The sequence below is a fragment of the Lemur catta genome, chromosome 20 (assembly GCF_020740605.2).
Source record: "Lemur catta isolate mLemCat1 chromosome 20, mLemCat1.pri, whole genome shotgun sequence".
Taxonomy (NCBI): domain Eukaryota; kingdom Metazoa; phylum Chordata; class Mammalia; order Primates; family Lemuridae; genus Lemur; species Lemur catta.
In genome coordinates, this window is record NC_059147.1 from 33,867,835 (window position 1) to 34,135,898 (window position 268,064).

At 63.5% G+C, this 268,064-nt stretch overlaps 14 protein-coding genes across 26 annotated transcripts; 5 read left to right on the forward strand and 9 right to left on the reverse strand.

Annotated features, from left to right (window-relative positions):
• Positions 1-1,522: 1,522 nt before the first annotated feature.
• On the forward strand, positions 1,523-55,378 carry ZC3H18 (zinc finger CCCH-type containing 18). 6 transcript variants are annotated; one of them, XM_045533790.1, is made up of 21 exons: positions 1,555-1,726; positions 3,905-4,035; positions 7,393-8,338; positions 8,428-9,044; positions 14,316-14,400; positions 15,166-15,234; positions 23,590-23,738; positions 24,062-24,154; positions 24,924-25,081; positions 30,633-30,750; positions 32,246-32,514; positions 43,577-43,768; positions 44,673-44,798; positions 47,895-47,999; positions 49,259-49,402; positions 49,765-49,824; positions 51,452-51,612; positions 51,737-51,936; positions 52,434-52,527; positions 53,996-54,092; positions 54,614-55,378. In XM_045533790.1, the coding sequence occupies exons 4-21, from the start codon at positions 8,442-8,444 to the stop codon at positions 54,813-54,815; spliced, it is 2,925 nt and encodes a 974-aa protein (XP_045389746.1). In that variant the 5' UTR covers positions 1,555-1,726; positions 3,905-4,035; positions 7,393-8,338; positions 8,428-8,441; the 3' UTR covers positions 54,816-55,378. The 6 variants fall into 6 exon arrangements, with proteins under 6 accessions (XP_045389745.1, XP_045389746.1, XP_045389747.1 ...); XM_045533791.1 differs by lacking the exon at positions 7,393-8,338; XM_045533789.1 differs by lacking the exons at positions 3,905-4,035; positions 7,393-8,338 and having other exon boundaries at positions 1,523-1,726.
• Positions 55,379-59,018: 3,640 nt separating this feature from the next.
• On the forward strand, positions 59,019-61,884 carry IL17C (interleukin 17C). Its single transcript, XM_045533313.1, has 5 exons — positions 59,019-59,316; positions 59,476-59,528; positions 60,149-60,358; positions 60,906-61,234; positions 61,476-61,884. The coding sequence occupies exons 1-5, from the start codon at positions 59,019-59,021 to the stop codon at positions 61,735-61,737; spliced, it is 1,152 nt and encodes a 383-aa protein (XP_045389269.1). The 3' UTR covers positions 61,738-61,884.
• Positions 61,885-63,430: 1,546 nt separating this feature from the next.
• On the reverse strand, positions 63,431-69,092 carry LOC123625377 (cytochrome b-245 light chain). 2 transcript variants are annotated; one of them, XM_045533813.1, is made up of 6 exons: positions 68,963-69,092; positions 66,688-66,757; positions 66,220-66,294; positions 65,914-65,997; positions 65,287-65,368; positions 63,431-63,706 (listed from the first exon to the last, which is right to left on the reverse strand). In XM_045533813.1, exons 1-6 carry the CDS (start codon positions 69,018-69,020, stop codon positions 63,491-63,493), a joined length of 585 nt encoding a protein of 194 aa, XP_045389769.1. In that variant the 5' UTR covers positions 69,021-69,092; the 3' UTR covers positions 63,431-63,490. The 2 variants fall into 2 exon arrangements, with proteins under 2 accessions (XP_045389769.1, XP_045389770.1); XM_045533814.1 differs by lacking the exon at positions 65,914-65,997.
• Positions 69,093-69,856: 764 nt separating this feature from the next.
• MVD (mevalonate diphosphate decarboxylase) lies at positions 69,857-78,574 on the reverse strand. 2 transcript variants are annotated; one of them, XM_045533811.1, is made up of 10 exons: positions 78,442-78,574; positions 75,185-75,255; positions 74,389-74,503; positions 74,079-74,225; positions 73,746-73,945; positions 73,382-73,456; positions 73,068-73,286; positions 72,600-72,715; positions 71,115-71,223; positions 69,857-70,488 (listed from the first exon to the last, which is right to left on the reverse strand). In XM_045533811.1, exons 1-10 carry the CDS (start codon positions 78,509-78,511, stop codon positions 70,408-70,410), a joined length of 1,203 nt encoding a protein of 400 aa, XP_045389767.1. In that variant the 5' UTR covers positions 78,512-78,574; the 3' UTR covers positions 69,857-70,407. The 2 variants fall into 2 exon arrangements, with proteins under 2 accessions (XP_045389767.1, XP_045389766.1); XM_045533810.1 differs by having other exon boundaries at positions 70,394-71,223.
• A 10,517-nt stretch (positions 78,575-89,091) lies between these two features.
• On the reverse strand, positions 89,092-94,645 carry SNAI3 (snail family transcriptional repressor 3). The gene is made up of 4 exons (XM_045533815.1): positions 94,561-94,645; positions 91,231-91,848; positions 89,369-89,571; positions 89,092-89,214 (listed from the first exon to the last, which is right to left on the reverse strand). Exons 1-3 carry the CDS (start codon positions 94,634-94,636, stop codon positions 89,390-89,392), a joined length of 876 nt encoding a protein of 291 aa, XP_045389771.1. The 5' UTR covers positions 94,637-94,645; the 3' UTR covers positions 89,092-89,214; positions 89,369-89,389.
• A 7,939-nt stretch (positions 94,646-102,584) lies between these two features.
• On the reverse strand, positions 102,585-111,317 carry RNF166 (ring finger protein 166). Its single transcript, XM_045533816.1, has 6 exons — positions 111,051-111,317; positions 106,526-106,682; positions 104,720-104,832; positions 104,418-104,532; positions 104,003-104,110; positions 102,585-103,178 (listed from the first exon to the last, which is right to left on the reverse strand). Exons 1-6 carry the CDS (start codon positions 111,203-111,205, stop codon positions 103,113-103,115), a joined length of 714 nt encoding a protein of 237 aa, XP_045389772.1. The 5' UTR covers positions 111,206-111,317; the 3' UTR covers positions 102,585-103,112.
• Positions 111,318-111,359: 42 nt separating this feature from the next.
• CTU2 (cytosolic thiouridylase subunit 2) lies at positions 111,360-118,755 on the forward strand. 3 transcript variants are annotated; one of them, XM_045533821.1, is made up of 16 exons: positions 111,445-111,513; positions 111,867-111,931; positions 112,034-112,108; positions 114,481-114,559; positions 114,764-114,823; positions 115,744-115,804; positions 116,313-116,422; positions 116,573-116,877; positions 116,980-117,115; positions 117,243-117,374; positions 117,641-117,732; positions 117,833-117,927; positions 118,025-118,175; positions 118,302-118,368; positions 118,442-118,500; positions 118,579-118,755. In XM_045533821.1, exons 4-16 carry the CDS (start codon positions 114,521-114,523, stop codon positions 118,646-118,648), a joined length of 1,377 nt encoding a protein of 458 aa, XP_045389777.1. In that variant the 5' UTR covers positions 111,445-111,513; positions 111,867-111,931; positions 112,034-112,108; positions 114,481-114,520; the 3' UTR covers positions 118,649-118,755. The 3 variants fall into 3 exon arrangements, with proteins under 3 accessions (XP_045389775.1, XP_045389776.1, XP_045389777.1); XM_045533819.1 differs by lacking the exon at positions 111,867-111,931 and having other exon boundaries at positions 111,360-111,513; XM_045533820.1 differs by lacking the exons at positions 111,867-111,931; positions 112,034-112,108 and having other exon boundaries at positions 111,360-111,513.
• On the reverse strand, positions 118,724-160,894 carry PIEZO1 (piezo type mechanosensitive ion channel component 1). 2 transcript variants are annotated; one of them, XM_045533817.1, is made up of 51 exons: positions 160,752-160,894; positions 140,544-140,639; positions 139,286-139,408; positions 138,467-138,509; positions 138,187-138,325; positions 135,195-135,354; positions 134,878-135,091; positions 134,584-134,755; positions 134,434-134,505; positions 134,268-134,361; positions 133,393-133,493; positions 133,021-133,281; positions 132,267-132,378; positions 131,980-132,158; positions 131,724-131,872; positions 131,455-131,637; positions 131,110-131,219; positions 130,835-130,995; positions 130,568-130,744; positions 129,903-130,028; positions 129,625-129,825; positions 129,056-129,260; positions 128,450-128,554; positions 127,802-127,955; positions 127,479-127,722; positions 127,306-127,402; positions 127,047-127,218; positions 126,458-126,547; positions 126,313-126,389; positions 125,912-125,983; positions 125,172-125,272; positions 124,880-124,976; positions 124,748-124,804; positions 124,493-124,665; positions 124,179-124,285; positions 123,765-123,962; positions 123,406-123,664; positions 123,143-123,331; positions 122,793-123,069; positions 122,338-122,464; positions 122,111-122,258; positions 121,811-122,025; positions 121,520-121,678; positions 121,275-121,422; positions 120,433-120,621; positions 120,202-120,294; positions 119,928-120,100; positions 119,726-119,848; positions 119,572-119,651; positions 119,295-119,484; positions 118,724-119,213 (listed from the first exon to the last, which is right to left on the reverse strand). In XM_045533817.1, exons 1-51 carry the CDS (start codon positions 160,813-160,815, stop codon positions 118,964-118,966), a joined length of 7,506 nt encoding a protein of 2,501 aa, XP_045389773.1. In that variant the 5' UTR covers positions 160,816-160,894; the 3' UTR covers positions 118,724-118,963. The 2 variants fall into 2 exon arrangements, with proteins under 2 accessions (XP_045389773.1, XP_045389774.1); XM_045533818.1 differs by lacking the exon at positions 125,912-125,983 and having other exon boundaries at positions 160,752-160,893.
• A 9,819-nt stretch (positions 160,895-170,713) lies between these two features.
• CDT1 (chromatin licensing and DNA replication factor 1) lies at positions 170,714-174,370 on the forward strand (the record flags this gene model as incomplete). The annotated part of the gene is made up of 9 exons (XM_045533822.1): positions 170,714-170,863; positions 170,940-171,091; positions 171,483-171,680; positions 171,769-171,914; positions 172,065-172,165; positions 172,608-172,796; positions 173,082-173,219; positions 173,301-173,502; positions 174,029-174,370. Coding segments are annotated over 9 exons (1,437 nt in total), but the record flags the coding sequence as incomplete, so codon positions are not given.
• Positions 174,371-175,270: 900 nt separating this feature from the next.
• APRT (adenine phosphoribosyltransferase) lies at positions 175,271-176,753 on the reverse strand. The gene is made up of 5 exons (XM_045533823.1): positions 176,619-176,753; positions 176,429-176,535; positions 176,199-176,332; positions 175,846-175,924; positions 175,271-175,696 (listed from the first exon to the last, which is right to left on the reverse strand). Exons 1-5 carry the CDS (start codon positions 176,705-176,707, stop codon positions 175,554-175,556), a joined length of 552 nt encoding a protein of 183 aa, XP_045389779.1. The 5' UTR covers positions 176,708-176,753; the 3' UTR covers positions 175,271-175,553.
• Positions 176,754-177,728: 975 nt separating this feature from the next.
• GALNS (galactosamine (N-acetyl)-6-sulfatase) lies at positions 177,729-195,998 on the reverse strand. The gene is given in 15 exon segments (XM_045533824.1): positions 177,729-178,320; positions 179,855-179,972; positions 182,000-182,121; positions 183,309-183,411; positions 184,189-184,325; positions 185,445-185,548; positions 186,454-186,593; positions 186,945-187,072; positions 187,410-187,476; positions 188,073-188,216; positions 188,651-188,753; positions 189,412-189,486; positions 190,043-190,148; positions 190,150-190,167; positions 195,799-195,998. Coding segments are annotated over 15 exon segments (1,575 nt in total). The 5' UTR covers positions 195,922-195,998; the 3' UTR covers positions 177,729-178,233.
• Positions 195,999-196,128: 130 nt separating this feature from the next.
• Positions 196,129-201,456, forward strand: TRAPPC2L (trafficking protein particle complex subunit 2L). 2 transcript variants are annotated; one of them, XR_006730485.1, is made up of 6 exons: positions 196,129-196,214; positions 197,452-197,624; positions 198,460-198,547; positions 198,690-198,769; positions 199,669-199,941; positions 200,099-201,456. XR_006730485.1 is itself a non-coding variant. In XM_045533826.1 (5 exons), exons 1-5 carry the CDS (start codon positions 196,182-196,184, stop codon positions 199,712-199,714), a joined length of 420 nt encoding a protein of 139 aa, XP_045389782.1. In that variant the 5' UTR covers positions 196,129-196,181; the 3' UTR covers positions 199,715-201,456. The 2 variants fall into 2 exon arrangements, 1 of the variants encoding a protein (XP_045389782.1); XM_045533826.1 differs by having other exon boundaries at positions 199,669-201,456.
• A 2,311-nt stretch (positions 201,457-203,767) lies between these two features.
• Positions 203,768-206,590, reverse strand: PABPN1L (PABPN1 like, cytoplasmic). Its single transcript, XM_045533827.1, has 7 exons — positions 206,345-206,590; positions 205,948-206,080; positions 205,690-205,757; positions 205,154-205,260; positions 204,990-205,077; positions 204,356-204,498; positions 203,768-203,890 (listed from the first exon to the last, which is right to left on the reverse strand). Exons 1-7 carry the CDS (start codon positions 206,588-206,590, stop codon positions 203,839-203,841), a joined length of 837 nt encoding a protein of 278 aa, XP_045389783.1. The 3' UTR covers positions 203,768-203,838.
• Positions 206,591-208,908: 2,318 nt separating this feature from the next.
• CBFA2T3 (CBFA2/RUNX1 partner transcriptional co-repressor 3) lies at positions 208,909-233,469 on the reverse strand. Of its 2 annotated transcripts, XM_045533828.1 has the most exons (11): positions 233,334-233,469; positions 230,251-230,328; positions 225,782-226,023; positions 225,519-225,608; positions 222,193-222,374; positions 221,491-221,714; positions 217,256-217,338; positions 216,593-216,791; positions 216,027-216,095; positions 214,787-214,977; positions 208,909-213,991 (listed from the first exon to the last, which is right to left on the reverse strand). In XM_045533828.1, exons 1-11 carry the CDS (start codon positions 233,452-233,454, stop codon positions 213,701-213,703), a joined length of 1,770 nt encoding a protein of 589 aa, XP_045389784.1. In that variant the 5' UTR covers positions 233,455-233,469; the 3' UTR covers positions 208,909-213,700. The 2 variants fall into 2 exon arrangements, with proteins under 2 accessions (XP_045389784.1, XP_045389785.1); XM_045533829.1 differs by lacking the exon at positions 230,251-230,328.
• Positions 233,470-268,064: the final 34,595 nt, after the last annotated feature.

Here is a 268,064-nt window from a genome sequence, read left to right on the forward strand (position 1 = left end):
GGAGGTCAGGACCAACCTGAGGTTTAGGAAGGAGGCTCTCTGGCCACCTGAGGGGGTGTGGTAGGAGCAGGGAGGTGAGGGGGCTGCAGTGTTGGTCCTGGCAGGTGGCGATGGTGGCTGGGACCAGGGTGGGGGATGGAGGAGGGGGACAATGGAGATTTATTTGGGAGGCAGACTCCTCCCACCTCCCCTCCTCTCCTATCTCCTTTTTTAAAAAAAGAATATTTTGGTCGGGTGCAGTGGCTCACACCTATAATCCCAGCACTCTAGGAGGTGGAAGCCAGAGCATCACTTGAGCTTAGGATTTTGAGACCAGCCTCAGCAAGAGCGAGATCCTGTCTTTACCCAAAACAGAAAAATTGGCCGGGTGTGGTGGTGCAAGCCTGTAGTCCCAGCGACTGGGGAGGCTGAGGCAGGAGAATCACTTGAGCCCAGGAGTTTGAGGTTGCTGTGAGCTAGGCTGACGCCACTGCACTCCAGCCCAGGTGACAGAGCAACACGCTGTCTCAAAAAAATATATATGTATTTTTTTAAAAATCAGCTTTATTGAGGTAATTTACATACCGTAAAATTTACCCTTTTAAAGTGTACAGTTAGTGGTTTTTAGTGTATTCACGAAGCTGTGCGACCATTCCCTAATCCCAGAATGTATCGGTCACCCCCACGAGAGTCCCAGAACCTCCTAAGCTATCACTCCGGTTTCCTCCCCCCAGGCCGCGGCAACCAGAACCGACCCTGTCCAGCTGGGCCGCAGGGGCCACGCGGGCCGCCTCACGGATGCCCGTGGCTCGCACAGACACGACGTCCCCGCTGCTCCGGGGCCGGAGGTGCGGACCAGGCGCTGCCGCGGGTCTGGCGGGGGCTCGCCCTGGTTTGCAGACTCGGCCCACCCTCCGGCTTCATTTAGCCCAATTATCCGCTCAAGGCCCGTCTCCCAAGGCAGCCGGCCGGGCCGGCCCTCGCGTCGCACTGGGGACACGGGACTCCGCAGCTGCGACCAGGCCCCCGGCGTGCCCCCGGCCTGCAGCGCCCAGAACCTTCCCGGCGGCGGGCCCCTCCGTCCTCGTCCGTCCGCGGGTCCGACGTCTCGTCCGGCCCCGGGGCGCGAGGCTCGACCCCCTGCAGCGCACCCGTCGCGGCCCGCGTGGACGCGAGTCCCGGCCAGGCGTCTACACTCGTGGCCGAAAGCGCGGATCTCGGCCGGCCCCGGCGCCGGGCACGTGGCACTAGCACCCCGGAGTCGCCCCGACGAAAATGCTTCAAACCCCGCAGTTTCGAGACCCGCCCCCGCCGTCGCCCAGCCCCGCGCCCCTCGCGTCCCGCCCGACACCCCGCACGCGGTCCGGAGCGCGCGGGGAGCCCAGTGCGCAGGCGCGTGCCCGGAGCCCCGCCCACCGAGGGAGGGCGCTCTCTGCGCCTGCGCCGTGGCGAGGTTTGGCGGGCGCGCGCCGCGGGCGCGGGGCCGCGCGGAGGCCGGAAGGAAGCGGAGCGGAGCGGAGCGGAGCGGAGGGCGGGGCGAGCGAGGGAAGCCCGCCGGCCGCAGGACGACCGTCGCGACCTGATGACGTCGCACAATGGCCGGCCCCCGCGGGTAGTGGAGCCCGTTTGTTCCGCCCGCGTCGCGCTTGGAGCCGGAGCCCGTAAGGAGCGGAAGGGCCGAGGGACGTCTTCTCCGCGCCGCCCCGACTCCAGCGGAGCCGTGGCCCCTCCCCGCCCTCGCGCTGAGGTGAGCGGGGCCGGGCGGGCGGCGGGAGGCCGGGCGGGCGGCGGCGGGGAGGAGGAGGCCGCCTCGGCGGCGGCGGCGGGAGCGAGGCCCGGGAGCCCGGCGCGACTCCGGCCGTGCACGGCCCGGGCCGAAGCGTGGCTCCCGGGCCCGGGAAGGGGGACGCTGAGACAGGCGCGGCCCCGCGTTCCGCCCGCGCGATCCCGGCCCCGGGCCCTCGGGCGCCCTCGGCGGCCCAGCTCCTCGCGCCCCGCGGCGGAGTTTATTTCCCTGAAGCTGTCATTTCTCTTCCGGGCCACTCGTGCGGCACATGTTCGCCGCCCGCAAAGGGGGGTGAGAGGCACGCAGGTTCGCCTCCGAGTAGGCCAGCCCCGACTGTTGATGGGCTCTTCGGGGAACTTTGAGCTCTTTGGGGACTCCTGGAACTTGGTCCCGCCGCTTCAAAGTGTGCGCAGGTTGTCTTACTGACTACCCCCAGACGCGCGCCAGCGACTTAGCAATATGTAACTTCCTTGCACTCTCTGATTAGAAGCTCAGAGGGTGCCGGGTCCTTAATACAAGCTAACTGCCGGTACGGTGCTGGAAAAACCTAAGACTTCAAGACTTAGAATATTGCTTCTACTAAAAATTAAGTTTTCCTGAATATGACCGCTGAGTTTGCTAGGCAGAGTGGTTGATCGTTTTAGATGAGATTTGTTTAGCAAACTGATTTGCAAGAGTAGATCATTCTTCAGACCATTTGAGGAAAAAAAACGAAGAGGTTGTTTGGCATCGGAAGTACTGTTTGGGGTGCAGCAAGGCTCTCATCCTTTCTCCTTTGAGACTCGCCTCTGTCCTGTTGCTGTGGAGTGGTCCTTTCCCAGGGCTGTAGTTGAGTATCTCAGGGTGAGCCTGGACAGAGGCAGATTCCCACTTCCCAGCCCTGGGAGGAGAGTCTTTGCCCGGTCATTTTACTATTTTAGCACAGTGGGAAGCGCAGCCAGGTCTGGAACCAGTCAAATGTGTCCCAAAGCCAGGAACTCCTTTCCCGCTTTAGGTGGGAAATGCTCAAACATTGTAAGAAAGCTTTGTGGAATCACTCCAGAAAGCAAACAGGTAAGCTGTGGCCTTGCTCATGTTGAAAGAGGTTTTGTATTTTATCACAGCTACGGATCACCTGAAGGTGAGTACTTTCTCATTGAGCAGGGTTTTTTTGGCGGTCAAACTTAGCCAGTTTGCGGGTAGGGTCTGTCACCAACCCTGACATCCTTTAGATACTGTAAGCCCATGGAGTTGTGAACGAGAGTTTTAGCCAGACATATCAAAGCTTAGACATTCAAATAAGGCCCGGTCTGTTAAAAGTAATTGACCCAAAATGTTATGCTTGTGTTTCATTGTTGTTCCTTTGCGAAAACTTCTTTAGAACTCCTGTTTTGGTAGTAAAAATGTAAGCTGTATGAGAAGATCAGTCTCATTCAATAGCCACACCCCATGTTTGGCCAAAAGTTATCTTACCTGGCTTGATAATTCACCTCGCTTACCAGATGAGACTCTGATTGACTTGCAGCAGTTTCTCAAAGGGACCCACCTTGAGAGGAGGAAGATTTGCCACCACTGAGCACCAGGAAAGTGTTCTGCAGGCTCTGAAGAGCACTCAAAAAGAGAAGGCCCCAAAATGCTGTGTGCTTCAGCAGCGCCGCTGGAATCAGTGTGCAGCCTCCCAGGGTGAATGCTGGGAAGGGAGATAGCACCTGTTCCCTGTCTGAATTGTGCTGTCGCCTTTTACAAATTAGGCGCTTGATTTAAATTTTTTTCTAGTATGTTCATCAAGGTAGTTCACCAGGTAACAAGATTTTGTCATGTATTCAATAAGCATTTATCGAAGATTGTCTGGCAAATGCAGTAGGCAACAGAATCACAACGATGAACACTTGTTATTTCATTCCCTGGGAAAGTTCCCCATCTTGTGGATCAGAGGATTCAGGATTTAGCTCTGAATCTTGCTGAGAGTCCTCGATTACAGGGTGATTCTGTAAGAAAACCAAACTGAGCAAAAATTGTAAACTTGGGAGTCATTTAGGACTTGACCATAGGACCCTCCATGTCATTGCTAACACTTACTAGGCCACATGTGTCCCTCCCTTGCTCCTGGCGTAGAGCACACACTCAGATATGTGCCAAACTGAGTTAATTTCAAAACAGGACGCTGATGCCCGGAGAGACAGTTAACCTGGCCAGAGCAGGGCCTGAAACTCAAGCTGCCTCCTGATTCCCAGTGATGTTCCTTCTCTTCTGTGCCACAAGGTGTGACTCAAGTTGCTTCTGATAAACAGGTAGATTCATTGGCATGTTTTTCTCCGAAAGGTGTTCACCTGTGTGTACCCTCTGACAGTAAAAAAAAAAAAATCCCAGGAGGTCCCATGGGAAAAAAGACAATGTGACTCGTTTCAGGAAGCGAGTCAGAGCCTCGTAAGGGTGACTGTGTCCTAGTGTGCCTAGGGAAGCCCCTGTTCGTGCCTGTTGTAATTGACTTTTGTTTATTTAGAGACAGGGTCTCACTGTTGTCCAGACTGGAGTGCAGTGGTGCGATCATAGCTCGCTGCAGCCTTGAAATCCTCGGCTCAAGTGACCCTCCCACCTCAGCCACCTGAGCAGCTGGGACTACATGCACATGTCACCACACCCAGCTAATTTAAAAAATTTTTTTAGAAGCAGGGTCTCACTATGTTGCCCAGGCTGGTCTCAAATTCCTGGGTTCAAGTGATCCTCCCAAAGTGCTAGGATTACAGGCGTGTACCACTGTGCCCAGCCTGTAATTGTTAATGGTGCCCCCTTTCAGTCTCAGAAATGTCCCAGTTTAGACAATAAATCATGTGGTAACTGTGCTACTAAGTGCCAGCCCTTCGGTGAGCTCAGGGAACAAAGAAGTGAGTCTGAGCACTCACACTTGGGTGCTCTGTGGGTAGCGGGGGTCTCCCAACATGGTTGTGACCCAGTGTGGTAAGTATGGATATGGAATAGAATCATGTATAATTACTGAAGTCAGAGTTCTTAATGTCAAGACCTTGGGTGGACGTTGAGAGGTTTTGAACTCCCTGAAGTGGAAGATAAGTTGCGTGTGTCCAGGCTTCTCTAGGGAGAGGAGCCATAGCCTTCATCAGACTCTCAGAGCAGCCATGATTCTCAGAAGTCCCCACTGACACTGACACGGAGAGTGAGCTGCCTTGGGTGGGCATCAGGTACTCTCGGGCCATTCTCTTGAGGCAGAAAGAGTGATTTTGCAGCCTTGGATGTTGAAGTAATTTCCTAAGTCAAACTGCAGAGGGCGAGCAGGCCCGGTGAGTACTTCTTAAAACTATTTTACATCGCAATACATCGACCTCTTGGGGTTTTAATTTTCGTCAGCATTTCCTGTGGTCTCAGTCTAAAGGTGGTGTTTCTTTTGGGGGGGTTTCTTTTATTGGATTCATGTCTAATTTAAGTATCTAATCTTTGAACTTTAGACAAGTTTAAAATCGTAAAATAAATGACTGATGTCACCAGTTGGATCTTCACATGGTCAGTCATCATTGTTTTTTAGCTAGGAGTCTTTATATTAATCGATCAGACAGTCACTTGTCCATCTTTATGAAAATGTGTGTATTTGCTTCTCAGAGGGCCGAGATGGGAGTATAGATGGATCAGCACAAAACTTAAAAAAAAAAGAAAGATGGCAAAATCTAGTTAACGGAAATCCCCAATTTATGCACGGGGTATGTTCCAAAAAAGAATTTATAAAATCCGTTTGGAACTTGGGTCCCTCTTTCCTACAGAGCAGTGGCTAATGGTAGGGGTTGGCTCCCAGACACTACCTCCATTCCTAGTCCAGGGCTGTGCTAGTGCCTGCACCTGGACAGCAGGTCTGCGCTGCAGCCGCCATGTGGCCCCGGTTTCCTTATCTAGAAATGGGGACCAGCACTTATTTTGAAGGCTGATGTGAGAATTCAGAATGATGTGAGGGTGTAAGTTAGGTGCCTGGCAGTAGTCTGTCAGCGGGCGGTGGCTGGCTGTTGGTTTGACTGCATTGCTTTCATAAGGTAGTCTTATATTAAGTGGATTCTCAGGTGTCTGTGAGTGAAACAATGAATAAATCACTCCCAAGTGCTTCAGGAAACTGGGACTGACTCTGACAGCAGTGACAGGGATGTGGTGGTGATAAATTGGAGATGACGTCTACTTGTCTTCACGGTAATTCAGCATAAGTTAAAACGTGTCGTGCATGTTCCAGGCACATTATCAGGGGGTATCTCTTCAAGTCATTGTGACAGTCTCATAAAGTGAGACTGTCCCCATGTTTCAGATGAAGAAGCTGAGGTCTGGCAAGTTCACATAATGAGCGAACCCAAGGTCCTAACCCTCGGGAGCAGCAGACCTGGGATCCAGGCTGTAATGCAGAGCCCAAACTGTGCTCCCCGTGTGTCCCGTGAGGAACACAGTGCACTAAAAGGCGCCTTCCTGCTGTTAACGGGGCCGCTTCTTGCATTAGTGCAGATAATTGAAGTTAGGAACTCTTTTATTTCTTTAGGATTTCATTTCAAGTTTGCCGAAATATAAAAAACAATTTTCTTGGGCATAATCTTGGCAATGAAACCAAAGTACAAACCGGTTTGCACCTGGGCCCTAGAGAAAGGGCTGATCCCAGGCTAGGAGAGTCTGTGCAAAGCATTGCTTAGTGCAGGATAGTATGTGGCAAAGCAGTGGCGGTCTGGCTGTGTTTTCTGCAGAGTATCAGTAGTGTGATTTTTTAATATTTTAATAGTTTGAAGAGACATTTAGTTTCGGGTTGATTTAAGAGATAACTTTGTTTCTGAGGTTGCTATTAGATTATAAAGTATGAGAATCTGAGTTTATCAGGTTATAACATTTAGTAACCAGTTCAGCATGACCACATGCTACTGGGTAACAGATGCTACACTTAGGCAGCTGGGGAGATGAAAAGTCCCTGCCCTTCTACGGACAAGCTTTTAAGATATACAGTGTAATAAAAACTGTACAAAGACAGATACAGGGTGTTATTAATATCACTAAGTACAGGTGGGAGGGGATTGCTAGTTTGCGACTCACCACCTGACTTTGCTGTAACACCCCACACACTAGAGGCCTCAGCAGGGGGCCGCTGTCCACTGTGTGGCCCCTGCAGCTGCTTGCAGCTCGGGAACCTGCGGAGTAGCCGCCTCCAGTCCCCACTTTGCATTTCGGGACTGACTGTTCAGTGATTCCTGCTAGTGGCCCTACCTTTGGGTACTGACCGGCAGTGTAGGTAGACCGAAAAGTGAACAGTTTTCAAAACTGTCCACTTTTAAGTGACTTAGAATGGATTGGTTGGTTTGTAAATGTGTATTATTGCTAACCATTTTGTTTTTATAAAGTGATGGATTTTAAGTGATTTATCCTAATGTATGTGCAATTTTAATTTCCATTAACAGCAAAAAAGAAAGATGTTTAACTGTAGGTTCAGATACCAACGCGTGATACTATGTATCTTTAAACAGGTTGTCCTTTTAAAAGTATAAATTTAAAAGATACATACCTTTATCTTTACTATATGTAATTATATAAGTAATTGATATACGCAAAAAATGCCAGTGTGCAATGCATGACTTGCTGCCTCTAAGCCCGTAGTTATCTTGGGATGAATAAACCATTTCCAGATCTTGCTGAGATACCAAGTGGCGTGACTGGGACGTATGCTATTTGAAATAAAAAATGCTAAACAGCCTCAGAGGATGAAGACTCCAGTGAACACAGACCCCACTGCTGCTCCTGCTGCTCCACCCCAACTTGGCCGGGCCGCCTGCTCCGGGTGGGTGCAGTGGGCGGGTCTGCCGCACACCACTGGGGTTGGCGCTTGCTCGTGCCCCGCCTTGTGTGATCCCCTTTAGAACAGAGGGAGCAGTGCCCTGTCTTGAGTTTCCGAGGTGGGAAAACAAGAAAATATTCACTGTATAATTAAATCTGGCTTAGTAAAAATAGAAATAAAGTCTTCTACAGCAACACTGTCTTTTACATAAGCACACTACTTGGATGTGTAAAATTTTCTGCCAGTGTTCTTTTCCACAACAAATCCCCGTGCGGGGTTTGGTGTGAGAGTCACTGGACACACGGATGCTGCCTCTGGGCACCACTGGCGGCCCCGGGTCTGTGTCTGCCGAGAGCAGCCGGGGAGCCCTGGCGGGCGGCTGGAGGCCCTGCTCCGAGAAGTGCGCTTGGCGTCAGGAAAGGGCTCCTCACCTGGGCCCTGCCGACGGCTGGCCCGGCATCCTTAGGATGACTCCAGGAAAATGGTCACACGTTGGCTTCAATTTTGCTATTTCCTTCCATAATGCAAATTATCCTGAATTTCAGAAGTAAATATTCTTAAGAATCACACATTTTTTGCAATCCATATCTTACTGCTCACTTTCTGTTACCTTGTGTGGGCTGCCCGTGAGAGGGGAAGGGGTATGCGGGCCCCGTCTCATTCTGCCAGATCACTGAAAACAGGAGCCACCTAACACCCAGCTCAGTTGCGCAGAATCCGACCCTGTGCCGTGGAGCTGCGGGCTGTCTTCCTCTGCAGAGCGCTGTGTGCACCCGGAGGTCCTGCTTCTCCGTCAGGTCAGGAAGGAGCGTGGGCCAGGAAGGTCCGGAAAGGGTTGACTCGCCATTTTGCTAAATGCTGTGACTCTGTGTTCTTTCCTTTGCAGAACTGTGGGTACCGATGGATGTGGCCGAGAGCCCTGAACGGGATCCTCGCTCTCCAGAGGACGAAGAGCAGCCGCAGGGGCTCTCGGACGATGACATTCTGAGGGACAGTGGGTCTGAGCAGGACTTGGACGGAGCTGGGGGGAGGGCTTCTGATTTGGAGGATGAAGAAAATGTGGCCAGGGGGCCGAGCCGGGAGGACGAGGCCAACCGCTCCGACGAGGAGGACCGAGCGAGTGAGCCCAAATCCCAGGACCAGGACTCCGAGGCCAACGAGTTGAGCAGGGGCCCAGCCAGCCCCCCGGGTGAGGAGGAAGGGGACGAGGGGGAGGAAGACCGGACGAGCGACCTCAGGGACGAGGCCTCCTCAGTCACAAGGGAGCTGGACGAGCACGAGCTGGACTATGACGAGGAGGTCCCCGAGGAGCCAGCTCCCGCCGCCCAGGAGGACGAGGCCGAGAAGGCTGCAGCTGAGGACGACGAGGACAAGGGTGACGGCGCTCACAGGGAGGAGGGGGCGGCTGGTGCCCAAAGTGTGGGAGAAAAGGAGCCCCTGGAGGCTACCAAGGAGAAAAAGAAAGAGGACGATGATGGAGAAATCGATGACGGGGAGATAGACGTGAGTATGACGCAGCAGGGCAATCTGCCCGCCGGGCGCTGGCTGGTGCGGGAGGGGGAGGGACTCTGTGGGCCTGACTCAGTGCTTCACGTGTCACTCGGGACGAGGGGGTGCGGCAGTGCAGGGAGCAGAGGCTGTGGGCCACTCGCCACAGCAGCTGGAAAGGAGGTGCTGGGCGTCAGGAGACTCCCGCCATCCGCAGCCAGTGATGGCCACAGCCCCGCGCTGCTCCATGCGTCGGGGGTGTTGGTTGGAGTGATTAAAATGCCTGGTCCCCAGTTTTTGTAGGTACCAGGTTTTGTTTTCTCTAAGTAAAGAGGCAATTTCTTCCTTTGTCTTTGCTGTCTTTAAGTAATATTTGAGTTAGCCCTCAGCGAGGACCCTCACGATTTTCAGCTCTTGTTAGGTTCTTAAGGCTGAAGAGAATGAGGTTCACTTCCAGTTGTGTCTGCTCTTTGGGCACTTTTGTCTTTGCCCTGTCGCCTGTCCCCTGCAGAGGCTCCAGGTGCATCCCTGAAGACCGGGGGAGACCAGGCTGTGTGTCAGGCACCACGGCGTCTGATGAAGCCATCACACTCCTTGTAACTTAAATTAACCTGGCCCTCAGGTTGAGGGGAAGTATGTATGACCATAGACCTGAGTAGGCTGGGTTTTTATGGAAGATAATCCTGTTGAAAGAACTTTAATTATGAGTGTTTTTGGGGAAACAGCCAAAAGTCCTACTGAGCAGTACTTTGCAGGACGGTTGAGCGCAAAGGGACTGCGGGGGGATGGAGCAGACCGGAGGGGTCAGGGAAGGGGGTTCTGCCTGTGGAGTGCCAGTGGACGGCGTGTGGGACGTGGCAGAAACCTTTCGGCTGGGGTGAGATCACGCATCCAAAGTCCAGCCGCAGGTTTCCCTGGAGCAGCACAGTCTCGGCGGCGTCCGGTCTGTGCGCACCCACTGGTGGTGAGATGTCATCTGCTCTGTCAGCTGTCCCAGCGGCAGCGGTGGCGGTGCTCAGCAATTCACAGGCTTTGAGATGTTGCTCATCTGACTTTGGTTCTTTAGATCAGAACTTTGGCCGAGGGGGGGGCGTGCGGTTACAAGGTCTCTTATCGTCTCACAGCAGATGTAGGAAGTGGGCTCCTACCTTAGTAATTTTGACTAATACTGTCTTACGTTCTTACGTGCGATGAGGCTGTCGTCACGGGCGCCTGCGCTCGCTGCGTGCTTTCCCTCCCCTCCGGAGACCCCGCCCCAGGGCTGCAGAGGCAGAGTGGGAGCCGGGAGACTCGGGCTGTCAAGTTCGCTGAGATTTTGGGCAGAAGATGACATCGTTGGGTTGAGATTCCTTGCAAGTTTGGTTTTAGTGTTCTGAAGATAACAGCTGTGTGTGTGTGTGGCGGGCCCTGTGCCCAGGGTCCGGGCGCTCCGTAAGTCCACGGGGTATTCATGGCGGCGGGTCAGGGGTCTGCACAGGGGTCTGTGGGGCCTTGGCTGGGGCCCACCACGGGCTTTGTGGTGCAGTGGCGGCTGCACCCACGGTGTTGGTCTGCTGGATGCCCTAGGAACAGCACACGGGATACAAACCCGGCTTGACTTTCTCGCACTCTTGGGTTCCGCTGTGTGTTTTCGGTTCACCCGCCCTGCGTGTTGAAGAGATCCCCACACAGCTTCCTCCGGCATCCAGGGAGGCCGGTTTTCCTCCCACACTGCCAGCCGTGCCCCTGACCCCGAGTCCCCTGGGAGGTCTGTGCTCTTGGACGCAGCACTGGCCTGTGACATTTTGGGTTGTGACTGGGCACAGCAGAGCCTGTGCCTGCTGTGGGGGCAGCAGACCTCACCAGGGCGGGCGGCTGGCCGGCCACTGTGAGCCGTGGTCTCAGCCTGTGAGCAGGAGCACTTCACCTCCGGGCTGTCGGGCCACATTCCCCAGGAGCCCCTCTGGTTTCCTCCTGCTGTCCCCTGCAGACTGCGTCCCGTGCTCCTCTCCGTCCTTTACCGCCTGGCCTGCCACCTTGGCTGTACCTGCCACACTCTGAGTTGACAGGCTCATCCGTGGGTGTGTGCTCCTCCTGCCTGCACCTCCACAGACACACACCTCAAGGCCAGGACCTGCTCGGCTGGGTCACGGCCATCTCCCAGGGCCTGGTGCGTCGTAGGCAGCCAGCCGGTGACTGTGGTAGCAAACAGGCGAAGCCCACTTGCTGGGGCCCCTCAAGGTGAGAGCCTTTGCGATATGAAGCGGCAGTGGGTGGGGAGGGCCATGCTGGACAGGCCATCGCGTGTATAGGGCAGCTCAGGTGACCAGCGTCAGCCTGCACCGCGGCTGGGGGGGACCCGGCACAGGTGCGTCAGCTTGTGCTCACAGCGCGCCAGCTCTTCGCTGGCTTTCCCTGCTCTTGGGCCCAGTTCCAGACTTGCCTCTCTCTCTCTCTCTCTCTCTCTCTCTCTCTCTCTCTCTCTCTCTCTCTCTCTCTCTCTCCACACCCACACTCCCCCGTGGGCTCTCTGCTGAGTCTCCACCAGGCCCTCGTCCAGCCTGTCTGTGTGTCTGAGAGGCCCTGCCGGCCTCCCTATGCTGTGCCCCCTCCCTGTCTCTGGGAACGTTTCTCTGGTGGGGAGGGCACCCGCCTGTGGCCAGGTCCCCTTTTCTTAAAATCCTTGGAAAGCGGCGTCTCCTCTTGGTGGAAAGTGCACGTTCCGGAAGGTATTTCCTCACTGTTGGCAGGCAGCCCTGGCCTCGGAGGTGAACTACCTGGGTGTTTTTACGAGGAAGAAATGTGCAGTTAGGCCTGTGTCCTCGAAAATGGGTGTTTGTGCCACTCCGCAGAGTTTCGGGTCCCTCTGCCCTGCTGCGGGCACTTCCCCTCCGCCGCGGCCCACTGAGGGTTGGAGAGCCGTTGGTTTGCCCTCCGTGTGGCTTGGTAGCACCTTCTCCTCTGTCAGGGCCCTTCTTCGTGCTTTCCCCTCTTAGATTTTGGGACATGGTGACAGGTGACCTGATCCTGGGGCACAGTTTCCTTGATTGGGACATCAATTTGTACAATAAGCCCGTGAAAGTATTTTGTCTAAACCACACCATTTGTGCCCACGGCCTGAGTTGCCAGTGCCTGGTTTTGGTGGGCTGCCAGGATGCACTTCAGATACAAACGCCTCTCTGGAAGGGCCGCTCCCTGCGGTGGGGAGCAACTGTCTCCCCCGGTGCTCGGCACCTGCCTGTGTGGTGGGAAGCAAGGGTGTCCCTGCCAGCCAGCCCTCCGGTCACTGGTCGTACCTGCCCAGGGAGCCACACAGAGAGCACCAGGTGCTGTGTGGCCTTGTTTCCCGTCTGCCACCTCTCAGGAGAGGGCCTGGAACCTGCTCTTGGGGGTCTCTCCGTTCTTCCTCCTGCCCCTCCAGCCCGTCTTCTGTGCTCACATGTCAACTCCCGTGCACGGGTCTCCAAGTGCAGCAGAAGAATTTAAATGTATTCTAACTTTTCAAATGAATTTTGTTTTTTTCCAATGGAAACAAAGAAAGAGAGAACGTGTTCTCAAGTTAGATTTGGGCTTACATAAAACATGGCATTAAGATTTTAGTGTCGTGAAGATAATAGTGAAGAGAAATACGAACTAAAAGACCAGAGGACGGAGGTGTCCTGTCATGTTATCTGTGATCATTTCTTTAAAAAGAAGATTTTCTTGGTTCTCTTAAGAATAGAACTCCCAGGGATCTTTTCATTATAAAATACTTTTTTTTTTTTTTTTTTTTTTTTTTTGAGATAGAGTCTCACTCCATCGCCCTGGGTAGAGTGCAGTGGTGTCATCACAGCTCACTCAGCCTCCAACTCCTGGACTCACGCAATCCTCCTGCCTCAGCCTCCCGAGTGGCTGGGACTGCAGGCGTGTGCCACGATGACCAGCTAATTTTTCTATTTTTAGTAGAGATGGGGTCTCGATCTTGCTCCCTGGTCTCCCTGAGCTCAAGCCATCCTCCCACCTCAGCCTCCCAGAGTGCTAGGACTACAGGCTTGAGCTGCCACACCCAGCCCACAATACTTTTTAATAATCAAATATTTTCAAGGCAGAAATCATACAAATATTTAAGTCTTAAAAAGTTGTCATCATGAATCCAGGGTTTGATTTCAGCATTTCTTCAACCAACAAATAATTATTGACTGTTTGCTACGAGCCAGATGCCGCCCGGTCCCAGAGACTCGGTGGTGAGTAGGCGGACACGGTCCTGCCCTGCTGGGCGCATGGTGCATGCGCGGGGCAGATGCCGGCGGTGTGGTCAACTCCAGGATGTTCAGGTGTAGCCGAAACGCAGTGGAGGGGTTGGAGCCAAGAGGACCCGCCGGGCGGGGCATGCAGGGAAGGCCTCCCGAGGGCCCGAAAACTCATGAGTTGAACAGTGAGGGCAGAGGCGAGGGAGGAAGGTGCCCAGGTTGGAGTCTGAAAAGGGCACTTGCGCTGTGAGCGCAGGCCGGAGGCGCTCAGGGGGGCATCTGAGGAGGCCAGGCAGGAGCTGGCTCCAGCACGCTGGCGGGACAGGCGGCGGCTGGGGGAGGCTGGTGCTGCGGGAGTGGGAGGAGTCAGGCTGGCCCTGCGGGGGCACACTGGGAGAAGCCGGGTCTTCCATCCTGGGCATGCCAACCTCGACTCAGTCTTGTGCCAGGGCCGTCAGGAGGGCAGCTGGGCACCCACGGGGCTGGGGGTGGCTGGAGGAGGGTCCCAGCTGCAGGCTGGTGGGAACAGGCCCTTGGGCAGTGGGCAGGTTGGGGCGAGCACAGAGCAGGTCAGGTCTGGGCTGTTAGTTGGAACCTGTGGGTCTTTGGTCTTTGTAAAGCTCTGGGTTACTCTGAAATTTAATGGCCAAGGTCACGGCCCATAGTACCAGGCAGGTGGCATTGTTGGCCTGAGTGCCTAACTCTCTCCCCACCCAAGACTAAATTAGAGGAAGTTAACCTGAAGTGTAACCGTTTCATGCCCAAAGGTGTCAGTCAGGAGAAATACAATAAAATCCTGCGATGTAAAGTGCTCTGTGGAGTACGCAGGGTGTTTTTACCTAAGGTTCCTCTGTGAGTAATGCTTAGAGCTTGTAGGGAAGCTTTGCGATCATCCCTAAGTGTACAGACGTGGAATCTAAGATTTGGAAAATTGACAGGAATTGGTGGGGGCCAAGACACAGTCTTTGGAAATATCTAAGTTCCCCACGCCCAGCTTTTCCTCTTTGTGGTTTGGTGGCAGCAGAGCCAATGGGTAGGTCCCCTCCCACCTTCGCTAAGACCCTGTCCTCTGTTTCAGGACGATGACCTGGAGGAAGGTGAAGTAAAAGACCCCAGCGACAGGAAGGTGAGGCCTCGCCCCACCTGCCGGTTCTTCATGAAAGGTAACTGTCCACAGCAGGGGCTTCGGGTGGCCATGGCTGTGGCTTCTCGGGCACTCTGGTGGTCCACCCTGCCAGGCCCTGCGCTGCTCCAGGCTGTGCGGGGGGCCAGACTGTGGCAGGGGGTGCCGGCGTTACACAGTGGGCCCTTCCTCGCTCTGCCTTGGAGAGGCCAGCCTGGTCACTGTCACTTCGGGGGTTCCAGGTCCCCCCTTGCAACAGAGCCAAAACCATAAGATAGACAGCGGCCATCGTTTTTCCAAGTGGTCTTTTCATAAGGCCGAGTGTCCAGGCGCCATTGTTAGCACCCCCCCCCCCCTGGGTGACGAGGTGACCGCTTCTCTGCAAGACGTGTCAGAAGTGCGTCCTTCATTGGGAGTGGACTTCTGAGTGGCCAAGGGACAGCCTCTGGAAGCAGCAGGGCTCTTGCTCTGGTGGAGCGAGTGGTGGGAGTTAAGTAGCTGCAGCAGGTGGCAGCGGGGTGCAGTGCTGTTTAAAAATCTGGGCTGACCCATTTTAAAATGCAGTGTAACCCTTAGCATGACGATAGTATGGCTTTTGTTTTGTTTTTTTAAGTTTTGGGAGATTTGGAAGCGGAAATGGGAGTGTCCAATCTGTAAGGGTTTCTTTGATGTGCGGCAATAGTTTTGGCATATTTCATTTTCCTTGGACAGGTAGAAAGATGTTTTTCTTTCTCTTGACTGTGCTCGGTGACCAGCCTGCCTGTGCAGTCAAAGCTCACAAGAGCCTCCTGTACTTCTTTTCCAGATGGGCCACCATTATCCACTCTTCTTCCACCAATACCAAATTCCATACCATTCAGAGGCCAGGTTAAAGGTACAAAATATACTGTATTCACTCTCTTTAGTACCTTAAAGTCCCTGCTCCAGAGGCCAGACTTCTTTCTCCTGGATCCTGACACGGCTGTGAAGCCAGAGGGCAGGGGGTCTTTGAGGGCCAGAGAGCTGTCCCGGACCTTCTTCCTTAGAGCCACAGACCGAGCCGTGGCCGTGTGCTCAGGAGAGGGCAGGCGCGGGGCGGGGGAGGCCCATCTTCCGGAGAGGACAGACTCCGCGCCCGGGGTGGCCCTGCCGAGCCAGCAGTAGGGGTGGCTGGGAGAGCCTGTGAGGGCTGCAGAGAAGCCCTTACGTGACAGTTGTCACAGCCACCCTGGGAACACAGAGAAAGTAAATTGTTACGGTTCTTACTGAAGTGTCAGTATCTGAGAAAACAAGCGTGAGCAGGAGGCGTTTTTCATAACGGCGTGGGAGTAAGTGACGTCAGTCCCTCTCACAAATCTCTGTATCAAAGTGTTGGAGGAAGATGTGCACGCGTGCACGTGTGCGTTTGGAGTCACACTGACTCTGCCCTGCACGGTGCTCCGTCTCTGGGGCAGTGCGATTGCAAGCGTGGCCGGCCCGGCGGCACCGGCCTGACGGCTCCCACGGCGGCGGCAGCGGCGGTCACCACCTGTGCACGGAACCCTGGACCAGCAGCCTGAGGCTCGCACGGCTGACGGGCCCAGAGTTAACAGCAGAAGCACCAACCAAGAAGTGAGGCTGTAGCTGGAACTGCAGATTCACGTCCTGGGAACCGCCTAGACGGCCGAGGGCAGGACGGCTGTCTGCACCGATGTCACTTGGAAGTGATGTCAGAGTGGGAAGCTGGTGCCAGGGAGTGAGCTGGGGTTTCAGGGAGCGAGACACTGTGGGCGGCTCCTGCAGCTGGGAGTCGGGAGCTAGAGTGAGCAGCGTCTGCAGCTTAGCTGGGCACGAGCAACAGCCGTCCCAGGAGTGTCTGTAACATCCGCTCCCCTCGTATCGTGTGTCCTCTGCAGTGATGTGATGCGGCACCAAGGGACATGGCCGGGCCTTCCAGTTTTCTAGATCACGTCTCTTGCTTTTGCTTGGTTCTGAGAAATTTGGATGCAAACACTTTTGCGTACCTGCAGTTTATAAGCTTGGTGTTAAATTGAGATGAATCAATTTATAATCCCTCCAAGGACAGAGAAATTACTTTAAAAATAAGATGAAGTTGGCAAGTATGTGGAGACACCGGAACCCTCATACGCCGCCGTGGGAATGTAAAGTGATGCAGCTTCTTTGGGGGACAGTCTGGCTGTTCCTCAGAAGGTTAAGGGCAGAGTTACGTGTGACCCAGCAGTTCCACTTCAGGCGTGTGTCCAAGAGGGACGAGAACACGTGTCCACTGAAGGACGTGTACACACATGTTCACAGGAGCCAAAAGGAGGAGGTAACCCGGGCGTCCAAAACGGGTGACGTGTAAGTAGTAGTCTCCCCACGCAGCGGAGTGTCCTTCGGCCACAGAGGAGTGAAGTTCTGGCATGGGCTGCACACGCGGAGGCACCTGGACACGACGCCGAGTGACAGAAGCCAGACGCGCACACTGTGTGGCTCCGTTCACGTGTGACGTCCGGCACAGGCACGTCCCCAGCGACAGAAAGTAGATCAGTCGTTGCCTGGGCTGGGGGTGGGGAGTGAGGGCTGTGGAGTTCAGGGTTTCCTTTTGGGGTGATGGAGTGAATGTTCTAGAACTAGATAGTGGTAATGGTTGCACAGCTTCATGAATATACTGAAAATCCCTGAATTGTATACAGTAAATGGGAGTATTTTATGGTATGTGAATTGTATCTTTTTTTTTTTTCCTTTTTGAGGAGTCTCGCTCTGTCGCCCTGGGTAGAGTGCCGTGGCGTCAGCCTAGCTCACAGCAACCTCAAACTCCTGGGCTGAAGCGATCCTCCTGCCTCAGCCTCCCGAATACCCGGGACTACAGGTGCACGCCACCACGCCCAGCTAATTTTTGTATTTTTAATAGAGACGGGGTCTTGCTCTTGCTCGGGCTGGTCTTGAACTCCTGGCCTCGAGCAATCCTTGGCCTCCCAAAGTACTGGCATTGCAGCCATGAGCCACTGAGCCCTGCCTGAAAATTCTTCTTTCACAAGTTCGTTAGCTTTATTTCTGTGACTGTTGTGATCTATAGACTTATCTTCCGATTGCCTGTTAGACATGTTGATGTTCATGTCCACTGACAACAAAATGTGCTAGGAACACTACTTGTAAATATTTTAAAGCATCAATACTTTTTTTATGGTATTTTTTACCTCTCATGTATCTTTTTTGAATCATCAAGGCAGAAAGTTCTATCCACAAAGGAATAAATAGCATTTTTTAAAAATTGTGTCCTACTTTGGGTTTCTGCTTTAGCCCTGTGTTAACAAGTACCCGCCTCGTCCTGTGGGCCAGACCTCCTTGACTCTGCTGCCACTTTTTTTTAAGTCGTGGTGAAATACACATACCATTTTTAAGTATACAGTTCAGTGTTATTGAATACATTCATATTGTTGTGTAACCATCACCAGCATCCATCTCCAGAACTTTCTCCAACTTGGAAAACTGAAGCACTGTACCCATTAAACAGCAATTTCTCATTCTCTCGGCCCCCGCCCCTACCCCTGGCACCCGCCATTCTCCTCTCTGTCTCTGTGCATCCTGACTGCTCTAGGGACCTCATGCAAGTGGAATCGTATAACATTTGTTCCTCTGTGACAGCTTCTTTCACTTAGTGGAATGTCTTTGGGATGCGTCCATGCTGTAGCCTGTGTCAGAATGCCCTTCCTTGTTAAGGCCGAGTGACATTCCACTGTGTGGACAGAGTACGTCCCCTTACCTGTCACCCGGCAGTGGGTCCTGGGCTGCAGCAAACACGGGAGTGCACACGTCTCCTCGAGAGCCGCTCTCAGGGCTCGCACACGCGCCCAGGAGTGGAGCTGCTGGTCACGTGGTGATTCTGTGTTTGATTTTTTGAGGAATCGCCAAGTTGTTTTCCACAGCAGTGCACTGCTTACGTTCCCGCCACAGTGCACAGTGTCTCTGCGTCCTCGCCAGCATGTGGTGTTTTCTGTGTTTTTGATAGTAGCGATCCTAATGGCTGTGAGTTGGTATCTCAGTGAGGTTTCGATTTGCATTTCGCTAGTGGTGAGTGATGTTGAGCATCTCGCCATGGGCTCGTTGGCCATTTTTAGATCTTGCAGAAATGTCTTTTGCTCATTTTTTAGTCCCTGTGTTCTCTTTCGTGTTTAAAGCAGCAGGTCTTATGGTGTGGTCTGTGGACCCCTGGGGGTCCTTGAGACTCTTGCAGGGGACCCTGCAGTCTAAGCTGTTTTCATAATAGTAGTAAGACTGTCCTAGTAGCGGGTGTTCACCACCATGCACTTGCATTCAAAATGCCAGTTTCAGCTGTGCACAGGGGCTCCCAACACTTTGGGAGCCCAGGGGTTTGAGAGCAGCCTGCACAACATAGTGAGATCTCAGCTCTACAAAAAATTTTAAAATTAGCCAGGTGTGGTGGTGCACGCCTATAGTCCCAGCTACTCGGGAGGCTGAGGCAGGAGGATTACTTGAGTCCAGGAGTTCAAGGTTGCGGTGAGCTATGATTATGCCACTGCACTCCAGCCTGGGTGACAGAGACCTTATCTCAAAAAACAGAATGCCAGTTTCACCTGATGTCTGTGATACGGTGGTCAGAGTTAGAATTTAATTAAATCTTACACTTGAGTACAAGTCTCTCAAAAAAGCCAACTGTGGAAGTACAATTTACGTGCCATAAAATTCACCTATTTTAAGTGTACAATTCAGTGACTTTTAGTAAATTCACGAAGTTGTGCAGCCATCACCACGGTGCATTGTGGAGCGTTTCCATCACCCCAGCAAGACCCTTCTCTGCGGCAGCCCCCTCTTATCCACAGAGGTACGTTCCAGGACCCCAGTCAGTGCCTGAAACCCCAGAGCCATGGGGAGTGCCAGCATGTTTTCTCCTGTGTGCACACCTATGGTAAAGCCTGATTCATACATCAGGCACAGTAAGAGATTAACAACAATGACATAGTAACGTACGGCAGGGACAACCGTGTACTGCAATAAAAGTGATGTGGGTGTCTCTCCCCCTTCTTCTGATGGGCGGGGTGATGAGGTAGGAGTGTGATGAGGTGAGGGGTGTGCAGTAGGCGTCATGACGTGGCGTTTGGCTGCTCTTGGCTTCTGAGGACATGTCGGAAGGAGGGTCATCTGCTTTGGGTGATCCTGGACTGTGGAGCCATAACCAGGAGCACAAGCCGTGCCTTGACAGTTGATCTGGTACCTGAGACGGCTGTTGAATGACTAATAGGCAAGTCATACTATGCCAGTGGGTCGCTGGACAAAGGATGATTCTGTCCCAGGCAGGACAGAGTTGGATGGCGCAAGATTTCATTGTGCTGCTCCACACAGCGTGTAATTTAAGCCTATGGATTATTTATGTCTGAAATTGTCCATTTAGTATTCTGGACCTCAGGTAACTGAAGCTGTGGAAAGCCCAGCAGCAGACTGGGGGTGTCGCCGTACACACCCTCGACATTCAGTAGGATGGGTGGCCGGAGACCCCTGCCTGCACTGAAGTCTGGTGGTCTTGAGGGGCCATGCGTGCGTGAAGTCTGAGCTGCAGCTGGACCACCACACTCTGTCCGCGGAACACTCGTTCACAGACTGGCAGACATGCTGTGGGGATGCCAGCCTGGGCCTTGGCAGGAATGAGGTGAGCCTGCCACTTCAGTGAGAACAGCAGTTAGCAATGTTAAATGCACCCTCTCCCATGAAGATTCGACTTTTGGAAAATTTGTATCCGCCCCTGTGAGCTCAACAACTTCCCACTGTGTAATGACTTTTCCACGTGACCATTGCAGGATGTTACAAAATCACACCTGGGTAAAAGATCCATTCAAAGTTTGAGATAGACCCGTGGACTTCAGTGGACAGAGTTGAGGGAGCTGGGTGATGAGTTAGCTTCCACATGGCATCGAAGAAGAACATCCCAGAGTGTCTGGAAAGGCTAAGACGCTCCTCCTCCTTCCCGCTACGTCTCCGTGAGGCCAGATCTTCTTCACCTACTTCCACCAAAAAAACCCATCCCAGCAAAGTGAACACAGATGCAGATCTGAGAATTCAGCCGTGTCGTTCTGTTGTCAGCATTAGATACGCAACATTTATGTTTCCGTGTATTGGATTTCTTGTTATTTTCAAGTAATGAAGTATCTTTAAATTACTATCAGTAGAAATAACCCATATAAACAAGGCTCTCTGGGTTGCTGAGGCCAAAATGTTAGAGAACCACTGTTTCAGGTCTACTTTATTTATGAAGAAGCAACCCAGAAATTATTTCAATTTTTTTAGCTACTGTAATGAGTATATTCCTCAAGAGTTAAAACGTCTCAGAATCTCGCTGGATGGGACTGTGGTTTCCTGCGAGTCTCTGTCATGCATCTCTGTGAGGCAGGAGAGGAAATCCCTCGCGGGTTCTCGGCGTGACATCGCAGTACGGCAGGGTGCGAGGCTCACTGAGCCTTCAGCCCGTTAGAATACAGATTGGTAGGTCTTCTTAGGTTTGTCTCTAAGATTAGATCATTAGATTTTTATATATTCCCTTCCTTTCATGAAGTATTTAAAAACCATGAAGCACTTTAAACTTCTTTATCTTGACAATCCCTCGGTTTATTACCTATTTTAAATTATTCTGACTCACATGAAAGGGGACCAAGGAATGTTTAAATAAGACCATTTTGTCAGGACGTCTTTATTTAAAGTTCTGGTGTGAAGCAAATGGTTTGTAAGGAAAATAGAGATTGTAAAATTATTTCGGCCGTTGTAGTAGGATGCATACACAATGGCCGTGCAGCTGTGTAAACATCAGCACTGCACTGCACCGATAACCAAAACAGCCAACAAATCAAATGTTTAAAAATCTGAAAGCAGTTCTGGACCTGACATGCTCACACGGGCTCACACAAGCCCTTGCTCTTGCCAACGTTCCCACGCTCTGAGAGGTGGGTTCTCCCCGGCCCTGTGCGGGATCAGGAGACGCAGCCGTCTCTGCAGCGGTCTCCTGTGTTCAGTTTCCCTAGTTGCTGCTGAGGGACCCGCTGTAGCTTTTTCAACATATATTGTTACTGTTTCACTGATACAGTTTCGGTTTATTGGTATTGAGCATGCAGGTTTCCTTGCTGTAGATACATTGTTTTGCAGAAAAAAAGCAAGCTTCAACACAGTGTATAATGTGGCTGCGAGGGGGGCGACGGGGGAGGGAGAAGATTGATTGATTGAGCCCAATAAAACAGTAAGTGCCTCTGGCAGAGAGCCAGGAGGCCTGGGGTGGAAGGGAGGCTCTGCCATGTGCCCTTTAGATATGTGGACACTTTGTATTTACATGTATTCCCTTTTTAAGTTTGTTTTGTTATGAAACATTTTATATACATAAAATAACACAATGTTTAATCGGCATAAAGATTAATAAAAGAATAAAACACTTGCTGATGTGCCAGCCATCTAGTTAAGGAAAAGAACATTATCCTCCCTTTGCAGCCCTGTGTGCCAAAAAGAGCACTTAGGAGTTTCGGAAGTGAAGAAACTTGTCTCGCCCGACTCCTGACAGCGTCCATCTCTCTTGCTCTGTCCCCTCGTGGCTGGAGTCCAGGTCCGTGTAGAGTCCTCACAAAACCGGCCACGAGCCTTCGTCACTGCGCTGAAGTTCCATTTAGAAGCGAAGGATCAGTCAGTTTTAAAACCAGAAAATCTTTATTTTTGCTTCTCTTTTCCTGGAGAATTTTTTTCCCTTTTTTTAATTAAACAAATGGTTGTTTTAAATTAGGAAAGTAGTATGTGCTAACTAGGCAGTCAAGAAAACAAAAGATAAAATTTTTCCAGTCCCCACAATTTGGTGTATATCCTTCCAGACTTTTTTCTACATAGATAAAAAGCTCACCTTTAAAAAGGTGGATGGGATACCCTTCAGCCTAGCCCTTGCTGGGCCTGTGTCCCAGCCGTGCCCTCTGCAGTGGTGGCCAGGGCAAGACGGCACTCAGCAGGGACCCGGCTCTGTGGGGATGCGCCCTGCACGTTCCCCGGCTGCCTTGTGTCTGCTCACGTCCCACGTACCTTGCTCCTCTGTCTCCCCCAGCCACTGCCCGTGAGAAAAGATCTTCTTTGACAGTGGGCTCATAGGTGGGGTCTTGAAAATTTTGTAGATACAGAACAGAATGGAGAATAACAAAGGTCAGCTTATCCACCACCTGGATACGTATTTTAGGTTAAAAAAAATTACAGAAGAGCTACGGTTTATATTGTTAATGCTTTCTTGTACTTGCAGATTTTTTGCAGTGAGTTTTGTTACTTTGCACAGGCATTGTTGAATACTACAGGAGTATTTTGTGAGAGTCGGGTCGTGAAGTCAGTGGTGTTTGGGACCTTTCTCTAGATGCGCGACTGTGTAGTCTTCTCTTCGACCCTCTCTGAGGCCTTGGGGTTTTGACCCCCCCCCCGTAGAATAACATTTCCCAACCTTTTCTGACTCGTATGTGACCTCTTAAACACTTTTAAGAATTTAAAAAATTATGTTGTCATTTTTCATTCCCAGAGAGACAATTTTAAGTATGTCTTATTTCATAATTTTGATCGATAACGCCATCATGTTGTATCGACTTGGTTTTAATGCAAGCTCGGGTGAACATAATGTTTAAAGATAAAATTTGGCTTTTTCCTAAATACCAAATGATTATTTCTGTTTAATTTATGTTGTGTAAGGAAAAACATGATTTTATCGAAAGACTTGCTCAAAAGGAATATCATGTTTAGGGCTGAATATATATTTTTAAATGATTTAAAATCTAACTACATGCTGACCCATTGAAAATGTTTTTTCAGGCTACTTAGATATGCTCTGTGCGGTGTTGGCTTTTGAGCCGTGTGCACGTATCACCTGGTCAAAAAGTCTTTAAAAAGTGACTCACTCACTAATCGCATTAAAACGTAGATGTCTCACGTTCTGTGCTGAAAAGTCAAGCTGTTTTCCTCTAATAACCCTGATGTTCTGTTGCTGAAGACAGTTTTTGATTGTTACTTCTGAATAAACTGTAGAAGACCAATTTAAGTACCAGAAATGGCTTGCGAGGATTTTGACCAGAGAAATGCAGACTTGCGGGTGGGGAAGGTTACCCTGGCCGCGGCCCCCTGACTCGGGGCCTCGCCGCGCAGCCACCCGAGACCCCACAGCTGCGCGTCGGCGCATCCCAGTCCCTCAGCAAGGGCTGTGGCCCTCGCCCAGTTAGGCTCTCGGAGACCCTTTCTGACCTGACTTTTGTTTCCTTAGGGAACTGTACCTGGGGCATGAACTGTAGGTTTATACACCCTGGAGTGAACGACAAGGGGAACTACTCCCTAATCACCAAAGCCGACCCTTTCCCGCCCAACGGTGCCCCGCCTCTTGGACCTCACCCACTGATGCCTGCCAACCCTTGGGTGCGTGAACGCCTCTTCTTCTCTGACTGCTAGCAAACCAGGCGTCTGGGCTCTGTCTGAACCTCAAGCTGGCAACAGACTGACACACCTCATGGAGAAGGCATTTGTGCCTTGGGGGAGCTACGGAGCCACCTTTTCCAGTGCTTTTCTTGTCCCCCTGTGGACGTAGTCCTAGACTGGCCAGGGGACAGGGAGGCTTGGTAAGGGGAGAGCAGGCCACATGCAGCCAAGTTGTGTTGTAGAGGGTATTTTTACTCCCCATTTCTTTATAGATTTGAAGTGTTACTTGCATTCTCAACTTTTCCCTTCTTATTTCTTAATAGGGTGGGCCAGTAGTTGATGAAATTTTGCCTCCACCCCCTCCAGAGCCCCCAACAGAGAGTGCCTGGGAACGAGGACTCCGGCATGCAAAGGAGGTAACCGAATTCTGCAGAAAACCTGAGGAGGAAAACACTAGTGGTGGTCCCTGCACAGGGCTAGCATTTTTTTTGGTCCAGAGCCAGTCATGGACAATTCAGGAAAGCCTCTGAAGGTAGAGGTCTATTTCTGTGGTTCCTTTTAAGAGGTAAAGAGTGGAGAATGATGTCTGCCTGTCTTGGGGGCAGTCTAGGTCGCAGGTGAACCCTAGTAGGCCAGGGGGCCCAGTCTTCCTGTGGCTTGGTCAGCATCGGGCCACATCCCGGCTGGTGTGCCACTTGGAGCCACCTCCCCGGAGTCTGGTGCGGCAGCCCGTGCTGTGCCCCAGGCCCACGCCCCCCACTCCTGCCCAGGCTCAGCTGTCAGGCGCCTTCCCTGCCCACCGCCTCACTCCAGGCTCCATCTGGGCCCTGGTGTCTGTGGACTGGAGCCTGCTGACCCTGGCCCTGCTTCCTTGGCTCCAAGTTGGCTTCTGTCCTGGGAGGTGACAGTGCCCCCTCCTCGCTCCTTGTGCCATTTGTCCCTGCACTCAGTCCTCAGCGGGTGCCTGTGGGGCTCGCCGTCATCTCCAGGAGTGCTGGCAGGAAGGGGCGCGCTCCACCTTCCCCACGTGAGCGTGGGGCAGCTCTTTGCAGACAGGCGCAGACCCTCCCTCCCCAGAGGCACCTGGGGCCCTGTGTCCGCCCCGAGCGCGGTGCTGCCCTGGCCAGTCACAGTAGCACTGAGTGTTGTGACCCTGTGTTGACTTCTTTTTTCTTACAATGGTAGGTTTTAAAAAAAGCAACCATTCGAAAAGAACAGGAGCCGGATTTTGAAGAGAAAAGATTTACGGTGACCATTGGTGAAGATGAACGGGAGTTTGACAAGGAAAATGAAGTTTTCCGAGATTGGAATTCTCGGGTCCCAAGAGATATCAGAGATACCGCGTAAGGAATGGCCCTGCCTCCCCCTCCCTCTGAAAGCGAATTAAGGTGTCCCCCGTGAGAGGCCCTGCTGTGGAGAGGGCAGCGACATGCGGGTCCCCAGGCGCACTCCGGGCTTGTGCTGCGCGCTCTCGCTGGAGTGGAAGCGGCACTCCTGAGCCAACGCAGACTTTCTTCTCCAGTCAGCTCGTCCCGGTGTTCTGCTTTTGTGAAGGAAGGTTTCGACTCTGGGCCATGGCCATGGGACTGGGGCGTACTCACTGTGGTTCCTGTAAATTCTGAGGGTCTTTGCAGCCGTCCCTGAGCCCCTAGAGCCCCACAAGTCTGTGTCTCTGGCTCCCCGCCCCTCCCACATTCCCTGCGATGCAGGAGCAAGGCAGCTGTGGCCTGTGCATTGCAGACGCTTTCTCTGTTGTCTCTCCTCCCAGACGTTGATTGCTGGTCTGTGAAAAAAATAATTACTGGAGTAGTGCATGGGGTTGAAGAGTGTCAGTCAGATCTGTACAAATTAGGTGGCTTAAAAAGGGCTGCGCCCCTCTCCCCGCTCCTGCCCCCGGGTGTCAGTAGGGCTTGTGGAACTTGCCTTTGAGCATCTGCCCAAGGAGCCAGGTGTTGGGTGCGGGTCACAGGAGCTGAATCTGCATCCAGTGGGTGATTGGGGCTGGCTCTAGCATCATGCTTAGTCTCTAGCGATAGTTTGTACCTTTATGTTTGCTGTTAGGAGAGTGTGGTCATTGTGCTTTCCATCTGAAATGACAGCCAAAGGCACAGAGGAAAGGAAGGCAGGCAGCGCTTGCACTTCAGGACATCCTGGCGACTTGGCCCTACGGGCCCCCCCAGGGCAGGCGAGCTCCCCTGGCTTCCTGCCTGCACAGGGTGGGGGAGGGAGGCCCAGTGCTTCACACCTGCCACAGCAGGTGACAACTCAGAGGTTGAAGGGGTAGAAATTTAAAGATGTGGTTAAAATTTGTATGTTTTCTAATTAAATTCCATGTGGACAGGGTTGCGGTCAGGACAGTCTGGGCTCTGCCATCTGCAGGATCTCGGGGACAGGCCCTGGTGCTCCAGAGGTGTGGGGTTGGATGTGGACGATACCGTCCTTCCCGCCTTGGAGAGAGTCCGCGTCCAGGAGCTAGTGCGTGCAGAGCCCTGTGCAAGGCGCAGGTGCGCTAAGCGTGTGCGGTGGTTTGCGTGGGGAAGGAAAGGTCTTGGAGCTTGGAGTTGATCCTCAGCACCTGCCTCTGGTTTCCCTCACTGGGGCAGAACTGGGAAAGTGTCCCTGGTCGGACATGGTTCAGCGCGGCTCTGAGGTTTTGTGCCCTGGGCATGCACGCTGTGCATAGCAGCTGTGGTTGCAGGAACGGGTGTCTGTAGTCCTGCCCTTGTGTTTTGGTCCCAGGTGACAGGAGCTGGCTGCTGGCTCCCCCCTTCTCTGCCGGGAGCAGGTGTCTACACTGCAGAACCCTCAAACTCTAAAGCCTCTGCAGATAGGGCTGAGATTTTTTCTGGTATCTGAGAGCTAGGTTTTTACTTGTGTTTTTTTTTCTTTTTTTAATATCCTCTCTGCAGTTGAGTTAGCCTGGGGGCTTTTGTGCCAGGCCCCACCCCAGACCTGATGCGTCAGGACCTCTGGTACAGGGTCAGGGTACGTGTGCTGTGGGAAAGCACTGGCTGTTTGTGGTGGGCACTGCAGGAAGGGTCCCGCAGGACGTAGAGACCACCTGGCAATCTTAAGAGAGAGCCCCTCACAGGTAGATGTGTCGTCTTACGGTAGATGTGGGGACCAGGTGGCTGCAGAGGTGAGGAGGAGGCGCTGGGTGTGCGGCGGGAGCAGCGTAGGCCGGCACTGTGAGAACTTGGCAGTGGGGGTGGGGGAGGGCTGGTGGAGCTGGGACTCAGAACGGAGGGAGTCCCTGCTCACCCCGGCCTGCGGACATACCCCTTGATTGTGTTCCCTGATGCTGAGTTTTGAGAGTGGCAGCACTGAGTAGTTGTCACATGGAACCTCCTTCCCGCGGGCAGGCTTCTGCTGTCACCGGGTGGAGCTGGGAACTTCACGGTGGAATTGTGCTGTTCAAGAGCTCTTGAGGAAATATGCTGAGACACGGTATGCAGGACAAGAAGGCTGGCTTTCCTTTATCCCTCTGTGGGAATTGAGCGGTTCACCCAGCAGGACCACTTAGTGAACATGATGCTTTGCTGGTGCCTTTTCCACCACCTCAGGCACTTTGTTCAGACCCCATGTGACTCGAGAAGCCTTGTGCGCACAAGCCACTGAGAAACGTCTCTACGTAGGGCTGCTGGGGACACTGTTCCAAGCCCGGCAGGCATGTGATCCCGAAGCCTGCCCAGGATGTCGTCTGTGAGGAGCACCGTCACAGTGGTAGCTTCTCGTTCAGTCGGGGGCAGCCCGTTAGGCAGCACGCCCAGGGCCTAGGACTGCCCTTGCCAACTCCCAAGTCACATCCGCAGCCCAGCTAGTGGCCCAGAGCAGCTGTTTTGAAGGCGGGGTGCAGACTTCTTTTCCCTTCGAAGGGTATGTCATGGTGGGATTCAGAGAAGCCAGAACAGTGGTTTTCAGAAGGCACATACCTTTCATCAGATCCTGGGTCCCCCAGATGCTGGCTGAGCGCCACCTCTGTCCAGACACTTAACTGAGAAAATACCAACCCTTCCTGCCACAGCAAGGTGGGGCACAGGCCCCGCCACCCCCAGAAAGATAGGGCCCAGCCCCCATCCACAGACAGCACACAGGCCTGCTTCCCTGCCCTCGTACCCACTGCTGACTGGCACGCCGCCTGGCTCGGTCAAGAGTTGGCTGACCTGAGTCCTGCCTCCCCTGCTGTAGGAAAGCAATTAGATGTCATTTCAGTCTGCTGTCAGATACACAGGGTCTCTAAGCCTGGTGAGAACTCGTGCCTGCTGACCCGTGTGTTTATTACAAGTGGTTTGTACCCTGTACTGGTGCCCTCGGGAAGCCCCAGAGTTCGGGGAGGAGGGTTGGGTTGCCTGGACAGTTAGGGCCAGCTCTGCATGTGGGCGAACCCCCCTGACCCTTCCTCCACACTGTGGGTCCATAACTCTTAGATAAAAAGTAAACGGTAGTAGATGTTTTAGAACTTCCCTAGTGTTATCTTTGAGCCTCAGTTTCCTCATCTTACATGAAACAGTTAAATGATCTCTAAGCTTCCAGCTCCAAACTTCTCATTCTTCCTCGTTCTTTCTTCCTGCCACGCCTCTCCCTGGGGGGCTGTGGACAGAAGCCACCTCCGCCACACCCGGTGGGTATGTCCCGTGGGTCCTCCTTGGCCAGGACCTTGGGGCTTTCTCTCCAGCGAGGGGCAGGTCCACTCCACGGGCCAGGGCCAAGTGTGCCACTGTCCGGATCTCTGGGGACGTGAGGCATCTGCCGATGGCACGTGGTGTGCACGGGCCACTGTGCCCTGCTGGTTGGGCAGTCAGTGACCGCAGAGCCCTCTGACGGGCAGGAGCCAGCTTCGCCCAGTCTAGCTTGACCACAGCCCTTTTCCTAGAAGGCCCGTCCACCTGAAACAGTCTGGGAAGCGTTTGTACAGACCACGATACTGTTCCGTAGGGTTTATTTTAAAATCAAATGAATTAAACGACTACCCTCCAAATTCGTTTTTTGAATGTTTTCCAGAGTTTTCGAGGTGGTGCTGAGGAGTCAGTTGTTAGCATGGTTGCGTTTCGTGATGGCGTGTTGCCGTGTTCCCCCAGAGGGCCCTGCTGGGCTGGCGGTTCCCGGGAGCTCTGTCGGCTGCCCGTGTCTGACTCGCCTGTCCTGCGACTTGGAGAAATCCTGCAGGAAGAGGCCTTTTCCATTTGGCTTAGTCGACAGTTTCCCAGAAATGGACGTGCTGGTCCTGCCATCCTGCCAGAGAGCGGGAAACCCTCTGGGAAAGGATTCTGGAGTCGCACCTGATTGTGTGAACCACCGCGGGCCTCTGCAGATGTTTACTGATCGTTACGATGAAATATTACCTGGGAAGTGTGCCAGTGAGGTTGTTTGAACAGCATCTGGCAGTCTGGAAAAAGCAAAGGCTGGGCCCTTTGGCAGAGCCAGATTTGGGTCGGTCTCCTTGCTGAAGGCGTTGCAGTACTGAGGGCAGGCAGACGGGTGACAGGGTGGCCTGGAGGGTGTCAGGGCTGGGCCTCAGATTCCCGCCCAGTCCACCCAGTGGGAAAACCTGGTCTAGAGCCAAGAAATCCCCTGGAGGAAGCTGTGGGACCATCTGCCGCTGGCCTGGCGTGCCTCCTTTTCCTCTCTGCCCCCCGGGAAGGAGGAGCGGAGGTGTGGGCTCCACCAGGGGTTCAAAGCAGACCCCGTGTCCCTGGGCAGGAGCCGGTGGAGGTGTGTTGCATGAGGTGGGTCCTGGCCTGGCCTTCGTCCCAGCCGATAGTCAGTTGTCCCCCCATTGCCCTGCAAGGTGCTACCTTGGTTGTATGTACTTGGCTCTGTGTGGGCTCCTGCTGTCCCACACAGGCCATTTGTTTCTCCCTGGGCCGCAATGACGTAATTTAATCACAGAGGCTTCGCAGGATGTTGTGATGTCTCAGAGGGCATTTCTTTTGTGGGGTTTTCTTGGCTGGTCTTGGTGTCCGATTTCCCATGTGAACTTGGGTGTCAACTTGTCTGGCTCCATAAAGGAGCTCATTGGTGTTTTTACTTGGGATCGCCTTAAATTTATAAGCAGCACAGCAAGAACTGACTGGGGGATGCCGGCCCACCCGGTCCCCCAGCGAGGGGCACCCCCTGCACTCACATGGGCTTTGTGCCTTTCGGGATTGGCCCTGCACGTTTCTGGTTCGATGTAATTTATTCTTAAGTACTTTTTCTTCTTTCTTGCCATTGTAAACAAGGTGTCCTCTGCTCTCTGTGTCCTAACTGGCTACTACGTGTGTGCGTGAAGGTGCTACTTCGGAATGTGAATGTTTTGTCCTTCTGCCCCATGGGTTACTCGCTCCTGTGAATTGGCTGTATTCACAAGTCTCCAGGGATTCCAGTTACAGCGCCATATAATGTGCAAGTCAGGATGATTTTGCTCCTGTGTTTTCTTGTCCTCGTGCCTCTCGTGGGCCCCGCTTGTCTAGTCGAGCTGCGGTGCCTGCACACACTGGCGCCAGTGGCCGAGACAGTGGGTCTCGCTGCCTCCTGATCCGAGGGGACGTCCCCCCTGTTTCTCCACTGAGTGAGGTGCTGGCTTTAGTTCTAAAGCGTATAAATATATTTTTATGTTACGAATGAATCAATTCCTATCTTCTTGAGTATTTTTTGTCAAGAATGGATATGAAATTTTTGTCAAAGATATTTTTGTTATCTATGAACAGGATCCTGTGACTTTTTGGTTTATTATTATATGTGGTTTATTAGTGGGTTTCCTAACACAGCCCCCCTTGCATTCCTGGACTAAATCCCACCCCTGGCCTGTTATTTTCTTAACGTGGCGCTGGCTTGCATCTAACATTTGACATGATATTTTTGCATTGGGATTCCTGAGTGATCAGATTTACTGTTTATTGGCTCTTTTTTCAGACTGGAGCCTTACGCGGACCCTTATTATGACTATGAAATAGAGCGGTTTTGGCGTGGTGGACAGTATGAGAATTTCAGGGTACAATACACAGAATCAGAACCGTACCATAATTACCGAGTAAGTATGCCTAAAATGTGCAGATCTTTCCGTTCCAATCTCCTCTTCCGTTCCTGGGACTTCACACGAGCCTGTGCCAAGCATGTGTGCTCACTTCAAACCCAGACAGACTGACTGCATGTGGGGGACTTAGACCCACTGATGACATCTGCGGTCATTTGAACAGGGGTTTTCCTGCGAACTTTGTTCTTGCTATGGTTTTTTTGAAATTAGATTTCCCGTAAGGTTACTGAGGCAAGTTTCGAGGGAGTGTGTCTTACTCTCCTCAGCTCTTTTGTTGTGACACTGGTTATCGTCATTCTTGTTCTCACCCTATAACTCAACTCGGTAGGTCTGACCGTGGGCCTGTCCCGCCCAGTTGGTCTGATGGAAGCCGGCCCTGTGCTGGGTCTCCTCCCTCCGAGTCAGCGAGCCCGAGTGCAGTGTGCTCAGCAACCTGTGCTGCCGACCAGGTCCTTGCTGTCGGCTCCAGGGGGTTGGCAAAGCTGCCCCCGGAGCAGACCAGGCAGGAGCAGCTGAGCAGTTTGTGCTGCGGCTGCTGGGATGGGCGTGAGTGCCCAGGAGCCACATGGGTGAGCGCGTGGAGAGTAGAGGGCCCCGTAGTGCCAGAACCCCGGGCTCGGTGCTCCCGGGCTCCCCTCCATGGAGCCGCTTCCTCGGTCATGTTTGGGCTGCAGGGTCCTGGTCCCGGGTCTCGGGCAGGGTAGCCCTGAAGGAGGAGAAACCCCTGGGAGTCACTCCTTACCATGTTCCTCCTGCTGCACCCGAGGGGCAGCCGCTGGAGGCCGGGGGTGCACTCGGCATTTGCCCACAGGTGGCCTGCAGCCTGCAGTCTGTCAGGTGCACTGTGATTGGACTGTTTTCAGCTCTAACTTTGGGTATTAGAGCAAATGAATACAGCAGAGCAGAGGAATCCTTCAAACCGGTGTTGGACGATTGTGTTAGAAACAGGAGGGACGCTCAGTGAGGTGCCCCGTGGGCACCTGCCGCTGGGGGTAGCTCGCGCCCCTCGTCCTGCAGACAGGGCTGAGTCCAGGCGGAGGGCTGGCCCCGGCCGCACACGGAGAGCTGCCTTTCTGGTGCACACCGAGCTGCAGTTGCAGAGTTTTGGGGGTTTTGGCTATTTTTTAGTGACAGGGTCTCGCTCTGTAGGCAGGCTGGGTGCAGTGGTGCCTTCACAGCTCAGCTGCAGCCTCGAACCCCAGGCCTCAAGCGATCCTCCGCCTCGGGCCCCCAGAGCGCTGGGATCACGCACGCCCACCGTGGGGCCAGAGGTCTTGACTGAGTTAGTGTAAGGGTCGTGGTTGGGAGGACTTCACGTTCAGGTTGTGTCTGGCTCTAGTTTGCCACCTGCCTGATTTTTAACGCTGTGTTTCGAGGAGAATCTCTGGCATCCAGTCAGCACTGAGTGCTCCCCGCACCCTCCTCTCCCTGCCCCCGCCTGCCTCCCCGCACCGCTCCAATCATACTCCTGTGTGTTTGGCTTTTCAACAAGGAAAGGGAGCGGGAGCGCGAGAGAGAAAACAGACAGCGCGAGCGGGAGCGCGAGCGGGAGCGGGACCGCGAGCGGGAGCGCCGGCAGAGGGAGCGAGAGCGCGAGCGAGAGCGGGAGCGCGACAAGGAGCGGCAGCGGAGGAAGGAGGAGTGGGAACGCGAGCGGGCCAAGCGCGACGAGAAGGACCGGCAGCACCGCGACCGCGAGCGGGAGAAGGAGCGGGACAAGGACAAGGAGAAGCCCAGGCCCCGCTCGCCACAGCCACCAAGGTAGGCCCGGCTTCCCGGCCAGGGCCCTGCTGCCCAGTGCTTGGGCCAGAGACCCGGTGCGGCCACGGCCAAGCCCGCGGGCCAGACCCAGAGCTCTCCCAGCCTTCTCTGTCCTGCACCGCGGGCGGCTCTCGCCGTGTGGGTCCCCGGTGACGGCTCAGGCTCGCCGAACAGCCCAATGCACTTGGATGCGTGCTGCGCCCGTGTGTAGTGCATGTTATTTGACGCACACCGTGTGCACCACGTTATGTCCTAAGTCAGGAGAGTTCTGGATTCCAGAGCACCTCTGGCCCTGACGCTTGGGGAGGGCCTTGGGTCCCGCAGGGGTCTGTGATGCTGGGCAGCTGGGACGCAGGTGGAGGGGCTGGGGCTTCCTGAGCTCTCTGTGTTCTTCCATGCCGGGCTCCGCTGACGCGAGGGTGCCACTGGTGGGGACAGCAGGGACCCCCAGCAAAGGCCCAAAGACGGGCCTAGGACAGCCCTTTTTCTTTCTTTCAAACATACTTTAATGTTAGAGCAGAAGGGTGGTCCTCACTAGAGAGTCATAGAGCTGGATAAAGGTTGAGGGGGGGGTGTACAGCTTTATTGAGATACAAGTTATTTGCCGTGTAACGCATTTAAAGTGACAATTTGGTGGTTTTTAGAATATTCACAGAGTTGTGTAGCCAATTGACCCAGGCCAAATTTAGAACACTTTTATCTCCCAGTTAGCAGTCACTCCCTGTTTTCTCCAGCCTCCTCCCCCACCCCGCCTCCCGTCCTAGCAGCCACTAGTCTGATTTGTATCACAGATACAGAATCACACGATACGTGGCCTTTTGTGACCAGCTCCTCTTGCTGAGAGTAATGTTTCTAGGTTTTATCCATGTGGTAGCGTGTGTCAGTACTTCATTCCTTCCCGTGGCTGAGTGGAAAGTCGTATGGGAAGCCACGTTTTGTTGACCCATTCGTCCACCGTGGGTATTGGGGCATTCTCTCATTTTGGCTGTTGTGAACATGAACGTTTTTGTGGACGTAGGTTTTTGTTTTCCTTGGGTGTACACCTAGGAGTGGTGTTACTGGGTCCTGTGGTCACTGTTTTCACTACTTGAGGAGCTGCCAGGATGAGCCTCCTGCTTGAGGCCAGGAGTTCGAGACCATCCTAAGCAACACAGCAGAAAGACCCATCTCTACAAATACAGTGAAATCGGCCGGGCGTGGTGGTGCTCCTGTAGTCACACCTACTGGGGAGGCTGAGGCAGGAGGATCGCTGGAGCCCAGGAGTTTGAGGCTGCAGTGATCACACCACTGCACTCCAGCCCACGGAGCAGAGCCGGGGTGTCAGAGTCGTTCCTTCTCGGGAAGTTTCCCCAGACTCACCCGAGGCCCTTGGCTGCGTACATGTCTTCTTTGACTCAACTCATAAAAATCCAGGTTTTGTCTTCACCTGCCAGTAAAGCTGGGCTCCTCGAGACCCATGGTCGTGGACAGCCGCGTGGCCAGAGCCACATGGGGCCACCCCTTGGAGAGGCCACGCTCCCCATGCAGCTCGGTGTGGGCCCCCCACCCTGGTCCTTAGCTTTCTTCTCACACTTCCCTTCAGGGGGGCTTTGGGGCTCTGGTGTAGGAGGGGTCACCACCACCAGAGGGTGGACGCAAAGCCCCTCGTCCCCTCATCCTGTCCAGGTGACTGGGCGGTGTCCTTTCTCATGTGCAGGTGTGTTTCTGAGAGAGAGTTCTCGCCCTGCGTCTGTCTCTGAGCTGTGCGTGGCTGTGGCGGTTCTTAGCTGTGCAGGGGCTGGTTTGACTTTCCCTCCCCCGGATCACAGTGAATCGACTTCTCTAAATGCACTGCTGTTTTCATACTTTCCTAACGCTGGGCAAAGTAATGTTCTTAAAGAACATCAAAACTAAATCACGTATTTTAGGTGTATTGAATCTTTTTATGTACAGTAATCACTCCTTAATTGATTTTGGAGTTGATGTAGTCATCCGAACAGAGAGGCTGCTGTTGACCTTGGCACTACTCTGCCTTCTTTGGCCTTTTCAAGCCCTGTTTCGATGGAAGCCCTTCCCCTAAAGTGCCCCGAGTTCCCAGGTGGACTCAGCCCCGGGGCTCCATCCTCCCCGAGGCCCCTGGGGCCTCACCTGGGCAGATCCCTCTGCCTGGATGGGCTGCCCCACGCCGCCTCCGGGGCTTCGCTCAGATCCCCCTGCACACAAGGGTCTCTCCTCCTGCCTGTTCTCCCGCCCACCAGCGCATGCTGTCCCTGCGGTCACATCAGCGCACGCTCCCCAGCCTCTGTCCTGCTACCCACTGTAGTGTCCGGTGGCCGTCACAGAGCCCTGCCCCGAGCTGGTGCTCTCTGGCACCTGGATGCCGTCGGTATGTTCTGCGTTTGGCAGCAGCCTGCGTTTTTACCTTCTGTGACACAGTCAAGTGGTATAGGATTGACAAAATTGCAGACTGATCTTTGCAAGCAGAGTCTGCCTAGCTCAGTCCGCCTTCCAGATTGACAGGGTGGCACTTTCATTCCTGTCCACATCCTTGGTCTGTGAAGCAGAGACCTGGGCCGTGACATCTAGGTCAAAGGTCAGTCTGCCGTGTAGCTTGGCAGGTGCGTGAGTCCCGTCAGTGCGTGTGCCTCAGTGGCTTAGGGGCGTATCGACACTGGCCACAGACCTCCTCCAGCCCCTGCTGGCATATCCTCCTCGTTTCCAAGAAAGGGAGCGTCTTCCACGTCAGGTGTCGTGTTTCCAACTCAGGGAGGATTTATGTTCAGGAGGGCGTGTGCTTTCAGTGGAGGTGTGGGGGTGGCCTCGCCCACAGCCGGCTGGTGTTTCCCTGCTGTGGCCACACGTTCACGCGTGGGGTGAGGTGTGTGTGCGGCCCCAGTGCCCCTGTGTGAGGCTGGCGCTGCTTGGCCTCCCCAGGAGGGGTATGTTACGAATCCAGAAGACTCTTTTAAAGGTGGTGGCATGTATTGGCTCCGCACCAGGGAGCAGATCACAGACCCCGGCTCTGGACCCTCAGACACTGATGGATTCTGACGTTAGTGACGGGATCAGGGAGCACTCAGACGCTCTGTGGTCTGATCTGAGCTCAGGCACCGTTCAGCAGACTGTGGACTAAATGGGTCTTCCCGAAGTCAGACCCAGCTTTCATCAGCAACGGCCAGAGCCAGTCTCCTGTCCTGTTTCCCACCTGGTCCACTTCCCTCCTGTTAGGCTCCCATCCCCTTTCTCAGCTTCTCAGAGCACTCACTTGTGCTCCTGCGGCCACCACGTGGCACGCATGCACACCCGCACACACATGCACGCACACACGCACACACACACGCTGCTGGCCACAGCGCTGGGACTCTCCTGCAGCACTTGATCTGCATTCGGCCTGGCTGCTGGGTGCTCCGGAGTCTCCAGTCTTGTCCTTGGTCGCCCCAAGGGAGCACTGCCAGGCCCCTTCCCCGCCCAGAGGGCAAGGGTTTCCCCACAGCAGAATTTCCAGCAGGGAGCTCCTGCTTCCTTTTCCCTTATCAGCCAGAACTGGTGTGACCGCTCTTTCCAGAGTAGCTGGACTCCCAGCAGTGACACACATGCATGTGTATGACCGTGTGAATGGCCTCGCCTTTGACAGGCTGGGAATTTTTAATCATCAGATGGATAGAACTTTCCTCAGCTGAAATAGGAGAATGACGTAATTTCATCTAGGGAGAGCCGCTTGGAGAGGCTTTGCCTTCGTGTGCTGGGTGGAGCGTCAAGGCGGGGTTCTGTGCGGGGCAGCGCGGCGTCTGCACGGGATGGTCTGCCTGAGCCTGGCAGTGCGCTTGCTCAGTCTGCAGCCCCATGAGCTCCTGACGCCCGAGCACTTCCACTTCACACACTTGGTCACCCCTCGGCTTCAGGAGAGGGGGTGCAGTCGCGCAGCAGGGCAGACAGGAGCCAGCACCGTCGTGTGTTCTGGGCAAGACTGAGGACCTCTCCCGGGATGGGCAAGGCGGGGCAGGGTGGGAAGTGGCACCCAAACCATCTGAGTGGCCACTCAGCCCTCAGCCCTGTCCTTTGGGGAGCCCCTTCTTTTCCTTACCCAGCCTAACACCCCTCTTTTCCGAGGCGCTTCCTCGCCCGCTCAGGTGGTCCATGCTGAGAGGTGATGGGCGAGCTGTCTCCTGTCGGAATCTGCTTCAGGACTTTCTGACCGGCCGCTCTCCAGACCGGGTGCGGTTGCCGTAGTGCGGTCTTGCGTCACTCTTTCAGATGAGCACAGAACCTTCCATCCAGTTCTGCAGAATGCGTGCACACAACTAGGGGTGCATCCCTTTTGTGAAACCCACCTCTGGTCTTCATAGCCGGGCCAGAGGTGTGCTCACAGCTGAGGCGGCGAGTGCGATGTCCTCCGGCTGGCACGGGCAAGGGTGTCACTGTGTACACGAGCGTGACGGGGACCTTCCCGTAGGAACTGCCTGGCTGCCGTGAGCTGTTGGCTCAGACGTCCCGGGGACTTGCACGGCTGTGCTGCCCGCAGGGCTGCAGCGGGAGGCCCTGGCTGGGGGGGCTGGCCCCGGGGCACACCTCGCCTCAGCACTCGCTCCGCCCTGGTTCTTTGGTGTCGCTGCAGCCACCCTGTTTTCCTGCTGGGTTCACAGACGTGTGTCAGCGCCCGTGGGAGCCCCCAGTGCCTGCCCAGAGTCGTCTGGGTGAGCCCTGCACCTGCATCTGGAGGTCTCAGGATCTCAGACAGGGAGTGGGGCGGCTGGCGTAGCTAGTTTCTTCAAAGAGATTTAATGACTCCCCCAAAACGAGTAAGAAACACGGTTTTAGACTCAGCTTCTGGATAAGGGGCCAGGTAGGGTTAGAGGTGTAACGTACAGTATGAGGCACTGCGATATAAATGCTGCTGTTCCTGTTTGTTCCGTGCTAGGACTTGTCTTACAGATGGGGGTGTGTCCGTGTGGCCCTCGGCCTGAGCTGTGGAGGAAGGTGACAGCCCCTCGGGTCTGCTCTGGCTGGTCCGTTGCTCTCCACTGCCTTTTCTGCAAGCAGTCAGTGTCGGGTTTCCCTCTGGTGACTCCTGATTTCTCCAGCGCTGCCATCCCTCCTTCAGCCCCACACGGGGCAGCTGCCGTGTGTGAGCAGGTTCCTCACCTCCGTTTCAGCACTGTCCCCTGATGCCTCCCGGGACTGGGGTCCATCCATGTCTGGGATCCAAATGTCGGGAGTCGTGATGAATTGTCCTCCACCCGCAGGGTGGGGGCTGCTCTGCTGACCCTGAGTGTGTCAGACACGCAGCACGTCCAGGATGCTCTGGGGCTGGACTTCGGCATTCTGACGCCGGGGGCGGCCCGCTCAGAACTTGCCAAAGTGAGACGCCCCCGGTCCTTGTATGGTCAACTGTAGTACAGTCAGTGATTTTTCTGTTACCACCGGAAAAACTTGACCTTCTGACTTCTCGTTCTGATCTGTCCTGGGCATTGCAGACGGCAGCGGGGGGATCGCAGATGGCAGCGGTGGTCCTGGAAGGGCTTCACAGGGAGGGGGTGTCATCAGGCTCAGTGTCTGCAGCCGGCAGGAGTCCCTGCGTGCCTTGCTAGTGCGTGAACAGGAGGGGATACTAGGGGGTCGCCCCCTGAGGTTGTGATGCCGTCGTACACACTGGGCTGGCGGGAAGTCCAGGAGGGTGAGGGCCGCTCACAGGCCACGGGACAGGCACTCAGGACCTGCTCCGGCCTTTTCTGTTGTGTCGTGAGGGAGGTGCAGACAGGTCTGTGGCCCAGTGCACACAGGGGCCAGGAAAGAGGCTCTGTGGGGGGAGCCTCGGTGCTCCCGGAAGTGGTGCGAGCAGGTGCAGCCAGCGAGACCGTCTGCGTCACCTCCCCTTTCCTCTTTGTCAGATGTTCAGCCCTTTGGATTTCAGAAAAGAACCTTCGTCGTTTTTATCTTTGACCCCAAGCTTGGCAGCTGCTCAGGTCGGGGTTTCCGCACACAGATGGCGGCGACAGCCTTGCCTCTCCGGCACTCATGGTCCGCTCGGCTGGCAGCGGAGGCACGACCTGTGCTGCCCAGGCCCCGGCCCCGTCTGCCTGCAGAGCGTGCACGGACGGTGCGGCTGCCCTTTGCCCCTCGGAGAGTCACCCCGGCCTGAACGAAGGCGCTGCCTGGAAGATAAGAGTGGTGTCCCGTGCTGTAGGGAAGGCCACTTCCTTGGCCAGGGATTATCTGCAGAGTTTTCTTCTGTTGAGGCGTATTTATGCAAATCCCAGGTCTGCCCCTGCCCAGCCGTGAGTGGCATTGCTGATTGAGGTCACCTGACCTGCTTTCTTCAGTTCACACTGGGCTTCCTTCCCTCCTCCTCCTCCTCCCCGCCCCGTTGTGAGGAGCCAGGCTGCACACAGTGGGAAGGTGCGGTAAACCTGCAGGTTTGTGTCTTGGTTTAGTTTTTTGTCTGCCTGGTTTTCCCAGGTCTAATTGGACGTCCTCTGGGTGGTTGTCCTTCACTGAGAAGGGCTCTGCCCTGGGCTCCCTGGGCTGCCTTAGCAAGCCGGGGGGCAGCCCTGCCCTGTGCCGTGGCCTGGGGGCCTGGGGACGCGTGGTCAGAGCACAGTGGAGGTGGCCACCCGACGGCCCCAGCCCGGTCGGCCCCAGGTCACGAGCGCAGTAGTCGGAGGTGCTGGCCTGTGCCAGGCTCCCAGGGCGCAGCAGCTGTCCCCTGGTCATCGCGTGCAGGCCCTCGGCGAGGGCCTTCCTTTCCCTCCCTATGAAGAGATGAGAGCATGTTACTAAAAACAGTTATTAGTAAAATTCCTGAGAGCACGTAGCAGTCAACGCGTTAGAACATTTTCTTTGCAGAAATGGAAAAATTTTAAATAACATTTGAGATATTTTCTGTAATATAAACCACACTGATTTGGGAAATTTTGGAAAACTCTCTAAGGAATTAGAGGGAGTAGTAAGGAAGAGGGTCTGGCTGGAGGTGCTCACTGCCACCACCCGCCGTGCCCCGCCAGCACCACCACCCGCCGCCACCCCCCCACCACCCCACCCCCCGGCTTTGCTCGTTGACAGATGGCGTCTTGCTCAGCCTGGTTCCCCCACTGAATAGCAGGTGAACGTGTTTTCCAAGTGAAATTTTTTTAATGAGCTCTTTGCTGATTGTCCACTTAGTGACTCTTCCCAAGACCTCTGCCACTGAAATCGGTGACGTCAATTGGGCGTCCAAGTCTGTGCCCGCGTTTTCAGAGTGGGGGTCCCCAGGTCTGGGGGATACCACCTGGGCTCAGTGCCTTGACATCTGATTTCGGAAGTCTCCAGAGTGACCCAGGACTCAGAGACCCCAGACTGACTTAGTTCTTGTGCCCCCCACATGGTTTGCTGTTTCCAGATACTAGTAATACCTGCTATTTGTATGCATATTGTAAGTATTTTGACTTTTTAAACTGAAATACATTTTAAGAGGAAACATGATATCATTATTGCAAAGCAAACACCAGGTGGTTTGCCTCAGTGAGTCATTGTGTGATCAAGTCAGAAATAAAAAGGGTCAGCTGTGTGCGGACGGCAGTCGTGCTCTGGGCAGGCGGGCTTGGTGGCCAGGACTCCGTGTGGGACGCGGCCTGGAGCGGCCGCTTCAGAACGGGAAGGAGCCACCGGGGGCTGAGTGCCCCCTGTCGGGAGCCCGCAGGCCCATCCGCAGGAGAGACTGATGGCACCGTCCAGGCCAGGGGCTGGCCCTGGTGTTCAAACTGCCAGCTCATTTTGGAATTCAGCATTATTAACTCCAGAGGGAGTGAGAGGGTCTTGCTGGGGAGGAATGTTGGCTCTCAGAGGCTGTGCGGGCTGCGGTGGCCCGTCTGCAGCTCCGGCCAGCTGACTTTCCGTGCTGGGCATGGGACCAGCTCAGCCCTCCTTGCTCCTCCCCCACGCGACCTGGCTCCTGCCATGGCCGTCCAGCGGGGAGGCGGCCACTGGTCACTGTCTTGCTTCCTGTCACTTTCTCTTTCCTGAGGTAGAAGGGCTGGGCCCTCCTGGTGACTGATGGCTGTTCCTTTTCCTGCTGTGCTTTTAGGATAAGAATACACAGGAAGTGTAAAGGTGAGAGTAGCTACCTAGTGGCCTGGGACAGGTGGAATCGTCAGACAGGTTTTCACTTCCTCCTTGGATTACTTTTCCAGGGACACCTGGATGTGGCAATAGTTCTTGGGGTTTTGGGCTGAGACAACAGGGACTTAAGCCTCGATATGGCGTGTCCTCGGGGAAGTTTTAAATGTTGGATGTTGCTCCTGTCCTGGCTTCTCAACAGGTAGTAGGCTTGGTGTTTGCTGGCCAGTTGGTTAATTAAACAGAAGTTCTGAAAATATAAACAAGCAATTGGCCAGACACGGTGGCTCAGACGTGGAATCCTAGCACTCTGGGAGGCCAAGGCGGGAGGATCACTTGAGGTCAGGAGCTCGAGACCAGCCTGAGCAAGAGTGAGACCCCATCTCTACCAAAAATAGAAAAATTAGCCAGATGTGGTGGCCTGTGCCTGTAGTCCCAGCTCCTCAGGAGGCTGAGGCAGGAGGATCGCATGAGCCCAGGGGTTTGAAGCTGTAGTGAGCTGTGATGACACCACTGCACTCCACCTGGGGCAACAAAGTGAGACTCTGTCTTTAGGGAAAAAAAAAAAAACAGAAAACAGGCAACATTGTTTCTGTGTCAGTGTGTGATTGTATGATAAAAGCAGATGTCACAGCAAAGCTCGATGTGAACAAAATGCTGGTGGCAGAGAATCGCACTCACAGTAACACAGTAACTAAGACACTTCAAAAAACATTTTTTAAAGGCAGAACCTTTTACTGACGCCCATAAAGGAAGACAGGAATAAATGGCAATGCTGTTGATAAGTTTCAACATTGTTGCCCAGAGCCCGGTGAGCGGGGGGCAGCAGTGAGGAAGTTCTGCCGCGAGCACACAGGCACCAAGGCGTCCGAAAGTCAGGTGCTGGCGACTGGAGATCTGTGGACCCAGGTGCAGGTGTGAGTGTAGTGTGAGCACAGCAGGTAGGTGGGAGGGCAGGGCCCGTAGCCCACCAGGCGCTCGGAAGGAATGAGGGACACGCATTGAGGGTGGCATCACACGCCCTGAGAGGCAAATGGCCTGGGAAAAACAGAGCAGTGGAGGGTCCAACCGCTGACATGTAAAGAGCTCGTTAGAAAATGGGCAGAGTAGGCCGGGCGCGGTGGCTCACGCCTGTAATCCCAGCACTCTGGGAGGCCGAGGCGGGTGGATTGCTCAAGGTCAGGAGTTCGAGACCAGCCTGAGCAAGAGCGAGACCCCGTCTCTACTAAAAAAATAGAAAGAAATTATCTGGCCAACTAAAATATATATAGAAAAAATTAGCCAGGCATGGTGGCTCATGCCTGCAGTCCCAGCTACTCGGCAGGCTGAGGCAGTAGGATCACTGAAGCCCAGGAGTTGGAGGTTGCTGTGAGCTAGGCTGACGCCACGGCGCTCACTCTAGCCTGGGCAACAAAGCGAGACTCTGTCTCAAAAAAAAAAAAAATAGAAAATGGGCAGAGAGCGAGAGCGCTCAGAAGATGGAGCGGCCGAGAAATGACAGGGAAGCGGTGAGAAGCGATGCCTTCACAGATGCAGAGTAGAGCCGCGGGGTGCTTGCCGGATCCCCGCCCGCTGGTGGGCGTGGCTTCTCCGCAGCCTGGTGGCTCCGAGGGTGAGGAGAGTGGGGTGCACTTGCGGGCAGGTGTCCTGGGTTTGTTTTCATCAGCACTTAGCAAGGACCTGCAGTGTCTGCCTGCTTTGACCCACGGGGTCCATTTCTTAGGAATTTTCCCTAAAAAAAAATCAGATGTCCATAAAAATTTATATATAAAAGTTCATTTTAAGGTTATGTGTGTTTTTTAAAAGGTAGAAACAATTAACTATAGAAGTGTTTAGGTTATGTAACATCGGAGAGTCGGCTATTACAGGGCAGAAAGACCCCTTCTCGGCAGTGTGTGGCGTGGAGGGAGGGACGTGCCGGCGGCAGCCTCCAGGCAGGCCCCGCTGCGCTCACGGCCACGTGTGTGTGTGTGTCCCCGTCCGTCACGGAAATGAAGTAGAGTGTAAAGGAAGTGCACAAAGGTGCTGCCCATTGGCTGTCCTCGGAGAGTGAGGGGGGACAGGTGATTTTTATTTCCTTATTTTTACTTTGTTATGTTTTTCCAGAATTTTTAAATGAACTTATATGGTGTTTTAATAATTAAAAATATAGATTTTATAGGACCTGCAGATACTTTCATATTAGGCCTTTACATTTTCAGTTTTTCTCTACTCATAATTGAAATTAAACTACTTTGTTGTTGGTTCTAGGGCCATGAGTTTTGGGTCTCTTCAAAGGGCGTGTTTGGATTTGTGGACCGATTCAGAGGTGCAGGGTGTTCCTGGCGGGTGCTGAGCCTCCTTCCTCCCAGGCAGGGGTGCCCAGGGCTGTGTGCCCACTTGCTCGCTGTCAGTCTCCTCTGCCGCGGCCCTCGGGACAGGGCCAGCAGGGGCTGTGCACGCGGGCCTGGCTTGGCCACCCTCCCTCACTCCTGAGTCTCTTTAAACAGTCAGAGAGCAAGGAAGACGTTTAGGGCTTGGGTTTGTAAATCACAAACTTTCTTATTGCATTTGAAAACAGAAAGTGATTTTTTCCCCTTAATTTGTTAAATATTTATTATGCACCCACTATATGCCAGCACTAGAGACAAAGTAGCAGATGAGGCAGACACCATCCCTGTCCCTGCTAGAATTGACAGTATCATTTCTGCCCCCTGGGAAGATTAAGTAATGACACCCCCAGAAAGTAATAATCATTCTGCTTAAGGGCAGTGAGGGGTATTCCCCTGAAAAAAAGACCTTCAAATTGAGACCATTAATGGAGAGAGCTCTGCTCGTCCTGTTGATAAGTCCTGTAAGTGGAACATCTGTTGCCTCTTCTCTGTGACCCTTCACTGCTCAGGTGTCCCCTAGATAAGCCCATTCCATAATCTCAGCTCCTCGTTCCTCTCACCCAGACAGCCTTGCTGTGGAACGCAGGGTCCCCAGAGTCCTAACACCTCTGTGATTGTAGCCGTCAAGCTGAGCCACCAAAGAAGGAGGCGGCCTCCGCAGGGCCACAGGTGAAGCGGGCAGATGAGTGGAAGGACCCGTGGCGCCGATCCAAGTCTCCCAAGAAGAAACTGGGGGTGTCCGTCTCCCCTAGCCGAGCACGGAGGCGTCGGAAAGCTTCAGCCTCGTCAGCCTCCGCCTCCAACTCTTCCAGGTAACGAGGCTGGTTGTGTGCGTGGTTGTAAACGCCTCGGGAGCGCGGAGCCACGCTCTGCACCGCCTCACTGACCCCAGCCACGTGCACCCACTGGGTCATGCGGGGACACCCTGGCCAGACTCTTTCTGTTGGAGCCGTTGCCTGAGGAAAGTCAGGACTGAACAGGCACTTGTGCACTCAGCAAAGAGCATCGCTGCCAGACAGGACTGACACCTCGAGCCTCGGTGAGGCTTCAAGCTCCTCCAGAACAAACGGTTAGCATCAGCCAGGGTGCGGCAACCCAGAGTGGGGTCAGACACCAGTCACGAGCCCCGCTGCTCTTGGGGAGTCGCACAGCCACGCTGGAGGGAGGGGCGGTGAGGGCTGGAGGCCAGGAGGGCTGTGCAGGACCCTGGGATCCGGGCAGTCGGCTTCTCTGGGGGTCGGGTCAGCAGCTCGGAAACCTCAGCGTGTGGTCTGGGTCTGGGCACACAGGAAGCGAGTGGTGGGGCTGGGCGGGGCCTCACTCCCCAGAGAGGAGGGGCCGGGGACCCTGCGGTGCCCGGTGGGAGGTCAGGGTTCCTAGTGGATGCCGGTGGCAGGGGCAGCACAGACAACCTGGCTCTGTTCACTCGGCACCCATGATGCCCAGGTCTTGGTTTCCAAAATCCATGCTCCACTGAAGGGGGCTGGACTGCATCGTGTCTGTGTGTGTCAGGGGGGATGGTGTGTGTCCATGCGTGTGAGCGCGTGCCTCTAGGTGTGTTTGTGTGTGAGCCTGTGCCTCTGGGTGTGTCCGTGCGTGTGAGTGCGTGCAGCTGTGTGGTCCAGGTCTGCACTGGGGAGCAGCATGTCCCATGAGGGCGGTGCCAGGCGTCGGGTCCCTCTCTCACTCCCGCGTCCCTCCCCCTCTGCGCTCCAGGTCGTCTTCGCGGTCTTCGTCCTACTCCGGCTCTGGCTCGTCCCGGTCGCGCTCCCGATCCTCATCCTACAGCTCCTACTCCAGCCGGTCCTCCAGGCACAGCTCGTTCTCAGGCAGCCGGTCCAGGTACGTCCCGGGGACGGGCAGGGGCCTACAGCGGCGGCAGGTGTGGGCACCTCCGGACAGCGCCTGGGCTCTGCGCATTCGTGCTCAGTGGCAGGTCTCTGTCTGCGGGTGCTTGTTTTCAAGACGTGTTCAGTGCGTGGCGTGTCTGATGGCAAATTCTGAAGAACGGCGTGTGGTGGGTGCCAGATACCACAACAGCGGGCTCCAGAGTTCTCCCCTCGTGAGGTGCGCGCTGAGGGGACGGTGTGGCCAGATGCTCTGTGAGGTCAGAGGCTTGGCCGTGGGTCTCCCAGCTCTGGCCACGTCCCGTGGAGCCACACCGCACCCTGGGGGCCCCTGGCTGAAACGCACACGCGACACACTTGGCTCAGCCGCCGGGTGCAGCTGGTGTCTGTCGTATTCAATAGCACAGATATAGAATATTTGCATCATTACAGAAGGTTTGAACAACTTTTTGTTATATTTTTCCCATTGAAAAGAGAATTTTAGACAAATCTTGGTTGCCATTTGTGTAGGAAAAAATAGTCACTGGTTAAGGCATTGAATGGGAGCTTTTACCAGCAGGCATCAGCGCTCCACCCCCACCCTGCCCTGCCCGGGAGCTTCCCGCCGGCGCAGTCCCTGCTGTCACACTCTGCCGCGTGGGAAACCCCCTGCTCCCCGCCCCCGCTCCTGCTCCCTTCTCCCCATCAGGACAGGGAAGACCCAGGCCACAGGGAGACTGAGAGGGGAGGTGTCCATGGGCCGCGTCTGCGCTGCCTCCTCTGAGGGTGTCCAGCGCCCAGCTCTGCCCAGCCGGGCCCTGTGCCCATCCTGCTGCCGCCGCAGGTGTGTGGGCGGGAGACATCTTAACCCCCGCCGTGAACAGAGACGCGCACAGACCCCGCACACTCTCCCCCTGCTGCTTTCGGAAGCGTTAACCCCAGATTCTTGGAGTAAAGCCAGTCACCTTCCTGGCAGGTGGTCTTACTCGGGGCGTAGCAGTGAGGGGCTGGGGCAGCGGTACAAGGCGGCTGCTGCTGCTGAGTCTGGGCAGAACATGGGGCAGAGGTTGTATGTGGGACCTGTTTTCCATGACGCTGGGTCTCGTACAGAGCAGCAGAGAGCTCTGAGGCGGGCTCAGGGTCAGCCGTGGGCACACTGGGGACAGCCCCGGGCTGTGGGGAAAGGTGAGCTCGGGCACTTAGGAGTGCCACCTGCCAGGGGAGGAAGGACACGTCACACCCTCTTTGTGGGGCCTCATTTCAGAAACATGCCATGCACCGGGCACGATGGCTCACACCTGTAACCCCAGCAATCTGGGAGGCCGAGGCAAGAGGATCGCTTGAGGCCAAGAGTTCAAAACTAGCCCAGGCAACATCGCAAGACCTCATCTCTATAAAAAATATCCAAAGCTTCGCTGGGTGTGGCATCTCACACCCATAGTCCCAGCTACTCGGGAGGCTGAGGCAGGACTGGAAGGTTCTAGTGAGCTGTGACAGCGCCACTGCCCTCGTGCCTGGCAGCAGAAACAGGCCCCTGAGGGGTGGGAAGAAGGCTTGAGCCAGGCTGTGAAGTGTGGACATTTGGAAATGTGACGTCACAGTGATGTGGGGAGACGGTTCCCTGGGACCTGTGCTCTGTGTCCAGTGGACGGTCTCAGGAGAGAGCCTGAGAAGAAAGCCTTGTGACATCGCCGTCCCCGAGGCCAGGGACGCCGAGCCCGGGCAGCTGTGATGAGCAAGGGCAGGAAACGGCAGCAGAGGGCCTGGGGTCTCACTCCCTACGCAGACCTAAGGCGGGCCCGGCTGAGTGCCTCCCACGGAAGGCAGGGAGGGCCCAGCGTCGCAGGCGGGCACCACAGGGCTTTGCCTTCTGTCTCCGGTTCTCAGCAAATCCCACTTGATGTCCCCTGTCCACGTCACTGTACTCTCACCATCTGGGCACAGACTTCTCAGCCAGGTCCACCTTCCTCCGCTGCGCGGCCTCCTTTGGGTTGGTAAAGCCCAGGTGACTGCTGAGCAGGGACCCCCAATGGGTGTGCCCCTGTGTCCTCCGTTGAGCACACCTGTGTGGTCGCTGAAGCCCGAAGGCCAGGGGTCCTCAGGGCTGGATCGAGGCAGCGGGCGCCTCTGCCCAGAACCTCGTGCCACAAGAAGACCTTGGACCCAGGCCTGGGCTTGGTGGCTGTTTTCTCTGAAGCTGAGCTGCAGTGACCCTTCAGGGAAGGATGACAGGAGGCCTGGGCTGGGAGGGGCTGCTGGTGCTGCCTTGTGCCGTCCTGCAGGAGCTGCTTGGATACAGCTTCAGACTGGGCCTTGCTTCCTGGGCCCCCCAGGCGGCAGCCCAGCAGGCGGAGCGTGCGTGAGGCTGTCAGCAGGTGGCCGTCCCGCGCAGCTCTGGGAGTCTCGGCGTGCCTGGCTGCAAGCACCCAGGCCTGCCCCGTTCCACCTGTTGGTGCTGCCTGTCTGGAAGTATTGACAGTCTCACGTGACAGTTTTTAGACTGAGGGGAGACAGACCCCTGAGCCTCTCCCCTCTTACCTCACACACACGTCGGGAAGCTAAGTGGTGAGGGACGGTGGAGCCAGAGCACCTCGGGGCACAGCCAAGCCAGCCTGGGCTCCCCCACCAACCCGCTGCCTCTCCAGGGCGCTCGTCCACCTGCTGACGCTGGAAACGTGTGTCACATCCAGCTGGAGCCCTCCACCCACCTGCCTGGCCAGTCCTGACCCCACCGCTCTCACCTTCCAACCACTGGGTCCCTGGGGTCCCCGCTCAGCCCAGAGCCTCACGCGCCCCGTCTGCCCGTGGTCCCGTGGCCCCACAGGCCGAGGCCTGCGGGTGTTTCCGTGGGCGCGTGAGCCGCGTTCCTGCCCTGGCTGCCGAGAGCAGCGTCTCCCCTCCCTCGTGCCCCCCCAGGAGTGCTGGCTGCCCCCTCAGCCCTCTGTTCTGTTGTGGGCATGTTTTTAGCAAGTGACAGAACAGTCTGAAACCGAGTTAGGGGGGTAGCAGCTTGTGGTGGCGGTCTCTGAGGATCTGGGACGGGTCCTGTGGGCTCAGGCCGTGCCAGGTAGGGGCAGGCCACACACCCCTCATGCCTCCGTTTGCTCCCCAGGTCCCGGTCCTTCTCCTCGTCCCCGTCCCCGTCCCCAACGCCTTCTCCGCACAGACCTTCCGTCAGAACCAAGGGGGAGCCAGCCCCGCCCCCCGGGAAAGCTGGGTAAGTTCCCCGTGAGAAGCTCCGTGTTCTTGGTTGGCTGAGTCCTCAGAGGCCCTGCCTGCCCCCGCCCCCCGCCTGTGTCGTGCTGTGGCCACGGAGGTGGAGAAGCCTCTGTGGGCTGTGGGTGAGGTGCCTGGAAGGTGGGTGGGGCTGGGAGGCACCCTGGTGCCAGCTGCCCTGGCCGTGGGCGACATGCTTCCCCTGGGGACCAGCTCCTCCATCAGGAGAGTGTGGCAGCCTTGGGCACCGCTGCCAATGTCCCCACTGCCGTTGGAGGTCTTGGCTGGCAGACAGGCTGTGGGGTGGCTCCCCCCAAGCTCGAGCCAGGAAGTCCGTGGCTGTGTCTGAAAGTGGCGAAGGGGGATGGCCCGTGGGTCCCGTTGCTCCCTCTTAACTGCTGGGATGAGTTAGAAAAGTCTGATTTGCTGAAAAATCTGAAACATGCTGGTTGTGCGGACATCCCAGCACAACCTGCAGCACCTGGCTTCTCCCAGAGTAACGGTGGCTGCGTGTGCCGTGGCCTTGCCGAGGACTCCAGCGTGGCCAGCGGCTGGGCTGAGGAGCGAGGCTGCCCTGTGGCCGGCGCTGGCTGGCCCCTCCTTCTGGGGTTTTGTCCTTAGCTAACAGGCCTCAGACAAGTGTAGAAAACCCTGAGCAGCTCCCTTTTAAGAATAAGCTGCTGAGTTGAGGATCAGTCCATCCCATTCAGCGCCACATCCACTTACTGGCACCTGGCGATGAGGTGGTGGTGCGGTGAGTTCTGGCACGCGTGGGCCGCAGGGGCCCAGCCGCAGCAGCTCCCTGTCCCTGTCCCTGTCGTCCGGAGCCCCCCACGGATGCTTCTTCGGCGAGTGCTCTCAGATGCCATCGCTCCGCACGCAGCTGTGGGGGTGGCTGTGGTCTGGCACAGAGCCCCTGCTTTTGCGCAGGACTTTCTGTGTGTCCTGCGGAGTCGGCTCTGGGGGCCGTGGCCCAGGGGGTGTCCCTGCACAGGGCAGTGCCACTCACACGCTGTGCGGAACAGCTTTCCCACCGCTGGCCGGAAGGAAGTGTTTGTGGGGCCGTTTTCTCTGCCGCCCCAGCACCTGGCGAGCGCACCGATGCAGGTGTGGCGGCCCTGCGTGTGCTGTTCCCAGAGGGAGGCGCTGCCGGCCAGGCTGACACAACGTGGCGCCTGTGCCACGGGGTGCACTGCTCTGCCGGGGTGGGGGGGCTCGTCCCCAGCCCACCCGGCCCCCTGAGCCTTCCTCTGCCCACAGAGAGAAGCCCGTGAAGAAGCCGGCCCCGCCTCCTGCCCCACCGCAGGCCACCAAAACCACCGCCCCTGCCCCTGAGCCCACCAAACCAGGAGACCCTCGAGAAGCCAGGAGGAAGGAGCGACAAGCCAGGAGCCCCCCCAGGAGGTGAGCACCAGGCATTTGGTGCCAGCGCAGAGCAGAGACGCCCCAGGGAGGCAGTGCCCGTGCGCCGAGCCCTGACACAGGTGGCTTCGGCCGTCCATCCTCTCCTGGAGCCTCCGTTTCCCTGGAGCAGGAGGGGAGAGGCCGTGGCGGGCGTGCCGAGTGCGTCTCCCCTGGGGAGGCGATGGCCTGGCTCTGCCCTGCGAGGGTGCAGTCCCTGAGATGCTTAGCGTTTAGAGAAAAGACACACCTGAAAGGACACGGAACCACGCCCACTTCCAAGTCAGGAGCAAGTTACTGACTTGGGAATCTGCCCGGGGCCGCGGTTAGCCGCGCTCTGAGCCGTGGTGCGGCTTGTGTTGCAGGCGGACGCGCAGCGGCAGCGGCAGCAGCAGCAGCTACAGCGGCTCCAGCTCTCGATCCAGGTCATTGCAGGGCCCTCGCTGGGTCCCCTCCCCATCAGCTGGGCCCGTTTCTCGCTCCCAGGAAGAGCCCACTCGGGCAGGAGTGTCTCCCCAGGCACTCGGAGTCTGGTCACCGGGCACGTCAGGCTTGGCTTTGACAGAGGAAAGTCAACGCTAACTAGTGATGGGGGCTTCCTGCACAGCGTCACTAGCCAGGCGCTGGGCTGTCTGGCACAGAGGCCCTCAGTCCCCTGGGCGAGTGGAGGGAGCCAGGAGCTCCCCGCCCAGCGGGACGAGGGGCCATGCCGGCCTCGGCACCTGTTCCCGTGTGGCTGGCTGGGCCCCCGCGGGCCTGTCACAGCCTGGCAGAGGGAACCAGCCTGGGGGAGGGGGGGAGCCAGTAAGAAATTGACACCGGGCGTGGTGGCTCACGCCTGTAATCCTAGCACTCTGGGAGGCCGAGGCAGGAGGATCTCTCGAGGTCAGGAGTTCGAGACCAGCCTGAGCAAGAGCAAGACCCCGTCTCTACTAAAAATAGAAGGAAATGATCTAGACAGCTAAAAATATATAGAAAAAATTAGCTGGGCATGGTGGCACATGCCTGTAGTCCCAGCTACTTGGGAGGCTGAGGCAGTAGGATCGCTTGAGCCCAGGAGTTGGAGGTTGCTGTGAGCTAGGCTGACACCATGGCACTCTAGCCTGGGCAACAGAGGGCGACTCTGTCTCAAAAAAAAAAAAAAAAATCAGAGAAGAGAGTGAGAAAGATTTCTGCTGCTAGGTTTAAAAACAAGACAGAATCAAATCAGTCCTAGATTCCTTGCATCAAACTTTGTTTCATTTCCAGGCAGCAGGTAATATTTTATACATTTGCCCAGATTTTTCTTAATAGGTCTGAAATGTTTTAAAGACCTAACCTTTAAAAAAAAAAATAGAAAAGTAAAGTCCAGTGAGGTGGCTCACGCCTGTGATTTTAGCGCTTTGGGAGGCTGGGGCAGGAGAATCGCTTGGGCCCAGGAGTTGGAGGCTGCAGTGAGCTGTGATGAGGCCAAAGCACTCCAGCCTGGGTGACAGACTGAGACCCTGTCTCAAAAAGAAAAGATGTTCAGTTCTCTCATCGTTCCCCCATCCCGTACTCCAGCGCCCAGCGACCTTAGGAAATGCTAATTGGTCTTTTCTCAAGTAACAGCCGGGCAGGGGGCACCGAAGTCCCAGTTTTGTGCATTCCGAGTCCTTGTGTGTCGGGCTCTGGCGGAACCACGTGTGGGACAAGGGTCGTCCTCCACACTGGGGCAAGGCATGCCTGGGGTTGAGGGAGCTCTGCCGTCAGGCTTTTAGTTTTTCCCGTGGGCTAAAGCCGTCTCCCTTTGTTGTGTGTACGTAACCAGGGCTCCTCTGTTCAACTCCGTCACCACTGTGGGGTCAGCTCAGTCACATTCCCTTCCTAGCAGGTGCCTGGCGCTTGCTGGTGGGACGGCCCGTGTGGTGGCACAGGTGCCCCCTGCCCCGAGTCCCCCAGTCTCACATTCCATAAGAGTGCAGAGTGGGTGACAGTGGACTGTGGGGACACCAGCCGGCCCCTCCTTTTGGCCCCGTCCTGGCCCGGCCTTGGTCAGGGCCGTGTGGCACAGACGTGCGTGTGTGTGTCCAGGTCCCTGAGTGTGAGCAGCGTCTCCTCAGTGTCCAGCGCCACGTCGAGCAGCAGCTCCGTGCACAGCGTGGACTCAGAGGACATGTATGCAGACCTGGCCAGCCCCGTGTCCTCAGCCAGCTCGAGGTCCCCGACCCCAGCCCAGACCAAGAAGGAGAAAGGTACGTGGGGCCCCTGGTGTCGCGGGCAGTGTGGCTCTGGGAGCACAGGCGCTGCAGGGAGACTCACGGCAGGGGCCCAGGAACACCGTCCCTGCACCCTGTGACTGTGGATTGTCACTGGCAGGAAAGTCTAAGAGGGAAGATGGTGTGAAAGAGGAAAGGCGGAAGAGGGACCCGTCCACGCAGCCACCCAAGTCTGCCAAGGGCCCGGCAGGCGGGAAGTCTTCCCAGCAGCCCTCCACGCCCCAGCAGGGCCCCCCGGGGCAGCCCCAGCAGGGCTCGTTTGTCCCCCACAAGGAGATCAAGTTGACGCTGTTGAACAAGGTGAGGCTGAGGGCCCTGCTGGCGCTGCCCGACACCCGGACACCCGGGCCGTGGCGCCAGTGCGGGACGAGGAGCTCGGGCACCTGCGTGGTCGGGGCCAGTTTCCTCCTGTGGGTGGAGCCCAGTGAGGCCCCGGCTGGCACAGCCTGGGCGTGTCCAGAGCCTCGGTCCCCAGCCGCACCCTCAGCATCCACGTCCCCAAGTCTGCACCAGGGGCTGGAAGGGCCTGAGGCCTGGCTCACTCGGGTCCCCTGCACTCCCGGAGGGGCCCGCGGGCAGCACGGCGGTGCCGCAGGTGCCTCCCCAGGAGCCGGAAGGGCCCAGATGCACAGGAGTGGAGCCCTCCCTGGGGGCTGCAGAGCCACGTGGGCATGTGGCGGGGGGACCCTAACCCCAGGGGGGGCCCGTGGGAGCAGAGAGCAGGTCGCTGGTGAGGACACCGCTGCCGCCCCGCCCCTGCTGTGTCTTTGTCCTCACTGCCCTGTCCCCTGCCTCAGGCGGCTGATAAAAGCAGCAGGAAGCGCTATGAGCCGTCAGACAAGGACCGGCAAAGTCCTCCAGCCAAGCGGGCCAACTTGTCCCCAGACCGAGGTGAGCCGCCCCAGCACGCAGCCACCAGCAGGACCAGCAGCACTCAGACAGCGGGGTCTCAGCACCCCGTTTGCTCTTAAAACATTTGAGGACCCCCCAAGAACTTGCGGTTTTGTGGTTACGTTGTGTCAGTTGGTTCCTGGTGGGGGACAGGGTCTCACTCTCGTGGCCCAGGCTGGGGTGCGGTGGCACCGTCACTGGGCTCGAGCGTCCTCCCGCCTCTGCCTCCCAGAGGCTGGGCCCGCAGGTGCCACAGCCCCGTCTCTCAGTGCTCATACTGGAAACGAAAACTAAGAAAAATGCTTTAGTATTTTATTATTTAAAAATAACAGTAGTAAACCACTATTTTAACATAAATACCTTTTTTTATATTACAAGTAATTATATTTTCTAAAACAGCAGGAGGCATGGAGATTTTCACAAATCTCCTTACTGTGTGAGGGCAGAAGACACCTGCCCTGTCGGCCCTGAGGGCACAGCCAGTGGCCTCTGCACCCCAGGCTCCTGGGGACCAAATGAAAGCAGTGTCCCGTGTCACTGTGGGCTGGGCAGACCCCAGTGTCCTGGGCCGCACCTCAAGAGCCCTGCCCACGTGGACAGATGAGATCTTCCTAGTGGCTTCCGGGCCCTTCCAGCTCGTCTCTGGGCCTGTGTGGCTCGGGGGGGAGCCCGCGGCCTGCCCCGCAGGGCCGTCCTCGCCTGGGGTTGGAGCCGGCCACGGGCTCCCGTGACCTTCGTCCGTCTCGAGTCCGCCTCGTGGGCGGCGGCCCCCACACCCCATCTTGGTGGGGGGGGGGGTAAAACACGGCTGATCTCTCATTTCACTTGTGTTTTTTTGTTCGTTTGTTTGTTTTGTTTTATTTTTTTGAGACAGTGTCGCTCTGTTGCCCGGGCTAGAGTGAGTGCCGTGGCGTCAGCCTAGCTCACAGCAACCTCAAACTCCTGGGCTTAAGGGATCCTCCTGCCTCAGCCTCCCAAGTAGCTGGGACTACAGGCATGCGCCACCATGCCCGGCTAATTTTTTCTATATATATTTTTAGTTGGTCAGCTAATTTGTTTCTATTTTTAGTAAAGACAGGGTCTCGCTCTTGCTCAGGCTGGTCTCGAACTCCTGACCTCGAGCGATCCACCCGCCTCGGGCTCCCAGAGTGCTGGGATGACAGGCGTGAGCCACCGCGCCCGGCCTCACGATTGTGTTTTCTTTAACTGCCGTAGTTTTCTTCCATACTGAAGACCCATGCAGTACGTTTTTCCAAAGCCAGCAGAGAGTTTTGTGTCTTGTTAGATAGTGAGCGCTCGGGGACCTACAGCTCCAGTCCCGCCTCAGCTCAGCAGCGATGCCGGGGCTGCCTGACGCTCCCTGTGCCTCTGAGAGCGAAGGAGTGTCGAGCTGCCTCGTGCTCTGGACTAGATCTCTGCTGTCCCCCGCGGCCAGCACCGTGGCCTTAACGTCTGTCCCTGTGTCCAGGTTCTCGGGACCGGAAGTCTGGTGGGAGACTGGGCTCCCCGAAGCCAGAGCGGCAGCGAGGCCAGAACTCCAAAGCCCCCGCGGCCCCCGCAGACAGGTGAGTCCTGGCCAGGCCCTGGCACTCCGAGGAGTAGGATCGGAGCCCAGAGGGCGGCCTGCGCTCGCGGCGTCTCCCCGCCCCCCAGCAGGCCCTGGGCCCAGCCAGGTGCTCACTATGTCAGGGGCACAGGGATAGGACTGCCGCTTTCTGGATCCTTTCCAAGGGAGGTGTCTGCAGCCCCCGCAGGGCTGCCTGGGGGTGAGGGGGGCCTGGTTCCCGTGCCCTCCCCAAGGAGCCCTGGGCACAGAGAGGCCACAGGGTGGCCCCCAGAGAGGCTGGGGAAGGAGCCAGAGGAAGGGCTGGGGCAGCCGCCAGGGCCCTCCCACCCTCTGCTCCTCGGAGCCAGAGTCGTGAGCCTGACGGCCAGAACAGCCGTGGGGGGCCGCGGCCAGAGCGCCCCTTTCCTGCCCTGGGCGCTGCGGTGCTGGGCAGGGACGCTGCCGGGACACCCTGGAACTGCACGGGGCGGGGGCTGGGGGTGTGCCTTGTCCCTCTCAGGGTCCCCTCCGCCCTTGCAGGAAGCGCCAGGTGTCACCACAGTCGAAGAGCTCCAGCAAGGTCACCAGTGTGCCGGGTAAGGCCTCGGACGCCGGCGCCGCCGCCAGCACCAAATCAGGGAAGGCCAGCACGCTGTCGCGGCGGGAGGAGCTGCTGAAGCAGCTCAAGGCGGTGGAGGATGCCATCGCCCGCAAGCGCGCCAAGATCCCGGGGAAGGTGTAGCGGCCGCCCGGCCCTGGCAGACTTCACGTTTTTATAAATAGGGTGAACACAGCCGTTTGGGATTTTGCAGTTAATGTCTGTCTTTGGCTGTGATTCTTTTTAAATATTAAAAAAAAAAAAAGTTTCTCAGCCGGAAAAGAAGCCACACACGAAACGACGCCGCAGCCTCGCGCCAGACAGCCAGGTCAGCACGACACACAGCGCCGGTTCTGTAAATTATGAGCCCCACCCGCCAGCCGCCGCCTCCCCCGCCAGCCGGGCAGGCGCCACCTGCTGTGCATCCCTGTCCCCGCACAGCTCGACTCTTCCTCAACTGCTGGCAGCCTCTCCCGTCCCTCCCTCGCCCCCAGGATCGAAAATATATATATATTCTTGACTAAAGTCTGATCAGGAAATGTTTCCTGTCTTTTATTTTAAACATCAAATTGTTTTAGTTGATTTAAAAAGAAAAAAAATACAGAAGAAAAGACCAAAAAAAAAAAGGCCAAGGGTACTGTCGGGGCGTCTGTCTAATGTGGAGGGTCTTTTTTTGAGGGGTCTCCTAAAATAAAATATTTTGATAAGCATTTGTCCTTGCGCTGTGGTCTGTGCCTGGCCCTGCCCGCTGGCGGAGGGAGGACACAGCAGGGACAGGCTGGGCTGTGGTCCGGGTCCCGCTGGGAGGGGCAGCTCCTGCCCTCTCACCTGCCTGGCCAGCCACCCCCTTGGAGTGCTGTGCCTCGGTTTCCCCAGCCCCATGCCCCCTGAGTCGTGGTGGGGCTTCCCCGGGTGTGAGCTGGTGGCCGCCTTCGCAGCCGTGGGCCAGGCGGGTCTGCAAGGGGGTCTGAGCACAGGGAGGGGTCACGGCGGGTGCCCTGGGGGCCGCTGGTGACCACTCTGGGCCCCGCCCCCGTGGCGCCGGCTGCTGTCTCTGTCCTCCTGGTTCCTGGCTCTGTCCCTTCAGGAGAAGGCTCATTCCGCCCAGCACAGCTGCTCCTGCCCGGCAGGGCCTGGGTCCCCAGCCTCAGGGACCCACAAGGTCGCTGCCCCACCGCCTCCCCAAGGTCAGTGGCGACTGAAGCGGAGCGGAGGAGCAGGGGCTGCGGGAGCTCGGTGTGGACTGGCAGCTGGTGGCAGCAGCCCCCGGCTTTGCTGTCCCTCCCTCCGGGGACCCCTGTGCAGAAGGCCCTGTCCTGGGAGGCTGTGGGCCACCACCCACTGCACCACAGTCCCGGTGGCCAGAACTCTCCGGGCCCAGGAGCAGGGGTGGGCGGGCCTCCGTGGCAGTGTGGGTGCTCCCCGGCCCCCACCATCCAGGGGGTGTGCAGCCCCTGGAGTCCAGCAGAGGCGGGACGAGTGCCCGGAGGCAGGAGCACATCACGCCAGGGAGACCCTGTGACTGCAGCCCCTGCCCTGCCTGCGAGCGCCCACCCACGTACCTGGGGCCTGACCCCCGTGGCGGGGGCTTGCACAGGCCCACGGGGACCCCTGCCCTGGGCGGCCTGAGAGGAGGACTGCCGGGGAAACCCGCCAGACGGGGGAGAGCCAGGCATGGCGCCACGCCCACGGGGACGGTGCTGCCGGTCCACCAGCGGTTCCCCTCGCCCACCCCCAGCGGCTTCCCGTCAGGCACCGCGGTGTCCCAGTCCAGCCGCCACGGCAGGCACCTCCCACTCGCACATTCGCAGCTGTGACTCTTGGCTGTCACCCTCGTCAGCTTTTCAGTTCCTGCCTCCCTGTCCCCGCTGGGAGGGACCTGTCCTGCCACCAGCAACCACAGAGGGGCTCAGGCCAGCGGGGGCAAACCCCTCCTGCAGGCCGCCCCCGACCCAGGCCCACCCCATCCAGCAGGTGACTGCAGGGCCCCCAGTTATGGGTCTGTCCCCTTGTGCCTTCCTGCCGGGGCTGTCTCCTTGGGGCAGAGGGCGGGGCCCGAGGATGTGGTCAGAGCGGCAGCCTGTCCCAGCCACCACCTCCAGGATGCCCCCAGGCCCTCCTCCCAGTGCCTTTCCAGTCTTGCCCAACCCGGGACTTCTGCACTTGCCTCAGCGGCCGCAGGAGCAAAACACCACCCGGACCCCCACTGCCGCCTGCCCTCGGGAACGTCTCCCCAGCACTGGCCACCGGGGCCCCCAAGCCCGACAGCACCAGGGGCAGCGGGGGCCGCCATGGGGAAGGGCCTGCGCAGTGGGCTCATGGCCCTCACAGAGGGAGCCCACTCAGCTGCTCTTAAGACAGAAACAGCCTGGACAGCCCAGCAAGACCCGTCTCCACAAAAAACAGAAAAAGTAGCGGGTGGTGCACAGCTGAGGAGGCTGTGGCCGGAGAAGCGCTGGTGCCTGGGGAGGATGACTCGGGGTGGGAGGAAGCAGGAGCTCCCCAGGGCCACAGGAGCTGGGCTCGCCGGCCCCAGCCTCGTGTATGTCCGACCTGGGTCGGGGTCAGGGTGGGGCCCTGGGAGGACCCTCCTGTCCCTGGGGGGCTCCCTGCTGCCTGCTCATTCCCTCCTTGGTCCCTGTCACACTTTCCACTCACCTGTTCCCCTTCTCACCCACTTGGCTGACCTCACTGCCCCAACCAGGTCCCGCCCAGGAGCCTCACGGGGACAGCCCTGGGCCTGGTGCCAGGTGGGGTCACTGGCCTCACCTGGGGGTGAGGGTGGGGCCTTCCCCCCCTTTCCTTGGACTCCTGTTTCCTTTTCCTCATTCCCTCTGGCTCCTCCTTTTCTTCTCCTGCCCTCCTCCCCTCCTGCCCTCACTTTCCAGCGATGCCGGCTACGGTTGAGCAGGCCGTGTACTGCACAAGAGCTCCCACCTGAAATCACCTTTTCCTTCCCTTCCCACACTGTGCCCTAAGGAAGCCACCGTGGATCTCGGTGGCTCCAGCTCTGTCCTCTGTAACTCTGCCTCCTGCTCACCTGTACCTTCCACCTTCCTTGTCCCCTCCTGCTCCTGCCATGCCCAGGAAACTCCTTCGACCCACAGACTCAGGGTGTTGAGGCAAGAAAGTCCCTGAGACAGCAGGTCGGAGCACTCTGCCCCCGTCGTGCCCTGTACCCGTCCACAGGTCCTGTCCCAGGGGCTGGTGTCCCGCAGCTGCACCCGGACAGGCGGAGTGGGAAGCAGTGTGCGCGCTGGGGCGGCCGGGCCGTGCCAGGCTGAGGGAGAGAAGCGCCCGGCTCTGTGCCAGGCCCAGCTCCCGACACTGGAAACACAGGTGGGACCAGCAGACAGTCCCTGACCCCAGGGAGCTCACACGACCTTCAGGGGATGCACCAGGGGCGGGAGTTCTTCTGGGGCAGGGACAGGTCTCAGCTCAGACTCTCAGGGGCTTCTCAACCCGAGCTGACCCAAGAGGGGCGTCTCTCCTGTTAGGGGGTGTAGTAGCTTCAGTTGTGTCCCCCAGAAAGGTTCGTCCAAATCCTGATCCCTACCTGTGGACGTGCCCTTATTTGGGAAAAGGGCCTTTGGCTTTAGGATGAGGGTTTCAGGGACCGAGGGACGAGGCCATCCTGGATTAGGGTGGACCCTAATCCAAGGACCCGTGTCTTCGTAAGACACAGAAGAGGAGAAAACAGAGAGGCATGGGAGGGACCACGTGGAGATCCGTGTGACGACGGCGGCAGAGGTGGGAGTGACGCAGCGGTGAGCCCAGAGGGCCGCCAGAGCCTTCGGGAACAAGAGCGAGACCTGGGACAGAGCCTGTCTCAGAGCCGCCAGGAGGAATTAACCCTGCAGACAACTGATCTCAGACCTCTGCCCTCCAGAACCATGTGCAGATAAGTTTGTTTCATTTTAAGCCACCCAGCGGGTGGTACTTGGTTAGGACAGCCCTCGGAAACACGTATAAAGAGTGAGCTCCCTCCAGGCCGGGCGCGGTGGCTCACGCCTGTAATCCCAGCACTCTGGGAGGCCGAGGCAGGTGGATCGCTCGAGGTCAGGAGTTCGAGACCAGCCTGAGCGAGACCCCCATCTCTACTAAAAACAGAAAGAAATTATCTGGCCAACTAAAATATATATATAGAAAAAAAAATTAGCCGGGCTTGGTGGCGCATGCCTGTAGTCCCAGCTTCTCGGGAGGCTGAGGCAGTAGGCTCGCTTGAGCCCAGGATTTTGAGGTTGCTGTGAGCTAGGCTGATGCCACGGCACTCACTCTAGCCAGGGCAACAAAGTGACACTCTGTCTCAAAAAAAAAAAAAAAAGTGAGCTCCCCATCACAGGAGGTATGCAAGCAGAAGTGGAGGGCCACAGACAGGAGCCTTATGGGAAAGGGGACTCGATGCATCAGTCACCCTCGATTCCTCCCAGACTGTGGGCCGGGGCAGGGGCTCCCTTAGCCACACCGGGGAAGACACTGAGGCCAGAGGGGACAAGCCCCGAGTCACGGAGCCACCAAGTGGAGGTGCCAGGGAGCCCAGGTGTTCTGGCGCCTCCTCCCGCAGAGGGTTTCCTGTCCAGAGGGACCGAGGTTTTAAGCTTAGAGAAGGACACTTTCTCGGACTCTGTTCTGGCAGCGCCAGCAGGTGAGAAAAGGCCGGAAGGCGGGTGACACTCCCCTCCCGCCACCACCCCGACGCTGGACACTGTAGACTCTGACTGGAGAGGACCAGGCTAGACAGACCCCTCAGGCTTGGAGCGAGTGTGGCCAGGGCCCCGGAGACCCTCCCCAGGGTGACATCCAGGCCCCAGCACTCAAAGCTTCCCACGGTCTGGTCCCCAGCTGTCTCCTTGTCAGGTAAGCAGAGGCCCCCGCCAGCGCCCCGCCCACCCCACAGCACCGAGTGAGGGGTGAGTTGCAGGTGGGTTCCTGGGGTCTCCTTAAATGAAGCTTCTTACGGTGCACGGCACTTCACAGTGTGCAGGGCTTTCGTCCCTCCTCCACCTCGGACTTTTTATTTTTTATTTATTTATTTTTTAGAGACAGGGTTCCGCTCTGTCACCCAGGCCAGAGCACAGTGGTGTCATCACAGCTCACTGCAGCCTCCACCTCTTGGGCTTAAAGGGATCCTCCTGCCTCAGCCTCCCAAGTAGCTGGGGCCACAGGCCACCACACCCAGCTAATTTTTCTATTTTTTGTGGAGATGGGGGTCTCACTATGTTGCCCAAGCTGGTCTCGAACTCCTGGGCTCAAGCGATCCTCCCACCTTGGCCTCCTAAAGTGCTGAGGTTACAGGCGTGAGCCACCACACCTGGCCCATCTCAAACTTTTTATCTTGAACTTTTGTGTCAATAAAACTACAGAAGCCAAACATAGAGACCTGAGGACCCTGGCTGCCCCCCAAGTCTGTTCTGGAACCTCTCCCCGCTGTGCAGGAGGAAGGGAATGTGACAGTCACCTGTGCTTGATCATTTTAGATAAAAAAAAGGAACAAGCCGGGATGCCTGCCCACAGGGGAGGTGCAGGACTACACAGGAGGGGCATCGAGCCCCCACCCCTGGTGCCAGAGCCTGGGGGACGCCACACAAGGTGGGTCAGAGCAGCGCTGCTGGCGGGCTCAGCCTGAAACTCTCTCACGGCAGCGGGAGACCGAGGCACGGCAGGACCACTCGTGGCTCCGTGTGCAGGTGCTCAGGAGGGGGGGAGGGCAACAGGGTGGCACCTCACAGGGGCTCCACGCGTGTCTGTGACGTGATGCACAGCGGGTGGGGACCCACGGGGACAGGAGGAGGAAGTGCCTGCGGCTGGGCACTTCCCAAGGAGGAAGCAGCGCCCGGATTTTCCCCAGGTGTGGCCCCAGTTATAAAGAGCTGGGGCAGCCAGGTCCCTCGCCAGGTGCACCGCTGGGACGGCCGCTAGGTGTGCAGGCTGCTGCAAGCCCACGATGGTGAGCCTGGCATGGCTCCCCGCACCCCCACGGACGGTGCAGCCAGGGTTCTCCAAGCCTTGGGACCAGGATATCAGGACGGGCCTGGGAAACCGAGTCCAGAGGGAGGGAGGGGAGCTAGCCCCACCCAGGCCCTGGGAGCCCTGGGGTGCTGGGTGCCTTGGGCTAGGGGCTAGCCTCTGGGCCTCAGTTTCTCCATCTCTCCCCTGGGAACAGAGCAACCCGGGTGGCAGTGAGGTGCCCCTTCACTGGGCACCCCCTGACCACCCGCCTGCCTGTGTCACCAGCTCCTCCCCAGCCTCTTGCTTCTGACCTGGTTGCCCACCAGCCTGGCCCGCCATGACCCCCCACTCTGGGGGGGGCCCCACTCCCATGGGACCCAACGCTGCTACTTGGCCGAGGAATTGCCCCTTGGCCAGCCACCCCCACACCTGCTGGCTCGAGCTGCCAAGTGGGACCAGGCCCTGCCTGTGGCCCTGGTGTCCAGCCTGGAGGAGGCGGGCCACAGAAAGCAACATGAGAGGCGCCCGGCGGAGACCCAGTGCCCAGTGCTGCGGCCGGAGGAGGTGCTGGAGGCGGACACCCATCAGCGCTCCATCTCGCCCTGGCGGTACCGGTGAGGGCTGCGGCCGCCCCGGCAGGGCGTTCTCACCTGCCCCTTGGCACGGGGCTCGCCCCTTGGCACACCCACCCCGGACCTCAGCCCAGACCTTGTCATCAGGGGCGGGGGAGAAACCCGGGCCCCACACCACCCTCCCTTCCCGTGCCGGCGGCACCCTGGGCGCGAGGGCGCAGGGGCAGGGGCGGGTGCCGGGAGCCGGGCGGCGCTGGACCGGGCCTCACTGCCTGTCCCGCAGCGTGGACACGGACGAGGACCGCTACCCGCAGAAGCTGGCCTTCGCCGAGTGCCTGTGCCGCGGCTGCATCGACGCCAGGACGGGCCGCGAGACGGCGGCGCTCAACTCCGTGCGGCTGCGCCAGAGCCTGCTGGTGCTGCGCCGCCGGCCCTGCTCCCGCGCCGGGACGGGCGCGCCCACGCCCGGGGCCTTCGCCTTCCACGCCGAGTTCATCCGCGTGCCCGTCGGCTGCACCTGCGTGCTGCCCCGCTCGGCGCGGTGACCGCGGGCCGGGGCGCCCCCGGACCCAGCGCCGCCTATTTATGTGTATTTATTGCTATTTATGCCCCCACCGCGCCCCGGGGCTCGGACCAGCCTCCCCGGAGGAAAAAGTGCCCCTGTATTTTATTAAACTCTTATTTAAATGTAAGCGTGTCACGAAACTGATAAACACGTCCCAGAGGGAACCAGCAGGGGCACAGTCTCCCTCGACACTGACGACTCCAGCGTGTCCTTCCAGAAGGGTCTGTGCGTGGACCAGCAGGTGCCCCAGGGTGGGGTGGGCTGTGCTCAGCCCCGAGGTTTCCACTGCGACCCCTGCAGATGGCTGCGGACGGGCGGTGGCACAGGGCTCCGCGCTGAAAGCCGGGGTAGGACCGTGAGCATCTGGGGCAGCCCGGGGAACAGGAGTGTCAGCGCGAGCCCCCAGGGGGTCTTGGGTATGGACCGAACCGCCATGGCGAGTCGCCCCCCTCGGAGGGAGCGCTACGCACGCCCCCACCCCGGCGGGCAGGTGCCTCGAGGCCAGAGGATGCCCCGCCCTGCCGGGGGTGTTCGGTGGCGGGGCCAGGCCTCCGCTCCGCGGGCTGACATTGCCCTGGGGCCGCCGGGCAGGTGTCACGTCCCCCCCCCAGTCCTTTCACGGCTGATTCGCGCCAGCTGAGCGCACGTTGCGGGCGGCCGCGAGGGGAGCGAGGACTCACACCTGGGCCCCTCAGGTGCGGCTCCCTGGGGGAGGCGCATGTTTATTCAGCACGCACTGAGCGAGTTTCCAGTAAGTGCCCGCACGAGGACGGGGCCGCGAACAAAACGGACGCGACCCCTCCGTCCCGAGGCCGGGTCTGTGACGAGTCGGGGGCAGAGGCTCCGGGGAGCGGCTGCCTCGGCGACGCCGAGCGAGGCCCGGAGGACGGGGCGGCGCGCAGCCACCGGAGTTCCAGCCGGGCGCACGGCCGCGTCGGAGAGGTCAGTGCGGCGGCGCGGGGACGGGGACGGGGACGTGGCGGGGACGGGGACGTGGCGGCGCGGGGACGGGGACGGGGACGTGGCGGGGACGGGGCTGGACGCGGCTGGAACCCGGACTCGCGCTGCAGACAGGTGGGTGGGCCGACGGGCGGGGGCCAGGGTGACCGAGGCTTTGCGGGACCCTCGGAGGCGGAGTCGCCGTTTCCCGCGCGGGGCGCACCGAGGGCGGGCCGGAGGGGCCGAGCCCCGAACGGCGATTCGTCCCGGGGGCTGACTGGGGGCGCGGGGCTGAGGCCGGGTCCCCGGGAGGACAAAGGGCGTCGCCCCGCCCAGGCTTCCGCGGAAGGAGCCCAAGGGCGAGGCTGCCCCATCCCCGCGTCCTGCCCGCTGCGATCAGCGCCCGCAGGGTGGCCCGGCCGGGACGCCGCTGCCCACGAAGCCAAAACGGGCACCGGGACCGCCGGGCAGCGGACGGGCGCGTGCGCCGGGGGGTGTGGTCGCCGCCCTCCCCTCCCCCCGCTGTCTCCCTCCCCTCCCCCTCCTGCCGCCCTCCCCTCCCCCCCGCCGCCCTCCCCTCCCCTCCCCCTCCTGCCGCCCTCCCCTCCCCCCCGCCCTCCCCTCCCCTCCCCCTCCTGCCGCCCTCCCCTCCCCCTCCTGCCGCCCTCCCCTCCCCCTCCTGCCGCCTTCCCCTCCCCCCTCCTGCCGCCCCGCCCCAGGAAGAGCCGCGCTCGGACAGTCACAGCCTTTATTGAGGGCGCCCCCCGATGGCCGCGCGCAGGTCCGAGGCGACGTCACACGACCTCGTCGGTCACCGGGATGGGGTTGGCCTGGGGGCCGCCCGCGGAGACCTCCGCCGCCGCGTCCTCCCCCTCGCTCGGCTTCTTGCGGGCCTCGGCCGGGGGCCGGGGCGGGGGGTTGCTGGGCGGCTGCTTGATGGTGGCCCCGACCTGCGGCCGCTGCCTGGGCTTGGGCTCGATGGGCATCCACTGCTCCCCGCGCACGGCCGCCTGCGGGCACGGAGGGCACGGCTGGGTCACGCCGAGAGCCGCCTCGGGGCCCACCCGCCAGGGCCCGGGGACCACTCACTTGCGAATCCCAGAGGGGCTTTCGGGGAGGTTAGGCCGCCTGGGTCAGGCTAGGAGGCCGTGCCAGGAGGGCCCAGCAGGGGGGAAGCGGCCAGGGAACCCCCGGGTTTCTGCAGATGCCCTGGTGGTCAGTTGCAGGCACAAATTCCAAGACCCACCGGGTCCCCAGGCCTCTCAAGGGACCAAGGGCAGGGAGGGGCCCAGGGGAGCAGGGTCCTGTTCACTCACTCACCCTGGACCCCCCTGGCCTGCACCACCCCCCCTGCATTTCACAGACCCATGGCCGGGACTGAAGCCTGCACAGCAGGGATTGGGGGGGCTCTAAAAATACAGACTCCTGCCCCATGCCCTGAGGTTCTGTCAACAGGTCAAGGAGACCTGGGAATGTGTATTTTTAACTTAACTTAGTATCCCATAATATTTGCTAGAAAAAATATGCGACATCGTATACTTATGAAGCGTAAGAATAAACTGGACACCGGCGATCCCACCTCCCAACTTAAACACAGAAACGCCCAGGGGCCGGGAGGCTTTAACAGGCAAATAAGCAAGTACTTCGGGGACAAAGCCGGCACACTCGCGACAGAAAGGAAGACGTTTGCAATGGCTAAAACTTACAGAGAATTAATAACTTTAAATGCATGGGATTCCTGCAAATTCAGAAAAAGACAAAAACCCCAGTAGGAAAATGGGCAAAGGCTGTGAACGGGTGACTTACGGGAGGGAAACCGGGAAAGCTAAAGCGCGTGCGGAGGGGTGCAAAGTCGTGGTTAGAGAAAGGGAAGTCAGAGTCCCACGCGGTCAGCTTTGCGTGTTAACTGGCAGGAACGGTGGGTGGGGAGGTGGGGGCGGGGCTGCCGCGGGGGCCAAGGGCACAGAGGCTGGCGCCTGACCCAGCAGCTCCCTCTGCGTTTAACCCAAGGAATCCTCACTCAGGTCTGCAGCTGTGTGTGGCAGCGGGGAGCCGGGGGGCGGGGGGGTGGCCCCGGGAGACACACACTCCAAGCACCCAAAGCCACTAGAAGCACAGGCCAGAGGAGCGCTCGGCAGCGGGGCAGATTCTAGGCGTGAGTCAGGCAGGAAGGTACACGGTCGCTGAGGCGTGCAACACGGCCAGCGCCACTGGCACATGCTTAGAGCACACAGACACTGCACGGGCCCTGGGGATGAGGGGCGACAAGCCAGGGTCCAAGGCTTCATTCTCCCAGAGATGGCGGGGGAGTCGGGACGCAGCTCTCTGCCCGCGTCCAGGGCCCGCGGGAGGTTTCCCCCAAGGCCTGCGCCCGCCTGCCCCAGAGCCCTGCCCTCCCGGGTGCTTTGTGGCATGCACAGCGCGTCAGATGAGCGGAAGACGGTGGCCACAGCTGTCGGCCCTGCCGTGACAGGAGCAGACTCCGGCTCTCTCATGGCTCTGACAGCCGCAGAGCCAGCTGGCCGGGGCTGAAGGTGTCAGGGGCCGGGGCTGGGGGCGCTGGGGGGTGACTGCAGAGGGCGCCACTCACCAGCAGGTAGATGCCGCTCGCGATGGCCAGGCAGGCGGTCCCCAGGATGGTGGCCAGCAGGAAGCCCGCGGGCACCGACAGCCTGGGTGGAGGCAGGCAGGAGGAAGGACACACAGGCAGTCAGAGAGGGGCCTGGAGCCCAGGCCTTGGGGACAAGGCCACAAGGTGTCCCCCAGACAAAGGGATATGTGGCTCTGCCAAAGTTTGGCTTAACTTTTGGCCCCTCAAGCTGGTGTCTGCCCTGATTTGTACCTTACGGCTCTGGGGACACTGGCTGTTAGGCCGCCATGTTGAGAGGACGCCCAAGGAGCTGCAGAGTGGCCCCGGCCCAGCAGTGGCCCCCAGACACAGGGCCAGGGGCCGTCTGCTCACAGCCCCAGACCCAGGTGGCAACCACCTGCTGAGCCCCGCTGACCCCAGAACAGCCACTGCTGTGGATTTAAGCTCCCGGGGTTCACACAGCAGACGATGGGAACCTCTGCCAGAGCTGTGGCCTGGGCTTCTGTTTGGAAAAATATCCAGGCAAGGCGGGGGCTGGGCTCTCCTGTCTGGGGAGCGGGGCTGGTGGGGGCGTCTCCTCCAAGCCACCCGGTGCCTCGAGTGGGCAGGGCCGGGGCGGGGACTCACAGGAGGTGCAGGACAGCCCGGATGTAGTAGTTCCTGGTGAGGGGCCCGAACAGCTTCAGCACGGTGGTCATGTACTTCTGCCCACTGGGGGAGGGGACAGACGCTGGGGTCCCGGCCTGCCCGACTCGGGAACCCACCACTCCCCACCCCCACCCCTGGGCACTCAGGCCCTTTTCTTCCCAGGAGACACCGTCTCGGATGGGGGACCAGGCTCCCGCAGGGCCCCTAGCCAAGTTCTCGGCCTGTGAGCTCCTCCTGGGCCCCAGGCCCTGGGCAGACCCCAGAGCAGGGTGGGGGGCCACTCACCAGCGCTCCATGGTGGTGCCCTTGGCCCGCTTCCCCCGGGGGTACTCCAGCAGGCACACAAAGACCCCTGCCGCGCTGAGGCGCTGCGGTTAAGGAGCGGCCCCTTTGCTGATAACACAGAGTGGTGCAGCCGCTGCTGGAGGGCCACACAGCTGGGACACAGCCATGCAGGGCTCCAGCTAGTCCTGGCAGGGAGCGAGGGGCTGGCCAGGGGAGGGCACAGAGGCCAGGCGGGGACCTCAGGGCCGGCCCTCATCAGGGCCCAGGCCTGGCTGGTCACCACCACGCGGCCACAGGTAAGTGGCCTGGCTGCGCAGACCACGGGGGTTGCCCGGGGAAACGGGATGAGAACGGAGCTCCACACACCGAAGCACGGTGCTGGCGAGGGGTGGCAGTGGCGCCCCCACCCCAGCCCCTGCAGTCCTGCCTGGCACCCGGCCCCGCCCAGCCTCTCTAGCGGAAGGATACATGGAGTAGGCGCCGAAGTACCACTGGGTGAAGCGCCCAGCCGTGGCCACGATGCCCCCGGTGATGAGGACTGCAGGAGACAGGCGGGTTAGGAGGGCGCCACACCCCTGTCCCTGCGGTGCCCCCAAAGCCTTGGCCACCTCCCTTTCTCCACCTGCTGTAGGCCACCAGGCCACCCAGCGCTGCCCTGGACACCGCCCACGCTTGCCCCCAGCGATGGGGTCAGGGGTGCTTCTCCAGGAGGCAGGTCCCGTGATGAGGGGCCGGCAGAGTGGCCGGGGGACACGGCGGAGGCCAGGCCCCTCTGGGTCCCAGGAGCTGCCGAGGGACAGCTGGCCTGGACGCCCTGCTGGGCCTGCCCCTCTCAGCTCTGGGACCCCAGAGGGATGCGGGCGGTTGCCCTTGTCATTTGTGTGTTTGCCTCAAGTGCTCAGACTGCGCTGTTGCCGGTGGCATCCGCCTTCTCCACGCCTGTCCCTTTTCTTACTTGCGTTCCTCTCCACCCTGTTCCTCTTTCGCCTCAGTTTCCGTCGTCTGAAACTGCTCTTGCTGCACCTGAACCTAGCCGGCAGCCGCGGCCACCCTGTCCTTCCTGCTCAGCTCCGCGCGGTCTAGCGGACCCCTGTCCCCTGTTTGCTCCCGGCTGCGTAGTAACTTTTCCGTTTCCCGTCAGTGTTTGTGTTGGGGAGGGAAGGGCCCTCTCCTCCCGTGTCTGTCCGCGTCTGTCCACGCAGCACGTCGTCACTGTCCCCATCCTGAGCCTGTCTTGCTGCCATCAGCACGGGTGGCAAAGCCACCCCTTGCTCCCAGGCAGGCCTGAGGACTCACTGAGGATCCAGCAAACGTGTGTGAGCACCGGGGTGTGCGGGGACGCAGCAGGGGTCAGGACAGACAAGGCTCGGGGCCCCTGGTCTCGCGCGGGGAGGCAGACGCAAACATCAGACAGCGGATGTGCCAGGAAGGGCCCAGGCATCTAGGTTGGATGCTCTGGGCAGGTGACATCTGAGTTGAGAAATAAACGCAGCAGCCAGCCGGGAGCTTCGCAGGAGAAACGGCTTCCACCAAGTCCCTGCGGCTTGCTCAACGGGTCCCGGAACAGAAAAGAAGCCGTGGGCTGGAGTAAGGAGGAAGCCAAGGGCCGGGTGGGCAGGGCTGGAGCAGCCAGCGCTGTCATCGTTCATGGTGGAGCCACCGGAGGGCGTCAAGCAGGGAGGCTGTCTGCACCCAGGGTGCCAGAGCCCAGGGCTCCCAGCTGGGTGGCCTCTGTCACCCCTGCCTCTTGGAGGGAGTCTGGGGAGGAAGGACCTGAGGCTGGTCTGCAGGGCACAGCCTGTGGCAGGCAGGGTGACAGTCCCGTGGGACAGCACTGGGGAGTTCTCAGCCAGTGTGATCTCCCTGGACACAGAAGGGACTGCAGGGCCCAGGCCCCAGAGCCTCCCAGCCCTGAATGCTGCCGTGGAGCTCGGGGCCATACTCCATGCTGCTGCCCGCCTGCTGTCCCAGCCGGCAGGGAGGCTGCTCGGAGCCCCCGGGGGGCCTGGTGGCTGGGCTCTCCTTGTCACTCTGGGTTCCCAAGCTCTCCCCCCACCCGCAGGTGCAGGTCCTTCCTGGCCCCGGGGCACCCGCACAGCCTGCAGGACTGACACTTCCCTGCCCTGTCCCGAGAGGTTTCTGTTTCCAGACACAGCGCCGGGCGAAGCTCCACCCACCGTCCCCTGCGCCCCCAAGCAAGGCACAGCTGGGCGAGCGGGGGGCGCGCGCTTGGGCTGGGCAGGGCGGCCCCTCGGGGTGGGCTCCAGGCGCGTTGTGAAATCTGGGCCCCAGATGGAGGCGCCGTCCGCCCCGGGATGACCCGTCGTCTCCGCCCCAGGAGCCCGGGGAGGGAGCCCCGGCCCGGCCGGCTCGGGAGGAGGGGAGCCCCCACTCCGGGGCACGAGGGGTGCGGGGGTGGGGTTGGCTCCCCAACGGGCGGGGCGGTGGCTCCCCGGAAACCACCGGGCTGAACCGCCTCTTCCCTGCGCTGCAACTTCCTCCTCCGCGGCGGGGGAGGGGGCAGGGGAGGGGGCGCCAAGCACGACTCCGGCCCGGGGGTCTGCGCAGGGCACCGGTGCAGCCCGGGGTCCCGGAGCCCCCTCCTCCGCACCCGCGTCTGACTGTCCCGCCCCGAACTCCAGTCTGCTCGGGGCCCCCACTTCCCCTCCTGTAGCCGAGGTCCCGGCTGGGGTCTGGGGGGCCCCCCCCCCAGGTCCGGGCCCGCTGCCCGGCGGGCACTCACTCAGGCCGGACGCCAGCGCCTGCTCGTTGGCCCACATGGCCCACTCGATCTGTCCCATGGTGGCGGCGACACGGCTGGGCGCGCACTGAGCGCCCCTGGTCCCTGTCCCGGGCCCTTGAGCCGGCCCCGCCCCGGCCCCGCCCCCGGCCCCAGGTGACCGCCCGGCGGGCAGGGCCGCGGCGCCTGCGCTCTCCGGGCTGGATCTGCGGGCCCGGGGCCACCCCCCTCTGACCCTGCGGAACCCCCACCGGCCACCAGACCCGGGAGAGGCCCGGCCCCGCGGCCTCAGCTCTCGCTTCCCCTTCCAGCGCCTGCGGGGGCGGGGAGTTGTTAACCCAGGGCTTCGTCAAGCGTTGAGCGTCCCCACCCAGTCGCCCCAGCGCGCTGCAGCTTCTGACCCAAGGGGTCCCCAGGCTTCTAGGCAAACACGGGTGAGAAGGCGGCTTCCCAGACAGGGCTGAGCGGCCGGCCCAGGGCCCGGGGGCTGTGCTCCCCCGCCAAGTGCCTCTGCCTGACACTGTCACCAAGGACAGGGGCGGCTCCCTGACGCCTGGCATGGGGACCAGAGGCCTCGCCCCCTTTCCACCACCTGGCTCAGGGCTGGCACAGGTGTGGGCAGGGTCAGAGACTGCGGCCCCCTCCCAATGTGACACGCCTGCCTTGGAGGGAGGAGGACGGGCGTGCAAAGCTGGGAAGGCCCCTTGCCCTCCCCGCCGGGTGGAGGCTCAGCCTGTGCGGGAGGTGGCGCTGAGGTGGGGAGGGCTTGCGGGGCCTCCCGGGCGGGCTCTGGGGGTGGGCAGCACTTGCGGGGCCTCCTGCGGGCCACAGGACCCCTCAGAGCAGGGACCCGGGGCGCTGGCTTAGGAAACAAGAGAAACAGCCTGAGGCAGGCGGTGAGCAGTGCTGGGTTTATTCCCGTGGTCACAGGCTGCGGCTCCCAACGCACCCAGATCCGCGGGCCCCGCCCCTGCCTGGCCGGGAGCCGCCTCCCCACCCTGGGAAACATCACTGGTCATTTATGAAGAAATGGTCCAGCCACACCCTGGCCGAGTTCAAGGTCCGGCAGAGGCACCATCACTGCCACCTGTGAAGCACTTGGGGGGTTTCCTGAGGCAGCCGGTCCGGTCCCCACACAGCGACCGGGCCCCAGAGGGACGGGAGTCCCGCTGAGCTCCTGTTTGGTGCCCTGAGTGGGCTGGGGTTCAGGGTTAGGGACACGCCACCACTCCACACCCAGCTGTCACGCCAGACCCCAATCCCGTCTCAGCAAAGCAGCACAGGCAGGGGGACAGTTGACGCACTTGGGGGTCCCACTGCTGACGCCTGGACGGCTGCAGGTCTCACACCACTGCCCACGGCACCGTGCCCGCTGCCCGGAGCCCAACGGGGCGGCCTGGCCACCACGCCACTGCCCAGCCCCAGCGAGGCGCCCTGCTCCCCTGGCGTCACACAGGCGGCTTAGGCAGGCCGTCGGGGCCCAGGAGGTGAGCATGGGGGTCGTCCAGGACTTGAGGCCCCGGCCCCACCTGGGGGGAGAGAGAGTGGTGTCAGGTTCCTGGGAGATGGCAGTGCGAGCATCGCAGGGGCCTGGGCTCTTCAGGAGGGATAGGGTGTGGCCCCTCTTCTGGCCCCTTTCCAGACCCAATCAGAGGCTAAGCAGCCGGGCAGGGCCACCTCTGCCGGCTGAGCACTCCCTGTCCCAGGCCTGTCCCGGTCACTGCCACAGCCTGCAGACCTGGGCTGGGGAGCAGCAGCCCTGCACAGAAGGCGGACTCCGTGGCCCGGGTGGGTGTGACCATGGACTTGGGGCTGGCCCTGGAGCAGGGTCAGGACCCCCGAGGGTGGAGGCTGCACCCCGAGCGCCCACCCCAGGAGCCGGCTGCCAAGAAAGGGGACAGTGCCACCTGTCTCCCACCCCAGGCCCAAGCGTCACAGGTTACCTGCAAGTGTCCACTTTAGAGCAAGTGAGTGAAGCAAACAGGCCAAATGCCCTGAAAGCTGAAAGTACTATTACTGCTACTTGTGTGCCGTCGGTGTTGTTAGCATTTGGGCTTCCTGCCTGAGACCGTGGGGGGCAGGGGGGGAGGGGGCTGCCCCAGGGCGGAAGGAGCCCCCCTTGCAGGGAGGAGGCACTGCAGTGTCTGGGCCTCACCTGAGTGGCGATGACGTATTTGATGCCACCGGGGGTGGGCTCCGTGGCCAGCGCAGCTTTGAGCTCATCCGAGAGAGGGGCCGGCCTCACCGGCAGCCCCTGCAGGAACCTGGGACAAGGAGGGACGCAGACTGTGACGACGCAGTGTGTGACTCCGTCCCCGTGGAGCGTCCAGCCCGGGCAGCTCCAGAGACAGAAGTGGACGGTGGCCGCCAGGGGTGGGGAGGGAGGCGGTGGGTGGCTGCTGATGGGGACGGGTTTCTTTTGGGCTGGTGAGAGAGTCATGGGCGTAGACAGAGGTGACAGCTGCACAGCACTGGGGACGCAAGAGACACCACAGCACCGTGCACTTTAAAATGGCTGAAATAGACCGGCGCGGTGGCTCACGCCTGTAATCCTAGCACTCTGGGAGGCCGAGGCGGGTGGATCGCTTGAGGTCAGGAGTTCGAGACCAGCCTGAGCGAGAACCCATCTCTACTAAAAGTAGAAATAAAAATTATCTGGACAACTAAAAATATATATAGAAAAAATTAGCCGGGCATGGTGGCGCATGCCTGTAGTCCCAGCTACTCGGGAGGCTGAGGCAGGAGGATCGCTTAAGCCCAGGAGTCTGAGGTTGCTGTGAGCTAGGCTGATGCCAGGGCACTCACTCTAGCCTGGGCAACAAAGTGAGACTCTGTCTCAAAAAAAAAAAAAAAAGGCTGAAATAGTGAATTTTATGGGTTTTTCTTTTTTTTTACCAAAACCTAAAAGCCAAGGCAGGGATGCTGAGGGCCCAGGCTGGGGTCAGGGGGTCAGTGAGGAGGGCTTCTGGAAACCTCCATTGCTGATTCCAACTCCTGAGCCCACCGCGCCCCTCAGACGGGGAGACCTGCCACCCCTGCAGGTGGCCAGAGACCTGGGGGGGTCAATGCACTCAGCCTCCAATCACTGGATGCATCATTACTGCCCCCGCTGCGGGCAGAGGGACGTCCCCACACCCTGCCAGTCGCCCCCAGCCAGGAGGTGCCTCTCACACAGGAGCAAGAAGCCACCAGGACACCCGGGGGGTCAAACACGCTGTCCCCAGCGCGAGGCCGGGCCGTGCTGCGCCTGGGCAGGGGGACGTGCAGTCGGGCCCTGCCCCGGCACACGCACCCGGCACAGACACCGCGGCAGCACTGGCCACCGTGACTGGCTCTGACTGGTCTCGGTAAGAAGGAAACCGGGGCTTTGTTTTAATCATTTTCTATAAAACGTCTGACATGTAGCGTATACCTCAGCACGCAGGGCGCACCTCCTGGCACAAGGCACAAGAAGTAGCTCCCGGATGGGTCGGGGCCATGGGCTCCCCAGCTGCCGGCCAGGCAAGGCCTGGTGCCGTCCACAGGCACGTGCGCGGCCTAAGGCTGGGGGTGGCGCGGGTGCGAGGTGCCGCCCTCCCTTCCTGGCGGGGGCACCTGGCAGGGTGTTTCCCACAAAGGGGGCGAGGGGACCCACACTCACTCGTCTCCGTTCGACTCGGGCGGGAAGCTGTGCCTCACGGCAGCCACAAATTCAGCCACAGTGTCGTCCAGGGTGAAGATCACGGCGTTGGGGCCCGCGTCAAATGTGTACGCCACCTGGAACCTCAGCGGTCACCCTGGCTGTCCACACAGCGCCTGGCCTCATCCCCCATAACCTCTGACCTTCCAGGGGACCTGGGGTTTCCCAGAGCTAAGTCAGGGCCCTCGGGGCCAAACCAAAGTGGCACAGTGTCCCCGAGTGGCCGGTATGCGTGACCTCTGCCTGTGAACTCGGGAAGAGGTAGGTGGGGCTGTGGCCGGAGTGAGCCGAGAAATGAAATGGAACAGAACACGCTGTGCCGCTGGCTGCTCTGCGCATGGCAGGCTGCAGCTCCCGGGCACTGGCTCCGCCACGCCACAAGCCTGAGCGGCACCCCACGGGTCCCAGGGCTGGGGGCACCCCCATCACCTTGGTGAGCCCGTGGTGGGCGTTGAAGCGGTGCACCAGGTGGATGATGCGCCGGGAGGTGTCGTTGAGGTAGGAGATGGGCGGGAAGGTGTCCAGGCAGGTGGCGTGGAACTGGTTGCTGTCCCTCATGGTCAGCCGGGCGAAGCCCTCGAAGTCCCGCTCCCGGATGCAGCGAGTCATCTCTGCCAGGCTCGCCGGCACCACCGCCTCGGCCCGGAACTGTGAGGACAGGCGGGTTGCAGGGAGGGTTCGAAGCGCAGGCGCCTCCACCCGGGCCTGCCGGGAAGCGCGGGGGGCCGCACCGGGCGCCTCACCCGGAGCAGGGGGCTGGTCTCCACGCTGGTCTGCATGCCGGCCGTGCTGCTCGTGGGCTTCCTGGCTGCGCTCACCTGCTCGGGGGACAGACCGTCTGGGCAGGCCCACACGGGGCCCCTGGCTGACACCCCCCAAACACTTGGCCTTTCCTCCGCTGGCACAGCCGAGGTGACACAGGCCCGGGAACGGCCACTTCTGGCTTGTGGGGGGACAGCAGCCCCTTCCACACAGCAGGGGTCTGTTTCTCCCCCCGGCCACCCCGGGAGCTGAGTGAAGCCAAGACTGGCACCTTTGCGCCCGCCCTCAGCATGGCCCCGAGTGCTGACAGAAGCCCCCGACGCCCCCTGGCCCCACCCTGCTCACCACGAGGATGAGGACTCGGAGTTCGGGCCAGTGCGTCTCGGGGGCCACCTGCCGGGCGACGCTGTCCTTCCCATCGGCACGCTCCCCCATGTGCCACACCACGAAGCCCCCGTGCAGGCTGCGGCAGGCGCTGCCCGAGCCCCGGCGAGCCACTTCTGAGAGGTCCCCCTCAACCCCGTAGACCTGGGCCAGGGTGTAGGCTGCAGGCACAGGGGACGAAGTCAGAGAGCCCAAGCACCCCCCGCCCCGAGGGAGCACCCCCCACCCCACAGGTGACAAGACGCAGCTCTGCTGCCGCAGCTCGGAACCCCAGGGACTCTCTGGGGCACCTACCTAGGCAGGCGAAGCCCGCTGCGGAGGACGCCAGGCCCGCGGCCGTGGGGAAGCTGTTCTCCGAGGCCACGTGCACCTTGTAGCTGAGGCTGGGGGAAGGCGGGGCTCCGTCCTGAGCGCTGCTCCTCTCCTGGGCCAGGCGGCGGACTGGGGGAGGGGGGACGGCAGGTGGCACAGCTGCCAGGCACCCCCACCCGACCTGCGCCTGCTGTCCTGCCTGGGGGGCACGACTGAACACCAGGCCTCTCGGCCTCGGACTTCCACGCAGACCCTGCCCTGGGGAGACGGTGCCTGGGTGGCCCCGACTCACTCTCCCTCAGGCAGGCCTGCAGGCGCGGCTGCCCCACCTCCTCTTCCCGGCCGTTCAGCCAGACCCGGTCCTCGGTGAAGTCCTTGCTGATGGCAGCCGTCGTGGTGGTTCTCAGCTGGGAGAAAACGGGGCCACCTCAGAGCCAGGGCCGGGCCCTGGTGCGGCCAAGCACCCCCTCTCCCGAAAAAGCCTCTCCCACCCACAGTGCTCGCAGCTGCCCCCTGAGGCAAGGACGGGGAGGCCAGGCCTGAGGCCAGCCTGGGCGGTGGGGGGGCCCGTGTGGCAGAGACCAGGTCTGGGGAGAACTGCGGGCACAGGGCACGTCCTAATAAGAGAGATTTCCAAAGGGGACCCCGGGTACTGTGAGTGTGTGAGCCCACGTGTGTGAGGGGCCCCTGCGCTGTGTGTGCATGTGCGTGCGACGGGACCCGGGTCGTGCGAGCGATACATGGGTGCGACGGGGACCCCGGGTCGTGTGCGCGCACGTGGGTGTGACGGGGACCCGGGTCGTGTGCGCGCACGTGGGTGCGACGGGACCCCGGGTCGTGCGAGCGATACATGGGTGCGACGGGACCCGGGTCGTGTGTGCGCACGTGGGTGTGACGGGACCCCAGGTCGTGTGCGTGCACGTGCGTGGGATGAGACCCTGGTGTGCGTGCTGTGCCAAGCACCCCTCCAACTAGAGAGGGAGCAGACACCTGCCTGGGCTGGGGGTCCCTGCTGAGCGGTCCGGTCCCAGCCTGTAGGTACAGAGGTCCCAAGTGTTGAACAAAGCTTTGCCCACGCTCACACTCACCTGGTCCTGGTGCAGCGTGACGCTCAGGGAGGAGTTGATGGGCAGGATCAGCTCCTCATCGCGCTTCCCCCCTGGAAGGAACAGCCAGGGCCAGGCCAGTGGGTCTCCCACCCGCCACTGTGCTCCCCCTTCCACATCCCCCCATCTGTCTCCATCCTGCTCTCTCACTGCACAGTCTAAGCCCTTCTGCTGCCGCTGCAACCCCACCTTCAGGAAGCCCTCCTGGATTGCTCCCCACCTCCGCGATCAGGCTCCGAGAGCAGAGCTGGAGGCCAGCCCACCCTTGACTCATTCTCCCACTCTGTCTTCTTTCATGCACTTCACAAACCACCTCCGAGTGCCTGAGCAGTGATCCTCGGGCTCTGCCTGTCTTCCCAAACAAAAGGAGCCCCGTTCCTAAGAGCTGCTAAATGTCACTGCTCACACTCTCCGGGGACACTCAGAACCACCCCCACTCCTGCCCAGCCTTGCCACCCCAGCATGTCACAGCTAACGAGGATGGCCCACATGGGAAGTTTGCCCCGGGCAGCACCACAGGTGCTTTATGTAGAGTCTTATTTAAAAACATCTTTGTCAGGCGCAGAGTACGCTCAGCTGTGTGCCGCGAGGTCTTAGGCCAGTGGACGGTCACGAGGCCGGTCAGTACTAACACCTGGCGGGGAACGCACAGTCCCGCGTAGCTCCCTAGAGCGAGGCTCCCGCCAGGCTGGGGGCGGGCAAAGGGGACGCACTTCCTCCGTTCCCTCCTCAAGGATGACAGCGGAGCCTGGAGTCACACACAGGACCCCAAGGTGAGAGGGGGCCAGCCATGAGCAGCGCGGGGGAGCCCCCAGTCTTTCCGTCTCGTGTGCCCCAGACTGCGGCTGGGGAGCCTGGGACTGCCAGGGAGTGCCCAGCCCCATGGGAGCCTGCTCACCCCAGTGGGACCAGGAAGGGTGGCCTGCCAAGACAGCTCTCCACGGTCACCGCTCTGCTCCAGCCAAACACCACCCATTCACGAGGGCCACGTGGAGCTAGACTCCCCCAGCGGCCAGGCTGGAACGGGGTGCTTCAGCCCTTCCGCTTCCTGCAGGAGCAGGGACTTTCACCTCCCAGCTGTCAGTGCGGACCATGTGGGAGCCGGTCCCGCATCCCACCCGGAGCACTGGGGAGGTGCTCCTGCCCGGCCCTGGGGGACAGCCGGGAGCTCCACAGGACCCAAACAGAAGGCTTACAGAAGACCCAGGGCCCAGAACAACTCGAAAGCATATAGGTTTCAATCAGAAATCATTTGTCACACCAAGAACAAAGAAGATCTCAAATTGAAGGAGAAAGATGACAGAGCCAGCGTCAAGATGGTTGAGATTACCTGGCAAACACACACGAGCAGCCGTAGTAAAAATGCTTCCAGGAGCAAACCTCACGTTCTCGAAGGAACAGAAATTCTTGGCAGAGAAACAGACGACATCAAGAACAAGTGGAAATCACAGAAGTGACGCTACAATAACTGAAATAAAAGGCTCAGCGCGTGAGCTCAGCAGCAGGACCGGGGAGCGGAACCCCATGGGAACGAGCACAAAGGGAGAAAACGGGCAGAAGGAGAAAAATCCCATCATCGTACCAAAAGACAGAAAAGCAGCTGACAAAACTCAACCATTCATGATAAAAACTCCCAGAAAAATAGGAGTAAAGGGGAACTTCTTCAGCTTGATACAAACTTGCTCTTACGGCAGGCTTAGGGAGCCAGACTGAATGCTTTGGCCAGGACGACGGAGGCCAGGATGTCTGCTCTCACCACCCTCACTGAGCTCGGTGCTAGAAGTTCCAGCCACTGGGATCAGGCAAGAAAGGAAACAAAAGGCGCACAGATCGAAAGGAAAAAGTTTTTTTTAAATCATCCCTATTCGCAGATGACATGATTGTCTACATAGAAAATCTCAAGGAATCTATGAAAAACTCTTAGAACCGATTAGTGAGTTCAGCAAGGTTGCAGGACACAAGATCAACACGTAAAAATCTATTTTTCTCCATCCCAGCAACATGCTGCTGTTGCAATTAAAATACAACATGCCACTTACCGTCACTCAGAAAACCCTCTCCGGTGTTACTCTGACAAAACCCGTACAGACTCGTGTGCTGACAACTACACCTGCTAGTGGAAGAAATCAAGGATCCCAGTACATGGAGAGGAGGCATATCACCTTCACAGATGGAAGACTCAGCATCGTAAAGATGTCAGTTCTTCCCAAATCCATACGCAGACTTAACCCAATACATATCGAAATCCAGGCAAGACTTTTTGTAGATATAGAGAAGGTTATTCTAAAACTTACATGGGAATGCAAAGGAGCTAGAGTAGCTAACCGATTTTGAAGAGAAAAAATAAAGTAGAAAATCAGCTCAGCCCAATGTCAACACTTCTATACAGCTAGAGTCACCTGGATTAGCTGTAGTGTTGGCAGAGAGACACACACAGATTTAAGGAGCAAAACAGAAAACCCAGAAATAGGCCTACACCAATACACAAAAGAACTTTTCAGTGGAGGAAGAGGAGCCTTTTCAACAAATGGTTCTGGGATAATCGGACGTGTATAGGCAAAAAAAAAAAACACCCTCAACCCAGGTTTCATACCTGATGCAAAAAATAACTTAAAAAGGACCAAAGACCTAAAAATGTCAAAGTTAACCTACACAACTCGGAGAAAAACACAAGAGAAAACCTCTAGGATGTAGGGCCAAGCAGAGCGGTCGTAGACCTGGCGGCAAAAGCCTGACCTGTGAAGGACAAAGTGACAGACTGGACTCAGAAAGTTCAAAGCTCCGAGCCCTGGCGCCGGGTCCCCTGGGAAGGGCCCTTTGGGGCGCCCCGAACCGCGAACGCTCAGACCCCGGCGAACGAGCCAACGATGCGACTGGGACGCGACTGGGACGGGGACGAAGGACATCGGGGCACCCGGGGTCCAGCACGTGGCAGGTAAACCTGCGACAAGATGCTCCTCACCGGCCGCGGGAGAAACGCGACTTAGACCCACAAAGACCCGGGCGGCTCAGGGCGGCCGAAATAAACCAGCCTCGGATGCCGGTGAGGACGGCGGAGCGACCCGCGTAGCTGGTGGTCCCGGAACGGGCCGAAGTAAACGACCCCGGCGACACGGCCCCGGAGGCACGAGCCTGGCCCCGGCGACACGAGCCCGGCGACCCAAGCCCGGCCCCGGCGACACGAGCCCGGCGACACGAGCCCCTCCCGCGCCGCGGCCCGGCGCTGTCCGCGCACTCACAGTACTTGATGACCGCGATGTTGACCGGCGCGGTGCAGGTGACGGCCACCAGCGGCTCCTGCGAGGCCATGGCGAGCAGCGCCGCGTCCCCGGCCCCACAGCAGCGAGCCGCCTCGGGCCCGACCCCTCCGGCTCCGCCACCTCACGCGCTGCCACGCGATTGGCCCGCGCGCCCTTGTGCTTAGGTGCCGACCAATCAACGGTCGGCCAGGCCCAAGCTTCATCTCTCAGCCAATGGGCGGGATCGGACGATAGGCTGCAGCCTCTGAGCCCGCCCCCACTCGCCCGGGAGCGCTCGCCGGGCCTGCGCGGGGCGGGGCCTGCGCGGGGCGGATGTGCGCAGGCGCGTCGCAGTGGCTTTCCGGGAAGCGGGCCTCGCTGGCGCCCCCAGGCGGGCGTGGTGGGCGCGCTTGGACCCGGGGAGACTCCAGGACCGAGAGGGGCGCGAGCTGCCCGCCGGGAGGCCCGAGCACTCGGGTGACCGTGTCGGAGGTGCTTGGGGCCGAAGGTCAAGCGGCCCCCAGCGCGGAAGGACGCGGCCCGGGGTCTCGTCCCCGGCGTCCCCTCTCGTCCCTGGGATTCCCCCTGGGTCCCCCTTTATCCCCCGCTAGTTCTCTCCTGGGTCCTCCCCGCACCCCGGCGTCCCCTCGTCCCCGGGGTCCCCAGTTTCACCCCACGGGCCCCGCCCCCACACCCGCGGTCCTTGCAGCGCCCGCGCCCACGTCCCGGGTCCCCGCGGCCCGCCCGCCCCCTGTCGCCCGCCCGCCCCCTGTCGCTCGCCCCAGAAGGTGACGACGGAGCCGAGACGTCCCCGTCGCCAGTGCTGGGGCCGCTGACGGACGAAGCGCATCCTAGATCGGCATTTTCAAACGCCCCCCCCCCCCACTTTTAAGCTCCATATTCGCAAGGATTTTGTTGTTTTTCACAGTGGAAATGAGTTGACACGTTTATTTGTACGTTGGTTTTTATGGTGGTAAAATACACAACTAAAGACTTACTGCTCAGCTCAGTGGCATTAAGCGCATTCTCGCTGTGCGACCTCACCGCTGTCTACTCCCAGAACTTTCCATCGTCCCAAACACAAACTGTCCACATTGGACAGTAACTTCCCCTTTCCCCCTTCCCTTTTTAAAGTTTTGTTTTTGCTAAACGATTCATTCATGTAACCAAAAACCACTTGTGACCCTAAATCTATTGAAATATTTTAAAATATTGTAACAAAAATAGAGAAAAAAGTTCACCTAGCATAAGAAAATAATCTTGATAATTGAAAAAAATAAAATTGTATTTTTAGCTTAAATGGTTCAATTTCAGAAAAGCCAAGAGAATGCAATATGAAGTCTTCCACTGTGGGCCCGGCCACCCGGTTGTTCCCAGGAGTGCCCGTGCTTATCCATGCTCTGTCCCCGTGCTTATCAATGCTCTGTGTATCTTTCCGTCCACATTGTATGCAGAGTACAAGCAAGCAGCTTTTTTCCCACCTTTTTCCGCCTGTGTGTTTGTTGGAGATCATCCCAATTCCATACAAAAACAACTTCCTTGTCTGGATGTACCCTAACTTACTCAGCCTGTCCCCTGTTGGTGGACAATGGGTTGTTATCATTTTTTTGATACTGTAAACAGTGCTTTTCTACACCTTTTGTGCAAGTATGTTTCTGGAGGAGAAATCCCTGGAAGTGGAACCTCTGGGCCAAGTAGGATGTGCCTGAAGTAGTTCTGATAGCTGTTGGCGAGTTGCTGTCTGTGGAAGCAGAATCGATCGTTCAGCTCTTTCCGCCGGGGTGTGAGAGGGCACCTGTGCCAGCGCAGCCGCCCACGTGGGTAAACAGTATCTCAGTTGTTTGCATTTGCGCTTCAGGTGGTTACAGTTTCGGCCTCTCTTGCAATCACCTCTCTGTTTCATGCAAAGCCCCCAAACCTTCTTCTGAGGAGCGGACGTGGAGCGGATGTGGATTGACCACAGCCACGGTGTGTTCACGACCTACCAGGCAAGGATGGAGCCACAGGTCCCCCCAGTAGCGTGTGTCTGCCGTGGCAGTGATTCGTCGTTTCTTAAGTATCTGTTTGTGCTGGACGCCGTGCTAGGTGCTTTACCTACACTGCTGGTACCTTAATCGATTTTATTATTTATTACATAATCAAAGTATTACATATACAGGTTTAAAAAGTCAATTAACAGACCCCACCACACCTGTTCACCTCCGGTTCCAGCTCATCAAAGGCGCCCACTTTCCAATCTCTCTTCCTTCGTGTTTCTTGTAAGTAACCTGCCTATGTTTGTGTACGCATAGATGACACACAATATATCTACTGCGTATTGTCTGCATGTATATGAGATACAGATTTTTAACGTTAAGATAACATCTCATTACTAACTGGAAATAGGGGCTCTCTTCCATCTCCCAACCTCATACTCCCTCTCCCGTGCTCCGTATGTGGTGCAATCGGTTTTCTCCGTTTTCATTACTGAGATTACATAAGTCACATTTGCAGCTGCGCCGTGTGCAGGACACGCTGACGGTGTGCGTGCAGGCGGAGGTGCCCTTGTTCAGAGGACGGCCTTGGATGAACAACCCCCGAGAGAGGGCCGGACGCAGACCCCCAGGCCGACAGCTTTGGCCCAGGCTGTCCCGAACCGTCAACTGCGTGTGTGTCGGAAACAGGCTCGCCCTACGGCCTCTCTGTTAAATAACGTTGTGAAACAAGTGTCTGACCCCATTTCCAGTTTTCTGTGAAGTTGTGGGTCGTGGTGGGGCGGCAGGGCAGGATTCTCGGCACACACGCCCACACGTCCTGACTTGTTCGATTGTCGAGTGTTTCAACAGGGATGGTGGCAGGCGCAGGGCACCGGGGAGCAGAGCTTGAGCTCTGAGGCTCAGTAGCAAAATCGAGGAGCAGACACACCCTCCTGCCCACAGTCCTGACTCAGATTTCCTTCTTTCCAGTGTAATCTCCCTACTTGGATGAGAGGAAGCGTAGGATGGTGTTTCTCAAGTTGTAGCCAGCCCACGAGTCACCAGGGATGCTGTTAAATGCCCCCTCTGGCTGCGTGGGTCTGGGTGGGGCCCGAGAGACCCGCCTTCCCGGCAAGCCTCCGGAGAGCTTGGAAGCTACGCCTGAGGGCCTCACCTCGAGCAGCAAAGGAAGATGCTGGAGGGCCAGGAAAAACTGGCGTGTAAATAACTTTCTTAACTGCGGTGAGCCTCGGTTCGCTCATGTGTAGCGGTGTCGAAGGCATTTAGGTCGACGTGTGTGAACTGCCGGCGCAGGGCTTGGGGGTGAAGCATTGAGTAAACCGCCTGCTCGGCCCAGCCGGGTTGGGGTGAGATGAGAACCTGCTGCCCCTGTATCTGTATCCTAAGAGCAAAGGGATTTGGTGACTTGGAGCAAAGGACTGTCTACAGGCTGGGAGATTCCTTGAAAGTTTGCTGTGATAGCTCATGGTGGTCTGTAGTCTGCAGGGGTCTGCGGTCTGCAGGAGTCTATAGTCCACAGCCTACAGGGGTCTGTGGTCCGCAGGGGTCTGCGGTCTGCAGGGGTCTGTGGTCTGCAGGGCTCTGTGGTCTGCAGGGGTCTACAGTCCACAGCCTGCAGGGGTCTGCGGTCTACTGTGACCAGGCGTGGGGTGAGGAACCATCCATGCAGGCAGAGCCTCCAGGCAGCACCTGTGGGTGGCAGCGACCAGGTGTCTGGGCTACAGGGGCCTCACCGCGACATCGTGATCTATCAGGAAGGTCTGCACCCAGGGCAGTGGAGGGGGAGTAAGTGGAAGCTGAGACCCAAGAAATGCGATGGGGGAGACAGCCGCAGAGACAGGCAGGGCCGGGGTGGAGGCTGAGGGGGAGGGGGCAAAGGGTCTGCAAATCCCATTCGTAAAATTCTAGAAAACGCTAACTAACCTGTAGTGACAGGAAGCAGGCCGGTGCCTGCCAGGGGTGGGCTTGGGGAGGGGGAGGGGAGTGGTTCTGAGGCACAGGAGGCCTCTGCGGATGGACACGTCCGATACGCTGATGGGGTGACAGTGTGGCAGGTGCATGGGGGCGTCGCAGCCCATCAGACTGCACTCTGTGGGCGTGCAGGCGGCCGTGTGTCCCTCTGCGGGTGTGCAGGTGGCTGTGTGCCCCTCTGCAGGTGAGGTGTGCAGGCGGCCGTGTGCCGGTCTGCAGGTGAGGCGTGCAGGTGGCTGTGTGCCACTCATTCGGTGAAGCTGTTGAGAAGATCATGCCAAGCTTTAGAGTCTGAACTAGCCGGTGGTGGCTGCGGACTGAGGTGGGGCTCAGGGGAGGGGGTGCCTGGCGCACGGTTGGCTTCTTGTCTGCTGGCTCCAATCGCGTCTCCTCCCTGTCGTCCAGAGGACTAGAGCACTTGTCACTCACAGTCGGATACCTTGTCTGTGCTGAACCGCTTTCCTAGAGATATTTGCCCTTCGATTTTGGAACCAAAACGTACCCTTCAAGCCAGGCATACACACATTTGAAGTGAAATTTTGAGAAAAGAATCACATGGCAATGAAGGAGTGCAGGACAGGTTCCAAGCAAGTGGGGCGTGAAGGTGGGTTTGGAGGCAGGAGGGAGACGTCCCCCAGGACCTGAGCGCGGGTCCTCCTGGGGGTCTTTGATGACTCGTGACTTTGTTAATCCACGTCATTTGTGGTTCCCGGTGCAAAATGGAATCGCGGAGCCCTGTTCAGAGAGATGAAGAACCTCCCTCCGGTCCCACCCTCCAGCCGTCGGGGCAGCTGCCCTCGGTTGAGCCGTCCGCACTTTTGGCAGGAAGACGGTGGTCGCTGGAGTCGGTGGACTCTGGGCTCCGGCTCGCTATGCACAGTGGAGAGTACACACCAGGACACAAGCAGGCTCTGAGGTCAGACCAGGCAGAGTGCAACGGGTCACCCTCACCAGCAGCTGCCCAGCTGTGGGGACAGCTCAGGTGGAGAACGATGCCGTGTGGGCCCAAGCTGGTGCCATCTCTATGGCAACAATGACAAGGACTCGGGCACAGGGTGCACGCTGACGTCATCACCCAGGCAGTTCTGATACGGTTAGAAGCGTTGCAGAATACACTGGTGAAAAGTAAACCGTGCAAAATTTTTCCTTAATAAAACGTGCCAGAGCTTACTTTAAAAACAAAAAGAAAAGTTCGAGGGATTTCAATGCACTCGGCCCAGCACACGCTAAGCTGATGCTGTACTGATTGGATGCCCTATTTCTACCTTTAGAGCATAAAGAAATCTTGGGAGTTCTTACTGAGGGGCATTATAATTTAGGGGTGAAAGTGCCAGACTCTGGAGCCAAGTTTCCTGGGTGTAAAGACCAGCTCTGCTGCTTACTTGCTGTGTGACTTTCGACAAGCTCCTTAACCTCTCTGTGCCTCAGTGTCCTCACCTGGAGGGAGAGATAGGGATAGTTCCTGTCTCATAGATGATAAAGCCTTTGGAAGGGGCCCGCCCCTGCCCATCTGCAGTGCGTGTTGGTTAGTACTGATCCCAAAGGAAGCTCAGATGAGCGTACTGAAATCAGTGAGTAGACGCGTCTGTCCCAAACCAGGGCTCCGGACACGTCATGTCGTTTGTGCACGTGGTGGGGAAACCTCGTCAGCGGGGCCGGCGCTCGGATGGCCGTGGCGGCTTTGTGCCCGAGCCACTTGCCCAACTCGCGGCGTCAGACCCCTGTGCCGGCGTCCCGGGCAATGCGTCCGGGGCTTGACTTGCGCTGCCCGGATGCACGCGGGAGGCTGGCTCGCTCGCGTCTCCTGGGGTGAATGTGATTAAATTTGTTGTCAAACAACGAGCAGATCATCTTCCAAGGATGTGGGGGAAAATCCATGTTTACCCTTATGAGAAATAAATGTTGCTAAAAGTTTTTAGCGTTTGGCTTAACAGGCGTCAACAGCGAGGTTCTGCCGAGCGCCGCTGCGGCAGGTTCTGGTTGGCGCCTACGCAGATGTGTGCCCGGCAGGCGGCCAGCTGGCGAGCCCTTCAGTGTCCCCTCCAGGTAACCGTGGTTGTCCTCCTCTGACGGTAACACCAAAACTCGGCCGGCGGGCCGCCAGGTGAGCTGCAAAGCGGAATCTGAAACCCGCTGTCGGTAAACGCAGCTTGTTCCGTGAGACACGGGGGAGACCGCACCAACGTACCCAGAGCCCCGGGTGGGGACCGGCCGCAGTTACACGGAGAACAAGGGACACAGGGTGAGACAGGAGAGAGCTGCGGGGAGAAGGGCGTGGCGGGGGTGCCTGCCCCAGACTTGGCCTGGAGCCGGGGTCCCTGGGGAGGGCTGGGGGCTGTTCGCTGGTCGACATCCCGCGGGAAGGTGCCCTGGCTTTCCCTCAGGACTCCCAGAGCGGGGCACTCCCCGCTCCTCCACCCTCCCGCCTCTCGCACCGCACTGTGCACGAGACTCAGCCTCACCCAGAGCCCACACTGTGCGCGGGTCTCAGCCTCACCCAGAGCCCACACTGTACGCGGGTCTCAGCCTCACCCAGAGCCCGGACTGTGCACGAGTCTCAGCCTCACCCAGAGCCCAGAGCTGGCACCAGAGCAGCCTGGCAGCCCCGTGGGCCGGGCGGGAGGTGACACTGCGGTCGGAGCTCAGCCGTCCAGACACGGACAGAGATTCTAAGAGGAGTTAAAGGTTGATTGAGAGTTTCCTGAAGTTGGCAATTCTAATTTATCGTGGTGTCCTTTCCTTTTTCTGTTACGTTTGCTTGTTGTTCACTTGAATTCTGACATGGAGGTGAGCAAGATTCAGCTTTTACACTCGAAGAGACCGAGGCTCCGTCATTAATGTGGCCCCGTGAACGGCAGGCCGGCGCCTTCCTCCTCCACCTGCCAGACACCCCTGGCTTGCCTGGAGTCCCACAGACCCGTCGGCGCTCGGGGGGGAGGGGAAGGGGCCGCCGCGTCCGTCTCGCCTCTCCCTGTGCCCCTCTGAACCTTGGCAGCCGAGGTGCTCTCCCTGGAATGTTCTGCCAGCCGCAAGGTGATGCAGGCCTGGAAACTTCTGTTCCATTGAGCTCTGCCAGCAGCTATACTTAGCCACGCAAGTGGAGGCCGTGAGTGGGTCCTCGGGTATAGATAGTAACAAGTGGGCTATTTTCAAACACCTAGAGAACCCCGGAATATTCTGGGCCAAAATGATATTTATAGATCCTCTGAGCTCTGGGAGCGAAGGCAACAGCTTTAGTGCCTCTTCTGCTTTCAGGAGAGGTTCCTTTGCACAGGGGCCGGCAGAGGGACTGGGTCACCCGAGGCCCGCTGTCCCCCACCTCTGTCTCCAGGAGGGCAGCTGCTCTCTTTGCTTTGCCCCATGAGTCAGAAAAGCCAGTGGCTCTCGGGGCCCCTCGAAGTCCCCTTCCTACATAGCCTGCCAAGTGCCAGCCCGGGAGACATGTCCGAGGACTTTTCCTGCTATGGAGAAGACGTAGTCCCCACCGTACGGAGCTTGTGACATTATTTTTCTCCTGTCCGGAGACCTTGTTGATTTCTTAGGCTTCTGCAGTCACCCAGACACAAGCACCTGCTTCCGACTCACTCAGGTCCTGGGGCCCCTGGTCCCTCCCTGTCCTGCTCCTGCCCGGGAGAGGGGCTCCGGCAGCACGCTGGGACTGTGTGCCGGAAAGGCCTTCCGTAGAGAGGAGAGTGGAGACCTGGTGAGTCAAGATTTTGGTAGGAAAAACGAGGCCACGCAGCCGTCCCCAGAGAAAGAGCCAGCCAGGCCACCTCGCCCAGGCCCGGCTGTAATTGGTTCTCGTCCTGGGGGTGTCGGGAAAGGGCCTAGAAATCCAGGTTTTGAGCGAGCGTCCCAGGGAAGTTTGCTGACAGTCAGGAAAAGCCGGCGGGAGGCAAAGCCGACGTCACGGGGCGTCCCGGCCGCGCGGGAGCTGGCGGCCTCACTGCGGCCTGACTTCTAGCCTTGCCGACGCCAATGAAAGTGTCCCCTCCTCGTCACACGCCCGTCCCCGGCAGGTGTCCCTTTCCTCTACGGTCCCTGCCAGTCCTCCCTCTGCCACCCAGATATAAATACAAGCGCATTTTCCATGGGCCGGGACACGAGGAAAGCATTCGGCTTTATTTTCGGCCTGTGAAATTCCCTCCCTTCATGCCCGACAGGTGCACTTGCCTCATTTAGATTCGGGGGCCCAGGAATAGAACACAATTTACAATATAGCTCCCTTTAGGCATCTGGATGCTATTTTAAAAAGGAAAAAAAAAAAAAAGAGCTCTCCTGCGTGACACCCAGACTCAAAGTGTGAGTGTCGGCTGGACTCCTGTCCCCCGCCGGGCTCCAGAGACCCTCGGCCCAGGCTGCCCACCTGCCTGGCGAGGAGGCTGGGTGCCTGTGGAGACGCGAGGGTCCCCTGGAAGGGCAGGGGCTGTTCTCACGGCTACCAAGGCCCAGGCGCTGGACCGACAGGGAAGGGAGAGGACAGGAGGTTGGGGAACCGGGCGTGGCTCCTGCCGTAGGTGACTCTGAAGGGGACGTTCCTAGGGAATCATTAGAATCGACCGTCCCCACCATCCTGTGTAGACTGAGGGGAAAGATTAGACTCTGCTCCTGAGCGCCGAGTGTGAGGGCCGGTGCCGTAGGTCTCGGCACACCCGGTGTCCTCGCTGGCCTTTTGGGCTGAATCGTGTGCCCCACCCCCAACATCCTAACTCCAGGACTGAGTGACCTCGTCTGGAAGCAGGGTCTTTGCAGACGTGGTAAAGACGAGGCCACACTGGAGTAGGGTGGGCTCTGTCCAACGTGACTGGTGTCCCTGTAGGAAGAGGGACAGAGACACACGCAGGGAGAACGCCACGTGAGCACGGGGGCAGAGGTCGGGGGATTCTTCCTCACACTAAGGAGCACCGAGGATCGCCAGCAACTCCCGAGCCACCAGGGCCGGGGGCCGGTTCTCCCGCACAGCCGCGGAAGGAGCCAGGCCCGCCTGGCCTTGAGCCGGGACGGCGGGAGAACTACCTGTTGCTTAAGCTGCCCGGGCTGGGGTCCTTAGCAAACTCACACCCTGTCACGTGGGCCCCCAGCCTGGTTCGCACCTCCCTCGAGGGACGGCCACGGGGCAGGGAACGTGAGCATGGCTGTCTCAGAGGGCATCTTCACTCCCCCAGCTCGTGTGGGGTCTTCTGGGTGGTCTCCATTTAAAGGCCACCCTTAGTCCGGTGGAGCCCAAGGTCACGTTTCCTCTGGACGCCCCGAGGTCCCTCGCGCAGGCATTGCCGGTGTTGGCCAGGCTGAGCCTGCAGGTGGGGCGCCCAGGCCAGGACTGTGTCGTGAGGGGCTGGGAACAGGAGCCCCTGTGTGTTCCTGAATATTCTCCTCCACAGACAGGAGCTCGCAGGCTCCGGGCAGCTCAGGGGGCGAGGGGAGCCCTTGCCACTGCGGGGCGGCTCCGTGCCAGGCCCAGGGCGAAGGTCCTAACTCACGTCCCTTGGCCAGAGCCACAATACCAGCTGCTGATGGGCCAACCTTCCCGAGAGGAGCAGGTGTCCCCCCGCCCCGAAGCTTCCCTCCTGCCGCCGTCCCGTCAGTGGAGGTGTCAGAGGCTGCATCTGCCTCCGTAACACCCCATCAGGCTCCGACAGGCCTCCCCGCTCCCTCCGTGTGGCCCTCCAGGGCCCAGCTGGACGGGGGGGAAGGAGGCCCAGCCCAGCGGGTGGGCAGAGGAGAGGACACCGGCCGGAGGGGCGAGGGGGGCAGGACGCCAGGTGGGGTCAAGTGCGGCAGCTAAGGTAGCTCAGGCAGCGCTTCTTGGCAGACGGGCACAGGGCTGGGCACGCGCTCTGGTTCGTGGTGCTGTGGCGTGAGATGCAGGGGGGATGGCGCCAGGCAGAGCGAGCCGGGTCCTGTGTCCTCAGGGCAAGGGGAGGCACCACCGGCTGCCAGCTGTGCAGCCCACCTCCCCGTCTCAGCCCAGCCCCTCCGCAAGCCCCGCGGGGCCGTGGCTCTCCCACCCCACACTGCTCTCCTGCGGGCCTCGCTCCTCCCAGAGGCCCCTGCTCGCCCGGCCACCGCGTCCCCAACCCCAGAAGAGTTTCCCACAGTGCCAGGCCCGGGCTGTATCTCAGACCTGCTCTGGCTGGGACCCGGACCATCCTAGAGTCAGCTGCCCCTGGGCAGTGTCTCAGAGTTCAGCCTCCTCTGCAGACCCCGGGGATGGAGCAGCTCTCAGAACATCCAAGGACACGACAGGCAGGAGCGTGAGGACACTTTATCACCCCACGCGTTTCCCAGGGAGCCAGCCGAGTGCCCTGGGTCTGGGGGGACGAGGCCCTGCTGCAGGGGGGGCAGGGGCGGGCCTCTCACCACGGGAGGCACGGAGCCGGTGGGGGCTGCCTCATCCCCCAGCTGCTGGCCCTCCCCGTCCTGTTCCTTAGTAGGGAGAGTCCAGTGAGCGGTGCACACGCGTGACACAGGACAGTGTGTCCCAGAGCCCAGGGCAGGTGCAGCTGGCCGACAGGTAGTTGTGCCTCTGAGGACAGAGTGCAGAGACGTGCTCACCACATGTCACAATGTTCATCTCGAGGAGCGAAGGGGCGGGTGGCCCGGAGTTGGCTCAGGGGCAGGGAATGTCCTGAGCCGGTGACCTTCTTGCCACAGTCTTCAACTCTCGGGAGAAGAGAACCAGGCACCAGACCAAGTTGAAATGGAACTCTGTCCTCGTTTTGAGGAAAGTTTTCCCCGAGCAGAGTCTGCTCCGAAACGGGGCTCAGCAGGTGGGAGTCTGCGTGCGAGTCCTCTGTCCTGACAGCCCCGAGGGACGTCTTGGGTTCTGAAGGACACAGGAGGGGGAGAAGCACCAAGCGTGAGGCTGGGCCGCTCCCTCCCGGGACACCCGGCTCCTCTGGGCACACCAGGCCACACAGGGCTGCCGGCAGGAGGGACCCCAGCCTCTGGCTCCCAGGGAAGGGTCCCCTCCGTCCTACCTGCACCAGCCGCGGTGCCTCTCAGGGGCCGGGGCAGCAGCCGGACTCCTCGTGCCGCACCAGGAGAGACATGCGGGAGAAGGTCCTGGCGCAGCCCTGGCACTGGTACTTCTTGGTGTCCGAGTGTGTCTGCAGGTGTGCCCGCAGGTTGGAGCGGTCGGCGAAGGCCCTGCTGCAGTGGGGACAGGCGTAGGGCTTCTCACCTGCGGGAGGCACACGGGAGGGCCAGCCCAGTGACCAGTGGGGGTCGGACAGGCCCGAGCAAGACCCCGGAAGGCAGCCCGAAGGTCAAAGTGCTGCGTACATCCATGAGTAACCCCTCCCTCCCCCTCCCAGTGCTCACTCACAGCCCAAGTGCCCAAAGTCAAGCTGCCTGGGGACCGGTGGCGTGCCACCCCTGGGCAAGACGGTGCCATCAGGAGGCTTTCCCAAGAGCAAAGACGGCCACCGTGCCAGATCCGTCACTGTCTCTGCTAGAGCCCGCCGGGCCCGGGCTGCTGGGATCTGGATGCGGGAGGCGCGGGGGCTCTGGCGGCTGCTCCCGGCCACTGACAGGTGAGGGTGAGGGCGGGGCCAGCACAGGCCAGATCGAGGGCAGAGCTGCAGCCCTCGAGGGCGTGGCATTTAGGAGCCACCTTGTCAGGGCAACGGGGGTCTGGGCAAAGTCCTTCTGTTGCGACCGTGGCCCCCGGACCCTGACGTGTGTAAAGGGATGGGTGACAGCCCCACGGAGCCCTGAGAGCGCCCGTGTCCCTGCTGGCTGGACACTGGGCACGCTCCGGCCAGGCCAGCCTCCTGCCGCTCCCCACACTCCTGGGCTGCGAGGACCACGCCTGACGGGCTCAGGCCGGGCTGTGGGCCCAGGGCCCTCTGGAGACAGAAAGGGGGGGTCCCGGGAATCCTCAACAAAGCGTTGAGGAAAACCAGACGCGATGTCCCAGGGCCTAGAAAACGCCTCCTCCCCGCCCCCAGCCTCCCCAGGCCTGACTCGGAAGATCCAGTCTGAGCCGTGACTGGGGTGGGGGGGGGCCGCAGTCACCAAAGTGCCTCAACTGCTGAGCCTGAGACAGAGGCCGGGTCTACACTGGGGCACAGGCCCCTCCCGGGTCTCCACTCTTTGCACCCGGGATGGCAAGGCTGCCTGGGTGGGGGGCGGGGGGCCCTTCCTAACGGCCAGCCCCTCCACCCCCCCGTTTCCTCTGTCCTCCTTGTCTCCCTCTGCAGCGTCCCCTGCCTCCCCTGTTCTGCCAGCCCCTCTCCCACGGCAGGGGCCCCCATTTCTCCAAATCTTTAGCCAGGGCGTGGGGACCACTGTGCTCCCCCCACCCCTCGCTGCTCTGGGGTTCTGGAGGCCGTAGAACGTGACAGTCCTCACTGGGGCCCGGCACGTCCTGTGCTTTGCCCAGTTCCCCCCAGAGACATGTCCACACCCGAACCCGGTACCTGTGACGATGGCCTTATTTGGAAATAGGGTCTTTGCAACTATGATCACGTTAAGATGAGGCCATTAGGGTGGTCCGAATTCAACTGGGCTCACATTAGTGTCCTTATAACCGGAAGGGGCTTTGGACACAGACACGGGGGCGGGATGGCCACGGGAAAACGTCGGTGGAGAAAGGAGCTGGCAGAAGCAGGAAGGATCCTCCCTAGAGCGCTCAGAGGTGCCAGGGCCTGCCGGCACCTGTGTTTCGGATCCTGGCCGGGGAGAGGACAGACTGCGGGGGTTTGGACCCCCCAGTGTGTGGGACTTTGTTCGGCAGCCCCAGGGATAGGCCCGCCAGGAAGCGGAGGTTGTGTGTGGACGTCGTCCTGTGCTCGTCAGTCAAGTCACCCCTCCTCCCGCCCCCAGACCCTTGGCCCACCTGTGTGGGTCCGGATGTGGCCCTGCAGCAGCCAGGGCCTGGAGAAGGCCTTGCCGCAGACCTTGCACACGCAGGGCAGCGTGTGGGTGCGGATGTGCATCTTGAGGGCGCCTAGGCTGGTGTACTCCTTGTCACAGTGCTTGCAGGTGAAGACACGCCCCACCTGCAGGTGGCAATGCAGCTGCCGGTGCCTGGCCAGCCCGGCCGGCGTGTGGTACGGCTTGTGGCAGTCGGAGCACTCGAAGCCGCCCGGGGCGTGGGGTGTCCGCTCAGCCCCGAGCAGTTTTCCGGGAGCCGGGTCACCATCCGGGCCCAGGAGCGGGGGCCACCGCATGGGCAGCGCCAGCAGCGGGGGCAGGTTGAGGTGGTTCAGGCTGTCTTTGAGGGGTACACTGGGGGCCCGGCCAGCCCGAGGGTCCACCCAGCTGATTTCCAGGGGGTCTGGCCCAGAGGCCCCCAGAGTACTCTCGTGCCACGGCAGAAGGGGCAGGGAGATGCGGGCGATGGTGCCAGTGCAGTCCCAGGGCCGGGGAAGGTCGCAGGGTGCGGGAGGGGCCTCCTTGTCTGGGGGGAGGGGCACCACCCTCCCCCCACAGGCAGAGCAGGCGCCGCTGACCTCTGGAAGGGCAGAGGAGAGAGAAAGTGTGAGGTGAGACGGGGTCCCCAGCGCTCTGTGTTCTCAGACTCCCGCTCACGGTCTGTCCCAGCTGGCAGCAGCCTGCAGGCAGGTGTGCCACGAGGCACCCGCGTTCAGACCCGCCTCACAGGGGAGACAGAAGTGCCGGCGGGGAAGTGACAGCGGAAGCCAGGAGTGGAGTAACACAGCTAGAACAAGACCCCGTGGTCTACAGAGTGAATCTCGGCTCCTCTCCAAAAACAAAGATAGCGCTATCTCACGGGACCCCTCGTGTCCAGTAGCATGAAACAGGCCTCGCGGGGCAGCCCCTGCCTTCACGCCCTGCTCCAGGCCCTCTGACGAGCCTGCCCCGCCTGCCTGGGCCAGCACCCCCCAGGCTCCCACACAGCAGCCTCACGGCAGATGCTGGGCGGCAGGCACTGCCCTGGGTGGAGCCAGCCCCCTGCCCTGGGAACTAATTAGCTTCCGGTTACCTGACAGTCACCCCTCAGCGTCTCCTTCATGGATAACGATGTGGCTCACAAGCCTCTGGGCCACTGGGCAGCACACACTCAGCCAGCTGTGGGGTTTGGGGTTCCCTGCCCATTGCTATCTTAGGTGGCGTCAGACTTAGCCCTGGGCTTGGCTTGCCCTCGGGGCTCTCCTCCTGTGTTTGTGGGGTAGCACACCACCTTTGCTCCAGATAATAGTGTAGCTCCCGAATAAACAGGTTGGTCTGCAGGTGGAAGTTAAATTCTGCATCTCTCCAAAGCCCAAATCTCCAAACAGCTTTTAATCCATTTCTCGTTCCATATGAGTTGAAACAACTCTCTGGTCCTGTTTCTACCTCCATGCCAAGGCTATGGATGGAGAAAGATGGCCCAGGGAATAGGAAAAAATATTTACAAATCAGGTATCTGATCAGGAACTAGTATCCAGAATTCATAAAGAAGTTTGCAAGTCAACAATAAAAACCAAACACCACGATTAAAAAGGTGGGCGAGGGATTTGAACAGATAGAAGATAAACAAATGGCCAATAAGGGCACGAAGAGAGGCTCAGCGCCATTAGCCATCAGGGAACGCAAATCAGAGCATAATGAGATGGCTTCAGACCCACTGGGATGGCTAGAATTAAAAACCAAAAACCAAAAACCCAGACAACAGCAAGTGCTGGCGTGGATGTGGAGCTATAGGAAAATCAGGGAAGGTCCCTCCCTCCCTGCTCTCCTGGCCTCGCCTTCTCCCACCTGGTTTTCTAATTATAGAATCGGCGCATCAGCTTTCTGTCTACCTCTGGGGCGGAGGGAGTGGCAGTGACAGGTTAAGAGACAAACTCCGAGAAAGTTCTGGAGAGACAGCCCTGGGGGTGCCCCCGGAACCCAGCCCCCACCCTGCCCAGCTTTACTGGGGCCCCTCTACGGGAGAAAGTCACCTTTTTAAAGTCTCTGTCTCTAAGACTTGACCCCCTCCCTGGCCCCTGGCTTTGCCACGGAGCCCTCTCTGCGGCGTGGCAGGGGAGAGAGCCACACCAGGGGCCACTGACCACGTGTCCCTGCAGTCTTGTAAATGCTTCCCCCGCCATCTCTGGTGTGCTTGCTTTTTATTCATTCTGCAGCCCAAATCCCCGGGGAGAGGAGACTTTTAAGCACCTTTCTGTCTTCCAGGGTCCCCTGGGAGCCATCAGGAGGCAGTGGAGGCCCAACCCCCAGCACCTCAAGTCCACCCTGGGGTGACACCCTGGCAGGAAGAGGGTCACCAGGGCCCGTCTGGCTCTCAGAAAGCCAGGCAGCCGGGGCCACAGTGAGGACAGTGGCAAGGCTGCCCTCTGATGTGTGCATGATGACTGGACCCTAAACAATGGTTTTTAAACTTAAAACTGTGACCCATGTGAATTCAGTTTCCCATATGTGTACATCTACATCTATGTGACAGCAGCAGAAGTGCCCCTCTGCTGTGAGCCCCGCACTCTGATAGTTTCCGGTGGTGTTTCAATTGGTTTCAAAACGCACGTGTGGAAATCACGGTCCTAGACAGCACGGCCTGGTGGCAGCCTGGGCCCCGGGTATTGGTCCAGGTGGGATCCCACCCCCCCCCCCAGGTGTTGAGCAGGGATGGGTAAAGGTCTCCCTGTGGGTCTTGTCCCAGGAAGCTGCTGAGCTAGGCGAGGACTGCCCCAGCCACCGTGGGCAGGCTGTCTTCTGCGGGCACAGTCCTCTTCCCCGCAGGCAGTGGGAACCAGCAGCCCTTGGCCCGCCTGCCTGGGCAAGCCCACTGGGGTGGGCAGGAGAGTCTCTGGGGGGAGGGGAGGGACGGAGGCGTTGGAGCCTCAGCTGAGGCAGGTAGAGAGGCCCAGGGGTCAGCCTCTCGGCTCCTGTGCTCCCCAGCCCGCGGCCCCAGGGGGCCACCCCTCCCAAACCCCCTGCTGCAGCAAGCCAACTCCGGTCCCTTACGGGGGCTGCAGTGGGGAGGACGGCAGCGGGTCCTCAGGGGTGAGCTCCAGGGACACTGGGCCTGGGAAACTTCTCTAAGTGGGGACAGAGTCCCGCCCTCTGTCAGAGTCCCCCGAAGAGGCTGCGGCGCTGGTGGTCCCGGGGGTCTCAGCCCGCAGGGGCGCCCCGGCCCCAGCTGTGCGGGCCGAGCTGGCTCCGTCTGGGTCCACGTGGGACAGGTGTCCTCCCGCCCCGGGGGGCTCGGGAGCCGGGCAGCCCCTACCTCTCTGCGTCTCCAGCTGCCCGTAGTCGGGGGCCCTGTGGCTGGGGTGCGTCTTCACCAGGAAGGAGCGCGGCATGGTCCCCTCCGGGCGAGCGGGTCTCGGCTGCGGCGCCCGCGGGCGGCGCCGGGGGCAGGTGCGGGCAGGGGCCGGTCATTAGCATAGCGCGCCGCCTCCGCCAATCAGAGCGTGGCGCGGGAGGGGCGGGGCCGCGGGTGGGCGGGGCCTCGGGCGCCACGCCCAGGACAGGTGCGCGGGCGGGGCGCGGAGCGCGCGGCCGTGTGTCCTCCCCACGGGACTGCTTGGCGCGCGCGTCCGAGTCACACACTGACCCTCTGGGCCTGACCCCTCCCTCGTGGACGGAAGGGCAGAGTTCAGGCCGGTGGACAACGAGCTGGGCGCCAGGCCGCACGCGTGGGCGAGTCCGCAGGGGCGTCCTCGGAGAGCCCACATAGGATCGACCAGCACAAGCCCCGAAAGTCCAAAGCTGTCCCACCTGGCCGGCCACAGTGGTGACTGCAGGGTCAGTGCCCTGGGACAGGCCAGCGGCTGGGAGAGTGTCCTTGCTAGGCAGGCTGAGTTCCCCGGGGCTCCCTGCCTGGAGACGATGCTCTGGGAGTTTGCCCCAATCCTCCAGGAAGCTCGTTCGGTTGGGACCAAGGACACAGCCTGGAATTCTGGGTTTCGCAGGGGTGGAGACGTGCGGTTTAATACAGGGGAGAGTCGAGAGCATTCTGCAGCCCCTGGGCAGGCCGTGTCCCCCAGGTCTTGTGTTTTCGGATCCTCCAGGGCAAAAGAGCTGGGTGCAGCCGTGTCTGGTGTCTAGGTCCCCTTGATGGGGACATTTCACAGCTCAGGGGTCAGGTGTGGCCATGTCTGGGCAGGTGGGCACCGTGCCCAGCCAGCCCCGACTCCACAGCCACTGGGCGCGCCCGTGGCTGGCAGTGGTTTTACCTGAGAGGCTGGTGTTCGCCACCCGAGGGCTGCTGGGGAAGGTGGAGACAGCGGAGTCCGTGCAGAGACAGGGAGGCTGTGTCTGTCACACCAGTGCCCCTTACGGGCATGAGTGGCCCGGGTATTGTCAGCCTCATTTTGCAGATGGGAAAACCAAGGCTCTGAGACATCGGGAAGCCGTGGGATGGAGACCCAACCCACACTTCCAGCCAGTCAGACGTGTCATGTGTGTGCCTGCCTGTTGCTTGGTGAGAGGGCATGGAAGGACAGGTGGGGGCACGCGTGGAAGAAGGCACATGTCTCTCCTGCGGTCACAGCCTGGCACCGCCCTGCCGAGAGTGTGGACGTCAGAGGACACAGGCCTGCCTTCTGCTCATTCACCTGTTCCTGGCCTGGCGAGGTTTCTATTTATAGCCTTCTCTTCCTTCTCCCCCTCCCAGGCATGGCTAACGCTGGCCCTCCACCCACCTACCAAGCCTGGCAGGTGCGTGTGCTAATCCCAGCGGGAGGCTCAGGTTATGCTCACTCCGGATGCACCAGCACTCTTGTGGAGACCTGCCCAGCGCCCCCTGTGAGCTCCCCTGGGGTAGGGTCAGGGTGTTCAGGGTGTCTGTCTGGTGTAGCACTGTCACAACCCACTACCCGGAAGGGAAACCTGAGATCCTGCCAACCTCGCAGCATCATCCTCTGTGGGCGGCGTCCAGGCTGCGCCCAAGCAGGACCCACAGAGGAGAAGCTCAGCCTCTGCCCTGTCCCCATGGGTGCAGCCCCCAGGAGGGAGGGTGACAGTCTCCATCTGCTCCGTGTCCTTTGTCCTCAATGAACTGCTCTGCTCTGGGATTAAACCCGTGTGACCCTGCAGTGGGAAACAGGGTTCCCACGTCTCCTAGAACCACCCCCCTCTGAGCCGGAGCAGGACCTGCAAGTGACCAAGGTCCTTGCTTTCTGTCCTTGATGCTAGGACGTTGGGGGTGACAACGTGCTGTGACCAAGTCCCGGCCTGTCCCATGTGCATTGCCAGATGCCTGAGGAGTGGTTTTCAAGTGGGGCGCTTGCCCCAGGAGCTGCAGGTGGGGTTACGGATCTGGGAAGAAACTGTTACAATTCTGTTTATGTTGATATCTTTATCCTTCTTATGTGTATATTTCCGGACTTTTTTGGCATTTTCACGAGGAGTGGTATGTTTGACAGTAGTACTTGGAAGTGTCTTCGCATGTATGTATTGTAGACACATGTACAGCTATGTCACCACTGACTGCTCGGTTTTTTACTGATAGGGATTCATGACCCAAACCTGGAAACCCTCCCTCCCCGTCAGACTGCAGCCCTGAGAGCTGGGCCGGGTGGGAACCCCCCGCTTGTGCTCAGGCCCCCCGTGGGGCCCACAGCGCTTGCTGAACTCGATGGAAAAGTTTCTGTCCCCCAGCAGTGTGGCCTTCCATGCCCTGGGGCACGTAGAGCCCATCTGTGCTCCCGAGTGGAGACACATGGGTGACAGTGCAGGGCCCCACGGGTGAGCCTGGTGGCTGGGTCCTGGCTGTCCGAGGACACGGGCAGACGGCCCTTCACACCAGGGCAGAGGCCGGCAGTTCATCGGGGGAAGGCAGGTGTGGTTGGGACGTAGCAACCTGGGGCGGTCCCACGGCCGTCAAGGTCACGGGCCGTGGAAACTGAAACCCGATGCTGGAAATCCCAACATCCAGCCAGGCTCGGTCACTCGGTCACCCCAGGGAAGGGAGGTCACCCCTGCCGTGGCTGTCCTCACCATTCGGGGTCCTGATGTCGGAGGTGACAGTGGTTCTGAAGTGGGGCTCAGTGGGCACTTCCTGTGTGGTGTGGGGGTCCTGGGAGGTGGACATGGCAGCCTTGGGAGCCGCGGCTACGCTGTGGTCTGGCGCAGAGCGTCTGGCAGCCTCCCCAGCGGGCCGTGGAGGGGCTGGACCTGGGTTCACAGAGCACCTCTCACGGGGCCGTTTCTAACTGGGGAGGGCAGGTGGCCTAAAGCCTGGTTGACCCGTGACCAGGGTCCCTCACATGGGCACCTTGCTTATTCCGGCAGACGCCCTCGTGGCTCTTGTCTGGCCCATGTCCAGGGGATGCCTGCCCGACCACCGCCCTGGCTCTGGGAGCCAGACCTGTGTCCCCCCAGCGTCCCCAGGGAAACCCAGCCTGGACACCCCCCGGTCCTTCAGACGAAGGTGCAAGTTCAATGTGCCACTGCAGCAGGAAGCAAGCTCAGAGATTTGTCACTCGCAGGCCCTGAGCAGGGGCCGTGGGTCGGGAGGCATCCTCCGCCCAGGCCACGCGAGGAGAAGTGAAGAGTCCAGAGAGAGAGGAGATGCTGCCAAGTTCTGAGCTCTGGCCGCTGGCTCGGGCCGGTAGGGTGTGGCGCTCTCCTTCCAGCACCCGGCGGCTGCCTCTGCTGCGCCCCTCCTGTCACGGTGGTCCCTTCACACAGTACATGAGACACAGGAGACAGGCAAGAGCAGATGCCCCCGGACACACCAGAGAAAGCGATGGTGGATGCTGAGGAGGAGTCTCTGGGGCTGGGGCAGGGCCTGAGCGGCAAGGCACCCTGTGCACGTGTTTGCAAGTGCACACACACGTGTCTGTGCATGCGTGTGTCCGTGTGCACACACCTGTGTGTGCATGTGTGTGTGCATGCGTGTGCTTGTGGGAAGCTGCAGGAGCTGTTCCGAGTTGACATGGAGGTTGTGCACCGGTGGGTGAGCCCTGGGCTGCCGGGGGAGGGGTCCGCTGGGTCCACAGCACCTTCCTGCAGGGGGTGGGCCGTTAGCGCCTGGGGCCAGCTCTGCCCCCCACTCTCCGCAGCGGTGCTTGGAGCTTGTCTGTCCCACAAGGGAGCTGACGCCTAACTCCCAGCAGGTTGCTGGAGAGACCAAGGGGCCACACCGTGCAGTCACAGGGAGGGACGTCCCCACTGAAAACACGTGTGGCTGAGTACATTGTGCTTCTCTCGTCCTGCCACGGGGGCACCAAGGGCAGCCCCTGGGGAGCTGGCAGGAGGGAGGCGTGTCCCCTGTGGCTTTGCCCCAGGGAGCCCGAGACCTGCCTGGGACACACCCAGGACCCAGCATGGACACCCTGGTCCTGGGCTCCTTACTGTGAGGCCAGGCCGGGGCAGGCACCTATGGACACAGCCAGCAGCTGTCCCACAGGGCTAAAGCCCGCCGGGTCACCACGTTCAGCAGGACACCTCTGTCCCTGGGCCGGGTCAGGGCAGTGGGCCAAACTCACAGGCGGCCTTAGCAGCTCCGGTGCCAGGCGGTGGCTCCGGTGCCCTCCAGAAGCACCACCAGGCAGGCCACAGAGGCAGTGAGACTGCCAGCACCTGCCCCAGTCCAGGAGCCCTGCTGGCATTGCCAGGTGGCACCCACTGCGGCTCACACCCAGCTTGCTTGCGTGGTGGTGTGGAGTGCATCGCCAAGAGGGGACGGGAAGTGTCACCACTCCAGAGCTGTTGGGAGTCGCAACCCCATACCTGCGTGTGCCACCTTATTTGGAAACAGGTCTTTGCAGATGACCAAGTCAAGATGAGGTCATTAGGGTGGGCCTAGTCTGATGACCAGTGTCCTTATAAAAAGCAAAACATGGGCCGGGCACGGTGGCTCACGCCTGTCATCCCAGCACTCTGGGAGGCCGAGGTGGGAGGATCGTTTGAGCTCAAGAGTCTGAGACCAGCCTGAGCAAGAGCGAGACCCTGTGTCTACTAAAAATAGAAAGCAATTATAAGGACCACTAAAATATATATAGAAAAAATTAGCCGGGCGTGGTGGCACATGCCTGTAGTCCCAGCTACTCGGGAGGCTGAGGTGGGAGTCCTTAGCCTGTTTTTGTTCAAGAGCCTCTGGACTTTGTGAGGCCTGTGAGTGAATTCAAGCCTCTTCCTCCCGGAGGTTTGGGGAGGGCAGAGAGGGCAGGCCCTGGCGAGCTAGGAAGTTACAGAAGAAGGTGCGGCGGTGCCAACACCCGGGGGCTCAGACGACGGCAAGGGCGGCCTTGCTCAAATAACAGGAAAACGTCTAACCCCCGACCCAGCTCGTCTGACTGGGGCTGGCTCTCCTCAGGTGTTTCATGCCTCAGATCCTGGGGCAGAGGCGTCTGGGTCCCCGTGATGTCTCCGGGGTTTTCCAGGTGCTGCCGAGTGGGAGCGCCAGCTGGGCCCGCGGCGGCTCCCGCGCTGTCCTCGCGCTGTCGGGGATAGGGCAGGTGCTCTGTCTGAATCTCCTTCATCCCTGGAAGGGGCGGTGCCTTCCGCCTGGTTCCCTGGGCCTCTTGCGCCTAAGACGAGGTGGTCCTGCCTCAGGGGAACGCTAAGGTGCCACCCAAACGCGCCCAAGGGGTCCCCGCAGGGGCGCGCAGCGGCTGGCACCCTGGGCCGGCTGCGGCTGGGAGGCCCCTTGGTGGAGGCGGGCGCCCGGCCCACACCTGCAGCTCCAGACCACCCTGCCGACGCCGGGGCGCCCCAGCTCTGCTCCCTGCTCCTGAGGGGTAAGAACTATGGCAGTTTCCTAGGGGTGGGGTCTGTTCCTGGGGCGGCTGCCCGGACGCAGGCTGGCCTGGAGGTGCCGTCTAGGACGCGGGGTTCAGGCTCCCCATGCGGTTGCCTAACGCGAGAGCGTGTTGCCGCCAGTCGCGCCTCTGACTGGCCCCGCGGGGCACAGGAGGCCGCTGGGCTTGGAGCTGCGCTGTCCAAGCCTCACATACCTGTGGGCGGGGGAGGGAGACCCAGGCTTCCGGAACTCCCCTTCTGGCCCCAGCCAGTGTGCTGACTCGGGAGAGGCCTGGGTGGCTCGAGTACCCTCCGTGTGGGTGATACCCGGCAGGGAGGACGGTCGCAGGAGGGGTCCCGCCGCCGGTTCTCTGGGACAACTCCAGGGGAACGTGGGTTTCGACCGTCAGCGTCACCCAGGGCTTCCTTGAAAGCACGAGGGGGACGTGGGCCGCGTGGTCGAGCCCGAGGCTTCCTCACCCCACACGTAGGGCCTGCTGAGCTCCGGTCGCCTCTGGTTTGTTGGGGTTCACTCTGGTGTCCTCCCGGGGCAGAGGCCACGTCACTGAGCGACACTGGGCCGCAGGGAAGGACGGACGCTGTGCGGTGGCTCTCAGCTCCTCCCTTCCTCGGCCCCCAGGAGAGAGCAGCGGGAGGGGGCCGGGGCCCAGACAGGGCGGGGGGGGGGGGCCGTGTTCAGCTTCACAGTTGGGGGCAAATGAGGAGGGGTTTGGGGGCCGTGTGAGCCAGGTGGGCCCCTCCTCCGACACGCCTGCCTCCCCCCCTTTCACTCCACGTCACCCAGGACAGCGACCACCAGGTGGACCCTTCTCTCCCTCCTGCCCCCCAAGTCAGCTCCTGTCAACAGCAGGAGCGTCAGTGGGCCACGCGGGTCACAGCGCAGCCCCGAGGTGGTGGTCCCAGACCCCACGTGAGCTGGGGGCTCCGCTGCAGCCCCGCTTCCGCTTCCCCGCCAGGGGCTCTGCCTGAATGGGCAGGCGCAGGGGGCAGGGCCGATGGCCTGGGGCAGTCCCAGCCACAACCGTGCCCTCGCCGGTGCAGACCACAGGTGTCCCCTTGCCTTGGGGCGTGGCGGCTCCGGGCCCTGCAGCAGCCAGGGCCCCTCAGCGACTGGCAGGAAACCCTGGCGCCGTCTCCCGAGGTGCAGCTGAGGTCAGGACGTGCCGAGGCAGGGCCTCCTGGGCACCGAGGGTCATGCCCCGTGACGGCTCCCTGTGTCACCCGTGGTCAGGCGAGGGGCAGGCCTGGGCCTGGAGTGCAGCACCCGTCTCTGCTCCACTGGGCAGCCTGGGCCGCCCACGGGTGTCACGCGGCTTGGCTGACACCCAAGCATCGTGCACCGAGGCTGGGACCAACCTTGCGGGAGGGCTGCTGGCTGGACGGGCACCAGGTGCAGGCCCAGGCGGCACGGCTCCCCCGGGGCATGCTGTGCCGTCAGCCTCGTTCTGGAAGGCCACGGAGGGGGGGGGCTGCTGTTCCCCAGAACCCAGCGCTGCCCGTGAGGGCCTCCCAGACATGGCACCGCATCGGCAAGGGTCAGTCCTTAGGGGAGGTGGGGACGCAGTGGCCCCCACGAGGGCGCGTGGAGTCAACTCTGCTTCTAAGGGGGGGTGAATGTTGCCCAGATAACCAGTCTCCCTCGAGGTGCAGCTTGTGGGGGTCCTGCCTGGCCGGCCCGGCCCTTGGAGGTAGCCAGGACAGACGCCCGGTACTAGAGGGCGGGGAGGCAGCAACGGTGCCCTGCCTGCGATGACCGCCACCCTGGGACAGGCCCTTGGTGACTGTGGAGCAACGGGGACCCCACAGCTCTCAGAGAGCCACACGCAGCTGGTGTGACGGCCATGATGCCCAGAAACCAACCCGGGAGTCTGCGCCCCAGACCAGGGAGGTGCAGGAAGGAGGCCGAGGCCAAGGGCACACTCGGGCCGCAGACGCCAGCAGACCGCGGCCGTGTGCGACCTCCTGGCGCCCCCACAGCGGCGCAGAGTAAGACCGGCTGGCCGGGGCTGGAGGTGCTCCGAAACGTTTTATTGAAACTGTTTTTAAAAGACAGCAATAGTTAATGCCATGAACAGAACAAGAGTGCTGACAAGTGCTCCCCGGCCCACTCACCGCCAAGCAGGCCCCTGCCTGGGCTCTGCCGCCGCAGGGGGACGGGCCGCCCCTGGGGCAGGACGAGCTCAGCTTTGGCAGGTGACAGCGCTGGCCAAGGCCTGTGCCCCGGGCGGGAGGAGGCCCCTGCCCAGCCCCCTGTGTCGACCAGGAGCGGCCACAAGCAGCCGAGGTGCTGGGGTTTCTTCCTGGTTGTCGTCACAGAGAAACCAGCCACCCGCGGGAGCCCGGACGCACAGCCAGGGCCCAGGGCCGCCCCGCCCCCCACGCCCTGGCAGAACGCCGTGGCCCCCAGGCCGCCCCGTCCCTCCTCCCCTTCTCGCGCCGATCCCACGTTTATTTTTGATTGTTTTTTTTAAAAAATATAATTTTGTAAATGTTCCATAAAAATACTATTATCCCTAGTCAAACACAGATATTGCAATATGAAGAGTAACTGCTTTGTCTTCGCCCTATAAAACTTCAAAAGATTATCACACTGGATAATATAGAAAAAGTGCCAGGATCTCTAAGTATCACAAAAGCCAGTACCGAGTGCGCACGGTGGAAGCGTGGCCGGGCTGGGCAGGGCGGGGCCTGCACGGGGCAGCTCGGGGCGCCGGCCAGTCCCTTCTCCCCATGAGGAGGACGTCATGGCTGGGGAGAGACGGCCGGCTGCTCTACGTCCTGGGGACCGGCGCTGCCCCACGAGGATGGCTGCTTGGCCCAAAGCACCGAATAGCCCAGCGACGCCGGCCAGGGCTGTGGTGGCCCTGCTCTGCCGGCAAAGGGACAGCCGGCCGGCCTCTGTCCCTCCAGGCCCCGGGGCTCGCGGGCGGGCTCTCTGCGGAAGGAGCGGAGCCTCCCACGGTCCGGCGAGGCGTGTTCCAGTGCAGGGTGGGAGACGGGCACGGCCCGGTCCCTCGAGGGGGCGTCCTGGACCCTGGGCGCAGGCAGGAGGCGGCGCTGCTGCCCTCAGTTCTCCGAGAGAGACAGGGCCAGCGCGGCCTGGAAGGCGGCCTCCTCGTCGATGCTGTAGTCCTGCAAGACAGGAGCCGCGGTCGGGGGACGCGAGGGCCCCAGCTGCCAGGCCACCCCTCTGCTGTCCCCACAGATGTGGCCACCCCTTCCGGGCTCCCAGCCTCCCTCCGGCAGGGCAGCACCTGGCCCTACATCCCATGGCACAGGTCCTCTGAGGGACTCAAAGCACCGTCTGCATGTGTGACTGTCACCTGGCTCTGCCTGAGCCTCCTGAGGGGCCCAGTGTCTGCAGACGCGGTGCCCAGCGACCATGCACCAGGGGTGGGGGTGGACGTGGGGCAGGGAGAGCTGAGCTTCCAGCTCAGGGACTGGGGACTTGGGGTGAGGCCAGCCAGGGCTCTGTGACCCACCACAGTCTGGACCTGGGGCAGACAGGAGTGTGAGCTGAGTGGCTGGCACACGGGGTGGGGACGAAGCCATCACCAAGGCTGTCGGACAGGCCCAGGAGTCCCCAGGGCCGGGCATGTTCTACAGGCCTGGGGGCCTGGCACCTTCTGACCCGCTGTGGGCGGGACGGGAGACAGAGGTGGAGCGTTCGGAGGGGGAGAAAGTGCCCCAGGATCTCTCTAGGAAGAAGCCTGGCTCATCCGAGGGGGCTCTGTGGGGTGGGCAGCCGAGAAACCAAGGAACAAACCAGCAGGCGGGACCTGCCCTGTGCGGAGCCAGTGCCCTCGGGGCCTGGTGCCCTGCCTGTCACACCCCCTGTGGCACCCAGACAAGTGTGCAGCCCTCACTGCCAGCGTTGTGTTTCCAGCTCTCCCTGAACCCTGGGACCCCGAGGCTGGCAGGAGGGGGGGGACGGGGCTGGGAGGCAGGACACCCACCACGAAGGTGTCGTAGGAGAACTTGTGCCGGTGGAGCAGGTGCTGCAAGAAGTTGGCGCTCTTGTAGCTGGGGTCACCCCAGGGCATCGCCGAGCAGATGGGGCAGACCTGGAACAGGGCGCCGGGGACACGCTGAGCTGGCGGAGGGACACGGCGGGGGGGCAGCCCCAGGCAGCGGGGTGGGGGCGCTCCCAGGGTCCCCGCCCCCCGGTCAGCGCCGCCCAGCGTGGGAGGGTGCACTGGACTGCGGTGTGGGCAGCTCGGCCTGGACTCTGCCATGCGACTGTCACCGCAACCCCGCCTCCCGCGGGGACGCAACCGCTCGTGGGCTCCCACGGGGGAGGGGGGGAGGGGGCGGGGAGGAGGGCACCCCTTGGCTGCGGGGAGCAGGCGCTCCCGGCCGGCGCCCACTCACCACGCGGTTGGGGTCGCTGCGGTGGCTCTCCACGCAGTGCTTCAGCAGCTCCTGCTGGTCCAGGTTGCGGGCGCCGCAGTACGGGCAGGCGAAGGTGGACCTGTTGGGGATGTTGCTGGCGCGGCAAGGGGGGGTGAGCAGCGGCAGTGGCCCGGACTGCGCCCTCCTCCCGGCCCCCAGCACCCCAGTGTCCCCGGCCCCAGGGCATGGCTTCCGAAGGCCCCTCCTGCAGTCTGGTGAGGACCCCCATGGGGACCTGGCCAGCCGAGGGCCCCGGCCTCCCCTCCCCCAGAGGCTCCTACCTGGGGATGGGCTGGGACGTGGGCACCACGGGGGCGAACTTGGGGCAGTTGGCCATCTGCTCCTGGACCTTCAGGCAGGAGGACACGTGCACTCTCATCTTGGCCAGGGTCACCTGGGGCAGGCAGGGGGCACGGTGGTCCTGAAGGCCCGGAAGGGACAGCCCTGGGGAGGCCGAGCCTCAGGCGTCCAGGACAGACAAAAGCAAGCGTTTGTGTCACCTGCAGCGAGGGGACCCAGTCCCTTCTCCTAAAACAAAGGCCCCGAGAAGCACCCTACAAACAGGGCTTCCGGGAGAGACCTTGTGAGGGGCCGGGTGGGGAGCAGATGCCGAGGGGAGGAGCCACAGAGCCCCGGAGACCTGGCACTGAGCTACACGGAGCAGCGTGGTCACCGCCCTTGAGCTGGGCTGCTCGGACCACGGCCCGCGAAGCGTCACGCAGGAAGGGGCGTTTATTAGGGAAAAACATGCCTCCTCATGGGAGCCACCAGGAAAAACTCTCCAGATGAAACTCCTAACCAGGTGTGACAAACACCACACGATAAAACTCTACCCCCAGGCCAACCCTAAGTCCTGGCAGCGCGACCTGGCCAAGGGCAGAACCCAGCCCAGGGGACGTGGAAGGGGACAAAGATGCTCTGTGTCTGGGGACAGGTAACTCAGCACAGTTTAAACGATGAAGAGGCCGTGGCCAGCCCTCCCCGGGGGGTGGAGGCCACTGAGTCCTGCCACTTAGGGAAAGCCCCGGCTCGGGAAAAGCATCTCGCAGAGCGGAGGGGAAGTGAGGGACACCGGCTTCCGTGAGCGCAGGACGCGTCCTCGGCAGACAGCACCCCTCGGGCGTCCAGGGGAACAGGTCCTCCTGGGGTCACTGCCGAGGGCCCCTCTGGACACCAGCCTGGCACCGAGCTCCACCCAGGGCTGCCGGACGCTGAGAGGCCTGGCACAGGCCCAGTTGGAAAACGGAAGCGCCGCGGTGCAGGCTCCTGGGTGACACGGAGGATCCTGATCTCTGTCTCCCAAGGGACAGGAGCTTGGCCAGGGCGCAGCCTGGGAGGCGCCAGGACCTGGCTCGGCCTCACCACCGCCCGGGGCCCAGGGCAGCCCCAGACACCTCGACCTTGGGACAGAGCACCAGGGGCTGCCCCCCGCTGCGATAGCACTGCGGATCTCATCCACCCGAGACACGGCAGAGGCGGGAGACGTAAATTCAACGTGAATCCCTGGCTGCTCAGTGCACGGGAGCTGCTGAGACAAGGGGGCACTGGCCCCGGCTTCCCCCTCAAGGTGAGCAGCGTGTGCGTCAGGAAGGGGGGTGGGTGCGGGTGGGCTCAGGGGCAGCAGCGCCCCATCGACTGGGCTTGGCGCTCCTGGGGCTGGAGGGTGCTCAGCGACCCCCTCAACTCTGCCTGTGGCTTTGCCTCTGCCTCAGAGACTCCAAGAGCTGTCCCCACCCACCTCCCGCCTGTCATAGCCTGCAGTGGCGGCTGGCAGGTGAAGCCCAAGTGCTGAGGCTGCACCTGGGGGTTCAGCTCGGCCCTGGGCTCCCTGCGTTGGCCGTGGTGCACACAGGTGCGCAGGGCCCACCGCGGGGTCCTCCCTGGCTCTCGGCTGTCACAACGGGAAGCAAGAGATGGTGGGGGGGGCCTGGGGGGGCCGCCTCATGCAGGGCAGAGCAGCCCCTTGCTCAACAGGAAAGGGAGGCGGCCAGCATCCCCATCCCCTGCTGGAAAGCGGAACCCGTGGCCAGAGCTGCCCCATTCAAAGCCCCCTCCCCGGCCCCAGGGAGGCCCGAGCCGGCGGCTACCTTCTTGCTGCAGCCCCGGCAGGGCGCCTTGTAGGACGAGAGCTGCTTTTCCACGTGGGCAGCCTTGTCCACCTTCTTGGGGTCGAAGGGCAGGCGGCAGAGCGGGCACAGGGGCGAGGGCACCTGCAGGCAGGGCTGGAGGCACTCCCCGCAGAACCTGCAGGAGACACGGGCGTGAGGGCCTCCTGAACCACACCCCGCGCCTTGCTCAGGCCCCACCCCCTGCCCTCGCATGCTCGGGACGCGAGGGGACAGGTCCTCCACTGTTGTCAGTGTTTCTAGAGATGGTTACTCCTGTGTCCGAGGCCCGCCAGCTGGATAGGTCCCTCGGCTAAGAGGTGACGCGGCTGCCTCCTGGCAGCAGGACGCTGCTGTCTCTGGTGTGGGCAGAGTCGTAGCTCCGGCCCCCAGCACGATGTCAGCCCAGAAAGAGCTCCCGTGGGCCGGGGCCTGGGCGCTGCCTCCCCAGGCTCTAGAGGTGTGGGGACAGCCCGGGGGGACCCCGGGGACTCTACGAGTGCTGTGCTCTGGGGAGTGAAATCGCTGGTCGTCGGGGGAAAGGAAGCCGCCGGGCCCAGGGACCAGGCAGGGCCAGAGCTGGCCAGGAGGCAGTGCACCCTCAGGCCCAGGGACAGTCACCAGCCCCGGGACAGCCCCCAGGCAGGAGGGGCTCCGGCTCCGTCTGGGCAGAGGCTCAGCGAGCGCAGCGCCCTGGCACAGGCCTGGCACATGCTTGGGTGCCTGAGGCTCTGCGCGCCCCGAGCCCTTGGCCCTGTGCCCTGCAGACCAGGGGCCGTGAGAGCAGAGCCCTGGGTGCGCTTGGCTCCGGCAGCAGCAGGAGTCTCCTGGCCTCGCAGGTCACGCTGTCCCACCAGCACTCACAGCCGCCTCCCGCTCCGAGACGCATGCGCGGGGGAAGACCAGGCAGTAGGGACGTGGCACGAAGCCCCCGTGGCACAAAAAGGGACAGGAGCTTGCGCAGGGCGGCCCTGGTGCAGCCTGAGGAGTGGCACCACGGGACACGCACATGGAGGCAGAGCCCAGTGGGGCGGGTGGGGGGCACTGGCCCGGCACCCACAAAGATGCCACTCTGCAGACGGCTTCATGCCCCCCGTGCCCTGCCAGCAGGCTGGCCCGTGGGTGGGACGCGAGAATGTGCTGGACTAAGGGCCCACCAAGAAGTGTGCATACCCGCCTCAGGGCAGGCCACGCTGGCGAGGGGAAGGGCGCGGGGCAGCCTCAGCCTCTCCCCCCAGCGCTGGCTTCCAGGGGAGCCACCACCTGGCTGGTCACTCCCGCGCCTCAGTGAAGGCAAGATTCACGCCAAGACCTGCGCCCTGTCAGCGGGAGTTCCTGACACGCCTTTTCCCGCAGAGTACAGAGGCCTCACCCGTCACTTACCTCACCCGAGCGTGGCGAGGGGTCACCAGGCAGGTTTCCAAGGGAGACACCAGCCCCCCAGCGCCCCAGTGAGTGTTTCTAGACCCAACCCTGTCCCTGTCCCTGCCTGACAGCTGGGCAGCCTCTCACCTCAGCCCAGCACTGAGCAAGGTGCTGGCGAGACGGTCCCCGTGGGAGCAGGGAGACCTGCCCACAGGTGTTCTCAGCACAGGCAGGGGCAGCCCAGGTGTCCGTCAGCGTACGGACAGGCGAACTGATGTGGTTACAACCACAGCAGGTCATTCAGCCACAAAAAGGAGTGGCGAGGCTCTGACACCACGACAGGTGGGGAGGCCGTGAGAACGGATGCGGAGTAAACACCGAACACAAAAGACTGTACTGTGTGGGGTCCCCCCTACGAGATGCCCAGCGTTCGTCCAGCAAGGACAAACCCAGAGACAGCAGGTCAGTGGCTGCCGGGGCTGTGGGGGGCGGGACGGGTCCTGGTATGTCCGGGGTGATGGCTGTGATCACACGAGAAACCACTGGGCGGCAGGTACACTGTAAATGAGCGAGGTGTAGGGAATGTGACTTCTATCTCCAGAAAGCTGTTAGGGCCAAGCGGAGGATGGGGCCACGCAAGGTGGCCAGCTGACCCACAGCCACCTCCTCAGTGCAAAGCCTGGGAAGGGAGACCCTGGGGAGACGACCAGCAGCTTGGTCGGGGGACCAGCGCCCTTGTCCTCCCCCAGCAGGGCACAAGGACACTCAAGAGGGAACCCAGTCCCGCCTGCAGGGCAGCCCAGCTGGCCCCATGTCCCAGCCCTAAGGAGCAGGAGGCAGAACCAAGCATCCCCCATCCTGCGGCTGGTGGCCTAGTTTCCAGTGACTGCCACCCCGGTGTGCTGAAAGCCAGCAGCCGTGAGCAGCACCCACTTCTCCCACAGGAAGTTCCTACCGGCGTCTGCCCGGGGGCTGGTGCTGAGCAGCTTCTCAGCCGGATGAAGTGGCTGAGGCCAGTGGGTGTGGGGTGTCAACAGCCTCGCGGAGGCAGCTGGGACTGGGACTGCGAGCGTGGACACGGGTCCACAATTGCTCCTCTGATGTGTGGCTCCTGCCCGGGCCTCCTGCACACACCAGGAACCAGGACAAGCCAATGTCTCAGAGATGTACCAGGCCAGCAGGCCAGGCCCCCACCAAGACCTGTCACTGCCTGACCGGGTGGGGACTGCCTTACAAAGGCCTTCCAGGCAGTCTTGTGACCTGCAGATGTGGCTCACTGCTTGGCCTGTCCCCCGAGTGTGACAGCCAACAGGTCCTCCTGGGCTCCAAAAAATTCCTGCGAGCTCCTCCGCACAGCTGTGCAGAGGGGCCTCCCGCCCTCCCTACAGCCCTTCTCCTGTCTGCGTGCTGGACCAGGGTGCCTGTCCCCCACCGGGACACTCTCACCACAAGAAATCCTACTCTGCGGAAGGAAACTGCTTGTGGTCAGGGAGCTCTCGGAGGCAATCAGCCCATCAGCAAACTTTTTAAAGGAAACATGAGAGCCTTTACACTTTCTGTGCCCATAGCGACACCTGACCAGAAACCGGAAGAGTTAGAGGCAGCAAGAGAACAGCCAGACAGCAAAGCTGGCAGGAGAGCCAGCGGGAAACCTGAAGGCGCAGGCTGCGTGAAGGGCTCCTGCAGCACCACTAGGCCGGGACTGTCAGCCCCGCCCAGGAAAGCGTTGGCAGGTGAGGGGGCTTACAGGAAAGATGCCTTTACAGTTTTGTGTGGCCCTGTGTTCTGAAAACTGCAACTTAAGAAAAGATACTTGGGGAAAAAAGAGCAAACATTGATCTGTGCAGATGAAGAAACCAGAATGCTGTGGTCCCCGTCAGGGTGAAGGGACCGAAGCCCATGAAAAACGCTTGCTAAAGCGCGACCGAGACAAGCCTGGCAGCTCTCAGCAACGGACTCGAGAGGCAGAGCAGAAACACACACCCACCAGTCCGTGCTCACAAGCAGTAAGTCCCGCTGGGAGGCTGCCCCACCAAACTGTCACAGCGGAGTGTGACTGAGCAGGAGCAGCACCCTTGGCACCCTGACAAGAGACGTCGGCAGAGCTCTGCTGGTGTGGGCAGGCGCCTGTGCCGCCTGACACTCGGGGCCGGGAAAGGAAGGCAGCTCTGGATCCTGACTGTCCCTGCCGCCTCCCTGGGTGACTAGCGCACACACCCCCGGCAGTTCCAGCTCCCTCTTTGGATCAGGAGGCTCTGAAGTCAGCTGCCTTTTTTTGCAAAATGTTCTAGGGCCTCCTACCTGCCTGGGTGCACTGGCCCAACCCCACCTCCTCAGCTGCCTGGTCTGCGGGGAAGTCCTCCTGTCCTCCAGCTCCACACAGCCAGTTTTGCTCAAGAGCTGTATGCAGCACTTAGGAGAGGTCTTGGAGCAGCCACTCGGAGCCCTGCTCCTGCCTAACCCGAATGGCAGCTCCAGAAGACTTGAGCACAGCTCCCTGCAGTAAGGAGAGGCACGTCGTTAAAGTTTCTGTTCCTGAAACGCCCAGGGGGCCACTGGTGCAGCTGGAAACCCTTGCACGGTGCTTGGTGTCTGGGCCCCTGCGGGCCAGCCCGGGACTCAGTGATCGGTGTGACTCCATTTCTTCAAAACATAACAGCACACCACCAGATTCCAAACCAGCCTCTCTCCTAACTTTAGGGAACTCCTGTAGTCAACACAAGCAGACAGTAGGTCTGAAAAGGAGTTGACAGCAAAAGCCACAAGTCATTTATTTACAACTATCCGCCCCACTCCACCAGACCCAACGGACAGCGACTGGCGCAGCGGTCGTGTCTGCGGCCATCTGAGTGCCCGGGCGGCCCGCTGTGGCCGTCAGCAGCCCCCGGGGCCGCCGCGCCTGGGTAGCGCTGCAGGTAGTCCCCGAGGGGTGGTCGGACCGGCGGGCAGGAGCCTGGGCTGAGGACGCTCCCGCAGAGGGCAGGGACGGCGCCTCGCAGGGGAGCCCGGATCCCCGACGCGCCCCGAGTCCTCGCGCCCCCGAGTGCCCCCGCCGGGGCCGCACCCCGCCGGCCGCCGGCCTCGGGACCCCTCCCGGCGCGGGTCACCGATCCCCGCCGCCCCCCGGGCCGGGCGCGCTCACGTGTGGCCGCAGCTGCCGATGGCCACGGGCCGGTGGTAGACCTCCAGGCAGATGGGGCAGCTGTACTGCGCCTCCAGGCCGCTGTCGCCGCCCGCGGGCCCGGCCGGCGGCTGCCGCTGCTGAGCCGAAGCCACCAGGCTGCGGAACATCGCCATCCCGGGGCCAGGCCCGCGCCGCCGCCGCCGCCCGCCCCCCGTCCTGGCCCGGCCCGGTCCGGCCAGGCCCACGCGTCACGGCCGCGACGGCGCCGCGCTGACGTCATCGGAGCGCGCGCGCCCCGCCCGGCGCGCGTCATAGCCGTGTCGGCGCTGCGGTGGCGTCATCTGGGCGCGACGTGCGCCGGTACCGCTGCCGCGGCCGCGAACGCCGCCGCCTGGGACCGGACCCCGGCGGCCATGTGCCAGGTGGGCGAGGACTACGGGGAACCGGCGACCGAGGAACCACCGCCGGCGCCGCGGCCTGGGTAAGCTGGCGGCCGTCAGCCCTGCCCGCGCTTCTGGGCGCCGCGCTCCGTGACCCTAGGGGCTGTCGGTCCAGCCCCCGGAGAGGCCGGCCCTCGCGCCTCAGCACCCGGGGGGTGGCCGTCAAGCTGGGGACGAACGTCCCGGGAGGGGGCTCGCTCTGCTGGCTCGCACCTGTCATTCCAGCAGCCCCCCTGGGACGGCCCTGCCGCTGCCACCCGCTGGTTCCATTTCTCCCCCAGGGCCACACAGAACAAGTTCTGTGTCTTCCCTCGGTGCCAGCCCCTGAGAGACTGAGAGGCGCGGTCTTTCTGGGCTAAACGTTCCCCTCAGAGCCTTTGTCTTTTGTTGGTAGTTTGGACAGAACCCCAGCCGCGGTCTGTGTGTGTCCCTGGGTGTCTTTGCCTGACCCAGCGGAGGGTGAGAAACAGGAGCTGTGCCCCCAAAGCACACTGGGAGTGGGGGGCACGAAATCTGTGTTCATGTTCTCCGTGTTCTCTCCTCCCCCTCACACCTCCAAAGCCGGGAGCAGACGTGCGTGAAGTGCAAGGAAGGCCGGCCGGTGGTGGTGATCCGGGCGGGAGATGCCTTCTGCAGGTGAGGCCTGGAGGTGGGCAAGAGACCGCGACAAACATGGTCTCGTTCAGCAGCCAGGATAGCCCCAGTTTCTGAGGCTTTATTTTTCTTCCTCTTAAAAGCATTTCGCTACTTTATTCCTATTTCTGATGTTGAATCCAGTGACCCTGGTGTTGAAGAGGTGAGAGTGTTGATTTCCTGTTTGCATAGCAGTCTCCCGTGATGTAGCCACAGGTGGGGGCAGGAAGGGCTCTGATGGAGAGTTGAAAGCGGGGGTGGGTGCCTAGACTGGAGTAAAGTGTAGGAGGGTCGGGCATTTGAGGGCAGCTGGGATACATCCAGGGGCAGATCACAGCCTCCTGGGAACTCCGGCAGGTGCTCTGGATGAAAGTTGTTTACCTCACAAGATGCCCTTTTTTTTTTTCTTTCATGTTTTTTTGGGGGGGAGAGTGGGGGAGATAGAGGCTTGGGAGGAGAGCTCCAGCCTTCCCCAGGTCTGGGGGAATCCTTTGGGCCAGAGCAGAGGCAAATTCCCAGAGGGGCCGGGGCATGAGTATATTCCATTTTATCCATAATTCTTCTGTGGTCTTGTTACTTCTTCCTTGGAGTCTGTTTTAATGTTTGATTGTTTCCATTAGATTCACAGCTCTCCAAGGGCAAGGCCCAGTTTGTCATCTTAGTCCTCTCAAAGACTAAGTCGTTTTTTGCATATCATGTATCTGTTGAATGAGTGAGGACCTCACATTTTAAAATTGGTCCCCAAGAATCTTGGGCTCTGTTTTCTAAAATGTTCCAAAAAGAAACGGGGCAGGGGGTACTGAGTAGAATGTTTTCCACAAACTTTCCCGTTGGTGACCGTCTTTTGGCAGCCGGGTAGGTTGGGAGATGAGTGTGTGCCACCTGGGAACACACGTTGGGCAAGGTGGGCACTGCTTTCACCACCCAGGAGCGTCTGAAAACGATGACCGCTCAGTCTGCTGGAGACTCCACTGAGCAGAGGAGCTGCAGTGGCTCCAGGCGAGGCTTTTGTGGCCACTGTGACCCCTTCGCAGGCCCAGAGGTTTCCCCGCAATGCCTGCGTGGGCCTGGGGATGGTTGGGAAGCCAACCCTCCAAGTGGAGGTTTTGGAATTCTAGGCTTTGAGCGAGGTTCCCCGGCAATTGTTAAGAACAGGCGTGTGTTGGGAAACCCTGGCCTTGCCTCACCCAGAGCAGGACAGCGTGGTTTTAGGAGTCCAGACACGATGTGTCCACGTGAACCGCTCTTGGATCCCAGCTAGTAGTACAGGGAGCGGCAGGTATTCCTCACCCACAGTGGGCAGGTGAAGTGCAGCAACCCGTGTCGCCTCTCGGTGAGACTCGCTACACTCTGAGCTACTTCCTGGGAAGTCACCTCCGTTCCCCCGTCAGCACTTGCTGGCTACCTGGAGCCCCTGGACCCGGCGTTTTGCTGTTACCCACGGAGTTGCCCGTGGGCTGTTTGGTTGGCTTCATGTGTGGGGGCCCATTGTCAGGGATCGCTGTATGCGGCAGGGAGGAAGAGAGGACCTGGGCACGTCCCCAGGCGCAGTGTGGCCTCCTCGGCGACATTGCTCCCCTCTGTGCCAGGCGCTGCTCTCCACTCTGACGGCCCACCAGGTTTACAGGGGAGCATCAATGCAGGTTTCTGGGTCCCACCCCTAAATTCTGACTCAGTTGGCCTGGGTGATCCTGGCATGCAGCCGAAGCTGAGAACCTCTGACCTGGTGATGAGAGTTAGCTGGAAAGTTTATTGAAAACACAGCTTCCCAGGCCCCGTCTGGAGTTGTGATTCTGTGGGTTTGGGGGACGAGCCCAGGCCTGTGCATGTGTGTGAGCCTCCTGGCCACTTCCGGGCAGGTGGGCCCAGCACACTGGAGAGCAGCCGGTGGTGGAGCCCAGGGCACTGGGTCCTTGCTGCAGCCTCTCAGCGTCTCCCCACTTCGCCCCAGGGAGGTAGTGCTTGGCAGGACGACGACTCTTTTTTATGGGGGTCAGGGGTAGCCTTGCCCTGCATGTGGCTGAGTCTGTCCATTCTGCCTGCTGCGTCCTTCCTGAGCACCAGTGGGTGCAGGTGGTGCCTGGGCTCTGGCCCCCTTAAGCGTTAGATGCAGCCCCCACACCCCATGCAGCTCACACACGGTGGGGATTGTTGGGGGGACCCCATGAGCCTTGCACTTGCCCTGGGGAACCGCAGCTGGGAGGACCCCTCAAACCCAGTCCCCTTTGCAGCTCTCTGGGCAGAGCCTCAGTGTGACAAAGTTGCTTTTAGAGGTGAAAATTGTTAAGGGAAGGAAAATGCAACCGGGCAGGGCCCCGAGGTGCTGCCGGTGGTGCGGGTGCAGAGCTGCCCCTCAACCCGGCATCTGGTTGCAGGGACTGTTTCAAGGCCTTCTACGTCCACAAGTTCAGGGCCATGCTGGGGAAGAACCGGCTCATCTTTCCGGGCGAGAAGGTAACGTCTGAGTCCCGGGGTCTGACTGAGCAGCCTGGCCCTGAGGCTCGAGGCCTCTGCTGTCCCTCCCACAGGTGGCCTGGATGCCACAGCCCTCCAGCCCCTCCCTGGGCTTTGGGGGTGGACTTGTCATCTGGGGCTGTCCACGAGGTGGGCAGACACGCGTGTGCTGGAGACGTGGTGTTCAGTGCTGTTCTCCCCCAGGTGCTCTTGGCATGGTCCGGGGGGCCTTCGTCCAGCTCCATGGTCTGGCAGGTCCTTGAGGTAGGTCCGCACCACCCTCCGGGCCCAGGCTGCCGGGCGGAGCTTCAGGGTGAGGGGACTCTTGGGGCTCTCAGTGGTGCCCCAGTCGAGCGCTGTCCATCCGCTGGGCTTGCATAGCAGCGTAGCTGCCGGAAACCACTGGTCGCAGCTCAGCCGAGTATGAGCTGAGCGGGGAACGGGAGGGGGGTTGCAGGGTGGAATGGGGAGCAGCAGTGTAGGCTGAGGGTACAGCGCGTGGCCAGGGGAGGAGGGACTCAAGCTGCACATGGGCGTGGCTGAGGGTGGTGGGGCTGTGCCCCGGGGCCAGCTCAGATGTCCAAGGCGGGTCTCTCCACATTGTCCGTGGTGGGGGCTGACTGGAGGAGGCTGTGGCCGTGGGAGGGCAGGCAGGATAAGGGAGGGGTCGGTGGCCCAGCATGGCACCGTGTGTGGCACTTCTGTGGCTGGTTTTCTACTGTCACCTTAAGGTCCCCTGCACCTGCCTGGGTGGTGTGTGAGATAGCCCCCTGCCCGCACCACCTGTCCAGGGCCTGGCGCCGTCCTGCTGTGCCAGCCACACACTGCTCTCTGCACCTTGTTACTTTCCACTCCTGAGTCCCAAGGTGCTCTGAGTGGTCAGAGGTGCCTGGGCAGGTGGCACGCTGGCCCCTGTGGACCCAGCTTCCTCTCCGGGGCATCGCTGGGACCGGACGTCAAGGACAGGCTGGTGAGGGGGGAGTGAAGACCCCGTCCGTCAGACTGTGCAACCTTGGCTTTGGGGCCTGCCTGGCACCACGTCCCAGTGGCCTCGTCTACTAAGTGGGGGTCACTTTACCTTCAAGGGCATGAAATCCTGATGAGAAACGTTCTCATCCGGGAAGGTGTCCTATGTCCCGTGGCCCGTGGCTGGGGACCATGTCTCTGACACTTCTCCCCCCCAGGGCCTGAGTCAAGATTCTGCCAAAAGACTGCGTTTTGTGCCAGGGGTCATCTACATTGATGGTAGGTGTGGCCGTCACTCCCCCTAGAACCCAGTTGCCTGGGGTGGGCCCTGTGGCCCCTCCGTCTGGTAGGACTTGTTGTGAACTGCTGGTGCCGTCCCCACGTTGAGGCCTGGTGGGGACGTTTCTCTGAAGTGGGCAATGGATGTGCCCACCATTGGACGCACCACCGTTGCTGGGTCTCAGCCCATGTCAGGAGGTCTGGCGGGGAGTGGCAGCCCCCCCACGGGGCCTGGGGCCTGAGCAGGGCGCGTCTTGGTGACACGGATGGGGTGTGCGGGGCCCATGCTGCCTGCCCACCCTGGCTGCTGCGGCACAGCCACAGGGGAGAGCCCCGCCCACCCTGAAAACACACCCCCGGGAAAACAGCATCCTGCAGTTTTTACAGAAACTGCCACGCAGCGCCCAGCCTCAGAGGACGTGTCCCTGTGGCGGTGGCCCTTGGTCCCCTCGCCTGGGCTCTTCTGCCCTAAGCCAGGATGTGCCCCCTGATCCTGCTGGTTTTCCAGAGGGAGCAGCCTGTGGCCAGAGTCCAGAGGACAGGGCCAAGACGCTGGCCGAGGTGCAGCTGGTCCTGCAGACCTTCGGGCTCCCGTGGCACCTGGTCACCTTAGAGGAGGTGAGTCGGCCCGTCCCTGGAGGCGACCTCTGGGTGTCCCTTGGGGGCACATGCCTGCTCTCTGGGCCAGCCCTGGGCCTCTGTGTCCTCGTGTCCCTGCAAGGGTAGGCGTGGGCCTTGGCCTCACCACCCTCTCCCGTGTCCCGGAAGGTGTTTGGCCTGCCGCCGGCGGTGCTGTGCTGCTCCGTCCCGGAGCCGGCAGGGGCCGAGGGGGCCTACAAGGCAGCCGTGGACAGTTTCCTCCGGCAGCAGCATGTCCCTCAGGCTGAGGGCTCCCAGGATGGCTCCAGCCCGCCCCAGGCGCAGGGGCAGCCGTGCCAGCCCCACCTGCAGAAACCTCTAGGCCCCCTGAGCCCGGCAGGGTCGCCTGCAGCTGCCCAGACTGAGGCTCTGTCCAGACTGTTCCACTCGGTGCAGACACTGACGGCCAAGGAGGAGCTTCTGCAGACCCTGCGGTGAGCGCCGTCCCCACCCCGTCCTAGCACCACCCCCCAGTCTCTAAGGACCCCACCTTGGGGTCCTGGCCCCCCAGGCCTCTGAGGCAGTCTACACTGCAGGACCCACCTGATCCTGCACGTGGCCCGAGCCCACGGCTACTCCAAGGTGATGACTGGGGAGAGCTGCACCCGCCTGGCCGTCAAGCTCATGACCAACCTGGCACTGGGGAGAGGGGCCTTCCTGGCCTGGGACACGGTAAGCAGGCACTTGGGGACCCAGAAGACCTCCTCCCTCTCTTCCTTCAGTCCTGGGGTCTTCTGCACGGAGGTGGGGGGTGGGGAGCACACTGGGACCTCAGCCACACAGGCCCCGCCTCCCACAGGGCTTTTCAGACGAGCGGCACGGGGACGTGGTGGTGGTGCGGCCCATGCGGGACCACACCCTGAAGGAGGTGGCCTTCTACAACCGCCTGTTCGCTGTCCCCTCTGTCTTCACGCCGGCCATCGACACCAAGGTGAGCCGCATGGACCAAGTGGGAGTGGTCTCCCCTCCACAGGGTCAGAGGTCACCAGTGCACATCCAGGGACTGGAGCTACGTCGTCTGTCAGTGCCAGTAGGAGCATTACTGGGGGGGCGGGTACTGAGCCCACCCTGTGCCTTGGAGGGGCAGCCGGCCACTGGTGCTTCATCCCTGAGAGGGATGAGGGGCTGTCATCTGACTGCCCCTCCAGCTCCAGCAAGGGCAGACCCTGGCGCCACACAGCCCCTTCTTGTTCCTAGGCCCCCGAGAAGGCCAGCATCCACCGGCTGATGGAAGCCTTCCTGCTGCGGCTGCAGACCCAGTTCCCCTCCACTGTCAGCACTGTGTACAGGTGAGGGGGGGAGGGGGCTGAGCCACCACCGTTCTTGGGCCTGGGATGGAGCAAGGCTCTCCTGAGTGTGTGTCCTGCCCCCCTCCTTCCCCGGCCCCAGGACAAGCGAGAAGCTGGCCAAGGCGCCCAGGGACAGCTGTGCTGCCGGCCCCCGCTGCCTCCTCTGCAAGTGCACGCTGGATGTCGATGACGCCGGTCTGTGCCACGTCTTTGGGGTGACAGGTGGGGGGAGCCAGGGAGCAGGTATTGGGGTTCAGCAATGCCAGGGTCCCCTCGGCCTCTGTGCTTACAGACAGTGCCACGGCCTTTGGGGCTCAGACTGCGTCACACCTCTCCCTGATGCAGCCACCCACTGCCCTGGCTGAGGCTGGGACCCCCACAGCACCCTGCTGCGTTCCAGGGCTGTGCAGGACCCAGGGCTGCTGCGGGGGCACCTGCGGGAGGTGAGTCCCTGTCCTACCCCACAGCCAGCCCCGGGCAGCTGCACGGAAGGCGGGAGGACCACGCCCCCCTCACTGAGCCCGCATTTGTAGCCGGGGTGGGGCCCACAGCCAGCTCTGCTTCTGCAGGGAGAGCCCCCGCGTCTGTGTCATCAAGCAGCTGTGCTACGGCTGCCGTGTGAACATGGAGGACCTGGTGAGTGGGGCCCAGAGCGGGCAGGGGCTGGTTCTGTGGCCACACGGCCCCTCACCACGCTGGCTTTTTGCAGCCCTCCCTGGACCCCCTGCCGCCCTACATCCTGGCCGAGGCCCAGCTCCGCAGCCAGAGGTACCAGTGCCCCTCCTGGGAGCCCCTTCGGGGCGGGAGCTCCTGGGGCTGGTTCCCACTGTGCGGCGTCCCCCGCAGAGCCCGGGTCCTGCAGGAGGTCCAGGAGTATCTGATCCTGGACAGCGACGGGGAGGCCGCTGACAGCTGAGCCTCGAGGACTTGCGTGCGGGGACAGCGGGCACCTGCCCCAAGGAAGGCAAGGCGTGGGGGCCCCTGTGACTGTCTGTATAAATAAAAATGTTTTTAATTAGAAAACTCTACAGTACGTAACGGGAGAGCCACCTGGGCGAGGGGACGGGGCGGCAGCACCACACAGTGGTGGGGACACAGCATCCTTCTGGCAGCAGCATCCGGGCTCAGGTGGGCCGGGAGGAGAGGTCACAGCTGCTCCCCGGCCCCGGGAGTGCTGCGCGCCGTGTGGCCCCTGCCCCGCGGGCTGCCTCCATCCTCGGGGCGCCAGCTCCTACTCCCTCTCTCGGGTCCACTTGATCATGGTCTCCGGCGAGCGGTACAGGAAGATGAGCTTGGCGTACAGCTCCTCCTCCAGCTCCAGCTCGCGGGTCTCCCGCACCAGGAAGATGTCCTGGCACAGCTTGAGGATGCGGTCCACGCACGGCAGCTCCTCGAACATGATGGAGTGGGAGATCTCGCTGAAGAACCCGCGCACAAACTTGCCGATGACCAGCACAATCGACACGTACAGCCCCATGATCCTGCCGGGCAGGATGGGGGTGAGTCCTGAGGCTGCCGGGAGCCCCCCCGAGCCGCAGGATGGCCCCGTGCTGCACACTCACCCGTAGCCGGCCAGGAAGCCGAGGCTGGGTGGGCTGACCTTGTCGCTGAAGATGACCATGGGCAGCAGGTTGCAGTCAGCCTGGCAGTCCTCCAGCTCGATGACCCACCACTCAAGGAAGCCAGCGGCCCCTGTGCCCACGCGCTCCCTCCGCAGCTGGAGACGCACGCCCAGGTAGTCGGCCTCCTCCTCTGTGTCAGAGCCAGGAAGCGGTTGGGGCCGGGGCTGCCCCTCTGTCGAGGGCCCAGGTTGCGTCCTGCCCCCACCCCCACACTCACCGGGCTGCAGCTGCTTCACTGGGTTGGCTTCAGGCCCGTTGGGGGCGCGGATGTACTTGGGGAAGAGGTTAGGGATGACCCTGTGGGGAAGAGCCCGCAGGTCAGGCCCAGCCCGCCCTCCTGCCTGCGCGCTGCCCTGGCCCAGCCCACTCACACGGACTGGTCCGAGGTGCCCTCCAGCAGGCTGGCCAGCTGGAGCCGCGCGGTGCTGTTGGGGGCCAGGTCCAGGGTGTGCTTCTCATTGGTGTACTCCACGGTGCCGCCCTTGGCCAGGTCCCTGCAGAGGGGCACAGCGTGAACCACCGGGGCCAGGGCCGGGCATACGCCCCGGGCCCCGCCCCCAGTGCGGGACCCACCTCTGGAAGTTCCAGGTGAAGCGCAAGGTGATGTCAGCAGTGCCGTTGTGCAGCTCCCGCTTCATCTGGGCCCGGCTCGGGGGGCTGATGCGCCACAGTGCCCCGGAGCTGCCCTCAATCTGCGCCGTGACGATGTCCTCGGGGCTGTACTGGCTGATGAACTGCATGGCCAGCTGGGTGCGGGTAGCCCTTGTCAGTGGGGTGCAGCCAGCCACCTGCTCCCCCCACAAGCTGTCCCCTCCCCCCAGGCAGTGGCAGGGTGGAGGCCACTCACCGGGTCGAGGTCGAACTGCCTGGACAGCTCCTCATAGGCCTGGTCCGTGAAGGGGATGATGGACGGCTGCTGCGCGCTCATGGTGAACAGCGGCTGGCGTGGGGGACGAGGTGACTGGGCTGGGACCCTGCCAGGACCCGTGCAGGGCCCACCTGGGGTCTCCGAGGACCGGGGAGGGTGGTGCTGTGATGCCGGAGCCCCCAGTGGAGGGGGCTGAGCCCAGGTGCTCACCTCGTAGCCACCCAGCTTGAGGGTGACGGTGACATCGATGGGCTGGTTGACGACGCCAACCACAGAGCGCACCAGCGACATGAAGAGCAGGGGGAACCAGATGATGGCGATGAGGAAGAGGATGATGAGGCCACCCATGCCATACTTAACAACCTTCTTCTTCTTCTGCCCCTTGGGCTGTGGGTATTTCTAGGGGGTGACACAGAATGAGAGAGGTCATCTGCTCAGCTCCGGCCTGGCTCGCCTGGCAGCCCACAGTCCAACCTGGATGCGGACTGCAAAGCTTGCCGTAGTCAGGATGGACGTGGGTCCAGAAATTAACCCTCACGTTAGAGTCAAATGGCTTCAGACAAGGGTGTGCGTGGTCTTCCCCACACACGGTGCCGGGGAGCCCTGGCCCCACGTGTAACGAAGAGTGAAAAACTACAGCTCCTAGAAGGAAAAGGCGAGTCTTCAAGACCTTGGATTTGGCAAAGGACTCTCTGCCCTAACACAAACCGCAGTCAAGGAAAATGCGACATCATCAACAGATACCACCAAGAGGCCAGGAGACGGCCCACGGCGTGCAAGTGACGTGCTGATGACGAGGATGTGTGACGAACTCTGGCAGTTCAGCAGTTAAGAAAAGCGTACATGGGTCGGAAGGTAGGGAGCTACCTCACTCGGTCGTTCAGTTACGGATCGAACTTACAGATGTCTCAAGCAGGAACCCGGACACAGGACCGTCCCTGCTGCTCTGCGGACAGGCTGCCCCTGGCAGTGCCGAGTCCCCCCCGGGAGAGACGCCACAGGCCTGGCTCTTGCAGGGCAGCCCACCCGGCCCCCACCCTGGGCCCAGGTACCTTTTCCGTCTCGCGGCTGCACTTGATGATGAAGATGTTGGCGTAGATGTCCTCCACGCACATCCAGCTGGACAGCGACAGCGTGGTGTCTGTCCACACCCAGTCCATCACCGCCCGCAGCTCCACCAGGAACGGCACCAGCCGGAACCTGCCCCCAGCCAGGGTTCCGTCAGGGCGTCTCCCAGCAGGCCCGGCCTCGGGCTGCACCTCGCTCCCCCAGACCCCCAGGAGAGACCCACACGCACCCCTGGAAGAGGAAGAGGTTGAGGTGATTGTACTTCTTGGTGAGGAAGTTGCCGAGGATGCGGGTGGGGTAGCCACAGCGGATCTGGTATGCGGACAGCGCGAAGTAGATGCACTTGACGAAGTACCACAGCTGGGCCACTGCGTTCTGGTTGAACATCCTGGGTGGGGCGGGCAGGTCAAGGGCCAGCTGGAACCAGGCTCCTAGAGGCGAGAGGCCCCACGGCCCCAGTCCTGCCTGCACAGCGGGGGGGCAGGGATCCCCCAGCATGCCCCCGGGACGCGGCACCCACCTCTCGGTGACGGCGGGCAGGATGAAGAACATCCAGAGGTGGATGGCCAGCACCAGGACCACCTGGAAGGCCAGCTTGCCCAGCACGGTCTTGCGCAGGTAGAGGGCGCGGTCGACGACCATGGTGCTGAACTGGATCAGCAGCATGACCAGGAAGGCCTCGGGCACCTGGTCGTCCGACAGGGAGGACGTGATGTCCGTGGCTGCCGAGTGCTTCTGTGGCCGGGAGAGCACAGGTCAGTGGAGCCGCAGCCCGGGGCTGCCGGACTCCACCTTCGCTGGGGGTCCCGACCCGGCTCACCCCAAAGGCCCAGAAGCCAAAGATGATGATGATGAAGTCAACAACGTCCGCCAAAAACATGAGGGCATAAACGTCAGTGGCCGCACGGTACTTGGTGTGCAGAATGTCATGGAAGAAACACCGCAGGGGCTGGTACACGCTCTGGGCCCTGCGGGCAGGTGGACTCAGCTGGGTGCCACCTCCCCCCTGTGCGCATTGCACAGCCGCCCCCAGGCCAGGAGACTCACAGGGCCAGGCAGAAGCTCTGCAGCCGGAGCCCAGCTGCCCTCACTCTTTCTCGGGAGCGGCTGGGCTGCTTCTGTCTCCCCGAGGCAGCCTCTGTCTCCTCCGTGTCCTCCTCCCCGTCCTTAGCTTCTGTGGGGGAGAAGCCACCACTCCCTGAGCCCACTGGGGACTGTGCCAGCCCAGGGCTCCTGCCCACCCCAGGAGGCTGGCAGGAACCTCCCACTGTTGGCAGCAGCGGGCAGCTGGGGCTGTGTTGTCCTCTGTGGGGCCAGCCCCGGTCGGCAGACCTCACCCTGTGCCTGGGGGCAGCCAGGGCCATCCTGCCAGCCAGGCAGGCCCTGCAGGGGGCCTGGTGGTCTCGTCTGAAGGAGAGGCCCTCCCCACCCACCTCACCAGATGTGTGGAGGCAGTGGCTCCATGTGGAGCACTGGGGGGGCTGTGGTCAGAGCTACGGTACCGATGGCGGCTGGTCCTTTGGGCCCTGGTCTCTCGCTCTTCCTCCTCCTCAAACGCAGACTGATGTGCCTCGTGCTGCGGCGCTTTGGCTCCGTTTGGGGCTCAGGGGCCCCATCCTCACCTCCGCCCCTCACTTCCACCTGCATGGGGTCCCTGGTGGGGGCCTCAGTGGCCCCTGGATCCTCTTGGGGCCCCTCCTCAGCCCCCTGCTCCTTCCTGCTAGTCCTGTCGCGCTCCTTGGACGGCGGGTCGTCCTCGTGGTCCCAGAGGCCGTAGCACTGCGGGAGAGGGCGGTGAGGAGGCCGGCGGGTGCGGGGTGAGCGCTGCCCACCCGGCGCGGCCGCGGCTCACCAGCAGCTGGGAGCGGTGGAAGAAGAGGGCCATGAGCTGCACCAGGTCGCACTGGACGTAGCCGTCCGTCTTCTCCAGCCCCAGGATGCGCGGCGGGAAGTAGGGCTTGTTCTCGTAGCGCCGCCGCACGGCCTGGCTGTTCCAGGGGAAGAAGCCGAACTGGAACAAGTACTTGGTGACGACCGTGACCTGTGGGGAGGGGGCTCAGCACGGGGAGGGGTGGGGGGCGAGGCTGCCCCACCCCCACCCCCCGGCCCGCCCACCTCGGTGAAGACGATGGCGGTCATCCAGAAGCGCTTGCTGGGCCGCGGGATGGACAGCATGGCCCACAGGAAGACCAGCACGGGCAGCACCAGGGAGTTGGCCGAGGCCGTGACCATGTGGTTGAGGATGATGACGAAGTAGCAGAGCAGCTCCGAGTGGGCGGCCACGCACTGGTACGCGGCCCGCAGCAGCCGCAGCGCCCGGCCCTGGCCCTCTGCGAACCGCTCCGCCTCCTCCAGCTCCGGGATGCGCAGACACCTGCAGGAGACCACCGAGCTGGGCCCTGGCCCCGGGCTGGCTCCAGGGCGGCTCCCCCACACTCTCCCCGCAGGGCCCGGCGAGGGCAGCGCGGCCACACCTGTCCAGCAGCAGCTCGCTGGCCGTGCGTGTGCGGATGCGAGCGCCGGCCGGAAGCTCCTGGGAGCCGCGGAGGGAAGCCTTGGCCTCCCCGGGGTCAGTGACGACCTCCTCGCTGCCGCTGCGCGTGTGGTAGCCGGTGCTCAGGGGGCTGCTGGCATCAGTCATGCTGCTCAGCTGCTCCTCGGCCCCCAGCCCGCTGGGGGAGGGAAGCGGGTCAGAGCCGGCCCTGGGCCCCTGGCAGAGGAGGGAGGAGCCCAGGGTGCTCTGGTGGACAAGGGGACAGTGAGACAGGTGACTGGGCAGGGTTGCGCCCTTCAGTGGCCTCAACTCAAGCCTAGGCACTCAGTGCCAGCCTTGCTTGGGGCCACGGGGCAGATCCTGGGTCACGACCCGCCCCAGGGCCGGCACCCACCTGGACGCTGTGCTCGGCGCGTGGTGGGCCTCCACGGGTGCTGGCAGCACAGCCCCGGCCTCGCCCGTGTACAGCTGGTCCAGGACGCCCAGGTTCACCTCTCCATCCTGCAGGGCAGCGGGGGTCCCCGAATGTGGTGCAGCCCGGGGCAGGGCCTGCCAGGGGCGGGGACACAGGAAGAGCAGGACATAGGGGGCGTGGGGCCCTGGCGGGCACGACGTGAGCACGGCTGACTAGCCACGGGTGCGAGGACGAGGATGGCGAATGAGGGGGACGGTCTGCGTTGGTGGGGGAGGGGCGGGGCCGGGGCTCACCCGGAGAAGCTGCTGCGTGAGGAGGTAGCGCTCCGCCAGCAGCACGTCGCTCATGGTGCGGTGGTGCCTGGTGAAGTCGCGCAGCCAGTGCGTGAGCCCGTCCACCAGCGCCTGCCCCAGCACCCACAGGAACTGCGCCGTGCTCAGCACCCGCTGCATCACGTGGCTGCGGCCTGCAGGGAGCGCGAGGGGTGTTGGAGAGGGGGGCGCCGGGCCCTGCACGCCCCCAGCCCCCAACCCCTCGGGCCCACGCACCTGCCATCTCCTCCTCGGGGTCCTCCTCCGGCTCCAGCTCCTGGTTCTGGCCACCTCCTGGGCACAGGGATCCGGTCAGTGTCTCGGGCCCTGCAGCTCCCGTGCCAGAGCCCCCCCGGCCCGCCAGCTCACCCGGGCACGGCTGCCCCGCCTGCTCCTGCTGGGCCTGCTCCCGCCGCCGCCGCCGTAGCACGGTCTGGGCGTTGGTCACCCACGCCTGGTACGCCATCTGCGGGCCCGGCCCTCGGGGTTAGGACTGGGGCCCCCCCAGGAAGAGGGGTACGAGCCCAGCGGGGGTGGGACGGGCCTGGCCCCAGGTCCCCGCTGTCTGTGCCCACTGGGGCCCTTGGTGGTGGAGCCCCTGAGGGGCTGTGGGGCAGACACGTGGTTCGTGCAGCCCGCCTGGCCCGTCACTGTCACTCACCTGGAAGGCACTCTGTGCCGAGGGCCTGGGGTCCTCAGGCAGGGCCTCCTCCTCCTCCTCACTGTCCGACTCAAACAGGAAGTAGTCCCCGGAGTGGATGACTGTAGGCAGGGAGGGGCTGAGAGCCAGCCTCCCCCTCACAGGGCGGCCCCCCAGCACCCAGCAAGACCACTCGGGTCTGTTTCTTCAGTTTGGGGTGGGCCAGTCCAGGCCCAGGTGTGCCGCCGGCACAGGCTCCCTCGGCACCCAGCACCCGCAGGGCCGAGGCCCAGGTGCCAGCCGTCCCATGGGGAGAAGCCTGGGGCGGGCGGGGAGGGCGGCACATGCACAGCACACAGGCCAGCGAGGGGGGCCGGTGCAGACGGCGTGCCAAGGGCAGGCACGGTGCACGGCGCGGTGGCGCAGAGAGGACAGGCTGCAGATCACCAGCGAACGCTCAGACGGCGGAATCCAAGCGTTGTGAAAGCGCAGGAGAAAAGCCCGGACTGTTCTGGGCCCAGGTTAAGGCAGCACCCGGCCCGTTATCAACGTGTGGCTCAGGGCAGGCTCTGAGGCTCCAGTGTGGGCGGGGCTCGCAGGGAAGGCAGGGGGAGGGGAATGTGCTCGGGCCAGAGAGGCTCCGCCCACCCAGGCGAGGCTGAGCAGGTCCCGAGGCTGGGAGCCTGGGGGCTGGGGGGCAGGGAGGGAAGCTGAGACAGCAGCCGAGGGAGGGGCGCCTGGGGCAGGCCCGTCGGGGGTACCTGTGGCGTGGTCCAGCCAGGGCCGCCACCACTGTCTCCGTGGCAGGGAAGAGCCCCCTGGACCGCCAGGCCCTGTGGAGGGGCAGGGTGAGGTTGAGCGGTGGGGCGTGGGGACAGCCCTGGAAGCTGCGGGAGCCACCACCTTGGGGACTGGGTGGACTTAGAGCTCCAAGTGAGGGGGGTGCGTGGGGTTGTGGGGCTCACGCACTGGGGGAGCAGAAAGCCCACATGTGCAGACAGTTTGGGGGCAGCTGCTAGGCCTGCGGGACAGAGGGTGACCACGTGGCACAGGACAGTGGGCTGGGAGCCCTGGGACATGGCACGGCACGGACGCAGGCAGACTGGGCACAGACACGCTGACACGGGGGCCCTGTGTGGTTGGGGGCTCCGTCCACACTCACCCGGCTCCTGGCCGGGGTCCTCCGGGCAGCCGCGGCCTGCCCGGTGCTTCTCCTGCTTGGCGCGGATGCGCTCCATCCTGCAGGGGGAGGGACTCAGCACGGCTGGGCAGGGAGCCCGCCTGTCCCCACCCCAGAGGGCACGTACTGTCTTTTGAGCTGGGCCAAGGACTTCTCCTCTGCCTTGCGGTGGATGTCGATGCTTTTGAGGCTGGCAGCATTGTAGAGGGCGAAGCCTCTGTGGGAGAGGACGGGGCATGGACGTATGGACGGGGGCCCCGGGGGCTGGGCCCCGACTCCTCCCTACTCACCCCGCGGGTAGGCGGCTGCTCCACCCACACCCCGCCCCTCCCTGTTGTGTGTGCTGAGAGACAGGAGACCCTGCTGCCCCTCAGTCTCACGCAGTAGAACCGTCCAAACCGAGAGGCTGGTAGGTGACGTGCGCCCACCTGGCGCCAGAGCTCAGCCCGCGGGCGGGAGGCCCTCTGCCAGGGAGTTTGAGACACTGCCACGGCCCTCCAGCGGGGGGAGCCACCCTCAGGGCTGAAACACCAGCCAGCCGGATTGCGACTGTGCCCCTGCCCCCAGGGTTCAGCCCTGCTTTCCCTAACAGAGCTGGCGTCCCGGTTGGCGGGAGCAGAGTGACAGTGCCAGCAGGCCTGTGTCCCGCCCGTCAGTCCCCCTGCCAGGGACGTGCCAGCCTCACGCAGGGCCCAGCAGTGCCCCTCACCACCCACCTGGAGGCCTGCAGGGCCGTGGCCTGCAGGTCGGCCCTGACGTGCAGGAAGTAGCGGCTGAGGAAGACTCGGCGCTGCAGCAGCAGGAAGAAGAAGCAGATGCTGTCCCAGATGATGCCGGCCTCCTCCACGGGCAGTAGACAGTCCTGGTCTCGGGCCATCATCTCCTTGGCTGGGGGACAGGAGCGGGCCAGGCTCAGGCTCGGCCCCGGTGAGCGAGCGTCCCAGGCAGCCCGAGCCTCGCCGCCCGCACACTCACGGTCGTAGTAGCCTTTGACGGTGCACACGAGGCTGAAGAGCTGGATGACCCAGCAGAAGCTCGTCTGCATCTGCTCCACGAACACGCAGGACAGGAGCTGGGGGCAGGGGGAGGAGCGGTCAGCCGGGCCCCTCCCGGCGGAGGGGTGGGGATGGTCGGCAGGGCCGGCTCACCGAGAGCATGTTCTTGGAGATGATCACGGTGACGTTGTAGAGGATGAGGCAGTCCCACAGCACCAGCTGCGCCCGTGTGTCCTTCCGCAGCAGGCTGGTGCCGAACAGCAGCAGGTAGAAGCAGGCCAGCAGGTAGCCCAGCCCGAAGATGCTGATGCGCGTGGCCCCCGTGACAAACACCACCACCAGCACCAGCCAGAACAGGTAACGGAACACGGCCACCTTCACCATGTCGAGGTAGGACCTGCGGGCGGGGCTGTGACTGCGGGGCCCCTGCCACCCCCTCCCAGAAGGCCCCCTGGCGGTGGGCGGCCGGGCCCCACCTGCAGTGGATGAAGTTGGGCACAGGATTGGGCTCCCCCCGCAGCGGCTCCAGGCGGTCAGTGTTGGTGCCGGCCACACGCTGCCACTCCTCCGTGCGCTCGGCTGCGAACACCTGCCATTGCTGAGAGGCGCAGAGCAGCAGCAGGAAGTCACCTGCGGGGCATGGGAGATGTGGCCGTGCTGCACCCCAGCACAGCGCACACGGCGGGGCTGCGGGTGACACACGTCCACCCGTCAGCACCGGCACATGTGATGTCAGCTAGCGGGTATCAGAGACTGAGGACAGGGCTCGGTGTACATGTGCGGCTTGTGTGTGTGCCTGCGTGTCAGGGCACGTGGGCTGACATGTGCCCGACTGCTCACCATGGGGCATCAGCGTGTGCACACCTGTGAGCGTGCACAGGTCTGTACGGGGTGTGGTGCTGACAGGTCCCGTGTGCACGCATGAGTCTGCCCCTCAGTCCCCCGTGGAGGGGCCTGTGGGGAGGTGGGTCTGCCATGCAAGGCCCCCGCTGGGGAAACCCCAGACTTGGACCTGGCCAGCAGCGTCTGGAAAACCCGTGCCTTCGCCGGCCCACGGCACAGCCCATGTGCAGAGCCCTCGTGGCCCTGCAGGTGCCCCCGGGGGTGGCGGGGGTGGCACTCACTGAAGAGGTTTGTGGAGTTGGGGGCCCGGAAGAAGTCAGGCAGGTACAGCCACTTGATGAGCGCAGAGTTCATGGGGATGGCCTGGCTCCAGCGCCACGGGTAGTCTGTGGGGGACATCGGGGGCATCAGGCCTGTGGGGCCCCAGACAACCCCCACCCCCGTCACTCTTACGCCCACTCACACTTGAGTCGAGAACTTAGGGACCCAGCGTTTCCAGATCATTCTTACAATATGTGTTTCTCAATATAAACTGTGCACCGACCCCACCCCCAGGGAGTGTTCACTGGGGCCAACCAACACGTCCCAACCTCAGGGTGGCTGCAAAACCACAGGCCGGACTCTCCGGAATGTCACGAGAGACAAAAGGGACTGGGCAGCCTGGGCCGAAGGAGACGGAAGACTAAATGCTCATCGGACTGACCCCGGTGACACAGGGGGACAGCGGAATGGGCACCGCTGTGAGTGTGGGGCCCCCTGAGCACAGACGGCCGCGGAGAGCGTGACGGTGATCGGTGGGGGCTGGGGGGGGAGGCCTGCGGGGAGCCCAGGAGGGCGCGCAGGCGCCGGGGAGACGCGACACAGCCCGCCGGCCCCCGCCTGCTCACCCATGCACAGGGCCGGGGGGACGCCCAGACACAGCAGGTACTGATAGAGCAGGAAGAGCGTGAGGAACAGGCAGTAGTTGGGCCAGAGGCGGGCGATGACCCGGCGGTGCCGGCGGGTGAGGATGGCCACCAGCCAGCAGCCGTGCAGGAGGACCATGAAGTTCATGCGCTGCCCGATCACGTTCACCGCCATCAGGAAGCAGATCTGGGGAGGGGGAGGGGCGGGGCTGAGCAGGCAGGAAGGGACCTTCCGCGCCCACCCTGCCCAGCCTCTGGCCCAGGCAGCAGGCTCGGCCCTGCCACACGGGGCGGGGGCACCATGGCCCACACCGCCCGCCTGTGGGCTGGAGGAACTCAGCACACCACCACGTGGGGGAAACTGAGGCTCAGGGGGGCAGGCTCCACGGCAGAGTGAGACCCTAGCCCGGCCTCCCCTGCCTGTTCTCAGCACCCACACACCCCAGGGGCAGGCTGAGCCTACACCCCAGGCAGCCCGAGGGTGGGGACCCCCGGGACGGTGCAGCCCGCCGCCGCTATGCCCTGCCTGGGGAGGGGGGCACCGGCCTCACCTCCAGCCCGAACTTGTAGAAGAAGAAGTTGATGAAGTACTTGAGGCAGCTGAGCAGGTCGCGGTCGAGCCACTGGCGGGTGCCCTCGGCACACACGGCCTGGGCAGGCAGCGGGGCCAGCCGGTGCTGCCGGCGGTGGTGCTCCTGGCGCCGGTACACCGCGGCCTCGAAGGTCAGCAGCAGCAGGATCTGCAGGTGGTTCTGCGGGGGGTGGCTGGTCAGGGCAGTGGGGCCCACCGCCCCACCCGCCCCACCAGCCCCGCCGGCCCGGCACTCACCTGGATGTAGCCGAGGTTGGGGAAGCCCTTCCGCACCCCAAACCAGTTGGCAGGGTCCACGGGCCCCCGGTACAGCACGGACTGGTTGATTTCTGTCGCCAGCAGGTTGGTGCTGTTGGGGAGGGGCTGGCGGGAGGCGTGGTGTTAGCACCTGCCCCAGGCCAGGCCCGGTGGGCAGGGCGGGTCTAGGCCAGACAGCAGCTGTCCAGCCAGGGACGCAGGGCTCAGCCTCAGAGCCACCTCAGCAGCTGTCCAGCCAGGGACGCAGGGCTCAGCCTCAGAGCCACCTCCATGGGGAAGGGTCTGGGGGCTTGGTAACAAGAACCACGGGGACCAGGAGACTAAAGAGATGGCCAGGGGGAGGCGGGATGGCCCCCCCACCGCCCTCTCTGAAGCAGGTGCCGCTGGCCTCGGCCAAGGCAGGACACGCCGCTAACCCTGAGGACGCCTTCGTGTTAGGGGGTGGGCCCTGGTCCTGCACACAACAGCTGGAAGGACACCTCCTCCAGGAAGCCCTCTCAGCCCCCCCTAGGGGACGGACCCTCTATGTCCGTTGCTGGCCCCCCCATGCTGAAGCAGCGGCCCCTGGTGGGCCTCGAGAGCTCGGAGCTGCCTAGACCCCTCAGCTCCCACCCTGCCGGTGGGCGGGGCCGGTGCGGCCGTACCTCGGTGCAGTTGCTGGAGTAGCGGTGGGGGCTGACGACCTTGAGCTGGTACAGCATCTTGCACACGATGATGATGCAGGTCCACACGGTGGACAGGCAGGAGGCCATGGGCCGGAAGCGGGGGTAGGGCAGGGCGAAGGCCCACAGCGCCACCAGCAGGAGGTTCATCACCGACACCTGCGGAGAGGCCAGCAGGGTGGGCCGGGAGTGAGCCCTCACGCGCCGGGAAACTGAGGCTTGGGGGACAGCCCCGTCTGCCGCGCGCACCTCCTTCAGGGCCACCCAGGCGGTGTACAGGGCCACCAGCTTGACGACGTGTAGCTCCAGCAGCCGCCGCGCCAGCACCTGCACGCGAGCGAGGACCCCGGAGAAGCCGGCCGCCAGGTCCAGCAGCCGCTCGGCCACCAGGCCCCACTTGCTGGCTGTGCCTACGGTGGGGGGTTGGTGAGCAGGAGGCCCGGCCTGTGCGCAGCAGGGCTCCCGGGGCTCCAAGGGGACCCGGCCACGCGTCTGCCCTGCCCCCACCCCCTCTCTCGACTCACCCTCAGGCACCTGCGTGGCTGGGCCGAGGCCGGCCGAGGTCAGCCCCTCGGCCCCAGGTGCCTTCTCCTCCTCCTGCTGCAGCAGCGGGGTCCCGCCCGTGGGGTCCTGCCTGGGAGGGTCCCGGAGCGTCACCCCCCACCGGGGTTCCTGCCCTCCCTCTGGGCTCCCGGGGCTGCTCGCCCCTGGCCCAAGGACCCCTGCTCTGTGACCCCCACCCCCCGTGCCTGCGGCAGGTACCTGTGGCCCCACCCAGGCCGACAGGGTCAGCTGAGGTCCTGTCCCCACGACCTCCACACTGCCCCCGGCCCACCCCAACCCCACCCACCCAGGTGGGAGGGCCGCACCTGCGAGCCCAGTGCAGGCGGCGGGCGTGGGGCGGGGGCACGTGCTCCAGGTCGGTGAGCCGCATGAAGGGCCGGTGGAAGTAGTGCAGCTGCAGGATGCAGGCCAGCAGGAAGAAGCCGGGGATGAGGATGCTGGAGAAGAGCTCGGACACGCTGAACTGCTCCAGGCCCAGGTCGCCCAGCCTGCGCGAGGGGCGGCGTCAGCCCCGGCCCAGGGCAGCCCCGCGTCCCGCCCCTGCGTCCCGCCCCCGCGTCACCCCTGGACTCACTGCTCGTCGGTCAAGCCCGTGAGGTTGCGCCAGTACGTGGGGAAGTCCTGGAACTGGAAGGTGTACACGGCCACGAGCACCAGCATGGTATAGGCCACCACCAGCCACCAGAACACCTTGAGCAGCTTCCGCCACAGGCTGTAGTAGACCTGCGGGCGGCGGGAGCTCGTGGTGAGGGTGCACGGCGGGGCCGAGGGGGGCAGCGCGCAGTGGCGGGGGAACCCCCGCCCCAGCCCTACCCGGCCCCCTGGGGCACCTGGAAGAGGGTGAGGCAGAGCAGGAAGAGGAACATGTAGACGATCTTGTAGACGACCAGGCGGCCGGCGAAGCTGACCACGATGAACATGCCGGCGCACACGTAGATCCAGTACTTGGCGTACACGCCCTGCACCAGCTTGCCCAGGCTCCGCAGCAGCGTCTGCACCCGCGTGGGCTCTGCAGGCCGAGTGGGGGGCAGGGCAATGTGTCGGCTGCAGGAGGGCACCTCCCCCTCCCAGCCTGTCCCCAGCCCGTCCCCAGCCCGTCCCCAGCCCCGCTGCCCACCTGCGTCCGCCGTGGTGACCTCCGTCAGCTCGGCCGTGGCCTTGCCCCCCCGCAGCAGCTTCTCCTTCACAAACTGGCGCAGCAGGAGCCAGAAGGTCAGCGTGTAGAGCAACTGGGACGAGCAGGGCATCTCTGCGTCACTGCGGCTGGGGCCTGGCACCCCCCACAGCCGGGCCAGCCCTCCCGCACCCACCCCTGCCCCTCCAAGGCACGAGCACCTTCTCGCTCACACCCACACGGGGCACAGATGCACAGGTTTGCACGTCTGCACAGCCATAAGTCCACACGTACACGTGCACAGGTGGCCACGTTAACACGTGGGCACACACAAAGCTTCACAAATCCCACACGAGATACAACCCACGGGCCTGTAAATGCGTGACAGACGCTTTGGCACACGCCTTCCCCATACAGGGACACACGGAGCCCCGTGAACACATGAGCTGCACGAGTCGCTGAGACGCAGGGTCTGGGGGTGCTAACGGGGTCTGCGCCCGGCAGACGGAGGGCACACCGACACAGCGTCCAGGGACACAGGGACGGTGCCCGTGGCAACACAACGTCACTCATTCATTCACTCAGCAAACACTTGGGAGGGCCCCGGGGCCCCCGTGGTGACAATCGGACCTGGGCCTGCTCTCCCGGAGCCTCCCGTGATGGGCAGGTGACGCGGGCAGAACAGCATCCCCACGGTCGTCGGGCAGAAAGCCGACGCGCCGGCACACGCGCTGCCCGGCTGGCGGGGGACACTCACCATGGCGCCGAGGTCCAGGCAGGGGTAGCGCGTGTGCTCCAGCCCCAGCTGGCGCAGGCTGACGGGGCCCAGGGAGGCGGGCAGCTCGGGGCGCAGGTCCATGGCCCACACGTAGCGCAGGCCGCACAGCGCCAGCCCGTACAGCAGCACGCAGGGCGCGCACAGCACCGCCAGCTGCCGCCGGCTGCGCACCGTCCAGACGAGGCAGGCCCAGAGCAGCAGCACGAAGGTGAGCCAGCTGTGGTAGGTGATGCTCCACACCTGGGCGCACGGCGGCAGCACGGGACTCAACGCGTGCACACATGTGCACACCCACACACGTGCACACGACATGCCCCCTCCCAGCGCTCCCGGGGAGCCCGGTCCCCTCACCATCATGGCGATGAGGGCGCACACGTAGCTCTGCTCCATGAGGAGGTGGCCCAGGCCGTGCAGTGGGGACGGCTCCCTCGGCTCAGCCCGCCCGGGGCGCGCTGCGGGGCAGGAGCAGAGGTCAACTCGACGGGGACACGCCAGAATCCCTTCCCACACCCGACTGTGCCCTAAAATTGGGTAGTGAGCAAGAGCGGGGCAGCAGGGAGCCGGGCCCAGCAGACAGCCGTGGTGGGCACCGGGCAGAAAACACAGGACAAGCCCCCGCTGCTGGGCCTGACGTGTTCCTGAAGGTGCCGTGTGACCTTGGCCGGTCCCTGGACCCTGTCTGGGCCTTGGTTTTGGAGGCCCTGCGAGGACAGGATGTGCGAGGTGCCGTGACCCCCTTCCACTCCGCGCACATGAAAACCCTCGGGGCGCCCACTCCCGAAGCTGGAGGCCGCGTTTGCTTCACTTAGAAACAAATCACAAAATGGAAACTGAGGCTCAGGGTAAAGAAAATGCCCAGAGAAAGTCCCCAGCCCTTCCCCCATGACACGGCCAACACCAAGGTCCCAGGCAGGCACCTTCTTGGGCCACTGGGCCATCTGCATCCAACCCTGAGGGACCAGCCCAAGGCCAGGCAGGTGAGTCCTCTGGGGAGGGGTTGGGAGACCCCAACAGCCCCCCATGGGGTCTCAGGGCTCAGCGACGTGGCCACACGATGGCCCTGGGCAGCCTAGCAGGGGCAGCGGGTGGACGGGCTGAGGAGGGGACACGCCAGACCACTGCTGGCCACCAGGGGGCAGCACTGGCCTTGCCCCAAAGCCGCCCGTGCCACATGTGTCCAAGGGAGCAAGTGTCCCTTGGTGGCCCTCGGTGTGCGTCATACTCACGGGGCCGCTGTCGGACAGGGGTCTGGCCGGTCAGGTCGTGCACGATGCAGCTGTCGGCATCGCTGTCGGGCGCCGTGGGTGCGGGCCCCGTGTGCTGCGGAGGACCCGTGTGTGAGCAGGCGCGGCCGACAGCCCCAGGGACCCCCACCCCCGGCCAGCTCCTCACCTGCGCAGCCTCCCCGTCCTGGGGCCACGGGTCCAGGTCGGCCAGCTCCAGCTCCCGCTCCGCGTGCGCTGTCTGTGGAGACCAGAGCGGGAGCTCAGCGCTCGCCCCGGGAGACCCAGCGGGCCAGAGGTGCTGCGGGCAGGGGCTCACCTGGGCAGAGGGGCGGGGCCCCCGCAGCTTCAGGAGAGAGGTCACCGTGTAGTATAGCAGCAGCAGGACCCCGGGGCTCACGTACACGGGCCAGTCGTGGCCGGTGTTGAGGATCAGTGCGTTGGGGCTGGAGCAGTTGGTGGGGCCCACGAAGTCCTTGAGACCAAACACCCTACCCGGATAAGGCGCGTCACCGGCCGCTGGCCTCAGGAGCCACAAGGCCACGCAGAGGCTTGGGCCGGGCCAGGCAGGTGGGACCCGGCAGGAGAACGGGGCTGCGCAGGACGGCCTCACCTGGCCCAGATGCCCGCAGGCGGGAGCAGGGCCTGGGCGAAGGGCGTCTGGTAGCAGTAGAGGCAGATGAGGTGGCCGGCGCCAAAGCAGCCCACGATGACGCAGAGTGTGTTGAAGCCCAGGGGGCTGATGGGAAAGTGGCAGGCCCACCAGGTGCAGATGGCCAGGAAGACCAACAGGTAGATGCTGGAGAGGGCCGAGGGGTGGGCGATGCCTGCGTGCGGGCAGAGGGCGGGCAGTCAGGCCTGGCCGGTGCCAGTGAGCCCGCCTCCCTGGCCGCTGGGGAGCTCCCCGCCCCTCCCTGCTTCGGCGGGTACCTGCCAGAGCGAGCAGCATTATGGCCAAGGTGCGTCCGGCGGCCACCAGCAGCCAGTGGGCTGTGACCCGGAACCGGGCGGCCAGCCGTGACCTCTGCTTAGGGGCTGGTGCAGCGGCTCCCTGCAGCCCCGCTGTGGGGCCTGTGTCCACGTCATCGTCCTGCCGAGGCCACGGGCAGGGTGAGGGAAGGTGCAGGGCACTGAGGCCGCTCCAGCCCCTCCCGTGCCCAGCTGGGGGCCAGGGGGGGCCACACCCACGGCTGCCCGCACGGCAGGGCCTGAGCTGTCCTCCCGGTGCCGCGACCTTCCTACTGCCCCGCTCCAGTTCATGGGCCTCGCGGGGCTTCCTGGAGGCAGCCTCCACGCTGGCCCAGCCCTGGCACACGGAGACTGTGACAGGTGGCGGCTGACCTCGGACCACTGCAGAACACCTCACGTGTCTCTGCTTTTCCCCCCCGTGTAAACCACGCGGCCCCAGAGGGCAGACCCCACAGATTCCCACGTGGGTCCCCAAAGCCCCTGCCCGGTACAGTCTGGCTCCTGAGAGGTAACGTTTCAGAAGGAGGAAAAGTAGCCCATACGTACACGCTCACACGTGCACGGCTCGCACCACACGCCGTGGTTTTGAGACCTTAGACCCGCTACGCTGGGTCCCACAGGGATCAGCTGAGGATGCCCCACATCACACGGCCAGGGACGGCCAGGGACAGCCGGGCCCCGCGTGCACCTGTGGGGCCCGGAGAACTGGGGGGCCGCTGTGCTGGAGGCCGGGGGCTGCGCTGCTGCCCTCCCCGGCCCCCTCGAGGGGACCAGGTGGCCGACTGCCTGGAGGAACGCGATGGTCCCTGCTTGGGGCGGGGAAGCCCCGTTTCTGTGGTCCTGACTGAGGGTTTCCCGGACGCCGGGAAAGCCCGGCTGTGGGGAGGAGCACAGACTCTGCCATCAGGTGTCTGGCCCGGCTGCCAGCAGCCCGGCGTGCCCATCTGTGAAACAGGCGCTGTGCCCGTGGCTTTCCAGGTGCCTGGGCTGAGAGCACAGGCCCTGGAGCCACATGGCCAGTCCGGCCCCAGCCCCTGACAGCCTCCTCTCGCTGTGTGGCCTGAGGCAAGTGACTTAACCTCTCTGAGCCTGTTCCCTGTCTGTCAGACGGGGGACTGGACCGAAGAGGAGAGGTGAACCCCACAGGTCCTGCCCTCATGGGCTACCAGGGCTGCAGGCGTGCTGGGGACCAGGGATGTCCGAGCAGGAGGGGCCCGGGCCCCCTCTCCAAGGCTGCGCAGCAGTGGGCTGGGTCGTGCCGCTCACCCCCAGGGTTCGCCCTTAGGCCAGTGCGAGTTGGGGGTGAGGGAGGCGCCTGCCACTCCCTGCTGGCCACAGGCCGCCAGGCGGGGGCTGGGGCTGGAAGGCCTGAGCTCACCCCGCCCACAGCCTGGCCCCGGCCCTGGGAAATCTGGGAAGGCGTGAAAAATGAGTGAAAAATGAGCGTTTCTGGGAACGGAAAGAACAGAGGCAGCTGCAGGGGCAGGGCAGGTGTGAGCCCCCCCGCAGCCGCAGGCCCCCCACACTGCGTGGGACACTGCAGAGCACTCCCCCCAGGCCTCCTCGCCTCCCCCTGCAGCCGCCTGGCCCCTCTGAGCTGCGCACACGCACCTGCACACGCACCTCCATCGGGCCACCGCGTGCAGCAGTGAGGCTGCCCCGTGGCGTGTGGACGTGGCCCTGCCAGGCAGCGGCAAGCTGTGGCAGCCTCTGGGGGCTCCCAGTTCCCAGTTTTAGAGCCGTGGGTGCCCGGGTGGACCCCTCGCCGCCTCGCCCTGGGTCTGTCCACACTGGCCACTGTGCCTGGCGGGATGCTGCAGTCCCACTCCCCCAGATAAAAGTGGCCGTCCCAGGCTGCCCAAGGGCCACCAGGAGACCCTGTGCTTGGGGGGAGGGGAGGGGCAGTCCCCGGCCTTTCCTGGCAGGTACATTCCAGGAAGCCCTGGTCACATGCCAGTTGTAGGCCATATGTCCTCATGGGGAGAGGTAGGGACCCTCCAAGGACCCCCACAAATGCCTGGAAAGGCTGCTGGACGTCTGGGCCCCATCTCCACCTCTGAAGTGGGGCACAGCTCCATCCTGTGGGACAAGGACAGGGGGGACAGGGACGGGAGGGACAGCAGGACCGTCCTGCAGCCTGAGTCACCCCACTTGGCCTTGGGGAGTCCCTTCCCCTCTCTGGGCTCCTCTGGAATGCAGGCCCATGTGCCTGGCAAGCGTCCGCTGTTTGGCAAAGGGACACTGGTGCAGGGGTGGGGTGGGAGGAGCCTGGGTTCCTGGCACCTCCCGGGCAGGGCGTCTCTGTGCCAGGACACCCGGCAGTCTCACGTCCCGGCTGAGCCCGGGACAGCCGTGTCGGGCAGAGGCCAAGCTGGGGCGCGTGGGCTGGGCTCGTGACCTTTGCCCTCGCGCAGGGGCAGGGAGGTGCATAGAGGGCCCCGGCTCACGCCTGACCGTGACAGGCTGCCGGGGGCCCAGACACCCCAGGGCTGAACCTTCCCAGTCTGGTGGCAGCAGAACGTGACGCCGCCTCGCCCTCCAGGCCGGCCCCTGACCCGGGCCGTGGCTCCCGGGGCTGCGGACGCTCACAGGGGCCCTGCCGCGCCCCCCGGCCTGTGAGGCGCCCGTGCCCAGGCGTCCTCTGAGGGGACCGTCTCCCCGCCCCGGGTGCCGACTGTGTGGGCCCCACGAACCCCCCCACGGGTCCTAAGAGCACAGACGCCCTTGGGGTCCGAGGACGTTTCCGACCCGAGACGCAGCCCGGCAGGACCAGGTCCTAATGGCCGCGACCACCCCGCCGGGGCGGGGACCGGCTCAGCTCCTCGCGGTCAGCGCATACGCACAACCAACGGGTCTACGTCCGTTTAGAATGAGAAGTCCTCAGAGCGGCTGGGACCACAGCTCCAGAATGACCTCCCGACACCCGGGGACCCGGCGGCCCACAGCCCCTCACCAGCTCGCGGGCGTGCGGGCCCTGCCGGCTTTTCCGCGCCAGCCGCCCGCAGAGGCCCAGGCAGACGGAGGAGACCACCAGGATGCCCAGGTCGGGGGCCACCAGCCGGATGGTGTTGGGAACGTCCCTCAGGTCCAGCCTGCGGGGGAGGCAGAGGGGGTCAGGCCAGGACAGCAGGTGCGGCGTGGGGGGCCCCCAGGCCAGGGGCCGAGCGGTGGACGGCTCCGGGGCCTCCCCTGAGCCCAGGAAACGCCCGAGGGAGGCTGCGGCGGGGTCTTACCTCGTGACCCCCACGTGCCGCGTGAGGTTCTCCCACGGGCCACCTGCAGAGAGACGCACGGGAGCCTGGATCGGGTGGGGAGCGCTGGGTGGCTCTGGTTCCCGGGCCACAGCCCCTTGGGAACCAAGGAAGCACAGGGGCCCAGCATCTGCAGGGCTCCCACGACTGGTCTCAGATGCTGTTACTGACAGGGAAACTGAGGCCCAGCCGGGGAAATGGGGCAGGGAGCGGGGGCCGGGCAGGAAGGCTGTGCCTCGGTCTTAGAACAGCCCTGGCAGGGGCTGCCGACCTCTGGAGCGTCCCCTGGCTTCGGTTCTGAGCGCCACGGAGACGCCTGCCACGGAATGAAGACAGGACACGCAGTGGCACCTGCCCGCCCGTGTGGCAGAGCGAGCTGCCTGGGCTCCCACGTCTGAGGCCTGGGTGCTGTGTCAATGGAGCCAGCAAGGCAGGTGCCACCTGGCAGCATATCTGCAGGGTGAGGGGCGCCAGGCAGGGAGTGGGAGCACAGGGCCCCTGGCATGGCCCAGCCGGGCAGCCAGGGCACCTCGGGAGGCTGATGGAGGGAGGGACTCGGGGCCGGGGCCACCCCTGGGCCTGGGGCCGGCTCTTCACTGCCCACGTGGCCAGCCCAGGCCCAGGCGCCATTGGGGGCACTTGGCCTGGGTGCTCAGGGACCCCTCATCCTGGCAGCCCAGGTGAGCGGGGCCTTCCGGGGGACCCGAGGTTGCCACCGTCTAGCCCAGGGAGGGCACCGGGCCTCCTGACCCCAGCGCTGCTGCCGGGTACCTGGCCCCACCCCGCTGCGCGGCAACTCACAGCTGGGTCCCAGGAGTTGGTCCAGGCGGGGCACAGTGTGCAGACATATCTGGAAGGTGAGGTGGCCCACCAGGAAGAGGAGGCTGAGGCAGATCAGGGCCCGGAGGAGGCGGCCCGTGTGACCTGTGGGCAGAAGGGTCGGGGTTAGGGGAGGGCACGGGGAGGGGGCAGCCCTCCCGAGGCCTCCACTTGCCGCAGGGTCCCGGCTGGGCCACACCCACATGGCCCGAGCATGGACACAGGGTCTCGGCAGGAAGGCCGGCCCCATGCGCCCAGTGCAAAGGCCCTGCGGTAGGAGCAGGGGCAGTGGGCCTCCGGGGGACATTCGGGGCTAGACCCTGCAGGTCATGGTGAGTTGGGGCCACAGCCACCCTGGCTACTGTGGGGGCCAAGCAAGGCCGGAACCAGCGGGAGGGAGAAGAAGGCTCGGCAGAGCCAATCTCGACCTGGGGACGGTGGGGTGGTGGCACCGGGAAAGCCCCTCCCCTAGTGGCTGGCTGTGGGGGCTCCTGCTCGGCCCTCACACTGCGCCCAAGCCCCTCAGTCCCCACCACAGACCCCCAGGGCCATTATCTCCCCGTCTCAGGGATGGGGAAACCGAGCTCAGAGCACTGCTAGTGGTCAGACAGCTGGAGACACGTTTCCACCGCCCAGACCCCCTCCCCAGGGCCCGGCCCCCCGGTCATCCCTGTCGGCCTCTTGCACCAAACTCAGAGCTGGGGAAGCCAGGCAAGGCCAGGGGGCCGCGGGGCCGCGCTGCCGCCTCCTCCCTGACCCCCAGAGGGAGCAGCTCCCAGTGCATCCCCCGCCCCACCCGGCCCCCCCATCCCAGCTCACAGTGGCTCCTCTGTCCTGGGAAGGGACAGAGTGGGGGCTCGGGCCGGGGACCCGCCCATGGGCCCTTGTTCCTGGCCCACCCGCTGGCTGGCAGGGGGAGTCTGGAACGGGCTCCCTGCCCCCCACCAGGCCCGGCATCCCCACCCCCATCCACGGCAGGGGAGGGCCCAGCATGGCACCCGCCCACCCCAGCCAGGAGCAGAGCTCCCACTCTGGGGCCTCAGACTGGCCAGGGCTCTCGGGCAGTAGGAAGGTGGAGGCCCTGGGGTCCTTCCCGTTGAGGGGGCATCGCAGAGAGCATGGTTCACACAGATCTGTGAGCCCCCCAAAGCCACTACTCAGCCAGCAGAGGCCCAGGGCACCCCCGCCCTTGGCTCAAGTCCCCCCCATCTAGGAACGCGGGCTGGGGCCTCCCGCTTACCTCGGAGGCTGCGCCGGGTGGGGCCCGGGAACCAGGGCAGCAGCAGCAGGAACAGCAGGTAGACCAGCGACAGCGCGTTGACACGGAACAGGCAGGCTGCGGAGGAAAAGGGCGTCAGCTCGGGTCAGGTGGCCGGGGACAGCCAGCCTCGCCCCGGAGGACAGCGCTGAGCCCCTGCCCGTGCCGGGTAAAGGCCCTCACGCCGTGGCTCGCTGCCGCACACCCTCCCGCACCCTGCGGGCTCCCCAGCCGGCGTTTCCGAGGTGCATCCGTGCAGATGCGTGTGGCTCTGACGCTGTCACGCGTGTGCTCTCCCCCAGTCCCCCAGCACAGGCACCTGCCCTCCTGTGGGGCACGGAGGCTGCGGCCAGTTTCCCACCTTGCAGGATTCTGTCAGTCCTGGGGCTCTAATGCACGCGGGGCCAGCGGGTCACCGCGTGGCCTGTCACCCCTTATGCCCCCGCCCCCTGCAGCACCCACTGCACGGGGCTCCGTGTCCACACTTGTGCCTGTCCCGGAGGGAACGCGACAGAATCACACGGTACAGAGCTGTGAGCCCGCGCCGGGGCCTGGTCAATGGTCCCAAAGCCTGAGCCCCCACCAGGGACCTCCCCTCGAGCTGACCTGACGTGGGGGTCCCGGGAGGCCGGGCCGTCTCCTCCCAGGGGCACAAGGCTTGTCAGGAGAGGTGGGTGGGACCCTACTGGGGGCTCATGGCAGGGGACCTGGGAGCCCACTCAACCTCTCCTGCGGCACCGGGGAGGGAGGTGACACGGGGACCGGAAGCGCCAGTAGCCCCTCGGTCATCCCCCCTGCAGGGAGCGCAGCCAGGCAGGGCGGCTGCTCCGGCTCAGAAGGGACCAGGGTGGCAGAGCTGGGCTTCGGGGAAGGAGCCGCGATCCAGCCACGTTTGTCTGTGACAGCTCTGCGTTAGGGCTTTGCACCCTGCCCCGAGCTGCCCAAACTCGAGGGCCCACCCGGCCCCTTCCCCAGGCCGCCCAGAGCAAGGGGCACATGCTGACTTTGGGGTGACAGGGTGACACAGCTCACCCCGCCCTCCCGTGCACGAAGGAAAGATCAGTCCTGCGGGTTCTGCAGGCCCTGGTTAGACCCCACTTGGCTGTCACCAGCTGGGAGGCCGAGGAGGGAGGCGCCACAGCACAGCTGAGACCCCCTTCTAAGCAAGACCCTGGCCGTGGCTCCCCCCACCCCCAACGCCCAGGCCCAGCGAGTGGCCAGCCGCCCCCTCCCCAGTCTGGCTCGCACTGCTGTCTGTCCCCATCCTGGGGTGAGGGCCCCCCGATGGCTTCTGGGGGGCCCAGGCCAGCTCACCACAGCCCCCAGCACCGAGTCCCTAACCCCAAACCAGCGGCTGAGAGAACGCAGCGCCGGGGGGAGGCGGCACAGCAGGGGAGACCCCTGGGCCTCCGCTGGCGGCTCCACTGGACCCACGTGGGAGGGTCGGGAGGCCAGAGAGGAACGTGGCCCGAGGCGCTGGACAAACTCAGTGAGTGCGGCCCCTCCCCTCCCACCCCACCCCCAGAAAGGAGGTGACACTGAGGAAGCCACGCGCAGGGAGGGGGGCTCGGCCCAGCAGACGCTCAGTGGGGGAGTCCTGGGCCCCAGGGTGTCACCGCTTCTTTCTGGACAGGCGGCCGCCCCCGCCACCCCACCGTCCCCACCACCCCACCACCCCCACCACCCCACCGTCCCCACCACCCCACGGGTCTGCCCTGAAGTCAGGGCCTCTCCCTGCCATTAAGACACCAGCCACAGCCATCAGCTCAACTCTCCTAAATCCGAAGTCTTCCAACAATTATATGTTTTCATTAAAAAAAAATCAATCCAGCCCGAGAGGCGGGAGGAGGAGCATTTACGGCAAAGGCTTCCCAAGTTCCCTCGTGCCCAGCCCCGCGCTTCTCCCCAGCCCCAGCCCTGTCCCCAGAGAGCGGGCACCTCCCGCCTCGTGCCAGCCCTGGAGAGCTGCCCGTCCGTCCACCCGTCTCTCTGTCCCTCTGTCCAGGTGACTGTCCCTGAGGACTCTTCCACGGGTCCTGCCTCGGGAACTCGTGGTCTGACCAGACACTGAACAAGGACGAGTGCCCGGGGATGGGGCAGGACGGCCGTGACAGGGCCCTGACGTGGGCCCGGGGGCGGCTGGGGGCAGGGAGCTGGTGTGTCCTGGAGCAGGGGGACAGGGACAGTCTCGGGAGACCAGTAAGGTCTGGAGATGGATGGTGGTGACGGTTTCACAGTAGTGAGAATGCACTTACGGCCACCGAGCGGCAGGGGCTCTGGAGAAACAGCCATGGACATGGAGACGCAGTGGCCGCCGCAGAGCAGGGGACGCGGGCACAGCCTTCACGGCCACCACCAGCACGGGGCCACCGAGGACGTGGAACCCCGTGTGTCATGACACGGGTGCTGGCGTGTGCCCCGCAGAACCACACCGCCGGGCTCAGGCCTGATCCCGCTCAACTGTCAAGATGACCACAGCAAGCCCAGGTCCCCCTCTGCCTCGGTTTCTGTGGCTGTGAAGTGGGGTCGCGGCTGTCCCAGCTCAGGTGGCTGCGGGGACGACAGTGCCCGGCACAGAGTGCGGCAGAGCGAACACGCACCGGCCTCTAAGGCTCCGCCGAGTGACACACACGCTCCGCAGGCCCCGAGTCTGCGTGTATGTAAACGCGTAACACGGCCCAGGAAGAGCCACCCGAGCTGGGGTGTCACCCTGTTTCCAGAGCAACGTTTTCACGCATCCCGGGAGCTACTGACAAGCGAACTGACCAAAAGGAGCAGGCCTGGCGGGAGGGGACCAGCGAGGAGCCGGGGTCACCTGGCCCAGCCTTTCCTGCCACAGCAGGGGACAGACGCTGGCGGGACATGAGTCATCTGGGTCCCCCAGGACCCGGGAGGGCCGGCACCCCGCTGGACCTGCCTTCCGGGTCAGAACACCGACCACACGAAGCGCGGAGGGGACCAGGAGGGGCAGCAGCTGGGGGCTGGGGTCCCAGTCCAAGCCAGGCCACCCTCCCCCGCCCACTGCAGCTCCCGGCGCTCCCGGCCTTATTTGGCTTGGACGAGAAACCCATAAACACTTCTGCGCTAGCGCTTCTGCCAGCGGGTGGGGCTGGGCAGAGCAGGGAGGAAGAGGAAGGGAGAGGACGTGGCACATGGGCCCCCGGCTGCCGCTGGCTCTTTCCTGCCCCTCACTGGAGCCGCGGGGTGGGCCCGGCCTCACCTGCCCCCTGGCCCACCGAGGCAGAGCACAAACCCCAGACCCAGACCCAGAGGGGACGTGAGGCTCAGGCCACTCCCCCCTCTCTGCAGGGGTGCTGGCCTGGCAGCCACAGCACGAGGAACCGGCCTGTCCCGGGTGTCCCCAGGGCTGCCTGACGAGGCCTGTGGCCAGGTCCAGGGGACAGCGAGGCCCTTGGAGAGCCGGCAGGGGAGGAGCCCGGGGGGCCGCCCCAAGGCCCAGCCCCACCCTCGCCAGTCACACGGCAGCTGTGCCAGGCCTGCCCGGTGCGTCCCCCTGAAACCGCTGGAACCCCACCCTCTCACCACCTCGAAGACCCCGGGCGGGCGCTGAGGCTGCGGCACCCTCCCTGGGCACAGTCCTGGCTGCAGGGCCCCCACCCCGCCCCAACCCCATGCTGGCGGGGCCGTGTCCACGGGCTGGGCCTCCCCAGGGCGCTGGGCGGTCACTGAACAGGCCCCCGGGCCATCTGCACCTGCCCAGTCCCGTCCGTGCTGAGGGGACGGAGCAGAGTTGAAAGAAACGGCAGGAAAAGCCGACCCCAGGCCCGACGCTGCAGAGAACTGTCCGGCCCTCACTGTTTACAAAGCCCGAGAAACCATCCCTTCCTTTCCAAGGAGACACGGGGTTTGGCTGAAGCCACAGGGACGGCAGCCAAATGGCGGGCACGCGGGCTGGGGGCACCCTGGGCCGGCGCAGGGGCGGCAGCAGGAGCGAAGGGGGCACTTGGTTCCCTACTTGGAGCCCGGCCGGCAGCCTGGGGCCCCGAGGCACTTGCAGACCATTTATTAGCACAGTGTCGGGGCAACGTGGCTCTGCAGCTTGTCTGACCTGCGTGGGGCCAGGCCACTGCGGGCTCCCCTGTCACAATCTGGGTGTGGCCCCGGGTGTGGCCACCGTGGGCTGGGCACAGGGCCCCAAGACCGGGAGGCACCCACCATCTGGAGAGCCGGCCGACCCTCCCCGCCGCACTCAGCCACGGCTGCTGGGGACCGTCAGCGGGCTTTGCAGGGCGAAGGGGCCGTCTGCAAACCAGGTGACCACACAGGGACAAAGGGACAATAGACCCCAGCTGCCCACCACCGCGGGGGAGGGGGGCCAGGGCATGGTCCGAGCGTCCTGTGGGCACCAGCCTCTGAGACTGTCACGCAGCCCACGGGGTGACGCCATCGTGCCCACTTCACAGATGAGCAGAGTGAGGCTGTGGGGGGAGCCTGTGCCCCGAGGCGGGCGGCCGCTGAAGCGCCTGGGACTTGCCCGCCGAGCCCTGGACCCGCACTACCCTGCCCGGGAGAAGACACAGCGGTGCTGAGCAGAGCTGCTCCTGGGGCCACGGCAGTGGCAACCTCAGTGGCCACTCACAGGCCTCCCGACACACACAGCCTTCCCGTCCCCGCCCCGTCCCTGTCCCCACCCCGCCCCGCGGCAGGCGTTCGCTGGCCAGGCTGGGACGGGCAGGGAGGTGGGTCCTGCATCTTCCCCGAGGCTGCTCTGACCTCTGGCCCAGCCCTTCCCACTCGGGCCCAGCCGGCCGCACACAGGGACGGGGACGGGGACCCCCCCGCTGCCCAGCTGGGAAACATCCCCTGGCTTCGGAGCCCAGGCGGTTCCGCCCCCTCTCCAGGGACCCCCACAGCCCGCCAGGCCCAGGGCAGTCCTTCCCCAGACGACACCCCACGGCAGCGCCCACGTGTGGAGCCTGCGCTCTCTGCCCGTGTCCCCCACCGTGGGCTGGGGCCGGGTTCCACCCTGCTGGGCCCGCCCCCTGCGGTGGGGCTTCCTGTCCAGCCCCCCACGTCCCCAGGGCCGGCGCGGGAGGAAGCCCGGCCCTCTCTGGCAGCCACCTCTGCAGAATGACCAGCCCCGTGACCCCACTGTGCCCAGGGTGGGAACTGGGCCCCGCAGAGCCAGCTGGTGACAGCAGGCTGGAGACCTGGCTTCCTCCCTCCAGCCACCATGGGACCCTGGGGCCAGTGACAGGCACCCTTGGGAGTGTGGGGGGCTGGCACCCCCAGAGTGTCCAAGGTCAGCCCTGTCCACGGCCCTCACCCGGCCTGTGGCTCACTGCCCGCCAGGATCCCGGCCTCTCAAGACCCCCGGGGACAGGTAGGACCCCTCCACTCTCAAAGACAGGATGTGCCCAAGGAGGGCAAGGGGCTCCCATTGTGCCACTTGTCAGATGGGGAAACTGAGGCATGGTGGTCCCAGCCGGTGTGGACATCATGACCTCCCATGGCTTCAGCTGTCCTGCTGGACCCCTCTTCACCACGCACACCCCCCGCCCGGGGAGCACCCGCACCAAGCAGTGCCGGGTCACAGGGCTCAGGCACCACCTGAGGGAGCAGCCGCTAATGGCCAGAGCTCGGCCCCACCCAGAGGACACAAACCCAGGCAGGCTGGCACTCGGGTACCGTGACGGGCCTGGCGCTCCAGGTTATGATTCAGAGCCGTGGGCTGCGCCCTCCCCTGGGACCAGCCGCTGCCCCGGCAGGCAGGGCGGGGACCCGGCTCCCCTGGAAGGGGCCGTGCTGGCTGCCCGGCATGAGCAGCTCCTCGTGACGGGGGTGGTCACAGACAGAAGCTGGTGGTGAGCAGGGCGGCTCCAGACCAGCAGGCAGACAATGCTTCTCCTCTAGGACCCTCTGTCTCTTCATCTAGAAGGTGGGGATGACAGTCCTGGCCCTGCCCTCTCCCGGGGTGACTGTGAGGATCTGAGGCAGGGACGGGGTGTTTCCTGAGCAGGCGGAGGAGGGGGGTGAGGTGAGGGGGCGTACACCGACCTCAGGAACCAGAGTTCACTTAAAACTGCAGAAGCTGCTGCCCACCGAGTGCCCTTGTCCCCTGGAACAGTGGCCAAGGTCTGGTTTTGGCTGAGGGTGTGGTGAGGCCGGCTCAGGGCAGCCCTCGGGTCCCAGGCAGCAACTGTCCCTGACACCTTCTGGGAAGCCAGAGAGTGGACGGCACATTCCAGAAGCCTCCTGGACCACAACGATTAGCACCGAAGGGCTGATGCTGAACGCTGGGTAAACAAAGTCGCCCGTGACCTGCAGCCACTCCCGCCCCCGGCATTCCAGGCCAACCAGGCGGCGGATTCCTGCAGAGGCAGCCCCATTCCAGGGCACCTGAGACAAACGAGGGGACAGCTCTCAGGGCTCTGCAAGGGCTGTCACAGCCATCCTGACCCAGACACACGTGTGACGAAGCCACCACAAGACTCTCCCCGAATCAGGGCACAGGCCCCACCCAGACTCCCACCTCGTCTTCTGAGGCCGAGGAGCAAGGCTGGGCCCCCCTGGACTGACTGCCAGACAGAGGGGACCCCCCCTACCTTGGCAACAGCCTGACCCTGGGCTGGTCGGGCCCCAGGGCGGGGCAGCCACCTCTGTCCCCTGCTCTCCCACTGGGGACACCCCCGTGCCCAGGCTTTGGAGATGAGATGACGACCATAGAGTTCTAACCTCAAGTGACAGATGGTGAGGGGAGCGGGGGGAGCTGGCCTGCCGGGGTCGGGACGGCCACGAAGCCAGTGATCCAGAGAGGTCCCCAGGGTCCCTCGTCTCCTGGGGGCCACAGTGGACAATAATCAGTGAGCACCAGAGAGTGAGTCCAGTGCTGAGGAACGTCTTCCCGAGGGGGGACGCTGGCGCTGGGCCTGAGGCCAGGTGCCACCAAGGGCGGGGCACGTGGTGTCATCACAGCAGAGGGGGTCCCCTCAAAGACCCCGTGAGCAGGTGGCAACATTCCCATCGTGCCCCTGACCGTGCCCAGATAACACAGCCCCCGCTGCAGAGCTGAGGACCCACCGTGAGCCCGCCGGGGACGGGTGGCCCTGCGCACTGCCAGGGAGAAGCCGCTGTCCCCTCCAGCGACTGCCTGGGGACCCGGGAGGGAACAAAGGAGCAGGTCACGTGACCACCCACCAAACCCTCCTGCCTCAACCTGCCTCTGGTGCTCGACTTCGCAGCCGAGCTGGGCAACCTGTGACCTCCCTAAGCAGAGTCTGCTCACAGGACACGATGGTTGGACAGCTGTCCCCCGGGCTCTCTGGGGGTCCTGTCTCCCCCACGGGGATGGACACTGGTGTCCCCCAGGGGCCTCACGAGAGCTCTGGCTGCTGAAAACCTCCCGGCAGCTGCCTCAGCCCCGCCCCGAGATTCAGCCGCTGGCAGCAGCCTGTGTCTCGCAGCCCGTCCACCTGCCTGTGCCCCAACCGGCGGCTCTCTGGGGCCTTCCCTGGCACCTGCGGAGGAATGTGGCCTGGCCGCCTGCTGCCGGGGGCGGGGCGGGGGCAGGGCCCTCGGGAGGCAGCGGGTCAGGTGGGGGAGGGGTGGCAGCCCTGCCCGGGGTTGAGGCCACGCGGCTGGCACAGGGCAGGGAGGGCAGCTGGGAGATACCAGGTAGGCCACTAGGTCATGTCCGAGTATTCCAGCAGGAGCTGGTGTCTGGTCCTAGCTCAGCCCCCCCAACCCCACGCCTTGGGTTCCCCTTTGGAGAAATGGGGACGATATTGGGGCACCTGCACCAGGACCATCTTGTCCCGCAGGGATGGCCACCCCAGAGGCACTGCCCGCATACGTGACCAAGCCAGCACCTCTCAGAGCTGGTGCGAGGGCCGGTGTCCTGGGAGAAGCCAACTTGCCGTCCGCATTTCAGAGAAGGGTGCCGAGGTCCAAGGACCTGCCTAAAGGCTTGGAGGTGGGACGGCAGACGTCACAGATGCGTCAGCACAGGGTTTGTGTTTTTAGAGTGGGCAGCGTGGGTGCCTCGGTGACAGCCTTCGGGCGGGGCCTGAGGGTTGATTTCATGTCAGCCCGGCTGGGCTGTGGTTTGGTTAAACACCAATCACGACGTCCGTGTTTTTCAGATGAGATTTACACTGAGGCCGGGCGCGGTGGCTCATGCCTGGAATCCCAGCACTCTGGGAGGCTGAGGTGGGAGGATTGCTGGAGCCCAGGAGTTGGAGGCTGAGCGAGCTGTGATGACACTGCTGCACTCCAGCCTGGGCGAGCAAGATCCTGTCCCCTCCCCACCCCCACAAAAACACTCAAATCTGCAGACTGAGAGTGAAACACAGCACCCTGTGGAATGCAGGTGGGCTTGTCCGACCAGTTGGAGGCCCTAAGAGTGAAGTCCAAGGACTCAGGAGGAGGAGTCCCCAGACTGCAGCAGAGAAACCGGGCCTGGCCCCAGCGCCAGCCTTTGCCTCCGGAATGTGGACCTGAGCCGATGTCAGCTCCCGCCTGGGTCCCCCGCACTGCCAGGGTCTCGCGGGTGTCCCCTTAACACAAACGTCTGTTTCCCTCTGCACGTAGGCAAACAGACAGAGACACGAACACATGGCCAACGCCAGGCTGCACGGGCGCCCGGGCAGGCTGCGTGGGACCCAGCTCCAGGCAGCTGCGTCCACAGGGCCGGGGCGGGCGGTGCCGGCCCCACGCGGGCTCTGGGAATTCAACAAGCTCCTGAAGAGACCAAGGGAAAAATCAACACTGTCGGCTCACAGCATCCAGCCGGCTCCACCCCCGGAAAACCCAGCCCGGAACAGGGTCCCGGCCCAGCCGCTCTGAACACCGTGGCCCGAGGGCAGGGGCCGCCCCGGGCCGGAGCCCTGGGCCGCAGCTTCCCGGGGAGGTCACTGACCAGCTCAGAGACAGGCACTTTCCTTCTCTCCATTTTCAAAAGTTTTGTATTGTTTTTTGCACTTTTTTTAAGAAATGGGTCTCACTATGTTGCCCAGGCTGGTCTCAAGCTGGGCTCAAGTGATCCTCGAGTAGCCGGGATGACAGGCGTGAGCCACTGCGCCTGGCCGTAAGTTTTCAAAATGCAAAGACACGCAGAAAGCAAACAACCCCGAGCTGAGGGCCCCACAGCCAAGTGCTGCCACCCTCTCTCCTCCTGCTGCGCTGAGTCCCCCCAGACTAACTTCCCCATCGGGCTCGAGGTTCTGTGCTCACCACCCCCCGCCGAGAAGAGAACACGCGTGGTTTTCCGGATATCCTTCCAGGAAAGAGCCGTCTCCGAGCTCTGGAATTCCATCCGGGTCCTCTCCAAGGCCGCCCGGGGCCTGGCGACGGTCTGCTTGGGCCGGAACCACCAGAGCAGCCGCAGAGCCCCCGGCGGCCCCGACTCCTGCAGACCAGATCCTGGCGGCCCCCGTCCTCCTGCGCCAGCAGCCGTGATCCCTCCTCAGTGACAAAACATCCCTTCAGTGGCTGCGCGGCCCGGGTGGGAAACCCCTGCTCCCCCCCTGCCCTAGGGGCCTCTTGGAGCCATCCACGCTCTGCCACTGGGCCTGTGTCACCCTCAGCCACCTAGGAGGCCACTGCCGTGGTGCCACTGTCCTGGCCACGGAGCAGCAAACGTCCCCACAGGTCACCAGCCAAGGCCACACAGCCAGGGGGACAGAGCCAGGCCTCGCCGCAGCACCCCCAGCTGCCCAGCGGCCAGGAAGCTGCAGCCGCACTGGGGACCAGGCCAGGAGGGCGGTGAGGGGCTGGGACGCGGCTCCCGCCGTGGCAGGGCAGCCCCCACACCTCCCCGACGCTGGCCGACTGCCACACTCTCCACTAAGACGGCCACGTGACGCAGACACGCTGCCCGGAGCCCCCGACGGGTGGGCTTGGCCGGCATCGCTCCCTCGGCAGCGTGCTCGGCCCTCTATTCAGCAGACCCTCTAGAGCGGAGGCTTGAACATGGGACCCCCAGGCCCCTGAAGCTGTGAGCCATCGTGGGCGTGTTCCGGGCACAGGCCCCTCCCGCCCAGCCTGGCGCGACGCCCGGCACCGTGGGCTTCTCAGGGCCCCCCAGCCCAGCCCGGCGGGGACCGCGGGCAGACACGTCCCCAGGGCCGTCCCCGCAGCGGCAGGCTGGCTCCGGGTGATGAATAAGCTCCCCGGCCAGGGCAGCAGCAGAGTAAGCAGCCACTTAAGAGCAGAGAGCCGCTGCCCGCGCTGGGGGAGGCAGGGTGGGGACAGGGACAGTCCTGGCCAAAGGCTATATGTTCAGTTCCTGGAAAAAGAGGAGTGAGAAAAAGACCCGCACGCTGCCCTCTCACCCTCACATCCTGTTTTTATGGAAAACTAATCTAATTCCTGACAGCAAAGCAGGCAGTGGACATCCCCGGGGGTCCCCAGGGGCCGTGGTGGACGCCCCGTGGGCGAGGGCCACAGTCAGCCCCCTCCCCGCCAGCCCCAGCCCGAGGGTGGGAGCCTCCGTCTGGGCCACTCCCCTGCCCCTGCCCGGGCAGAGGCCAGGGATCGATGGGGGCTCCTGGCAGCGAGGGGGCACTGGCTCTGGTCTGCCACCCCCAAACCTCAGCCGGGCCCTGCTCCCTCAAGGCCTGAGCCAGTCTGCCGGGGCGGGGGCAGCTGTCATGGTGGACGGCCTTTGGAGCCAGAGCGCCTTGGCCGGAGCCCTTGCTGGGCCTCAGTTTCCTCATCTGTAAAGTGGGGGCACCACCCTAGTTGCTGAGACTTTGAGGGCTGCTGCGATGCCCACGGAAGCTTCTGGCACGTTAGCAGCACCGGCATGAACTCTTACCACGTGGGTTGAGGTCCCTTATCCAAACGCTTGGGACCAGAACTGTTCCCAGTTTCGGATGATTTTGGATTTGGGGACTTGCTTGGCCTCCCGGAGCCCGCGGCTCTCTGCCCGTGGGTGGGGCCGGCAGTGGCGGCTGCCTCGGGAGGGCAAGTGGGTCCCGCGGCTCAGCTGGTGGAGGCTCTAGGGCCTGCCACACACCGTGGCCAGCTGGGCCATGGATGGCTTGGGCTCTGTCCCTTCCATCAGCGACGCCCAAACCCCGACCACTCCCTTCCCCCTCAGCCAGACCACGGTCCTGGGCTGCCCAGGACTTTCCCGTGGCCGCCCACAGCTCAGCCAGCCAGCCTGTCCCCACCTGAGTGGCTCAGCCACAGGCCAGGCCTAAAGCTGGTGTCCCTCGCTGGGCCCAGCTCCTCCCGCCTCTGCTGTAGGGGTCACCTGCCACCGCTGAGGTCGCTGAGGATGAGGATGATGACCTCAGCCACACCTGGGAGGCCAAAGAGATGCCCCGAGGACCTCCACGAAGGGCTCCGTCATCAACCCAGCGAACTCTGGCCGGGCGTCCTGCCCTCCGTGGCCCTGGGCCTCGGGTCACCTGGTCTGCAGCCTGTCCCCCCTGCACATCAACTTGGGTTCTGCAAGGGATGTCCACCCTGTCACCTGGCAGGTCATGCCGAGTGACCCGAGCAGGGCAAGCAGGGCAGGGGCTGGTCTCATGAGACTTAAGAGTGGGGTGCGAGGAGCCCCCAGACGGAGGGACGGCTACCGGCACAGGCACGCCAGCCCTGCCGGGGACTCGGCGCCCTCGGCACAGCGGGGCACCAGCCACACTCTTGCCAACAGGCACAAGCTCCCGGGCCCCCCGGGCCAGGGCAGCCCTGCCCTCCAAGCAGCGACCAAACGGCCATTTCATCTCAAAGCCCCGGCCCCGTGCAGGCCTGCGACTCCCCCTGAGCGGTGAATGGACACACACGGCTTCCCAGATGGCCTCCCAGGGTGGCCGGAAGGTCTGGCAACCTCTGGAATGTGACACTGCCCATCCGGCCCAGAAGCTCCTGGGAGCTGCAGTCACCCTGCATCTGCCACGGCAACCCCAGGCCGGCGTCTCCCCCGCTCTGGGCTCCTCGCCCCGACCAAGCTGCCCCTGTGACCACCCAAGCACGCCTGGGCTCCAGCCCGCGCCTTGCCCTCCAGGGCGGGGAGGGATGGGCCGGCCCTGTGGAATGGACAGTCAGAGAGGGACCCCGAGTGGGACCCCCAGGAGATGGGGTTTGCCTGCCCAGCTGGGGGCCGGGAAGAGGGGCCTGGGGTCCGCGCCCAGACACAAGAAGTGGACGGCACAGAGGAGCCGGCAGGAAGTGGGGTGTCCCACCCTGGGGCCTGCGCACCGAGGACGGTGGCCGGCGCATCCCAGCTGCAACCCCAGGGGCTGAAGGCCACCTGAGGGAGGACCAGAGGAGGGCCCGGCCAGGGCTTCCTCCGGGGCTTTGCTGAGTTACCAGCTAATCTCGTTCCCGCAAGCAGCGGGAGGACGTCGCTGTCCGTTGGCCATGATGAGGACGCAGGCAGGAGGGGCCCTGCCGAGGTCACAGGACAGGCGGACGGGGTTCACGCAGGCTGCTCCCTGTAGGGCTGCCCCGCCCCGGGTCCCCCTCCCCACACGCTGCTGACCTCCGGAGATTGGGGCCCGTCCGGCACCTTCTCGCGGCCGGGAAGCTCCGCGCCCCTGATAAGGGTGGGACGCGGCCCCCGGCGCAGCACAGGGACACATCGCTGGGCGGGGCTGGGGCGAGCGTGACCTGAGCCTGGAGGCCAGGGAGCGCCACCTGCCCACGTCCTTCCGGCCCCGCTCACTGTCCTTCCCACCCACGGGACGGTGACTGCCGCGCTGGCCCTGGCCGGCCGTGATAATGTACGCTGGGGGGAGACACCGGCATGTGCTCCCGGGGAAGAGGTGCCACCCGTGACGGGAAGGACAGCTCTCGGTCGGCAAGACTCAGTCCTGGGCACCCGAGTCTCCGGGAAGCAGGTGCCGACGCATCTGTGCAGCACGCGGAGGAGGCGGGCAGGGAGGGGCGTTTGCTGGACCAGCCTGAGGCCCGAGCTGGGTCCCAGGGAGGCGGACAAGGAAGCAGGAAATGCCACACAACCCCAGGAGGAGTGGCCGGATGAGGACAGGGCCCGGGGGGCTAAGGGACCGCTTGCCTGCACTGCATGCCGCGGTGGCCGGGAGCGCCCTCCCGGGGTGCACGGGGCTCCCCGAGATTCCACAAGTAGCAAAGTGCCCAGAGCACCGTGTGCACCAGGCAAGCGGCTCCCTCACTCCACGAGGTGCCGGGCACACCCTCGCAGGGCCCAGAATGGTCCTGTCCTTCTAGCCCAGCTATCCAACCCTGGGAGTATCTCCTGGGGACGGTCAAAAGAAGGAAAAACGGGCTGTGCACAAAGACAGTCCTGCAGTCTGGGAAACAGCAGCAGGGTGGGGTCAGGAAGCCTGACTGTCACTTCCCAGTGGCTTAAAGGAGCCGGGTTCATCTGACAGATGCCCACAGAGCCCCGCCATGCCCACAACACCCACTGTGTGAGGGGACAGTCCCTGCCAGCAGCAGGACAGGCCGGGTTGGCAGAGAGGGAGGACGTCACAGCACAGGGTGGGGGGACGCAGTGGCCAGGCCACGACGGCCCACACAGGGAAGACAGCGGGAAGCGAGCGTCCCACGGATTGGACTTTGCATACAGGCACCTGCTGGCAGACACCTCTGGGGAGACGACCGCGGTGGCCGTGCCGGGGGCCACCTCCAGCTCGGATCTCTGGGAAGAGCTTGGAGCTGGAATCCACGAGGCGTTGCCCAGCCACGCTTTTTACTGTGCCCAGCCACGCTCACACGGCAAACCACGCGGGGGACATGGCCCACAGGGCGGCCCTGGGCAGCAGGGGACGTCCCCCAGGAGGGGGGCACAGGCCAGCAGGGCCTGGCAGGAGCCCTGGGGTCTCTCCCTGGCCCACAGATGGGGGTGGGGGAACCAAACAGCTGTGGGGTCAGGGGTAGCGCAGGGAGGGCTTTGTTCTCCTTAAAAGCTCCCTTTGGTGTCACACTAATGACGTGTTGTTTTAAACAGTGTTTTAATCACAAACAGAAATGCAGTAAATGAGAGGGGAGAGGAGAGGCTCCAGGCGGTGGGAGACCAAGACCCCGGCTGAGGCCCCATCAGGTACCTGCCTGGCCGCACCTGGCCACACCTGGCCGCTCCTGTTCTGCCCCCACAGGTCCTGCCACAGCCACAGGCCCAGGAACCTGTTTAAGCAGCAGTTTGGTGTCACTGTCCCTCCCTGGGGACCCGCAGGGAAGGGTGGCCAGGGCAGGCGGCTTCAGACACACAGGAGGGGAGGGGAGAAGACTGGGGGGGCCAGACCTGACACACCGGGCACTGCGGGGGTCCGCGGGCGCCAGCCGGACAGGGCCTGAGGAAGCCGGTCCCTCTCTCGGTCTCGACTCCCCGCCCAGGGTGGCTGGTCTGCCCTCGACCCCGTCCCCTGCTACCCTGGAGCCAGCCGACTCTTCCTGGGCCCGTTTTAGCCACCGTCCATGGCAAAGGAAACCACAGGAGGTGGCTGAGGCGGCCACTGTCCCTCTTTAGCCAGAACCTGAGAAGTGGCCCCGGCTATATATACTCGCGGAGAAAACAGGGCCGACTGGGGCTGTAAACAGCGCTGGCCGAACCCCGCCAGCCCGTTAGAGGGACCTAAAAATACTCCCCATAATTATGCTACTAAAACACAGCAGAAAAATCAACCCGCCCCACCCGGCAAGGCCCCGGAGACAGCGGCAGGAGAGCGGGAGCCTGGCACGTTGGCCTGAGGGGCCTCGGCGTTGCCCGGGGGGCCGGGTTGGCCCACGGCTGCCCACTGCCCATGGCTGCCCCGCTTCCCCGGGCAGGGAGTCCCCAGGGCCCCAGGTCTACAGATGGGAAGGCAGCCGGGGACCCGTGCCCGTGGGGCAGGACCAGAACCGCAGTGCCGGGGTGGCCCCAACCCTGGGAGCGGCGAGACATCCACAGGCAGGGCACCAAGTCAGCAGGGCTGACCGCCACGCACGACGCCGTGGCCGCCGTGGCCCACGCGGACGAGCCCGTTCACACTGAGGCGCAACAGAGACGCCCAGACACGGCACACCTGCTGCAGAGCCTCCTTCCGGAAACCAGGAGGACAGAGGCTGAAAGGGTTAAAAAGGGAATTTCGTCTTACCTAATAGTTCACTTTTTTCACAAAGTACTTGTATGTTGCTTATATAATTAAAACTAGATACAAATTAAAACAGGCGGATCCAGCCTCTGGGGGGTGAGGCTGCTCCGCAGGAGGGGACGGCTGCCCCTGCCGCCCCCGCCCACACTGCACCCTAGAGTCACCCCCAGAACACCCCTCCCACGGCCCCCCACCACCAGCCACCAGCTTGGATCCTTCCAGAGGCTCCAGGGCCTAAGGGACGGAGGGATGGGGCCATCCCTCCTCCTCCTGCCTGGCTGCCCTCCCCCTCCCTCCGGCCAGACTGGCCTCCCCACCCCCAGCTCACCTCCCAGCCCCTCGGTGAGGCTCTCTGCCCGCCCAGTGCAGGGCACTGTACCCACCCCACCTGCCCTCCTCGCTGCACCTGTGGGGGAGGGGGCCGCACCCCACTTTGGACGGTGGTGCTGGGGGACCCCATTTTGGGCAGCGTCATTTGTTGCACTTCCTTTCTTTTCCCGCCTGTGCTCAGCAAGGCGCCCCGGGACTGTGTCAGGCCCAGGCCTCCCTCTGCCCCCAGCGCCCACCCCGCTGGCCCTGGACCAGACCTCGGGCTCCACCCAGGGCCCCGTCCCCCAAGCCCCGGACGAGAGCAAATGAACGGATTAGCGCACAGGCATCCGAGCGGGCGGGCGTGGTGCACTGGAGCCGGGCTGCAGACACCCTTGGGGACGTTCTGCACGGAGCATGAGGACGGCAGACAGCCCTGCCAGTCCCTCGGAGCCCCCGCTTCCTGGGAACCGCCCTGTGTGCCCAGGGGACCGACGGTGGGTGGCCCAGTGCACTCAGCTCCCCAGAGGCCCAGCCCAGCCGCTGACCGCCAGCACCCGGGTCCGCGTGCGGCACATCTGGGAAAGCGCTTTGGGCTCCCTGTCGGCCGGGGACTGTGCGAGGACGAGGACGCGCCACGGTGGGAGGGCTGCCCGCCCTGCTCCGCCCAGGCTGGGCCTGAGACCCAAACCCTGGGAGGCCGTGGGAGCAACTGTTACGACTTAATAAGCTTTTACAGTCTCATTAAAAGCCTCATTTACAGGGGACAAAACGGGGGCCCAGAGAGAGGGGTGAGGGCCCAGTGACCTCAAAGCAGGACAGCGGCTGCCTCCTCCCACACACCCCTGCAAGTCGCTGACCCTCGCCCTCCCCTCCCAGCCTCCTCCCTCTGTCCTCCCCACAACCTTCTACCCCAAGCTCCCAGGTTCAACACCTGCCAGAGCAGGTGCGGGACCCACCCAGGCAAGGAAGAAACGTTGTGGGCTCTCACCTGTGATCCCAGGTGAGAGAATTAACTTCGCTACCCCAGATTCCTAATCCATAACATAGGCTAAAAACCCTGCACTCTGAGGCTGGCGGAGGAGGACAAAGGTACAGTGTGGGACAGCAGATGGCCAGTGCGGTGGCTCCAGCCCATAATCTCAGCACTTTGGGAGGCCGAGGGGGAGGATCGCTTGAGCCCAGGAGTTGGAGTTTGCAGTGAGCTGTGACGAGGCCACTGCACTCTACCTGGACAGCGGAGCGAGACTCCATCTCAAAAAAAAAAAAGAGTGGGATGTAGGACAGCAGGCGTGAGGGATGCAGGGGTCCCGTCCCCCACCTCCCCTGCAGGAGACTCAGGCCCCCAGTCACAGCCGCTCTCCTGAGGAAAACACAGGACCCAGCAGGTGAAGCTACAAGACACCTGCACCACCTTGTCACCTGCTTCTGCAATGCCTGGACTCCCTGTCAGGAGGAAGTACAAAGTGCTTTAGTACCCAGAGAAAGAAATATATACAAACAAGCGAATGTCTAATTACACACTTCTAAAATAGCCAAAGATCAACATCTTGTTGCATTGAAAAGGGGGTTTTCTGAGGGCCAGAGTGGGCTCGCCCTGGGCCCTGGGGACAGAAGGGACAGGGAGGACACCCTCCACCCACCCCGGGAGCAGGCAGCGGGCAGAGGAGGCCTGTCAGCGTGGGGACGGGACTTCCTCGCCCTCCATCTTTGGGTACAGAAAGCAGAATTGAAGCCGAGTCAGCACAGCGGAGACACCGCCCAGGAAGCAGCCCGGGGGCCAGGACGGGAGGCCGGGCACCCCCCGCCCGCCCCAGTGAAGACACTTCCCCTGAAGCTCCCTCTGCGCTGGGCCCAGGGCAACACCTGCAGGACGACCACGCGCTGCTCCTGGGCAGGCCCCGCCCTCCCAACACGGGCACCCCCGCACACACGTGCACACTCGCACACGCGGCCCTCGCTACCGTGAGCCAGGCGCCCCCACCTGCCGGCCCAGCCCACCCCGCGACTGCCGATGCCGGGTGCTCCTCCTCCCAGACACACCAGCAGAGTGAGCGGGGCCCGGAAGGCACACACCCCGGCACAGGTCGCTCTCTAAGGGTGGCAAAGCTGGGCTCCCCCGAAATCCCTGTGACTCGGCCCACCGGGAGCAGCAGATGTGGCTGCTGAGTGACAGCTACCAAGTCCCTGCTCTCCCCAAGGCCTCGTTCTCACTGCTGAGGCAGAAGACAGCCCTTCCTGTCCGCCTCCCGGGGCAGTGACAGTGAAATGGTCTGAAAAGGAGGAAGCGGCCTCCACTCTAACCGGCCGCTGCTCAGGCCGTCCAGCCGGGGACGGCAGCGGGCTGGTGGGTGTGCCCCGCCAGGCCAGGCCGCCAGGCACCCTGAAAAGCAGAAGGTTGTCACACCGCATGTGTTTGCCACAGTCAGCAACACAGTTCCTGCTGCCTGCGATGCTGTCTATGCTTCCGGCTGCCCCGAAAGGTGTGGTCCTGTCCTACCGAAATCACAAAATGTCACAAAATGTCCTGCCCTGACATCCCTCTATACGCTTCCAGCTCCGGGTCCTGATCCCCTAAGGCTCCAGGGACAGCCGGTGACACTGCCAAAAGTGAGACCGTTTGGCGGGGTGGCGGGGACAGCGCTCTCCATACCTTTCGGGCAGCAGCCCTGCACGGGGAGTGGGGCAGGGACAGCCCGGCATGACTCAAATCCTCCCCGCGGTGCTGCCTGCGCCAGCCCCGGCCCAGGCTGACTAACACCCTCTGAAGACCTGCTTTATTCATTTCCAAAACACCACAGGACCGGCCGCTTGGAGCCAACGCTCGCCGGGAAGGGGAGTCCAGAAGACAACAGAGCGAGTGTTCTGCCTCTGGTCCCTCGGGAGCTGCCCAGGCCCCAGGGCCGGACAGTCAGACACAAGTCCCAGGTGTCACCCAGGCAGGGCTCCTGGCTGGCTCCACGCCCACCTCCCCAGGAGCTCAACCAAAAACACCGCGGCCCAAGCTGCTCGCCCAGGCACAGAATCAGCGTGGGGTGTGGCCTGGGCATCAGCAGTATTTTTACATTAATAGGCTTTATTTGGGGGCAGTTTTAGGTTTACGGAAAGTTTTATACAGAGAGTGAGTCATCAGTATTTTCTAAAAGCTTCCCAGGTGACCCCAGCACGTAGCCTGGGGTGGGAACCCCGGAGCCGGCACAGGCTCCGCGTACCCCCCAGGGAGGCGAGAACGGGGAGCTCCAGGTCGCCTGCGTGGGCAGCCGCGGAACAGTCGGAAGAGCCCAGGCCCCCAGACCAGTTCCCAGGGGTCGGCAAACCGTGTCCCGCCTGTCGACTCTGGCCCAGCACCTGTGTCGGTGCAGCCCACAAGCTAAGAATGGTTTTTACATTTTTTAATGGCTGGAAAAAATATCAGAAGAAGAATGCATGATGTGAAAATATTACCATCTGGGTCTTGAGAGGACATCTTGGCCACTGTGCTCAAGCAGCACCCGCCGTCCGACGCGGGGCGTTCCCCAGGAAGGAGCCCCACCCCACGCAGGGACTAGGGAGGAACAGGGAAGCCCACCTGTCCCATTCTCACTTCCCAGCTCCAAATGCCGGAGGCTGAGGCTGCAGCGGCCCGAGGGGCAGTCAGAGAAGCCCAGCACTTTTAAGAACGTACCTGTTCCCCACTCTGAGGCTGCTGTGTGGTCACTGCCCTGCCCTGCCCTGCCCTGCTGGGCTCTTCCGCTTGTTTTCGCCCATGCAGCTCCGGAGGTGCAGGGGAAACAAGCCGCACGGTTACCGCCCAGACCCTGCTCTGCGCGCAGGGCTGACGGAACAGGAGAAAGTTTCTCAAAACCCTCCTTTCAACCTCCCTGGCTCTGACCGATTCCAGCCTAGAACATCTCCCCCAAGTTTCACCACCTTGCTGTGCTACAGATAAAACCGTGTCCGTCTGGGAGCTGACGTGCGGGCTGTTCCCGGCGCCCTGCAGCCGGGGTCCTGGGAGCCCAGTCCTGCCTGGAAGGGACGCTGGCGCTGGCCCGGCCGCCTACCTAGAGTGACGGCAACGGCTCTGGGAAGGACTTCAGGATGAAAACACCCCCACCCACCGAGGACTGACGGATTTCCACACAACAGACAGACTTTCATAATGCGAACTATTCCATCTTTCCGTGGAGTAATTCAATCAGACCGCCTGCCAGCTCCGTCACACATGGCAGGACAGAGCGAGCTCCCGGGCCCTCTGCCCTGCGCAGGCGGCGGCGGGGAGGGGTGTGGGGGCACCAGGCCCTGGAGCAGCCGGAGCCACAGGGACATGCTTGGCGAAAGGGGCGCCGACTACTCGGCAAGCAGGGGACGCGGGCGGCAGGGCTGGGGATCCCCAGCTGACCCCAGGCCCCAGCTTCTCGGCGGTGGCCCCTCCCCGAGCCCGGGGCAGAGGCCTGCCCAGCCCCTCGGAAACGGAGCCCAGCAGGGCTGGGAGGAGCCGCGAGGCGCCCGAGCTAGTTTTCCGAAGTGCGGGACTGCCCTGTCCGGCGCGGGGGTGGGGGACGCGGGCCCACCCGGGGCGCAGACGTTAGTCTGCTCCGCAGGCTCCAAATTAAACAGCTGCAGGCAGGAAGCCCGCCTTCTCCCAGATTGGTCAGGAAGCCACGCTGCAAGTTTGCGCTTTTTTTTTAAACACCAAAGAGAAAAGGAGATTCGCGCTCCCCCAACACCGCTGGCCCTTCCCGCAGGGGCCCGCGAACCCCTCGCCCGGCCCGTCCCGGGCGCTGCCCCCGCCCGCCGCCGCCCTTCCTGCCCGGCGCTCTCACGCGTCTGGAATGCGGGCGCCCAGGCCCGCGCGCCCGGGACTCCCGCGCCCACTCACCGGCCAGGAGCGCGCAGGGCAGCAGCAGCCAGTAGAGCACAGCGCCCAGCACGTGCGGCTCCATGCCTGGCGGCGGCGCGGGCCGTGCGGGGCGCTAAGGGGCGGTGCTGGGGCCCAGGGGCCGGTGCCCCATGGTGCCGGGGCGGGTCGCCGCACGTGCCACGCGCCGGAGTCGCCAAGCCAGGACCCCGGGGACCGCGCCTCCTCCTCCTCCTCCTCCTGCTCCCCGGGCCCGGCCGGCTCGCTTGGGCTCAGCCTGCCACTCGGCGGAGCGCAGCGCGGCTGACCGAGGCCGAGCTGGGCCGGACGCTGCTCGTGGCTCCCGCCCTCCGCCCGCGGGCCTTTATAAGCTCGGCCCCCACATGCCCGCCCTCCCCGGCGTGCCCGCCCCCGCGCCTCCCCTGACGGCGCTGCGCGCCCGGGCAGCACCCCCAGCGTCCCGCGGTCCGCGCACCCCGCGCACCCCGGCCTGGGCTGGCACGTCGGACCGAGACCCCGTCCGCGCACGCCGGGAAGACCCCACCTCGCAGCCTGGCCCCGCCGCCTGGGTGTGCGTGGGGTGGGAAAGGGGCGCTGCGCCCCGCGCTGGCGGGGCAGGGGCCACATAAAGGCTGCCTGGGCCTGGGTCCCCAGGGAGCAAGCACCCCACCCGCAACTGCGCCCGCGTGGCCCGGGCAACTTTCGCTTTGCTCCTGGAGACGCGAGGACGCAGCGCCCTCTGGGGACCGCGGGGACGACGGCGCGACCCTGGGACTCGCGCGGCCAGGCCTGCGAGGCGTGGGGCTGTGGGTCCTCGCGTGGCCTGAACGGGGCTGGGGGGCTGGTTGCAGCCACGCCTGCCCTGAGCACCTGGCGTACACAGCAGCGACCGCAGCAAGCACCTGCTGTCGCCTTGGCGGGGAGGCTGGTCAGGTCCAGGGTGTGCCGGGCGCCTCACGCAGGCCCCTTGGTTTGGCCATTGCCCTTGAGGGGGGCACAGAAACCAAAAGGGGCGCTGTGGCTGGGCAGCATGGCCCAGGGGCGCCAGGGAGGGAACTGGTGGGGGACCCGAGGGCCAGGAGGGCCCTAGAGCTGACTGCTGTGAACCCAAACACAAACTTAGGGCCCCCAACTTAGAACACAAAGCCAAAAATGCAGACTTTCATGGGAAGTGTGTGTTTAAATTCTGACTCACTTTCTCTCGCAGACCCACCCTCTGGTCTGGCCCCAACAGTCTCTGCAAACAGATGGGGAATTCGCCCACAGACACACTGGCAAAAGAGCCCAATGTGTGTGCCCAAGAATCTTTAAAGTAGCAAAAGATGAGAGAACAAACTACCTGCCCACAGGAGGATTGAACAAATTACATGCACCTTGCAGCGGAGTACTCTGTAGCGGTTAAAGAAAATCAGGCACTTTCTGTGTATCAATAGGGAACCTCTAAGATACAATGTTGCGACTGGGGAGAGCTACTCCTTGGGCACAGGCCGGCATGCTGCCCAGCTGGTGCCCCCACCACTGTCCACCTGGTGCCCCTCCCACTGCCTAGCTGGTGCCCCCCCACTGCCTAGCTGGTGCCCCCCACTGTCCACCTGGTGCCCCCCCCACTGCCTACCTGGTGCCTCCCACTGCCTAGCTGGTGCCCCCCCACTGCCCACCTGGTGCCCCCCCACTGCCTAGCTGGTGCCCCCCACTGTCCACCTGGTGCCCCCCCACTGCCTACCTGGTGCCCCCCACTGCCTAGCTGGTGCCCCCCCACTGCCCACCTGGTGCCCCCCCACTGCCCACCTTGGGAGGGCGGGGCTGGCAGGAGGGAGGGAGACGTGATCCTCTCTACAATACTCTTTTGTACTGTTTTAATGTTTTGCTGCATACATGTATCACCTATTCACAAAATAAAATTAGCAAAATGGAGACTGATCCTCGGAGAAGATCTGCCCGACCTGCCGGCTGGCCAGGCTGGGAAAGGCGGGGGGAGAAGGGGGGAGCGGGGGAGCCGGCCAGTCCAGCTGCTCCTCCCCAGTTGCCCAGCCCATGGCCGGTTCGGGAATTCAGACCATGTTCTAATCCAACCTCTTTTGCGGAAAAGGACATCGCGGGCCAGAGTGGGACAGTGTCTGCCAAGGGGCAAAACAGGCCTTGAGCCCGGCCTTCCCGGCTTGGGGTCCAAGGCCACCTCTTCCACCAGCCCCCGGCTCCGGGTGCTTCTAAACGTGTCGCTGCTGTTGTTTAAAACAGTAATTCAGTCTTGGAAGAGCCACTGTGGTCAGGGGAGACTGAGCTGCACCACTTAGCTGTTAACTTGTCCCCGAGGATGATACCGCCATCAGGACTTTACTTGTTTATGCTTAAAAATTAATTTTAACAGGAAACAACCCAGTGTCCATCAATGGATTAATGTGTCAAGAGAATGTGGTCTGTCCGTGTAATGGAATATTATTTGGCCATAAAAAAGAACACAGTTCTGGTACGAGCTGCAGCATGCGTGGGCCTGAAGGCGCACGGCCGAGAGCCGGGAGCCAGACACAAAAGGAAAATACTGTACAATTCCGCTGTTACAAAATATCTGACGTGGGCACATTCATGGAGACCGAGGGCAGAAGGGAGGGTACCGGGCTGGGGGAGGGGAGTGGGAGTTAGTTTAATGGGGAGAGTTTTCTCTTTGGGGTGATGAAAAAGTTCTGGAAATAGTACTTGTGGCTATACAACAATTGTGCACGTGCTTAATGCCTCTAGATTATACACTTAAGGATGGTTAAAACGGTAAACTTACATCTTTTTACTATAATAAACAATTTCAAGAAACATGTACATGGTTAAAATAATTTCAAGCAGTGGGCTCTGAGCCTCCCTCCCCACCCAGGGTCCCTCCCCGAGGCAGCCACAGTCTCTGTTCCCTCAGCTTGTTGTTTCCCTGACCCTCGGCCAGAGATTCCCCAGGTTTGGGGAGCGGTTCATTTCCCTGGCTACGTTCCCCCTGATCTCCCCGCACCCTGCCCTGGGAGCAAAGAGCAGAACCAACTGGTAGAAACCGGTGTCTGTTTGCCCCTGCCAGCAGGCCCAGGGTCTTCCTTAGGGCCACCCGGGCACAGGGTGGGCTCTGCTGGAGACTGCTGAGCCCAGAGCCCTTTCCCCTTAGCAATGGAACCCCCCTTCCTTCCTCAGCCCCAGGTCAGCAGCAGAGCCCCGGGGCTGCAGGAGGAAGCCTGAAGTCACTGCCACCTAGCTCTGCCCCAGTGCCGGAGCCAGTCCGGTCCTCGGCAGTCCCTGCCGCTGGACGGGGCAAGCCGTGACAGCCCAAGTCCTGGGCCTGCCCGGCTGTGCCCCTCCCTGCCTCAAGCACGTGGGCAAACTACCGAACCCGGGGGACCTCAACCATCTTCTTGTCTGTAAAACGAGGGGCCTCCCAGCCCCTGGGAGCTATGAGGGTCAGGTGAGTCGACTGCGTTAGGGCCACACCTGAGAAGCAGCAGGTGCCGGCCTGCCTTCAGCAGGTGCACAACTGAGGCACTCAGACACCAAATGCGCCTGCTGTGACGTGCAGTGACAGACACGCCCTCATCCTCATCCTCCGGCCCACGCTGGCCCTGAGTAACTGTCCTCTCGTGCCCACCTGGGATCCGCCTGCCGGCTCCACTTGCTCCCGGCCAAGGCCGCATCCAGCTCTGTCGGTGCCCGGCGTGCGCCGGACCGAGGTAGCAGCAGCCGGCCGAGAGTTCGGTCAGCGTCAGGACCCCGCCGTGGGGACGCGCACCCCAGGGTCCTGTGGCCAGGAGCCCTCTGACAGCCGGTGGTGAGGAAGTGGGGGTGAAGACGGCTGACTGGTCACTGGTATTTGCCAAATGAGCCCACATTTTCGAGACTGTAAGCGGTTTCACCTTCCCCATCTTGGTCGTGAAACTGAGCCCAGCTGGAGGGACGCTGGGAGGGACAGGATGGAAACCGACAGAGGCTGGAGCCCCAGACCGAGCAGCTGTGGACGCCGTGGCCCCGACCACAGTGGCAGCCGCGTGGGGTGAGTCCAGCGTGAGGGGCCGGAGACAGGAGGGTCTCGGCCCAGCCCCCGCAGCCGTGCCCCGGCAGCATCTCGCGGTGGCCGAGCTAGCCCTGCCCAGGAGGGAGCAGAGGGCGGACCGTCCCAGCAGGCGTGAGGACGAGGGGCACCCTCTGGGTGGGGAGAAGGAAGGCCCGGAACCAGCCAACCGCCGGCCGTTCTCCGCGCTGAGTGCCTTGCTGACTCACCCTCCGCCCGGCCCTCCTGGGGGCTGCTCAGAGCCGAAAGCGGAGTGACCCGGCCTGAGCTCAGACGTGGCCTTTCCTGCCCACACTCCTGGCTTTGGGCCAGCTGGAGGGTGCAGCAGATGACAGCATGCCCCTGACCTTTGTGACCTCTGGCTCTCTAGACCCCGCGTGATGTGGCCTGCTGGCCTCCCCACATCCCTCAACCCATTCCAGCCACGGGCATCACCGTCGTCTCTGCCGCAGGCCCTTTGCACATGTGGCTGTCCGCTCAGATCACCCCGTGGCAACTCCTTCTTGCCATTTCGGGTCTCAGCTCATGTCACCTCCTCTGAGAGGCCTCCCTGACTCCTCCGACATAAGCAGTTCCCCAGTCACTCAGTCGCATGTCGAGGTTTTATTTTCTCATCTGAATTATCTTTTATTTACTAGTTTCCGTCTCTGTCTGGGGGACCGTGAGTTCCTGGAGCACAGGGCCTCGTCTGTCTGTGCGTGACCTGGTGCACAGTGGGCCCCGGGCCCCTGCAATGGGTCCTCAGCGGTCAGGCTCCTGGGGGGCGCTGTGGATAGTTGACCAAAGGAGAGAGGGCACAGAGCCCGAGCTCCAGGCTTTTCCAGGGGAAACATCCACAGACAGGTTCCAGCCCCTTTGCCATCTGGTCTCTGCCCCCTGAAGGCACTCCAGCCACGCCACGTCCCCCCGGCATTCTGTACCTACGAGCCAGCATGACCCTTCAGGCGGAGCCGGGACAGAACAGAGCAGAAAAGGGCTTTCACCTCCCTTATTCTAGACTCTATACCTCCAGTAATGCAGACCCACGTGGATCGGCCTTTGTGACCGTGCTTTCACTAAGGCTCCTCGGACTGGAAGAAAGAGAAACTCACTCAGAGTCGCTTTAAGCAAAAGAGGCAAATATCGGGGCAGGAATCTGCCGCCTCATCCAAGTCTGGGGCCTCGGGAAGGGCTGGAGGCATCACAGAGACCTCGCTGGAAACTACCTGAAACCACCTGTGTGAGCTGTCGTGTCTTCACACCACGCTGGTGGCTGTTCCAGCTCCGGAGGCCCCGTCCCAGCAAAGGGGCTGCTTGGCTCCCTGTGCCCCCCCCCCAGTCACCTGTGACCAGAAGGCAGCGTCTCACAGCACAAACGCAGCCACTGAACTCCATCACGGTAGCCAAGCATGGCAACATACACACATACATATATATATATATATTTTTTTTTATTTTATTTTTTGAGACAGGGTCTTATTCTGTTACCCAGAGAGCAATGGCTCTCTCATCCCTCACTGCAGCCTTGAACTCCTGGGCTCAGGTGACCCTCCTACCTCAGCCTCTCGAGGAGTTGGGACTACAGGTGTGTGCTACCACACCCAGCTAATTTTTCTATTTTTTTTAGAAATGGGGTCTCACTATGTTGCCCAGGCTGGTCTCGAACTCCTGGGCTCGAGCGATCCTCCTGCCTCGGCCTCCCAGAGTGCTGGGATCACAGGCGTGTGCCACCGCGCCCGGTGCCTGGCACGTTTCCGAGAAGGACTCTAAGGCTGAAGCCACCCCAAAAGGCCTACTCTCCAGGGGGGACAGTGAAAATATTAAACAGTTGACCCGGCTGGTCCCTGAGCCACCAGATGGACACTGGCGGAAGCACCGAAGCCGAGTCCTGAGGCTGCTGCCGTGCGGGGTGTCCCCCTCTCCACTCGCTGGTCACGGGGAGTGACCGCCGCCATACCCCGGCCTCCAAACTCCCCACACTCCTAAAACCAAGCCTCTGCCCCACACGGGGCCAGACAAATTTCAGACTCACGCCCTGGACTCCGCAAGCCCCCAGCGAGCTGCCCCAGGATGTAGCCCACCCCAGAGCCACTCAGGGCTTGCTGGGCCCTGCCTCTGTCCCCAGCTTGTGCCCAGGGCTGGCCAAAGTGACAGCAGCGCTGTGCACGCACTTTCCCTCCCAGGACTCCCGGGAGCCACCCCTGCGGTAGATGGTGACAGAAGTCACACAGTCGGGTGGTAGCCAGGCGGGAAGGGGGCTCCTCCCGAGGTGGCCCCGGCACAGTCTGGGGGCCAGCGCAGCACCGTGTGGCCCAGCGGAGGGTGGGCAGGCTGACGCCAGCCCGCAGCTCTCGCTCCCCAAGTCGACGGAAACTGGCAAGAGACCGAAAAGGAAATGCACGCAGGGCAGGCTTTCCGGGGCTTTTGCTGGAACAAAAGGAGGCAGCACCGGCCGAGCCACCTGACTGGCTCTCCAAACCGGCTGAGAAACCAGATTGGCTGGAAACGAAGGGCCGGGGAACTTTCAAAGTGCAGAGAGCGGAAGTGCAACACCAGCCCCGCAATCGCTGCTGCAGAGTTGTTTTCTTGCCAGCCGCCTACCCGGCGATCATGCTTCTCCACACATCACGTGTCTCATTACCATGTTAAATCTCCACTCTTGGGCGTGATTTTTAGCATTAAAACGGGGGCAGTGGTCCACCAGCAGTGAACTTGGGGCTTCATCTTGGCGGCAACCAATTTGTGCTGGCTTTGGCTGGGGCTGGTGGCCCCTGCTCCGTGGTCCCCACGTCCTGCTCGGGAGAGCAGGGCCGCCTTCCCCCGAGGCTTCCCTTTAGAGCTGTGAGCAGACTTCAGCTTTGGCTCAAGACTCAGCCCAGTCCACCTCCAGTACCACCGCCCTGGCAAGGGAAGCAAAATGTGGGTGGGGCCAGCTCAGCACTGTGGGGACCAGGCGAGGCCCCCCCCGGCAGCATCCGGTCCCTCAGCTTATCTCTGGAGAGCAGGGACCGGACCCCATGGAGCGCCAGGGCCCCGATACTGAACAGTCGCTCATGGTTAGGTCCAGCTCCCTCTGCCTCTCTGGGAACAGGTGTCTCTGTTTTCTAAATGTGAAGCAGACAGTGGGCAGCACTGTGCCACCAGGGGAAGAGACAGCTCCCTCCACCTGGTGAACAGCTACGGCCCAAAGACTTAACAGGGCCTCTAACTGCAGCTGGTCTTAAGGAGAGGCTGGCCTATAACTTAGGCTGCCATGACGGCTCTAAAATGTCACAAGCTTTCCCTCTTTACCGTATAGCAGGCTCACAACCTACAGTGTTCCACTCTGACACCCAGATCACTTTCTACCACCTTTGAGAAAAGCTGGGATTCCCACCCTAATTAGGATAGAACAGAATGCTACAGCTGAAGAGGTGCAGGGTAGGGGTCTGCACCGCAGCTGTGCAGGTTAAGGCCTGGCCCGGGGGGCTGCCCTGGGGGTGGTGGGCTGAGACCCGCCGGCCCCACTCCTCAAGGTGTTTTTCACGAGCCTTCAGGGCAGGCTGGGTCCCAGGACCTTTCAAAGTTTCTTGTCCAAACTCCAGAATGAGAAATACATTGTTTCAAAACATTCTATTTTCAAATATTTCAAAGATACAGAGCAGCTGAGAGACTCTCACAGGCAGCGCTCACCACCACTCAGACTGTCCCAGTGGTTCACACCGTTCTTACCCCGTGTTCATCTACCCGCCTTCCACACATCTGCAAGTCTCGCACACAGGTCAGTCCTAAACGCCTGCGCACGCATGCCGTCCACCAGAGTCCAGTATTTGTCTACAGTGCGATCTTTAGATACACGCACAGACCTCAGGGGACCCTCAAGTTCTGACCAATCTTATGCCTGTGAAAGCCTTGCCCCAGCACGGCCGTGTCGGGCACCTGGGACGTCCCCTCCTGTTCCTTCCCAGTCAATTCCTGCCCCCACCCCCACCACTGTTTGACGTACATACGTTTTACTCGCCCAGAGCACACATGCCAGAACTAAACTTCAACACAATGTAGCCTTAAAAATCCAGGTCTCAACCGTCTACACTGATTTCCTGACCGGCTGATAATCTGCAAAACTCAGGTCCAGGTGCTGCCCCTAAAGTGCGGACGGGACTCAGGCGCCCCGATCCCAGCAACCCCCAGCTTTCTCACAAAGCACCAACGGCATCACCAAATGACCTTTAACTTTTTTTTTTGTTTAAATAGGCACAATTCATGCTCTTTACAGAAAACTTGAAAACGGTGGAAAAGTGCAGCCCTCCCCGCATCCCGGCCCTGCCAGACCTCAGGCCCCGCCGGGACCTGCCAGGCCGCGCTGCTCCCGTTTCTCGGCACCACCTGGAAGGAGGGGCTCCCGTCGGGGTCTTAGGTTCCCCAGAAGCCCGAAGCTGCAGGCCTGGTTCTCACACAACGGAAGCTTCAGGTTCCAAGGGCTCACAGCGTTAACGCCTCCGCCAGTTTGAAGGCAGTTTCTTTCTTTCGTGCTCCCCCCTTATAATCGAGACACAAGTCACAGATCACAACGTTCACCCTAAAACTGCGCAGGCCGGCGGCCACGTCTGCAACCCCGGCGCTCTGGGAGGCCGAGTAGAGAAGGTCGCTCGGGGCCAGGAGTATAAGACCAGCCTGGGCAACACAGCGAGACCCCGTCTCTACTAAACATAGGGAAATTGGCCGGAGCGGGGCCTGGTGGCGCACACCCGCAGTCCCAGCTACTGGGGAGGCTGAGGCAGGAGGTCGCTGGGGCCGGGAGTTGGAGGCTGAGTGGGCTGTGATGACGCCACTGCACTCCCGCCGGGACAACCAGCGAGACCCCGTTCCTAAAACACGAAGTGCAGTCGGGGCCGCAACCGCGCGGTCCTGCGGGGCCGCCTCGGACGCGCAGCCGCGCAGGGGACGCGCGAGGACAGGTGCCGCGCGCGCACACGGCCGCACTAGGGCGCATGCGCGGCCCCGCGGCGCGCACAGCAGCGCGCATGCGCCAGGAAGCGTCCATTTCCCGCCTCCCCCCCCCCAGTGGTCCGGCCCAGGCGCGGGCGGGGCCGGGCGTGCGCGCGAAAACCGGCGGGAAACGCGCCTCCCGCCGCCGCCGCCGCCAACATGGAGCAGCGCCGCGTCACCGACTTCTTCGTGCGCCGCCGCCCCGCGCCCCGCGCCGAGCTGCGGGCCAAGCGCGCCCGCCCCGGGACCCCGCCGCCCGCGAGCAGGAGGCTGCGACTGTCGGCCGCCGCCGGAGGGGTGAGGGCCGGGGACAGCGAGGCCGGAGTGCTGGGGGCGGGGGAAACTGAGGCCGGAGTGGTGAGGGGCGGGGGGAAACTGAGGCCGGAGTGGTGAGGGGCGGGGGAAACCGAGGCCGGAGTGCTGGGGGCGGGGGAAACCGAGGCCGGAGTGGTGAGGGGAGGGGAGTCGGGGGAAACCGAGGCCGGGCTGGGGGCGGGGTGCAGGGGCAGCCGAGGCGGGGCGGCGGTGTGGCTGCGGCGCAGAGGAGCGTGCAGGAACCCGCAGGAGGGGCCGGGGGTCCCAGGGTCGGGGCGGGCGGGACCCGCCGGCTCCTGTAGCCGCTGCAGGGACCTGGGCTATGACTCCTGCGAGGAAGAAGCCACTGGCGGGTTTGACCCGGGATCCCACCAGCAGCGCTGGGAAACCCAGCTTGCCTGCACGGCTGGGAGGGGCTCAGCCCTCGAAACTGCCCCGGAAGGCCCAGCGGAGGTGGACCGTGTCCCTCCCAGTTGACTTCAGCAAAGACCCCAAATAACGAGGCCCCTGAGCATCCAGTTAACTGAAAGGCCATCCCTGATCCCCTAAGTGTGTTCTCTTTCTGCAGAGCCAGGTGCACCCGGGTCTTGTCATGTGTTCATGTTTGGGTCCTTCCCACCAGGTTTCCAGCCCCAGTTCCCTGGCCGGCCCTGGCTCCCCGGCCACCCCTGGCTCCCCTGCTGGCCCTGGCTCCCCGGCCACCCCTGGCTCCCCTGCTGGCCCTGGCTCCCCGGCCACCCCTGGCTCCCCGGCCCGCACTTCTCGGGGCAGGAAGATACAGAAGAAAGATGCCCTCTCAGCGGGTCAGCCGTCCGGCCTGGCAGCCTTGCAGGACAAGGTGAGGAGCTGGACCAAGTGCAGGTGGGACCGGCCATGGGGCGACTGGCTGGGCTGACAGCACCCTGTGTCCCCAGGTCCCCCGGAAAGACACCATCTCCGAGCTCCAGTCATGCCTGCAGCGGGCTCGGGCGCTGGAGGTGCGGGTCCAGGCGCTGAAGGCCAGCGCCCAGAAGGGTGCTGAGAGCCCCAGCCCGCCGGAGGCTGAGGGCGGTCCAGAGCAGCCGTGGTGAGTCGGGTGGGCGGCCACGCAGGGGCAGGTGGGCAGGGGGAGAAGTTGGTGCTGTCGGCAGAGCCCAGCCTGCTGCCCATGCACCCTGCCCCCGGCGTCCACCTGGGAGGGGTTGGTAACTGCCGCCTCGTGGGCTCTGGTGCACCTGGGGTGCTGCGGACAGCCCGTGGTCACAGGGCATTTGCTGTGCGTCCCCCGCTGTGCTCCTCAGAGCCGAGGACGCCGGGCTGGGGGTCCCCTGGGGCTTGAGTGTGCAGCCAGGGTCTGCTGTCGTGTCCATGCTACTCCTGATGAGATGGCAGTGTGGGGTCTCCCTGGCGTGGGGCCTGCTCTGGGCCCGGAGGGGCGTGTGGCTGGTCTTTTCCCGAGCCGGCTCTCTCCCCGACAGCGGCAAGCAGCTGCCCGCCTACCAGCGCTTCCATGCCCTGGCCCAGCCCGGCCCTCCAGGGCTGGTGCTGCCCTACAAGTACCAGGTGCTGGCCGAGATGTTCCGCAGCATGGACACCATCGTGGGCATGCTCCACAACCGCTCGGAGACTGCCACCTTCGCCAAGGTCAAGCAGGGCGTCCAGGACATGACACGCAAGTCAGTGGCCGGCAGGCGGGGCTGGCCGCCCCCCCCCGGGTGCGCGGTCGGCCCCGGCTTTCTCCTGACCTGGCACCGCCTCCCGCAGGCGCTTCGAGGAGCGCAACGTGGGCCAGATCAAAGCCGTGTATCCCACGTCCTACCGCTTCCGCCAGGAGCGCAACGTCCCCACCTTCAAGGACGGTGTGAAGAGGTCCGATTACCAGCTCACCATCGAGCCGCTGCTGGACCAGGGTGAGCGTGCTGGGTCCAGGGCCTCAGTTTCCCCACCTGTGACCCATGCGTGTTTGAGGATGGGTGTGAGGCACTGGGCGCTGGGAACGTGGTCACGGGGCCAGGCGGCTGGGGGGCCTGCGGGGGCTCAAGCCTGGACTCTCCCCGCAGAGGCTGGCGCTGCAGCCCCCCAGCTCACGGCCTCGCGCCTCCTGCAGCGGCGGCAGGTCTTCAGCCAGAGGCTGCTCGAGCGAGCCAAGGAGCACCACAGGGTGAGTGGGCGGCAGGCAGGGGCGTAGCGAGCACCCGGTCCCTGCCGCACGGAGGTGGTGGCACTGCGGGCGTGTGTGCCTGGACACCTGTTCAGCGCACGCAGCACCCCCGCCACAGGCAGCCCCCACCCAGAGGCTGAGTTCTGGAGCTTTCCTCTCCCTTGCTCCCCACTGCGGTGTCATGGGCGGGGGGCGCACCCTGTTGACGCCTGGCACACGGGGCACACAGGCCTGCGCCGGGTCTGCCCTGAGCCGGGACGGCAGCCTCAGGCCCTGAGAAGGCCCGTGACGGTGCAGAGTGGGTGCTGACTGCGGGCCCTCTCCTTCCCTGAGTACCTGGGCACAGAGAGGTTTAGTGACATGCCCGAGGCAGCCCAGCTGGGACAGGAGCTCAGACAGCCCTTGTCTCGTATGTGACCCAGGGCACCCCCTTCTCCCACAGGCCTTCCTGGCCTCCCTGAGCCCCCCCATGGAGGTGCCTGACGACCAGCTGACCCGCTGGCACCCGCGCTTCAGCGTGGACGAGGTGCCTGACGTCGAGCCGGCCGCGTTGCCCCAGCCGCCTGCCACGGAGCAGCTCACCACGGCCCAGGAGGTGCTGGCCCGCGCCCGCGGCCTGGTGTCGCCCAGGGTGAGGCTGCGCGGGGCTCTGAGTCCTGACCCCATGGGGGATGTAATGGGCGGAGCCTCCACAGGGGCTTCGTGCTTGGCTGGGGGTCTAGAGAGGCCGGGGACGTGCCCCGCAGCGGGCTGCACTGCGGGCCGGGACCCCACGTCGCCCAGCACAGCCTTCCTCGGGCCTGGAGAGGCCTGGGGGCGCCGGGGCAGAGGGTCCAGGCAGGGGGCGAGGGGCTTCCTCTGGCAGGGCTGGGCCCACTGCCTCTTGTGACCTCCCCTCTGACCGTCCCCCCCACAGATGGAGAAGGCCTTGAGTCAGCTGGCCGTGCGCTCAGCCGAGCCCAGCAGCCCCGTCCTGCCCGCCAGCCCGCCGGCCACCCCGCCCACCACCCCCACCCACGCCCTGAAGGGGGTGTCCCAGGACCTGCTGGAGCGGGTGAGCCAGTGACGGGCAGCCGGGGGCCGTGGGGGCCGGGGTGACCCGCTGCCCACGACCAACCTCCCGCACCCACCCCAGGTCCGGGCCAAGGAGGCACAGAAGCAGCTGGCACAGATGACGCGGCGCCCGGAGCAGGAGCTGCGGCTGCAGCGGCTGGAGCGGCTGCCCGAGCTGGCCCGCGTGCTGCGCAGCGTCTTTGTCTCGGAGCGCAAGCCGGCGCTCACCATGGCGATGGCCTGCGCCCGGATGGTGGGCAGCTACTGTGCCAGCATGAGCCCTGGTAGGTGGGGCGGGGCCCGGGCTCACCACTGGGGTCCTGCGACCACCTCCCCGGCTTCCTGACAGGGGTGTCCACCCTGGATTCGTGTGTTCACCAGAAGCGCACGGGTGCTGGGTGCTCCTCGAGGCCCCCCAGCCTCTGCCGGCCCCTCCACTCCTGCAGCCTCCTGAGGCAGCTCCCCCGGCCGGTTTCTCTGCATTCCTGGTCAGAGCAGCCTCCCAGTCCCCGGCTGAGCTGTGCGCTCCTGGGCCTCTGGCCACCAGGATGGGGCTGCAGGTCCCACAGCTGCTCTGGCCTCCTCCTGCGGGGCTTTGGTGGCAGGGTCTCCTGCCACCACATCACTCCTCCAGTCCTCAAGGGCACAGGCAGTGACCCTAGGCTTGGTCTCTCCCCGAGAGGCTGTAGACAGGGTTGTAACACCCTGCCTTGGGGGCGGAGAGAGCCCGGAGGTGGGGGGCTGGGCTGGGTCACACCGGTGCTGCCGCAGGGTGGCCTCACCGCCTGGCCTCACCGCCTCTCTCCGCAGGGGAGATGGAGAAGCACCTGCTGCTGCTGTCCGAGCTGCTGCCCGACTGGCTCAGCCTCCACCACGTTCGCGGCGACACCTACGTCAAGCTGGACAAGGCTGCCGACCTGGCCAGCATCACGGCACGCCTGGCCCTCCGCGCCCGCACCGAGGGGCTGTGAGCCCGGGGCCTGCTGCAGAGCAGCGGGCTGGGGACACACTGGGCTGGGCCGCTGTGTGGTTTTACTCCTTGTATGAACTCGACGCACTTTGCTCTTCTCTTCCCGGGGGTCCCCGACGGTGGGTGGTGGGTCTGTCTTGGTCTCGGGTAGGTGTGTTGATATTAAACTGGTTTCTGCCTCCGCTGCTGTTGACAGCACTTATCAGGGAGGCGGGGCTGGGCAGGGTCGGGGGGGTGTGGTTGGCAGAGCACCACCCCCGAGACACGTCCCCTACGTAATCCTGCAATCTGTGAACACGTGACCTCATGGCAGAGGGACTGATCACGCCAGGAGTTTGGAGGTGAGGTTAAGGTTAGGGCTGGGGTGGGCCCAGTGTCACCACAGGGTCCTTGTTGGAGACCAGAAGCAGTCAAAGGGCGGGGCCGCCCTGCCAGGGAGTGCAGGCAGCCCTGGGACACGAGGAAAGATGCCCCCTGGACCCTCCAGGACCCAGCCTGCCAACGCCTTGACCTCTGTACTTCTGAGCTTTGGGACTAAGATAATTAAGCTGTGCTTAAGCCATTAAATTTGTGGCAACTGAAAACCAGTGCAGGTGGCACCTGCCACCTCGGGGCTGTGAGTCCTGCACATGGGCCCCTAACCACCCACACGGCCTGTTCCCACCCCGGGAGGTCGCAGCCCCGCGAGGTGAGAACCGCGGTGAGTGCTGCTGCCGCCCACTCCGTGTGAAGGCCGAGGCGCTGGCCTTGCAGTCCCAGGGCTCGTGCCCTGGGTGACAGAATGACGGGACAACGTGTATAGCAGAAATGTTTACTCATGTTCTCTTCCTGAGGTTTTTTTTTTGAGACAGAGTCTCGCTTTGTTGCCCAGGCTAGAGTGAGTGCCGTGGCGTCAGCCTGGCTCACAGCAACCTCAAACTCCTGGGCTCAGGCGATCCTACTGCCTCAGCCTCCCGAGTAGCTGGGACTACAGGCATGCGCCACCGTGCCCGACTAATTTTTTTCTGTATATATTTTTAGTTGTCCAAATCATTTCTTTCTAATTTTAGTAGAGACAGGGTCTTGTTCTTGCTCAGGCTGGTCTCGAACTGACCTCAAACAATCCACCCGCCTCGGCCTCCCAGAGTGCTAGGATTACAGGCGTGAGCCACCGCACCCAACCCTCTTCCTGAGTTTTTAACTGGACGTGGGCAGCACACAGGGCTCTGCCCCAGGCCGCCTGCTCCAGGCTTTGGCACTTCCAGGAGGGCCCCTAGGCACTGGGGTATCACTTGGCAGCCAGTGGCCCTGATGCCCAGCAAAGGTCACTTTGGTCGCCTGAGGCTGACACCTTCCTGGCTGAAGAGGGGCCGGGAGGCCACGTGGTCACTCGTACTGCAGGAGGGAGAAGAAGGGCACCGGCCCCAGCCTCTCGCGGCCTCGCAGGGAGCTCAGCTCCACCAAGCTCACGCACTCCAGCACCTCCGCCCGCAGCCGGCCCAGCAGCTCACAGGCGGCTCGCATGGTTCCTGCGGGAAGGAGGGGCCCTGGCTCTAGCTGGGCTGCAGGGTCTGCACTCCAGGCCAGCCCCTGGTGAGGCTGTGACTGCAGAGACCCCACCCCACACCCAGGCCAGGCCCTCCCAGAGCCTCAGCTGTGTGCTGGGCGGGACCCTCACCGCCAGTGGCCAGCAGGTCGTCCACGACCACCACCTTCTTCCCCGGCTCCAGGGCGTCTGCCTGCATCTCCAGCTCCGCCTGCGGACAGGAGGCGGATGTGTGGCCTCAGACTCCCACGGAGGGAACAGGAGGCAGGTGTGTGGCCTCAGACTCCCACGGACGGACAGGAGGCAGGTGTGTGGCCTCAGACTCACGGAGAGGGGCCGACCTCGTGTGCAGAGCCTGGGAGCTGACCCCACTTCGCCCCTTCCTGGCTGTGTGAGCTTAGCCGCGCGTCTCAACCCCCTGAACTCCGCATCCACTGTGACCTCCCCGAGCTGCTTGGGAACGGAGGGACCCGCCCGCCGCTCACCTTCCCGTACTCCAGCGAGTACAAGGCCCTCACGGTGGGGCCCGGCAGCTTCCCGCTCTTGCGGATGAGCACGAAGCCCAGGCCCAGCTCCTGCGCCAGGCTCGGCCCGAACAGGAAGCCTCGCGAGTCCAGGCCTGTGGGAGAGAGCAGGGGACAGGTACCCGCGGTGACAAGGGCCCGGGCGGTCGCCGAGCTGTCCCGAGGGGCACGGCCCCGCCGCCCTCGCTCACCCGCCACGTAGTCGATGCGGCCGCCATGCGCCGCCCGCAGGTGCCGCGCCAGGAGGTGGATGGAGGCGCGGAAGGCGGCGGGGTCCTTCAGCAGCGGCGACACGTCCCTGCGCGGGGACAGCGTGGTCAGCGCGCCGCGGGCGGACAGGGACAGGGCAGGGGCAGGGAAGGGGCCGGGCCGCGCTCGCACCTGAACAGCACGCCCGGCGTGGGGAAGTCGGGGAAGCTGCGGATCCGCTGGGCCACCAGCTGCAGCTCCGACAGCTCGAGCTCAGCCATGACCGCGTGGGAGGCGCCGGGGACGCGGATTTGAGAGCGCGGGCCGGGGGCGGGGCGTCCGCGGGAAGGGCGGAGCCGAGCGTCTGCGCGGGCCGGGGGCGGGGCGTCCGCGGGAAGGGCGGGGTCGAGCGTCAGCGCGGGCCGGGGGCGGGGCGTCCGCGGGAAGGGCGGAGCCGAGCGTCTGCGCGGGCCGGGGGCGGGGCGTCCGCGGGAAGGGCGGGGTCGAGCGTCAGCGCGGGCCGGGGGCGGGGCGTCCGCGGGAAGGGCGGAGCCGAGTGTCTGCGCGGGCCGGGGGCGGGGCGTCCGCGGGAAGGACGGGGCCGAGCGTCTGCGCGGGCCGGGGGCGGGGCGTCCGCGGGAAGGGCGGGGTCGAGCGTCTGCGCGGGCCGGGGGCGGGGCGTCCGCGGGAAGGGCGGGCCCGAGCGTCTGCGCGGGCCGGGGGCGGGGCGTCCGCGGGAAGGGCGGGGTCGAGCGTCTGCGCGGGCCAGGGGCGGGGCGTCCGCGGGAAGGGAGGGGTCGAGCGTCTGCGCGGGCCGGGGGCGGGGCGTCTGCGGGAAGGGGCGGGGCCGAGCGTCTGCTAGGGCCGGGGGCGGTGCTGCACGGGGAAAGGGCGGGGCGAGCGGGGAGGAGCGTCCATGGGGGCGGGGACCGGGCGCGAGGGGCGGGACCCGCCGCCTCCACCGGGAAGTATTACCGTATTTCGTCTAATTCTAGGTGCCCCGATTTTAAGGTGCGCTCGGATTCCCTGCGCCGCTGAACAGACGCGTCCCCCGCTCAGGGACCGGGAACCGGACAGAGGCGCGAATCGTGGCGCCGTCCGCGCTGCCCAGGCCCGGGCCGTTGGTGCAGGGGAGGGGAGGGTTATTGGGGGAGGGGGGGGCGGTTAGTCCTAGTCCTGACCCCAAGTCTTCCCCGCCCCAGCGCCGCCCCCCGCGGCCTCGTACCCCGGGGGCCCCCCCCCCCCGAGGCACAGCTTCCCCAAAGAACAGTCTCTCTTTTTTAAAAACCAAGACAATAGACCTAGACGCCCCGTTCCTTTATTCCGAGGCCCTTTGCCTCACGACGTCCCAGCCGGACGGACGCGCAGTCCAGCCTGGGCGCGGGAGCCCCACGGACGGAGACTCGCTCCACGCAGGGCGGGCAGCGCTGGAGGCCGTCCCCAGCTCTCCAGGGCCAGCGAGGGGCTGTCCTCACGTCTGGACACGGCGGGTGCTGAGGCAGCAGTGACAAGAGCTGTCCCCACCAGCGGGGAGCGTGTGCGCGGTGCCTCAGCTGTCCCGGCTCCAGGTGCAGAGGCCTTCTCCACCCCCACATCCTCCTGTCACAGCCCTGTGTCCGCGGAGCAGGGAGAAGGGGACCCTGGAAGTGTGGGGTGGGTGGTGCTGGGGCAGGCGTAGCTGTGCAGGTCCGCTGCTGGCCACGGTGCAGTCTGCCGCAAGCAGGGACAAGGGCCCTTGAGACTCTCAGAGCTTTCCTACCCCCAGGCACTTGCAGGGCCGACTGCAGATCCCTGGCTCCAAGCAGACCTAGTGGGGCCAAGAGCACTTCTCCGGGACAGACTCCGGGGGCGTCAGACATTTGCCCAACTTCTCACAGCCTGGGGGCGCCCAGTTCTGAGGAATGAGAATTGAGGACAGGAACATGCGGTTACAGACGCTTGCCCTGCCCAGGCCAGACCCCCGGCGGACTGGCCTCAGCGAGGAGACATCTGTGTCCACCTCGTCACTGGGAGTCCTGGGAACTTGGGGGGCAGCGCCTTCCTGTCCAGCCCGGCTGGGCCCTGAGGAGGCTGGGGCTGGCCAGGGCCAGTGGGAGGATCAGGGTGTGGGTGGCCACCGCGGGAACATGCCACAGCTGCCCTTGTCCCAGCCACGTGTCCAAGTACAGGAAACCAGTCAGGGACGCCCCACACCCCCCGCTGTGCTAGGGAAGGGCTGGCTGCGAGGGTTTCGGGCAGCGTCACGCACGGTCCGGCAGCCTGGGCTTCCCAGCAAGAGCAGCTGCAGCCCTTGGTGGGGCCCGGACCTGCTTTGCGAGAGCAAGTTCTTCCTGGCATCTGTGAGGGAGACTCGTGCCCCGCACAGGAGCCCTCCCGGGTGGCTGGGTCCTCACCCAGGTCCCAGCTGTGCCACGGAGGGAGACCCAGGTCGCCGAGGGGCATTTCCTTGGGACAGACCTCAGATTCTGGTGTCAGTGAGTCAGTGAATCGGACCAGCGAGGGCACTCTCCCGCCCTGCCCGGTCCTGAATGGCGCCCGCAGGGCAAACTGTCCCTGAGGCCTTAAACAAGGCCACTGCCCTCAGTGGTGCTCACTGCTGGGAGGACCCTTGTGACACCCTGTGCATGTCTCCCCTGGCCACCCGACGGGCACTCCGCGTGCTCAGAGCAAGCACCTTCCCCGGGCCCAGCCGTCTGGCGGCCGCACTCCACTTCCACAGCTGGCCAGGGAGCTGCAGTGTCCTCAAAACTGGCCGCTCGAAGCAGGCAGCGACAGGTGCCCGGTGGCTCCGACAGCTGCAGTCTGGTCTGACCCTGACCCTGACCCTGGGACGGGATGTTAAGCCAAGGAAAGAGCCCACGTTTCACTGTCTGCAGACGGCCGAGACGATGCCGTTCCCAGAGCAGGGCCGCGCAAGTAGGACCTGTCAGAGATGCTGTCAAGCCCTGTCCTTGTGCTGGGAGGTGGCCACCGGTGGCCACACCCAGGAGGCACAGTGGGACCGAGCCAGGCAGACCCTGGGGCCACCACCACTCACAGGGGAGCACCACCTACCTGCTTGGCGCCCACCTCCAGCAGGACAGAGCCTGGGGGTGCAGGAGCCATAGTGGGGCCCCACGCCAGCAAGGAGATGCAACCCAACGTGTGGGCCACGGGTCAGGAGCACCGGGACCCTCAGCTCCCTGTCCCGACCCTCACTGGCCTCTCGGGGAGGAGGGCAGGGACACTCCAGGGGACAGAGACTGCGGCTGCCCCTGTCCTGGGACCTGTGGGCCCCGGCAAGGTGTCCTCTGGGCCTTGGGTGACACTTGGAGCACTGGGCTACAGCCCTAGACGGCCGCGCCGTGAGGATGTGGGTGGTGCTTGGGGACAGACACCCAGCATGGTGGCCGCGGCCCAGACCCGGCTCCCGAGGACGAGCCACTCACCATGACCGCCCGATCGCACACGTTGAGCTGCGGCTGCCCAGGGACCAAGGCCGCCTGGTGCTGCCGGACGACGGGGCTGATCCTGCCAAGGGCGTCCAGGTACTCGGTGCTGTCAAAGCTGTGGGGAGAGGGCGCGAGCGCCTGTCACACGGCTGAGGCCACTGTGGTGTCCTGGGCTGGCAGCGCGGGAGGGGGGGGGGAGGGGCCGGGCCTGGAAAGGCCGAGGGACAAGCCAGTCACTGGGCGGCCGAGGGCCGTGGGCGGCACAATCTGCTCCTCACGTGCTGGGGATGCCGACTCCCCTGGAAGCGAGACGTGGCCTGCAGGACCCTTGTGGTGGCTGTGGCCGGGTGGCAGCCCTCCCTGATGGCGCCAGCACCAGCCCAGCCCAGCAGCCACCTGGAGACAGCCCGGCCCCTCTGCCCCAACTGAGAAGCGGCTTTTAGCACCAGAACCTTCCTACAGATGGAGTTTGCCGTGGAAGCCACGTTTGGTGTGGACAGGAACCTGCCCCCTCATCCTCTCCTGCTCTCGCAGGCCCGGCCAGTGGAGGGGACTTCTGGGTGGGCCTGGGTGCGCCCAGGGTGTGTTGGGCCCTGATCCGGCCCTCACAGCTCCTGGCACTGCCGTGCTGGCCGCCTAGCTCGTGATGGACTTTTACTCCAAAGGGAGGGTCTTGGGTGTGTTTGTCTCTGCAGGACCCTGTGGCCAAACATGTCCGGCAGGGACACCTGCTGCAGGCCCACCCGGTCCCCGCGTCCTTCTGATGGCCGGGGCTCCCCCCAAAGCACACGTGTGTCTGCGTCTGAGGAGCAGCCAAGGGCAGGTGGCCACACCAGAGCGTCTGCCCTGGGACGTCCCTGGGACGGCCGGGCTGCTCTGAAATGACCGCGAGTCTCCAGCTCCACGGCGTCTGCGGGGAGGAGGGTGCCCGGCCGGGAGAGCAGGTGGGAGCAGCCCCAGAGTCCCCTGGGCACCGGATGAGCCAACACCGGCGGGCGGAGCAAATCCACACTTTGACCTCGGACTGGTCCCTGGGGGCCAGAGGCCTGGGGGGGGGCGTGGTGGCTGTGTGTCCCGTGTGGTCGGGCTGTGGTCTGCTCGCGTGGCTGACCGAGTCTCAGAGCTGGAGCTGTTGCTCTGCAGTGACTTCCGCGGGCGGCACATCCAGCTTGTCCCTTCAGCCCCGAGGTTTGTGGTGACCCAGAGGTGTCCCCAGTGCCACGGGAAGATCAGAGGCTGGGTGCCCTGGGGCTGCTGCAACAATGACCATGCCCTGGGGGCTGAAAACAGCTGCCATTTGTCCTCTCCAGGCCGGAGATCGATGGGGCAGTGGTGGCTCCCTGCAGCCTCTTCCAGCTCCGGTGGCCACTCGCTGACGTGGCCGCTCGCTGACATGGCCTCTGCCTCCTCTCTGGACTTGGGGCCCTGCCATCGCATTCAGGCCCGGCCTGCCCCAGGGTGATCTGACCCCATCCGTGTGTTAACCGTGCTGGCAAAGGGCCGGTCTGCAGTCAGCACGCGTGCTCAGCTGCCGGCAGTGCCTGGGCCTGGCGGACACTGCTCCGTCTGAGCCGTCTCCGCACTGGCTCCCGAAGTCACTGTCCTGGGCTTCTGAGTCAGACCACGTTCCCTCCCGTGGGACAGGAGGGGCCTGAGGGGTCCCGGGTGGCACGTCAGGAGCCTCGGGGAGGGCCTTGGCGGCGGCACTGCCACCTGTGTCCTGCGTGGGTCTCTGCTGCTCCCTCCTCAGCTCCGGGAAAAGCAAGGCCGTCTGGAGCAGAGCGGGGGCCACGTGCCGCCCCGAGGCTCGGCTTCCCCCTGGCTGGCCACACCCGAGGGCCTGGGTTTCCCAGACCCCACCTGACGGGGCAGAATGCGCCTGCGGCCCGAGGCTGTGTGGCACACGCCCACCGGCTGAGCTGGAGGAGCCCTCGGGGGAGAGAAGGGAGGTGGCGAGGGGACCTGGGGCCGTGGGGTCTCTGTGTGGCTCCTAGAGAATTGCCGATGGGGATTTGGGTTTGGCGGAAAGTGCCAGAATCACTCCGAGATGAGAAAAATAACTGCGTGGGCAGCAGCCTGTGCCCGGCTAAGCCTGTGGGCACCCCCACCCCCCACAGCCGCAGGCCCCACACCCTGACTCACCGCAGCGGGTACCTCTCCCCGGGGTCCCGGCCCAGGTGGAAGATCAGGGGCAGCTCCGTGTGCTCCTCCTGGGTGTGCGTTGTCACCCCGGAGACATTTTGGCCGGGGCAGAAGTCCACGCCCTGCAGGGAGGCAGGAAGGAAGGTGAGTGAGGCCCTGGGGACGCCAGAGCCTGCCCTGGGAGGCGTCCCCTGTGCCCGCAGGGTGCCAGGTGCCACAGGAACGAACACGTGGGGGGGGAAGGGGGTAGCACTCGGCCGCCTGGAGGGGGTGGAGCCTCCCCGCTGCCCACGGCCCCAGCGCAGCTCCCCAAGCTGCCCCTCACTGTGAATTTTTATGTGCCTGTCTCCTTGGGGGGCAGGCAAGTGTCTAAAGTATTTTATCTAATCACGTATCTTGACGTCACTAGTTTCACAGAGGAAAGCGCTGTCTACGGGGAGGGGTGGGGGCGAGACCGCCTGGGGCTCTGACTGACAGTGGGCTGGGGGTCACATGAGGCCTGAGCTCTGGCAGGCTGCCCCGTGTCCCACATGTCTTGGGGACAGCCACCCACTTATCTGCCCTGAGCATGGACCGGAGTCGTGGCTGCAGAGGACGGGCTGTGTTCTCAGTGGCTCAGGGCAGCCAGCGGCGGGCACCAAAGTGGGTGACCTTTTGGCCCTGGACAGAGGACCAGCTGGGGACCAACGTGAGCTGGGTGGCAGGGACACAGCCACATTCAGGGTGGAAGCACGGAGCAGTTAGCGGGGAAGGACACAAATCCAGACAGACGACCCAGCCCACAGTTTGGATGCAAATCAAATGAGCTACTTAATTAAGATCCCACTAATTGGGACCATGGGGGGGTGGGGGGGGTAGGGTGGGGGTAGGGTGGGGGAGGGCGAGGCCAGGGCGAAGGCCCAGGTGCTCTGTGAACTTGTTGTCACTGGGCATTGCGTGGCATGGACCGCTAGACCCCGTGCAGGTGGTGTTCCCCCTCCAGCCCTCGGGGGCACCAGGGGTTGGGTGGGGGAAGGACACTGATGGCCCCATGTGGCCACAGCCCTGTCACATCCAGCCCAGCAGGGCCATCTGACCTGTGCCTGGCTGGGCCCCGCCCTAAGGGCTCCTTCCCTGAGGTCAGGGTGGCCTGAGGCAGAGGGGCCTCCCGGAGGGTGTGTTCAGCCCCAGGGCTGTCCCTGTCAACATGCTCGGGGCCCAGACAAGTGCCTCCCCATCCCCAGCCCTGCCCGGCTGCCCGGATCCGGCCCCCCCAGGCCATGGCTCCCTGGGCGTGTACACCCCCGGGCCTGCGCCCCGAGCCCCGCACCTGTCTGAACTCCTCCCAGGAGTTGGTCCATGTCCAGAAATGAGCCTTGTACTGGCCGAGAGTGACCGCCATCAGCGTGTTGCCACGGTAATAGAATATTGGCCTGTCGGGGAGGGGGGGTCGCATGATGGCCGGGAGAGTCATGCCAGCCCACGTGTGGGGCCGCGTGTGGGGGCTGCTCGCGCTGCCAGCGAGGTCTCAGTTGAGGTTTTGCGGCTCCTGTTAGAGTCGCGCTGGGAGCAGATCACGGGAAGGCGGGTGGGCCGAGAGGGGGCTGGGGGCCCAGGGGGTCCGGGTGGGCCTGTGGGACCCGCCGCAGCCCTAGGGGCCGGGACGGAACCGGTACATTCTCTGCCCAGCAGTGACCAGTCTTGGGCCGGTTTCGAGAGGACAAATGGCAAATCCTCCCCCAGCCGGGGCCACACGCAGACAGCACCCCGCGCTGCCCCTGCCTGTTTTGCTGCGTAGCTTTTAAAATCCGTCCCCCTCAGAGCCGCCCAGGAAACGTGGTTTGTCTGAGCAAAACAGTGGCTGGTCACAGGGGGAAAGAAATGGACTCTGCACACCAAGAATGAGGCGCAAGGTGAGGGTCGGAGGGGCAGGGATTTGGGGGCGGAGACACAGGCAGCGGGGTGTCCTGCCCTCCCTGGCCCGGGCTGCATGATGTCCTCCCGAGGGACAGGGCGCCCCTGTGTCCAGACACCCCAGCCCTCCCCACTAGCACAGCCCAGGGCCCCCTGGCCACAAGCCCCCGTCACCCTCTCAGCCCGTCCGGAGCGCGAGCCCTGCTGTGTCCGGGCTGGGCTGGGGGAGGGCTGGGATGGGAGCCTCGTCGCTTGGGGCGGGGGAGGGCTGAGGTGGGGCGTCCGTCCACACCGACCTGTCGGTCAGCCGGCCCTGCAGCATGGCGGGGAGGAGGTCGAGCCCGTCGATGACCCTGTCGCTGGGTGGCTTCAGGCCCGCCAGGGACAAGCTGGTGGTGAAGAGGTCCATGATGCTGCCCAGCTGGTAGCTCACCTGGAAGGGACGTGGCCGTGACCCACGTGGGGGCGAAGTCCCCAGGGTGAGAGCACCTGCTGCCACCGGGGTCTGCAGACGTGCGCACATGCTCAGGCACGCACACCCGGCTCTCACGGGGACTCGAGCCAGGCTCAGGCCACACCACAGTCCGTGGCCCTCTCCTGCCATGGCCAGAGTCTGGGACGGACGGAAGGAGAACTCCCTCCCAGGGAGACGCCAGGACGCCTCTTGAGGCCCACCTGCCTGGGGTCAGATGGCCAACGTCATTTCACACTTGACTTCCAAAAGCCACCGTGCACTCTGCAAACCAGGTCGTGGGTGAAGATGAGAAAGCCCCCCCGGGGTGGCTACGGGCACCACGTTCAGGTGGTTTGTTTCGCGGCCCCGGGAAGCTCAGCCACACACCGTGCGGTTGCGCGGAGCCCGGGAGTCGCTCTCATGGGGGGGGAAGACCAAGGAGGACGGTGACAGGCTCGTCACAAATGTTGCTCCTGGAGCCCGTTTGTCTACGGGGGTCTGAACCAAGCGCCCCGGTCACAGAAGACCCCACCGTGTGGACTCTCAGCCGAGGGGCGGCCTGCCCAGGGCTGCACGGCCGGCTGGGGACAGCAGCGGGACACACCTCGCCTTCCCCGGCAGCACCACAGACAGACTCAATGACACTGTCAGGCTGCTGTTCTCTGACAACGAGTCCACTGAACACTGGCCTGAGAAGAGGTGTTGACACTTTGGGAAAAAAAACAAAGACTCTGTGGCTAAATAAGTTTAAAAAAAACTGAGCTTGCTCTATGTCCCTTCGGGAAGTTCATGGTATCCGTTAGCACACTGAGGCCCTGACAAGTCCTGCAAGGAAGAAGTCACAGACTGGACCACAGCAGCCACCACCCCTCACAGTAGTTGCAACACCCGTGTGGCAGCCCACGGGAGACACTGTTCCACAGCCCAATGGACGGGGCAGCACAGCAAGCCCCACGTGCCCCAGGAGGGCTGGGTTTTGAGGACACCATTGAGGGGCCGCAGTGCTTCAAGGCAGGGCCGCGTGAGCAGAGGAGGGGCAGCGAGGGGGGCCGCAGGCCTGGACTGGGCCTTGCAGAGACGTGGCCGACCCCAACCTACCTGGGCTGCAGGGACATGCCCCGGCCACCACGCGATCGCAGGCTCCCTCATCCCGCCTTCGAACGTGGTCTGCTTCCCACACAGAAAGGGACCGTTACTGCCACCTGGGGGCAGAGTCACACCCCATCAGAACACCTGCAGGCGTTGCCACATCGCGCCCACCGTGGCCTGGCCCGGCCCGGCCTCCTCCTGAGACCCGCCAGGAGACACGCCAGGCCGGGAGCTCACACCTCGCGAGCAAGGCCAGGTCGCGGGAGGACGGCTCCGCCAGGCCCGTGGCTCAGACGCTTTGGCTGTGGGGCCTCCAGAGAGTGGGACATCGTGCCCCAGGGAGGAGCCACCGCTCAGAGACAGGAAGCCTGGCCGTCCGCTGTCGGCAACTCAGAAGCTTCAGGCAAAGCCACAAAACATGCCCCTGGTGGGGCGGGGCTCACGCCTGTGTCCCCAGCAGTGTGGGAGGCTGAGGCGGGAGGACCACTTGAGGCAGGAGTTGGAGGCTGCAGTGAGCTGTGATGGCGCCACTGCACTCCCGGCCGGGGGACAGAGCGAGACCGTGTCCCTAACAACAACTCCCGCAGGGGAGGTTGCTGGGCTCTCGGATGCTCGGTCAGCGTTTGCAGCACCCCGCGTGCCTGGGGAAGGGGCTTCAATTAATGCGCAGCCCCCTGCCCTGCGTGTCCCACAGTGGGTCAGGATGGGTGCAGGGAGCCGCATGTCAGAGGTGCCCGGCCGTGTTCGGAAGCAGGCGACCCGGTCCCTGCGGCGGGCAGGGGCCATGCCAGGGGACAGACGCTGCCCCTGCTGCTGTCTGTGAGCCACGGTGAAAAATGGGGGGAAAAAAAGCAGTTTTTCTGGCAGTGAGAAAGTGAGCACCCTAACTGTCCCCCTGGAAGGGTAAGTCACCACGGTTCCTTCCTGTCGCCACCCTGGCAGACTCAGCCAGGCCTCGGCCGGCCCAGCGTCCCGAGACGAAGCGTCTGTGGACGAGGACGGGGACGGGGACACTCGCCTTGCCTGGGCGCAGACACCAGGGCCGCGCCGTTGTCCGAGGTGAAGAAGACGAAGGTGCTCTCCTGGATGCGCAGGTCGCCCAGCAGGCTCAGAATCCTCCCGACACTGTCGTCGACCTCCCGGACGGCGTCCCCGTACCTGGGGGAAGGTGCCGGGCTCACCAGGCGGCCAGCGGCCTCAGTGTGACTCAGACAGCTGTCACATCGTGACTTCGCAGAGGACCAACGGAACGGGCCGGCCTGCTTCCCAGGAGAGGGAAAACAGCTGGAGTCCAGGTTCACGTGGTTTGTTGGGGACAGGACGGGCACCGCGCGGCCGTCCGCTCCGGCTCACCCTGCGCGGCAGACGGTTTCAAAGAGGCCAAGGTACGTGGTCTTTTTCTGTGATTGGCCATTCAGTATCACGGTACTGAGCGTCCCGTCCCTGGAGGTAATCAAGCACAGCTGAAGCCCCCAGGTGTGGTCCCCGTTTCCCTGAGCAGGGACTCACCGCCCTCGCCGACTGGTGCCCAGGAAAGGTTTAGAAGCATAAACGGGCGCGTGTGTGGCGTCGATGGCCCAGTAGAGGAAGAAGGGGCGTCCCCCGGCCTGCTGCGTCTTGATGAAGTCCAGGGCCTCCTGCGGGGAAGGCCGCACGGTCCCCCCAGCCCCGAGGCCGACCTCCCCCTCCCCAGGGAGCCGCCCCGCCGAAGGCCACACGGTCCCCCCGCCCCGAGGCCGACCGCCCCCTCCCCAGGGAGCTGCCCCGCCGAAGGCCACACAGTCCCCCCGCCCCGAGGCCGACCTCCCCCTACCCAGGGAGCCGCCCCGCCGAAGGCCGCACGGTCCCCCCAGCCCCGAGGCCGACCTCCCCCTCCCCAGGGAGCCGCCCCGCCGAAGGCCACACGGTCCCCCCGCCCCGAGGCCGACCGCCCCCTCCCCAGGGAGCCGCCCGGCCGAACCTGCACGTCCTCACCTGCAAGTAGATCTGCGTGAGGTTGGACTCCCCAGTCTTCAGGTTAATCGGAAATTCTTCGTAAAACCTGAAAGGAACCAGACCAGACGTCAGAATTTGGGCCAAGATTGCTCCCTGCCCCTCCCCCCTCACTGGCGGGGTCATGGGCTGCACGTGACAGACGGGAGGCCAAGTTCCATCTACAAAACAACTCGAGCTGCCCGTGCCCACGGCCCCTAAGGCGCAGGGCCTCGTCTCGGACTGGGCCCTGTCACAGCACCAGTGTTTCGGAAGACGGGGACCGGCTGGGGACAGTGTGGAGGGTGAGAAGGCAGGAGCTGGAATAGTGACAGCCACAGGCATGGGTGCGGCTGACAAGCCGGCCTGGCCCTGGCACACGGCCCCTCACCAATGTGTGCCAAGGGGCCCTGGGCCCCCAACACAAGCAAAGCAGGCTGGGCGGGGTCTTTCACGCCTGTGACGTTTCTAATGGCTCCGTGATCCTGGGACGGCTGGCAGTGAGCCCAGGTGGGGTGTGACGGGCTCTGGCTGAGCTTGTGGGGAGCCGGCCGGGCACCGAGAGCCGGCGGCCGGGACTGTCCGTCTTGTGCCCAGGGCAGCGTCAGAGCAGAGGGAGGGGCTGGGCACCGCTGTCGGGGACGGGAAGGGGCGGACGTCCGTTACCTGCCGACCATCTCCCGGTCCCGGTACACGGGGATGTTGGGCCTGGCCCTGTTGTTGTAAGGTCCGAAGTGGCAGTTGGGGGACCCGAACCACTCGTCAAACCCGTGCTTCAGCGGGTGGAACTGCGGCCTGTGGCCCAGGTGCCTGCGAACAGGAGCCCACGACGCTCACTTCAGGGACCCGCGAACACGCCAAAGTCCGTCACGGGACGCTTAGTGAAACCAAACAGGCACCCCCAGCGCCAGTGTGTGCTGGGCCCAGCAAGGTGCGGAAGGCCCCCCCAGAGCCCTGGGTCCGCTCCCCCCGGGGAAGCGCTGGCCCCGCCGTGGCCTGGAGCACCTGGGCACGGCTGAGGGGGTCACGCTGAGGCGCAGCTCGGGGCTGGGCTCCTGCTGGGGTGCGGGAGGCCCAGGGGACGCACGTTTTGGGAAACCTGCCGGTGCCTGGAGGCCGCCTGACCCCGACCGCGTGGCTCCAGGTGCCAGTGGCTCCGGGGCTGTGTCCCCCCCACCCGTGCCTCCCTGGCGGAGGACAGTCGCCGCCGGCAGGACACCCAGGTGGGCCGGCGGGGGACTCACCATTTGCCCACGATCTTGCTGACGTAGCCGGCCTCCCTCAGCAGCTCCGGCAGGAGGAGTTCCGAGTCCGGGATGCCGCCCACGATCTCCTGCGGCGTGTACCCTGGCAGAGCGACACCGCATGAGCCCACGGTGGGCATCGCGCACACGCCTCGCTGACCCGCGCTCCAGCGGGACCCTGCCCGCTAGCGTCAGCGGGCAAAGCCGTGCTTGGGGCTGGCACGTCCACACGGCACTTTCCAGGCACCCCTCGAAGCCGACACCATCACCAGGGGTGGGGACGGGGCAGACTCTGTCCCCTGGCCCCTCCCCAGTACCTGCCAGCCTGGTCAGCCAGGGTCTCCGGAACATGCTGCGTGACCCTGCGCCTCCCCATCTGCTTCACACCCCTTTCTTCAAAGGCCACTTGAAACCCTGCCTGGTGTGTGGGACTGTCCCTGGGAAGCCCACCCTCGCACATTGTTTCCAGAACATCCACTGCTGCTGTCCCCTGGCCCGGCCTCCTCAGGGCCCAGCTGGCCCAACCACGAGTCGGGGCTTCTGCAGGGACGGGCGGGGCCTCTCCTCAGGCCGGGCCTTACCCGGGTCTCCACCTGCCTGGCGTGCGTTGTCGGCACGGGGTGTTGCTGTCTCAAAGTCACACGTGTGACAAATACAGCACCTGACCCCGCGTAGCCGGCGCCACACCGAGGAACCAAGGCCGCTGTGAAGACGGCTGACCCACGCCCGCCCCACCTGGTGGCCCTGCAGGGAGGCCCTACCGTTCCTGGCGTGGGCGTTGGTGGTGTAGAAGCCGTTGCGGATGGGCAGCCGTCCCGTGAGCAGAGCTGCCCTGGCTGCAGGGAGATGACAAAAACAGACACGGTGAGAAGGGTGTCGGGTCAGACCCTACGTGGCTCCACAGTGCGGCCCTTGTGCACAACCCCCGCTGGGTCACGGCAGCTACGGATGCTGGGACGAGCTGGGACAAGCGTCAGGCCTCAAGGGGCTGCGTGGCCTCCCACCCCCACTGGCCCCGACCGCCCGCTGCAGAGAGAGGCGTGGACCCCTGCACTGCAGCTCCGCGGCCACCCAAGGCCCCTGCCCTGCCCGCCGGGCTCTGGGACAGACACTGGACTGCGGGTCGCACACGGCCTCTGCCTTCTCCTCACGTGACTCCCCATGGAGGGTCAGGATGCCCCCGCCCCACCCCACCCCACCCCACAGGACTGAGACCCCCACAGCTCTGCTCCCAGGGCCGGGCACAGCCACTCAGCCCCGGGAGACACAGGCAGCACCTTTGACCTTGACACCCGGGTGGGACCCAGTGGGACAGGCCCCACCCCACCTGCCAGCCCCCTCGGGCACCTCGGGAGAGAGATGCTCCCCCTCCCCGGGGCCTCCCTGACTTACACGGTGAGCACAGGGGGTTGGCAGAATAGAAGTTTGGGAACAGCATCCCTTCTGCGGCCATCCGGTCCAAATTCGGCGTCTCTCTGGAAGGTTCTCCGTTCACACCCCAGGTCACCCCACCCCATCTGCAGGGAGGAGCGAGGAGAAATGGGTGAACACCTCTCGTCTCGGGAAACCTCTGCGGGGCTGACAAGAGAGTGTTGGGGACCGGGGAGCCAGCCCCCCTCGTGCCCCAGCTCGGTTTGAACTAAACCCCGCAGCTCCCGCGAGGGCCGGCGGCCGAGCCGCTCCAGGGTCAGCCCCGAGCTGTGCGGTTTTCACCCCACTGGGCAGAGCTGCCTTCCTGCCCGCCTGGCAGGGCGTGTGCTCACAGGGCACCCGCACCTCAGAACATACACCTATTTCCCACGTAAACACGCAAACCCTCATAGTCTGTCTCGCAAGTTTACGTTTCAGAAACGTGCTGGATGGGGCCGCGCACAGCCCGCAGTCCCCGCTACTCGGGAGGCCGAGGCAGGAGGATCGCCGGAGCCCAGGAGTCGGAGGCTGCAGTGAGCTGTGATGACGCCACCGCACTCCAGCCTGGGTGACACAGTGGAACCCTGTCTCTAAAAAAAAAGGGGTCCAGTTCCTCCCAAACCTAAGCCTAGAGTCACTATGTGACAAGCAACTGCCCTCCTAGGTACACGCCCAGGAGAACTGAAACCTCCCGTCCACGCAGACCTCGTGTGAGCCTCACGGCAGCACAGTGGCCGTCAGCTGCCGAGGGGACAAAGAAGGCGTGGTCTGCACAGACCGTACCGGGTGGGGCCTTTATTTGGAAACAGGGTCCTGGCGCGTGTAAGGAGCTAGGATAAGGTCTCGCTGGAGGAGGGAGGGCCCCACGTCCAACGCGACTGGTGTCCTCAGTAGCAGGAGACAGACAGACACGCAGGGGACGGCCGTGTGCAGGCAGAGGCCAGAGTGACGTGGCCGCACGCTGAGGACCCGCCCCAGAGCCTTCAGAGACACCGGCCCTGCCGACGCCGCATTTCTGTTGCTCCAGGCTCAGCCTGTGGTCAGGACACGCACCCACGCGCCACGCAACACCACTCAGCCACAGCAAGGAAGGGGCCACGCCTGCCACGACGTGGGGGGGACCTCAGAAACGTCATGCCAGTTGACAGAGCCAAGCACGAAGGGCCACCGTGTGTGACACCATTGCCACGGAACGCCCAGGACAGGCAGCTGCACACACAGAGTGGACTAGTGGCTGTCGGGGGCTGGGGGACGATCGGGGGCCACGGTTGGTGGGTGTGGGTTTCCTTTTGGAACGAAAGTGTCCTGGAAGTGGACGGGTGAGGGACGCACCGCACTGCGAATATGGTCAGTGTCACTGAACTGTACCCTCGACATGGACACAAGGGCAAGTTTCAGGGGTATTTTGCCACAGTAACCCCCAAGTGGGAAGGCGGGTTAACACACAGCAGGAAGGGGGACAGCCAGGCTCAAGTGATGCAGCAAGGACAAGTGCCGATGGCAGGACGGGGTTGGGGGGCAGGTGTTCACTGTAAAATTCTTCCAATTTTGCTGTGTGGACTGTTGAAAAAACTACTTTTAAACAAGCCGTGGGCCGTGAGCTGGCTCTAGAGCCGGGAGAGGGGAGGCCAGCGCTGCCAGGGACCCCGAGTGGCCTGGGGGCTTCGTGTCTCCCCTGCGCCCTCCACGTGCACAGGGCCCTGCCAGCTGGGTCTCCTGCCACGTCCACCCCAGCGTGCGCCCAGCAGGGACACCACTCTGCCAGCGCCCCCAGGAGAAGGGGTCTAGGCCAGGGTCATGGGGTGGGGGGGGAGGAGCCCCAGGAGCCAAAGCTGCTCTGGCCACAGCCACGGCCGAGGGCACCTTCCCCTGAGGCCACCTCCTTCAGGTGACATCGGCCCTCCTGCGAGAGGTGCTCGGAGCACCCCATGAGGTGACGCCAGTGACGAGGCTGGGCCTGCCTGGGCCCCGTCCCTCGGGGGCTCCCCCAACACCCGGGCACGACAGAACTCCAAATGCAACTACCCACTCTGCGAGACCCAGTTGAATTCAGTGTTTTTGTTATTTCTGAACTTACTTCCCCCGCACTGAGCTGACCACGGAGCTCATGGGAGACGGTTCCCGCGCCGTCACTGGGGGCCGGTCGTGTGGGCCCCTCTGCCCGGGACGCACCCACAGTCCGAACGCCCAGGAGGAAAGCAGGGGTTCCGCACAGACCACGCCGTCCACACCGACCGGTGGCGCAGGGAGCCGTTCTCACCGGGGAGTGGTGGGGGCCCTCCCAGACCCCGCCCAGATGCCAGCGGAGGGGCTTTGAGGACACAGGCCCAATCCCCACTCGTCCATTACTCATTGCTTAGCTTTCTTAGCCGTGGAAACTCGGCGCTCCTTGCCGGGTTAGCAGGGGTTAGTGAAATAACCATCTAAAATACCCCGCAGGGTCATGTGACATGTCTTTCCTCCCCGCCCCCAAATGGCTGTCCATGTTCACAAGCAGCGAGCGCCAGCTGTCACCTCGGACTTCAGTCTCGTCCGTGCCCTGGGCCCCTTCTTCACCAACAGAGAATTTCCGAGTTTTGAGAAACGCAAAGTGTTGCTTCTTACTGGGTGCCAAGACAGGGCAGACAAGCAGGCCACGCGCTTTTCTGTTTCAAACGTGCATCCAAGGACACCCAGCAGTCCGCAAATCGGCTCTGGCGGTTTTGGCTTGGGGGCACCCACGGGCCCCGGCTGCCGTGGTGACAGGTGCCCCCCTCCGCGTGGCCTGACTCAGCCTCCACCGCAGGCGGGGCCGAAGCTCCCTCATCCTCCTCACCGCGAAGGACTGGACCATGGAGCTTCCTGGCCCCTGGGAGGCAGGAACGGTCTGCGGCCTGGGCGGGAAGGCGCAGTCGTCACTGGGCCACTTCTGTTTTCGAGGCCCCCCCACACCCCAAGCCCCACCCGCTGTGGCGAGTGGAGCTGGTTCCGTGTGCTCTCAACTCCTTCAGGGAGCTCCCTCGGGGCCAAGCCGAGGGCTCGCGAGACCTGCAGTCCCGAGGAGTCCAAGACGGACGCTGCTGTGCCCCAAAGGCTCGGCTTGGGGACGGGGTTCTGTGAGCTGCACCCAAATTGCCAGACCTGATCCCAGATCGGCCTCCACCCCGGCCCTGACCCGGGTGGGACGAGGACAGTGGTCCTGTAACAGGTGTGACTAGCCGGGGAGGGGGCTTCTGGCCATGCACGGGGTAGGACGCTAGCTTGGGGGATGCTCATTTTCTGGAACTGCACCCCCTCTTGTGAACGGGCAGGTCCAGCACCCCGAGGCTGGGCCGTGGCAGTGGGCAGGGCTCCCTCGGAATCTGAACTCAAGATACGGGCTCACCCTCCGGCTTCTGTGGCTCCTGCCTGCCGGCGGCCCTGCCCTCTCTGGTAGCTGCACGGTGGGGCCCTTCCAGGCGGCCCCTCCGTGCTCAGTCTGGGTGGATCCGGCGGGCCCAGGAGGCCTCCTTGCCCTGGGGGTGGCGTAGCCCTGGGGGAGGCGTAGCCCAGGGGCAGGAGCCAGGCCAGGCTGACAGGCGAGCCCTGGGTCTGCTGACTGTGGGGTGAGCCTGGAGGTGCCTGGGGCTGTCACGGGGTGCTGTGAGGCCAGAGGCTGGGTAAGGCCGGGCCGGCTCAGACAGCAGAGCAGTGGGAGGGGAGACCCTGGACCTTGCCTATAGGAAGCCAGAACCGCCCTGGTCCGACCAGCTAGGAGGGCCAGGGATTTTCCATTCTCGCGCGTCACTAAGTTCATTTTTCTATCACTTGCATCAAAAAGTCCTAATACGGGTTTGCTGACTAGAACAGAGGCCTCCCAGAGCTCTCTAGGGTTTTATTGCTAAAGGTCCCTCAAGAGCCGCAGGAAGCAGGACTCAGGAAGTAGCCCACAGCCCCGGGCCCCTCTGCTGCCCCAGCCCCGGGGCGCAGGGGGGCTTCCTGGGCAACGTCCTCGAGTGCAAATTGTCAAGGGCACAGGGCACGCTCCACCACTCAAAACCCCACGATCTGAAACTGACCGTCCCACGGAAGCATGAGGTGAGCCCCGTGGGTAATTTTACAATTCCTAGGAGCCACACAAGAAAAGTAAAATTAGGTGAAATGGAGGCTTTTTGTTTAACCCAATATATCCAACATATTATCATTTCAACAAGTCCTCCATGTAAAAAGCACATTCTCGAATTGCCAGAAGGGGTCCTAACCCGCTTCCCACGCCCAGTCTATCATTGGAGAGTCAGGAAGGGGCAGGAAGCGGCAGAGGGAGCCTTGGCTGCAGAGTCGCTGGCCGGGAGGAACTGAGCCAGCCGCTAGCCGCGGGAGGCTCTGAAACTGCTACACGACTAGTATTGAAACGGGAAGTAACATTAATACTGAGAACTGCTCGTCCCAGAGCGGGGCCGGCCTCCAGGACAGGTGCGGGAGGACCCGCGAGGGGCAGCAGTCATTGGATAAATCGATAGGACCACAAACAAGTCAGTCCAGCGTCACCAGCAGTCCCCCTCTGAGCAGGTGACTCAGGTGGAATCATGGTGTCTACTATCTTTGCAGGCATATCTGAATGTCGTTCATTTATTTATACTAAAGAATCATTAATTTAACAATAAAAAGTTATTAAACGATATATTTTACATTCTTTTTCTCTTCCCAAGTCTTCGCAATCTGTGTATTTCACACATACAGCCAGTCACGACTGCCCAGCACCCATGTGGGGCTCGTGGCCTCTGAGCCGGTCAGCACAGCCGTGGTCTACGGGCTCTGCCGGGCCATCTGCTGCTCCCACAGGCACTGAGTGGCCACGATGGCCCAAACTGTCCCGTACTCAGGGTGCTCGCAGGCCTCCCAACAGCACCAGGTGCACAGCCGGACCCGTGTGACCTCACAGGGGAGGCAGCTGAGGCTGGAGGAGCTCAGTGACTCCCTGCAGCTCAGGACCAGCGGGGTGTGGGCCAGGTGTGCCTGAGTCCCCAGCCCACCTCTCATGACCAGCGGAGTGTGGGCCAGGTGTGCCTGAGTCCCTAGCCCACCTCTCACGACCAGCGGGGTGTGGGCCAGGTGTGCCTGAGTCCCCAGCCCACCCGGTGAGCTTGCTGAGTGATTTTGGTACAGCTGCAAACAGCTGGGCAGAACACAATTAGGGACTCCTCAGGTGAGGGCCACAGGGATGAAGGGACAACTCCATGGCTCAGCCCTGTCACTAGCACCTAGCCCACCCGTCTGGGCCACACACCTGCCCAACAGGTGACACTCCCACCCCCCCCAGTTCTTCCCGGCCACAGAGCCCTGACCCTTGGGTCAGTGCCCAGGTGACATGGCGCCTGGGGCCAAGGTGTGCAGGAAGCTCAGGGCAGAGGTGCGGGTCGGTCAGTTCTGCCCCTCCCCAGACACCGGGGACCCCCCTTCCCTGGGTGGCCACACTGGCAACCCCTCCCCAGACACCGGGGACCCCCCTTCCCTGGGTGGCCACACTGGCAACCCCTCCCCAGACACCGGGGACCCCACGTTCCCCGGGGCGGGCTACACCGGCAGCCCCTCCCCAGTGGGGGCAGGAAAGGGACAGCGGAGCCGCGGAGCCCTCTCAGGGCGGGGAGGCCGCTGTCCACCTGCGGTCCGCGGGCAAGGACGCCACCTGGGCGGCCGGCGCGCAAGGTCACCCCAGCGGCCGGGTCAGCGACGGGTCACCCGCCCGGACCCCGCGCCCCTCCCCCCGCGCCCGCGCTCACGTCGTCCATGAGCAGCAGCAGGATGTTGGGGGGCTGTGGGGCGCTCGCAGCCCCAAGCCTCAGGGCGCTTAGCACTAGCAGCAGCAGCAGCCGCCACCTCGTCGCCGCGGCAACCGCCACCATGGCAACCACGCGTGGGTCCGCGGAGCCGGGCCAGCGGGCGGACTGAGACAGCCCGCGGTGCGCGCGGCCTTCCCGGCCCGCTGCGGGGCGGGGCCTGAGAGGACACGTGGCGGGGCGGGGCCTGCGCTGACAGGAGAGGCGGGGCCTGGGCCCGCTGAGTGACGGGGGCGGGGCGGGGCCTGGGCGGCCGCGTGACCAGCCGGGGGTCGCGTGACTAGCAGCGGGTCACGTGACGCGGCGCCCGGCGGGGGCCTCCCAAGATGGCGGTGTGCGTCGCGGTGATCGCCAAGGAGGTGCGTTCGCGGCCGCCGGGCGTCCGGCTCTCCCGCTGCCGGTCCGCGGGACCCCGCCCGGTGCTCGCCCCGCCGCCGTCCGCAGCCCCGCGAGGTTGCTTAAGGATGGCGCCCGGGGAGGCGCGCGCAGCTCCCGCCGGCTGAGTGTCGTCCCGGCGCCTCCCGCCGCAGCGGCCTCTGTTGGTTCCTCTGAGCGCGGCGCGGCCTTCCGCGCAGCTCCGTCCTCTCGCCGCCCCGCGCCCGGCAGCTGCCGCCCGGCTCTCTCAGTAGCCACCGTGCTCTTAAAAACATGGGATGTCACGCCTGTGCCTAAAATCTCTCCAACGGCTTCTTGCCTCGGGAAGATGTCTGAATCCCCAGGTTCAGGGGCCCCCCGTACTCCTTGCACCCTCCATGCCAACCAAATGGAATTGCTTGCGGCTCCCGGGACAGTCTCTGATCTCTGGGCCTTTGCACTTGGAACCCTTCTCCCAGCCCCGACCCGGTTTGCGGGCCAACTATTTCATTTCCTCTGGCGAACGTTTTCTGAATGCTAAGTCTGCACCAAGCCTTAGTCTCCCATCCAGGGTCTCTCCTCAGATCAGCGCTGTGGCTGCAGTGAAGCTCCTCCTGGGCTTCCCTTTTAGCAGATGTCACAACTTACCATTTGCTTGGGGTAGGGGCAGCTTTACCCTGATCAACAATGTCTTGTTCACCATCTCGGCAGCAGCCTGTGCCAAGTAGAACTGTAGCCTGTGAGAGCCCAGGAAGGCAGCTGCTAACTCTGGCTTGGGCTGGTCAGAAATGCAGAGATGAAGGCAGTTTGAGCTGAGCCTGGAAGGGTCTAGGAAAAGGGTCGTTTCAAGGTGAAGAAATTGCAGTGGGTGGCAGTTTAGGAAATGGCCAGTATTTATGGTGAGGTGCTAGGATCACCGCACAGCGAGAGGTGGGCTGAGGCAGCGTGGACTCCGGGAAGGTGAGTGACCTGCCCAGGCTGTGCTCAAACCCGGTTTTCTAAGTTGTTCTCTCTCTTCTCGCCCTACTGATGCCCCTTTGCAAACATGTAAACCTGCTTAGATGAGGGCACTGCCCACAGAGGTGTGGAGAATGAAGCGGTGGGTTTAGACAATGGGCACAGATGCCATGGTCAGCTGTCAGATCACCTGCCCGCCCTCCAGAGCACGCGCTGGCACTGCTCAGGGCTGGCACGAACCGGGTGGGTTCTCGTCCTTTCAGTAGCCATCATCCTTTCTTGCAGAATTACCCTCTCTACATCCGCAGCGCCCCCACGGAGAACGAGCTGAAGTTCCACTACATGGTGCACACCTCGCTGGATGTGGTGGACGAGAAGATCTCTGCGATGGGGAAGGCGCTGGTCGACCAGAGGGAGCTCTACCTGGGCCTGCTCTACCCTACGGAGGACTATAAGGTGTATCCTTCAGTGCCCGGCGGGGTTTGTGTCGGAGGTTGCACCTGCGATTGCAGGGTGTGCTCTAGGATCGGATAACCTTGGAGTACTTAAAAGGAAAAAAAAAAAAAAAAGGTGAGGGTTTTGAGCCAGCCAGGGAGTTAGGGAAGCTTCGGGCTCGTGAAATCCTGTAACTCTCCTCTCTCTTTAAGTGGAACAATCATTTGGGAAAAGCAAGGCTTGCGTTCCCTGGAGAATGAGGTGGTTTACACGTGTCCTTTGTCTGGGTTTGTAGAGGACCAGGGATTGCCCGGCTTTGCCCCTGCGAAGGTTTCTTTCCGTGCTTTTCGGGGGAGCCGCCACCTCCTTTATTTCCTTATTAGGTCCTGCCCTTAAGTCACTGGAAGCTCCTGACCAGGTCCTTGGAACAAATCGCTTTGAGACCATTGGGGTTCAAAGGTGGTTCCACAAGCAGTGATGTAGCTTGTCCACAGTGACGTTTGCCACTGTTGTACGAAACAACGTGTCTTCTGCAGGGACGGGGTGATTCATTTTATTCCTAAAATTTCTGGTTTTACAGTTAATTTTCTGGGTCAGGCGTTGATCCAGAAGGAGAGTGTGACGTCCCAGGCGCCCAGACAGACCCAGGGCCCCGGAGTGTGGGTTGGGTGGGGCGTGGCTGGCTGCTCCTCCAGGAAATCCCAGACACCGCTCAGGCCTGGTGTGGTCGCTGCGCTACACTGCCCGAGATTCAAGGTTGTCTTGTTTCTTCAAAGTGAGGACACACAGGGCCCGTGGCTCACACGTGCCTCAGTTGCTAGCCCAGCATCCCCGAGCATTCCCTAACCAGCTGTGCAGATACGGCTACGTGACCAACTCCAAGGTGAAGTTCGTCATGGTGGTGGACTCCTCCAACACAGCCCTTCGAGACAACGAAATCCGCAGCGTAAGTGCTGGGGATTGGCAGACCACACCGCAGGGAGTCGGTTGGTTTGGGTTGTTTTGTCTTTGTCTTGAAATTCCGAGAAGCCAGAAGTGGTCAGTAGCCGTGCGTTCGTGTTAATTTAAAATGCTGGGTCTTGTTTCAGATGTTCCGGAAGCTGCATAACTCCTACACAGACGTGATGTGCAACCCCTTCTACAACCCCGGGGACCGCATCCAGTCGAGGTGGGCCCTGTCTGTGGTTCGCGCCCTCTTTCTGCAGGGCCTGCCTTGCTGAAATGCAGTCGTCCGGGAAGTAAGGGAGGGAAGGTCTGAGTCACGCGCACTGTGTCTCTGAGGCAGCGATTTTCCAAAAAGCTTTGACACAAACCTTTGAAGTATAAAGCAGGGAGAAGGTGGGGGAGGGGCGTGCAGAGGTTGCATGCTGGGTTTCCCAGGTGTGCCTGGTAGGTACCTGGGAAGCTCAGTGAGGGAAAGGCCCAAGTGTGCGGACAGTAGCCTTCGGGGAGAGAACGTCCTCGTGTCACTGCCCCAGTCTGTCTTTATGGTGAACTTGGATTGAAGGCATCTTCCAAGTAGCCTTCAAAGCAAACAGACTTAACGTTTGAACATTGTGAAGATGCTTTGTACAGAAACGTGGGGCCCGTGTGCACACGTTCCACACCTGCTTCCAGGAGTTCCCCTGTCCCAAGACGACTCTTTGTGCCATGTGCTTGTGTCAGTTGTAGTTGGCAGGGGAGGGGACACTGCTGTGACCCATGCCAGGTCTCTCCCTCACTCAGGACACTGTGTGTCCTGGGTCATCCCCCATCTCAGGTAAGAGCCAACAGGTGAACGCTCGCTGCTCGCTGGGCCCCTGCCTGGGCCCCGTCGGGCCTTGGCACTGGGAGACCCAGCCAGCGACCTCAGGGAGCCACACAGAGCTGGGGGTGGGAGACAGGTTCTCACTGCCCGGTGTGACAGGGCTGCCCGGTGTGCCTCTCAGCCGGGGTCACTCGTTTACTCTCTGAGCCCAAGAGGAGGCCCCGTGCGTCCTGTGGACGGGGCGACGGTGGTGCCTGCTGTGCAGCAGAGGGGTGGAGGGGCCACGTCTGTCCTCTGCATTGCTCCGTTTCTCTTTGCAGGGCCTTTGATAGCATGGTGACGTCCATGATGATACAGGTCTGTTGAGCAGGAACTGTGCCGCCAGCCGTCCCGGCGGAGCATCTGTGTGTAGCTGTACTGAGGAGATGTCCGTCTGTCCCCGTTGCCTCTTCCCGAACGTGACCCCCCGCTGCCCTGGGGCAAGATCTTGTGCATGATGCATCTCAACTAAATGTCTTATGAGATGAGATTTGCCTTTTTCCTTCTGTGTCTGCAGAGGATTCAACTAAGGAGAGTTCAGCTAAGGACCTAAGGTGTGTGGGCAGAGGTTGGGGACCAAAGCCAGCAGGAAGCCTGTCCCCACTCAGCAGGAAGGGTCAGGGCTGCCTGGAGCCCAGAGAGCTCAGGGCCTGCAGGTGCTGTGACCCGCCAGGGCGCGTGGCCAGCGTCTGCTCCTCCCTGTGTCCACAGGGTCGGCCTCTGGAGCCCAGAGCCAGCCTGGGATGTAGGGACAGACTGGGCCCACCGCGGGGTAAGTGCCCTCCTGTTTCTGGACTTGGCACCCACTGTTGGCACCTGGCCCACAGTCTGGCCTCAGCCTCGACCTCGGCAGGAGCCCTCATAAGGCCTGGGAAGCCTTGTGGACCCACAGCCGTCTGGTCGCCTGCTGCCTGGATGCCACCATGAGCAGCCTTGGAGAGCCCTCCCCACTGCGCCAGGAGCTCAGACTGTCACTGGGTCTCCACATTCTGCCCCCAAGAGACCTGTGCAGCCAAGTCCAGATGACGACCAGGACTGAGGTGTGACAGCTCCTTCCCAGGATCCAGTGGCCTGGGGCTAGCTCCCCTGTCCTCGGACAACCTGGGGACCACCCAGGGGGTGGCAGAGGTGATGAGGACCGCTGTGGGGCTGAGCCTGACCCCTGTGTCCTCAGGGCTGTTGGCTTCCCAGAGTGGAGCAACCCAAGACTCGGCAGCTGGGGAGACCCCCCCATCGCCCCTCCCTCGCCCTCGGCACTGGTCTGGAACTGGGGGTTTCTCCGGACCTTCAGGGCCCCAGAGTGCCGCAGGGAACAGGGAAGGCCGGTTACTCGGGTGGGCGGGGCTGGGCCCGGGGAGGTGAAGGTTCCTCTGCGCAGTGTTGCACTCTCACCCTTCCCACGGTTCCGTGTTGCTCACAAGTTACGGAGGGAAAAGCGAGTCAGGGAGGCGGGTGTGTTAAACACGCCTGTCCCAGGCCCTGGGTTGACTTGCAAGGCCTGGAGTGGGCGAGGAAGGCCAGGCGGCTGATTCTGATGCAGTGGCCCAGGCCACACTGCAGGGGTCCAGAACCTTCTTTCATAAACCTGTTGAGAGGCTGGGACTCCAGCCCAGCACCTCCCCCGCAGCCCGGCGCGGGAGCTTTGGCTTGTGGGGACCTCTGCGGGTAAGGGCCGTGGTGGGGACTGTGTGTCCCTCTCTCCCTTCCTAACAGCCTGAGTGTTACTCAAGTGGGCAGGTCAGGGCCATTTCCTGTCCTCCCTGGACCCCTGGGTGGTTAGTTACGGCCATTAAGCCGTGTCAGGAAAGGCTTGCAGGAAAGATCTTCCAAAGGGGCTCAGCAGCCATCTGGAGGCCCTTCCCCTTTTGTCTTTCTGCCCGGAACATGGGTGCAGTGGCTGGAGCTTAGACAGCCATCTTGAGAGCCTGAGGACCAGACTCTACCCTGAGGGCAGGCAGGCAGCTGGCAGGGAGGGTCCTGGGTCTTTGCTGATGCCCCAGCTCTTGACTCATGTTGGGATTTGTTTCTTGATGTGAGAAAATAAAATACACGCTTGCTTAAACCGCTAACATTTGTGTTCTGTGTTAGGTGTGGCCGGAGTAATCCCTCAGGGCTTTTCGTGTTAGGGGGTTTCACCAGTCTGAGCCCAAGCTGTCGTCCGCTCACCTTCGTTCCGACAGCAGAACCGTCACGTGGCAGCTCCGTGTCATCTCCACCTCGAGGCTGGCTTCTCAGGGAGGGCCACGGCCCTGCCACCTGCCTGTCCCCCGCCTCCCCAGGCCTGTCCCCCAGGCCACTTCTGCCGGGCTTTGCGGGCAGCACCCGTCTTTCCCCCGGGCATCAGCGATGTGGCCTCTCCTTCCTTCTGCCCCAGATGGGGGGTGGGCAGGGGAGCCTGTTCCTTTGTCAGTTGCCGGCTCACGGCGGCCGGAGGGGCTCTGCTTTCTCTGGACACAGCAGAGCCCTCAGCTGCGCACGGCTCAGGGCCTCACCGTCTGCGTGGAGGCCACACCGAGGGCTCCTCCCGGCCACCCGTCGCCTTGGCCTGCTCGGCCCGATTCCCCAGGGAAGGCAGCTCCCGGCTCACTCCACCGTCTCCTCGAAGTGGCCACACAGGCGGCCCCAGACGGACAGGAATGAACTTTGCACGAGGGCAGGAGCACTGCCGTGGGCGTGGGAGACCCACGGGCCTAACTGTGTCCAATCACCAACCCCTCACCGAGGTCAGGGCGCTTTGGCCCAGGGAGCCGTGCAGGCGGGAGTTTTCATCCGCAAGTGCCACACGCACGTCCTCCTGCGGCGTCCCAGCTGCGAGTGGTCGGGCAAGGCCCCGACCTCGGGCTCCCGCTCCCCACCTTCCCAGGCAGCCTGGGCTGCCCCAGCCCCTCTGACACTGGGGCCCCGCGGCCCCCCTGGCCCACCCTGCAGTCGACTCTACTGCTGCTGCCGTTTCCCTCCAGGGCAAACCCGAGGCCTGGGCAGCCGAGTGCCCGGCAGTCTGGAGCAGACCTCAGGCGTCATCTGGGTGCATCTTGGAGGGTGGTGGCAGCTCCTCCATCGGGGGACCCTGACAGTTTTGCCAGAGACACGGGGCCCAGCCAGGGCTGCTGGGTCTCTTGGGACTTCCCTGGCAAAGCTCCGTAGACCGGGGGCCTTAGTCCGAGTGAAGGTGGGGGCAGGGCTGGCTCCTCCGGCCCGAGGGAGCCCCCGCCCCAGCCGCTCGCCAGCTCCGGGGCCTCGGTGGTCCGTGGCCTGCAGCGAGTAGCCGCAGCCTCCGTCCTCATCTGGCCTCAGGTGTGTCTTGTGTGTCCGCTGTGTGTCTGGGTCGGCCTGCCCAGGTGGTGTGCATCTGGAGGTCATTAAGCTATCGCACCTGTGAGACCTTTCTCCCAACAGTCACGTTCCCGGGTTCTGGAGATGAGGACGTGGGTGCATTTTGGGGGCACCGTTCACCCCACTCAAAGGCCAACATGGACCCAAGCCCCCGAGGCGGGGTGTGAGGCTCGGGGGAGGCCAGAGCCCCGTGTGGTGGAGAACCAGGTGCGCGGCCACCTCCGCCTGGTGCTGGAGGAGGGAGGCGGCTGGGGACCTGGGGGCGGCCCCAGGCAACGCTGAGGAAAAGCCCAGAGCAACTCCAGGAATTAACGGGAGGGGGCGGCCTCAGACTCCCAGGAGGGACGCCGTGAGCAGTGTCATGCCGGCACCTGGGCAGGACCCCGGCCAGGGCCTCTGCGGCTTCCTCTCCCGGCTCCGAACAGTCAGGGCACCGACAGGCCCCGTGTTCAGGGAGAAACCCGGGTGCTCCAGAGGGGACGGCGGGCAGAGTGCCCGTCCTGCAGGGAGACCTCCATGCTGCTTCCTGAATTCTCATACCGGCCGGGCCTGGGCCGGGTGTCCCGGTCACGAGGGATGCGTGTGCCCCCGAGGCCGCCGGGCCTGGTGTGAGGGCCAGTTACGGGTCGTGGGAGCCACGGTCCCCCAGGGCTGGCAGTGACAGCGGTGACAGCGACACACCCCTCAGCTGCCTTCCCCGTGGAGTCTGCCCCAGAGGGATGCGAAGTGAACCCAGATTCAAGAATGAAAGAGGTCTGTCCTTATGTGCTTTTAAAAAATATTCAAATTTAATAATTTATGCATTAAGACACACACATTTCTATTTTTCTTTAAAACAAGTTAGTGGAAGATCCGGGTACACCACCCTGAGCCAGCCCTACGGGGCTGGGCCCGTGACCCCACCCCCTACCGCCCAGGGCCCCTGGGGCGGAGCCAGGCCCACCCGGGCTGGGGGGGCCAGGCCTGGGGCTCCTCCAGCCACGTGGAGCCCCCTCCGCACACACCTCGCCTCTGGCCTCCCCCGTTCCCCCCCCCCCAGCACCAGACCCTGCCCCTCTGGACAAAGTGGCCCCCGCAGGACACAGACACACACTCCTGGCCGGCCTCCGGCCCTCCCTTCAGTACGGCGAGAACCAGGGTGGGAACCACGGTGACAACCTTCCTCGGCCCCTGCACACAGAGAACGAAAGGTGAGTGGTGGTCTGGGTGGGGGAGGGTCTCGGCCCAGAGACGTCCCAGGACAGCAGTGAGGACTAAAGGCAGGTCCCCAAGAGCCAAGGAAGGCCCCGGGGGGCTTCTGGCAGCCCCCAGCCCCCTCTCTTAGGGCCCACATGCCACAGCAGCCTCACCTGCGCTTGTCCGAGACGCGGCCTGCCGAGCCCCCCCCCCCCCCGGGAGCAAGAGGTGGCCGTTCCAGGCAGAGAAGGTGCAGAAGAGCCCCCCAAGCTGATGCAGCCCCCCAGCCCCAGCTCAGTCCCCTCGGCTGAGCGCATGAAGGCAGCCGTGGCCGCGCTTGCCCCAGTCCTTGGTTACAGGAACGCCGGGAGGGCCCCCTGTCGGCCCCCAGCCCAGACCCGTCAGGACCCAGCTCAGGAGCCCCCTCCTGCCCTGGACACCCCCGGAGCCCACACTCACCGGTTCTGCCCGTGGGGTCTGGACCGGGGCCTGCCCTGGAGGCTGCTGTGGGGGAAGGGCGCCCCCCTGGAGCCTGGGTGCCGCCGCAGGCCGCCGCGGTCCGTGGAGCTGATCCCCGGGAAGTTGGTCCTTTTGGGCAGCACCTGGAACCGGAAGGCTGTTCTGGCGTCCTCCTCGCCCTGCCGCCCACACCCAGCCCTGGCCAAGCCCGGGCGACCGCTGTCGCCAGGAAGCCTTCCTAGGTTTCTCTGCTTGCGGCTCATAGGCAGGTGTGCACAGACCCCAGTGCCCACCCACCTTGCTGGGAACCTGCAACCCAAAGCCGCCTCTTCTAAGTCCGTGGCCACCCCAGGGCACGGGGTCCCTGAGCTTCTCAGGGAACATTTAGGCCTGAACTGTCCCTCCACCTGGACGCAGCATGTCATGTGACGTGCCCGGTCACTGCCAACACCCCCCTGGGTCGAGAGGGGAGCCCCTCATGCCACGCCCAGCCCAGCCGCCTGGGACGCGCAGGGCGCAGAGGAGGCAGCCGTGTGTCCTGGGGCGTGTCCAGCCTCTGCACCTGTGGGCCGGGACTCAGGGATTCGCTCTGCGCCCGGCGGGAGGCCCAGAGTCACGGCGGCTCCGGACGCACCTTGATCACCCGGCCTCGGAAGACGCTGTCGTCCAGCCGCACGGCCGCGCGGGCAGAGCGCTCGGTGGCAAACTCTATGTAGGCGTAGCTGTGGGCGGGCGCGAGGGGCCGGGTGAGCCGTGGCCGCGTGGGGGGACCCCGCCCCTGCCCACGCCGACACCGACCCCTTGGGGTGTCCGGAGAACTTGTCGCACAGGATGGTGACGCGTTGGATCCTCCCACAGTGGCTGAAGTGGGCCTCCAGCTCCTCCGCGGTCCCCCCATAGTCCACCTGGGCACGGGCGCGGGGTTTCCTCGGTGGAGCGGCCGGAGAGGCCCGAGGCTGGGCCCCTGGCCGGGGTGGCCCCAAGGCCCAGGCCAGATGGGAGGGGGAACACGCCACCCCGAGCCCCCCGTGTGGCCTGGGCAGGGCGTGCGGCTTTTTGACAGGGGAATCGTCTGCCGGCGGCTAGCCCAGTGGGAAAGGGGCTCACGTTCAAAACCTGCAACATCCCACGGACTACAAAGCCCCGATTCCTCCAGGGGACCCTCTGGCTGTCCCCAGTGTCAGGTCTCCTGCTTCCCCTCGAGGCTTTGGGGCCCTGAGTTTGCAACCAGGTGCACCCCCCTCCCTCGGCCTCCACAGCCAGGGCCGCCCCGTGGCCGCCCCAGGGGCTCGGCCCCACGGGAGGGACGGGACCCCGCGCTACCCGCCACTCACGTTGCCCACGTAGACGGATCTGTGGTCGGCCTCCACCTTCTCCTTGTGGGTCCCAGGGATGGGGCGGCCTGCGGAGGTCGCGGCCTCAGGACTGGCAGGTACCCCGTCTGCCGCCCCGTCCTTCCGCCTCTCAGGGGGGCTCACGCCGCGGAGCCCGCCCCGCCCCAGCCTCGGGGAAACACGGGCTCTTCCCAGCCCCCCACTCGCAGGGAGGGGGCTGCGTCCAGGGAGGGCCGGGCCTGGCCCCCCAGCTCCTACCTGGTATCTCGGGGCTCAGCAGCTGCCCGCCCCCTGTGCCCCCCTCCTCTCGGGCCCTGGCTGGTGCTCCGGGCGGCGGCGGCCACGCGGCCTGCTCCATGGTGCACAGCTTCAGCTTGATGGCCTCCAGCTCCTGCCAACGCGGCCCTGAGCCCGGCAGACGCCTGCTGCTCCCCTCGGGGCAGGAGTGCGTCCTGCGGGCCTGGGGACGACCCCCTTCCCTGAACGGGGACTCACTGTGCTTCCTGAGGCTGCCGGCTGTGGCAGTGCCCTTGCCCTCCCTCCCAGCCTGCAGCAGCGGCCCCAGGGCCTCCCCCTCCCCTCCCCTCCTTAGTCAGCCCCGTCCAGGGGTCCCTGAGGTCGCCAGGCCCCCGCAGGGCCCTCGACGCGCTGCTACCTGGTCGGGCACCGGGCACTCGGCCAGGTGCTCCCAGTCCAGCAGGGACAGCAGGAAGCTTGCGTCTTCACCCTGGTCTTCCTCTGCTTCCTCTTCCTTCTTCTCACCCCCGTCCCCTGGCCCCAGAGGAGTCTTCTTGGTGCCCCCCCAGGCCCCCCAGCCCTGGGCCTCGGGGTCCGAGGAGACCGTCTGGAGCCAGGCCTCCGTGGGGGGCGGGAAGAGAGCCCGGCTGAGGAAGGGCCACATGAGCCGGCGGATCCCTGCGCTCACCTGCCCCCCGGCCCGGCCCTCCCGCAGTTTTAAGCCCTCCCCCCCCCCAGCTGCTCCCACTAGAGCTCAAAAGGCCTTGAGCAGGTCTGAGCTCCCCCCAGTGCAGCCCCGGCCCTGCCCCCTCGGCAGCAGAGGGAGGGAGTGGCTCAGTGGGGGTCTTGGCCCGTCCTCCCACGCCCTGCCCTCAGCACACCGACAGCAGGTGCACTCAGCCCCCACGGGCTCGGGTGCAGGCGGGAAGGGGTGCACTCGGCCCCCACGGGCTCGGGTGCAGGCGGGAAGGGGTGCACTCGCCCCCCACGGGCTCGGGTGCAGGCGGGAAGGCCAGTGTCGGGCACACAGGGTCAGAGCAGGAGGTGTGATCAGTCAGAGCAGAGCCCTGGGGCCAGGAGCAAGGCAGCGACCTCCGGCCCCCTCCACACCCCCATCCTGTGGGCCCCTCCCTCCCCACCCTTTCGTGGGGAGCCACTTAAGTCATGCGGGATCCTCTTTTTTTTTTTTGAGACAGAGTCTCACTCGGTTGTCCGGGTTAGAGTGCTGTGGCGTCAGCCTAGCTCACAGCAACCTCAAACTCCTGGGCTCAAGCGATCCTCCTGCCTCAGCCTCCCGAGTAGCTGGGACTACAGGCGTGTGCCACCATGCCCGGCTAATTTTTTTCTACATATATTTTTGGCTGTCTAAATCATTTGTTTCTATTTTTAGTAGAGACGGGGTCTCGCTCTTGCTCAGGCTGGTCCCAAACTCCTGATCTCGATCGATATTCCCGCCTCGGCCTCCCAGAGTGCTGGGATTACAGGCGTCGTGAGCCACCGCGCCTGGCCAGGTGGGATCCTTCTGCCTTGCAGGGCCAGAGGCTGCCATCCTGTGCCATCACGTGCCAACGGAGATGGGGCCTGTGTCCGCCCACCTGGCCTCAGCCCGCTGGGCCCTGCCTGCTCCACGAGGGCCTCTCACCCTCACGCCCAGAGCGGTGGATGGGACCTCGGGCCTGTCTGCCACCCCCGCCCGAGGCCGGGCTTGTCTGCGGCTCTGCCCCCACACTGGGCACCTGAGGTGCTCACTGGGTGCCTGCACTTCCTAAGCAGTTAAGGGCTGGAATTGGGGGTAACGGGAGAGAGTTGTGTTAGCTGCAGCAGGCGGCCATCCGCCCCCCGTAGGCTGGGGCTGGCGAGGGCAGAAGTGGGGCCCCGGGGCTGCCACTGGGCCCCTCCCCGCAGTCTGAGGCCGCCCTCGCTGGCCATGAACGGCCTCTGGGGCGGAATCTGGCCTGACCGGACCCTGCCTCCTGGGCCGGACACCCCTTCTCCTCTCCGGCTCCTCTCAGCACACCTGCCCCCAGGTGTGGCCCTGGGGCTGGTCCTGCCGTGCTCTGGGCTGCAGCTGCCATGAGGCTGCCCCACTCCCTGAGCGGCTGCTGCACCCGGGTGTCTCCAACTGTCCTGTGTCACTGCCCGACCCAGTCTCCCCTGCAAACCAGGGCAGGGGCAGCGTCCCCGTCTGCACCGAGGACGGCCTGGCCAGGGCCCCGCCCATCTGTGGCCCCGCTGTGGGTCCTGCACGCTGCCCATGCCCTCCACGTGGGCCGCGGACCCCAGCGGGCTGTGCCCCGGCCAGCCCCGCTCTGCGCTCAGACCCCGGCAATGGAAAAACCTCATCATGCCCCTGCTGTCCTGAGAAGGTGACACCAGGCCCAGCCGGGGCTCCCGCCAGCCTGGCCTGGCACGGGGACAGGCGCGCCCTGCGCTGACTTTTCCAGTGACGCTTTTCAAAATACAGCATGTTCCAAGCCTGGGCCTGCGTATCAGTAACAGCCCCGACCTCTGGGGGCCGCCAGCGCCAAGGGCCAGCGCCTGGTGCCGACTCGGGCTGAAATACTCCAGCCGCGCCCCGGCTGCACAGAGCGACCAGGCTTCCCCTCCCACGTCGTCCACCCAAGGCCGTGTGTCCCTGTGGGTCCCCTGTCCCCACAGTCCCTCCTCGTCGTGGCTTCACCGTGGGCCGTGGCTGCAGCACGGTCAGGCCTGGGCAGCCATCAGGGTCACCTCCTGGGTCTGAGGTCATCCTGATGTCTCCGCAGGCCCAGCCCTCAAAGGCCGCCCTCGCTGCCCAGAACTGCTGGAGTCCGTGTGCGGCTCCTGCCCTGTGCGTGACCCCAGCCCCAGGGGACATGTTCATCCCCCCAGAGGGGCAGTGGTGGGGGGCCTGCCCCGCACGCACATGGTGCAGCACGGATGTATGTGAGTGTGACACGAGGCCGGCAGTTGCTGGGGACCCAAGGAGGGCAGAGCCATAGGGTAGCAAACGCTCGCTTTATTCCACAGAGACAGGGAAGCTGATACACGTCTTATGCGTCCACAGGGCACAGGTACAGTACCTCGGGGGCCACACCCATGACACCTGCACGGGCGGCTGCAGGTGCGGCTCCCACGGAGACCCCGGACGGGAAACGACCCGACTAGCAGTTCGGCCCCTTTGGAGATGTTTACAGAAAAGAGGAGGAAGTAGGGGAGAAGCCCTTTCCCACCAGGCTGTGCGCGGCGGTGGCCGGCCCCCTGGCCTGACCCCTGCCCGACCCCCTGCCCTTGCAGGTGAGCGTGGGCCCCTCGTCCAGCGGGCGGCAAGGTGCCCGCTGCCTTCACTTAAATATTTAAAAATCGGCTTCACTTTGAGTACCGATGTCGACTCTGTCACCCAGGAGCTCTAGGAGACAGTGCGGGGTGTGACCAGCGCCAGCCGCCCGGCCTCATCGTGAGGCACCTGCACGGGCAGGTGGTCCCCTGGGGTGCAGCCGCCTCTGCCCCTCCCGTGTCTTCCCCTCCCGGCCCCGCCCTGAAGGTGCGGGAGGGGGCGGGCCTTGCGGGTCTGCAGAGCAGCTGGGCAGGCCTGTCCCCGAGATGTCCCCGAGCTCAGATCTGCAGGGCTCAACTCTGAGTCATCTGGGACCCCAGGACCAGGAGGAGCAGGGCTCCGGGAGTGCTGGTGCTGGGGGGGAAGCCAGCACCGGCTCCCTCCCTTCCTGGGACGCCTCCTCCAGGCACTGACCCCTGGAGACCAGGAGGCAGAGAGGGTGGCCGGCCCTGCAGTGTCGAGGACCTGCCAGGGAATGTGTACACCCTGGCAGCCTCGGTCACAGTGCCCCAAGCAGGTGTGTGGCCGGCGCCCAGGGCAGTCCTGGCCCCCGGCCCCCGCTCCCTCCAGGCGGGCCCGGATTGGCTGGAGCTGTTGCTAGGCCCCTGGTCCAACCTGCCCGCAAGGCCTGCAGTGGGAACTGGTCTGTCCCTGCAGGTGTTTGGCGAAGGCCTGACCGCGGCCGGGGACCGCAGGGGTCGTCATCCCCACAGGCAGCTCCGCTAGCACATGGTCAAGGCCCGGCAGGACCCGGAGTGGCCCTGTGACCAGCACATGGCGGCAGCTGGCGACCCTGCCCTAGGTCCAGGGATGGAGGGGTGGGGGGGCTGGGTGAGGGATGCTGTGTGCAGCCGGGAGGACGCAGATGCACACGCGTGGGCTGGCGTGGTGGCTGGGACGGAGGCCTGAGTGCACAGGCGGAAGCCAGGGCCGGGGTGGGTCGGAGTGTGCAAGATGGGAGAGCAGTCAGTCCTGGGTGGGCGGGGGGTGGGCCAGGCCTCAGGACGAGGAGGGGAGGGGGTGGCTGTCTTGCCTGGGGACGGGGTGTGTCCAGCCACCCCACCCCCACCCTGTGTCTGGGTGTGGCCTGGGAGACCCTGGCCCTGCCTGAGCTCAGGTCGGAAGACTGGCCTGGACGGAGCCCCTGGGTGGGTGGCAGGAAGAACGTCTGCCAGGCACTGCCAGGACGGAGGAAGGCGGGTCTGGGCCGGGTGGGACAGGAGGGCCGGGTGGGACAGGCTGAGGGGCCTCCTCGCGGCTCTGGCCTCAGAGCAGGAGGTAAAGCTGAGGTTTTGGTCTGGGGTTTGGGGAGGCTGTGTGGGCAGCCGCGTCCCGCGGAACTCATGGGGGTGGCCGGGCAGGTGGGCCCCAGGCAGGAGGCAGCGACGGGGCGGCTCTCCCACCCAGGTGTGGCCCCTCCTTGCCCCGCAGCAGGAAGGCAGCTGGCCCCAGGCGCAGACCACAGGTCGAACCCACGAGCACACGCATGTACGTCCACCAGTCGGACAAGTCCTAATGCAAACATGCCGCCTGTCCCCTCCCCTCCCCAAAGCTAAGGACCCCGAATTTGGTTCCACCGTGAGGTCTTTGGCCTGAGCACAGAGACCGATAGGCCGCTCCCAGCGTGAGGTGGGGCCGGGGCCTTGCCCGGAGCCCCTGGGCGGGAGGGGCTCCTCGCTTCACGTGCCTGGTCCCCCCCAGCCACCCTGACATGGCGCACTGCAGGACGTCCCTCCTGCGGCCTCCAGGCCTCAGTTTCCCCACTGCAAGCCCCCCACCCCCTCTCGTTGCCGACCCAGTTCTGTGCAGCTCTCAGCTGCGGGCTCTGGCCGGCCCCTCACAGGTTTCCAGGGTCCGGCCGGTGGTGTCCTTGGCGCGGGTGGCAGTCACCTGGGCAATCGGCACTTAGTAGTCGGGGTGGGGACGGCCTCTTCCCAGCAGCTGGCGTGGGAGGGCCCGCCCCCCGGCAGCCTTGTAGTCCGTGACACTGTCCCCGCTCCACCTGTTGTCCCCACGGAGGGACCCGGTGAGCTGAGAGGGACAAGGGGTGGCTTTTCCCGCAAAGCAGACGCGTGAATCTCCGGGACTCGCCCCCTGAGCGGGCCGTGACGTCGGGGGACTTGAGTCACCAGGGAAGCCGCCCCGGGTCCCCTCACCTGAGGGCCAGGTGCTCTCCAGAGGCCTCCGTTCACCAGCGCAGCCAGGGGGACCGCACGACCTCTGAGCACCCGACTGTGCTCCTCGGTGGTGCTCAACGCCTGTGGCCAACTGCCCTGCCCCCTGGAAGGGTACGGGGACGGTCGGGGACGCTGGGAGGAAGGTGGGTCTCCGTGGGCACAGGCACGTCCACACCGCAGTGGCTGCAGGCGGCCTCCCGCTGTTTACCCGAGAGCCAGGGCCCCAGACCGGTCCTTGCTGCTCCGAAACCCACAGAGGCAAACCCCCGGGAGCTCGGCGGGCACGGAGGGGGCGCCGGGGCCAGGGACTCCCGGGAGGGCCAGGTCTCTGTCTCGGCTGTCGGCGTGAGGCTCCCGCGGCCGGGCCTGGTTCCGACAGCGCCGGCTGGTGCCGACCCGATGGGGTCCTTCCGCGAGACGCTCAAAGGGAGAATTTTTACAACGGTGAAAAAACAACCACCAGACAAACCACGGCTCCCACAGGAACACAGTTCAGACTTCTTTGAAAATCTACCTCCTAAACTTCACATACTTTGCGGTTTCTTTTTTTTTTTTTTTTTTTTATTTGGCAAACATCTCTTCATCATCATCATGAGCATCAGCATTTGGGCCTCTGCGGACGGAGACTATGTACATTCACAGTAACGCACCCCAGGGACTCCCGGCCGGCGCGGGGCTGCGGGGGCCGGGTCAGTAGCTGGTCACGCGTATTGCACTGGGTCCGGGACCGTTTCGCACGCACAGAACTGCCAGGGCTTCTGCTCGGTGCGAGCGTGAACTTCATCCCTTCATTTCCTCCTTGGCATCGTGGAGGGAGGCAGGCGGGGGAGGGAGGGTGGGCAGGGACAACGTCGGGGGACTAGTGTCACCTGACACACCCAGGGCAGGAGGCGGTCGCCCGGAAGAGCACCTGGACAGGCGCCAAGGTTCCGCACGCCCCTCGGTCCTCGCCGGCCGGGAGACGGCTGGCCTTCCGTACTTCTGTTCTTCTGCAGAGGTTTGGAAGGAGGACAGTGGCCGCGGTCAGACGCCGGCCGGGTGGCGAGGGCGGGGCGGGGCCCGGCGGCAGCGGAGGGACAGAGGTAGAGGAGGACACAGAGAGGCCGCCATCTCCTCCTGCCTTGCAGAGCGGGGAAGAATCAGCCCAAAAGATTGTCACAGTTTGTTTCGGAATTTTGCTCTCTCTGGGAGGAAAACTTCAGCACTTCTTTTCCACGAGTGGAAAAATGAAACATGAAAAGTCACAGAGGGCGTGAGGACAGACGGAGGGGTCTCCCCCCCACACACGGGGACACGCGGGCACATGTGGTGCCGCGTGGCAGAATCGCCACAAGGAAACGGAAGTTGCTTCTTGTCGGGTACGAACCCTCCAGACGCCAACGTCCCAACACACCACGAGCAAAATCGAAACAAAATAAAAGAAAGAGACCAACATCCAAACAAACCCAAGGGAGGAGGGAAACAGTGAAAAGATACTTTGGCAGTGACAGAGACGTTTTGGATCTCGACTTCCTGTGTTTGCTTTTTGGGTGGTCTTTGCGGCGAGGTGAGTCCGGCATCCTTGGGTGGCTAGCTAGCAAGGTAGTTGCAGGTGTGCTTCCTTTGCTTTTTTTTAAAAAACTTTTTGGATTTTTACTTAAAGCCAAAGAGTTTAACCTTAAAGGAAAAAGAAAATCTGGAACTAAAAATGCTTCTTGAGTCGGAAACCGCAATCTTTCCTACCGTCTTCACTGCGTCCGCCACGCGCCCCGGGGAGGTTCGGGTGCGCGGCGCCGTGTCCAGGTCTCCGGCTACAAAATAACAGTTTTCTTTTTCCCCTTTGAATCGGGAAGGAGGGACCCCACAGTTTTCTTTGTCCGTTTATCTGAGTAGCTCTTTTGCCAACAAAACAAAACCCCCGAAAACTCTTCGCCGAAAATAGAAGCCTCCAGTTAGATTTTTTCATTCAAGAGGAAACGTGTGGCAGTCACACAGGTAGGAAAACGGGAGCGACAGGGCGTGAGCGTGCGCAGAGCCGTCACGCCTGCGGCACGCGCCCGGCCATCTCCAGCTCAGTCGGAGGTTTCCGAGGACGCTTGCGAAGAGAGGGGCTGTCGGTCGGGAGGTCGTTGCGTGCGCTGTCAGGCAGCCGAGGAGTTGCATTGAACGCAGGTTTTGTTGGTTCGGTGTCTTCCTTTGGAGAGAGGCAGTAGCAGCAGTGACTCCGATCGGCCGGCTCCCCAGGGCCGGGCTGGGTGGGCTTGGCGGGTGCTGTGTCCAGCAGGCCGGGGGCCGGGAGGGGTCAGCGGGGCACGGCGTCCAGTGGGCCGGGGGAGCCGGGGCGGGAGGGCCCCGCAGAGCCGGCCTCGCTGGGACTGGCAGCGCCCACGGGCAGGGAGGGGTCCAGGCTGGTGCTGGCCTCGGGCTGTCCAGGCACCGGGTCGGCCACCGCGGCCCCGGGGCCCTGCAGGCTCTGGCCGCAGACGTGGTGGTGCTTCTCCCAGTCCTTGTGCTGGCAGAAGGAGCCGCAGTAGCGCGCCGCGTTGCAGCCGCTGCATGTCTCGCTGGCCTTGCGCCCGCAGTTCCAGCAGCTCTGGAGGGGGCAGAGGGGATGGTCAGGGGTGGGCCAGGGCTGGCCACATCCCCAGAATACACCCCAGACAAAGCCACTCGGACCCAGCCACGCTGTGCCCCGGCGAGATGAGAGAGACCCCCAGTGCCACGGGCCGTGGCCACTCACAAGACGCGACGACTCACTGGGCCGTTTCCGAGCGATGGCTTCCCACGCCCGCACCCGGGACTCCAGCCCACCCAGACGCGGAGGCACGGGGGCGCTGGAGGCCGCCCCTTCTCCGAGGACACTCCCGGGACTTCCCTGGAAGGGGCTCTCCCTCTCCCACTTCTCAGCCATCCCCGTTCTTCTTGGGTTGCAGAGGGTCCCGCACCCACCCGGCTGGACAGAGCCCGGCCCCCCAGACGCCCCGGCACGGGCAGGATGTCGCCCCTCATGCCTGTCCCGCTCCCTGAGCACCTGCTCGTGCCATTGAGGAGTGAGCCGGGCGCTTTGGGAGCCCCTGGGCCACCTGCTTTCACAGGTCAGAGAAGAACCTGGGCTTCAGCACCAGCCGCCCTGGGGTTGAGTCATGGCCCTGCCACTTCCCAAGGCCGTGACCTCCGACAAGCCACTGACCCTCCCGAGCCCTCAGTTTCTGCATCTGCAGGACAGGGACGCCCCCAGGACACCACGCCAGGCCGTGCGGGGTCTCTGTGCGGCAGGGACAGTGTGTTTGCTGCGTGGTACCCACGGCAACCATGCTGACAGCCACGCGGAGGCTTGGAGCGCTCACCAGGGTGGCCCTGGGCGGTGCGGGACGCCGGGCGGCCCTACCTCGCTGGAGTCCTCCTGCTGGTTGACCACGGTCAGGGCGTCCTCGGAGGCCTGCCGCCTGGCCTCGGCCAGGGCCCGCTCCATCTTGGCGCGCTCTGTGGAGATGAGCTCGTGGGCCTTGCGCTCGGCGTCCGACACGGCCTTCTGCAGCTCCGACATGGCCTGCCGCTTCACCTCGTTCACAGCCTCCTCTGCGGGGACACGCGGGGACACCGGCGGTCACATGGGCTGGCCCAGACAGGGGCGTGGGCCTCCCCGGCCACAGCCTAGGGGCAGGGGCTGTGTGCACACGCAGGCACACGCCAGTGGCCTTAGCCTGTGCAGACAAGCACGTGCAGGTAAACACACACATCCTCGGCACACGTGTGTAGCAGCAGCATGCGATGACACTTCCAAAGCTCGCCCTCCACTGAAGTTCCCGAGTGCTAGCGTGTGCTGGTGCCCCTGGAGGGTGACGGACGGGTCCCCCCCAGAGCAGTATTACAGGGCGGTGTGAGAATCAGCCCTGGCGCTGGGGTGGGATTAGACAGGGTCCTATTCAAGGGGTGGAGACAGCCCCTGGGCCTCCTCTCTGGGCCGTCCACAAGCAGGAGGTGTGCGGAGCCAGAGCCGCAGGCAGGCCTGGCTGGAGCCCCAGGACCTGGCAGCAGCCGACAGATACTGGCTCAAGGTCACCGTCCAGGCTGGACGTTTGTTAGCAAGGGTCCCGCAAGGCCCTGCCACAGGGCCAGAGGGAAGGAAGGGGACAGGCCAGGCAAGGGAGGACCCCACCCTCCCGTCCAGGCTGGGGTCCAGGCCTGTCTCCACGCCCAGCCTCCGCCTGTCTGCCATCCCTGCCCCCGCCTCCAGGTGGGACCCTCCATTCTCTGCTTTTGAGACTCTGAAGTTCTCTCCCTTCCTCACACCTGGCGTTGAATCCACACACAGATCAAAGCCGGCCTGGGTCCCCCTCCTCTCCCCACTACCCACCCCGCGGGCGCCTGTCCCCCTCGCTGCCCACAGAGCCCACTGGGCCTCGGCCCCTCCCCCAAAGCCTGGTCCCCACGGTGCTATTGCAAGTGCTGCTCTGACCCCTTCTGCAAGTCCTCCCGGCAGGAAGTCCAAGCCCTGTGAGCTCTGCCGTGTGCCAGAGCCCAGCTGAGCCCCAGGTGCACACGGAAGCTCCTAGTAGGCCGAGCTGGCAAGGGGTATCGGGGGCCCTGGCCCCCCAGCTCTGCTCCCCTGGGCCGTCCCCACTCACCGGCCTTCCTCCAGATGTCCTCAGGCATGTAGCCAGAGAGGGTCCTAGGCATGAACTCCCGGTGGACATCTGAAACGTGGGGGGGCCGGCGTCATGCACAGGACGGGGCCAGTCGGCCGCCCCCCTCACGCTGGGGGTCCCATTGCTCCTGGCTGGGTCCCGAGGGTGGGTGTGTGTGCTTGCCTGGCTGAGGAACACCAGGTGGCCTGGTGGAGAGCCTGCATCTGTCTCCAAGGCGGGCAGGACAGTGCTCGGGCAGGGGGACCCTCTGGAGTCCCCGGGCCTGGACTTGGGCTGGGAGCTGGGCGTGTCCTGCACCCCTTTTGTTTTCTCATCATCGAGGTGGATGAACACGGACACTCGGGGGCCCCCTAGCTCTGAGCCTCTGACCCGCCAGACCCCTGAGCTCTGGGCTTCCTAGCAGGCCAGGTGCTGTTTTTGTGCACAGTGGAAAAGGTGCTTTTTTTCAAGTGAAACTGTTTCGCTTCATGTTTTATCAAGGCGTCGGCCCAGGCACCTGTGCAGGGCACCCCACCCCTGCCTGGCCTCCCGCCCTCGGTGCCCACCTAGCTGAGACCCTTCGGGGCCGGCGGAGCTGCTGAGGGGCCGGGCGGCGGCGAGCGCAGGGCCCTTCTTCACGTCCTCGGCGTCGCTGTAGCGCCGGACCCAGTGGTTGAGCTCCTCGCGGTCGGCCTCCTGGCACCGGCGCAGCACCGTGAGCGAGCGCCGCGTCTTCTCCACCATGTCCATGATGCAGTTCAGGAGCTGCGGGCAGGCGGGCGGCCTTCAGCGCCTCGGCAGGCCCAGGAGGAACCATACGGACCCCTGTGCCGCAGGCCCGGCCGGCCCAGCGCCCACGAGGGCAGGGGCACCTCAGGACGCAGCCCACCCATCCCCAAACCAGGGGCTCCGGTGCCCTGCCCCAGAGAGGCCCCAGAACTGCTCTTCCCCAAACTTGCTGCTCTGGGAAGAGCCACCGAGCAGAAGTGCCGTGCAGGGAGGCTGGGCCTGCTTCCTGCTCCTCCCACAATGCCTTGCACAGGCCTGGCGACATCCGGGGCCCAGGTGAAGGGCAGGTGGCAGGAAGGTGGGGGGCAGGACAGACAGGGGCAGCTGAGCGTAGGGGACCCCCCCACGCAGCCCTGCAGCCCCCAGCAGTCCCAGGCTCCATGGTGGGGCAGAGCCCCTGGGAGCAGCTGCGGCCCCCAGGCTCCCGCCTCGACACTCACGTTGTTGAGGTGCTTCCACTCTTCCGCCCACTCGCGCTCTGTGAGCCTGTGGTCGATCACTTCCTCCTGCCGGGACCCAGGCACTGCGGCAGGAGGGGTGGGCGTGCTTAGGCCCCGCCCACACCAGGCCCCGCCCACCAAGGCTCTGCCCACCCCAGCCTCTACCCTGTTCTCCCAGGCCCTGCCCACATCCCAGGATCCGCCATGTTTTCCTGGGCTCCACCCACACACACCCAGGCTCCACCCTGTTCTCCCAGCTCCACCCTGTTCTCCGAGGCCCCCTCCAAGGCCGCTCCCCACTCCCCAGGCTCCGCCCTGCTCTCAGGCCCCACCCATACCCAGGCTCCACCCTGTTCCCTCAGGCCCCACCCATACCCAGGCTCCACCCTGTTCCCTCAGGCCCCACCCATACTAGGCTGCACCCTGCTCTCAGGCCCCACCCACACCCCAGACTCCACCCTACTCCTTCAGGCCCCACCCACACCCAGGCTGCACCCTGCTCTCAGGCCCCACCCATACCAGGTGCACCCTGCTCTCAGGCCCCACCCACACCCAGGCTGCACACTGCTCTCAGGCCCCACCCACACCCCAGACTCCACCCTGCTCCCTCAGGCCCCACCCACACCCAGGCTGCACACTGCTCTCAGGCCCCACCCACACCCAGGCTGCACACTGCTCTCAGGCCCCACCCACACCCAGGCTGCACCCTGCTCTCAGGCCCCACCCACATCCCAGGCTCCACCCTTCTCTCAGGCCCCACCCACACCCCAGGCTCCACCCTGTTCTCAGGCCCCACCCATACCAGGCTGCACCCTGCTCTCAGGCCCCACCCATACCCCAGGCTCCACCCTGTTCCTTCAGGCCCCACCCACACCAGGCTGCACCCTGCTCTCAGGCCCCACCCACACCCAGGATGCACCCTGCTCTCAGGCCCCACCCACACCCCAGGCTCCACCCTTCTCTCAGGCCCCACCCACACCCCAGGCTCCACCCTGTTCCCTCAGGCCCCACCCACACCCAGGCTGCACCCTGCTCTCAGGCTCCACCCACACCCCAGGCTCCACCCTGTTCTCAGGCCCCACCCACACCAGGCTGCACCCTGATCTCAGGCCCCACCCATACCCCAGGCTCCACCCTGTTCCCTCAGGCCCCACCCACACCCAGGCTGCACCCTGTTCTCAGGCTCCACCCACACCCCAGGGTCCACCCTGTTCTCAGGCCCCACCCACACCAGGCTGCACCCTGATCTCAGGCCCCACCCATACCCCAGGCTCCACCCTGTTCCCTCAGGCCCCACCCACACCCAGGCTGCACCCTGCTCTCAGGCCCCACCCACACCCCAGGCTCCACCCTGCTCTCAGGCCCCACCCACACCCCAGGCTCCACCCTGCTCTCAGACCCCACCCACACCCCAGGCTCCACCCTGCTCTCAGGCCCCACCCACACCCCAGGCTCCACCCTGCTCTCAGACCCCACCCACACCCCAGACTCCACCCTGCTCTCAGGCCCCACCCACACCCCAGGCTCCACCCTGCTCTCAGACCCCACCCCCACCCAGGCTGCACCCTGCTCAGGCCCCACCCACACCCCAGACTCCACCCTGCTCCCTCAGGCCCCACCCACACCCAGGATGCACCCTGCTCTCAGGCCCCACCCACATCCAGGCTACACCCTACTCTCAGGCCCCACCCACACTGCAGGCTCCGCCCTGTTCTCCCAGGCCACATGCTGTCCCTGGGCCACACCTCCAGCTCGACAGTGGGCTCAGAGCCAGGGTAGGGGCAGTCACTTGTTACCTAGGGGGCTCTGGGCTCTCATCTCACAGCTCTGTGCCTCAGTTTCCCTGCTCTGCCTACCTCCTGGGGCTGTGAAAAGACTCAGGAAGCAAGTTGGGGGAAGAGCCCAGGCTGATTTAGGGCACTTGCAGGACACCTGTGAGTTACTGTGCCTGCGCCCCGCGAGGACAGCTTCACGTGCTCATCCCGGGTCAGCCCCATGGAAGGTTCTGTCCCATTGCCTTTTACAGACGGGAGAGCCAGGCGGGTTGGGGGACGCTTCTGCCCAGGGTCACCGTGTGGGGAGTGATGGAGGCAGGTGTGGGCCCAGCCCGGTGACGCTGGCCCAGCCACCCTAGACGTGGCCTCGGGTGGCTCTGTGTGGAGCCCTTACGTGAGGAACCCCCTAACTGGCGTGCAGCTGACAGCCGGGAGGACGCTCTCGAACCGCCACGCACGGCTGGCGGCAACAGACTCAAACTCGCAGATGCCGCGCTGGCCGGGTCAGCTGCCCCGCGCCGTGCTCCGTCCCGTCCGGTCCCCGCCCCGCGCCGTGCTCCGTCCCGTCCGGTCCCCGTCCCGCGCCGCGCTCCGTCCCGTCCGGTCCCCGCCCCCGCCCCCGCCCCGCGCCGTGCTCCGTCCCGCCCCGCCCCGCGCCGCGCTCCGTCCCGTCCGGTCTCCGCCCCGCGCCGCGCTCCGTCCCGCCCCGCCCCCGCCCCGCGCTCCGTCCCGTCCCGCCCCCGCCCCGCGCCGCGCTCCGTCCCGCCCCGCCCCCGCCCCGCGCCGCGCTGCGTCCCGTCCGGTCCCCGTCCCGCGCCGTGCTCCGTCCCGTCCCGCCCCCGCCCCGCGCCGTGCTCCGTCCCGCCCCGCCCCCGCCCCGCTCCGTCCCGCCCCGCCCCCGCCCCGCGCCGTGCTCCGTCCCGTCCCGCCCCCGCCCCGCGCCGTGCTCCGTCCCGTCCCGCCCCCGCCCCGCGCCGTGCTCCGTCCCGCCCCGCCCCGCGCCGTACTCCGTCCCGTCCCGCCCCCGCCCCGCGCCGTGCTCCGTCCCGTCCCGCCCCCGCCGCGCTCCGTCCCGTCCCGCCCCGCGCCGCGCTCCGTCCCGTGCGGTCCCCGCCCCGCGCCGTGCTCCGTCCCGTCCCCGCCCCGCGCCGTGCTCCGTCCCGTCCCGCCCCCGCCCCGTGCTGTGCTCCGTCCTGTCCCCAGGCGGAGCCTGCGCTGGGGCCAAACTGCCCGGTTTGAGAGTTCTTAGCTCAGCTAAATCCCGTTAAACTTGTCTAAGGTTCTCGCTGTAACAGGACCCAGGAACTGAAGCGGGGAGGGGGCGCCCCCAGGTGACAGGAAACTGAGCCGCAGGAGACTTTCGGCTGCATCCCCGCGCCCATGATGGCCTCTCCCACCTCCCGGGCTTCTCAGAAACAGTCGGTGCTCCCAGCCGCCACCCTGTGCTCCCAGCCGCCACCCTGTGCTGGCTGACCAGGCGCTGGAGCTTCCCGGGGGCTGAGTCTCTGTTCAGGACTTCTTAGGCCCCTAAAGGTCTCCTGGCCCCCAGACCCGAAACGGCTCCCCACATTGCAGACGGGGACCGAGGTGGCGGCCACAGCTCATGCCCACCGCACTGCCCTGCCGCCTGCCGCGCTGGGGCCCTCGCGGATGCCGCAGCCGCAGTGGTGGCTGAGGCCCGACAGCTGGCGTTTATTTTTGCATTAGCAGAAGCGGGTGGGAATTATCACCTGCCTGACCCCGGCTGCAGCCAGCCAGACGCCGTCACCTGCTGCCTGGGCCTGGGCCCTGGAAGCTTCCGCAGGGTGGGGGTGGGGAGACAGGCTTGTTCAGGGCAAGGCCTCTGCTGACCCTGCCGCCGGCTCCCCGTGGGCGGCCTGCAGGCTCTGCCTCCCCGTCACCACGCTGGGGGTCCCGGGCCTGACCGTCCCTTGGTCCCACACAGAGGAGGGTCGGAAGGTCAGGCAGACGTGGCTAAGAGCTCTGGGCAGGTCACCGGTACTTGCTGGGCCTCAGTGATCAGGTGTGCTGACTGGCACCGCGCCCCCTGGCTCCGGGGACCGAGTGAAGGGCACAGGGCAGCCGGGTGGCGGGGATGTCCCTGCCCAGAGATGTCCTCTCTCTCACTGATCACGGCTGGGCCTCACGGTGCACTCGTCCCACCCCCCGCTAACTCCCCTGCTGACCAGATGGCAGAGGAGCAAACTGAGGCACAGAGGGCCATATGACCCACCTGGCCCCAAGGGGTGCAAGGCGGGAGGTCAGGCTGCCCCCAAGACAGAGGCGCTGGGACAGGCCCAGCCAGGCGGGCTCCCTGCCCTCCCTGGACAAGGCAGGTGGCAGCGCAGGGTGTCCCCCAGTTTCAGTGCCCTGTCCCCACGCACACAACTCAGCCGCACACACGGGCACACGTGTGTTCCTGCTGACACATACGTGTCCTGTCCCTGGCGCTCTGCTCACCGAGGTGCCGATGGCGCTCCCGCAGGTCACGGGGGTCGGGGGGCCGGTAGGGGTCCCGGAAGTGGTGGGCCACAGCCATGTCCTCCAGGCGGTAGTGCAGGGGCGGCGTGGGGTGGGGCAGCCCGTTGCTGGGGCTGTAGCGCTGGGCGGGGCTCAGGGTGCACGGCCGCTTGCTGAGGTGCTCGGGGAGCAGGGGGTCGCGGTCCGACCCGTTCTCTTTGGTCCTACCGCGAAGAGCAGGTGGGGGCGGGGCAGTGGTTCCAGGACAGGCCCGGGCGTGGGGAGAGGGGAGACGGGCGTGGGAGGGGAGACAGGCATGGGGTGAGAGGAGACAGGCGTGGGGTGAGAGAGGGGGGTAGAGGGAGACAGACACAGAGAATTAGACCAGCTCCCGGCGCCCAGCCCAGCCACCCCCTGCTCTTGGGCCCAGCGGTCACGACGCCCGACCTCCTGTGGCAGGACCGGGTGGCAGGAGACACCCGTCCACCCCTGGGATGGCAGGGACAGCATGTCTGTGGCCAGCACAGAGGGCGCCGCCTGGGGACCTCGGACTCCTGGATGCTCAGGGTCTACGTCGGCTCGCCTGCCTGGGACGCAGGACAGTCTCGACCCAAGCTCCCCCAGCCCCGGGACAGGCCTGCCTGGCGAGCGCTGGCCCAGCGGTTCTGGAGAGGTGAGCAGGGAGCCGGCGGGGGCGGGTACCTGTCAGGCGTCCTCCTCTTGCCGTTGTCGTTGACGTCCAGCAGGAGGTCCGCGGAGTGGGTGGGGGAGCAGGCGCTGGCGTCCAGCAGCAGCTGCTCGTGCTGGGCCAGGTACTGGGCGGGCGTCTGCTTGGCCAGGCGGGCGCAGTGCAGGAGTTCCCGCTGCAGCAGGGGCAGGTTTGCCTGCGGGGGCGGGGAGGGAGGCTGGGCGCCGGGCACGGGGCACCGAGTCCCAGCCTTGCCTCTGTGTGAGCCTGACCTTCCCCACGGCACTGCGGGAGGCCGGCAGCAGGGCCAGGCAGGACGGCGTCTTGCCAGGCCGCACAGCGATCTGGGGTGCAGGGGACCCAGGCCCAGACTCTGGTCTCCCAGGCGGGGGCTTTTCCAGGTCACCGAGTCCCTCCCGTGGTGCCGTCTGGGGAAGGCGAGGGCGCAATGGTGGCAGGAAGGTGCTAGTCTTCCCCACGGGCACCACGCCGTCCAGGCCACGGAGGAGGACACGGGGGCTCAGAGAGGGGCAGCAGGCAGCCCCGGGCACACAGCTAACAGCATGAACCAGCTGGGGGCGGAACCCGAGCGTGGCCGCTCGCAGGGCCTCGGCTCTGGACCCCGACACGCACTGATGGGACCCCCAGAGTCAGCCCTGCCTCGTCCACGTCCTGCTGGCTCCCAGCCTCAGCCCTGCGGGAAGCCGGGTGCTGGGCCGCGAGGGTCAGCGCCCTCCGCACAGTGCCGCTCTGACCACGTGGACGTCACCACCGGCAACGCCGTGGCGACTTGGCCGTGTTTGGGGGGATGGGCACGACAGCACGGGGGTGAAGGACTGCCCGGCGCACAGGACCGCATGTGGCCCCCGCCTCTGACACCCTGTGCTCGCCACCGCACCTACCCGCCTCCCGCGTGGGCTCCTCACGTGCCTTCTGCAAAGTCTTCCCAGAGCCGCCGGGGGCGGGCGGCCGAGCACTGGCCGTGGGCCCGGTGGCAGGCGGCCTGCGAGAGCCGGCGGTTCCAAGTATTTGTAAATAAATACAGTCCCCAGCGCTCTCCTGCGTCTCCAAGCTGCCACGGCGGCCTCCTCCTGCCAAGCCTCCCCGGCCACCGTGAGCGCAGCCCCTCGGCCCAGCGGCAGCCGGGCGCGGAGGCCTGTTTTCTATTTGGGCTGCTGAACGCGGGCCAACCGCCATCTGTCGGACGCGTTAGGGGCGGGAGCTGGGACGAGGTCCCGGGAGGGCCTCCCCGCAGCCAGGCAGGCACCGCTGGGCGCCGTCAGGGCAGTGGAAACATCTGGATGCCTGGCCGGCTTGGGCCAGCTGGGAGCCGGGGCCGCGGCGGGGGGCTGGCGGGTGGGGCGGCTTCCCCCAGCGTCTGCCGTGCCCGGGGCGGGCTCAGGAGGGGCTGCAGGGACCCCACCGTGCAGCTCCCCCAGCACAGACAGCAGTGAGGACTGTGGGAGCCCGACCTCGAAGCCACCTCTGAGGCAGCCGCCCCCACCATCTGTCCCCAGGAGCCCAGTGCACCCCCGGAGTGTCACCAATAAAAAGCTGGACAAACTGAGCGGGTCACAAAATACTCCTGGACCCCAATGCCACCGTCTGACACTGCCCTCTTCACAGACGGGACCTCAGGCCAAGGGAAGTTAATATTTGCAAAGACAACAAAGACGGCACCGGTTGAGCCGGACTTGTGACGTTTCTGCTGCTCTGAGCTCCTGCTCTAAAGCCTGCCTGACCGCAGGCTCTGCAGACGGCTCACTCAGCTTCGCCACCGAGGGGCTGTGCGGCCTTGGGCGGCTCGCTTGACCTCTCTGATCCTGCCTCATCCGCAGACGAGCTGTGGGAACCCCGCAGGAGGCGGGCTGTGGGTGTGACGTGGGGGTCCCCCTTGGTGAGGGACTGGAAGGGCTGGGGACCAGTAGGGCCCTGCCAAGGCGGTGGGCTCCGGAGCGGGACAGACCAGGTGTGAGCCCGGCTCCGGGACTCAGTCTCCCGGCTGCTGATCGGGAACAGCGGTGGTGCCTTTGCCACCCCCTGCGCGGGGTCCAGGAGCTGCCCAGGAGCTTTTGGGGCCTTCCTGCTCTAAGGGATGCTTAAAGCCCGGGTGTCGACGGTGCCCGGCGTGCACAGAACATGCCAAGTTCGTACACGCGTCCCCCACGCAGGCCTCCCGCGAGCTGAGCATGGCGCCCATGCTGCAGCTGCAGAAACCGAGGCACAGAGCACTTGCGTGGCCCTGACCCGTGGCTGCCGGGTGGCAGGGACAGGCTCACACGGGGACTGTCTGGTGTGGTTGGTCCTCAAGGTGCAGGAAGCCCGGCCGCCCCCGGGGCTGTGGGAGGCCGTGGTGCTCAGCGTGGCCCTGGGGCGGCCGGGCCGGCTCCTCCCGGTTATGCTCGTGGACCCGACCTCGGAGCAGCTCAGCAGAGGAGGGTCAGGTGGCCAAATACACGTGGGAACGCGTCACCCCGTCCCTCAGAGACTTGCCACCGTCGTGGGGGCGCAGGGACCACGCTGGCTGGACTCCGCCTGTGCCCGCCCCGCCTGTGAGCGCACAAACCACCGGCACCTTCTCAAGTGCAGACTCCACCTGGGGGGTGCGGGCTGCGCCCAGAGCCCGCCCTGCTGAGCACACAGGCGCCACCCCTGCCCGGGGCTCATCCTCCGAGCTGGGCCCCACCACCCCCTCCTCAGACACTTCTTCATGCCCACCACGCACCCAGCCGCCCGCCTGCCTGTCGCCGGGGCGCAGCCTCCCACCCTCACCACGGCCCTCTCGGCCTCTCTGCTCCAGCCACACCGGCTGCCTCGCTGTTCCTCAGTGGGCAGCTCCTGCCTCAGGGCCTTTGCACGTGCTGTTCCTGCCGCCCGGAGGACTCTGTGCCGGCTGCCAGGCTGCCCACCAGCTCCCTGCCGCATGCTCCTCTGCCCCCACCACACGCCCTCCCCTCAGGCCTTGGGGAATGTTTCTACGCGCCTCACGCATCTCCAGGTCCTGCAGAGCTTGCCGACCGCTCGCCTTCCCCCCACCTGTACGCCGGCTCCTGGAGGCGCTTTGCCTGCTCGCGGCTGCGTCCCTGAGCCTTACGGTACCTGGCGCGTCACAAGACAATAACAGAACCAACCGGGGGTTCTGCCGCGACAGGCTGGATCCGGTGGCCGGCTGGTCCCGTCAGCCAACCGGTTTGCAGCCCTCCCCAGGGGACCACCCTGACCGGTCGGCACCGTTCCCCGGGAGACCAGAGCCCCGAGGGTCCTGGGTCCACCGAGAGCGACGCCCCATCAGACGCTGGCAGGGAATGGGCTGGGGCCTTCCGGGAGCTTCCGCCGTTACCTTCAGGAAGGGAATGACAAACGGCCGCAGCGGGAAGTTCGTGGCCTCCTGGAGCTTGGAATGAAACTCCTCGATGGTCAGCGTCGAGTTCTGGGGGAGAAGACCCACGTCCCGTCAGCGCCGTCCTGGGGGCCGCGCGGGGGCGGGCGGGTGGCCCGAGAGCCGGGCAGCGCGAGAGCGAGTCCACCCCGGCCACCGGCACGCAGCCCACTCAGGCGTGGCCGTCCCCGCGGGAACCCGCGTGTCCCGAGGCCCCGACTCACCACCAGGCCCAGCACCAGCGTGCGCACGCGCTCCCCGATGTCGGGGGAGATGTCGCTGCCGAACTGCTGCAGCGTGGTGAGGAAGCGCTTGAGCTTGCTGAGCTGCCGTGCCCCGCAGGCCGGGGGCAGGTGCTGCGTGGACAGCGAGGCCGTGGACGAGGTGGCCGGGCCATTGCTGCAGCCGTTGGGCGTGGACGGGGCACCGTTGACGGCTGTCGGTGAGTGGCTGCTGCCGTTCATCACTGCGGGAGGGAGGGCGGCGTGAGCGCAAGGCCTGGACACGGTGACGCCACGTGACCGTGACCGCAGTGTCACAGCAGTGACAGCAGTGACAAGGCACCGCAGAGTGTCATGGCCGAGGGTGACAGTGCTGGCAGTGGTGTGACAGAACCAAATGACAACAGCCACGAGGATGACAGTGACGATGACAATGAAAAGACATGGGACAGCGGTGACGAGGGTGACGGTGGGGTCCTAGGCCCTCATGGGGCCGCTGTGCCCAGTGCCTGGGGCATGTCACCCATCTGTCCTCACAGCCAGGCTACCAAGGACATTGGCACCCAGGGAGGGGACGCCCTGGCCCCAGGCTCCCCAGCTGTGCGGCCCCAGGGACCTGCGCACTGGTGGTGGCTGTGGAGTGACCTTGATCTGAGTGTGGCCTCCGGGCCTGGCACCAGCCCTGGCCTTGCTCTGGGCCGAGGTCAGGCCCTTTCACCCCCAGGCCCCACGACTGGCCTCGGTGTCCCCCGTTCGGACCTGCTGGCTCACATGCCCCTTTCCGGGGGCGGCAGGGACTCAGGAAGTAAGTTGTTCACCCCCCCCAAGGCTGGGGACCGTCACCTCTGTCACGACAGCCCTGAGCACCCCCGGGGGCCTCCCCAGCCCGGAGCAGCGGCTCAGGGGCTCAGAGAGCGGCAGGGGGGCTGGGACACCCAAGGACACGCAGACGCCCCTGCACACAGGCCCTGGTGGGTGGGAGCTGAGGACATGCAGGTGACCTGAGGGACAGCTGATGGTTGGGCTGCAGGGGCCGCCCTGCCGGTCACGGAGACAAGCCTGCCTGGCCCTGCCCGCGGGGTCGGCGTCCGGGGCCTGAGGCCACCGTGGAGTCTCGGGTCAGGTCCTCGGCCCTCAGCCTTGGGGGACGGAGGCCAAGGCCGTGCCTGTGGCGGGGAGCCCGGGCAGCCGTCTCGTGACCCGGCTGCCTGCACCCCGTGCCCCGGCCTCAGGAGCATCTGCAGGTAGGTCAGAGGTCACGGGGCTCCCAGGGCCCTTGGTGGCGGGGAGGGGACTGGACGCCCCTGGGAGGCCCTTGGCCACCCACCCCTCAGCCCGGCCCGCGGCGCTTGGCCCAGCCAGCTGCACCCTCCTGCGCACGGACACACTCGCCACACGCTGCTCCCGGAACCAGCCCTCCCCGCCCTGACTCCACGGCCCCTCTCCACACGCACACGCCTGTCACGCTCTGCCACGGCCCCTCTCCACGCGCACACGCCTGTCACGCTCTGCCACGGCCCCTCTCCACGCGCACACGCCTGTCACTCTGCCACGGCCCCTCTCCACACGCACACGCCTGTCGCTCTCTGCCACGCACCCCTCTCCACGCACACACGCCTGTCACTCTCTGCCACACACCCCTCTCCACACGCACACGCCTGTCACTCTCTGCCATGCACCCCTCTCCACGCACACACGCCTGTCGCTCTCTGCCATGGCCCCGGCTCTCCCCCCTCGCTGCAGCCCCCTCAGGCCCGGCTCCTCCGCGGCTCCAGCCACGTCCTGGCACCTGGGCGGGGCCTGTGCCGGGGACACCTGGGAAGCGGATCACTCTCCCCACTCCATGGGGCCTGGGTGCCCGGGCCAGGCCTGCCCTGCCCATCCGGAGGGGGGAACGCTGCTCGCCGGCCTCCCAAGCTGCGGCTCTCACTGGGTCGACTCACTTCTGCCCCCGCCGCAGGCCCAGGGGACCCGCCCCGTGGCTCCTGACCGGCCCACACCCCCACCAGACGCCCTCCTGCCCGGACCCTCAGGCTAGACTGCTGCGCCGCCTCCCCCCGCCCCACCTTCCCCAGAAGCCATCAGGGCTCCCGCGTCCGGGACCCACCGGCACATGCCGCTCCCCACTGGCAGGGCTGCGGGGCTGCCCCCCGCACACTCGCAGACCGTGCTTTGTCACACGCCTCCCCTGGGGCGGGAGAAGACCAGCACGGTGGCCTGGCTCTGAGACACGACCTCCCGCCATGGCCACCCCACAGACCCAGCGACTGTAGTGGGGTCTTGGCCACCGGGTGCAGCAGAAGCCGAGCCCAGATGTCACAGTGGCGAGGGTGGGACAGACGTGACACTGTTGGGGCCTCCCTGGGGCAGGGCCCTGGTCTGCCGTCCTTTCCCCTGGGCCGTGCTGTCACCGCTGCAGGGCAGAGACCGGGACAGCAAGGGGTAGCAGGGCCCAGGGCCCCGCAGAGCTCCTGGATGCCTCAGGCCGTGAGGACGTTAAGCCGAGGCAGGCTGCCCTCGAGGGCCCGGGGAGGCCGCCCAGGTGAGGAGCAGGGTCCTGCCGCCAGGCCCGGATGTGCCGTGTGGGTCGGACTCGGGCCTGGCCTCAGTTTCCTCATTTGCAAGTGTCCCTCAACCCACCCTGAGTTCCAGGGGGACCCCGGTCCCGTCTTGCTGCACACGTGTGTCTCCCCAGGGCCCCGAGATGCCCAGTTGGCTTTATATGTGCGGATGTGGTGACTGTGCCCAGTAACGAGAGCCCCCCACCGAGCAGGATTCTGGAGACCCCCCGCTGAAGGTGGGGTTGGCACAGAACTTGAGCGTGTGAGCTGCCTCCCCTGACAGACAGGCTGAAGGACAGGAACCCAGGGGCTACCGGGGCTCTGAATCCTTCTCAACACAGCTGCCCCTGAGACGCACGTGCAAGTGGAAACCCGTTTGGTGCCCCTGGTCTGAACCATCTTGGAAGTTCCCAGGGCTCAGACGGACACGCAGCCGCGATGGCCCCACGGGGCGCCACACTGCCCGGCTCCCCCGCGTCCTCTCCCCTCTAGGCTCTGCCCGGAGGACCCCCCTGTGGCACGAATCTTCCCCTCACTGGCGTGCTCTGGCCGACCCCACGGTGGACGCTGATACACATGCCCGGTCAACACTGAGGACAGCCACTCACTGTCACCCGGCCAGGCCGGGAGGTGGCCTGTCACCACGGGAGATGTCCCCATAGTGGGAGGCTCGCCTCTCAAGGCCAACCTGGATGGTCACCAGGGGTCTGGACCTTCCAGCGGCCTCTACGACACGCCACCGTCCATGCCGCCTGGCCCCACCGCCAGCCCCTGGCCGGCCCAGGCCCGGCCTCCCTGGGTTCGCTTACCAGCCTTGCCGGGCGCCGGGTGCTGCCGGCGGCCTGCTCGCCGCTTGCTGCCTGACTCCCTCCCGCGGGCGGGCCCAGCACTTGCTAAAGAGACGCCGAAAATAGCCGCAGCACAAGTGCTTTGGTTCCCGCAACAGGTGTGTTACTAAGTTAGACCACACACGTGTCCCGGGCTGAGGTTTGGGGGCACACGCTAGCGGCCGCGCGGCTCCCCCAGCCGCAGGGCCTGGCAGGGGTCGGGCTGGGACAGCGGACCCCGCGGGCACCCCCCCCACCAAGGGGCTCTGGGCAGCTCCCCGGACCTGGGAATCGACCGTCACCGCCAGAGAGCCACACGGCCGATGACGACAGTCCCGGGCCAGGGCTGCGTGCCAGATGCCAGCACACGGCCGCCACGGCCCCGCACGAGGACAGCAACAGGGACAGCACCTCAGCACACGAGCAACGCGCAGGGGCGTCGTCCTCGTTCTCAGAGCCCGGCAGCCACGCCGAGGCCACACCGTGCCGTGCCAGCGCCCGTCTGATGGCTCGAGTGTGGCGTGACCGCGCGGCTGGCAAAGATTCTGCGTGTTGCCCCTTGAGAGCTTCCCTTTCCTGAACGCCCGCTGTGGGCCAGGCACTCCGATGGAACGTCCCTCGAGACCAGTGTCCGCTGCGTGCCAGTGTGTGCCAGGCCTCCGCTGTGTCACCTCCCGGCTACCTGTGTCACCCTCAGCACTAAGTGCCAAGAATACTCCCTTTTTACATCTGGGGAAACTGAGGCACAGGGGGTCGTACCTGCCCAAGGTCCCCCTACCAGGAAGAGTAGGAGCTGGGACCCCACGTGGGTTGGGGTCTGCCCTCGGGACGGCTGAGCCACAGGCTCTTCCCACCTCTCGGAGCTCTGGGATCGGCCTCACTGGCCCTGCTGTGCTGCTGAGGAAAGAGCCGCCCAGAGAGGCTGCCCAGCTGCCTGGGGCCCCACAGCACGTGGCGCGGGCTCCGTGGACTCAGGGCCCTGCTGCTCTGCTCTCCTGGACCTGCCCCTGTGGACTCGCGTGGCGGACGCCATGTGGGCGCGAGGCGGTGGGAGGAGGGCCGTGGTGCCTGGCGCGTTACTTACAAAGACAGACCATTGACCACTTTAAGCAGCCGTGGAAGCGGCCGTGGGGCAGCGCCGGCGTGGGCCCGTCCTCTCGATCTGCAGCAAAATAAGAACAGGCTGTCAGCGGGGGCCGGGCAGGCGGCCCCGCCCTCGGCACAGCAGCGGTCTCGGGGCTCGGACGCTGCCACCACCTGGGGCCTCCACTCCCCGCTGTGGCCTCAGTTTCCTTCTGTAAAATATCGGGGCTGGGCTGGGGGCTCACTGAGGTGTCTGCAAAAATCTTGGCATCTCCTTTGCCCTGTCGCGTGGGGTGGTCTTCATTCCTATTGGAGACAGGGTCTCGCCCTTGCTCAGGGTGGTCTCGAACTCCTGAGCTCAAGCGGATCCTCCCGCCTCGGCCTCCCAGAGCGCTGGGATTACAGGCGTGAGCCACCGCGCCCGGCCAGCATGGGTTGGTTTTTTAAAACCGTCTTCCCAGAAGGTGCCTAGCGACTCATTGGCACCATCCTCAAGGGACCTGCAGCCCAAGCTGTGTGTTTTAAAAGTGACTTGAGATTCAGGGCTTAGAGTCTCTAGGAGGAACCCTAGGGTGGAGCAGGCTTCGAGGAGGAAGCCCCAAACAGGAAGGAAGATTTGATTTGTCTGACCTGGGTGGGTGGAAGCCACAGGGGCACAGGCTGCAGCTCTGCAAGGTAGTGAGCCCCCCAGCACAGGGGCAATCAAGGTGGGATGGAGCCCAGTCCTAGAGGAGCTGATCTGGTCCCTGCCCCTTCCCAGAGTCCTCTCTTCCCTCAGCCTCCTGCCAATCCCGCCAGCCACACTGCGATGGTCCCCCACAGCCCAGGGGAGTCACCGCACAAGGACGACCGTGGTGAGCAAGTTGTGGTTCACGGTCGGTCTCTTGTCAGCTCGGCTTGGAGGCCGATACCCGGGGAAGCTCCAGCAGAGCTGTGGGGCCTCCTCAAGGGTGGCCACCAGCCAGGTGCGGGGACGTGGTCAACCACCCGGCTTTCCGGGGATCAGGGAACAAATCTGAGGCCACCTGGGGGGCGGCTGGAGCCTGGGACGGATGTTCCTGCCAACCCGATGGAACCAAAGCGTCGGCTTAGAAAAGGAGAAAACGTCTTGTCTTCATAAGCTCCGTGTTCTTTAAATAGAGCCGGGTCCTCCACCCCAGGAATGTGACCCGACGGGGGTGAGCGCTGAGGGGGCAGGAGGGACCCTGAGCCACACACGCCGGCTGCCCGCACGTCTGTTCTCAGGCCTCGCGGAAACAAACCCCGGAGGTCTCAGCCGGTCCCGACCGGGAACACCTGGTCCAGGGCTCTCGGGACAGGGGGACACCGTGGGTGGGGCGGGGGAGACGCACCCACGGCGGTCAGCAACCAGGCCCTGAGCCCACGCAGACCACGGAATGGTCTCTCTGTCCCTGACGAGGGGGCCAAGCACATTCCGGGGGAGTCACTGTCCCAGGCGGTGCCCCCAGCCCCGGGCGCGGGAGCTGCTGTCCTCACGGCCAACTCCCTCCCCACCGCGCTGAGGGGTGACAGGTGGACGGGACACAGGGCCGCAGCCCCTCTCTCTGCCCACGCGGCTGGACGTGGACAGACACTGCTCAGTGGACAGAGATGCCCACGGTTCAGCCCCACGGTGAGGACTCAAGAGGGAAGGGTGACCCCAGCCTGGCCACGTTGCCACGTGAGAACACCACGTTACCACGTGAGAACGACACATTGCCACGTGAGAATGACACATTGTTGCCATGTGAGAATGACACATTGTTGCCACGTGACAAAGTTCAGCCAACCTCCACACCAGAGCACTGTGGCCAGCGCGGGCAGACACAGGACCCTGACGCCAGGACCTGCAGAACCGCTGGGTGCTGAGTCCGGCGGCCACAGCCCCGTCCTGGCTGTAGGAGGAGGGCCAGGGCTGTTCCTGTCTGCACACACAGCGGGCCCTGGCTTGGACCAGCCCCTGCAGAGAGCCGGAAGCTTCTGGTCGAGTTGAGGGTGCAGGGAGGGGGTGTTGGGCCGTCAGGCTCCTACTATGTGCCGGGCGCTGCACTGGGCACGTTCCCAGACGTCCCTGCCTCCGGGCGGCCGCACCTGGGGGCAGGTGGCGTGGCCCCCTCACCAGCCGAGGAGCCCGGCTCAAAGCCCACGTCCCACAACCGGGCAACCTGGCCCTGCACCCACTGCCTGATCCGACAGCCGGCATCTCTATCCAGGTGGAGGGTGGCTGCCCGCCCTGGGGCAGACCGCAGCCCACCCTGGCCCACCTTCCAGCAGAGCCGCGGGGCGGGGGGCTGAGGAAGCAGCCCTCCCTGGCCTGGGGAGGACCAGGGCCCACCAGGATGAGGAATTTGAGGCTCCTCCCCAGAGGGGGGCTTCATTTGGGTTCCAGAGCCCAGGCTCTGGCTCCTGTGTGTGGGGGTGGCACGTGGACCCCCCGATCACCACCAGGAACACTGAGGACACACTCCCGGCCTCTGGCGTTGAGGGGCAGGGACCACTGTCCCCCACAGCGGCCCAAGCCTGGGGGCTCCCTCTTCCCAACCACTTGAGACCCCAAAGTCTCTGGGTCACAAGCTTCTTGCCTAAAAGGAAAGGTGCTCTGAGGGCGACCGTGCAGGAGAACCAGCCGCGCCTGCCCCAGAGCCCCCGAAAGCCCACCCGGAGCGGCTGAGTGCACCCGGCAGGCCCAGCCCCATCTGCCCAGGGCTGGGTCACCCACGGGCCCCGGCGCTCGGCCGGTCCTCAGCCTTGTGGAGGCTGCGGGACTCCTGGACTCAGAGGCTCTCGCGGGGCCTACACTCAGGGAACCTGCTGTGACCTGGGAACGTCCCTGTCCCTCTGAGTTGGCAGGTGGCACCCTCAGCAGGCAGGAGCCAGCCCTGCTCTGTGGACGAGGGCCCCAGGCCCGGAGAGGTCCGGGAGGCGGCCCGGAGTGCAAGGGCCGGGCCGGAACCTCCAAAGCTCGGCTCCCTCCTGGGGCCGGACGGTGGCGTTTACTGGTTCAGGCCGAGAGTTCAGAATGTCACATCCCGCGGGGGCTCCCCGGGGGCGGCAGTCCCCCTGCCCAGGGTGGGGCTCACTCACCTGTGTGTGGTGTGAAGGACGGGGGCCGTGTGGCCCCCTGGGAGGCGGCGGGTGGCGGAGGCGGCATGGCGGGTGGCGTGGCCCGGGGCTGTGCCTTCACCTCGGCGGGGGAGTCGGGCATCGCTGCGTCCTGCTCCTGCCGTCAGCTGTGGCCCGGCCGGGGGCAGAGAGAGAGGGTGAGGAGGGTGAGGAGGGTGACGAGGGTGAGGCCAGACGTCCCCCCAGCCCTGGTTTGGGGTCTGAGCGCACAGGCTTCGGTCAGCCCATGTCAGGTGGCCCGGCCGGCAGGGGACAGGTGACAGGTGGCACCCTCAGGGTGTGGCCACACGGGGGAGCCCCCAGGCCTGTGTTTCCTGCAGCCGGGGGGCCGGCAGCACCCCAGACAGCAGTGCCGTGCCCAGCCTGTGCCGGCCTGGTGCACCCAGACAGGTGCCGCCTCCCCACCCGGTCCCCGTGGCAGGTCTGCCGGGCCGGGATCTCCATCCCCGACACGTCCCCAGGCGGGGCTGCTGCCCTGAGGGGGCAGTTCCGGGTCCTCTGCTGTCAGACGCTAACGCCCCCGGGAGAGGCATCCGCCCAGGGTTGCGGGTGCGCCTCTATTTAACCCTCTCCTGTCCCGGTCAGACGTGTGCTCAGCCAAGGCTGGGAAAGGTCCATTTCAGGACGTTCCTGCCCTGGCCACGCGGACTGTGGCCACCAACAGTCAGCGCCACCTGGACACGGCGGTGGTCAGGCCCCGAGGCTGAGCACGGCTCCCACGTGGCCTCAGCTCACGCGAGTGTCAGGCGCCTGCCCGGTGCGGGGAGCCCAGTGGGGCTGGAGCCCGGCCTCCCACCGAGAGTCTGGGGTGCTCTGCCGGGGGGTCGCGCCAGGCCGGGAAGACCTGGGGGCCTCGGCTCAGACCCCTCCGGCCGTGATGAGGACAGAGCAGAGCCCACACTGCCCGTGACCCCCACACGCCCCTCATCCTAACAGCTGTGGGGGCCCAGTGCGGGCCGGGGGGGGGGAGACGGGGCCAGCGTCTGGGCGCGTGATACCCATTAACTGTCACCGTGACCACCGTCAGCAGGTGCAGAGACCCGGCGTGGGCCGGCCCCCCAGCCTCTCCAGGTGGTGATTAATAAATGACTTTTCCCGTCATCGCCCACCAAGTACGGCACAGACCTCACCTAATCTCCCACCCCCACCTTGCACGGGGGGTAAGAAAAGCCCGGAGAGGCTCCAGATGTCCCAGCGTCCCAGGGGGGGACAGGGGCGCCAGGCAGGAGCTTGGACCAGCTCTGTGCTCCGGGGACCCGCAGGGAGGGCGGGGGCGGGGGGGCAGCCGCCACAGCAGCCACCCAGGCCCCAGCACCTGTCCCTCAGCACAGCCGCCCGGCTCCCTCCTGCACCCGCCCGGCCCCTCCACCCGCCTGTCAGAGGCTGACGGCCGGGCACACGTGCGGCCGCAGCTGTGGGACCCGTCAACGCGCTGTCTGGCAGCAGGGCGGGCGGCCAGTCCCCAGTCCCCAGTGACAACCAAAGAAGGCAAAGGTGGCCGGCTGCCCCGAGGGGTGCGGGCCTGTCCTGACCAGCCCTTCGTCTGAGCAGGCTGCCCTTGGGCTCGCATGGGAGGGGCAGGCGGGGACGGGGCCAAGGGCTGGCCCTGGGGACACAGGCTGGGACGCCAGGGACGCCGCCTGTCTGGAATTTCCAAAGCCCTTGGTGGAGGTGGCCTCGCTTGAGCCACAAGAATGGAAGGAAACGGAGAAGTGAGGAGCAAGCTCGGCTGGGCGGGCGGGGCCCGGCCGGTGGGTGCTGGACGCGATCACAGCCATTTTACAGACAGAGAAACTGAGGCTCAGGGAGGGCGAGTGACACGTGCTGAGTCTCAGAGCCAGAAGCGCCAGGAAACCCGCCGAGCCCTGCGGTGGCCGGAGATGAAAGGCCCGACCTGGACTCGCCCGGCCGCGGCCCAGGCGCCACGCTGGGAAGCACCGGCCGGGCACGGCGGGTGGGGCGGCTGCCTCCGGTGAGGGGGTGTCCCCTCATCGCTCTGAGCCGGGGATGGCACCCCAGGTGCCCTGACTCCACACACGTGAGCGTGAGGACAACCTTCCCGACACCACGGGGTTTTCCTCCAGAGCTCAGAGCACCATGAACAAGAGGGAGCCGTGGCCACCAGCGTGTCTCAGCCTTGAGCCAGCAGCCAGGGGACAAGCCAGGGTGGCAGCAGCCCCGGTCCCCGAGGACACCCCATTTCCTTTCACATACCCGTGAGCCGGCTCTGCAGAGGCTGAAACCTGCCCCAGCAAAACCAGGGCCCAGTTTCGCACGTGCAGAGTCAAGTGTGGACTCCGGGGAAGGGACGCCCCAGCCCGGCCGCCCGACACGGGGTCCCCAGGCGGCTGCCGCCCCCGGCCACAGCCCTCAGAGCCCCGCACGAGGTCTCCTCACTCCTCCCAGGCTCAGAGCGCAGCGGCCCTGGGAATAATTCTCCTGCGAGGGGCTGAGCCAACCCTCACTGACCTTCCAACAGCCCCGGCCTAAACACTGCTCATGGGTGGGGAAACTGAGGCACAGGACGGCTGAGAGCCACGCGTGGATCCGGGCATCCTGGCTCAGCCGCCTTTTCCCTCCTGGCCCCGGGGGCAGCTGCAGGGGCGGGTGCCGGCCCGGCCCTCCCTCCGTCCGCGGGTCTCTGCCAAGCGTCCCTTGCTCCTCTCCCCAGCACAGAGGGGGGCGTTTCTCATTGTCTCTCCCCCCGGCCCCCCGCAGGGCCTGGTCCGTCTTTCTCACGTTGCATCGGGAGCCTGGCGGGGGCAGGCGGGGCTGGGCGTGTGTCCCTCAGGGCACGGCCACGTGGGGTACCAGGTCTCAGGCCGGGCTCCTGCTGAGCTGCTGCCCCCAAAGGCCGCAAGCTCCTCCAGCCCCGGCCCAGCCTCACCCGCTTCCCCAGCTCCCGCCCTTCCAGAAAGTTCCCAGACTCTGGCGGCTGCTCCCCGGGGCCCAGGGGAGACCCTGGTCTTTCCCAGACGGCGTGTCCAATCCCAGATGAACATCACTGATCCGATGACAGAGGAAACGGCTTTCCAAGTCCGGGCGGAGCCGGTGGGAAAGAACACAGAATGTGCCGGAACAAGCCGCTCCATCCATCACTGTCCCTGTCCGCCTATGGTTCCCAGCCCGCCCTGCCCAGCTGGGAACTGGCCGCAGCCCCGTGCTCCCAGCCCGGGTTCCAGAACCCTCCGTGGGAGGCGGCTCCGTGAGCGTCAGGGTAGGAGCCCGCGTTCAACTCCTGCCACCTCTGGAAGTAACGACCCTCCAATCCGATTCTGCTGTGACCTCAGTGACCCTCACAAAAGCCGTGGGGCACAGGAAGGCGGGCAGAGAGCACAGGTGACGACAGGTGACACAAGTGACCTGCCTCAGCTGCTCCTGCCTCAGGGCCTTTGCACAGGTTACGAAGCCTCACTGCCGGCCAGGCCTGACCTGAGCATCTGTGCGGATCCCCTTGTTTCATCCCCGACGGGTCTGTGCGGTCAGCAGATGGGGAAACTGAGGCAGAGGGTGCCAGGCCTCGAACTCAGGCAGCCTGGCTCCGAGTCACTCCCTCCATGGTCCTGGGACAGGCCCCTGGGGGGGGTCCAGGACAGACGCAGCCTCACGGCCACTCCCTGGAGCTGACCGCGGCACTCGGGGCTCCGGGGCTCCCCCACCCGCCCCGCCAGCCCCTCACGCCCCCGACGGCCGAGAGCTCAGAAGCAGCAGGTCCTCGCTGGGGGCCCGGTGTGGGGCCTGCACCCCGAGGAGCGGGGCTGTGCCTCAGTTTCCTCCTCTGCCAAAGGGAAGGGCTGAGATGAGCTCAGGTGACCTGGGTGGGCAGCCCCCACCTCCCCACTGTGGGCTGGGGACGAGGACGCAGTGGCAGTCGGAGAACCCTGGGGAGCTGGGACAGCACCGCTTGGCTTCTCTGAGTCACACGGTGCACTGTCCCCTCACAGGCGAGTGCCAGTCTGTGCAGGGAACAGCCCCTGTGAGGCCACGGCCCAGATGGCGCTCGCTGCCTGCAAGAGGTGAGGTCACCTGAGGCCACCAGCCCCGGCCTGCCGGCCACTGTTGCCCTCCCTCCCGCCTGGCCCCAGGGCCTTTGCACCTACCACAACGCTTCCCTGAGATCTCCAAAAGGCCGTGTCTTTCTCATCACTCAGGTTGTGGCTCAGATGTCCCTCCTCAGAGGACCCTTCCCTGAGCACCCAACTCAAAACCGTCCCCACCCCCAGCATGTCCCACCACGTCACCCATTTACCTTCTTTGGGGCAGCTCTCAGCACCCGGAGGCACCGTTTATGTTGGCCCTTGTGTGCACCGCCTGCCTCCCTGAGGACAGAGCCCAGACGGTGCCCGACACCCCGCAGGTGCCCGGGGGAGTTGCTGCCCAGCCCTTGAGAGAGAGGGACCCTCCACCTGCTTCCCAGGCAGCAGGGAGAGCCCGGCTCCCACCGGCACCTGTCCCTCTGCTACGTGAGTCGGGGAGGACATCCTTGGGGGTGCCGGAGGACCAGGGAGCTGTTTGAGTCTGTCCTGTGACAAGGGCTCCTCCCCGCCGGGGGTGGATTCACTGCAGATGACTCCATTCTCCACCCTGCGGGAGACCTCGTCCCTGGCACTGTCACTGCTGCCCTCCCCGAGGATGGATGGAGCCCGCTTCCCTGCCCCTCAGACCTGGGCTGGCCCAGGACCTGCTCTGGCCAACAGGACACGGCGGAAGTGACGTCGGCCACCCCGAGCCTGGCCACGAGAGGTCCCCAGCTCCACCTGCTCTCTCCTGGGCCCCCAAGTGAACACGTGCCGGCAGCCGCTGCGGGACGGGACGCGCCAGCTGTCCCGGCTGAGGCCACAGCTGCTGACAGGCCCACAGCTGGCCACAGAGCCAGGAGCAGGCCTGGCGGAGCCCGCAGGAACCACCGAGCTGAGCCTGCCAAACCGCCAACCAGGAGAGCCGCGAGCCAGAGCACGGTGGCTGTTTTAAGCCACTCAGTTTCGGGTGGTTTGCTACACGGCGACGGTGAATGGGTACACGCTGGTATCTGGAATCGCAACGTGGCAGAGCTGGACGGCGCCCGAGAGGCCACAGTCAGACCCCACAGATGGTGACGTAGAGGACGGGGCAGGACAGGGGACTCGAGCCGGCCCCCCTCCGGCCGCACCGACCCCCCAGCGGTGTCGGCAGACTGGGCGGTTCCACCTTGAGGCACGTCCTCTAAGGAGGTAACCGGGTGCACTAGACGCTGTCCCCAGGGTGCTAATCACGGTGGCATGTGGGAGACCAACAACGAGGATAAACGACCCCTCGGCCAGGCCGGTGACGCTTGTCCCCCAGGCCGCACAACACGAACGACCTTACAGCTCGCTCCGCAGGGGCACTGCCTCTGGCCAGCTGCCCCTCGGCACCCGCAGACCTGAACGGTCACCCCCGCGGCGTGGCAGACTCAGTTCTGGGACGAGAACAGCAGAAGCACAAACAAACATGCGCTGGGACCGACGCACACGCACGTTTACCAGCCGCCCTGTCACGGGAGGCCCAGGCTGAAACTGCCGAAATGTCCATCGACAGCTGAGAGATTCCCGGGCCGTGTCCTTCCTTCTGGGGACATCAGGACACAAGGACCAACAGGACCAAGAGCAACCCGGACAGATCTGACGCACACGGTGGGGGGGCCAGGCCCTGCAGAGCATGGACCGTGAGATCCCATCTGCACGGAGTTCACAACCCGGCGACACTGCTCTGTGACGTTAGAGGTCAGGATGGGGGACAGGGAGTGACCACAGGGCCACAGGGGCCCGGGGGACGGGTCAGGAGACGTCTGTTGATCTGGCTGACGGTCACACGCATGTGCACACTGTTCTCCGTGTTGTACTTGAAGTGCATGTTTCCTTGCGAAAGTGACATCACGGAACGCCGTCTACTGCTGTGGAAAAGTGACCCAGGAGCAAAATCAGACGTGCCAAAGCGTGTAATTCCATCTTGGAAATGCGCGTAGGAACGTGGCTGGAAAGGGAACGTGGCATGTCCCTGGGCAGGGGACGGTCAGGCCTGCCGTGTTCTTGCCGGCGGTTTTAGGGGAGGGTCGGGTGAGTCTGGGGCCAGGGGCTTTGGTTTGGCCTCGGAGCCCAGGGCCCTTGGTGCCCCACGACGCGCCCAGAGCACGTCTTCCCGGCTTCCTGGGGCCGAGAAGAGCAGGAAAAGGCTGGGGGAGGGTGGAGAGCTCCAAGTGGCTGGAATTAAAAACTTCCGCGCTCCCAAAGGGACGCAAATGGGACCCAGATGTCCAGGCCTGCTTGCTGTGGCTGGCCTGGCGCACAGAGGAAGCACATTCCTCACCCAGCTGCTGAGGCCGGCCGCCAACAACAGCCGCCCCCCCCAGAGCCGTGGGGGGGCAGCCGCCATCTGGGCCCTCCGCTGGGGGGTGCCAGGCAGGGCGGGGCAGGGGCAGAGGGAGGAAGCACGGCCTCCGGGGGACACGGAGCGGGCGGGGCAGGGAGGTGGCTTCCCGGGCGTCCGTTCTGTCCAGGCCGCCCCTCCTGCACGCAGACCTGCGGTCCCCAACCCCAGGGCCTGTTAGGAACCAGGCTGCACAGCAGGAGGTGATGGCAGGTGACCCAGGGAAGCTTCACCTGTACTCACAGCCGCTCCCCATCGCTCACGTCACGGCCTGGGCTCCCCCTGCTGTCAGATCAGCTGTAGCACGAGATCCTCACAGGAGCGCGGACCCTGCTGTAAACTGCATGTGAGGGATCCAGGCTGTGGCTCCTTGTGAGAATCTAACGCCCGACGATCTGACGTGGAGCTGAGCAGTGATGCTAGCGCTGGGGAGCGGCTGCAGATACAGATTATCATTGGCAGAGAGGTTTGGCTGCACAAAGATCATGATAAATCAATGGCTTGCGGACTCACATCAAAACCCTGTCAGTGAGTGGCAAGTGACAATTAAGCTGCACCTGGTGGCAGGCTTTATAGTGGCAGCTTTATGGTGGCAAGGGAGTTGATGTACTTCAGTGGTACAGCTGCGTCTGGTGGCAGCTTTAAGTCAGAATCCGAGACTGATTTTAGTCCACGCGTGGCCTGCCCGTTATCTACTTACCACTTCCGTCCACCCCTTTCCCACACCGCACACCGTCTCAGTCTTGCTCAGCCCACAGGCTAACTCCAGGGAAAATGAGTAAAACACAAACGTCGCTGGAGAGCTTCCCTGCAAAGACCCAATGATGAGACAGCAGAAGACTAAGACTGCCGACAAAACGAAAGCTGCATTTCAAAGAAAACACCAGGAGCCCTACTTAAATTACGGGTTCACTGCAACAGGCCATTCACATTCTCCAAGCCCGCTTTGTATATTATGTGGCGACTGGCTACCCAACGAAGCCAGGAGACCTTCAAAACTGCTTAACCACATGGAGACCAAGCGCCCTGCATTGAAAGACAAACCTTCCGAGTTTTTCAAAAGAAAAAAAACATGAACACGAAGAACAGAAGCAATTACCGAAGCCCACAATTTCATCTGCTGCGTCTGCACTGACAGCATCATCCTCGCAGCTCCCGCATTGCTGAAGCTGAGAAGCCCCTCACTCCTGGGGAAGACTTGACCCTGGCTGCTGCTAAGGACACTGGCCATGAACTTTTAGGAGAGGCTGCAGTTCTAAAGGTGGCACGTGTTCCTCTTTTGGCTAGCACCGTAACTAGACGCATGGATGAAATAGCACGGGACACTGAGGCACAATTATAAGAGAGGATTAATGCGTCACCATGGTACACAATCCAGGTTGACAAGTCTACCCCTGTTGACAAGGCAACAATGCTTGTCTCGTGCAATATATTTTTCAGGAGGACGTGTGAGAGGATACGTTATGTGCACTTTCGTTGCCAACCAGCATCACAGCTGCAGAAATAGTCGACGATTACATATCAGAAACACCGAATTGGTTGTTTCGTGTCAGTACGTGCACGGACGGAGCGGCTGCCATGACTGGACGGCTTTCTGGTTTCACTACTGGGGTCAAGGGGGGTCACTTCTGAACGTCAGTCTACGCACCGTGTCATCCACAGAGAAACGCTGGCTAGCCGAGAAACGTCACCTGAACTAAACAACGTTTTGCAGCATGTGATTAAAATTATCAACCACATCAAAGCACACGCCCTGAACTCACGCCTGTTCACGCAGCTCAGCGAGGAGATGGACACGGAGCACACATGTCTTCTCTGACACACGGAAGTGAGAGGGTTTCTAAAGGTGGGTCACGGGCCGGAGTTTTTGCGTCACGAGAGCCGGTCAGAGATTTCTCTTACAGAAACAGTCACCACAGGCAGCACACTTCGGTGACACAGAATGGGTCGCAAAACTTCTGTGACACAGTCAACCTGCTCAACAAACTCAGTCTGTCACTTCAGGGGAGATGACAACTGTGTTCAAGTCGGCAGATCAAGTGGCTGCGTTCAAAGCCAAACTGCAATTATGGGGGCGACAAGCGAACATTGGGATTTTTGACGTTTCAAACATTAGCAGAGATTTTGGAAGAGACTGAGCCAGGGCCTGCTCTCTCCCAGCTGGTGCACGATCACCTATCTCAGCTTGCAAAAGAGTTTGAGCATCACTTCCCAACCACAGAGACCCCCCAAACGGGGAAGGAATGGATCCGAGACCATTTGTGAATAAGCCAGGTGAATCGACTTTGCGGGTGCTAGACAGAAGAGGATCCATTGCTCGAGATCACAAATGACGGTGGCCTTAAAAGTACGTTTGAGACAACTTCAAATCTCCGTACGCTCTGGATTAAAGTCAAGGTGGAATATCCTGAGATTGCCACCAAAGCGCTGAAAGGCCTGCTTCCGTTTCCAACGTCCTATCTTTGTGAAGCTGGGTTTTCTGCAGCAACAGGCACCAAATCGACATTACAGAGCAGACTGGACACAAGCATCACACTTCGGTGTCACTGTCTCCCATCACCCCCAGACGGGACTGTCGAGTTGCAGGAAAACAAGCCCAGGGCTCCCACTGATTCTGCATTACAGCGACTTGTATGATTATTTCATTATACGTTATGAGGTACTAACAACAGAAATGAAGTGCACAGTAAATGTAATGAACTTGAATGATCCTGAAACCATCCCGCACCCCCCTCCCCAACCCCCTCCGCGGAAAAACTGTCTTCTCTGAAACCTGTCCCTGGTGCCAAAAAGGTTGGGGACCGCTGACTTAAACCATGTCCTTGATTTATTTTTAAAAATGCCTGTTGCTCGTAGCACCGGGCCTGCCTCCGTCTGGTCCCCGGGGAGGAGGGGGACCTGCCGGCGCCAGCCGGGAATGGCAGAGAGGAAGGAGAAACAGTTACAAACCCTCAGTTACAAACTGTCACGTCAGCTGACAAACAGATACATTGTTACAGATGAAATCTGAGGAATTCATCTGTTATCTGCTGACCCGAGGCTTCGGATGCAAATTCGTCTGGCCGGAAAGTCCTGGAAAGTCCCAGACGGCCGAGAGGCAGAAGCTTCCAGAAGGGGTCCTGCCGCACCTGGACTCTGGCTCAGTGGGACGCGCACCTGGAAGGCAGGTGTTCCCGGGAGGGCACAGCACGGCCACAGGCGGACTGGAGGGCTGGGGGACAAACCCCACCCCAGTCACGGCGCCCCCCGCATCTGCGAGCCGGTGCCCGGCGGGAGTCCAGCACCCGGGATTCTCCTCTGCCGGCAATGAGGCGCCAGCGAAGTCTTACCCAAGTCCCAAAGCGTTTGCATTGTTTAAAAAACGTGCAAATTGGCTGCCTGTCACCTTGCCCTCCCCAGAGGAATGCTGCCAAAATTTGAAATAATAATGCTGCTCACTGGAACGCTAAATAATAATTAAGGACTGGTGGTTTATCGGGCACAAGTGTCAAACCGAGTATGTTTTTCCTGAAGCACCAGAAGGTTCTCCCGCCAACCCACAGCATCACCCTAAGTATGACGTGTGCTGTGCAGCCCCCAGGACCCGGGTCTGGAGTCTGGCTCGACACTCACGTCCTCTTAGCAGGTGTGGACCCCATCGCGCCTGGCTGCAGCTGGAGGCGCCAGGTGATGTTGTGTGTGCAAACCCGCGATGCCAGCAGCTGGAACAGCTTAGTTATCAGTGGCCTCCCTGGAGGAGGCCGGGACCAGGGCGGCAGCTGTGGCTGGTTTGCTCCAGGTTCCCTCCCTGCCCCGCGTCCTTCTGCGAGCGGGTAGCCCGGGCTGCGTGGCAAGTGACCCACCTGGGTGCTACCCGCAGGGAACCCAGGAAGGGGCTGGCCTGTGGCGTTCTCTCTCACCCCACCCAAACGCACACACGTGTTTCTCCTCCGTTCTCTGACACCAACCAGGTCTCTGAGGCACCAACCGGGGCCCTCCCTGACCCTGCAGGCGGGGGACGGAGGGGGCCCGAGAGAAGGTCCCACAGCAGTGTGGGCCCCGGTCCTCCTGTCTTTGCAGGGTAGCCCGGGGGGCTGCTCCTGGGGGCCCGGCTCACCGGGGGCTTCTCAGCTACGTCACTACTGAGACTGGCGCTCACAGCGCCGGGCGACCCTCACCTCCCGGATGCCGAGAGCCCCAAGTCCTCCGAGGTTACACGGCTACCGGAGCAGGGTCCCGAGAGCGCAGCACACGCTGACCTCCGCGTGACAGCCGCTGCGGCGACGTGGAAACCCCAGCTCAGGAGGATGAGAAGCCCAACCTCCCCTCCAGGACGGAGGTGGCAGAGCCTCCAGCCCGGGGCGGCCGGAGGAACACACTCTGGGGCTTTCTCTTCCCTGGCCCAATGGCAGGTCACCCAGACGGCACAGCCCAGACCCCACTGCAGGTGGTGCCGAGAGCTTCCGGGGCTGCCTGCGAGGCCAGCAGGGGGCTGTCCCCCCGGCTCAGGCTCTGTCTCAGACCCTGTCTCTCACCTGCTTTGCAGGACGAGCCCTGGGTGACTGGCAGCCGGCCGGCCCCAGACCTCGTCTCGTTACAAAGCTGAGTCCCATCCTCGAACCCTCCCAGTGTCCCCGACAGATGCAGGGTACGCCGTACCTCGCCCTCCGGCCAGGGCCACCCGTTACCCATCCTTGTGTGTCCTACTCAGTGTGTGGACACAATCCTGCTCTCCGGCACCCGCGAGTCCAGCTGTTCCACAGCCGGCTTTGCCCCACGTGACACGGGGGACGTCTCCGTCAACGCAGACCCGAGGCGGCACTCACAGCTCAGACACTGCAGTCTCCTGGGCCTCAGTTTCCTCATCTGTGCAACGGGGAGAATTACAGCCCCTCCCTCGAGGTCACCGCGGGAGACACTCCGCAATCCATGAGGGTTAACCAACAGGCGCGGCAGCAGGCCCGGCGCAGAGCGAGTGCCGGGTCAGCGTCAGTCTGCAAACGGGGCCGCGTGGTGCCCGGGTCCTCCCAGGGCCCCGGTCTCCTGGCACCCTGAGTGCGGGTTCATCTGCCCTCCACGGGGCAGGTGTCCGGCTCCTCCCTCCCTCCGCAGATGGAGAAAGGTCAGCGAGGCCGAGCGCCGCAGCCCCTGCCCCACGAGGCGGGCACCGAGGAGCTCCAACCGGCGCTGACGGACAAGAGCTTCAAGACGACGGAATGTTCTAGGTCTGTGCAGGGCACTACCTTCCCAAGGGCTCCACGTGGCCACTGAGCGCCTGAAAGGTGGGCCCGCCAGGGAGGAGCTGAAGTTTAAACTTCATGTTAATTAAGTTTCAATTGTCACGTGTGCCTATGGCAGGCGCAGCTCACCACGCAACGCCGAGTCACCAAAAACGCAGGGGTCCTGAGCCCCTTCCCAGCCCTGCCAACCCCGCTGGGTGGTCCTGCCCCAGCCAGGCCGCTGAGACGCCGCGCCCCACCCTCCCGGAGGCCGGAGCCCCCACCCGGCCCTGGAGGTGACGCCACACGGGGCAGCCCGAGTGGGCCGGGGCATCGCTGGGAAGCTGTAGGGCTGCGCCCGGGGTCCCCACAACCTGGAACGACACCCCCTTTCTCTGAATCTAAGGGCAACAGGCTCCTCCCAGACAAACCTTCAAACAGATGTTTCCTCTCTGCACAGACCTTCCTGCCCCGCCCTGCCGGGCGCCCGCCGGGCCAGAGCGGGGCAGACCCGAGGATTTCAATTCTTCTTCAACATATTTTTAAAAAAGTGTTCCACAAGCCTGCCTTTGCCATTGTTTATGTAAACAGGTAAATTGTTTCCTGCCTCAATTAAAAACATCTGCCACATAAATGAATACCAATTAACTCATCCTGTTTTTAATTACTCTGTTAATTACACGCAGGCAGCAGAAAGGACGGCTCTGGAGCAGGGAAGCCGCGCGGTACCCACCCAGCCCACCCCCAGCCTGGCAGGGACCTGGGACCGCCCGGCAGCAGACGGGACGGGGGCTTCCCCGTTGGGCTGTGGTGCGGGTGTGGGCGGCTCTCCCAGGACCTCCCTGGGTGGGGGCCCAGCCCACGCCCCCTCCTGCCCACTGTGCCTCCACCAGCCCAGGACTCTGCCCTGGGGTCCCGCAGCCCCGGGGGAGGAAGCCAGGGGGCCCCAGGGTCCGCATTTGCAGCTTGGCCCACACTTTGCTTGTGGGGAGAGGGCAGGGGGTGGGGCCTGGATTTCGTCCAGGGGGCGGTGGGGGATCAGATCCACCCTCAATGGTTGCCTGGCAACATTAACCGTGCCACCCGTCCGCCAAGTCCTTCCTGGGACAGGACGAGGTGCTGGGTGTCTCGGGGCACGAGCCCCCCACTGTTTCAGCCGCTTCCTGGGGAGCACCTGACCCCGCCCCACGTGCGCCATCTGGCTCTTCTTCCTCCGCCGCCTTTTGGTGAGGCACGGTCACCACCTGCTTGCTCCAGCAAACCAGACACCTGGCCGAGCCTCCGGCACCTCAGAGGGACGCAGCATCACGCCCACTTCACAGACGGCAAAGCTGAGGCTCACGGTCCCAGGCCAGGTCACCGGGACAGGCCAGAGGCGGCTGCGGGCCCAGGACTCGGACTCCAAGGCTGATGTTGACACCTCCAAGCCGGGCCCTGGCATGTCACTGACACCCCAGGCTGTCCCGGGAGCTGGGCCCGTCCTGGGCCACCCTTGGGGTGTGGAGGGCTCCACTCCTGGAGTCTGTCCTAGGGGAATCTCGACGGTCCCCACTAGGAGATCCCCCCACGGGTCTGTGCAGCTGTTGAACCCCCCGCCCCCCAGTCTCTGCGGCTCACAGGGGCTGAGAGGAGCCTGTCCCGCCCGGGTGCCAAACAGGTTCCCCGCGATGCCGCGTCCCCTCGCGAAGCAGGGTGGGGCCTCCCCCGAGCAGGACGCGGCTGAGCTCCGAGGGGATCAGTGCCTGCCCCGGGCAGGGTGGGCGGGGGGAGGCCTCGCACCGGAGCCCTGGGACCCATCTGCCCCCCACTCCCGTCCCAGAGCACGGCCCACCGTTTCCTAAATCAGTCACCCTCTTGCCGCACTGAGCCTCCCCGGGGCTGGGCGGGGAATGCACAGGTGACAGAATCCACCCCAGATCTCTGCTACAGGCTATTCTGGCCTTGCTGAACCCGTGTGACAACCCTGTGAGGTTGTCCTGTCACATTATAATGCCGAAAACAAAACGTTCTATTAGTCCCAGGTCACAGACGGGACGGTGGAGCCCCAGAGAGGGTCGGGACCTGCCCCAGGCCCAGGGGTGGCAGGGACACAGCAGGGCTCTGGCCCAGCCGTCACCCACGTAGCTGCCTGGCTCCGGCTTGGTCCCTCCAAACACCCCAAGTCTCCCCGACTGGCAGATGTGGGGGGAGAGGTGGGGGAGCCCCGTCACGAGCCTGAGACACTCGCAGCCTGACAGGGAGGGCGTGGCTTGTGGGGCTGAAGTTGGGCATTCCCGGCGTGGGCGAGTCCCCTCATCTGGCCTGGTCACTGTGCTCCCCGCGAGACGGGGCCCTCAGCACGGCCCCCCATGCGGACACGAAGATGCAGGAGGATGCAGGGCCTCCCGCCCTGCTCCTGCCTCCCCTTCCAGGCAGGCCGCCGGGCTGAGCTCCTGCATGTTGCCTGGTGGTTCCCGGAGCTACCGGGGGCCGAGGCTGGCTCGATGTTGGGAAGATGCCATCAGACTTCGCCCGAGTGGGGGGTCTCTCCCAAACGTCTGCAACCCGAGTTTCCTGTCAACACCCACCGGCCACCTCTTTGTGGCCTTTTAACCAATTTGAGCAGTAAAACGTGTCCCCTCCCGCGTGAGCTGAACAGCAGCTGAGCCGCTACGGGGTGGAGGCTCCGTGCAGCCTGCTCCCGGTGCGGGACACATCACAGGGACATGTCACAGGCCACGGGCACCTGCCACTCGGAACAGGCCCAGACGTCTGCTGCTCTGATCTCAGGGCCGACAGCGGTTGGGACGCGAAGGGGAGTCCTGCCTTCAGTCCAGGCACTGGGCTCCGGGCTCGACTCTGGCACCTTCTAAGCTGGGGGGGCCCTGGAGGAGCAGCGAGAAGGCAGAAGCTGCCCTCGGACAGCAGGGCCAGGCTGCAGGTGGGAGGGGAGGGGAGGCTGAGGGCCCGGGCCGGTGCTCTGCATGGGGGTGACTGGACGGGGCACGTGGTGTCCCTGGGGGGTGGCCCAGGACCAGGCGTGAGGCCCCTCAGAGGCAGGGCCCCAGCCGCAGGGAGCGGGTCCGTCTTGCCAGGCCACGTCTGGTGCCTGGGTTCAGCCCGGGCTCACCCGCTGCCTGGCGGGCAGGACGCAGCACGGACAGCCTGGCAACCGCCGCGTGGCGAGGACCCGCCTGCTGAAGGGTGGGCGAAACCCAAGGCCACCGGCTCACCGTGCCGCGGCCACCGGCCTGCACCTCCGCACACAGCCCTGTCTCCCCACGGCCACGGAGCCTCCTGCCCCCCACGCCCCAGAGACGGGGCAGTGGGGCCCAGTTAGAACCAAGGGCGGTCCCGGAAGAGACTAGAAGCCACCAGTCATGGCAGCCAAGCCCAGGGCTGGGTCTGGGCAAGGTCACAGCCCAGGGGCACAGCCACACAGAGAGGGCAGGAGCTGCCCCCAGCCACAGCAGCGACCTTGGCCAGACCCCTCCCCGCAACCCCAGAGAGACGGGGCCGGGCCGTGTCGCCGGCGGGCACAGGTCTGTCTTCAGCGCCGCCGGCCCGTCCTCCCCAGCCCGGCCTTGGGAAGGCGCCAGGCGGGCAGATGGGCCGGGTGCGGGCGCTGGTGCAGCCCAGCCGGGGCGGCAGCTGCTCTGGGGGGAGACCCGAGAGGAGATGGGATCTGCCGCCCCCTCCGGAGCGAGAACCTTCTGGATGTTTTGACTCACTCCACCAAACGGTCTCACGGAACCTCCAGGAGATCTGGGGTGTGGCTCTGCTGAGTCAAATCAGCCCTCGGGGAACTTTCCCAGGGGGAGGCCCATCCTCGTGCCAGGCAGGGAGACTCCGGCGCACGCCAAGTTCTCCTCTCCCCCGGGCTGGCAGGAGGCGAACTCTCATTTTACAGTGGGGGAAACTGAGGCCCAGAGAGGTTAAGGACCTGCTGAGGCCCCAACGCTGGCCCTGAGCAGGAGATTCTGACTGCAGGCCCCACGGGCAGGGCCGGGGGACGTCCAGGGACCCTTCGTGCACGACCCTGCCGATGCCTGTTTCCGGGGACTCCAGGGCTGCTGCCCGGGTTTCCCAGTGGCCCCTTGGGGGGCTTCTCAGGCTGAGAGGTGGGGACCCACGATCCCTGAGGGTGCGGGTGGCACTCTGGAGTTACCATCCTCCACGCCTGCGCCGTGTGAAAAAATTTACAACGGTTTTAAAGAGAGGCTGAGAGGGACCGTGAAGAAAGGTGGGCTCTCCCGCCCCGGGGACGTCAGCTCCATGGGGGGTGGGGACCCATGGGAGCACTGTGAGTGCCGGGGACTCGCTGTCCCCACCCTGAAGTGTGGGATTCCGCTTAGGGAGCGCTGCGAGAGACCTGGCACCAGGTGGGCACAGGGACATGGCCCAGACTCAGCAGAAACGCATCTGTTCTTTGCCTTGTGGGGCAGTTTTCAGGGCCAGCCCCTCCCCCCGAGTCTCCCCGGTTGGGGGCGGTCACTGCCCCAAGTCTCGGGAAGTGTGACACGCAGGACCGAGGTGGCCCTGTGGCCCTCAGCAGCCCAGGGGCACAGGGCGGGATCTCTCCTGGCGGCACCGACCCCCGCCCGGGCAGACCCCCGACCTAGGCTGCGGCTGGGCACAGCGTCCCCCAGTCCCGCCCCGGCAGGCAGGGAGGGTCCGAGTGTCACCTCACAGGGTGCACAGCAAGAGCTACGTTCTTTCCAAATTTGGAGAGAAATAGAAAACAATAATCTCAATGCATCTTCTCTGGGGCGTCTGAATTCTGCCCTGTGTCCAGACAGGCTGGGGGAGGGGCTGGCGCTGGGGGAGGGGAGGGCCCATCTGTTCCCCTCCTGGGGCCTCCGCACGCGGCCTCCCTGCCCGCGTGGGGTCGGAGCAGGTGCCAGCCTGGCACGGGAGCCCCGCCTGCCTCTCCCGCCGCTCCTGGTGGGGTGGGGCTGGGGGCAGCTGGAGAGGCGTGGTCTCAGCTGGCCCCGGGAGGACGGGAGGCAGATGCTGAGTGGGACTGTCCCCCCACCGCGCACGCCCAGGCCCAGGAGGCCCGGCTGGCCGCCACCCCAAGGCCCCAGACAGGTCAGCCTGGTCACTGCCTCCCGCAGGGGCTTGCAGGGCCACAGTGGAGTGTCCCCACCAGACTCCGAAGTCGGTTCAGGAACACCCAGGGCCCCTCACCTGGCAGGGCCAGCCCTGCTGAGAAGTCCTCCGTCCTGGGCCACCAGGCTGAGGCCACCTGGCGGAGGCTGTGGACACCACGGGGCAGGGACACGCTGCCCCGCCGGGCCCTGTCCCAGCTCCGGACCTACAGAGCAAATCGGCTGCCTCTCGCCGCTGGGTTTGGGGTGGTCTGTTCCTCAGCAGGGGAGCCGGACGGGGTCCCCACCCACACGCCTGTCCTCAGGGAGCCACTCCTGGGCTCACTGGGTCTCGGGGTGCTCCCTCACCTGCCTCGGGGCCCTCTTCGCTGCCGTTGCCAAGGACTGGCCGGGAGCGCGTCCTCGGAATGTCTGCTCAGGGAACGAGGAGTCCAGTGCCAGGACAGGCTGTCCAGGTTGACCCCACGCTGGCCCAGGCAGGCAGGACTCACGGCCAACTCGAGGGCCGGAGGCAGATGCGGGGGGTGAAGGGACTGTTTGTGGAACCAAACAGGATGACAGCTTGTGGGCGGAGCAGCCCTGCTGTGCAAACAGCCCTCTCCACGCACCCGAGGGGCGTCCCTAAGCCACTCGTGACCCCGGGCACCACCCGCTGTGGGACAGGCAGGACATGTACCTGCTGGGACGCTGGGGCAGACACAGCGGTCCTGCCCCACGGAGCTGACCTTGGAGGGGAGACAGGGATGACAGGCAAGAGGGCGGGATGGCGGGGTCGAGGGGGGGGCAGGTGACATTTGAGCGGGGCCTGAGGCAGAGACAGGCGGGAGCCCTGTGGGTGCCGGGGGGAGGCACTGCTGGCCCCAGGCGTGCAAAGGCCCTGAGGTGCCTGGGACGTCTGGGTACCAGCAAGGGAGGTGGGGACAGACGGGGGCTCTGGACTGGAGGCCACCCCGGAGCCTCGGCTCTGTTTCTGGATGGCTGCACCCGCCTGGCCTTCAGGGGACCCCATGGCTGCTGTGTGCAGGACAGAGCGGGTGGGGGTGGGGCGGGGGGGACAAAAGCAGAGAGACCAGGCCGGATTCTGGCTCCTGCCAGGAGGGTCAGCAGGCAGGTGCCAAGGGCTCCAGTGACTGTTTGTGGAACCAAACACGGGGGACAGCTTGCAGGCGGAGCAGCCGCTGCTGTGCAAACAGCCCTCTCCCGGCACCCGGCAGGGTGTCCCTAAGCCACCCCCCGCCGCGGCTCCACCACCTGGGAAAAGGGCCGGGGACCAGGTAACAGAGCTGCAAAGCGTGCCAGCAGCAGCCCCCCCAGGTCGTCCACCCTGGAGGCCGCGCAGACGGGTGCCTGCGCCCCCAGGAGCCCACCCGAGAGCGACGGACACACCCGTGCAGGAGCTGTGCACGGACATCCACGCGGTACGACGAGTGACAACCAGAAAGGCGGGAAACGACGGTACACAGACGTGGTCTCTGCACGCGGCGGGTGCGTCCAGCCACGAGAAGGACCGAAGCTTTGACACAGGCCACAGGGGGACAGACCTCGAGGACACGAGGGTCGGATGCAAAAGGCCACATGTCGTGTGACCCCGTCTCTACAAACTCTCGGGGAGGGGGACAGGGCCAGTCCACGGAGACAGAGCAGACGGTGGCCGGCGGGGTGGAGGGGGCAGAGGAGCGGCGGCCGGCGGGTGTGGGGTTTCTTTCAGGGGTGACGAAAGGGTTTGGGCACCAGCTGGTGGCGGCCACACAACGTTGTGACTGCATTAAATGCCACCAAACTGCACACTCTGAAATGGTGAAAATAGCGTATTTTATGTCACGTATATATTTTTCCACAATTAAAAAGGCCTGGTGGGATTTGTTTGAGACCTGTTCACCCTGCCCCCAGGGGCCCATCCGAGTTGCCCCCCCGCCCCGGGCTGAGGCCTCGGCATCTCCGAAGTGAAGTCCCCATCCCCGGCCCGGGCCCCTGCTCTTGCCCACCTGGGGCCTCCCCTACGCAGGCAGGTGAGGGGTGGCTCCCCGTGGCCCCAACCCTGACTCCCCCGGGCCTTGGAGCACCAGGAACTGTGAGGCTGAGCAGGGCCCGGGTGGCCACTGGGGGCGGGGAGCCCCTTCCTTCCGCAAACACACGCCCCGACCCCAGGCAGGGCCCAGCGGGAAAGGTCTGTGTCACAGGGGCCTCCAGGGACAGGTGTGCAGGTGCCCCGGACACAACCTCCCCTCCCGAGGCCCCTGCTACCCGCGTCCCCTCTGTCCAGGGGCAGCGGGTCCCTCTGTCAGGTGCCGTGGGCCCCGTCTGAGCCCTGCCCGGCCCGGGTCACAGTGCGGGGGGGGGCGGGGGGAGGTGAGCATTCCACTGCACGGCCGCGGCTTTAATAGTTTCCAGAATGTTCTCCAAAGCTGGCCGTGGGGCTCCCCTCCGAGTCTGCCCTTCTGGACAGCCAGGTCGGAGGTCACACTCCTTCCTGGCCTGTTCTCACCGTGCCACGCCACACGCGTGCACATACATGTGCCTGTGCACAGAGCCTCACATGCTCATAGACGCCACGTGAACACGCCGCACGTGCACCCCACAGAGGAGCCCGGGGCAGCGGCCACAGGCACAGGGAGCCCCTGCTCATCAGGCAAACGGGACGCCCTGGCTGGGGGACCCCCTCTCCAGGAACCAGCCCCGACTTCCTGGACAGGCAACGCACCGAGTGACCACAGACAACTGTCCCCAGGGCCACCGGGCAGTGCGGGCTGGCGGATGGGCCCCTGCCCTGTGTCAGGGGTTGGCGCAGGGCTCCATCCCCGACAGTGCCTGGCGCTTCCTGGGGAAGCCGCCGCTCAGAGGCGGAGAGACAGGTACGAGCCATCCGTGCCGGTGGCCGCTTGATGGTCCGGGCTCCGGCGGGAGCAGCGCTGACCGGGGCGGGGCAGGCACAGGTGCAGGGGACCTGAGGCCCAGGGTCAGGACGACCGTCCCTGGAGGCAGCAAAGCAGAGCCGAGGCTCCGCAGACACGGCACGCACAGGCCAAGGGCCCAGGCCTCCTCCTGTCCACGCGGCTGAGCCACAGCCCAGACGCGGGAGAGGCTGGAGGGAAGGACCGTGTTTGCCACGCTGAGTCCAGGCCGCGTCGGGTGAGCAGAACCCCCAGGTCTGCTGAGAAGCCCCAGTCGTGTGGGGGTCCTGAGCCGCAGGGACACGGAGGCTCCGGAGTCAGAAGAACTCCGTTCCCGAGTGGCAGCCCTGCCTCAGACGCCGAGGGGCTTGGGCTCACTGATCCCAGCCTCAGTTTCCCTCTGAGAAATGGGTGCTCAGGAGCACGGTGCCCACGGAGTACCATGCGTGGCTGGGAGCCTGCTGCTGTCCCCGTGGGAGGGGAGGAGCACAGCGGCCGAGGTCTGTCCCTCTGGGTCACTGAACTTTTCAAAGGAGGACACAGCCTCAGGGAGGGTGAGTTTCTGGCCCGGGGCTGGTGGGGAAGGGAGAAGGGAGGGTTTGGGTGCGGAGCCACCTGATGTCCCTGGGACTATGTCCCCCAGAGAGGCGTGTGACAACCATGTCAGTCCCCACCACCCCCACTCACGGATCTTTCCCACTGCATTTTGCATTTGAAACTGGAGGCACAGAGAGGGTAAGTGATTTGCTGAAGGTCACACAGCACTGAGAGAGGATTCAAACCCAGCTGGGACTGGGCTAGGCGGTGCTGCCACCCCCACCCCACTGCCTCAGAGAGCAGGTGGGGGCTGCAGCCACCCCGAGCCTGGCCCTGCCCTCTTGACACCTGTCCTCCCCCACTGTCACAGCAGGTTCCTCTGCTGCCTGGTTTCACTCTGGCCTTCCCAGCTCGGGGCTTGGGACTCCAGCATTGCCCAGGGCCAGAGCACGAGTACACGAGGAGTGGCCGGGGCGTCTCCATCCTGGTCTCTCTGGTCCCATCCAGGCCTCCTATGTGTGGACCTTCCTCTGCCCCAGCAAACGGGAGAGAGGACCGGTGCCAGCCAGCCGGCCGGACATCCTCCCAACCCACCCCACATGCCACGCCCAAGCGGCAGGGGAGGCCTGGGGGGCCCTGAGCACCCCAACCCCGCAGCGGCAAAGCCAGCCCTGAATCCTGTGGGGAAAGCGGCCAGCCACCCGGAGGCCTCGAGCCCGGGCGGGTCCGCGGCTGTGGGCAGGCGCCTGGCCCGGGGGAGTCTTCCTCATCTTCGTTTTCCTTCCCTCTGACATCTGGCTGCCAGTGGGGTCCCACGAGGTACAGAAAGCAGAAGTCTTCGCGTCTGTGTCATCGCCACAGGAAACATGCTCCCTGCAAACGGCCAGGCGGGTCCGGAGCCGCCAGCTCCCACCGGCCAAGCTGCCTGAGCACAAGTGGGAACCGGGAACCGACTGTTTGTCACTTTCCCCGCGGCGAGTTCCCACCCCGCGAGCCAGGTCCTGCCAGGGCCTTTTCTACCCATGCTGCGAGGGCGGCGGCGCTCCGGGAGTGTTTCCCAGACATGCACGGCCCTCCCTGCGCCGTCCTCTTGGCTCACGCAGCTCCGAGGCCTGGGTGGGCTGCTTCCCGCCTCCTGACACACAGCGGCCACCCCGGCCCGCGCGAAGGAGGGTCCCGGCCTCAGGAGCCTCAGAAGTAGAATCAGCCCTTCCCATATGGCCAGGAAAGTCGGGGGGCAATGCCCCCCAGGAAAGGACGGGAGTGTGGCTCGCTGACTAAGCCACTGGGACAAGCTGGCAAGTGACTGTTCTTGGATGAATGGCGCGGTGTCCACCCAGCCTGGCCCAGACCCTGGACTCCCGGTGAAGCCGGGACGGTGTTGAAAAGGAGCCTGGTCGGCTCCCCTCTGCTGCCCACCAACGGGCCCTGGCCCTGCCGCCTGTGCACCCTCGCTAGCCCCACACCCCACCCTGCGGGGGCCCTGCTGGACTGGAACTCGGTGGGAGCCGCAGGGGCTGCCGCGCTCTGAGTCAGGAGGCGGCACAGCGGTCCCTGGGCCTCAGCAGCAGGACCCACCTTCAGGGCTGTCCCGAGGTCGAGGGAGACACAGCAGCACACGCCGCCCGAGTGCCCCGCAGTGAACCTGCACTGCTACCGCATCAGTATCCCCGGTATTACTCTAGCCCTGCCCGGCCTGAAGGTTCACCCAGCGTCTGCCCAGCGGACAACGTGACAGCTGCCTCTGGGGCCGGCTCTGCCCAGGAAGTGCAGTGGCAGCAAAGCCACACTCTCCGCCTTACAAACTGTAGTGTTCAGGACACCCCCACCCCCAGGAGCCTGGGGGCAGCCGGGCAGGTGACAGGAGCTGCCTGGGCAGAGCTGTCCCTCAGCAGTGGGTGCTGTGTCTGCTACAACATCCAGACAGCGTGCTAGTGGCTCCTAGAGGATCTTGAACAACGATCCCCCTCCCCCACATAGCACGGGGGACGGGCTGGCCAGAGCCACAGGAGCCAGGAACAGCTGGGATGAGGCAGGGGTCACGATCTCCCTCCGTGTCCCGACCCCAGGTGCTCCCTTGGCCGGAGGGCTCCCACATCTGCAGCACCAACCCCTCCTCGCCGCCAAGCCGTCCCGCCAGGCCCCGCAGCACCCTCAGGTACCCAGGTGTGCGGACGCTCTCCCCTCCCAGCCCCAGTGAGCGTGTGCACCTCTCCGGGAAGTTCCACCCCTCACAGGGTGCCGCGGGGACTCCACAGTGACGGCAGGTGCCCAGCGCGTCTGCGGCCACAGGAGCTGCTCAGAAAGCCGCCTGCTGCTGTGAGCAGGAGGCAGGCGACACGGCGAGCACAGAAACGCAGCCCTCGCCCGGGCGCCACTCACTAGGGACGTCCTGCGCCCCAGCCCCTCCCCAGGCGGGCTCTGAACACACTGTGAGCCGCACACCTCCGTGCAAACACGGACGGCCCTCCTGCCTGGGGGGGAATTCAGACCAATCTAACCCTAACACCGCCGCCACCCTGGCGCTGCGGGGGGCTGAGCGCGTGAACCTGAAGCCCCCAACTCAGCCGGCTTCTGGTGCGGGTGGGGGCGGCTCTGGGGGCCGCGGGGAAGAGCCTCGCCCGCCACGCCCTCCGCCGGGGGCAGCCCTGTGGCTGCGTCTTGAGGATTAGTGACCTCGCCTGCCGGCAGCGTCTCCAGATCCTTTTGTAGGAAGGAAAATTAATTTCTCCCAGTTGTGCAGAAATGAAAGTGTGTGAAGCCAAATCAGAGTGATTTCCCGGAGGTGGAAACTCGATTGTGCGGATGACCCCGCAAGGGAGGGGGCGCTCAGGGGCCCCTGGGGACCCTCCCGCCGGCGGCACAGGTACCGCTCACACCAGCCTCCCTCCGTCGCCAGGAGATCACCCCGCCCCCCACCGTGAGAGACGGATTCTGCCAGAAATCGGTCCCAACGTGATACGCTCTTCCCTCCTGCACCCAGCCCCCCGGGGAGCTCCGAAGGCCACATCTGCTCTTCCTGCTCGAAGCTGTTCCTCTCCTCCTTGTCCGTTTCAGCACAGGAGAGAGACCCCTGCCCGGCAGGACGGTCCCCAGAGGCATGGCATTTGAGGCAGCGGCTCCCTGTGTAGCAGAGTTCAGCTGGCCGGGCCACCTTCTGCCACCCAGAGCGAGGGGCTTGGCAGGGGACAAGAGACCCCAGAGGCACAAACAACCCCTACAACACACCCCGGAGCTGTCGACCGGCCCTTCCTGCCCTTCCCCTGCCAGGAAAGCGGAGGGAGGCACCTTGTGTCCAGACAGGAGAGGGCTGGACTCCCTCCCACCCAGCCCAGTGGGGTCTGGGGGACACAGCACAGTCCCAACCTCGGGAAGTTTCCAAACCCTGCGGCAAACTGCAGGGGCAATGCCAGGCGCAGAGTAACTGCCCCCTTTGTCCCCAGCCGACCCCGTCCCCGAGGTGGCTGCCCTGGGAGCCTCCAGTCTCCCAGGGGAGGAAACACACGCCCGATGTGCATAATGAAGCGACATCCTGGCCCCCTGCAGGGAACAGGGCCTGACAGTTGCTCGGACCAACCCGCAAGCAGGGGCACAAGATTTTCTCTGTTTTCAAGGGAAATATTGTCCTCCCTGGACTCAGAACGTGCCGGAGTCCGGCAGCGTCAGCCGATGCCGGGGGACGGTCGTGTTTGGCGGCGCAGGGTCTGCCCCGCACACCCGTCCCGGGGAGGGACCAGCTCCGGGCGGCCGCTCGAGCCCACGGCTGCAGCCGCCACCAGCCCGGCCGCCTGGCCGCCTTCTGCGCCGCTTGAGTCACCGTCTAGGGCCGGGTTTCCAGCCATCTGTCCCTCCGCGGCGGCTCGCACCTCCCGCCGCCGAACCCACAGCCTGGCTGCGGCCTGCCCGGCAGATGGACGGTTCCCGAAGGCTGCGCGCGGGGCGCCGCGGCTGCCGGACCCCAGGGAGGGCCCGGGAAGCCCCCTCCTCACTGCCGCTGTCGCCCGCTGACCCGCGGCCCGGATGGCACGACAGGGACCAAGTCAGGGGGAGGGGCTAGAGCTCGCCCCCGTCCCCAGCCAGGCCACCCTCGGATCCGCACTCCGGGCTCTCTGTCCCCCGCTGCGGGGCCTTTGTCAGGCAAACGGGCGCCCCGGGGGCCCGCGGGCCACCGCACCCCTCCGCGCAGTCCCCCCGAGTTTATCCACAGCCCGCGCGGGCCAAGCGCCCGCTCCCCTGCGGGTGCACTCGGCCCGCGCGGCGGCGCGGGGCGGGCTGGCTCCACCCGCCCTGGCACCAACTTTGGGAAGTCGGGGAGGGGCGCGGGGGCGGCCGCGGCGCGCGGGGCGGGCGGCACTTACGGTCCGGTCCGGTCCGGCGGGCGGTCGCAGCGGCTCCCGACGTCGCGCTCGCTCCGGACGCGGCGCCCCGCGCGGCAACCGCGGGCCGGGCTCAGGCGCGCAGCGGGGCCGGGGCGCGCGGGGCCATGCGGGGAACAAAGCGCGCACCCGCCCGGCGCTCCCGGCCTCCGCGGCCGCGCCTGCGGCTCCGCGCCTGAGCGCCCGCCCGAGTCGCGGGGGCCCCGCCCGCGCCCCGCCCGCGCCCGCCCCGCGCCACCTGCCGCCCGGCCCGCGCCAGGGCGCTCGGCTCCGCCCCGGGGCGCCGGGCGCGGGAGAGGGGCTCGGCGGGGCCGGGCGCGGGCCGGGGCCGCGGGAGACGGGGACGGGGCGGGGAGCCCTCGCCGCGCCCACTCGCCCCGCGCCCCGGGCGCGCACACCCACCTCCGGGGCCGCGGGCCTCGCAGCCTGGGAGCCGCGGCGTCCGGCTTCGGCGCGGGAGGCGCGGGCCCCTCCTCCGGCCGCCGCGCCCGCCCCCCCCGCCGCCCCCCGCGCGGCTCCCGGACGGCCCGGGGCCGCCTCCGCGCTCGGCCGCCAGGGGGCGCGCTGCCCCCGCCGCGCTCAGCCTCCCGGGCGGTCCCGCGCCCCGCCGGGCATTTGCATACGCTTTGCATACATTTGCATACCGTTCCCCGCGCGTCCCCCGCGAAAGGTCCGGGCGCGGCCCCGCGACCCCACTGCACACCTCGCCCCCCCGAAGGACTTGAGGGCGCGTCTGGGGCATCCGCCTGCTTGGCGCGGTTGGGTACAATCCTACCCCGACCCCCCAACTCCCCCTCCTACCCCGACCCCCCATCTCCCCCCTCCTACCCCGACCCCCCATCTCACCCCTCCTACCCCGACCCCCCAACTCCCCTCCTACCCCGACCCCCATCTCACCCCTCCTACCCCGACCCCCCATCGTCCCCTCCTACCCCGACCCCCCAACTCCCCCTCCTACCCCGACCCCCCATTTCCCCCCTCCCACCCCCATCTCCCCTCCTACCCCGACCCCCCAACTCCGCCTCCCACCCCGACCCCCCATCGTCCCCTCCCACCCCGACCCCCCATCGTCCCCTCCTACCCCGACCCCCAACTCCCCCTCCTACCCCGACCCCCCAACTCCCCCTCCTACCCCGACCCCCCATCGTCCCCTCCTACCCCGACCCCCCATCTCCCCTCCTACCCCGACCCCCCAACTCCCCTTCCTACCCCGACCCCCCAACTCCCCCTCCTACCCCGACCCCCCATCGTCCCCTCCTACCCCGACCCCCAACTCCCCCTCCTACCCCGACCCCCCAACTCCCCCTCCTACCCCGACCCCCCATCGTCCCCTCCTACCCCGACCCCCCATCTCCCCTTCCTACCCCGACCCCCCAACTCCCCTTCCTACCCCGACCCCCCAACTCCCCCTCCTACCCCGACCCCCCATCGTCCCCTCCTACCCCGACCCCCCAACTCCCCTTCCTACCCCGACCCCCCATCTCCCCTCCTACCCCGACCCCCCAACTCCCCCTCCTACCCCGACCCCCCAACTCCCCTCCTACCCCGACCCCCCAACTCCCCCTCCTACCCCGACCCCCCATCTCCACCCTCCCACCCCCATCTCCCCCTCCTACCCCGACCCCCCAACTCCCCCTCCTACCCCGACCCCCCAACTCCCCTCCTACCCCGACCCCCCAACTCCCCCCTCCCACCCCCATCTCCCCCTCCTACCCCGACCCCCCATCGTCCCCTCCTACCCCGACCCCCCATCTCCCCCTCCTACCCCGACCCCCCATCTCCACCCTCCCACCCCCATCTCCCCCTCCCACCCGACCCCCCAACTCCCCCTCCCACCCCGAACCCCATCGCCCCCCTCCCACCCAACCCCCCATCGCCCCCCTCCTACCCCAACCCCCCATCTTCCCCTCTCACCCGACCCCCTAACTCCCCCTTCCTACCACGACCCCCCATCGCCCCCTCCTACCACGACCCCCCATCGCCCCCTCCCACCCGACCCCCCATCTCCCCCTCTCACCCGACCCCCTAACTCCCCCTTCCTACCACGACCCCCCATCGCCCCCTCCTACCCCGACCCCCCATCGCCCCCCTCCTACCCCGACCCCCCATCGCCCCCTCCCACCCGACCCCCCATCTCCCCCTCTCACCCTGACCCTCTATTTCCCAGAGACCAGTCGGGGTCCCGGGCGACCCGACCATCCTGGGCCTCGATTTGCATCTCATTTGGCATAAATCTGCATGTGCAGGCCCAAGGACCCTAGTTCTCAAGTATAAAAATACAACAATGTGCGGAAAAACGTCCCTTTCCCTCTGGCTTTGCACCCTGGGCCTGTCTCCGCATCACCAGCCCCTCTCGGGACTCGGCTCAGAGGAAGGGACAGAAATGCCACCCCCAGGGTCCCTGGGCATCTGGGTCACCAACTCTCTGCGTGGGCCCCGCCAGCTGCCTGGGCTCCTGGGCTTCTGTCTGGCGGATGATTTCTAAAGCCCCGCCGACTCTGCAAAACCCTAAGGCAAATGTCTGCACCTGCATATTCCTGGTCTTTGGATTCGTGGAAACACCTGCTTGCCCCGGCGGGCTCAGGCCAGTTCGGGCGAGTGCAGGGCCCCGAGCCCCCTTCGCAGGAGAAGGTGGATCTGAACGTGCAGGGCCTGCAGCTTAAGGCCACGAGTCTGCAGCAAGTGTGTCCACGCTGCTCCGAGGCCCCGGCCCCATGGATTTTAAGATACACCATTGCTTTATGTGCCTCTAAGGAAGGACAACATTGTTATAACCCTAAAATGCCTCCAGATTTCAGAGATGTTATCATAAAAAAAGGGGCGCTGCTGGTGGGAGGATTCAGCAGTGCACAGACAGCCCTGAAGTCAGCGGCAGGGAGCGCCCAGCCTGGCAGGGAGCTGGACAACAACGCTGGATGCTGGATTCAGGACACTGGATTCGCGCAGAGTCCGCGGAGCAAAGCAGGGCTGCACCCGGCCTGGGAGCCCTCGCCCGGACTCACGGCTGAGCCCTCACCTCAGGTCTTTGGGCCTCAGGCTCCTGGTGTTGAATGACCGGTTGTAACATCACCCTGATTTACGCAGGCTGCTCACGGGCATTTGGGGAGTGACAGATCCCAAAACAACAGGAATACGACCGCGCATCCCAGGCATGGCAGCAAACCTTCCCTCATCCCCACCTGAGAGAACTGCGGCAGGTGGGGAAGGCGGGAACGGCTGAGGCAGGTGGGGAAGGCGGGAACGGCTGAGCAGGGCTTCCTTCTGCGCTGTGGGCAGTAAGAGGGTGGCTAACAGGTTCTAGATGCCATAGCGATTTGACAGCCACCCTTGCCCACGTTACAATGTGTGAATAAGCTCTCCTTAAACACCTGGATTTTCTCTCAGCTCCCTGCCCAAAACAGTGAGCTTTTAAACCTAACACCAAAAGTATGATCTACGAAAGAGAAATTTGATGAGTTGGACTGCATTAAAACGTAAAACTTCTGCTCTGCAGAGGACGCTACGAAGAGAGTGAAGAGACCAGCTTCAGACTAGGAGAAAATAATTGCAAAACACACATCTGATAAAGGGGCTGTTCTCCAAAATATACAAAGAACTCTTGGAGGTGAACAATAAGAAAACCACATGAGCAAACAATCTGCAGGTACCGGTAATAGAAAGGATGGGTGGACGGCAAACGTGCACACGAAGAGATGCTCTGTGTCCTATGTCACCGGGAAATGCAAACTAAAACAACAACGACAGCCCACTACACTCCCGTCAGGACGGCAGAACCCTGAACACCGACCCTGCCATGTGCCAGCGAGGATGAGGGGCCACAGGACGCTCGTTCATTGCTGGCGAGAATGCAAAGCGGCGCTTTGGAAGACAGTTTGGCGGATTTTTACAAAACTAAGCAGACTCTCACTGTACAGCCCGGCACGCACGCTCCTTGGCATTTACCCAATTGAGTCAAAAACTTGTGTCCACCCACGCAAAACCTGCACATAAATGCCTATAGGAGCTTCATTCGTAATTACCAAAACTTGGAAGCAACTGAGACCCCCTTCAATAGATGAATAGATAAAACACTGTGGTATATCCAGACAGTAGGATTATTCGACAGAAAGAAATGAGCTATGAAGCCATGAACAACCCGGGCAACCTTAGGTGAATGTCGCTGTTTGTAAGAGGCCCATCTGAAAAGGCTACGTGCTGTATGATTTCAGTGCTGTGACATTCTAGAAAAGGCAAAACTATGGAAACAGTAAAAACATCAGGTTTTTTTTTTTTTTTTTTACCAGGGGTGGGGGGGCTGGGGGTGAACAGGTGGTGCACGGAGGATATTTAGGGCCTGAAACCACCGATGGGACACTCCAATGGTGCACGTGTGTCATTGTGCATTTCTCCAAGCACGTGGAAGGTGTGACACCAAGAACTAAGCCCAGTGTAGACTGTGGGCGTTAGTTAATGACATTGTATCAGTATCGGTTCATCGGTTGTAACAAATGTATCACACCAGTGCAAGGAGCAAGGTAGTATGGAAAGGAGGGGAGAGAGGGTATAGGGGAACTTTGTACTTTCTGCTCAGTTTTTCTGTAAACTCAAAACTACTCTAAAAATAAAATCTATTAATTAAAAACCCAGTAGACAAAAATATATACAAATGACATTTTAAACATCTTACATAAATAATAAAGGGTGTGGGAAGCTGAAAACCATACACGAATAGTCTCCTCTTTAACAGCTCATCTCTGCACAGCTCTTTCTCCCTCAGTGCGTAGTTCTATTCCAGCCAACAGTCTTTTACCCTCATATATTTTCATGTTTGAAAGTCTTTTGACTCCCCTGTCATACAGGACTATGTAAATAAGCTGGAATGTCAAGATTTAAACATATTCTTGTGTTAAAATGTATCTTCTGGATTGGATTATCATTACAGTTTTAAAATATACAACTGATACAAACAATGTGAATTTATTATGCATTTGAGAATTATTAAACATGCAAAGTAATTCTTTTTAAGAGACAGCTCTGTCACCCGGGCTAGAATGCAGCCGTGTCACCATAGCTCACTGCAACCTTGAACTCCTGGGCTCAAGCGATCCTCCCGCCTCACCCTCCAGAGTAGCTGGGACTACAGCTGGGTGCCACTGTGCCTGGATGATTTAAAAACATTTTATTAATAGATACAGGGTCTTGCTATATTGCCCAGGCTGGTCTCAAACTCCTGGCCTCAAGTGACCCTCTTGCCTCGGCCCCCCCAGTGTAATCGCTGGGATTACAGGTGTGAGCCACTGCACTAAGCTCAAAGTAAATTTTTATTGGAAATGCATCTCCCAAAAAGAGGGATGTGGCACATTTTTGGTACTAGTTTGTGTATCTGCGCATGAAGCATTTGGTATTGATTCTGTTCTGTCATATTTAACGCAAAAGCCAGAGAAACCACAACGATGTAAATAGCTCAGCACGGAAGTTGTGTCCTAGTGATCTCACCGTGACCTCTTTCTGAGAGTTAGATGCCCAAGCCACATGGTCAATGGTCATAAAAATTATTTTTAGTGACTCGTAGCTGACAAATCGATTACCTCCTCCTACAGTTTTGTTGCACGTCAAGACTGGAAACGGCCAGAATTGCAAAAAAGGTTTGTTGGTTGCAAGGGCGAGAGGGAGGTGAGGCACTGAGCCTGGTCCCAGGCAGGGAATCATGGCCTTTCTTGGAGACATGGGAGGAAGTGACTTTGCCGGGGAAGCCGGGAGCGGAAGCACATCAGCCCAGGCAGGTGGCGTCCTGGCTTGGCCATCAGCGGAGGATCGTGTGGGCACCAGATGCCCGGGCTTTAAGTTGCCCACTAAGTCCACCAGAAGGCAGGGACAGAGACCTAACACAGAGGGAGTCCTGGGCTCCAGCCAGGAAGCCTCCCAGCCCCAGTGAGCATCTCCTGGCTTCCTCTCCTAAGACTGGCCTGACCCCGATCCGGGAATGGCCCTGCTTGCAGAAGGGGAGGCCGACCCACAGCCCAGGCAGAGACACCAGGGAAGGCCAAGGAAACGGGACTGTGGGGGGCATCCTCTCCACCCGGCATCAGGACTGCCATGTAAGGTTGTGCAGGGAGTGCACTGCACCAGGGGCTCAGCAGAGAAGGCTGGTGTGGCTGTGTGGAAGGGAGTTGGGGGGTGGGAGGATGGCAGGGACACCTTCCTATGTGTGCACACAAGCAGCTCTACCTGTCACCAAGGAGCTGCCATCAGCTTTGTGTGAAATACCTCCTTGGGGTCTCCGTGGGGCACTGCTGTGTGCGTGGCCCCTGGCCCCAGGCCAGAGTTGTGTGGAGCCCAGGAGGACATGCCAGCACCTGTGCCCGCGGGAGGCGCCTCACCTGCACCCTCACTGAGCCCTGACACCTGCCCCGGTGGCTGCTCCACCATCCCCATCGTACACCTCGGGGACTGAGGCCCAGGGAGGGTGGTGGCTCCCGAGCCTCGGCTCCTGGGGTGGGACTGGCTCCTAGCAGGCTGTCGGCCGAGCACGGACACAGCCAGAGCGGGCTCAGTGGGCACCGTGGATGTCACTCAGACGTGACGAGGAACGAGGCTGTGACACGGGCTAGGCCAGAATGGGCCTTGGAACGTGGCGGCAGAAGGAGCCGGACACGGAAGGCCACAGGCTGCGTGATTCCCTCTCTGGGGAACATCGGAAATGGCAGATGCACAGGGACAGTGGACCTGGGCACCGGTGAGCCTGGGGCGGAGACATGCGAACCCGGCAGCAGCAGAGGGCCCAGCGGGGACCTGCGTGACGTCTGAGTCACATCCACACAGCTGCTCCAAGCCACCGAGGACCAGGAACCACAGCCGCCGTGAGCCTCTCGCTGTGCCCGGCTCCCGGGGGCCGAGGCGCCTTGCGGCCGCGGGCGAGAGAGTAGAAGGGTGCGGGCGGCCGTGCCCACGCCGTGGGAGGGCGGGCCGGGCATCCGGTCTCAGACGGTGCCGAGCTATCCCAGAGCGAGGGGGCTGGCCACGGGCCATGGGGAAGAGACCGAAAATAACTCCGAGAGCCTGAAACCCCCAGGGAGAAGTTGAGGGCAGCGTGGTCACCCAGAACGGGAACTTCTCCCGGAGGGAAACTCCTGCGGGGTCAGAGCGCAGCCAGGCGGGGCCCGGGCAGCAGGGGAGGAAGAAACGGATCTTGGGCAGAAAACGCAAGTTCCCGAAGGCCCTGGGCATCACCTGCCGCCCATCTGTAGCGGACCCGGGTGCAGAGGCCGCGTCCTGTCCCCCAGAGCAGGCGGCCCAGGCCTGGGGGGGGTAGGTCCCCAGTCGGGCCCTGCACTGCCTGCTGCCGGCGGCCGGTCCCCCACCTGAGTCCTGGTCCCCCCCACCTGAGTGAGTCTGGGGCAGGTTCCTCTCTGCGCCCCGCCGGGCCCACTCAACATGGAGTGCGGGGGGACCCACCCCCCAGGACCGAGGGCTCAGATGAACCCACAGAGGCTGCTGGGATGAAGCACGGGGGGCCACAGCCATGTCCTTTGACCGAGCGGCTGAACCGTGCACCCCGTGTTTACTGGCACCCACGTCGGGTGTGCCCTGTGCCGGGTGCCACATGGACCGTCACAGAGTAGGCACTGTGACCACACGTGGGCCGTGAGGGTGGACAGGGCCACGTGGGAGCAGAGGGGCCACTGTGGGGAGGCCGTGGCAGGTGACCACACAGGGAAGGTGCTGGAGAAAGGAACCGGGAGAGCAGGTCCCGGGGAGCCTCCTCCTCAGCAAGTGCCGGGTCCCGGGAGGAAGGGCCGGATCTTTGCTCAGAAGGAGCAGTGAGTCCCAGGGAAGACGAGTCTCTTGTTTCCTCAGACGATTTTCAACAGGAAATTCGCAGAGACAAGGCAGGATCCTCCGTTCCGGGTCCGCCTGCAGGACAGCCCCGTAGACTCTCAGGCCTCGCCCGCGGGGAGGGGAGGCCGGCGGGCGGCTCGGTCCTCGGCCTCGTTCTCCGAGTTCAACGTGGACGGCGCCGGCGAAATGAGGCAGCCTCGCTGCCGCGATGACCCCGCGAGGCCACGTGCCGTGTCAGTGTGGTTATCGCCGTGCAGCACGGAACACAGCAGAGCGGTGCGAAGGGGAAGCCAGAGAGCCCTGGTGTGAGAAGGAGCCTCAGACATCTCCGAGTTTGGCCAAACACTCTTGATTTGTGGGCTGGAACCTGATCACAGGGCTTAAACAGGGTCTGCTGGGTGGGACTTCTACAAAAGCCTGGATTTCCCTTATGAACAAAGGGTGGCTCAGCCGTCATCCTCTGCCTCCTCTCTCTTCCTCTTTCTTCCTGCCTGAAATGCAGAGGTGATGCCTGGAGGTGGGGCAGCCACTTTGCAGCCAGGAAGCCACAAGCAAGAGGATGGTGGATGGAGCAGAGGGAGTGGAAACACCTGGGGCCAAGGTGGCTCCGTTGCTGCTGCAGCAGCTGGAACCACTTACGTCGGGGCTTTTGTTAAGTGGAAACAAACCTTTCTTGTGCTCCTGGTGGGTTTCTGCTATTTGCAGCTGAAGGCAATCCTATTGGATACAGAGTTCAAATCTTCCATAGACAGGGTTGACACACTTTGGAGAGAAAGACACCGGATGCCTACTTAAATTCGAATTTCACATGCGCAATGAGTGATTTTTGGCGTCAGTGTGTCCCCGGCGATGTTTGGGATACAGTTACAGTAAGGCACGACTGTGTATCTGGACTTCGGCCTCAACTGCAGCCCCGTTCACAGAGGGAGCAGCCGGAACGAGAGCGGTTTCCTGCCTGGTCCGAAGTCTCGCCATGACCCCGTGGTGGGCGGAGGCTCTGCCTCCCGCGGCCTCTCCTCATTCTAACCCTGACCCGGCGTCTCTGCCGCTTTCTCTGCCGTAACGGGTGTGCGAACGCCACGTGCTTCCCTGCCCAGGACAGAGCCGTTCCAGGCCCGCAGGGAGACTCAGGCTAAGGAGGCCACGGAACCTTCCGCAGCAGCCGGACGGTGAGTGCTGGGCACCCCAGCTGCTTTCTCTCACTCTGGAACTTTCATAAAAGCGTTGGTCATCAGCGGCTTGGGGAGCGGGTGTTTCCCCCGAGTGCTGTGAGACGCTGATGGGGTGCTTGTGGAGGGGCCGAGTGCCGTGACCGACTGGCCGTGCTGCCGTGTGCCCTGGGCGCAGGACCCCGGCCACCTGCTCCCCGGGGCAGTTGCGGGGCTGGACCACCAAGGGCTGCATGTGGCAGGACTGAAATGTTCATCACGCTCTCCCCGGCGTCTCAGAGCACGGCACCCACGGCCCTGCCGGCGCCGTCTCCCCAGCACCACGGCCACGGGTCGAGCTGGGCCGAGGGGCGTCACCCCGTGCGGTTTCTGGGCACGGACTCCACTTCCCGGGTCTGCCCAGGCGGAGCCCTCACTGCGCGTCTGAGAACTTCGCTTTCCCGACTTCCACGGGGGCCTCGGGGAGGACTCGGGGCCCCGACCCTGTGGCTGGCGGAGGGGGCAGGGGTGCGGGAGCCCCACGCCCAGTGTCACTTCTGCCTGGAGGCCGGGCGGGGCCCGGGGCAGGTGCGGGGGTGGCTGGAGGCTCCGCCCCAGCAGGTCTGGGGATGCGGGAGGGAGAGAACTCGGAATCCGCCCTTGTAGCTGTTGTGAAGTGGACTGAAGTCGGGGCGTTGCCAGTCATGCTGCCGTGCGGGCACCACCCCTGTCTAATTCCCCGTCGCACCCCAACAGGAAGCCCAGCCCCCGCGGTCACCTGGCAACACCATCCACTCTCTGTCCCCGCGTTTCGTGCATGCGGGACCACACTCCACCGGGCCTTCCTCTGGTTCTTCCACTAAGCGCGAGGTTTTCGGGGTTCAGCTGCGCAGTAGCGCCGAGACTGACCGGCTCCTACCAGCTCAGCTGTTCTCTGATTCCCGTCAGCTGATATTTCCTGCGCACCTACTACGCGCCAGGCCCTGTCCTGGCAGGGACACGAGCAGGCACAGGTCACCCCCGCCCTCCTGGGGATCCCATGACGGGGAGAGGCCGCCCGGGCCCTGGTCCTGCCCCTGTGACCGCGTTTCCTACGGCAGGGCTGGGCCCTCGCAGGGCAGGGCGAGTGCGGAGGGGCCGAGCGCCCCTGAATGCACGGCTCACGCACCCCTGCACAGGGCGTTCTGGCGCCTGTCCTGTGACCCGGAGGTGCAGAAAACTGTCACCTTCGAAAACACCCCCAGTGGCCA

What these genes read in the sequence shown, in the direction of transcription:
- ZC3H18 (XM_045533789.1), top strand. Translation starts at nt 8,442, where the DNA reads ATGGATGTGGCCGAGAGCCCTGAACGGGATCCTCGCTCTCCAGAGGAC. An exon ending in ATTCAGAGGCCAGGTTAAAG is followed by an intron (nt 15,235 to 23,589) that starts GTACAAAATATA and finishes TTGTTTCCTTAG; the next exon opens with GGAACTGTACCTGGGGCATG. An exon ending in CCGCCCCCCGGGAAAGCTGG is followed by an intron (nt 48,000 to 49,258) that starts GTAAGTTCCCCG and finishes CTCTGCCCACAG; the next exon opens with AGAGAAGCCCGTGAAGAAGC.
- IL17C (XM_045533313.1), top strand. Translation starts at nt 59,019, where the DNA reads ATGCAAGCAGAAGTGGAGGGCCACAGACAGGAGCCTTATGGGAAAGGG. An exon ending in TGTTCTGGCAGCGCCAGCAG is followed by an intron (nt 59,317 to 59,475) that starts GTGAGAAAAGGC and finishes GGTGACATCCAG; the next exon opens with GCCCCAGCACTCAAAGCTTC. An exon ending in CCCAGCTGTCTCCTTGTCAG is followed by an intron (nt 59,529 to 60,148) that starts GTAAGCAGAGGC and finishes TGATCATTTTAG; the next exon opens with ATAAAAAAAAGGAACAAGCC.
- LOC123625377 (XM_045533813.1), bottom strand. Translation starts at nt 69,020, where the DNA reads ATGGGACAGATCGAGTGGGCCATGTGGGCCAACGAGCAGGCGCTGGCG. An exon ending in GGCACCACCATGGAGCGCTG is followed by an intron (nt 65,998 to 66,219) that starts GTGAGTGGCCCC and finishes CCCCTCCCCCAG; the next exon opens with TGGGCAGAAGTACATGACCA. An exon ending in CGGGCTGTCCTGCACCTCCT is followed by an intron (nt 65,369 to 65,913) that starts GTGAGTCCCCGC and finishes GCCTCCACCCAG; the next exon opens with GCTGTCGGTGCCCGCGGGCT.
- MVD (XM_045533810.1), bottom strand. Translation starts at nt 78,511, where the DNA reads ATGGCCTCGCAGGAGCCGCTGGTGGCCGTCACCTGCACCGCGCCGGTC. An exon ending in AGCGGGCTTCGCCTGCCTAG is followed by an intron (nt 73,946 to 74,078) that starts GTAGGTGCCCCA and finishes CTGTGCCTGCAG; the next exon opens with CCTACACCCTGGCCCAGGTC. An exon ending in TCCGAGTCCTCATCCTCGTG is followed by an intron (nt 73,457 to 73,745) that starts GTGAGCAGGGTG and finishes TCCCCCGAGCAG; the next exon opens with GTGAGCGCAGCCAGGAAGCC.
- SNAI3 (XM_045533815.1), bottom strand. Translation starts at nt 94,636, where the DNA reads ATGCCGCGCTCCTTCCTGGTGAAGACGCACCCCAGCCACAGGGCCCCC. An exon ending in GCAGCTGGAGACGCAGAGAG is followed by an intron (nt 91,849 to 94,560) that starts GTAGGGGCTGCC and finishes CTGCCCTTCCAG; the next exon opens with AGGTCAGCGGCGCCTGCTCT. An exon ending in CCACATCCGGACCCACACAG is followed by an intron (nt 89,572 to 91,230) that starts GTGGGCCAAGGG and finishes TGCCTCCCGCAG; the next exon opens with GTGAGAAGCCCTACGCCTGT.
- RNF166 (XM_045533816.1), bottom strand. Translation starts at nt 111,205, where the DNA reads ATGGCGATGTTCCGCAGCCTGGTGGCTTCGGCTCAGCAGCGGCAGCCG. An exon ending in ATCGGCAGCTGCGGCCACAC is followed by an intron (nt 106,683 to 111,050) that starts GTGAGCGCGCCC and finishes TGTCTCCTGCAG; the next exon opens with GTTCTGCGGGGAGTGCCTCC. An exon ending in GCAGCGACCCCAACCGCGTG is followed by an intron (nt 104,111 to 104,417) that starts GTGAGTGGGCGC and finishes GCCCTGTTCCAG; the next exon opens with GTCTGCCCCATCTGCTCGGC.
- CTU2 (XM_045533819.1), top strand. Translation starts at nt 111,446, where the DNA reads ATGTGCCAGGTGGGCGAGGACTACGGGGAACCGGCGACCGAGGAACCA. An exon ending in GCGGGAGATGCCTTCTGCAG is followed by an intron (nt 112,109 to 114,480) that starts GTGAGGCCTGGA and finishes ATCTGGTTGCAG; the next exon opens with GGACTGTTTCAAGGCCTTCT. An exon ending in ACTGTCAGCACTGTGTACAG is followed by an intron (nt 117,733 to 117,832) that starts GTGAGGGGGGGA and finishes CCCCGGCCCCAG; the next exon opens with GACAAGCGAGAAGCTGGCCA.
- PIEZO1 (XM_045533817.1), bottom strand. Translation starts at nt 160,815, where the DNA reads ATGGAGCCGCACGTGCTGGGCGCTGTGCTCTACTGGCTGCTGCTGCCC. An exon ending in AGCGAGCTGCTGCTGGACAG is followed by an intron (nt 123,665 to 123,764) that starts GTGTGGCCGCGC and finishes GGTCTCCTGCAG; the next exon opens with GTGTCTGCGCATCCCGGAGC. An exon ending in CTGCCCGCCGTCACCGAGAG is followed by an intron (nt 121,679 to 121,810) that starts GTGGGTGCCGCG and finishes CGCCCCACCCAG; the next exon opens with GATGTTCAACCAGAACGCAG.
- APRT (XM_045533823.1), bottom strand. Translation starts at nt 176,707, where the DNA reads ATGGCTGAGCTCGAGCTGTCGGAGCTGCAGCTGGTGGCCCAGCGGATC. An exon ending in ACGCCGGGCGTGCTGTTCAG is followed by an intron (nt 176,536 to 176,618) that starts GTGCGAGCGCGG and finishes GTCCCCGCGCAG; the next exon opens with GGACGTGTCGCCGCTGCTGA. An exon ending in ACTCGCTGGAGTACGGGAAG is followed by an intron (nt 175,925 to 176,198) that starts GTGAGCGGCGGG and finishes TCCTGTCCGCAG; the next exon opens with GCGGAGCTGGAGATGCAGGC.
- TRAPPC2L (XM_045533826.1), top strand. Translation starts at nt 196,182, where the DNA reads ATGGCGGTGTGCGTCGCGGTGATCGCCAAGGAG. An exon ending in TCGCGGTGATCGCCAAGGAG is followed by an intron (nt 196,215 to 197,451) that starts GTGCGTTCGCGG and finishes CCTTTCTTGCAG; the next exon opens with AATTACCCTCTCTACATCCG. An exon ending in GGGGACCGCATCCAGTCGAG is followed by an intron (nt 198,770 to 199,668) that starts GTGGGCCCTGTC and finishes TTCTCTTTGCAG; the next exon opens with GGCCTTTGATAGCATGGTGA.
- PABPN1L (XM_045533827.1), bottom strand. Translation starts at nt 206,590, where the DNA reads ATGTGGCCCTTCCTCAGCCGGGCTCTCTTCCCGCCCCCCACGGAGGCC. An exon ending in AGTGCCCGGTGCCCGACCAG is followed by an intron (nt 206,081 to 206,344) that starts GTAGCAGCGCGT and finishes CCGCGTTGGCAG; the next exon opens with GAGCTGGAGGCCATCAAGCT. An exon ending in TCCGAGGCCGGGTGATCAAG is followed by an intron (nt 204,499 to 204,989) that starts GTGCGTCCGGAG and finishes TTCCGGTTCCAG; the next exon opens with GTGCTGCCCAAAAGGACCAA.
- CBFA2T3 (XM_045533828.1), bottom strand. Translation starts at nt 233,454, where the DNA reads ATGCCCGACTCCCCCGCCGAGGTGAAGGCACAGCCCCGGGCCACGCCA. An exon ending in TTGTCATTCCCTTCCTGAAG is followed by an intron (nt 222,375 to 225,518) that starts GTAACGGCGGAA and finishes CCGCCCCCGCAG; the next exon opens with GCAAACCTGCCCCTGCTGCA. An exon ending in AAGAGGAGGACGCCTGACAG is followed by an intron (nt 221,715 to 222,192) that starts GTACCCGCCCCC and finishes TCTTCGCGGTAG; the next exon opens with GACCAAAGAGAACGGGTCGG.